Raw genomic sequence first — 288,358 nt, 5'->3', positions numbered from 1 at the left:
TTCCTGTGTATAAACCCCCGCCGAAATCATGGTAAATCTAAGCGTCCTGGTAGCGCAACTGGTAGAGCACCTGGCCGGCAACCAGGAGGTTCTGGGTTCGAGTCCCAGTCAGGCCGCATTTTTACCCTCTGATTTCTGGCTTTTTTCCACCTACCACAGCACCGTTGTCCTTGTCCTTTTTCTATTCCATGTTCCTATCCCTTTCTTTCCTTACCTGTGAATTTATTTGTATGTTTACGCTTAAGGCGTCGTGTGAATGAATGAAGTAGTATATATATATATATATACACACGTTTGAAAAAAACTCACACGAGCATTTTAAATAATGTAAAACTTCTTCTTGCCCTGGGGTGGGCACACAAAAAAACTTAGAAATTGACAGAAAAACGAAAAATAAAATAAAAGAGAGGAACTTACGGGGAAAGGTTGTTTTTACAAATTTTCGATGGGACGCAGCCCATCTTTCTCAAGTGAGAAGAGGAGGGAAAGTGAGGAAAGGGCATAAGGAAGGGTGCAAGGCAGAGGGCAAAGATGGAGGGAGGAAAAACGGTGGACGGGGATTGGTTGTTCTTTCTAATGGGCGCGGTTGATTCCTGGACCAGAAAACGCACGGAAAGCCCATATGCATGCCTGTTCCAAGTCCTTCAGCTCTAGGGGGGTGGTAGACGGGGGGAGGGAGGCTAATATTCCCACTTTGTAGCATTGGTCAAACAGAGCTTTGTGGGAGGAAGCATGAACGGCGACTGGAAGGGAAGCAGAAACAGAAGAAACGCTATTGCATGACTCTCAGGAGAAGGGGTTACCCGGAACCCCTCCTCCGGAATAAGATCCGAAAAAAATCATATGTCCCGAAAAAACTAGGCGGGGACAATTCGTCGCAGTTTCTTTCTCTCTGTACGACCTTTTTTCCGGGCGTGGACGTACTGCGTAGGACCCTAAAAGACCTTTTCCCCATCCTCTCAGATAACACGACCACTTCCAGATTTTTCCCGCGATGCCCTTCACTCGTTTTTAGAAGACCACCAAATCTGGCCAGCATCTTAAAAACAACCAAACCACTGCCCAAACAAAGTATCTATATTAAACCACAGCCCTCGCCCTGCAACCGTGCAAGATGCAAAACTTGTCACATCCTCATCACCGAACCCCTTCCCGATCAATTCCTTGCCTTCCCTCTCCCCTCTGTGTCGGACATTTCTTGCACAACAAAAAACATTGTGTATATACTGTTGTGCCAGAAATGCCCCGCTTTTTATATCGGCTTATCCACCACTCCCCTTTGCATCCGAATGAACGGGCATCGCTCTTCATGCAATAGCGTTTCTTCTGTTTCTGCTTCCCTTCCAGTCGCCGTTCATGCTTCCTCCCACAAAGCTCTGTTTGACCAATGCTACAAAGTGGGAATATTAGCCTCCCTCCCCCCGTCTACCACCCCCCTAGAGCTGAAGGACTTGGAACAGGCATGCATATGGGCTTTCCGTGCGTTTTCTGGTCCAGGAATCAACCGCGCCCATTAGAAAGAACAACCAATCCCCGTCCACCGTTTTTCCTCCCTCCATCTTTGCCCTCTGCCTTGCACCCTTCCTTATGCCCTTTCCTCACTTTCCCTCCTCTTCTCACTTGAGAAAGATGGGCTGCGTCCCATCGAAAATTTGTAAAAACAACCTTTCCCCGTAAGTTCCTCTCTTTTATTTTATTTTTCGTTTTTCTGTCAATTTCTAAGTTTTTTTGTGTGCCCACCCCAGGGCAAGAAGAAGTTTTACATTATTTATATATATATATATATATATGTTACTTATGAAATACACCACAGGTGATATGAATATAAATAAATGCCATGATAGGCCACAAAAACACAGACACAAATAAATAAAAGAGGACTCACACGTTAGTTTCTTTCAAATTTTCGACCTCTTAGGGTCTTCGTCGGGAGGGAGGCAAGAAGAGACTGAGGAGAAGGACAGAGGATGCCTAAAGGCTGAGGAGATTAGGATAAAATAGGGGAAGGGAGAGGATGGGGACTGGGGGATGGGAAAGAGGAGAAGGCTATGGAGATCAGTGGGCCCTGTTAAGGCCAGGCGGGTTGAATGCTTGGTGTAGCCAAATGGAAGACAATTCAAGCGTTTTTAATTCTAGCGGTGAGGCGGAGGGTGGGAGAGAGGCAAGTATTCCTATGTGAAAGCAGTCATCAAATTCTAAATTGTGGGAAAAGGCGTGGGTAGGGACAGGAAGCGAAGCAGATTGGGAAGTGGGTTTGCAAGAAGCTCGATGGTTGTTAATCCGTAGGTTGAGTGAGGTGGTGGTTAAACCAATGTAGAAGGCGGGGCAGGAATTGCATAAAAGGATATAAATTACATTACTGGTTGTACAGGTGGGGGATGGAGTGGAAGGAAGCGGAAAAGTGAGAAATTTGTTAGGAAGTGACTGGGTAATGAGGATAGCACACGTTTTGCACCGGGGTCGTTGGCAAGGGATAGGTAAAGAGCTAGTACGGGTGGTGAACCTTGAGAGTGGTTTAGTCGTTTTGAGAATGGAAGATAGATTTGGCGGCCGACGGAAGGATAAGGATGGACAGCTAGAGAAGATTTTTCCAGTAGTGACATTGTTAGAAAGAATCGGAAAAAGGCTTTTGATGATTCTGTTCAAAGCCTGCACGCCCGGGAAGTAAGTGGTGGAAAGGGAGAGATGTGTGGTTTGTTTCTTGGTATGAATTTTGGGTTTGTAAGTATTGTGTAGGATTTTCTTACGCAGAAGGTTCTCAGGATATCCTCTACGAAGAAGGGAGTGGTGAAGATTATTAAGAAAAATGTCCAAGGATTCGGGATTATTGCAAATTCTGTGGCCTCTTACTGAGAGAGAGTAAGGAAGGGATTGTTTAGTGTGTGAGGGGTGACAGCTGTTGAAGTGAAGATATTGTTGTTTGTTAGTAGGTTTAATGTGGACTGAAGTGATGAAACTTTTATTTTCTAGGGAAATGGTAACATCGAGAAATGTTATTCGGGAGGGGGAATGGTTAGAGGTAAAAGATAGTTCGGAGAATTCATTGAGTGCTGAAATGAAAGAGCTCAGTGAGTCTTCTCCATGAGGCCAGAGAAGGAAGATATCATCTATATAGCGAAGCCAAAGTGACGGTTGAAGTGAGTAGGATGATAGGAAGGATTCTTCAAGGAGACCAAGAAATAAATTTGCGTATGAAGGGCTGAATCTGCTTCCCATGGCGCAACCTTTGATCTGTAAATAATGTTTATCGTTGAAGGAGAAGGCGTTTTTAGTGAGGATTAGGTGAGAGAGATCGACTAAAAAGTCAGTGCTGGGTATCTGAGGTGTAGGTCGATTGTCAAGAAAGTGTCGAAGGGAGGCAAGGCCTTCTACATGAGGTATAGAGGTGTATAGTGAGGTCACGTCGATAGTGACCATAATGATGTCTTTATCAACCGGGAGAGAGGTGGAATGGAGGCGATTGAGGAAATGGTACGTATCTTTAATGTAGGAAGGAAGGGAGTGTACAAGAGGCTGAAGATAATAGTCAACAAAGGAAGAGATTCGTTCTGTGGGGGAATTTAAAGAGGAGACGATTGGGCGACCAGGATTGTTGGCCTTGTGAATTTTCGGTAGAATGTAGAAGTGAGGGATTCGCGGATGGGGTGGAGATAATAAGGAAATGTCACCACTAGAAAGGCCCTCTCTTGGTGCTTGAATACTTGCCTTGGAATACTTGCCTCTCTCCCACCCTCCGCCTCACCGCTAGAATTAAAAACTCTTGAATTGTCTTCCATTTGGCTACACCAAGCATTCAACCCGCCTGGCCTTAACAGGGCCCACTGATCTCCATAGCCTTCTCCTCTTTCCCATCCCCCAGTCCCCATCCTCTCCCTTCCCCTATTTTATCCTAATCTCCTCAGCCTTTAGGCATCCTCTGTCCTTCTCCTCAGTCTCTTCTTGCCTCCCTCCCGACGAAGACCCTAAGAGGTCGAAAATTTGAAAGAAACTAACGTGTGAGTCCTCTTTTATTTATTTGTGTCTGTGTTTTTGTGGCCTATCATGGCATTTATTTATATATATACATATATATATATACACACAGAGACACAAAAAAGAAACACTCACATTGGACCATAGCCTTCTCCTCTTTCCCATCCCCCATCCTCTCCCTTCCCCTATCTTATCCTAATCTCCTCAGCCTTTAGGCATCCTCTGTCCTTCTCCTCAGTCTCTTCTTGCCTCCCTCCCGACGAAGACCCTAAGAGGTCGAAAATTTGAAAGAAACTAACGTGTGAGTCCTCTTTTATTTGTGTCTGTGTTTTTGTGGCCTATCATGGCATTTATTTATATATATATATATATATATATATATATAAATTCAAAGGTAAGGAAAGAAAGGGATAGGAACATGGAATAGAAAAAGGACGAGGACAACATATATACACTTCGAAATGTTCCTCGGCGAGGTAAATATCATAAAAAACCCTAGGATGGGCAGTAACAGAACACACAATAAAGAATAGAAACTCAAACTCACTAAATAACTAAATTTTCGGTGGCATTACCACCTTCCTCGGAGTTAGGTAGAAGACCTCGGAGAAGGTGAGTCTTCTACCTAACTCCGAGGAAGGTGGTAATGCCACCGAAAATTTAGTTATTTAGTGAGTTTGAGTTTCTATTCTTTATTGTGTGTTCTGTTACTGCCCATCCTAGGGTTTTATATTATCAGCTGACGAAGAAGCCTGAAGTGCTTCGATAGCTTCGAGTTTATTTATTCAATGTGAGTGTTTCTTTTTTGTGTCTCTGTGTTTATCGATATTAACTTTAACTATTTATATTACGTGTTAACACATTTTAACAGTTTAAAACTATTGTAATAGTATTAAAATTATTTCATTCAAGCTAAGCGCAGGTCAAGTTGAGCCGTCAACAAACACGTCACTACCGTTAGTGTAAACAAATCTCTAAGTAATTAATTGTTGGCTATCGGTAATGGCCGTGTTCCTATCGACGAATCGATCAGATTGATTTCATTTCCTCGGAGGTTTTGCAATTTCGTTTCATCGAAAGATTAGTTCATCGGAAAGTGTTCCCGGAACATGATTAATAACCAGAAAAATCACAAACGGTTGAGCGAGCGTGCGATTTGGCGGCTATGAGCGAATATGTGGATGACTTAAACTTGGTAATTCAGAATGAAATCGTCGGTACTCTGGATTTACTTAACTCTATTGACTGTGTATCAAACAAAGAAATAGTCACCTACTATGTTAATTTTTAAAATTCTTGGATGTGCCTGGCTTACCACCACACACTTAAAAGCTGAAGGTTATCACGGTGGTCATGATACTTTGAAATCTTGACCAACCAAAACTATGCAATGGAACGCATTTGATGATTTTGATCAATGTGATTCACGCGACTTTACTCAAAGGAAAATTCAAGGATGAGGTTTGCTCTCATTCCGAGAATTCCCATGATCCCAACCGATATGCCATTTGAGTTTAAACTAATTCAATTTCCATTCCAAGCCATTGGCAATGACGATTAATAAACCGCAAGGTGAGTGTTTTTGGTCTGAATCTAGAAATCCAAGGTTTTTCTCATGGTCAAATATATATGGCAAGGCAAGTTCACGTGTTGGTTAACTATCTGCTTTATTTGTTCTTTCGCCTGATAAAAAAACAAAAATTGTTGCACATCAGATGGTTGTAGACTGAACAGAATAAAGCCGAATGTGTAAGGTAGACCGGGGCACGTTTACGCAATGGACTTTTCCGAACCTAGTTATAACTACCGCGCCACAAGTCAGGGCATATTAATGCTGCTCCTTAGGGGCTATTTTCACGAGATTTTGAGCGTCAGCCAAGCACCGGTCTAGCGTTGCGTAAACTTGCTCTAATAACGGGGAAAGGCAATGCAACAGACTTTCAGCTAAAAGAATTTTTTTACAGTTAAAAACACAAATATGCCTGCGACTGAATACATAAAAGTTCGATTTTATTAACTGCTTAATAAGACCATAAATCCAAAATTCACATGGCTGAAACATAAAAATCAGAAAATTCATTGAAAAAAATCCTCGTATTCATGCCCCGGTCTACCCTTTGTTGATAAAATAAAAGCCATTGCAATACTTATTTTTGTAGTTTTGTTGCTCTGTTTCTTATTTCATTATAATAAGTCAAAAATTAGTCGTCAGTACAGCCGCTTTTGATTTATAAACGGTGAAACTAAACTGTTCATTAATTATATTAGGATGTATGAAGTTCGCCGGATCAGTTAGTACCTATATAAATAAAAAGGATTAAAATTGAGTGAAAATAATATTTTTCAAGCATGCATTGCAATAGCTGTCGTTTCTTTATTTTAAAATGGTTAGAGCTCACTACATCATTCCATATACATAAGGTCCTGTTTATTGACAATTATAAGTCAGTCACAGCGGCTTTTTTAAATCGCCTTCTTGATGAATATGATAGAATCACTAATGCAGTTAATCATGGAGCACAAAGCGATAAACGATGGAGAAATAAATGCATTGCAACTCAGATTTTATTGATGGCAACCGATGATTCGACAAATTAAACCTGTTATTTCATTTCACCATTTGATCCGCATTAGTCTCGCGGGATGATCTTCCCTTGTTACTCTATTATTGTTTTTTTATGGTCTCTGTGTTCTATGGTATCGTACGCCTAAGTTTAATAGATTTTACCGTACACAATTTTGATTGACCGCTACTTTTCATTTTCTCAACGTATTTTTGCACTGAACAAACCATTACAAACTATTCTTATGACATTTATGTTATCGACATACTGCTGTTGTAATTGTTAGCTGTCACCAGCCAGGTAATTATTTTTAGTCGACAACCATGTCACTGTTTTCTTTATTCCTCTGCAGTGCCTATATTCCGTTATCAATTTATAGTTTGCTAGAGAAAGTGAATTTGTATTAGTGGAATTAGGTATTTGTACCAATACAAAGGCACACAGTCTTTTTAAACTAATCGTGGGTGAACAGTAAGTGACTAAGAGTAACAGTGAGTAACAATCGTAGGAGTACAGGATGTGGAAGAGACCAGGACACGGCTAAAAGGTAAGATTGGAGAGTTGAGCCAACCTAATCGAAGGTTTTTTTTTGTTTTATGATTATGATTGAAAATTACGATGATGGTTATGATCCTGACAGTTCCAAAGACAAAAAAGCTGATTGAAAAGGAAGAACGAGTAAAAAGAAAGATTAAAAAAAATGAAAGAGCGAAAATTTCAAGTTTGAGGGTGAAATGGTTGAGTAGGTGGCGATGACGCCTTTGGGGAGAGAGCGCCACTTGTCCCGTGTCTAATTCCAATGGGTCTAGGCGGTAGATCTTTCATGTAAAAGATCTATGGGTCTAGGCGCCTAGGATTTCCGCTCGTAATTTCTTTTTTAATTAAGAGTCCTCTTTCCTCGTCACACGGGAAGCTCCCCAGCTAAGTGATCGCCTCCCTCCCCAGAATTAAATCAACTGCATCGCTACCGCTCAGACAGCAACGTGGGTGGCCCACGATAAAATCAAGAAAAAAAATACAATCATTGAAAGGAGTAGTATTCAGAAAGGAACGGAAAGGCTGCCTCTATAATTAGTCAGGGGCCTAGGCAACAATTAGTAGAGCAGTGTCGCGTATTTTTTTGCATGAAAGCTTTCAATGTGATTCTCAATTCTATAAATCAAACATTTTTCAAATTTTGTGGCCAAAAAATGCCCCATACAAGACAAATGGTTGCGTAGTAATTCACCCCCCGCCATTCACCTACTGAGACGGATAGCATGTAGATGAAGTAATGACGACATCAAAAAGCTGGACAAAATAAACTGATAATGACTTTTGAAAACCCACTTTAAAAAAAAAACACGAGTTCCCTTCAATCAACTATGACCTTCAAATGATAATAACCATTATCGTTCAGATAAGGTTCCGCTGAGAATCGAACATGGACCTACTGGATGGGAATACTAATTGTCCAGATAGCAATTCACAATACGCGAAATAATTATACGTATATTGGCAATCATCAGCATCTTCAATGCGGCCAGCTCAGGAACTACCTGGAGACGTCCCAAATATATGCCCACCTATGTAAAACGCTCACATTATCAGCAGTATCACGGCTCGTCTTTTATTGGTATAGCTTCTTCACTCGGGCAAATCTATTGACTATTTCCTTCATGCTTCGTCCTTCGTAAGTCACTTGGTCGCAAGGTAATAGGTAATATTCAGCAGAATAGTACATTTACCAGCTAATCCAAAAGTATTACCATGACCAGATTCATACACTATTCAAGGCTTGAAGGTGAATTGGAATAAAACGTAGCCATTCAATCAGACAAATCATAAAATTTGGATGCTAAATATTACTCCATTCCACTACGTTTCTGGTTTGGCCACCATTTTCCTAATACCACTTCATATTCACCATCTAAGGAAAAGAGAAATTTGTCGTCCACTTTGAGAAAGGAGTTTCCAAGGATTCAACGGAAGAATGAAAAGTCACTATCAATGACCACTTGAAAGGATACTTGCATCTCAGACAACCCTTAAACTTCTAGGCAGTCCAGCTTGGAAAACTTTTAAGTGGATTCCTGTGTCCATTCCATTCTACCTTCGTCTTCCGCTTTCTTCCTCTCAACAGTGCTGCAACGCGGCCGAGGCCTGAGTTAATGCAGCCGAATGGTACGCGTCATTCACCGTTATCTCTATCTCACGGCTCCAAAACGAACAACGAACCAAAGAGAAAACGCGGCACATCCAACAGCTTCCCCATTCATCGATTGCTTTTTAAATTATTCTCGCAGTAAAACCACTTCTTACACTTCAGGCGACAACATACTTGGGCGCCATCGAAGTGATATAGAATGCAATGCAATGGGATGAAAAATTGCAATTCATTAAAATAATTCCCGTAATTAAATGATTAGATAATTGAATCTACATCTACATCTATATAATACCCTGCAAGCCGCCTAAAAGGCGTGTGGCAGGGGGTGCTAGGACACCAGCCTTTTACAGATAAAAAAAAATATGAAGTACTCTAACGAGGTTGGTACTACCGTTTATTAAAGTCCTTTATGGTTCGGGGGAAAAACGAATTCCCATATCTATCCGTTCGGCAAAACATCTCTCTTAATTTATCGCTTCTATCGGACCTGGAAATATAGTGTGGCTCTAATATTATGTTCTCTGTGTCGCTCTTAAAGATATCCATTCTCAATTGTTCAAGCAATCTAAGCCTAGCGCGCAGCCTCCGAGTCTCCAATGGCTCCCAGCCTAATTCGCTTAACATCTGGGTAACGCTGTCTGTACGCCCGTAGCAGTTTTTGACGAAACTCGCAGCCTTCCTTTGTATTTTATTCAGTTCGCGGATTAAGGGCCGTATTAATAGTCGACCCCCAGGGGTCCCCTAGCTCTAGGTATCCCCTTACAGTCCCCTACGCACAAATCTGGTATTAATAGTCGTCCCCTAGGCTGTAGGGGCCCCCTTGCAGTCCCCTACAATGGGAGCGGAGTGAGCCTTACCTTGCGACATATGCATGAAGCGGAGAAAACAGGTACTACTGGAATTGTAAGCAGAAATCTTTAGTTGCTTTCGTATTTTATTGACTTCGTGTTGCTGCTTGTTCCAATACGTTCGTTGCTGTTGTGCTCTCGTTGAAAAGTTACTCATTTATGCCTTTATTCACTTCCATATTAATTCATAGCATACAACTTATTCATTCTGTCATATTGCTCATTTGCCCATTCAAAAATCGTTTCGTTTTCACCCATTTTCATCAATTTCACCATGTCCCTTTCATCTCAACCTTTTCTTGTGTATCACCTCGCTGAATACACGTTCATATTTTCCCTATTATCCGTGATTTGGGTTATCTTTGACGAGGATGGACAGCCTGGAGGCCTTTGTTCGTCGTCTCGATAGATTGGCGAACCAACATCTGAGATTGAAGAAGTTTTACGCCCGTGATGCGCAAAATCCATTCGATTTTTTTAGAGATACTGAGTTCCTGCAGCGGTACCGGTTTCCTAAGGAAGCCGTGAGAGGGCCTCTGCTTGAGATGGTGCGGCCTCATTTCGTCGCTCCTTAGTGAATCTCAGGTTAGAGAGTGTATACGAGGTTCAATACATCTGTGTGAAATCATGCGTAGGACAAACTAAAAGGGCCATACAATGCTGAATAAAAGAAAATGCTCGAACACTGAAGAAGTTGATGCAAGACAAGAAGAGAAATCAGAAATTGTTCAACATGTCTTGTCAGAGCCAGGTCATGAAATCAATTTTGATAAAGCAAAATTCTTGGCCAAAGAAATGCAATATATCGTAGTAGATTAATCAGAGAATCGGTGTAAATTACCAAAATACCATAAAATGAATACCATATGAATCAGGAATACGCTTGTTTCTGGACCCCAGAAGGACCCCCCTGCCCCGTATAGGGACCAATCAGCGACGGGCAAGCGCTCCCTCAGTCTGGCGCCACCGTATAAACATCGGGCAACTCAGCCTGGCCTGAGGACACCTACAGCACAGTTGGTGAAACGTCACCATCAAAATGACAGCGCGGACGGAAACAGGAAATCTATCCAACGGCGTACTAGGTGTATTATTCGATCTTGGGAATGCAATTACTTAAACCTTTAAAACACAACGGCCACATTATCTGGTTTTTATTCCACTACATTACCTCCTCAGTCTCAGTTATCAGTGTTTGCGCCACAAAAAATTTGTATCTTGGAGCTTTTGGTCACCAGTGCGAATTAGGTACCTTGACCTACCACTATTCAACTTTGTAGTCTATTATGTTTTTTGGCTGTTGCTAGATACCAAAACTTGTTCCAAATCCAATTCCCTTAATAACAGGCACCGATTTCCTTATGTTCAGCCATTATCTCATGTTTTCATGATAGGAATTAACGAGTTGAAGGAATAAATTTATATGCAAATATTAAAATTTTAAATATATTTTATAAAAATAAAATTTACAAATTAGGGGTCACGTTTCCCACAAAACTATTTCAGTTGTGCTTCCGCTAGTTTTCTAGCAGCCACAGCTTGCCTCAGTCTATCTTTTGTTATTTTATCCTTCTCCAGGGATCTTTCTATCTTCATTTCATACTATCTTCGTAAATGGTTCCTCTCCTCTTCCATCATTTCCAACCTGGCCCTTAACTCCCTCTCAGCAATGCCCATGGAAGTATTGGCTGAAAGCATCCAGGAAGAAATTATAAATTAACAACAATACATCATACATCATTTTGTAGGAAAAAATAAATAAACAGAGCTGAAAGCATGATCATTTTTCAATTTTTTTTAATCACAGAAAATGTAGCATTGTTACTTAAACGACATATTTTTTTCGAAAACTTTTATATTAAAATATCGTTTAGATGGTTATAAATTTTATCCCACAGCCACCAAAGCTTCTATTTAAATAATTTTCGATAGAATTTGCATCGAGTCCAACGGCTAATATCATTTAATTTAATAATGCAATATTACTAGCTATCAAAACACTAGCACTATTTACCCCAGGTAATTTTCAAGGCATATTAAGGACTGTTATTCATTTTCATTAAAATTATCAACTTCACATCTAATCACACCAAAGAAATTAATACAGCAATTAGCAAATAATTCAAGAGCAAAAAAAGCACCCGCATTTCAGAAACACCGTTTTTCAGGCTCAATAGGCAAATAAATATGCGCCCGTCAGCACGTAAAAACTCATACCGTAATACACTCCAAATATTACTCCAACCCACATTACTGGATCCTCTCAGAATGAATGCACATTTTACTTTCTTTACTTCAAATATTCTGTTGCTAAATAGGTACGCTGCAATCTCATGAAATCTTATGAAATCTTATGAAATCAACAGAAAATGCTGAATCCGGCAAGGCGAGGATTTTTTCTTCAAAATTGTATTACCAACTACGTAAAATCAGTTAACCTGCAGATAAATACCTGAAAGAGACATCCTAAACTTACCTTTACTTGCATAGCCTTTTTATTCACCTTTTCAGTTATTTTACATCTCTTCTAACAACATCGCGGTGACAGTTGAACGCACTGCGTTCAGATAGCCACGCCTTCTTCTTCACCTCGCATTGAACGCTGTCCGTTCAATGCGAGGTTTGTTTTCAATAGAACATTTGTATTTTTCAATGAAATCGCACATATTTTCTTCTCCGTAGCTGAAAACGAAGTACTTCGCGCCGCCATCTCAAGTTCTTTGTACAAAAACACCTATAAAAATAAAGTAAATAAACACCTCTGTTGTCGTTACGGCCCATAGTTACCACGTTCGGAGTCCCCTTACTAGGGGAATCCAAGGGGACGACTATTAATACCGATGTTGAAGATTCCCCTTGGAGTCCCTTGGGAAGGGTGCCCCTAGGGGACCCTAAGGGGAACGACTATTAATACGGCCCTAAGTCTTTCTGCACGGGATCCATTACGCTCGCACATATTCAAGGTGCGGTCGGACGAGAGCGAAATAGCACCTTTCTTTTACTTTCTCATCCGAAAATCTTCCCACACTACGCTTGACGAATCCTAATTCTTCAGGGCTATGCCGCAAATATTCTTTATATGTGTTCCCCACGTGAGGTTCGAGGTTATCGTAACTCCCAGGTATTTCACTTCGTCTATTGCCTTTATGTTAATACCATCCACTGCATAAACATGGTTTGAGTTGTACGAATTCCGCAAGAAATGTACCGCCATGCATTTGCTCAGATTAAGTTCGAGTCCCCACTCTTGGCTCCACAAATGAACGTTGTATAGACACATACAATTATTTACCATTCAGCCACTCTACCGCAAGTTAAAAATATATATAAAAAACGTGAGAGGTGCCGCCCACTTCTCATGAGTTAGTGACGTCATTTGAGTTTTGGTTCATCTGGTATGATCATGCAAGGAGAATCATTCATTGAGGAGAGGGATCGCTCACGAAGGAGTGTAAACGACAGCGAACCACGCGAGGCCCATGCACAAAGGGGACGAAGAGTAGCTGAGAGAAGGTCTACACGCTCGGCTTGACCTCGCGACGTCATCCACTTACCAGAGTAGGGGTTTCGTGCCGGCGATGTTTCCTCGCGAATAGCAATGGAGAAGAAGATAACCTACCGGTCGTGCCACGGAAAAATATCAATCTATTAATTATTCGATCTCTCAACAAGAATAATAATTATTAATATACAAAATTGGTGCACGAGACTATTTACTAATCTAGCATGAAGGGAGCCATAGTAGTAACAGCACTATATTAATATGTCCGTATTTAATAATAAAATAAAATATCTACTTACAATTAGCGTATATAGCAGGTATGGGAATTCTTTATTCCCTCGTGCTTCTATTATAATGTTAGTAGACACATCTACCGGATAGAGTAGGTTTACATGGAACAAGTCACGCCCATGTCACTAATTACCCATTACCCGTCCGCATTCGCACATTAAATTCCAATTTGTTTCCCCGAGATTCATTGAATGTAATTCTCCCAAGAAAACTCGAGAAATCTATACAAAGTAATAACTTCAGAGTGGCTATTAAAATTAAGATCACGAAGCGAAGCTCCTCTGAGCAAACTTATAAAAAGTACTGAGCCGAAATTAAAAATAAACCATTCTTTGGGATTAGCAGCTAAGATAAAGCAACGAGCATAATATTTTGAAAGTACTACAGGCGTTGTTTAGATGGTAGTAAAATGATTTGACGATAAGCCAACTATAATCTCATGTAGTTCCATATAGCAATCCTCAAGTAAAAACACAAAATCACGCATTCATGCAACAGATTCATCCACTTTAATGGCGGCGATGAGTGATGTGCAATAACTTTAAAATCCAAGTTCCATTCTTCGCGAGCTCTCTTATAAATAACACTTCTTAGGTGAAATGTGATGAGAACAACTTCGGACAACTTTACGGAATTTAATGTCTTACACTGCCTGGAATTTACAAAAAGACAAGCGGATGGTGATGTTAATGTAATGAAAAGACGTTCCATTCAAGCGCTTTTTGCACACTGGGCTACCACGCTACTCCTCATAAAAAATTACATGGAAAAAACCAACTAGTTGTAAAATTGCATACATTTGCCACCATTCATAAGATTGTGGACGAGAGAATCATAGAGGTGTTCGAGATTAGGCTGTAAAGAAGAGTGGAGAAGGTGAAATGGACAGAGAGGAGGAGGAACGACGAAGTGCAGGACACGGTGGGTGAGGAGAGGCAGTTCTTAGATGATATATGGAGGAGACAGAAGGTTTGGATGGGGGGAGTACTGAGCGGGGAGGGGATGTTCAAAACGGTGTTAGATTAGGGTAGAATGTGGGGTAAACGAGGGAGAGGAAGGAAAGATAATAAGATTTATAGATAGAATGAAAGGGAGTAGGCCTTACTGGGGATTTAAGAGAAAAGTCCATGAGGGGAGGGGAGGCTGCCAGAATACTTATTAAATACCCCATGAAAGCCTACCCTTATCGGAGGAATACATTTAATAGAAACACGTTTAATTGTCTTGTAATGAATGCAGTGTATGTTTTCCTTCCCTGACTGTCCGTCGTTCGCTTTCTTGCTCTCGAAATATAATGAATGCCTCCATGTCCCTCTCAATTCCTCTTCCCTACATTTTTCATCGCCGGGCTATTTCCATCGAATCTCAAAAGAGCCTTCATCGCAAATCCTTCCCCCTTTTCCTCGAACACTTCCATTAATTCCGGAGAGTGTTCTGCGGAATTAATTTCCTCTAGGCGATAAATTTCATGTTTTCGTTTCCCACGGTCTATTTTTTCTATTTAGCCCTCTTGTACAAACGGTACGAGAGCTGAAATTTCTACGCTTAATTAATTTGAGTTGTAGACAAAAAGTACGCGATTATATGGTAGTCACATATTCCTGAACACGCTGAATGAAAGAAAAATATTGGCAATTAATAAAAACCATTAACACCTCAGGCATCTCGAGTCTCGAGATCGTAAACCGCTGATAAAATGCCGTATTTTATTTAATCCCTTCGCCGGGGAAATATCATGATAAAACTCAATTACCATAATTGTACGTCGATGATAACATAAATCCACTTATCCATTCCATTTATTTATCATTTCTCTCTTTTTAATTTAAGAATTTGAATATCTCTCTTTTTTTCCGGATTCCACACATGGTACCTATTAGCTTAACAGCTAAGAAGTTAAATAATCCCTCATGCGTCCACCAAATTTGCTTTTTCATTTTAATGATACCCGCACAAGCATCATTACATAATCCCTCAAATATTTAGCGTGTAATTTAAAACGCTAACACAAGGCACGACCGATTTGTCCACAAAGAGTGCAAACTGCAAAACGTCGCCGGAATGGCATGGAATCAAATTGTAACGGAGAAACCAGATTAGGGTGCAGCTGACTTTATTACCTGCTCTTCGGAAAACTCCCGCATTTGCAAATGGCCGCTAACTTCATTAAAATGTTTCCACAGGGCGCACCATAGTTTGTCCAGGCCGCTCTATCACCGAGAAAATTCGTGGAATTTCCCCGTTATGAACTTTCAGCATCGAGATTCAATTCCATTTTCATCGCACTCAACATTCCTCCGTCGAATCCTCCTTTTGCTAAAACGTAGCAAGCAGAGGGAATTCATGACCTCGACGGGAGATTCGGCAATGGTTAATTACGTCCTCTTCCCACGCCAAAAGCCACAACATGGACACGGGGAGTTAGGACACCACCCGTATGTATACAAAACAAAGAAAAGCAGGTGCGCGTAGGATTGATTTGGCCAACGAGACCCACGAAGCCGTAATCTTTCCCTTTTCAATGTAGGTATTACATTTATCTGAATTTTTAAATAACTTACCGAGATGAATCGATAGACATGTCGACATTGTTTTGCATGGTAGGTTGAAAAGGAGCATAGAATAATTGACAGAACTTGCTAATATCCACTGCACATTCAACATTTAAGTCTTTCATTTCACGAGAGACAAACACTTAATAATGAGTACTTTTTCGTCACAACTTGGATAATTTTATTTAAGTATTATAAAGGTAAAAGTACGTGCATGGAGTATTTACGATGTATTCTGGCAGTCACCCCTTCCTTCGAGAACTTTCTTTTCGACTTCACTACATGGCTGACTCCTTTTCATTCGATTTAAAAATCCTATTCTCTTCCTTTCTATCCCTCGTTCACCCAACATCATACCCTCTGACACCGTTTCCAACATCCCCTCCCCACTCATTACTCCCTCCACCCATACCTTCTGTCTCCTCCTCCGTATCCCATCCATGTCTACAAATCTCCATTCTTCTCCACACTCACATCTCGAACGCCTCCACACATCTTCTCTCGCCCTCCTTCCTAAGAGCCCACGTTTCCGCACCGTAAATCGCTACACTCCAGATCATGCTCACCTCTGGCCTAATGACTCTCACATGACGACCCTCTCATAACTCCTTCCTGTTCACGATCGCCTGTAATGGCGGCTCGTGAGTAAAATGCTCGGGGGGGGCACACTTCACCGGTGGGTCAAAATTTTTTATTGCTTTGTGTATTTTAGAGAGTTTTTATGGCTATCTAGGAATTAAATTTGTTTAATTTAGCATAATATAATGTAAATATACATAATAATAAAATTTAAACCAAAACAAGGTATTCTGCAACACTGAGGCACCAAGTAGACGCCAGATTATAATGCCGCCAGCCGTAGCGGCGATGCCAACTCACTAGATACTTCGCTCTGCGCATGCTCGGATGGCGTCCCAATACTTCCATAAGGCACAAGCTTACAATTACACGCGTCATAGCACCGGCAGCCCCCACCACTACCACTCCTCATATGGCGATGGATTGGGACGTTCTGGCCAGCGCCCCGCGGCTACAAATGCGAACTTATCGCGCTATTTTTGCGTGATTTTCTTACATTTTCTATGTATGCGATTGAAAAAAACACTTTAGTTAATTAGATGTATAATTATAATTGGATGGATATTTATTTTTATTTCCTTTTTCAAATCTTTGGGAGGGGCGGCCGAGAGTCCTTATGGATAAGCCGCCACTGATCGCCTCCTTAGCGAACGCGATTCTCTTCTTGGCCTCCCTTCCACCAAATCATTTCCTAGCTCTTAATCCCTTAATCACGTGGCGGTGCAATACGGTATCAGCTAGTAGCAGTCACACCATTCAACAAGGACTGATTGGCGCGCGTTGATATCCCATCCACTTCGCTGAAAATTGCCTAAAAATATATTTATAATGTAAAAGTTCAAATTGAAGATAACAAGCAGCTTTCAGATAAAATCAATTATTAATTGTTTTACCCAAGCGCCTAAAATTACTACATCGTAAAAGGGTATATCTCAAAATTTTGAGTTTGTATACGCAAAATATGAAGCATGTGTATCAAAAATAAAGCTGTTTTTACCAAATTCGAAGAAATGATATCTCAGGTGTAACCGGTGAACTTTCCTAGCAAAGAATGTGGCCTTGAAGAATTCCACTTCTGGCGCCAGTATGTTCGTAAAACTGTGGTAGAATGGAATAAAATTTAGTCACTTTTTATATTAAATAACACGAGGTCTCATTGCTAATCTCAGTTTTCAGTTATTGAGCAGATCTCGAGCTACACCTAGGTATATCGTATAATCTTCGAGGAGTGAATTCCCTGATGCCATATAGTTTCTTTGGGTCCAAGGCATTGCTGACCGTTGCCATCCAACCTCGTAAAAAAATGCGTAGTCTCCATTGTTAAATGCTGGGTTCATTCCACTTGGTTTTGGTTTGGCCTCATTCATGACCCGATTCAGTGCAATGCTAGACTCACCCGCAAGCCCCAACCAATATCGATTATCGAGAAAACATGGAGGAATAATAGCTAGGTAGGGAGGTAATACCATGAACAAGGGAAAGAAGAAAAAGAAAACGAAGAAAAACAAAGAAAGCCGAATGAAAACAAGCAAACAGAGATTCCGAGAGCGCTTCGTTCGGAACAGTTGAAGATCGTTAACGGAAACGATTCCAAAAAAAACGGGTAACTTGACTCGTATAAACGTAAAGAATAGTTCCGTGTGTGTGCTCCAGAGCGAGCCACTTGTTGATTCCAGTTCTTTGCACATTTTATTTCCAGCATATTTCTCCCCCACTCCATCAAAAGTCATCTGAGTGGCACTCTGTGGCCTTTGTAACGCATTGATCCTAATACTCCACTGCGCAGATACGACAAGAAAAACTGCCCTTATTGGAATTAGTCACTTTTCGAGTAAAAAGTTGTTACCAAAAAGTATTATTCCAGATAGGAAGATGGCTCTTCAAATTCCATATAAGAACCAAAATGGCGGTCGATAAAGATGTTCCCATTTCGAATATCAAAAGATCCGAAATTTTCACTTTTCTCACCGACTTCATCGAGAAGTAACATGTTCATGGTCATCTACAACCCTTATTTTGACCATTTACGCGTTTCACCATTAGGAGGGCTCATTTGAGGACCAAAGTCTATTTTCGTAATAAAAAAATAGATTTTGGCTATAAATTACACTTTCCACGCCACATGTTTGCTTTTCGCATTTTAAATTTAAAAATAAATGTTTTATATTATTGAATACGCGGCAAAACGTCCGCAAAAACTTTATTATGTTTGTAATTGTGATAAAAAAAATAATCCCTGCGTATTCGCTTCTGAGCAATTTGACGTATGATGTGACGCATGCAGTGCGTAATGAAGTAAGAATAAAAGAAAACATATCTCCCACAACACGCACTCTTAAACATGTTGTTAACAAATTAATCCTGAAACTAAAATAACAATACGAGGGATGCCATTGTTATAACTTAAAAAGTTGAAAGGTTGCCTTAGACTAGCGAAATGACACCTGGAATAATAGATAAAAACAAAATACATTCGCTCACTGAGAGGATAGTCTTGGAAAACTACACTGTTAAATAAATGTCTCTAAAAAACTAGACGAAAACATGTGTCTTGAACCAGAATTTTGTAATTTTAAATCATGAAACTTTTGAAGGTCCCGTATTTAATTGCTCCCTCACTGATCTTCAATAGATTCCATCTACACCATACGCATCTGAATTATTTCATTTCACGTCGAAAATTTAAAATATGAATTCATGTACTCCCATTTATCAATTCGAATTGGCCTTCAACAGTGTAACCTCTCCCCTTTTTTAATTGAAATAGTCCCGAGATCAAAAGAGAACTTTGTCGGATGAGGAAACTCAAGATCAACGGCGCCTATCTCTCAAACTGTTATTGGAGCGAACTAATTAGCGAGGTAATTTCAGAGAGTGGCCGCAAGAGGGCAGAAGTGGGCGGTGGCGTTTAAATTTAAAATGGCGGAGTGTGTGCTTAAAGAGATATCTTAAGTTGTTAATTAAATGAAAATTAAAAAAGGAACATTTAAATTGCATTGAAAAATTAAAACAATGTTACTCTACTTTATGTGAACCAACTCATAGTCATACTCCATGTATTTGAGCAATATTCTGGAAAAGGCTAGAGAGGCAATATTATTAGGCGGGGCTATATTTTCGCCATGAATCTAACCAAATCGTATGGATCCGCGCAATTTCAATCGAATTGCAAGCTGGAGATAACATTTTAGAAATAGCTGAGTCACTGATATTCTGCACAAACACTTCACACATCGAGAACGGAATGCTTAATAACCCTTTCATTTAATAGTGGGGTTAGCGGCTTCAGGAATTTTTCGGAGGCTTTATATATTTAATTGCACATATTTTTTCTATTATTTATATTAAATATTAATGATATTTTGATATGATGAGATCTCAAAAAACAGTTGAATAATGAAGTACCTTTACACAGTATTTGATTGATGTCGTATAAACAAATAAAACTGACGCATAAAAAGAAAGCCTTTTTTTAGCATCACACACAGCGAAATGCTTCAGCACCAAGCAACCGCGGACCGAAAGGCAATTTTTTTAATGGCAAGAAAAATCTTGGAAGCCAATGAAATGGAAATGAAGAGTACCGATCACTAATGAAGATAATCACAATAACAGATGCGGTTGATTGTCCAATCGGTTCGGTCGAGTGCTTTATCCAGTTAAGCTACCGAGGCGTCGCACAGTGGTCGGAAATCGAAAAACGCCGGACAAAAGTCCGAAATGGCTTTTTTTGAGGTAGACAATTGAAATTTGGCACAAATACGGAGAAATAGTTGCTGATTTTGAAATAGCAAGTCATTTTTATTTAGTCTCAGCCGTTATGGAGTTACGGAGGCTTAAACATGACGAAATTTCGAAAAACTTGCCATTTATCATTTTTCTTCGAAAATGTAAAAAGTTACGCAGATGGTAGAGCAGTGGATGGATTTTCATGAAATTTTTAACATGTTCATCTGTCATTATAGTTTCTTGCCTGTACTTTGCATAAGTTTCAGACATTTTTGTTGATATTTGTGTGCTGTAATGTATCAAAATGGCGGAAGCTTTTTTCAAGCAAAATTTCACTTAAAGCAGTCATTATCTTTTTTATAAGAAATATGTATGTCGAGATATTTCGCAATAATACTAAGAAAACATACGCGGTCGAAAATTCGAATTTTCTCTCAGGGCCGCAAACTTTTTCCCAAACCTTTTGCAGACAAACGTTTAAATATGTTTTCTTAGGCAACGCCGAAATTTTGTGAGTGGAGGGGGGAACGCGAAAAGCTCCTTTTTCTCCCCCACCCCAATTTTTAGCTTGTCCACGTGTTTCAAGAATTCTGTTGACGAGGTTCCTCAAAGGTGTTTGGCAGGGTGTGAGCTTTCGCTGACCTTCACTTCTTCATTTAATCTTCTGTATCTACATAACTCCATGCGAGTCAAGGGTGTCTGGCACGGGGTGTCCAATCACCAAGATCACCACAAGCGCATGGAAAAAGAAAAGCCTGTAATCGCCATCTACATAATACCTCTAGGGTGTTTGGCAGAAGGTGACAAATCACCAACATGCAGCATGCAACAGGACCGCCACATGCACACCGCACGGTCATAGAAATATTAGTGTTTGGCAGGGTGTGAGTTTTCACCGACCTGCACTACTTTATTTATTCTTCTACATCTGCATAACTCCATGCGAGCAGCCTCTCGGGTCTTTGGCAGGGGGTGTCCAACCACCAGCATGCAGCAAGTAAAAGAATCCCCACCAGCGCGCTCCCCAATGGAGCAATGGATAAATGAAAGCATATAATCTACATCATTTTTATACGTGCACATTCATTCGTAGTTAAAGTAGATTTATATCATTGAAGCTATTATCGAGGCTCTTCTATGGCCTAGGGAGACAACAGAATGAAGCCAATATCTACCGCTACATATTACTCTGCAGGCCTCCTACAGAGGTGTTTGGCAGGGGATGATCAATCACCAGCATCCAGTAAGCAAGAGGCTACCTTCGTCGGAAAATAAACTGCCACCACCACTAGGCTGTTTGGCAGGGGGTGATCAATAACGACCAATGTTGTCATCCTCATGAAATAGGCTTTAAGCATAGAAGTTAGAACGCGTAGAGAGAGGAGCTGCCAGGTCCTTAGTGTAACTAACCTCTTAGAACAACTCGAAAGGAATCTTTGTCTGACCGTTGACTGGCAACTAGATTAAACCTGATATGTTAATCCAAGGGCAGTTTATTTTCCGACGAAGGTAGCCTCTTGCTTACTGGATGCTGGTGATTGATCATCCCCTGCCAAACACCTCTGTAGGAGGCCTGCAGAGTAATATGTAGCGGTAGATATTGGCTTCATTCTGTTGTCTCCCTAGGCCATAGAAGAGCCTCGATAATAGCTTCAATGATATAAATCTACTTTAACTACGAATGAATGTGCACGTATAAAAATGATGTAGATTATATGCTTTCATTTATCCATTGCTCCATTGGGGAGCGCGCTGGTGGGGATTCTTTTACTTGCTGCATGCTGGTGGTTGGACACCCCCTGCCAAAGACCCGAGAGGCTGCTCGCATGGAGTTATGCAGATGTAGAAGAATAAATAAAGTAGTGCAGGTCGGTGAAAACTCACACCCTGCCAAACACTAATATTTCTATGACCGTGCGGTGTGCATGTGGCGGTCCTGTTGCATGCTGCATGTTGGTGATTTGTCACCTTCTGCCAAACACCCTAGAGGTATTATGTAGATGGCGATTACAGGCTTTTCTTTTTCCATGCGCTTGTGGTGATCTTGGTGATTGGACACCCCGTGCCAGACACCCTTGACTCGCATGGAGTTATGTAGATACAGAAGATTAAATGAAGAAGTGAAGGTCAGCGAAAGCTCACACCCTGCCAAACACCTTTGAGGAACCTCGTCAACAGAATTCTTGAAACACGTGGACAAGCTAAAAATTGGGGTGGGGGAGAAAAAGGAGCTTTTCGCGTTCCCCCCTCCACTCACAAAATTTCGGCGTTGCCAAGTCAGGGGAGGCAATGGGCGTCAATTTGATCACTTTTCGTAAAATCCTTATTTCTCATCGTAGAACCTCGATCAAAAGACGCATTTAATCGCTCAACGGCAATGAGTATGATAGGTGTAATTGTTTACCTCCAAGTACTGGCATTAGTAAAGTAAAAAATGTACTACGAAAGGTCATATCGGCAGCGGTTACCTCATACTGTGACGGCGAGGACCGCGAGGACCCGGATTATAGCTGAGAGCCCGAGAAAGGGTTCGAAAAAGGTTCGCCCTTCCGTCCAGTATACCTGACCATTTCTTGGCCCCAGAAAACTACCACTAACCAAATATGTTATAGAAGATATTAGGCATTTGCATTATGCCTTCCTTCGAAAAACTTACATTCAGAGCGATCAATATCCACACCAGAGCGGGTCCTCGTCTTACCTGCGAATAATAGAGAAAAGACGTTATTAATTTTATAAACTTTATTAAAAGAACAAAATCAATTGTTAACCCACAAATATAATTTCATTACTGTAACCGTTAAAATGAGCTATTTTTATTCTCATTTCTAAGACAAGACTAAAATTAATAACAACCATTTGGCGCAGATAGGTGGCAAAGCAAAATCAGGAATTTTCAAACCAAATAACTTCAGATGAACCATGCATTCATGACGTGATAAGCCAGGCATCGTATTTAAAATGAAATAAATATGACGATGACTTAAAAAAAAACTTGGAAAGAAGTATTATATTCCTACTTTTGTGTTTGCTCCAATAAACAGAAATGTGTACTACTTTTGCTCCTACGACCCCCACCAAAGTTTCCACCAACGTCGCTGGCAGGCAAAGCGATCCGAATTCCGAGCGAGAAATAAGCTGTTGACCTAAATTTCTATTCCTGATTATCTAATCTATTACATACATGCATTCATTCATTATATTAATTGTTATAATGTTATTCCTCGCGGGTGCATGTACTGTATTACAAATAGTGAGAATAAATGGCTCGGTTTGCATCGCTGCGGTGCTGAATTTTTTTTTAAACTGACGAAAAAGCGTTTAGCCGCGAATCGAGCCTCAACGAGATGCGGACTGGAGTCTCCTGAATGGGCTGCCCTTGCTATGCTATGCTCCACACGGTGTGAATGGTGTGGGTAGAGAGAGAGAGATAGAGGCCGCCAGAGGAGAGAATGCACAGCGAGCGCCCTAAAGAGGTCGCATTTGTGTTCCCCACGTGCTAAGCACAAAGGTCAAATGGGACGACCACGCGATCGCTTGACCCCGAGCGCCATTTAACCCGCAATGAACAAATGCACTCTATGTCAGAAACACGTGAACACAGCAACCCCTTTCTGCCCTTACTAGCGGTGGAAATAAAAATAGCGCGATAAAAAAATCTGTAAATCCGCGGAATAGACGCGATGAAAATTTAAAGCCGAGAAAAAAGTGACGGATTTAAAAATTATATTTCTCCCTCCAAAACATGAACACTGCTACTTTCTTCTTCAAGCTTCCTTCATCAATAAGAACCTTTTCCTCATAATAATCACATGCATAAATAGATGCAAAACCCGACGGATCCTGGCCGTTTATATTTCTTCATCTCAGTATGATACAACATACTTATTTAGAGCACCAATCGATAAAGACATGACTAGGTATGAGCGCTCTCTCAAAATCTCAACATGTAACTGGGAACGGTGTTACATTAAAAACCCACCCCAATTCCTAATTACACTTACAATGGCTATTTATTATAATTGCGATCGATTGCTAAGGTGCTATTTCATCGTTGACTTTAGACATGTTTTTAAGATATTTCGCTAAATCCCTAATTTTCAGGCAAATACGAATAGTAAAAATAAAATAGAAAAAATGAATGACATACTTTAAGTCAATTTTCTTCTATCGTTCTTAAAAAGAGTTTAGTAACAAATGCCTATAAATCCTTAGGAATCTAAATTAGGCGAACATAATTATTTCAAACTAATAAAGCGATGATAGTATTACAAAATGCGCAGGTTAGAAGGAAAATTGAATATTTGCTTATAGGGATAGAGAAATACTGCAGAAATCGAACTTATATAAGTCCCGCAATTTGAACAGAGACCTGAAAGATTTTTTTTTCATTCTTCATTATTCCCTTTTGTAAAAAGGGGATAAGATACTTCGGGAGAACTCCGCGACAACGGTCGCTGGCATTTAGTTCCGAAAGCGACCGCTGCAGTTTGAATTGGAGGGGAAGTTGACTGGGTGGAAGGGGGACTCGAGAGCGAAGAAAAATTCATGGTTGGGGAGAGGGACTGAGCTCTCCTCCTGCGGTGTCAGATTTCGGTCCGCTGGCGGTCGGGATCTCGGATAACCTAGGCAGACCTCAAGGAGTTGTTTGTGTTGCAAAAAAACTCTTGAGGCCCAAAAAACTCTTTTTGTGTTTTTTGTGTTACTTTAGTTGATCAGCCCCTCGGTCGGTCTCTCTTTCTCTGGATAGTTCCCGCATTGAATTCCGCTCGTTTTCTTCACGGTGTCCCATTTCTAATCATCCTGTACCTCAATGAATGCATCGTAAATAAGATTGCAGTTTATAATTTATAATATAAAAATAAAATAGACCGAATGACTTGAATTATTCCACGCCTGTAACCAATATTGCACAATATAATTGATCGAAACGAGAACGCGAGAAATCGTACATCACTTTCGTTAATTGCAGTTTAATTTTTCTCTCTACCGTTTGTTGTTGCAATCCTTCACAAAATCCACGTTTATATTACTTCAATACTCCGTTTTATTGCGCACTTCAATTATAATTTTTTCTTATGATGGCAACGACAGCATAATTTTTAGTACAGCTGGGAGGAATCCTAAATTACCTCTATTTCGAAAGCTTAAACTCCAAGTGTGAAAGTATGTCTTAAAATTCGAAAAATTTTACAAGTGGTTTATTTCATATGATACATAATATACGTGTTCATGATTACATTTATAAAAATTCATACACAGTTATTAAATCTCAACTCCTCTGGGATCATGCAACATTCATTTTTTCTTAACTTTGAAGTCTGTAGCGCTGTAATCGGCACTCAAGCTGAGGAGTCATGATATCCTCATTTTTTTAACTTACTCGTTTGAAAATGCCCGGAGAAAATTAATGTCGCGCCGCAGCACAGAAAAATTTCGACTCGGTTCACAATTGGTGAATGGTATTCAGAGGTGGAATTAGTAACATCATGTATTGCGATCTCATTACCCTGTAAGAATCCCATCTCTAAAGGCCGTTTTACACGGTACACGGAATTGCGCAGTCTGACGTACGTGCGAAGGCGCAATCAAAATTGCGTCGTGAAAAGCGGTGAATTGCTAGAACACATGCGAGAATGCGTGGATGCGAGACGGCAAAATAGCCCCTGTTCTAATTTTGTTCATGCATTCGCGCAATTCCGCGCCATTTTAGAAATTAATGCAGCTCTAACCTGCGCAATTCCGTGCCTCGTGTAAAACGGCCTTAAAAGCCGGAAACTTTTGACGAGCGCGTGACTCGATAAACAATGTGGTTCGCGCGGCTGAAAGCTATTAATTATTTCGATGTATAGCATATTGTAAGCACTAATGGAAGTCGCACTTAAATTTGTTACAATATTATTAATGTATCAAATTGGTCGAGAAAAGAAAAATGCGTCTTACTCAGTCATGCCATAATATATATGCGATAATCCAGGAAAAACCAGTGGCCGGGGCAGAAGGCTGCTGTTGGCCGCACCGCGATATACGGGGATAAAATATTACCATATTTAGTCTCCAGGAGGCCGGTGTGCAAAGAGAAATGAAGGGTAAGAAGTTGAGGGAAAGTATTGATTAAAAACATCAACTCCGGTACAATTATTTATTGTAACCAGGTGTATTCCGGCATATTTTAGGCAACATAAAGTTCAGGTAAAACTCTTTTAATTTATCCACCATTGCTGTGGCCCAAAACTGCATTGCGCTTTGAATTCTGTCAATTATAATCCCATGAGGAGACCACACAATAAAATCGCAATATTTGTTATCCCATACTTCCAGCTGTCCCTGTACTTGATAAAAATATCTGTTTCTCCTGCGTAACTTATATTTTCCTTCTTTCACTTCCATGAAGGTAGCTCTTTTATTTTTAACTCCTTCCTCAGGAGTAATATCCCTACAATAGGGTGGTTTCCTATTATTTTTTTATTGCTTTAATCGAAAGATTATTACTCCTGGAGTACGTATTTCACGCTTTTAGATTTTTAAATGACAATATCTATTTTTCGCGATTAAATGAAAAGTGAAAATTTTCAAGCGCGCGAAAACGCGACGGGTAAGGAAATCTCTCCGTGTGACGTATTTCTGGTTCCCCCTCCCGTCTTGTGAGGTGACCTTGATCGAGGCTCTGAGCGCTGATACGACGCAGGCTGCTAGAGGGTAGCTGAGTGCCTTGTTGGCTGGTAGCGCTTGGCTTAAAAAAGGTTTATTAATACCTTATCAAACGAAGAAAACTTTCCGAGCTTAGCCAGTTTTAATAGGTGATTATTAAGACAAGTTTCCCTGAGCTCTGTGCCTCATGCATGCATTGGTAACCTCAGACGATGTATAACTCCTATCCTCTCGTGTAGAAACTAGGTCCTTGTGACGTCATGCGGAGTGGAATCGCATGGGCGCCAATCTGGCCTTTTTCAAATGAGGATAAAATTTGACCCTTGCCATTCGCCTAAACCGGTATTTCAAAAACCAAATAATTTGTGTATTATAAATACACTAATGGTGGGTAATGAATCGCAATCAATGCCTTTCGTTCTCTTTGATGAAGGAATCTACCCTATTAGAGGGGCACTTGATTTCAACCAAGCCTTCACCATCAGATATTACCCCATCAGGACTAGCAGCCAAAAAAGGTAATTTGTCATCGACAAAGAGACCTGCGGGTAAAACTTTATATTTGATTGAAGACTCATATTCCCTGATGGCAGATTTTTCGTTAGCATTTGTAGCCTTGTAGCCCAATCTGTAGCCTTGTTTCCTCTGAAGGAAGGAAACGAAATATCGTCTGCCACTTTCTCTCTAGATGTTGTGGGCCTTAAATTGCAAACACGGCCAAAGAAAGAGGCCGTCAACCTTTTCCACATTTCCGCCTGCCACGTCGCATTGTGCATTTGCTCCCGTGTTTCCCTCTCCAACTTTTCCCTTGAGGTTTTATCCATTTTAAGTGATGATATGAAATTATTCATGGAATCTTGGCTGGCCAATGCGATGTCACTTTGTACATCAGGAACAAGCCCATAATTTTTGTATGGTCCCTCAATTCGCAGACGTTTCTTTTTTGAAGTTTCAGAGAATTCCAGTCGTCGCTTTCTCAAGTACTCCCTTTTCCTTTTGGAGGAAACATAAATTTTTTTGTGTGTTCTCCTGGACTCTTGCTCGTCAGTCCTTTGTGAATTATGCCAAGTACATCATCTTTCACATTGAAGGCTACCGATGCAATGGCACACCTGTTTCATAGGCCCCCCTTAAACATAAATTTACCCTTTTCCCTCCTACGTACTTAGCTACATAAGAGTTGTAGGACTCCGCAAGATTGATTGTCACGTTATGATCCTCAACTCTGGGAAGGCAATCATCTACGTCTGATTGCTCAGCTCGTCGATATTCATCCTGTTCCTTAGGGTCCATTTCTCGACCATGCCAATTGCTGCATCCAGGCTGAGGTGATGATGGCCTAAGGCGAAAAAACGAATTTTGAGAAAACGTATGTTTGATTGAAAACGAATTTGCTGACGGTGATGTAACGTACGCGTTAATTATAATTAGCAATTAGCGCTCCATTGAATATTTCTGAACTATTATCAACTAAATCGTAGATATAAGATTTAATGTAATTATTTTGCAGCAATATTTACCTTTCCACTACACCTGTTCCGGAACCCATTGGCGATGACTCTTCGGAATGAACGCTTCCGGTTTCAACTGCTACAAAATAAATGTGTAATACGGCTTCAGGCATAGGAGGGAATTTTTATTCTCGTTATTTTTCTTGAAGCTTAAATAATTGGTACACTATTAATAAAAGAGTGTCATTTTTTAAACGCAAAATGAATTGAATTTCGTTGTGAAATTACCTGCTTCCTTAGGTTTTGGAGGGTGATATTTCCTCTTCTTTGGCTGCTAACCCTTACGATATCTCCACTTCACGTAAGGAGTTGGTTTTTCCATGATCTGCTGTCCACAATCAATCCCGACACTGACCCGTCGAAAAACACAGGGGTATCTTGCTCTCGTAGCACGCTTGAACTCTCCAGTCTCCCGAAACAAAATATTTTATTTCTCCGAATATGACGCCCGACGTAGTGGAGCAGTGTGAGGGGAAGGAAGGCAAGGGATTGGTAGTGGAGGAGAGAGAGGGGAAGGAGAGAGACCGCCAAAGAGACGGGGAGTGGAGGTGGGGGGATCCTTCTCTGGAAGACGACAGCGCCAGGTCCCCGCCAGCGCTGTGATAGACGTCGAGCCGTAGAAAGGCCAAAAAATCCATCACGCTCAAGAACATAACGCGAATCTGGTTGTATGCACGCTCTACCGGTATATATATTTGAAATTATGAAAGACACAGCCTTGACTCAAATGTTTGATCAGTTCTGAGAATCAATTTGGAGCGGAGTAATTCTCACGAGAAAAAGGCGATTTTTAGGGAAGTTTGCAATTTTTTTCTCCTAATAGGTTTTTACGTGTGTAACTGTAAAGACATACAAACCAAGGCTACATATATCCTATGTTTTTTAGAGGAAACAGTTCCTCGTAACATGCAAAAAAGGCCCCCTAGCGAACTGAATGGTAGCGTGCTGCAACGGCACTTTTCTGGCGTGGTATCCAGTCCCCTTCTACCGATTTGCAACCCTTATTCTTTACATAATGTCGTGGGAAGGGTCCGTGGGTGCGAGGTAGGTCGGTACGGCCACCGATCGGTTGATGGAAAAGCCATAGAGTAAGTATCACCACACGTACAAAAATCGTATACGTTTTTGGTTTAGTTCTTGAACAATTAACCAGATGGCTATGAACAATTTTGGCAATTTTTTTAATTTGCTCGTTCCACAAGTCTAAAAATATATTCTGAAGCAGAAACGGTTGCTACGTTTAGTGGAGACATTAATTATTCGATTTTGTTTATAACAATTGTTATAAAAAATATTTTCTCGAATTTCGGCTAGTTACTTGACTTTTCCGAGTTTATATTCCTAATCCATTTTCCGGCAGACTGTTCTTTGTATCAAGTTGAAACTTGCAGGAAATGATCGTAGCACATTTGTTTCCATAATAGTAAACTTTAATTTGTTCATAACTCAGTTTCAACGTTGTTATGTGTGTTTATATATCTTTCGGACGAAAAATCTGGAATTTTGCAGGGTAAAAATCAATCGCCTGCTAACTTTCGTATCTTACGATATAGGTCCATATATGCTGCGTATGAAATTTGGACAAAACTATAAATTTATTTTTGGTGAAAGAATTGTAACTTTATCTCGATTACAAAGGGAGTTATGCATTTTTAATGGCCGCACCTCGTAGGCTTTCCTTACTGGCCTGGGTCTACGCAGAAAGCTCCCGCCTCCTAAAGGCCGCTTTACACGGTGAAAGATCATTCGAAAGATCTTTCGAAAGATCATTCGAATGATCCATCATTCACCGTGTATAACGGAAATTTCCAGCGTGAATGATCATTCGAATGAAATTTCAGGCCTGTTCTAATTTTCTTGAATGATTTCCGTGAATGATATGAGCGCACGGCGTCCATCTTGCCATTGGCATCCACCTCGGAATTTTAATATTTTATATAAAAACTTTGGAAGCATAGTAACCCATGAAATAGATCAAATAATTAATATGTATTTTGAGAGAACATAAATTCACAAACATCAACTGTCTAAAGTCAGTAATTTGGAAATAACATTTCGGATAGTTAATGAATAAAAACGTCGTTTTTCTCCTCGATTGCGTCTAAATTTTGTTTAATTTACAATTATTAAACTATAGTTCATGATTTGAGCGCTAAAGTTTCGGGTCAGAGTCCCAATTAATCCCACAATATCTGTTTATTCGGTGAACACATTCCAGCCAACACGAGCCGCTACGTTGTCTTGGCTCACCTATGGGATCACAATATTGCCTATCTCTAATCATTCAAGGAACTCACCCGAAAGAAATTTCGAGCATGTCCTAATTTGCTTGAATGATTCCGTGAATGATATGAGCGCATGGCGTCCATCTTGCCATTAGCACCACCTCGGAATTTTAAGATCATATATATAAACTTTGGAAGCATATTAACTCATGCGATAGCTTAAATCATTAATATTTACCTTGAAAGAAAGTAAATTCACAAACATCATTCCTCAAAATAGAGTATTTTGGAAAAAACATTCCGGATTGTTAAAGTTCAAAATCGTCGTTTTTCTCCTCGATTGCGTCTATATTTTGTTTGATTTATCAAACTGTATTTAATGATTTGAACGCTAAAGTTTGGGGTGAGACTCCCAATTAATGACAAAATATCTGTTTATTCGGTGAACACATTCCAGCCAAAACGAGCCGTGACATCACATTGGCCCACCTAGGAAGTCAAAATATCACGGGGTTGCCTATAATTCAAGGGGCAAACCCTATAAGCTAGCCCATGAATATCACAGTCCACTTTCTTCACCTGCTTCGATAGCAAGCAATGAGATGACACTGAGCCAACTTCATTGTAGAAAGTATGAGGATGCTGAAGCGCACTCTTTCGAAAATAGAACAGGTCGCTTCCTTTTTTCTCTTCCCGTTACCTTTCTTCTCTCGCACAGAAGTGATCTTTGCTCGACTGCATTGTGAAGGCTGTGTACCCGAAGGGACCCCAAACATAAAAACTCATGTTTTACCGACCTTCAACCTTGAGGAGCTTTTGCTTTATGCTTATTATGTTCTTTTATAATGGACCTGGACGCCGCGGCGTCAATACGGGGCTGGTCTCCATAAGATAGGATTTTTCTGAACGAGTAACCATGTGCAGATTTTCCCCAAATAATCTTTTCACTTACTTTATAATTTAATGAATCGGAAGGGAAAAGACCTCGGGCAGCCATTTGAATATTAAGTTCCCTTACAATCATGTTACAGAGCACTTTATCTTGAAGCATAATCATCTTTGCTCTGCAGCGAAAACAACCCATTATGTACTTCGTTACAGGATTACAAAACGCACGCTTTATTAAAGTGGTTTACCGCTGTCAATACGTACCGTTCTAATTCACCTCATTACTTAGTGCGCCATACCCCACCGAAAGTCAAAGCAATACCAAAGTATACTGAAGCGCACATGTAAACAAAGCGTTCCATCGTCTGCGAGCTCTAAAACAAATCATGTGGTGAGAAACGGTCGGAAATATCGTTAGAATCGAAATACACTATCGATAGTCGCACCAGTGCGCATCGTTTCTGCGCAGAACTTTCACCGAATCATTCACGGAAATCTTTCACCGTGTATAGCGGTACCGCCGCATGAATTTCTTGCGAATGATCATTCGAATGATCTTTCGAAAGATCTTTCGAATGATCTTTCACCGTGTAAAGCGGCCTTAAGGAGTTCGTTCTGCCATCAGATAGGTTGGCGAGGTGAGGGTTTTGTTTTGACGAGGAAGAGATTTTCCGTGAGGGAAGATCTTTTCGCTTCAAGAGACAATATATATCTTATTAATGGTCATCGCATCGTTGAACGATCAACATATCGAATGTAATAATTTCGCGTAGTGTGCTCCAGAATTTCAGATAGGAAATACCTCACTTTGGTGAAGTGTAAATGCTACTTGCAACACCAATTGCCGGAATATTACAATAGAAAGGGAATGCGAGATTGGATCTCTACACTTAACAACAATGCACTGTTTCCCTTCGCTAACGGTCATAGCCTCTTCACCATAGTTGGTAACTAAAGCTTAAAAGTATTTGGTAATGAATTCTTAAGCGAGCAGCTTCAAACAAACACATAGAGGTATGGATCAGCAGTAGCATTTTTGGGAATTTGGTCGGTGACCTTGATTTGTTTGCTCGATAGCGGGATGAGTAATGGCCCATTCTGTTACTACGTCGAAAATGGAAAGGTTTCTTTCGGCTGTACCAGTTTTCTACTTTGGGTCTTACGTATGGGGCCGGGGATCATCTAATGCCTGTTTTTGTCTTTCCTTGAGACCTTATTCTGATTATAGTTGTGATAATCGTCGTCTAGTGAATAATAAGACGCATTGTCGTTTGAGGAGAGTTTTGTTTTAAGCGTTAGCATTTAGTTGAGGTTCTTAAAAGTAAAACAAATAGCGGCTGCAATTGGGCCCAGGTTCACTCATTGCTTAAATTCTTGCCTCATTATATGAATGCATCCCTTCTCCCAGGGGCCGAAAAACTAAATATCCAAAGATACATTTTATGCGGTGAGCATTAATATAGATATATCGAATGGAGTATTTTTGGCATATTCCAATTATAAGTTGTTGCGGCAGTAGAAAAATATGGCGATTCAAAACTATCCGCCCTCCCCTTTTTCGGAATTAAACCTCCTATTATGCAGTTTTGTGAATCGAAACTACAAGCAAAATTTGCTTCGTAGGCCTCATCGGGAATCCTAATCCGTAAGATAAAATATTTTATCGCGTTAGAATCTTGAGTATTCTACTTATACATCTACATAATACCCTGCGAGCCACCTCTAGGGTGCTTGGCAGGGGGTGATCAATCACCAGCATGCATATGGACTCCCTCATGCACAACACACCGTCCAAAAAACGTCCCGTATAACAACAAACTATACTACTATATGCTGTTAGAAAATAATAATTGAATTAAGAAACATGCATTAAGTTTTACATAGGTTAGTAGGCTACACTACAAGTCATGCAATCTATTTACGAGTTCTATTGCTGCCGTTATAATCTCGTAATATAATTGATATATAATAATATAATTAATCGTGGAAAAAATGACATTTCGGAATCTGTCTGTTCTGCAATCTATCTCTCTTATTTTATTTATATGATCTGATCTTCCGTAGTACGTTGGCGTCCGCAAGATATGGTTAACATCGTCAGAAAAGACACTGCTCTTGAATTTATCTAAAAGGTTTAGTCTATTTTTCAATCTACGGTCCGACAGAGATTCCCATCCGAGTTTATGTAAGAGGTCAGTTACACTAACAAGACTATCGTAACGACCTTTCACATACCTGGCAGCTATTCTTTGCACGCGTTCTAACTCTGTTATTAAGCCTTTTTCATGAGGGTCCCAAACACTGGTAGCGTATTCAAGATGTGGCCTAACGAGGGAAAAGTAGCTCATTTCTCTCACTTTGTCGTCGTACTTTCCTAATATTCTTTTAACAAAACCCATTTACGATTAGCTTGACCGGTTATTTCTCGAATATGTTTATTCCACGATAGATCATTATTGAGTCTAACCCCTAGATATTTCACGGATTCAACTGCCTTTAAATGCAAGCCCCGAATGACATAGTTACGCTGTAGGGAGTTATTCTTCTTCCAGAAATTCATTACGACGCATTTTTCGAAATTTAATTCTAACTGCCAAGCATCGCACCAAGCTTGGATAGCAGCAAGGTCATTCGTTAGTTCATCTATATCTTTGCTGGAACGGATTTCTCTGTAAACTACAGCGTCGTCTGCAAATGATCGTACTTTACTGCGTACTACTTCGCCAATGTCGTTTATATAAAGAAGGAATAGGAGTGGGCCAATGACACTACCCTAAGGAACGCAAGAAGTGACTCTAACCTCATTGGAGACGGTACCGTCTATTACTACTCTTTGGACGCGGTCGCTCAAAATTTCTCTAATCCAAGAAATGACATCTTCGTCTAGACCATAAGATTTCATTTTTATTATTAACTTTCCGTGGGGTACTTTATCAAATGCCTTTTTGAAATCAAGAAAAATCGCGTCTACTGGAATGTTGTCTTCCCCGGAGACTAAAATATTGTGGGCTAAAAGCGCTAACTGAGTTTCGCACGATATGCTTTTCCTTAATCCATGTTGAGTTCCCATTAATAAGTTTTGCGCGTCAAGGTGTTTCATTACCGAGCTGACTACGATGTGTTCAAGGACTTTGCAAGAGATGGACGTTAAAGATATCGGCCTGTAATTAGATGGCTGTTCCTTGTCTCCACTTTTAAATATTGGCGTTAAATTAGCGATTTTCCAGTCATTAGGTACTTCGTGTTGCTTAATGGATTTACTGAATATTAACTGCAAGTAATGGGCAGTTTCTGAGGCTAGTTCTTTATATACGCGAGAAGGGATTTCGTCTGGACCAGGTGATTTATTTGGACTAAGCGATTTCAATATATTTTCTATTCCGAGCGTACTAATGTCAATAGCTGGCATCTTATGTATACAGGGATTGTCATCGGTCTCGGGTGAGTTCTCGGAAGGCTTCGTGAACACGGTCTTGAAGTAGGAATTTAATAAATTGGCTTTATCGTAACTGCCTGTCAACACATCTCCATTGTCGTTTCTCAGCGAACATACGGTAGATCGTTTACCTTGAACTTCCCTAACATATGACCAAAATGCTTTTGGGTTATCCAGTAACTGCTCTACTAGTGTTTTATTTTAAATTCGCGAACGCATTCCTGAACGCTTCCTTCTTGGCGGCTTTAGTCATCCTATATTTTTTAATTATTAGCTCGCGTTCATTAGCGGATAAATCCGATCTGACTTTTTTCATTTTAGCATGACACGCTCTCTGTCGCCTCAATGATTTTCTCACTTCCGCGTCGTACCATCTCGGTTCGCTGCCTTCTTTTACTGTTTTACTAGGGATGTAGCTATTTATTCCCGAAGTTACGAGCGAAAGAAAAGCTTTCCAAGTATTCTCTACATTTAACTTTAATACTGATTCTTGAAACTCGGGGAAAGCATTTTTCAGATGAATCTTAAACCCATCAAAATCAGCTCTTTTAAAAATGAAAACTTTACGCTCTTTTTTAAAGTTTACAGCGGTATTTAGAGAAAACTTTGCAGTTACTACCCTATGGTCACATTTTCCTTCGACAGTGCCAACGTTTATTACCTGATGTGGTATATTTGTCGCTAATAAATCGAGAATACTTTCTCCTCTGTTTGGTGCGGATGCTATTTGAAACAATGAATTAGATGTAAAAGTGTGTAATAAAGCCTCGCAGATCACTTTATCCCTCCCACCAGGAATGAAGCTATAAATCTCCCAATCTATAGAAGGTACGTTGAAATCTCCACCCACAATCAAGTTTCTTTCAGGATACTTGGATGCTACGCTGTTTATTTGATTTTGAAAATCCAACATTGACGTTATATCTGAGTTAGGTGGTCTGTAATACGAACATAATAAAATAGTTTTGAATTTTGGACATTTAATTAAGCACCACACAGATTCAACGCTGGTCTCGGTTACGGTTATCGCTTGGCTGACCATTGAATTCTTTACACCTATAAAAACTCCGCCCCCAACTCGATTAATTCTGTCTTTCCGATAAACAGTGAACGATTTTGGGAAGATATCATTGTCTGAATCATCATCTGTTAGCCAACTTTCTGTTCCAAAAATGATGTTACACTTCGCACTATGAATTAAATGGTGGAATTCGGGAATCTTATTTCTTAAACTACGGAAATTAACCACAGCCACGATTAAAACTTCGGAAGTAGTATTATTGTGATTCGGGAATAATTCTGATTTGCTTTTGTCGAATAGACTATTCACAGGCTCTCTACCGCTGATAAATGGAAATGCATGTTGTATTGTCTCACTATCAAAATGACTTGAGCCCTGACTGCTTTTGAACGTATTGCTTGACTGACGCTTCTCGTGCTTAACTGTTATACCAAAACGCTGATTTTTCTTTGTTATCCATTAATTTATTGTTATAAAACATTTGATTCTATGTATATTACATATTGATTGTTTTTCGTACACAATTTAACAGTCCAAAACCTATTTTTTGTCTTTGATAACAAGTTATTCATTTAAATACAGTTTTTCAACACTAATACAGGATTTATTATAATCATGCAACATAAAGTAGGTTCGAAGATTTTCGCGGCGTTGATCAGATTATCGCTGCATCTCTTCGGGTTTCCACCGCGTCCGTTGGCTTTGGTCGAAAGGCAACGGACGCGGTGGAAACCCGAAGAGAAGGCAGAGATCATGCAACATAAAGTTTTAAGTCCAAACTTCGAACTGACACCGACCTGTTGACGAACCTTTCCGGAGGTACTTCCTCTGAGTGGCTGAAATGTCATCTATCAATGATTTTCCCGAGGTGTAACCCTCATTTTCCTCCATTGTTGGGGACTTATGTCCCGACGAGTAAAAACTAGTGATGTGTTTATAGAAGGTTAAAAAAACTTCCATCTGATGTAAAAACATTTCGACGGAGACGACGTACAAGTAGCCCTCCGACGCGAGAATGTAGGAAAACAAAATTGTGAAATATATATAATTATATTACCTTTGCTAATCCAAGTAAATCTCACCGTATGAAAGTTAATCACAACCAAGTTGATTTAGATCAATCAATTAGAAGGTAAACGAAGAAGATTTGATTATTTCCAAAGCAGAAAAAAGGAACAGTGTGCTAATCCGTAATAAGGTCTCATGCATCGCCAAATGTGATGATGTGTTGGAGGATACCTCATTCGTGATTCTCCCCCGTGATCCAACGGATAGATTCCAAAAAAGTGTTAAAAAAGCTTTATCCTCCTGCTGTAATTTTATAAATTAGCCCCTAAATTAAATATCATCTTTAGGCAATTGCCTGGTTTTTCACCATAATATAATATTAATAGCCCCATCATTTTGCCACAGAAACTTCAACACCTCATAATTCACCATTCAACTCCAAGCTAGTTTCATTTGACGTAAAAAATCTATTCACTTCTGTACCTGTACAAACAACTTTGTTACTTATTGAGGGACCACAACATTAAAAACAATGTGTCCTGTGAACTTCATTGTCTAATGGAACAGCGTGCCAGCCAAAATTATTTTTTGTACAATAAGAATATTTATCACCAAACAGACGGCCTTGCAATGTGGTCCCCCCTTTCACCTGTAATAGCCGAAATATTTACGGACAATTCAAAACGCCAATTATTTGATTCGGGCATTCTATCTCATCTAACATCTTCTGGTACCGCTATGTTGACTACATCATTTGCCGCTGGACCGGAATTGTCAGACAATTAGATAATTTTCTGAATCTTTTAAATCCTCGACATCCTAATATTACCTTCGTAGTAGAAATAGAATCCAAAAAGCACCTACACTTTCTCGATCTCTCCATATCCATAGTTGATGACAAACATGAATTTGGTATATACAGAAATCCTTGTTATGGTGATACAATCATTCCGAGTTACTGATGCCATCCAACCTCCCAAAAGGTATCCTCCTTTCACTCTATGTTACATAAATTGGTCAATCTACCTTTAAATGCAGTCAACTTCAATTGTGAACTTTCCACAACGAAATCAATTGCAATTTATAATGGCTGCAGCTTAAATACTTAAACTAAAAGCCTTCAGAGAAAGTTGAAAACGCGAGCTATTTCACAGCTTTGCTCCCTTCGCCCATCACAGAGAATTCTAAAAATTGGTGCCGGTTATTTTTTGTGGGAGACCTTTCCAACAGGCTTGCAAACAAATTCCCCAAAAATAAATTCAATGTTTCTTTTTACAACCCTTGCACTCTCGGTGAAGTTCTGTGTCGTAACAAAGACAAAATAGAACCCATCCATCAATCCGGCATTTACAAAGTTAATTGTGAATCGTGCAACTTGAGTTTCATTGGTCGAACAGGCAGAGGTTTTATTATCAGGATGATAGAACATAGAAGGTGCAGGAAACTGGGATGAAACGTCACTTCTCTCCAAACATTTGGTACAGACTTTTCATTCTTGTCATTTTCAACCAGAATTTTCTCCACCCCTTCAGTAACGGCACAAGGCTTGATGTTTTAGAGCAGTTTGAAATAGTACAAATTTATACAAATATTCTTATTAGATATTAGATGTTCCCGTGGACATACCCCGTTAAGACGGTCTAAGGCTCCGCTACGCGGTGTCATAAAACGTCCGTTTTCGTAGTAAAATCCTGGGGGTGAGGGATCGGAGAGTAAAGAAGGTATTAGTCTCAGCTGGTATCTTTTTGGTAGGTCTTTTGCATGATTCCCGGGAAAACAAGTCACTTTTTCGAAGTTTGAACGCTTTTAATAGAAGCATGGTCTTCGATCGTATCCAAAGAAAACGAAATGAACTTCAATGAAACGTGCACTCACCTCGGCTAAAATACTTCCACTGTCTTCACCACAGACCATTTGAGAATCGGTGTCTTGAATAAAAACATAAAAACGGTGAATGCTGAGCGTTAAAATCCATACAATTTCAATAACATTACCGCGTCGCGGCTAATCCAACTCCCGACGCGCGCAGACGAACCCTGCCGCGCGATCGATAAATCAATGTAATTTTCGGCGTCGCAAACTTATTTCCAAGATAACTGCATAAACACCTTAAAATATCTTCAAAGAATGCTTTCATATAAGTTACTTCGCGTGACTTTGCCGAAAAATCATTTGAAACTCTACCTCAATGTAGAACTTTGTCGCAAAACAGTATCCGCCATTTTGTAACTGCACGGTAAGAATTGATCGATGATATTCTTAAAGATTACGGAAAATGAAAGAAAGAACACCATGCCAACAGATTATGTTTTTTTTTTATTCTGCATGAATCCACCTACAACTTCACCTTCTACTTACTTTGGAAGATTTTCAGAGAAAATTGAAGACGGGCGTTTTTATGGAACGTTGCTCACGTTTAAGCCTGTGTATCTCAGAATCGGGTAGGATCTTTGTCAAATGAAGTGTATATCCTTAAATTTCAATCAGTTTTGAGTATACCTGCGAAGTTTCAAGTTTATAACTCAAAAAAAGTCATTTTTTAATTTTGTCCGGCTTTTTCCGATTTCTGCCCACTGTGCGATATCCAACGGTCATATTTGAATCAAAATATTTACATCAAAATTTGATGCAACTAACGCGCACCCTGTCCCACGGTCGAAATTTCATCCAACTGGCTTTTGGTACTATCATTTGTACAAAACACTGTTTTGTCCAAATGGATAGGGCAGGTTCTAAATTTTCATCCAATAGGATGAAACCAACCATTCACAGGGCCCTTGACAAAAAAGCATCGCCAAGCGCTGACACAGAGGCCACATAGGTTAAGCCGGTGTCCCACGGTACATTTTCATCAAAATATTTGTCCAAAAATTTTGATGCAAATTGCAAATATTTTGATGCAACTGGACGGGGGTGTCCCACGATGCATATCATTTAGACGAAAAGGAAAAAGACGATATTTATGTAAACAAATTTGGAAGCTTATGGAAGTGAAGGATTCTGTCTTTTTTAGCAGGCGAAATTGTCTGAACAGGCCTCTTGAACATTAAAGAGGCGAAAAAAAGAAACAGAAGGAATGCTGAACTTGGCCTTGGCTGGAAAGGGGGTGTGAAAGCGTTGGAATAAGCATGCTAAACATGATGGAGAAGGAGTTGGTCGCCGATGTTCCCGTATATTATCGATAATAATTGACGATAAGTGAGGATAAGTGAGCATGTCCCATATTAGCAAGGCTGAGGGCAGAATAAAACGACAGGATACAAACGTGAGGCAGTTTATTCCCGCGGTGAAAATATTATTAATAATTAGATGGATATTGTGGTTGAGAAGATGTTATGAATAGTACTGTAAACGTGCATTTAAATCACAGTTTTCCTCTCCTAATCTAGCAGTTGCTAAAGACCAATTTTTGCTCATTTTTACTTTTAGGACCACACAAGGCGATGAAATAGACGATCACGAACGTATATATACATTTGGAATAATGCTTTGTGAATTCACTTCGCGGTATGGTGACATTATAAATTCAAAACTAAACCATTTAGTATTCAATACAGTACTAATGAAAAAACTCAACCGGTTTCGATATTGTTAGGTATTTATCTAGAGGTTTACGATAATGCTAATGACCTGAAAAGAAGGAAAACGGTTGGGTTTTTAATGCTTATTGTGTGGAATACAACAAAGTTTGCAAATGAGCATTTTAATTAATAAAATATATATTATGGACAAAAACATAAACTTTGTTGTATTCCACACAGTATGCATTAAAAACCCAACCGGTTTCCTTCTTTTCAGGTCTTTAGCGTTAATTGTATTGTATTCGATCGCTTCTCAGAACGACTTCAATCGCGTTTTGGTAATCTATTGAAGTAAATACGATAGGCTACATGCACTGCTAATGGGAAAATCCACTACCGGCTTCCCTTTCTTTCAATCCGAAGTGGTAAGAGACCCGTTTCCCGAACACATGCCGGACCTTAGGGACGTGGGAAGTGGTCCTTAGTCGGGACCTTTTGCTATCTTAACTTGGTGCACCACCCAACTTGAGTTTATTGCTTTCTTAGGGGCGGTCTGACCTGCAATTGAGGCTACACGTGTTAATAGATGGGGTCTTTACCCTCCACCCGCCTCCTTTTGGACGGGTTGTATTGCAGGTCCGCCGCTAGCATGCATTTCCGCACAAAATCTAAACATTTCACATTCTCTTTACGGGGTCCAACCCTACCCCTACAAGTTATCTGGGGGAATGGCCACATTTCCATGGCTCCTCTTTTTAACTCCGTCCAAATAGCGGTCAAAACATTTTGGTACCCTTCAGTTTCTCCTTTTCTGTCGATGTGAACGCATACCCATTACTAATTGAGAAGTCCTATTTTGGCCACAGTTTTTGTGTTTAACTGTGATCTCACAAAGAAGTTATAGTGTTGTGATAACTAAAAGAATGTGATTCAGTGATTTATTAGTTCCTGACAACCACATAAATAAGGATTATTGAGCAGGTATACTATGTTTCATTTATTTCCGTTTCTATTTTCCGTTTTTTTTAAATTGGTCTGAGACGAGGCACGCACTATTTTTCATATTTTCCCTTCTATTTTATATTTAAACTTTGTAGAAAGAAGACTGTTGTGTAGCTTTTTACAAACCTGTGTAATTATTGTTGACTGTCAAAAATTTCATGGACATTTACGAGGCGAGAACTGCCCGAAAAAATGCTGGAGACAAAAGAAAAAACCATAGTTGCTCGAAAAAGGAATTTGAATGCATATCTAGGGGGTTGTTTCAGATTACACGGAGATGAAAGGCAAAACTTGAGCTTATTAATTTTTTGAACATGAAATTTTTTTATTCCGACGAGAGAAGATGGCGAGCTAGTTCACGATCAATCTCTTTTTTTTAGAGGAATTGCAACTGGTTGGACAAAATTGTTGATTTCCCTGTTGTATTTCGTAACCTTCCAAGCACCTCGGGTTCGTATTTTCCTAGTATTTTAATGGTGACATGGGGTCCCCTGGGAGATTGTTCTAGTAATCTCATTTTTTAACACGTAATTCCGATATACAAAGGGGTAGGCCAAGTAAACAATTCACTGGCGTTACTACGCGCTCCAAAATTAGGAAAACGAAGCTGCTTGAAGTCAAGTAATTTGCAGGAGTAGAAGAAGAGCTAATCTTTCAATTCTCAACAATTTTGAGATCTCTGTCTTGCAGATTTTTGATTGATCCGGTAAAATTTAAGAAGTTCTGCTTAGATACAGCGTAAAATTTTGTGAGACATTATGGATAGTTTTACATGCCACCCTTGGATCACAAAGTATTAATACATCGTGCAGATGTAATCGAGTAGGCTCTTCTTCCTATTGAAGAACTATCGGAGGAGGCCCAGGAATCTCGCAATAAAGATATTAGAAAATACCGCGAGCATTACGCGAGAAAAATATCTCGAATTCATACGAATGAGGATATTTTCCGGTGACTGATCCTGACATCGAACCCTTTTATTAGCACATTAGGAACTGACTGAACAAATGTCGGGGCCTTAAAGATCTTTCGCAGGAGGTTCGCGATCTCTTGGTCTTGCAAGAGTCTCAAAATTCTGCGAGCGAATGCGAAGAGAGGGGTGGGTGGGATTGGGAAGAATCTGATGATGAATAATTATAATACATAATCCGTAAAGTTATAAATCATTAACCATGCTTATATGAGAATAAAAGAGTCACTTAAATACTATTTTGACATTTATTTAAAAATTACTTTTAGTCCATACAGAAGAACCTCACGAAATCTGGAAATCGCACCTCTTTAAGTCAATGAACTCAAAATTACTTTTAGCCTTTTTTGTTTATTGACTAATTTCAAATATCATTCACTCATACTTCATAACTAATTATCACTTATTTTCATGTTTTATCATGATTTGCGTTCGTCTATGCAGTCAGAGTTACAATTAGCCAGTTAATAAGTTAAAGTTCCACGTATCGCCTAAAATAATATTTTTTCGTGAAAATAACTGCAGAAATGAAAATAGCATGCCAAAAAACGTGTAGAGAGCAATTTTCAAAGACATCCAACGAAAATCTGATTTTTGTCCAACTTTTTCGCGATCCGGGCCACTTTGCGCCGCCTCTCCTTCAACTATCGAAGGAAGGGAAGCCGATGTAAACATCGTCTTCCCTTCCTTCGATGCTTGGGGGACTGACAGAGTTAGGAAGAGGGGGAGCGGGAAGGAAAGGGGATAGGCGAGGTGACCTTGAAGTGATCCCTCTCGCCTCTGGCTAGCTACTCTCGTGCCATCTTCATGCTTTTTGAGAATTAAAACTGTCGATACGATTTCCTCCTATGCCGTGAGCCCTCTAGAATATACTTACTCTATGGAAAAGCGCATACCGATCGGCGCGAACCGACGAATAACAGAACATGGCTCCAGGTGCACATTCTTCTAAATTAAATAATAGAATTGACTGAAGTTTGTTCTTACCCAGTGATGTAATTTTTAAGGAAAGAAGTTAAAAGTTCATTAAAAAAACCACCATTGAATGAAATCGTTAACTAAATTTTAATGAAAATCGTTATTGCTTATTTTGAAGTTGTTATTATCAACAGCGCAACAGAATATGAATAAGGACAGAAGATTTCAAAGTTAGTAATTATTATATTTCGAGGAGGTGAGGGTGAACAGGCAACGTCACACGAAGGGATGATGACGCATTAGTGGGAGGCTATTCAAAAGTAGACTAACACGATGCACTGGTCACGTGGGAAGGGGACACCAACGGGCGAAGGAGCTCTTGAAATAAGGAAACGAGAGAAGAAAAGGATGGGCGTGAATGAAAAGGGAAATTAAAAAAATGAATAAAGAAAATCCCGCGGAGAAAAAATATCGAATAAAATGCAACGTAAGAGCGCGGCATCCCGACCTTAGGGGGTATGAAAAATTTACGAGGCAAGGTACAGCCTCCGCGCGAAATGCAGGCAAGCCTATTCATCACACGTTCCGCAGCTCGGTCTATGAATATAAATGAAGATTCACGAGAGAGATTCTTCAGCATAATTTCTGAAGGCGTCTCCACCGCAAAACTTGGAAAATATGTAAATAGATGAATGGCGATCAAGATTGAAAACTATTGCGAGCCATGAATGGTGTAAAGAAGCATTGAAGAGATGTGTTCGAGATTCGCACGCAAATGGTCAAAGTTTGCAATGCTGAATGCGACGAGCTATCTCTATCACGCTGCGATGTCACGGTCTACAACGAAAAGAAGGGATTTCCGAACAAGGGCTACATTATGTCTGCATGCCTAAGGGTCGGTTACCAAAAGCACTCATGCTCCAGGAAAGATGCATAAAATGTTTTCCAATGAACTTTTGTTTCAATGACATCATCACTGGTCAACAATCCTAGGATTGGTTTGACGCAGCTCTCCACTCAATTCTCCTATCAACAAATCTTTTCACACATACGCATTTCTTCTCTTTCACATCTTTCTTAACTTGTTCCATATAAATACTCCAAAGGATGAAGTTCGCCATGAAAACGTATTTGACTTAGCCAAGGTTCGAACCCGGATCTCCCGATTACCGGTCAGGCGTGTTATGTGACGTCAGCAACTTGTTCGGTAAAACGCATCCCGAAGTTGGCTCTGAGAAATGGCTTGGTGGTGGAACTGGTTAACACGCCTGACCGGGTTCGAATCCCGGCTAAGTCAAATATTTTTTCATGGCGAACTTCATCCTTTGGTGTATTTAACTTTGCACCCGTGCGCGTGACTGCGTACAAAGTCACTTGTTCCTGCAGTGCTTTCCTCTATATATTTTGTTCGAGGTCTTCCTTTTCCGTTCTTGTCATCCACTTGTCCCTCGACGGTTAACTTCGTCAGGCCATCATGTCTCAAGGTTCATATGACCTATACATACGTTTGTTCCGTCTTCTCATAAAAGGTTTTCACGACACTTCTCTCCAACTCTTCTTAAGACTTCTTCATTACTAACTCGGTCGATCCATTTGATCTTCATCCTTCATCTGTAGCACCACGTGTCGAAAGCCTCAACCAATGATATCCAATCCGTTGCTGTCATTGTACATGCCTCACTTCCGTAGAGAAACATCCTCCAAATGTAGGTTCTGATAATTATGTTTAAGGTTCCCGCTCTTAGTAGATATTACTTTTGGTGGAACGCTCTCTTTGCTCACTATACTTACTTAGCCGATCTATTTGAACCTCATCCTTCTTCTGTAGCACCACTTTTCGAAAACATCTATCCTCAATATATATCTGCTGTCATTTTTCACTCCTTACTTCCATAGAAAAGCATGCCCCAAAGTTCCTGATAAATAGTTTACTTACATCAATGATTCGAGTTCCCGCTGTAAGTAAATCGATCTGTCTTCTCCTGATAATTTCTTTCTTCGCTTCTTCTTCAACTTACTGCGTCAAACTGAAAGTTTGTTTGTAGACCCTGAAAAGGTAATACCCCGATCCCACATTCAATCATAAAGTTTGGATGATGTCATAACGTCTCATTAAAAAAATGTGATATAAAATCGAATGATCAACATTGATGCGTATAAATAAAAAAATAATATCAAAACCCACGGTTAGTATATATTGCAATGCATCATACATTCTGGGAAAATGGAAAAAAATTACCGTGTTTGACTGTTTAGCAGAATCTGTTCCGCCCGATCAGCGAGACAAGAAGCTTTAAACTGTATGAGGTGCTCTTCGGAGCAAGCGAGCTAAGGGATGAGGAAACAGTGGGGCGATTGGAGTACTTGGCTAATGGGCGCATTTATCATCGTCACGACGCCAATCAATAAAACGAAGCCGTGACGTAAATCCGTGTCTCCCGCGATGAAGCGATGAACGAGAAACTACAACGGCTCCTCTGCACACCCTTGGGGTGCACAACCTCCCCGTGGCCACGCCTCCGTGGAATGTGATTAATGAATTGCTGGGAGCGAAAAGACGGCCCTTAAAAAGGGATGCATAAAAATCGCTCAAACGATCCCTCACTTATGAAATCATGCTATATACTGTGAAACCCACTTCCGACCACTCACTGACATACAGATGTTTGGGTGAACGAGCAAAATACGACAAGAACTGACCCACCCCCTCTTAAATCGTCTGGAATCCAACGGAAAAATTGCGGACACATTACATTTTCCACCTATTACAGTGTGTTGGGGGGGTCAAAAAATCTATTCATCAAAAATTCAACTTTTTTCTAGATCACGTGATACGCCGAGAATCCAATTTTCAGAGCGATCGGAGCACTTTTGATTTTGGCAAAATTGGGCATTTTTTCTATTTCGTGAATCGTTACGTCAACAACGGACGGAGTTAAGGCGTTGCTCATACGGTTCGACAAATATTGTAACAACTTGCAGAGTGACCAGAAAAGGCCTTTTTCGGCAGAGCTCCTCCAGCGAGCGAGAGAGAGAGAGCGATTTTTGAAATTGACAGGGTTTATTCAATAGAGCCTGATCCTGGCCCGTATATGAAAATTGAAAAATACATCTCAGTATTTCCTCAGGTACAATTGCTTCACAGCATAAAGCTAACTATGGTCGACTCTTTCCACTTTGTAAAATCCTAGATGATAGGGTAATGTTTAACACTTTCGCTGCTAGCCATTTTGATGAAAAATATCGCTGTGAGTGGCAGTGGTTTTTCTGCATAACCAAGTAGATATGTCTCTATGGATACCGTAAAAAATAATAATAAAAATCCTATGATTGTTTTAAACAAATAAAACGAAGGACGCACCGGTGCGTCTGCCGCTCACAGCATTGCCAAAGCTATGCAACCCGTGTCACATGCGTTATGCAACCCGCTACACAAATATTTTTATCTCCCTTAATTCTCATCTAACGTTCTTATTATTCGACTGATTTTGCAAATAAATAGATGTTTTAAAAATTTGGAGTATTCGAAAGTGATAATTTTTTAAATGAAAATGTAATTTTCTCGTAAAATAATTACAAACTCATAATTTACTCATGGTTTTGGGATAACTTTCAAGAATCATCCTGAAAAAAACACTAGAATGAAGAGTGCTATTTAAGTCAGCAATAAATATAAGATGTAAGAAAATACCCTAAAGCATAAAACCGTGTTTTTACGGGCAACCTGGATCGTAAGTGCTAACATATTTCCTCACTCTATTTTTGGCTCATACTCGGCACTTCTTTCTTCCTTTTCTTTTCATTTCCAAATTATGTGCTGAGTGACCATGTTTAGGGAAACTCATTGAAGGCATTACCTCAGGTTGGACATTTAGCAATGTTTATAGTATAGTTTATTAATTCATCGCGGTATTCTAACAAATGTACACGTTTCCCACTAAATCTTTGGTATAGAATGAAAGAATGAATCATTATTATCTGAATTAAGTATATTCTCAGCTTTAGGTACCAACGGCGAGTTTTTGTTTCGTAAAGATAATATGACAACAATTGATCGGTCTAATCTTTGCCTCCAAAATGTTTATTGTAATCGTCCACCATACTGGGCTTAGTTCAAACCCTTCCCCGCCTGCCCGCAAAATCGTGTCCATACTCGGAGGAAATCATCTTCACATCTCTTCATTATCAGAATGACTGTACAGTATGTTTTCTCTGTACAGCATGTTTTTGCAGACAATGGAAAAGGTTCACGCTGTCGTAAAAGTTATCCCTGTACACAGCGTGCCCCTTATTTTTTAAATTTGCCAACAATTTATGAGTGACTTTCTCTGCGTTCCATGCTCCCCCCACTTTTTTACCCTCGGTGCCACAATATATCAAGCAATCCAAATCCAAACCGCGTGGTTCAGTGATCATGTACAATTTTATTTCATATTTGTGACGTTTGTAAGGAATGACTTGTTTTAATAGTAACTGTGGATAACGTCAACTCCATAGAACCATGGATTCGTCTAGACTCACAGCCCTTTCCACGTAGTACAATTCACTCATACTTGCATAGAATGTATCATGCAAGGGTCGTATATTGTAAAATGGATCACTAGGTAAGTGTTCGCATTCAACCACATTTCTATCTTAGTGCATAGCGCGCAATATTTGCAAAAGCTATCTCGAGACATGTATATGGAAAAAACAGGGAGATAATATATTTCAGATTTTTCCAATAATATTATAATCTACTAATAGAAATAAAACCCATCGGAAATAGAAGGTCAAAAAAGTTTCCAATTATCTTCGACTCAAGACTTATTCCAAGACGATATTCTAATTTGGAGAAGTATTATTTCGAACCACATATTCAGCATTGATATTCGTTTCTGTTGCAACTCAAAAAGCATCATTGGCAATGAGTCGTAAGTCGTAAGGATTCCCGCTGGGAACATTTAATTTTTGTCCTGAGGTGCCAGTAAAAGGGATATCTGTTACTTGGAGTTCAGCTTTGTACCATAAATCGAAGTTATTTGAGTGCTTTCGGAACAGTTTTGATGAAGAAGCATGGGCGTTTTCTTCCTGACTCTCTTCGGACGACTCCTCTGGAATTCCTTCCTGGGATGCATTATCTTCCTTGCTGTCCATCTCCTCATCAAACTGCATAAGGATATCCATAAACTCTTAATTAGTCTTTTTCTTCAAAATTTTCTAAGGATATTCATCTCTTTTTTCATCGCGTTCCCGCTGAACCAGACGTTGATGCCACTGGCTCCTCAGCCATCTAATGTAATGGGAAAAAATCAAGATATTCAGGTAACCGGTGACACCTCCGATGATACTTCAGAGGATAGATATCTCCGAAAATCGAGCATATCAATCTATTCCGAAGGCCACGAGCACCTAGTACTTTCCTGTGGCAGCGTCGTACTTGCAATGATATTTCGGCCATAGGGCGTGGAGGGATGAGAGTGAAAGGAATGCCTCGACGACTTTGTTTTTATAGGCCATACGAAACGATATCCGCATGAAATGAGACGAAATATTACCCTTTTATTTCACACATTATCGTGATCGTCTTGGAATTCCCGGTGTTACATTTCCGTCATACCGGCATTGAATTTCATTCTCAAGGTCAATGCTAATGGATCCTGTGTAAAATATTTTATCTTGAAATAGTGGTCGATTTCAGTTCCGTGTGTAATGTATACGCAGAGTGGTAATTATATACCTATCTGTCAGTTTAACAAAGTACATAGCCTTTGCGATTGAACCGTAATATAACGAGACACTTGTTTATAATATTGTGTTTCGGGGTTTTGTGGAACAAGTGATTGAATGCTCAACAAAATTTTTCATTATATTTCAGCAAAATTCGGCAACATTACGGCATGTTTACATAATCAATAGGCTATATGGAAGAATAAAAGAAGAGTGCAATGGATTATAATTCATTATTATCGAATTTATGGTGATAATTTCTTAGAGCTAACTTTTTCCACGTTATGCACGATAAAGGGACATGTATAGAAAATTCTGGCATCGAACCTGGCTCAATCACGCGTATTACTTTTTCAAAGGATTTATTATAGCTAAACGTAATATCATTTATGTACAAAAGAAGCAGCCATGACAATTGTCCAAACCAATGTGTTCACATATTTTTGCAATCTTCGGATATATCGACACATTTCCACATATTCGGATAAACTGAATATAAAACTTTATTTGACATAAATAATATTTAGAAGAGTTTATAAGGCATACGAGACCCATTTATCTCCAGTTCCGAGACAATTTAGGTCAGAAAAATTAAAATATCAAAAAAATTACGAAAAAATAGAAAAAAGATGAAAAAGTATTTACCTAAATAATGAAAGGTGAATCCTAGAAACGACGGCCAATACTGGATGGTACGGAATGTAATAGAGCAGCGAGAGGTAATTTGGAGCGCCCAAGACGTTCTCGGCTGATTCTATCGGCATTTGAAAACGGGTCGAAGCAGGACGCACGGGTGCGTCCTCCGCTCAGCATAATAGTTTGCGCAGGACGCACCGGTGCGTCCGCCGCAGCGAAAGTGTTAATGGAGTACACGATGGCTAGAGACGAGTGATGAAGATAAAATATCACATTCCTGTTAGTAATCATAATTACAATAATCGTGGGCGATTTTCATAATAACTATAATAATAACTAACGGTAACAACTATAAAATTGACCATGTTAAAATCTCAGAACCACTACCAATTTACCTTGATGATGATCTAAACCTTGTACTTCGCAATACCAATAGAGTTAAACATATTGGGGAATATGCACATTTTTAAAAAGTACTAGAATAAAAAGGTCCCGGATGAATAATGTTTTTAGCGGAGTAATGAGTCTTTAAAAATTAATCCTTCTCGGCTGCTTGAAAACACGACGTCAGCGGAGCGTGTGCGCGTGACGTCACGGCACGGTATCCACAGACTGTGGAAATGGATAGAAAATCTGGCAATGTAGGGGCTCAAACGCAAATTTGGCGAAAATAATTGTTGTTTTAAAGTTAAACTGCAGATGGTGAATATGTTGGGTTGCCAAGGAGTTGTTGAAATAAATAAAGGTGATTTATTTGAGGAGATTTGGAAAGATAAAATGAAAATAAGTGTATTGCAGATTCATAAATTTATGTATAATTTGATGTAATGGACCTCTGTAGAGTTCACCTGATGATGGCATCTTACGTTGAAACAATGGTCGTGTAAATGTGTGAATAAGTATTTCATGAGAAAGCACAAAGTTTCTTCTTTTTCATTCTTCATAATGAATCGCCTTCACAACGTTACGCCTTAAACCATCGTTTTAAACCCGAGAAATGTTCCTATTATTTAGTCTGCCCCTTGTAGGATTAATATTTAGGAAGGTGCATATTCACTAAAATAAATACTGATAACGGGAAAAATAAGGAATATACGAGAAATATGAGGCTTTTGGCAAGTTTAACTCAGTATTTGCTATTGCGATGCCCATAGCGTTCGCTGCATGTCAACACAAAACCTAAAATATCGACTCGATTTTGCAGTGGGTCTCGGTTAAAAAACAGAAACTCGAGTAAATGAAGCGTAAATAATACTTGAAACTAATTTCTGTGTTAATAAAATACTTCTTTTATAACCTTTTAACGATCATTCGGATCTCTACTCCGGCCGATTGGAGAAAACCATCTATGTTCCGATTGATAGGGGACTAAGTAAATACATAAGACAGATTTTCAGCTGGCAGTGGGTCTATTAAATCTTTCTGGGTAATATATAAATAAATATTTAAAAACTTTCGTCATACAATTTTAATTAATCGCATACTTATTTACCTGCCTGCTTCTACTCCACGCATCACGGTAGTGACAAAGAAATCACTCATCGTTTTCCAGAAAATCAGCCGCCATAAGGGAGTCGACGACCCACGGTAAATTGTCGTATTGTGCCTTCTTAAATCCCTCTTAAGTAAATTTGTACTTAGAAGAACTACTAAAAAGCTCGACGATAATTTTTGCTTCGATCACTTACAATCAAGGCTTCACTTACTTAGCGAAGTGAATGCTGAATGAATTAATTAAAAAGTGATTACTTAATTGACCTGTAGATGACTCGATGCATCCGAACGCGTAACGCATATCAAACTTTCTCAATTACAATAAGCGGACTCAACGAAAATTTTTTATGTAATGCTATCAATCATGTTGCTCCATCACATCTCACCCAATATAGGGGCACTTCGAATCCAAACTTCTCAAAGTTCCCCTTTAGTCGAGGATATTTTTGTTTAGCTTGAAGGCATGTCCAATCCAAGTGAAGTGGCGTGAGGATGAGAAAGGAGGAGGGGGGGGAATGAATGTTCAAACTCAGCCGTGGAGACCCCCCGCCCCCCCTCCTCCTTATCTGCGACTTTTCAGACCCAAGCACCGATCAGTCACCGGGTGACCGTATCCAAGGCAACGGCATCTGCACCAAAAGGAGACATCGATATTGCGACCCTCCATCAACACACGCTCAGACGGACAAATACATTCAAGACCCATTAACTCAGACTGACATGATCAACTGCTTCATCAATTCGGAAAAGATTTTTATATTTCCATCTCGCAGTGATCCGTCAGTTCCCTTCCTTACAAACGAATCTGTAACCCATTAAAAGAATTCGATAAATGACAGAGAAAGATATGTCACTGCGATATTTTACAGCAGTATAGTCTCATCTGTACATTTTTTTATCCAGGAGGAAGAGGAAAATTTTGATAAATATCGACCCCTAACAATCTGAAATACTTAACTTGATAGCGTTATTTTTCAAAGAGTAATGAGTCGCCAAATGCGATTGGCCAAGAGGGAGAGAAATGCTGCTGCCCTCTGTTAGTTGAAATTCGTATCCAGCAAGTAAAGTAGACGAATACTAACGATGAAAATAGCGAATTGAGATATTTAATTTGCAATCACCCACTTAATTACAAGGCGGAATGTGCATTATCTTTTTTGTAAACCGTGAGAGTCGAAACGCCCCTTGGCACACGCCTACGGAGGCGGCAACAAGCGGTGTGGTATGCAAACATAGATGTAAGCACACGACTCCGATGGGAGGCTACAAGAAAATTTGAACTTTGGAATTCAGCCAACCCAGAGGAGGTAAAGATGGCCACCATAGGTATTTGTGTATATTAATGGTTGCATTTCATCCTGTAGTTTAGACAGGCATAATACAAAGAAGTTGGGGGGTCAGTTGTAGGAAGGGATTATCTCTCCATGACCGCATGTCCATACTGTAAGATGAGAACAAAAGAGAATGAATCGGTGAAGAAATTTCTTTCCAATCGACAGCTGCTTCCCGAGGTTGGTTTCCATTGACAACGCGAATAGTGGGAGGGGGGTGAGGGGAGGACAGAAATTGGACGAGCAAATCATACTCACAATACAATTTCCACTTGGAACTTCATTTTCCTTTTAGTCATATTATTATTACAAATTATATCCTTATGCTTGTTTTTAAGCCACCAAAGTTATAAATTCTTCGAGTAATTAATTTCTTTTGCGTACATTTCCTGTGTCTTATTATTGTTGGTAACATGTCTCCTATTTCCATACATTGTTCCCTAAAGACTTTCTAATCATAGACTGAATGTCTAATTGGCTAACTTACTTCCATTCATGTAAATAATAACAATATTACTGTTTATGTGGAAGATTAAATATTACCTTATCATTATTATTTAATCATTCTCATCAATAGTTTGCGAATGCAAGATCTAAAACAGAAACATTTTGCTTAGGCCAAGACCTCGTCCACTCAGATATTATAAAACAGCAATAGGGTAGTTTCCTTCATCAAAGAAAACGAAAGGCATTGATTGGGATCCGTTAACCACCATTAGTGTATTCATAATATAAAAATTATTTCGTTTTAGAAATACCGGTTTAGACGAATGTTAATGGTCAATTTTAACCTCATTTGTAACAGGCCAGATTGGCGGCCATGCGATGAAGAACGGAATACCATTGAAAGGTTAGGCTCTGTTGTGATAATAGCAGTTGAAACTCGGTTCATGCTCTTCCTTATAACTTTGATCACGAACTACATTAGGTCTTTTGGAGTATTATCTCCAACTATTTACAAAAATAAATGCATGAGTGGTTATGCGACTGACAGTGGCATTCAAAGTTTATTGACTGTTGAGTGCATAGGTATGGTTACGCAGCACCATATTTGGGTTAAACCATAAGGCAGTGAAAGTATTGGTTAACTTTTGTACGCATGAGAGTTCATTTCTGAGTATTCAATTCAAATTTGTCACCGGGCACATTAGAAACACGGCATAAAATCTAAAGAAAACTTTTTTTACGATCAAGGGTGGAACTAGAGTACCAATGAAGAAGCCTTCTTAAATCCTATCCTCAGTGACCAATAGGGTGGTTTCCTATTATTTTTTTACTGCCTAAATCGAAATATTATTACTCCTGGAGTACGTATTTCACGCTTTTAGATTTTGAAATGACGATATCTATTTTTCACCATTAAACGAAAAGTGAAAATTTTCAAGCGCGCGAAAACGCGACGCGTAAGTAGGAATGATGGGAAAAAGTCCGTGCGACGCATTTCTGGTTCCCCCTCCCGCCTTGTGAGTTGACCTTGATCGAGGCTCTGAGCGCTGATAGGACGCAGGATACTAGCGGGTAGCTGAGTACCTTGCTGGCTGGTAGCGCTGGCTTAAAAAAGGTTTATTAATACCTTATCAAACGAAGAAAACTTTCCGACCTTAGCCAGTTTTAATAGGTGATTATTAAGACATGTTTCCCTGAGCTCTGTGCCTCATGCATGCATTGGTAACCTCAGACGATGTATAACTCCTATCCTCTCGTGTAGAAACTAGGTCCCTGTGACGTAACCTGGAGTGGAATCGCATGGGCGCCAATCTGGCCTTTTTCAAATGAGGATAAAATTTGACCCTTGCCATTCGTCTAAACCGGTATTTCAAAAACCAAATAATTTGTATATTATGAATACACTAATGGTGGGTAACGAATCGCAATCAATGCCTTTCGTTTTCTTTGATGATGGAAACTACCCTATTCTCGAGACACATATTCACTGACGAGTCCCAAAACTCATTTTCTTCAGCTCCTGAATGCGCGAGCGAAACCTGTTGATATGGCTACGCGTGAATCACAAAAGACGCTGTCGCCACCTAGCGCCTAAGTCGCGGACTTCTTCGAGTCCGTCCGGTGCCGTGAGCACGGGCTGGAACTCAACCCCATCCCCCACTACCTAAGGCCTCCGCGAAACGCGGGAAGTGCTCTCGTTCCAATGGCATTATTCAGGCTGAATTTAACATTTATATGTTGTGACCGCACGCCTTATATCATGATCCATTAAATGATAGAGTAAGTTCACATTTGACGCATAATGTTCTTATTTTCAAGGTGGCCGCCATGCGAAATTCCCACAACAAGATCATAATACTGTATCATCATTCAATGGCGCAGCGAGGGGGTTTTTGGGGGATAACCCCCCCCCCCCCCCCCAGAGGTCAGAGAAATTTTTAAGTTTCATCCATTTTACTTAATTGGGTTGATATTACTAATAGAATAATGTAAGGATTAATAAAATATCCCTCAGAAAGCCGTAAAGCTCACTATTTTGACCCGTTTATCTTAAAATTCAGCAATTTATTAATCTCGCACATACCGCTTATCCTGGTGGGTATTCCATACCCCCATATACCCCGGTATTATTTGCACCTAGGACACCCCCCCCCCTCCAGCCTTAATTCCTAGCTGCGCCTCTGTCATCATTAACGGCAAGTCTCCTCTGTATATCCTTACTCTGCGCCTATGTGCTGTTTAACCCGAATTTGAAGCAATTGCTCGGAACTCTATACGTGTGAAACATACGCAATGAAACTCACAGAATGTACGGAGAAGATATGAGTCTTAGCTATTACTGAATTATGGATTCAATAACACGACTCGTTTGGGAGTAATGGACAGCCAAATTTAGTGCTTCCCTCGAACACTCCCATAATCGGGTGATTTTTTTTCATTACAACCGTGATGATAGTGTACCGGAATTCGACTCTAAAATTAAAATATAGGAAAAAACGCAGCATTAAACACATGCCTATCATTTCTCTGTAATTACTTATTTGTGCACGTGTTCCCTCATCCATCGTATCAATTTAAAGAGGACATCATGATGTCCACTGTAAGCAGAGCCCGCAACCCGCGCTTCCCACGGCGATTACGAGACGTTGGCTTCATATCACAAGTGAACTAAATACAGATAATCCCCATCCATTATACTTCAAATCTGCACCACATGGCGACTCGACGATTGCGACGCACCCACGCGGAGGATAAATGAACTGCGTCACCAAGCACTTCAATCCGACCCCCCTGGCTGCCATGGTGATCTGGACAAGAGGATAAAGTTAATACGAGGAATGGAGAGAGTCTATCTATGAACTGAAATGGGGCACTAAGGGTGAGGATAATGACAATGGGCGGTTGCCGTGATCACCCTACAATAGGACAGTGCGATGATGGCCAAAAGCAGGTTCTGATTCAGATTTATTCGAAAATATTCTATCATTGACAGTGAATCGACAAGATGGTTAGTGACGATGGGTGAGGGTAGAGCTCACCCCATGCTACACCTAGAAGCGTTGGTTCATATGCCCAGGGTCTTGTTATTCTCTTTTATTTGCAACTACCAATGTTATCGAAACCACGGCTTTCAAAGAATTCTTGATTCAGCTTTCCTCTACATTTCATAGTACGAGTGCATCCAATTTCCCCTTCAAGCCATCATCATCGCTGGTCAACAATTGAGAGATTAGCTTTACGCAGCTCTCCACTCAATTCTCTTGTCAGATAATCTTTTCTCGCCTACGTATTTCTTCTCTTTCACATCTTTCTTTACTTGTTCCATATATTTTGTTCGAGGTCCACCTTTCCCGTTCTTGCCTTCCACTTGTCCCTCGACGATTGTCTTCATCAGGCCATTCTCAAGACTCGCTTTGGCTCGTTAGGGGGGGGGGGGGGCTGTGCCCTCCCAGACCTCCCACATTAGGCCTGCAGCTTCTTATGGTCACTTTGCAAGTTCTTACTATTTCTATCTGCCATTTGTTACCTAAGAATCGTTTATTTTTCAATCGGCTAGATTAGATATAAGCAATATTTTCATTTTGACAGACAAAACGAGCTTATGATTCAAAGGTTACAATATGAAAATAATTTTTTAGAGAAGAGCAACATTTTTTTGAGGGACTAAAAGACTAAAATAAATTTCTACGAGCCATAAACCGTTAATTTTTATCTATAAATTATTCGTTTCAGATACAAAAAAAATCGTTTAGCGCATGCTCCACTGTAACACTCAATTTATACTTAATATCATAGCATAGATAATTTACAAATACAATGAACTACAGATAACTACATTTTAATTGATTAAGCAGTACAAAAAGCATGTATCTAGGTACTGCAAAAGCATGTAAACACTGCATTAGAAATACCAGTTACTGATCGAACTCGTCGCAATTTGGATTCATGTGGAGCATTGAATAATCTTTATGAATGCAATATGATCATCTATACAGTGCAATGACACTTAATTAAAAAAGTGGCATAAGCTGTATAAGTTAAGTGGTATTATCATTCAAGAAACCTTAAGATTTCTCGCCTCCAGAAAGGCGTTTCCCTTCGCTACTTTCCTTCGATCGCGCCGGACTACAAAGCATGTGCGATAATCTATTTCGAAAGCGCGTCCGATCCCGCCCTCCGAGCACTCGATGCTGAAATCAACATGGCACCCATCTGTTTGATAAAACAAACGCATAATAAAGCCGAAGTAGCGTGAGCACATGAAAGCTTTTCTACCCAGAAAAAAATTGTTCTGATTGAAAATCATAAAATTAGTCGTTCAATGTAGGTTTCTACAAAATAAATAAAAAAGCGTAGATTACCTGCGTAGGGTATTGAACACGGGACCCCCAAGCGCAATAACTGACAAATCGACCAGGCTAATCGGTTGCCATAATAATAAATAACACGTTTATTTTTTTTCAGTTTACTCAACCAAATTCTTTAAATATGAGTAAGGTGTGACAGCAGTTTCCCTTAGTAACCCTAAGGGGAGCTTATACACACTATAGAATTACGTATGAACTGAATACTAATATCTAGGTCAAATGCGTAAGGTGAAAATCCTTAGCATGAATTGGGCCCAGCATGACGGATTTTTATTTTTTTACGAAAGATTATCTGTCATGATCGCGAATGATACCGCTTTAGGAGTAACTCTAATTAAAGTTTTAATGAGTCGGGGTACACAAACATCTCCTTACAGTTTTAATATCCAATAAAACGCACAATAAAATCATCTGGTGAGTAGCAGACGACAACTTATTATTAACAAAACATTATGAATGTCATGATTTAGAATATGTTAACAGCTTAGTCTCTCAAGGAAACGTAACGAAATTTTCAACGAAACGTTAAACATATAATTGAGTAATAAAAACCTATAATAGCACTTCTACTTATATTCTATTATTCACTGCCTTTGATGCACAAGCTAACAGAAAAAAATGCACATTTAAACAGATATTAACAGATAAAAGAACGTAAACAAAAATAAAAAGTTATCGCCATCAAAAATAATGAAAACAAAATCTTTTTTACCTACCCATCTTTTAAGGAAGTTTTTTTAGAAGTCTTTCTACTGCAATCGTGTATCGGCAACCACACAGGAACTACAGTCTACAGCACGAATCATGTTTTTAAAATAGCGTGGCTGTTATTTCTTTCTTTCCACCGTTAGTCATTTTGCTTCCCAAATTACAGAAATTATTCACCTCCCCCAGTTCTTGTTATCCTATGTTTATGTTAGCCCTGACTTCTTCTCTCCTATTGCCTATTAACATCTTAGTTTTCTTTTTGGTTATTTTCAGCTGATTTCTGCTCATCAGATTACTCGTATTTACCAGAATCTTCTTCGAATCCTACTATGAGTCTGTTACGACAGTGCAATGACACTTACAGCCAACTTTTTCAAAAGCCTACACTACATCAGCCAAAGCTTTATTTAAGGTTGCAACCATGAGTTATCCTTCCTTTCTATTCTTTTCTTCAGCATTATTCACAATGCTACAACTGCCTCTGGAGTGCCTTTCGCTCACCTGAAGTCGCAGACATTGATCCCTAGAAACATTTGTATCACTTTTCTTTTACTTTCAGACTAGGGGATCCGTTTACTTCACGCGGTCCACGCCATATCCCAGTAACAATCTGTTGGAAGTGTCCCTTCAGTCAGTAGACCATCTTCAATACCGCACTTTCATTGAATAAGGGATGGCATGAGCGCTGGGTAGGAAAGGCGCAATAATTCTACACCAAGAGTGAAAATCGCCACGATAAATAACTTTGGCTTATTAGCCGATACATTCGAATTCGGCCATCACCACCAAGCTATCTTCTTCGAAGCCGAATATCTAACCGGAAGTGTACGTCGTAAGTGAACATTGTGGCACAGGGGACAACGGTCGTGCTTACTAAGCCCCTGACGGACAGAAACACCTAACTTTTGTCGCTATTCCGCGACGGACGTTTACAAAACACTGTATCTGACAAGTACCTACATATTTTGTATGCAGTCGCACGCACAGGTGCGAAGTTATATTCTCTGTAAGGGTTGAATTCGCCAAGGAAAAATATTTCGGTTTGTTCGGGATTCGGAAGATAAGGGTTCTGATACCGACAAGGCCAAAATATTTTTTCATGTTGAATTTCACCTTTACTATGTGCTTATATTCGCATCCGAGCGGAACGATTCATTTCCATGTTGCTTCGTCGTCATTGTTTTTGTCCCATTTTTTTTAGCACTGAATGATTCATTAAATGATTCATTTCAAGATCCAAAAGCTCTCGGAATGTGGTCACTTTCATTTGCGGTTACACACAGAATAATTCTTCAGAGGAGGATGAGCATGAGGAGTAGTTGGCTTATTATTCCGGCAGAATTAAGATCAGTTGGACGAGGCGAGGATAAGAATGTGATGGGCTGCATCTGGACTAAAATATAAATAAACCAGAACGATCTGAAGATAATTTGCGTGGAGATAAGGAGGGAAACCCAGTGACATGATTCCCACGCGTCAATTATGAGTCGTCGGGGCGGGAGAAGGAGCAAAATGCATGCGCACTGATTATAAGCATTCATCGGTACTTATTATCTGGTGCACCCGTGCGAACCAGTGAACCAAAATACCCCCAAATGAGAAAGGAAAACAATCGCTGGGGGAAATCCCTGTCTCACTCCATGATAAACAGCTTGAGTTTGCAAAATTGTGAAGAAAGGCGAATGAAATAAACGACTGCGACACACACAGATGACAAAAACCCACCCTAATTCTCGCCAAAATTTAAACAAAAGGTTCTGCGATTATTTTGTGTACCTATGGACGCCGCAAAGGACACTGGCGTAAGTACCGTATTTCAGAATCATACACAATTTTGAATTCTTACTCTACATCGATGTTCCAGTTCTCAAACTCCAACCGAGTTTGAATTCGTATTTTAGAAATTAACTACAACCAAACTAACATAAAATATACTGACTATGGTAAAATTTACAAACAACTTTACTTACAAATTTATTTGTCTAAACTATTTAAATCCATGGCCTCCTGCTCGTATAAAATAGCATCACTGGAGTTTGATATGACTCGCGTAAGTATTTTTAAGAAAGATATTTAATTTTAAAACATGACGCAATGGCGGCGGCCATCTTGGAACATGGCGACTGAATTTCAGCTGATGTTCGAGAGAGGCCTCGTAATAACAAACGTGGCAATCAAGTTGAATTTGACTTGAAATTACGACTCGAGTAACTTTCTGGAATACGGTCCTGCGAGGCTAAATGCTCCCTCCAGTCATGTTATGGCTAATTTTTAAATCAACCAAATCCCAGCAGAGTTGTCGACTATCCATTGCCTGTGGTCGTGCAGCAAGCAGCGAACCTGTGAATCGTGATAATACCACACACTATGCACTAATCGTATTTATCTCTCTCCGCTCGCAAGCGCTGCGTCGTCGTCTGCTGGAGAATCTCGAAGGAGGGAACTAGTTCATCGGCCATTGTTGTCCGTCGCCATGGTTGTATGTGGGAAATGGGGGTCCTCCACCCCCTTTCCGATTCTCCCATGGACTTGGCTAGGTACCCTTGAAAAAGGAGGGGGGAGCGTGTGAAACCCCACGGCGTATAAAATGACAATCGAATATTCAGAGGGCCCCCCTCTATTGTGTTGGACGGAGGGGAGAGGGTGTGGGGGGAAAGAGAGTGTGGGAAAGCCTTTTTTATTCACTCTCTTTGGTGGTTCGACTAGGGTGCAAGAGGGTCATAACGGATTAAGCACAGGGTACGGTGACTTCAGGGCCCTGCCCCAGGGTCCATATCCTAGAGACAGGATCAAATCTACGCTAACGAATAGCTTAGTTATATTGGTAGTCAAAATTACTTTACAGTATTCAGTGCTTGTTATTAAGTTGTCACCCATTATCTGATACACTCTGGCCGCTTAGTACGTAACTTCGTTTGGGGCAATGGAACCAATATCTTCGATATGACTGTTATAGCTTGTAATTCAGTAATAACTATGCTACGCCCATTTGAACATTTATAATTCGGTTCAATTCAGAGGCCCTGAATCTCACCATTTCATTACACCAACTTCTACATAAACGTAATAATGATAAACGTGACTAATAGTGGTATTCATTTATTGAAGCAGAATGTAAGCCCATTGTAAATTAGCATAGTGTAACTTTTGTAAGGTATAAGTTACATGCTAGATAAGAAGAGAGCTTCTGCGTCAAAGGAAATGGAAATTGCAATGACGTTCATGAGCTATTTTGCACGCTGGCAGAGTTGGGAAAGTTGCCAAAACATTAAACGATTGAAGTTAAAGTTTTATCTCGGAAAAAGTGACCAGCAAAAGTTAAGACTTACTTTTCTGAAAAATTAGCAAGTTAAAGTTATTTTTTCAATTACTTTAAACATAATATTTTTACTCATAAATTGACCTTAAAAATCTATTTTTTTATTCAAGAAAACTTATTTAATGTGTTAATTTAAAAAGTCATTGAAATTTATAAGACACTCATTTCAAAATTGGTATCAGACATCCGCCTTCTTCAGTCCGAAATAAGAATTCCCGCAGCACTTTACACATCCTTTATCACTGTGTTGATTATATACCAGTAATATACTTGATACCTGAACTTGAACTTGAGGGTTCGTCAACAGTGAATGTCTTTCTGCTAGCGCATCTACGATTGAAAGTGTCTCCTGGCTGATAGAAGACAGTGACCGATGAAATTTTAACTGAAAAAGCCATCCGTCTCAGAAAACTTTTCGTTTTTCGTCTCTACGTTGGGTGTGGACATTGGTTAGGTACCTGAACTTTAATTTTCCCTATGACTGTTGGACGAGAATTTTGCCCAAACTCAATCGGATCAACAATCGGTCAAAATCGAACGAATACCACTAAGTGAAGTTGGTTCATGAATCAGTTAATTTAGAAATTTAGCAAATAAAAGTTTTGAAAAGCTAACTTTTATAAAAAAGTGGCTATTGAATTAAATATTTAACGGCATTTTGAAATTTTTAATCTTTGATCTCAATTATTTCACAGTGAAGATAGTAATAGATGCAGGGCAGATGGAGTAATTTGGATGCGCAAATGAACTAGCTCCCCTGAGCTTGGCTTCGCAATCACGAGCCTGCTACCATTCGCGATTTCCACCTCATACCAAATCTGTCACGTAGGCAGCTTTGTTTGTGCGTGAGAGGGCGATGTTACGAGATGAAGTTGAGAGTTGGAGTGGTGGCTGCACTGTGCGCACGCACGCCCCCTATTCGGAATCCCTTTGAAGATTTGGGAATCGGAGTGGGGGCTTTCGGAGTCACGTCCCTCGCTTCGGCGTGACTGCACTCCAAGCAGTATATGTGCCTCGATTGGAATTCGAGCTGTCCAGAGCTGTGAGGATATTCCGAATTCAGGAGGTTGAAAACATTTTTTTTTTAAACCAGGCGGATTCTTCCGTCGGATTCTAGACGAGCTGTCAACCACCGCGCACCTAATAATCCGATTCATTTAACTATTCACCGGTGATGAATTGATGTAACAAAGTAAAAGTAATTGAATCCCTGTTTACGATTAATGACTGGTAATTTTTGGATGAAATTGATAAATTTTGAGAGAGTAATTTTTCCTTGTAACATACTCCATAGCTCGTGTGAGTAATTTAATATCTAATAATGATTATTAAGTTATAATTAAAATGCTCATCTTCATGCTAAAACTTCTGTTTGAGAATATATTGACAGCGATCGCGTCATATATAGGAGCAAAATCAAAAGTAATTTCAATCGTAATTGTAAATCAACTCATTACTTTTTATAATTGTAATAAATTACTAATTTGACGGTGGAATTATAACTGAGCCCGACTGCATTTTTTTTCAATACTGTTTCCTATCAGTGGTCGCCACTCGCGGCGCTGACGACAGAGCGATCCGAATTTCCCAATTGCCTTCGATTATCACCCGTGTGAACAGAGACACCACTTCTCCTCATTCCGTGAGCCGCTCTGCACATCATATCAGGAACTCTTCAGAATTCGTCATAATCCTGAAGGAAATCCCCACGGAAGAAAGAGACCTGAAGGGAGCTGTTTCTCGTCGTGATGTGGGAGGGGGCGCTAGGAAACACCGAAAACGGCGGGGACTGCAGGAACACCGTCCCCGCCTACATCTACATCTAAATAGTATCCTGCTAGCCACCTCTAGGGTGTTTGGCAGGGGATGACCAAGCTGACTAGAATGCAGCATGTAACAGAATCCCCAGATGCTCATCACACGGTCATAGAAATAGACGTAATTCATTCGAAGCCAAAATTATCCATTGGTTAGTTATTCATATAAAGGATACATGGAGGTTAGATAAACGGAAAAATATCAACATTCTATCAGTCGTCTTGGACGCCATTAATGTTATTAATTGAGACAACATTGTTATCTCTGATAGTACGAGGAAAGAATGAAATTTTAAATCTCTCTGTTTGGCAGTCTATTTCCTCTCGTAATCACGTCCATCACAGTGCGACGGTAAACGAAGGACATATTTCACGTCACAGCAGAGTAACGCATGCAAAGAAGAAATTTTCTTTCACGAAGCCGAAATACTCTCAAACAATTGGGTCCGGATTTCTAAGGAGACAATTGGAGAAGCGGCATTACAACCGGATTCGCGCAGAGCAACTCTTATCGACCAATACTGAATGGTATCGAAAATACGAAAAGTAGACTCGCAGAAAGTTCCTGCCAATGAGAAAGCATCTGCGCAAAGGAGAAAGTTGCCGAAATACAGGACGATAGGTACTTGCGTCATTCCATCAAGAAGAGGAACGTGGTGAAACGTCGGACACAAAGGACTCTCTCACCCGGTCGGAAACCCGAGAGCACTTTATCCGGTCACTTCGCCGGGAAAGCACCAGATCATTCTTCGGTTACAATCCCAAATCCAGCGAATGATAAATTCCAGCAAGGCACGCATTGTCCAAGGGCCCAAAGCTTCTAACCCAGGAAAATTCGGATCGCTCTGCCTTCAGCGACGCGAGTGGTGGAAATGCGCGGTTGGCGAGGACACATCCATAGGCTGACATAGGCTCATCTACATCTACATAATACCCGGAGAGCCACCTCTAGGGTGTTTGGCAGGTGGTGATCAATCACCAGCATGACCAGCATGAAATTGGACTCCCACATGCACACCACACGGTCCAAAAAGCGTCACGTATACCAACAAATTATACTACTATATGCTGTTAGAATTAATAAGAAAATTAAGAAACATGCCTTAAGTTTTACATAGGTTAGTAGGCTACACTACAAGTCATGCAATATATTTATTAGTTCTATCGCTGCCGTTATAATCTCTTATTGATCGTGGAAAAAAAGACATTCTGATCCTGTCTGTTCTACAATATCTCTCTCTCATTTTATTTATATGATCTGATCTTCCGTAGTATGTTGGCGTCCGTAAGATATGGTTAACTTCGTTAGAAAAGACACTGCTCTTGAATTTATCTAAAAGGTTTGGTCTACTTTTCAATCTACGGTCCGACAGAGATTCCCATCCGAGTTTATGTAAGAGGTCAGTAACACTAACAAGACTATCGTAACGACCTTTCACATACCTGGCAGCTCTTCTTTGCACGCGTTCTAACTCTGTTATTAAGCCTTTTTCATGCGGGTCCCAAACACTGGCAGCGTATTCCAAATGTGGTCTAACGAGGGAAAAGTAGCTAATTTCTCTCACTTTGTCGTCGCACTTTCCTAATATTCTTTTAACAAAACCCATTTTACATCTACATAATACCCTGCGAGCCACCTCTAGGGTGTTTGGCAGGTGGTGATCAATCACCAGCATGACCAGCATGAAATTGGACTCCCACATGCACACCACACGGTCCAAAAAGCGTCACGTATACCAACAAATTATACTACTATATGCTGTTAGAATTAATAAGAAAATTAAGAAACATGCCTTAAGTTTTACATAGGTTAGTAGGCTACACTACAAGTCATGCAATATATTTATTAGTTCTATCGCTGCCGTTATAATCTCTTATTGATCGTGGAAAAAAAGACATTCTGATCCTGTCTGTTCTACAATATCTCTCTCTCATTTTATTTATATGATCTGATCTTCCGTAGTATGTTGGCGTCCGTAAGATATGGTTAACTTCGTTAGAAAAGACACTGCTCTTGAATTTATCTAAAAGGTTTGGTCTACTTTTCAATCTACGGTCCGACAGAGATTCCCATCCGAGTTTATGTAAGAGGTCAGTAACACTAACAAGACTATCGTAACGACCTTTCACATACCTGGCAGCTCTTCTTTGCACGCGTTCTAACTCTGTTATTAAGCCTTTTTCATGCGGGTCCCAAACACTGGCAGCGTATTCCAAATGTGGTCTAACGAGGGAAAAGTAGCTAATTTCTCTCACTTTGTCGTCGCACTTTCCTAATATTCTTTTAACAAAACCCATTTTACATCTACATAATACCCTGCGAGCCACCTCTAGGGTGTTTGGCAGGTGGTGATCAATCACCAGCATGACCAGCATGAAATTGGACTCCCACATGCACACCACACGGTCCAAAAAGCGTCACGTATACCAACAAATTATACTACTATATGCTGTTAGAATTAATAAGAAAATTAAGAAACATGCATTAAGTTTTACATAGGTTAGTAGGCTACACTACAAGTCATGCAATATATTTATTAGTTCTATCGCTGCCGTTATAATCTCTTATTGATCGTGGAAAAAAAGACATTCTGATCCTGTCTGTTCTACAATATCTCTCTCTCATTTTATTTATATGATCTGATCTTCCGTAGTATGTTGGCGTCCGTAAGATATGGTTAACTTCGTTAGAAAAGACACTGCTCTTGAATTTATCTAAAAGGTTTGGTCTACTTTTCAATCTACGGTCCGACAGAGATTCCCATCCGAGTTCATCTAAGAGGTCAGTTACACTAACGAGGCTATCGTTCCGACCTTTCACATACCTGGCAGCTCTTCTTTGCACGCGTTTTAACTCTGTTATTCGTGCAGGTTCCCACATTTCACTCGTCCACACACACAGAAGTTAGCAACACCCCCCCCCCCCCCCTCTGCTGCGACACATGCATACATATATATCCTTTTCGCTCCGATGGTCGTCAGTCAGTCCATTGCGACTGACACTCGCAGGAGTCAGACGGTGAGACGAAAGCGTTTGTGGGAGGGGTTGTGAAGATGGGCAGGGGCGATTAGGGGAGGGTGGGGGTGAGCTTCCGGTCAGACCCCCGTGGGAAAATTAATACAACCGTATGTAATAGTGGTGTGAAGATTTGGAGGTCGCTCGTAATAGGTAGCGCTACACAAGCAGCAGCACACGACGGCTGAGCATGCTCATAGAGTAAGTATACATATATAATGTAAAATGTACTTACTCTACGGCATGGTGTGACTTTCGAAGCACATAATCAGAGGGCACTGATGAAGCATAAGTTAGTCTAGCCCATTTTTCGTAAGTAAGCAAGGAATGTGCAATTTTTCACTAATTTTGGAGTGATGTCTATTTATTTTCTATAGTTTTATTAGTTTCCATTTGTAAGAAAAAAGTTTTAAATTGAGTTGGAAGCGTAACGAGTATTTCGACATTGTTAAGAAATGAATAAATCAAAGAGTGAACTTTGACAGTTTTATTACAGTCATACAAAGTGCGGCCAGAACAAGCACTGAGTATGATATCCATTGCGTAGACATATTAATGACGATTTATTTTTAAATACCTCTAGTATTGGTGCGATTTTATTAAATACCTCAGTAATTAATAAAAAAAATGATTTTTTCGAATTATTAAATGAAGCAATTTCTCATCGATGCCATTTTTAAAATATCCAAAATCCGCTCGAACCTAACTACGACGGTCAACTATGAGGACATGACAACAGAGCGAGGAATGTCTTTGTTACTCATTATTTATGATTTTTTTTTAAAGTTTGCATGCAGCACTTGTTAGCAAAGGCAGCAGGAAGTGACCCAGGACTATGAAAGTTAGAATTACGGAACAGAAGTTGGCACTCTTAATTTAATTTGATGCTGAAAACATAGTATTTTCATAAACTTGCATTAGTTGTAAGTAATTGCTTATTATTATTCAATTATATCAATTAAAAAGAACCAGTCTTCATTCTTCATTGGGCGTGATAGTTTAGTGATGTAGCTAGTTTATTCTCCACTATTATAAGCTACTGTATTTAATAATTGTAATCTTTATTGAACAAATTATGAATTTATGGGAGAAAATAAGGATTGAGTCTTCTATTAGTGGACAAATAATCAGAAATTTTAAGATTATAATGACATTCGATGATATTTGGAACGGATTATACAAAGTTATCACGTTAATCATTTAAAAATTCCAAAAAGCTACCTCGCAATTGAGTGAAATTATGAATAAAAACGTTATAAAAGCGACATGATAGCCAAAATTAAATGAAAATTGACAATCAGATTTTGACAAAAAGGTTCAGCAAGGTGAAATTCGATGTTGATAGCGTCAATAATCGAAAGAATGGCGAATTTAGTTTGAATTTTTTAATTCAGTCAACCACGCTCTAGGACATGCTTTAGTGAATAAAAAAATAAATTCATCATAGAAAACTGAATGGATTAAGGGAAAACATGCGATATTTTTCCACAATGGCAGACGTTAAAATTATGGAAAATAAAAATATGCATCGATGTCTCGGGTTTCAACAAATGAACTGGGTTTTACCAGGCGATTTATTTTAAATCCCTCGAAAGGGAACAACAAGGGCCTTAACGTGAACATGACACAATTTTTTTTTAAACCCGGTTCCCAATGAACATTGTACTGAAATATTCTCGAACTTCTGTCCTTTGCCAGCATAATTTCATCATATTGAAAGATCTTGCACATATTAATAAAATTAAACTAGAGAACCCAAACTCTTTACGAAATTAAACAAAAAAGTCCACGAAATGTTTTGAAGTAAAAATACAAGCAAGAATAAATGTAGCTCACAAATTAAACGAACACCACGTATCACATCGAAAATACCGACTGATGCACGAAACCAGTTTTCTCTGTCGTCTAGATGTGTCACCATGGATTGCTTTAATATCCGCAGATGACCCCGTTTGACCCCTAATCCAATATTTGGGGAAACTCTGATGCCGAGCGCCCCTGAATCACACCCTGAAAACCGCAAGGGTTCCCTCACAACGCCTCGGCAGGGAAACACAATGTAAGTTTCAGAAGCCGCAGAATTTTCCACGCTTACGTCTTCTTCGCAACAACTGAACTCGACCTAACTTGGCGTAACTATGAAGTCGAAAAATCAACAAACAAAAGCCTGACATCCTATTCATTCTCTCATCGTGGCAATCATTCATCGACTTGCCTAAAATCCCTCGATTCCTCTGAGAACTCATACCTTTCGAATGCACTCGAAATTCTACGATTGATTTATTTCCCGCTGGTGTGTCTCCGATGCTTCTCTCCTCCCTTTATCGATTTTTCCTACCAAAGCCTTCTCCTTCCTTTCCTCTCATTTCGGAAAATTCAAAGGAGACTCTGAAGAGATCGTCCGTTCGTACCTCACAAGCTCCACTTGTGCTTCTACATCAACAGCTTTTTCAATCGGTTTCCAAAAATAAGTCCGCAGAAAGACTATGTAAACATAGCGACCATGTATTCACAGACTTCGAATTAATATTTTAGTTTCCTTAAGGAAGTTAGCACAAGGGCGTACCCAGGATAATAACTACGGGGGGAGGGGCAAGCCATGGTCTAGGGAGGGGGGCAAGCCAAGTGTGACATTTTAGCATGGAAAAGATGAATGAAAACAACATTTTAAGAAAATTATGACAGCGCTTTATACGTTTATTAGATTATTTCCTTGAAAAAAGTTTTTTTCTAGTTACTTATCTTATACTAATACATACAATTTTTCGAGGGTTCAAAGAAAGTTTGTTGAATTCTTTCGTTTCAATTCAGTGCTGTTTTGCTTCTAGGGGGGGGGGGGGCACCTGCCCCTGCCCCTGGCTGAGTACGCCCATGAGTTAGCATTGAAACGTTATGAATTTGATATATTGTTATCATCACGAACACGAGCTTATATTGATCATAAACAGCCATCGATCGTAAAATTGGTTTAACGCAGATCTCTACTCAATTCTCCCATTGAATTATCTTTAAACGCCTACATAATTCTTCTTCTTCTTTACGTCCTGCATCTACTGCTATCTCTATCTATCTAATACGTCACTTACCTCCTAAGTTCTTTTTCTTCGAAGCAGAGAATTTTCATTTGATCATTAAATTGTCCTGTATTCTACCCAAGTTTTTCAAAAGACTCATGTCCTACTTTTCTTATACCTTCCGCAATCCTGCACACGATGCATTTATTTCATCTTCATCACTTTTCTATAACACCACGCTTCGAAAGCATCCAATCTTGATTTCTCCGCAGGTGACATCATTCATGCCTCACTACCACAAAGCAACATGGTCCGCATTTAAGCCCTAAGTTTCCGTCAACAGTCTCAATAGTAGTCTACATCCCCGTGAAATTCAGATCGCTATGCTGTCAGTTACGCTAGTGGCAACTTAAGTAAAGCGATTTAGGCGGCGGGTGACATCACACTCAGCGGCTGAATAGACATCCCTCTATTTCAATATCCGTGCTTCCAGCCAGTAGCGTAGCCAGGAATTTCGTTGGGGAACACCAGGGGGGAAATTTTTTGAAAAACAGAGTACTAAGTAATGGGGTTTTTTTACTGATTTTAACCCTTTTCATAATCGAAAAAACTTCATTTGTTAAAGAAATATTTTGTAAATTCCTGATTTTTCAATATTTTGTTTCCTTTTATGAAGGAAAATAATTGTGTTTGTGTATTTCGGGCGGGGGGGGAGGGGTCCGTACTCCCTGGACTCCCCCCTGGCTACGGCACTGCTTCCAGCCATCGATGTGATGCGATGGTTCCAGCCTTTCTCTCTCTTCTAGGGAAATTTGACGAACGCCGGAGAATGCTCGCCTGGCGTTCGTCAATTGTTCGCTGCCTTCCTCCTCCCTTCCCAGCCGCCATGCCGACGTTTCCTTCCCATTGCTTCGTTCGAGAACATATCTTTTCGATTCCTTTTTCTTCATCCTTTCCCCTTCTTTCCTTACAATTCCTTTTCTTCATCAAGGATTCCGCATCGCTCTCGACATCTCCCCTTCATGTATCCTCGCATTTATTTAGAATATGTTTTTCCTCCCCCAAAATATCCCTCCTCAATCATTTCGACTCTTTATTTTCGGTTATTCCGCATCACATCACGTTTCCCAACTCCCCCTTTTTTTCTTGCTTCCTTCCCAAACGCTTTTTTCGGCGTTTATTCCCTTCATTTATTTAAGGAAACTGTCCGTTTAACATTCAGTGAAGTAAATATTGATGAGGTTGTCCATGTATTAAATTAAGAATTCCATTCTATTTGAAGCTGTGGTATTTTCTTTGAATGGTTTATGCTTTTTGAAGGCCGTGTTCCTCGAGTGTCCTGCTGCAATAAATAAGTCGCAGAAGACAAGTGGAATTTGCTGAAAAAAGTTACTTTTGACGAGAAGGCATTGCTGGAGGCATGGGAGACGTGGGATTGGAGGAGAATGGAGAGAAAGGTATTGTGGACGGAGTATCGACGAAGTGCTGGGTATGGTGGGTGAGGAGAGGATGAGATTGGAGGAGAAGTTTTGGTTTATGAATCGACTCAGGGGGTAGGTGTGTGATATACAATGTTATGGGGGATAAAATGCTGGGTAAGCGAGGGAGAGAATGTGATTCACTCCAGGTGGAGTAAAAGGGAAAGGACTCCACAGAATTTGAAGAGGGAATTTCGATTAGGGGACTTTCGGGGTGACTCTCAATATGCTCCAGAAGTTCAATTTGGTCTTGTATTTTTTACTGCGGGCATTATTGCAAGAAAGGGGACTGGGTCACCTCGAATGAGTTACATAGGACAAGTTATTGATTATGCAAATAAGAAGATATACGTGAGCATGGAAATATTATCTTATGGTAAATATTTTCTTTATTTCCCACATTTCGGGGGTGGGGGGGGGGAAGACCTCCTCGCACCCCCTTAAATACGTTTTAATCCAACAGCATAGGTGTCACCACTCCATTCGGGCTCGGAGGTTGGGAGCCGCTAGAGACTCGGAGTGTGCGCGCAAGGCTTAGTTTGCTAGAGCATTTGAGAAGATGTCTTTCAGAGTGATACGGAGAACATCGTAGGAATCCATTTACATTTCCAGGTCCGAAAGAAACGATAAATTAAGAGATATATTTTTCCGAACGGATAGGTATGGGAATTCATTTTACCCCCGAAAAATAAAGGACTTCAATAAATGCTATTTGGAACTTCGTTGGAGCACTCCCATGCTTATTTGTATACGGCTGGTGTCCTAACACCCCTCGCCACACGCCGATCAAGTCGGATTGCGTGGTCGCACGTAGATGTGGTTTTGCTGGGAAGCATTTTGCACCCACAACACTCTGGCCTTCGGAGGTAGAGTTGGCGGGGGATATTTTGGGTTGGCAGCCCTGCATATCTTTGTAGTCCTCCTTTTCTCCTCCCTTCGCAGTCCATCCATCCCGTCCTTCCTCATGTCACAGCACCGCCCGCCACACTTCAACTAACTCGTACACCAGCTGCAATTCCCCTTCCCCACTCCCCATACGTGCCGTGGGAAGAGGTGCCCATATGGCCACATAGCCACATGCCACGGCACGAGTACCATCATCCCTTGAAATTTTACGCTGACCTTTACGATAACAAAGGTTTGTCGAATTTGGTTGGTAATTGACAATCGGCGGACCGCAAAAAACGTTACTCTGTCATTTTGTTCGATGGTTCCACAATGCATCGGCATCCATTCTTGAGTCGCTCATTTATGCACCCATACTTATACATGACTGCAGTGGCGTAACTATGGGGGATAAGGAGATGTATTCCCTAAAAGCCTTTAGAGAAATCAAAAAATTATTTTAAAGACTTGTCCGGATTTGATACATAATAATTGCCTCTGCTTAAGGCAATTAAATAACTATTGTATTATAATAATTATTATATTAAATATTATATTAATTAAAATAAGGTAATCAATAAAATTATAAGTGCCTAAATGATGTAAAATGCATTTTCAGACATGGTATTTTTCAAAAATTTTCCTGAAGTCCCCGTTTCCTGGGGGGTAGACCCCACTGATCCCCTTCATCCCCCCCAAAGCCTCCTCATCCTTCCCAAAGCATATCTCCAGTTACGCCATTGAATTATTGTACGGTACTGCCGCGCGTTCCTTAGCTCTTACGGAAGACCGTTATTTACGCCAACTAGCCACTTTACATTTGCATTTGAATACATATTTGGGGGGATTTAGTAGTGTTTTGAGTGTAGGGTGTTGTTTGCGCTAGCAGGAAACTTAAAATAAAACATTGATGAATATAAATCGGTGACATAATCGTTAACGTGTGCAGACAGATTACGTTTTAAATATCATTTCCATTTTGTCAGTAATTTATTCGCTATTTCATCCAAATACATTTCATTCTAAGTGCCATTCAAGTGAATCTTTGCGAAGCTCTCTGAGGAAGACAATGTGGAGCAGAGACTTCGAGGGTTCTGGGCGAACCCTCACCAGGGTTACAACGCACCGGGGCCGGGACCAAGCACGAAGCTTATACGCCCGCGCACCCGGGGAGGGGGAAGACAGGAAGGAAAAAGGATGGAGACGCCGTCGCGATCGGAGCCCGCTGACGCCTCCAGGGAAAGGAAAGGGCTGGAAGGGAGGGAAATAGGGATAAAACACTCCAGTGCTATGGAAGCAAAAGAGGCCCTAGCTAGCGAAACCAAGCAAAGCTATTTCTCTGCCACCATCCCGGGGAGATTTTTCTATGAGGAAGAAAAATCCCAATATAGGGACAGTGGGAAGAGAATGTGGAGCAGTTGGAATGGAAAAGGTATGGGAGAATGGCAGCGAATCAAAAATATTAAGATTGGGAGAGTTTAACCACTCGGTTGCACTCTTATGCCGCTAACAGATGTCGCCACGCGAAGACACTGGTTTTTCTGACGAGAGGAAATGCGAGTTTCTTCTCTCCCCCCTCCTCGTTTGACATCTACATCTACATAATACCCTGCGAGCCACCTCTAGGGTGTTTGGCCGGGGGTGACCAATCACCAGCATGCAGCATGCATTTGGACTCCCACATGCACAGCACACCGTCCAAAAAACGTCCCGTATAACAACAAACTATACTACTATATGCTGTTAGAAAATAATAATTGAATTAAGAAACATGCATTAAGTTTTACATAGGTTAGTAGGCTACACTACAAGTCATGCAATCTATTTACGAGTTCTATTGCTGCCGTTATAATCTCTTATTGATCGTGGAAAAAATGACATTCTGAATCTGTCTGTTCTACAACCTATCTCTCCTTATTTTATTTATACGATCTGATCTACTGTGGTATGTTGGCGTCCGTAAGATATGGTTAACTTCGTCAGAAAAGACACTGCTCTTGAATTTATCTAAAAGGTTTAGTCTATTTTTCAATCTACGGTCCGACAGAGATTCCCATCCGAGTTTATGTAAGAGGTCAGTTACACTAACAAGACTATCGTAACGACCTTTCACATACCTGGCAGCTATTCTTTGCACGCGTTCTAACTCTGTTATTAAGCCTTTTTCATGAGGGTCCCAAACACTGGCAGCGTATTCCAAACGTGGTCTAAAGAGGGAAAAGTAGCTAATTTCTCTTACTTTGTCGTCGCACTTTCCTAATATTCTTTTAACAAAACCCATTTACGATTAGCTTGACCGGTTATTTCTCGAATATGTTTATTCCACGATAGATCATTATTGAGTCTAGCCCCTACATATTTCACGGATTCAACAGTCTCTAATTGGGAACCCCGAATTATATAGCTACGTTGTAGGGAGTTGTTATTCCTCCAGAAATTCATTACGACGCATTTTTCCAAATTTAATTCTAACTGCCAAGCATCGCACCAAGCTTGGATAGCAGCAAGGTCATTCGTTAGTTCATCTATATCTTTGCTGGAACGGATTTCTCTGTAAACTACAGCGTCGTCTGCAAATGATCGTACTTTACTGCGTACTACTTCGCCAATGTCGTTTATATAAAGAAGGAATAGGAGTGGGCCTATGACACTACCCTGAGGAACGCCAGAAGTGACTCTAACCTCATTGGAGACGGCACCGTCTAATACTACTCTTTGGACGCGGTCGCTCAAAATTTCTCTAATCCAGGAAATGACATCTTCGTCCAGACCATAAGATTTCAATTTTATTATTAACTTTCCGTGGGGTACTTTATCAAATGCCTTTTTGAAATCAAGAAAATTCGTGTCTACTGGAATGTTGTCTTCCCTGGAGACTAAAATATCGTGGGCGAAAAGCGCTAACTGAGTTTCGCACGATCTGCTTTTCCTGAATCCATGTTGAGTTCCCATTAATAAGTTTTGCGCGTCTAGGTGTTTCATTACCGAGCTGACTACGATGTGTTCAAGGACTTTGCAAGAGATGGACGTTAAAGATATCGGCCTGTAATTAGATGGCTGTTCCTTGTCTCCACTTTTAAATATTGGCGTTACATTAGCGATTTTCCAGTCATTAGGTACTTCGTGTTGCTTGATGGATTTACTGATTATTAACTGCAATTAATGGGCAATTTCTTAGGCTAGTTCTTTATATACGCGAGAAAGGATTTCGTCAGGACCAGGTGATTTATTTGGACTAAGCGATTTCAATATATTTTCTATTCCGAGCGTAGGGGAGACCGGGGCTGGTTGGGTACACTTTGGCCCATGAATTTTCTAATTTTTACCATACATGTTTTTTAAAAACTAAAAATACCAGTGTGTAAAGGGACTCTTTGGCTACGTTAAGAACTATGGTGTTTTCACCAATTGTAATTAGTAATTTCGGAATAAACAAAATTCCTAAGCAATACACGTGTATCAACTAGCCCCATATAAGGGGCTAGTTGGTACACAGACCGGGGCACGTTGGTACACAAATATTAAAGAATTCAGGTTAACAAAAAACAAGACAATATGTCAATAAACAAAACTTAACTTTATTTTAAGACATTATTTTTAAATGTATATGAGTACATAAGTACAAAAAACATTAGTTTATTCATAATTTAATAAAATAGCTCAATTGCTAAAACTTATTATCTAAAAATTAATCTTGGTAGCAAAATTAGGCTACAACTCACATTGTTTTTAAGTGTATATGGGTACATAAGTACAAAAAAAAACTTTAGCTTGTTCATAACATAAAAAAAGCTCGATTACTAAAACCTATTATCTAAAAATTAATCTTGGTAGCAAAATTAGGCTACAACTAACATTGATATGTTGAATTTTCTAATCTGAGGACATGTCATCAAAGTCATTGCAGTTAATGCAAACAAAATAGATAGCATCGCCTGTAGCACATTTTTGATGAGCCCATTTTTTGCACTTGATGCATTGTATCCATCCTGCCCCCGGTTTTGATTCTTTATAGTTCCCCAACCAATAAATGCAGAGATATTCCTCCCCCTCATCTTCTGACGAGTCTAAAAAGTACTTGTTAAGCTTCTTCTTTAAGGTCCTCTTTTTTGCCTGTTGATTTTCTTTCTTCACATTTTTTTTCTTTTTGAACAGGTTCTTTACTATTCCTGAGCTTTTTTGGACACCTTTCATCTGTTTGCTCAGGTTTTGACCATGTTGAGTTTTCATTTTCCCCTGTCTTTGTTCTTCGGATAGTTGGTTTTTTACAGACGTGTCTGTTAATATTTCCGTAGACCGCTTCTTTCTACCTTTGTTGGTACCTTTTCGGGGATCAGCTTTATGAAAAGGCTGGACCTGTTCTGGCGTTGGAAATGATGTAGATGGGCCAGGTTCAGGTGATGCCATATTTTCATTTGGCAGAGAAGCCTGAAAAGAAGAACTCGCCAGACTTTCTTGAGCTGGCGTTGGGTTTTTATCTGTTTCATTCGGGTTCGGTCTGTCAGTTACAAAACTGGGCATGAAATCTTCATCAGTAAAAATATCCCTATTCATAGGAAAAATTCCCGAAACTTTGAATCCAGATTGTATGTTGGATGGAGTCAAAGCCAAAGGTGCACTTTTGGCTAGGACACCCGGAATATCATATATTGTCATTGGTCTCTTGTTAGACCACCCACGACTGGCAGGCTGTATTAAAATACTTTTTTAGTGGTCCATAGACAGAACGGTCTAGCGGCTGCAGCTTGTGGCTGCAATGAGGGGGAAAGGATAAGAGTGTTACCCCACTTTCCTTAAAATAATCTAGAACCTCAGCTGATAAGTGGGAGTCAAGGTTGTCTAGTAACAGCAGGCAAGGCCGATATTTTGAACAACGTGCAAAAGAAACAAAATGTTTTGCAAAATTGAGGAAGTTTTTTTCAACCATCCATCCAGATGGATTGGCGTCTCCAGCACATCCTAATGATCCATCCCTAATAAAATGATCACGGAACTTCACTCTTGGGAACACCAAGAAAGGAGGAATCGAGTTACCAGATGCATTTACTGCAAAAGAAGCTGTCACTAAAGTCCCCCTCTCTGCTGATGTCAGGCTTCCAATTTGCCTGAAGCCTCTTCGAGCAATTAATCTATCAGGCCTATGGACTGTTGTGAAGCCTGTTTCATCGACATTCCAAATATCTTCAGGGCCTATCTTTAGGCGTTTGTACACAGTTGTTAAATTTCATAAAACTTGTTCACATTTGTTTTATTAAAACTTGTGGCACGTGAAAAACTAGTAGCTTGTGGGGATCTTATTGATAAACTCGGGTGCCGTTTAAGAAATTTTGTCAACCAGTCAACCCCAGCCATTTCATTATCAACCCATGTTCCCGGGATTTTTCTCTTGCAGGCAACCGCATAAGTGTAAGCAAATCTTCGGACATCTCTGGGAGTTAGACCAAATTATATGTCTGAAGCTTTCTTCAAGTAGTCAACGAGTAGTTCCTCCTGCTCGAGAGTAAATTCGGGTGAAATACTCCCACGAGTGGTTTTCCTTTTATAATTCCTCACCATTTTGTAAACCTAGAACAACCAAACAATTCGATTGAGCTAAGGCTTACTTTATAAAATCTATTATTTATCATTTTTTAACTTTAAAATCAAACTTACTTTAATTCTAAAAGGCTATGGGCTTAGTTAAATTATAGGCTTGTTGAAACATAATATAACTGTTATATTTGGGCTCTAATATTAGAAGAAGTCTATTTTCGTAAGATAATTTTTTATAAACATCTTGTTTTAAATGAAATTCTAACTTATTGGTTAATTAAAATGGCGATGGGGCTAGTTGGTGCACCGTACCAACTAGCCCCGTCACTTATGTACCCAACTAGCCCCGTTGCCACATTTTTTACTTAATGAAGCATGCAGCTTTTCTTTTTAGAGGTGAAATAAATTAGAATACAGCAAAATGTAGCCAAATAGATAGACTTCAAGACTGTACAACAGTATGTACCATACGATAAATAGGTATTGCTTGGTAATCAACTAACTAGGACAGCTAAAAGTTACTCACAGTTAAGAAAAATAGAAAAACTCGGCTCCTTCCAGCGCCACGTGCAGCAAGCAACTGACAGTACGTGGAGGGGATGGGCGGGCGGTGACGCACAGACTGGGCGAGTTTCACTCACTCCGTCTGGACAAAATGGCGACTGTACGGACTAGCCCCTGCTTAGAGTATATAGTTCAATAATCCTTTAATAACTCTATGAGCCCCTGTACCCAACTAGCCCCGGTATCCCCTACTAATGTCAAAGCTGGCATCTTATGTATACAGGGATTGTCATCGGTCTCGGGTGAGTTCTCGGAAGGCTCCGTGAACACGCTCTTAAAGTAGGAATTTAATAAATTGGATTTATCGTAACTGCTTGTCAACACATCTCCATTGTCGTTTCTCAGCGAACATACGGTAGATCGTTTACCTTGAACTTCCCTAACATATGACCAAAATGCTTTTGGGTTATCCAGTAACTGCTCTACTAGTGTTTTTTTTTAATTCGCGAACGCATTCCTGAACGCTTCCTTCTTGGCGGCTTTAGTCATCCTATATTTTTTAATTATTAGCTCGCGTTCATTAGCGGATAAATCCGATCTGACTTTTTTCATTTTAGCATGACACGCTCTCTGTCGCCTCCATGATTTTCTCACTTCCGCGTCGTACCATCTCGGTTCGCTGCCTTCTTTTACTGTTTTACTAGGGATGTAGCTTTTTATTCCCGAAGTTACGAGCGAAAGAAAAGCTTTCCAAGTATTCTCTACATTTAACTTTAATACTGATTCTTGAAACTCGGGGAAAGCATTTTTCAGATGAATCTTAAACCCATCAAAATCAGCTCTTTTAAAAATGAAAACTTTACGCTCTTTTTTAAAGTTTACAGCGGTATTTAGAGAAAACTTTGCAGTTACTACCCTATGGTCACTTATTCCTTCGACAGTGCCAACGTTTATTACCTGATGTGGTATATTTGTCGCTAATAAATCGAGAATACTTTCTACTCTGTTTGGTGCGGATGCTATTTGAAACAATGAATTAGATGTAAAAGTGTGCAATAAAGCCTCGCAGATCACTTTATCCCTCCCACCAGGAATGAGGCTATAAGTCTCCCAATCTATAGAAGGTACGTTGAAATATCCACCTACGATCAAGTTTATTTCAGGATACTTGGATGCTACGCTGTTTATTTGATTTTGAAAATCCAATATTGACGTTATATCTGAGTTAGGTGGTCTGTAATACGAACATAATAAAATAGTTTTGAATTTTGGACATTTAATTAAACACCACACAGATTCAACGCTGGTCTCGGTTACGGTTATCGCTTGGCTGACGATTGAATTCTTTACACCTATAAAAACTCCGCCCCCAACTCGATTACTTCTATCTTTCCGATAAACAGTGAACGATTTTGGGAAGATCTCATTGTCTGAATCATCATCTGTTAGCCAACTTTCTGTTCCAAAAATGACGTTACACTCCGTACTATGAATTAAATGGTGGAATTCGGGAATCCTATTTCTTAAACTACGGCAATTAACCACGATTAAAACCTCGGAAGTAGTATTATTGCGATTCGGGAATAATTCTGATTTGCTTTTGTCGAATAGACTATTCACAGGTATACCGCTGATAAATGGAAATGCATGTCTTATTGTCTCTCTATCAAAATGACTTGAGCCCTGACTGCCTTTGAACGTATTGCTCGACTGACGCTTCTCGTGCTTAAATGTAATACCTGAAACGCTGACTTTTCTTTCTACTTCTCTATTCTCATTTCTGGAAGAATATTTGTCTGTGAAAAGTTTTAAACTTACCCCTTTATTTTTCAACCCACTAATATATCTACACTCTGCCCTACTCTTTACTCTAAATAAGACCTACATTGCTCAAATTGCTACTCGCTACACGACTAGCCGACTCGGCCGTGTAATGGACTCCCGAACGGTTCAGAGGGATCCGACACGATCGGATTGCCGGCCTAAGGTCCACGAAGGAGGCTCCGATGTCCGGGCGGAAACGACGAAGCCTCTGGTTTATGCCTTCCACTCGGCTCCAAACCAGAGAACGATCGATCCTCGGGACAAGACTGCAAATCGAAAGCTCTATGCCGACCCCTATGGTCCCACCCTACCGCTTCACTTCGGCATTCAGATTCCGGAGGGAATCTAGAATTTCCTCAGATCCACGGAAGGTGGCATCATTGACGCCGACATGAGCCACAACCCGCAGTCTGGAGCACTTTGTGCCCGTACCGCCGCACCAACCGCCTGAGTCACCTGAGGAACACCGCCACCAGGGATGCACCATGATGTTACACGGTCGCTTACACCCTCGCGGTCTGCCCTCTCCCGTAACGGGACCATCACAAGACGGACATTCCTACTCCCTAACACTATGATCCCCCCTTTCCCACTCTGACGCCTCTTCCTAGGTGCCGGTTTCGGGGTAGGAGTAGGCACGTCAGGCATCTCGGAGTTTCCATCCGACAGCAACTGGTACCTATTCGAGACGGGGATGGGATTTACCTCAGCATCCCCCAAACCCCGTCTCAAGGCTGGGACACAATCAACGCTAACGTGAGACGGTTACGGGATCCGGGAGAACGTGAGACGGGGAACGCCACTGTGCGGTCACAACTGACGTTCCGGTGACCGTGGCCGGAAAGAAAATTGACTAACGCCCGCGCAGTGGTTTTGTTTGTGGTCTTCAGTCTTTTCGTTTGTGTGTAGGAAGAGTTTTTAAAGAATGTTCGAAATCGACGAGGATACGGCCATGTACCTTGGTATCATGTTAATGACATCAGGGTACATGCTGTACAAAAGAAGAAAACGGTGGTACAACAGGAGATGGTGGGTTAGGCCAATTAATCAAGATCAAGGGAGCAACGAGGGGCATATTCCAACATTTTCACGGCTATGCGGACCATGGACGAGGAGGAGTTTTTTAAATACACAAGGATGAGTCGAAGGCAATTCGACATATTAGTGAAACTCTTGACTCCGTTGCTCAAGAAAAGAAGCCAGAGGAAAGCTCTTTCAGTTGGTCATAGACTGGCGATGATTCTTAAGTAAGTATTTGCGTTATTACGTGGCAGTCTTCTCGTACCTATAATTGTGATGTTTATATTTATATCGTGTTTTTTTAACATTGACAGATACATGGCACATGGAGGTAGCACAAGTGCACTGGGGTGGGAGTACTACGTGGCTAAGTCAACTGCATAAAAGGTGCTGAAGGAGACATGCCAAGCCATTTGGAGAGCTCTCTCTCCAAAGTATTTGAAGAGACCTCAGGAGGAAGACTGGCGACGCATTGCAGACGGCTTTAATTCAAAATAGAACCTCCCCAATTACGTTGGTGCTATTGACGGCAAGCATATTGCCATACAGGCACCCAGCAATGCTGGAAGTTTATTTTTTAATTATAAAAAACGCACAGCATAGTGTTGATGGCTGCCTGTGATGCTGAATACAACTTCACGCTCATTGATATTGGAGCATATGGTTAGTATTCTCCGATCGAACCAAATGTTATTAAGATGACCCTGTTGCCGTATCATCAACATTCACCCGCAGTGGTATTGAAATATATTTTTTAATTTCAGGTTCCCAAAGTGATGGAGGAATATTTTCAAGGGTTATCGGTAGAGCTGTGGAAACAGGTGACATTGTTTTCCCTCCTCCTGAGGTAATTCCAGGTATGGCCCAGGAGATGCCATACTACCTTGTGGGAGATGCTACCTTTCCTCAACGGAAGTGGTTGATGAGGCCATATCCTGGAAGGAGCCTGAGCCCGCAAAAATCAGTTTTTAACTATAGGCTCTCTCGGGGCAGAAGAACGATAGAAAATGCCTTTGGCATATTAGCTTCGAGGTGGAGAATACTAAGAAGTATTATGGTTGCACAGCCTGATACTGTGGAAGCATATGTGTCATCTTGTGTTTGCCTTCATAACTTTATCAAAAGTGACACTAGTGGCTCAAGATTTTATTGTCCCCCAAATTATGTTGATTCCGAAAATAATGGTGTGGTGAATGAGGGAAACTGGCGACTGGAGATGGCAGCATTGAGAGGTGTTGGGAGATTAGGGGCCAATATAGCCACCAGGGTGGCATATGAACTGAGGGACTTGCTGGTTAATTATTTTATTAGAAGGGAGGGAAAGGTACCTTGGCAATATCAAAAGGTAACCAACATAAACTGATATAGTAGAAAATGTTATGTATCCCCATATCCCACGTCATAGTTACTTTCTATTTTATTCTACCTCAAAACAGGCAACATAGTCAAAGAAATGAAGGGTAGAGTGGGCCACAATGAGAATTTTCAAGTTTACCAATGCTTTTCGTTTTATGTTCTAGATGTAGGGTAACAGAGCAAGGTACATTGTATCAATTGGAAAATAATAATGTGAATGTTGACTCATTGTGGCCCACTATCCCCTACATTTATTTGACTATGTTAACTATTGTGAGGCAGTGGTTAATTTTTCCTGTTTAGCAATGCTTTTCGTTTCATTTTATAGATGAATGTTAACACAGCAAGGTACATTGTATCCATTTGAAAATAATAATGTTAATGTTGTCTCACTGTGGCCCACTATCCCCTACATTTATTTGACTATGTTGCCTGTTGTGAGGCAGTGCATTAATAACATTTCCATGTATGATTTTCATTTTATGTTTAATACATGCCTGTCTACCAGATCTGCTTCTAGTTATTCATTATTGAGGGGGCAATTATTGTATAGAAAAGTTTGACTCTACTCTTAGTCCTTAAAATAGTAAATACATTCTTTACTGTTTCTTTTACCTCAAAATGCTGCAAATCTTTTTCATTCAATTGTCATATGATTATTACTTAAGGTTCAGGGTGCGAGAGTTAGCTGCAAAGTTGTATGGGGACATACAGATGCTTGTACCATGCTACTGACATCCACAAATGATGCCATAAAGCAAAATTAGGAAGACTTCTATATTTTGCGGTTGATAATTTGCAGAGTGCAGACCACAAGCTATTAGGTGCTCCTACAAAAAATAAGGAAATAAGTGGCAGAAATACACCGAGAGAAATGGAAAACTGGTTAAGAATTGTGAAGGATAAATATCAGAGGCAATCAGGCTTCTTCATTCGTTTGCTGAGCAGTGATGTTATCCTGCAAAGCAATGTTTGCAGTATGTACAGGAAATTGGAGGATAACAGACACAAGGCTATAAATATCAGAACGAATATTATCCTGGAAATAGAATTACGACTAGCAGGTATTATGGTAGGCTGAGATACTATCAAAGATGAAGAGATTCACATTCTGAGAGAATAATTTATTGGTCTTCAAAAGAATACATCACTTCAAGAAGTTTTCTTTTTGTCTCATTCTGCTGCTTGCTTGAAAGCCTTCTTAGATTGCTCAACAGGCTACGGCAAAACAAGCCATTCTCGTCTTCCTCATCCTTTTTTGCCTTCTTCTCAGAGAGGTACTTAGAAAATCCTGAAAGACTGCTAACAAGTGCACTCTCCAAGTCAGCTCCCTGTTTCCTTTTCCTCAAACTAAATGTATCGGGGGAGGGAGAAAAAGACTGAGGTATATGTTCAGGGGAAGGGGAGCCAATGGAAATAGTATCAGGTGATGGTGCGGAGACAGGGATGGTTAAGGAAGCAGATGAGGGACTAGAAGATTCTGTAAGCTCGAATGAAGTGGGAGAAGGAAGAGGTAAAGAGGGTTTAGGAGAAGGTGGTGGTTCTGGGGAAACAGAAAGAGTGAGCAGAGGGGAGTTAATAGGGTCCCTGCAGTTGCCAAAGGTCCTGCAAAGTTGAAGCAAATGACATAGATAATGCTCTCATATCGCTACGTGATTCATGATTTGTCATAATGCATTATAATACTGTTACAACAGGCATTTGTCATAGATTACTAAATTCCACTCACTTCCGAGCCCTGATAAATGGCTGCAACCACAGCATTGCCTCCTTAAGTGGCCATCCCCTTCTTGGCATGGCACCAGAGCCAGAGGGTAATCCAGTAGAATCCGCCTTTAACTCGCGGACAAAGCGATCACGAAGGGTCCCCCAACGTGAAGAGCAATCATGACCTGAAAGAGATATGCATGATTTGATTAGATTAAAAGGACCAAGAAAGAGAACATGAAGAGTATTTAGTTTCCAGTAAATTAATGAACAGCAAACCCCTCAAGAATATTTAAGATCTAGTAAAATTGGTCGAAAATGCCTTGCATAGTGGTTAATATAATTATCATATTTTTTATCCAGAAGATCATGTTACAAAGTGCCTCAAAACATGGATACAGAACATGCCATTGAAGTTAGGCAACCAAAATATATAATTCCACTAATGTACCATCATAATAGGGTCATGTGCACATATTAATGTGACTTAGTTAAGTTATCATGAATATCCTGATTTGTCTTGAGCCTATGGAGGTTGAGCTGTGTTAACATACACAATTAAAATATGTATAGGCATGGTACTATGAGAAGTTCCAGCTCAATAAACAGTGGTCAACATGCATCTTATCTTCTTCATTTACCCATGATTGCTCTTAGTGCCCTCTTCTGACGGAGAAACACTTTGTTTAGGAAAGTAACTGCTGATCCCCAGAATATATGGCATAATTAACTATATTCAGGAAGTTAAAATTAAACAAGGTCATAAGTCCCCCATGGGATAGAAAGTTTCTTTAAAACCTTAGTCCATACAGGACCACATATAATTTTACAGATATATTGTTGACATATAAAGACCAAGTTCCAGTCTTCAATGATCAGACCCATGAATTTTGTTTTGGTTGTTGGATAGAGATGGGCATTTTATAATATTTAGTGCTTAAAGGAGTATAATTATTGAATAGCAGTAGTTTGTTTTCAAGATATTCAAATTTAATCTGTCGGTTGCACTCTATTTCCAAACAAAACAACATCTCCTGACTACAGCAATGATGTTTCATCACATTGAGAGATATGCTGAAATCCTGCTCAACTATCTCAATAAGTACTCTGACATGCAATAGACTTGATTATTTTTATTTATCTACCTAAAGAATTCACACATTCAGAGGTACCTAGTAAAGCAGGTTTTTTCAGGATTTTCATACTTGTATATCATGCGATGAGCACTCAGACGAAATCTTATTGCACTAGATCACATTAATACAAGTTCAGAACGAAAAAAAGTCCAAAAGACTTGGAAAATTTCATGACAAGGGAGGGACATGGGTCACACATCGGGGTATGAGATAGCTAATATGCTGGAAGGATGAAGATGATCACAGTCTTGCTAAATATTACCTACATATTTACACGCCTGATGCAGTTGATAAAAACATTTAATGATGAGATCTCTCTTCAAATGCTTAGTTAAACTGTCAGAAAAGGATAGTCATTTCCTACGTTATAAGCTATATAATGAACATCCATTTGTAAATGTTTGTTAGTCTTACACTTGCTATTGACCCCTTTTATTAACTTCTTAAAGAGCATGGTGATGATAAAAAAAATCATATATGCATTCTAGGGTACATTTGCTTCAAGTTATTTATGCTATTAGCACATTTATGACACAAAGTATGTATAAATATTTAAGTTTTGCTGATAATTGTCTCCAATTCAATATATCTGTCTTACAGCTGTTTGAGAAATCTAGGACGTGTAACAACTATATGACCCAAAAGGACCAATGATCCGTTTTTTTTTTGTTTACAAGAAAGATGGCGAATCTACCATTGACTCCAATGGTAAAAATCCTCCAGTGAAATGAAAAACTGCAGAAACTAGAAGTAAAACAAAAATTAACTTACCACTTGCTTTCAAGACTTCACCTATGGAAGCCCACACCCTGTCTTTCAGGGAAGTGTCCCGGAATTCCTTTTTGCTCCGGTCGTACAACAGCGGGTAGTTTTTTACCAGATCAATTCGTAACTCGTCATTCTCCATCTGAAATATAAAAATGGATGCAGTGCAAAATTTTCGATGTATCGATTCCATTTTATCCATAAATACACTAAATTTCAACCTCACTTCACATGAAACTCGCAAAACACATTAGGAAGTAGCTGTGAAGAAATATTGTATAAAAACAGCATCCAAGTGCTATTACATTAAAAGAAGTACATTATCAACGCTTCATTTTGTAAATAGCCAAACAGGAACTCAGAATGATGTACTTAAAAAAAACAACTGAACGAAAGGAAGTTTGATTTTCGAACGTAAAAACTGTTAATTACGGGCTGAAAACAATGAAAACTTAGCGTACGTCAGTACTACCAGATATGCGTTAAAATTATGTGTTAAGCCGATGAATTTAAGAGTGTTCGGCACATCACCATGGGAAGATCGCATCTTGAAAGAATTAATATTTTCTTGAGTAAATAATTGCCGAGAGGGGGACGATAGTATGCATGTAAATTAAATTAATTAATGGCTTACCTTAAGTGACTCCTCTTCAGCTCACGTTGCACGACAACAACAACTGGTATATTCAGCAAGGGCGCCAAAAATACTGTATCGCTGCGTGATGCCGTAGATACCTTTCTCTGCCAACAGGTGGCTCCCATTTTCGGGCTCCTCCGGCTCTTCTGATTGGCTTTCCGTGTACGGGACACGGGAAGAGATAAAAGTTGCCCATCTCTCGCGTTAACGTACTCTCCGTAAACGGTGGTTGTGTCCCTTCCATAAGCTTTCCCTTCCGCCATCTTTTTACCGATTCCCGTTAACGGCTCGCGTCTCACGTTAGCGTTCATTGTGTCCTGGCCTTTAGAGTGACACTACCACCGTCCCTCCGAGACATATTACTTCCCTGGCAGTAACGACTCTCAACCCATGGGACCGCTACCGTCGACCGGTGTCTTCTACGGGAGACGCTGAAAACATACCACAACCCCGGAATTAAACATTCCCAGTCCTGGAAGACAGGACACTAACTCTGCACCATCTTCAAAGTGCCCAAAAGGGTGGAATGAAGAAGCACAAAAAGACTCAACTCGCCTCCGAGACACGACCCTCCAATCCTCAGATTTACGGGGTGACGTGACCCCGTCATCAAGAGATGGACCTCGAGGAAGGCTCTCGATCGACCAGCCGCTATTTGCAATCGGGCAAACCCCATCAGCCTCCATCAACACCTCTGCCGCCCTTGCAGCGTGGGAAAAATATATCCCTGCAATCACCCCCTACGAATTCCTCTTTAGGACGATGGCAAGGGCATTGAACCCTTTGTAAATGCCAATAACAAAGGGGTATCTGCTTCCCCATTCTGCACCACCAAGGGTTTGAATTCGCCAATCTGTCGTCCAACTCCTCCGATACAATACGATAAATAAAATGATCACTGTATTCAGCTCTCTTTTCAGAAAAACTTCTCATGCAAATTCCACCCTACGTGTCTTCGATTTCTCTTCCATATCCTTTATAACTAGAGGCACTCATACCAATGGAATGCGAAATTAAGTTAAATTTTGAGTTAAGTTACAACTCTAACTTTTACATGGTTGTTTTATAGACTTCATGAAAAATTTATTCTTAATTTGTGCGTTTTATTACAATTATGGCTATGAATTTTGCTGATATACAATGCACTTAAAATTCCAATCCGCGAAAAATTCGGGCCCTCCATTGATGACTTGTAACTCATTCGGGGCTTTCCTTTGCCGAACATCTCGTTCACATGACCTCAAACGATCGCTTCGTGAGGCCATCATGGCTCAGGGTTTGGCCGATTAAAATTTGTGCTCAAGGTTTGCGATGCGCTGTTCATCTCTTCTGTTGAGGATATTGCTTCTAAGTAGAGTCACTTAGCTATTAAGTACACTAAATAGGTTATGGGAATCAAGGAATTGCAACAACTTAGTTAACAATTTCAATATGCTAGCAAATTTAAGGTTACAGGCAATTTTCCAAATGCACCTACTTTAATTTCACTTTCTTCAAGGCCTCACGACCCATGACATGAAAATAATCCTTTTTTTAATCGGTCGCGTAAAATAATCATAAATTTGCCAAAAACCTTTAATAGGGTGGTTTCCTATTATTTTTTCATTGCCTAAATCGAAAGATTGTTACTCCTGGAGTATGCATTTAACGCTTTTAGATTTTTTCCATTACGATATCTATTTTTCGCGATTAAATGAAAAGTGAAAATTTCCAAGCACACGAAAACGCGACGGCTAAGTATGAATGCTGGGAAAAACTCCGTGTGACGTCGTTCTAGTTCCCGCTGCCGCAAGTGAGGTGACCTTGGGGCGAGGCTTAGAGCGCTGATACGACGCAGGATGCTAGCAGGTAACAGAGTACCCTGCTAGCCGGTAGCGCTTGGCTTAAATAAGGATTATTAATATCTTATCAAACGAAGGAAACCCTCCGACCTCAGGCAGTTTTAATAGGTGATTATTAAGAGATGTTTCCCTGAGCTCTGTGCCTCATGCATGCATTGGTAACCTCAGATGATGTAAACTCCTATCTACTCGTATAGAAACTAGGTCCCTGTGACGTAACGTGGAGTGGCATCGCATGGGCGCCAATCTGGACTTTTTCAAATACGGTTAAAATTGACTATTGCCATTCGTCTTAACTGGGATTTCTAAAACCAAATATTTTGTATATTATGAATATACTAATGGTGGGTAACGAATCGCAATCAATGCCTTTCATTTTCTTTGATGAAGGAAACTACCCTATTCACTAAATATCAGGATTCCACTGGTCAAGCCTAACCAACTCTTAAGCAATTTAAATAATGTTTCTCTACCACGTATTCGAGACTCAAATGACCGATGGCGGCGCTGCTGTCAGTAACGTCAATTTCCAATATGGCCGCCAGAATGATGGTAAAATCAAAACAATCGTAAAGCATTGGCGTACGGAGAGAACATAAACCATAATATCAAGAGCTTATAAGATAGAAATATTCTTTTAAAACCTTCATATGGTGTATTTATCGGCTTCTTTCGTCCGTAAGAAGATCTAGAACTGAAGAAAACTGCTTGACGATGTAACTAAAGGTGTTTATAATGTACCTAATCATTACCAGTCAGGTTTGATTCTCGGCTTGCATCCATCCGACTCGTATTGCGTTTCTTCCTAGCCATTTCTTTCGAATACACTACAAAAGAACTTAATTGTATTTCATACACAATCTGCCGCTTCAATACATGGAACCATAATCCATTCCAGGCAGTTTTCGTGTTGTATTTGGGCGCCACAGCCGTCTGCTTCACTGATGTGGATTGCTGTGTTCACCTATATTATTATCATATTTCCGGATAATAAATGAACGAAATAGTTATTTGGTGTGATGTACCATTGGGAAATGATTTTGTTTGGTATAATTTAGAAATTTAAGGAAGACTTAAGGATCTTTACCGTTGATTCACATCTTCGTTGACTGCCTGTTCTTGGTAAAATCATGGAGACGATAGTTATTCGTTCTTTATCCTCATGTTGAAGTATGTGCATACTAGTTACTGAACAGCAAGGTTTCAGATAAATAATGTCTACTACTACTAATTTAGCTACATTTAATAATTTCATTAATAATTCCTCAGATGAAAATATACAAGTTGGTGTAATTAATAGGTAATTTGCAAAAGGCTCGTATGTATGTTAGGTTTTAAAAATTGTCTGCTTTGAGTTACAAAAACACATTCATTTGCTCAAAGTATTGCATTCAGAACTGGTATGTCCTATTCTCGAATTTTACAGAGTTATATGGCATCCTTATTACAAAGTGTAAATGATTACAACTGAAAGGGTACAAAGCAAATTTTAAACTACTATGGAGGATTCAATACTAAACATATCCCATACAGAGAAACAATGCATATTTTGGATATCCAACCGCTGATGGTTAGAAGGAAACTGAATGGCCTGATATTTTTACATGAATCATGTAATAGTATGATAAGTAGTATTTGTCTAAATGATATTAGTTTTAATCGTTCGGTTACCTCAGAAAGGAATTGCAATATTATCTTTGTAATATTCTGTAGAAACAATAGTATTTATAGCAATCTTATTAACACCAGGTTATGCTTATTCGACGGAGCATCACATGAAATTGGCTGGGTTTTGAAGTTAAGTTGGGTATCACAGTTAAATAATAATCCGATGAATGAGTTATTGTAACTGTCTACGGGGAAATGAATTTGGGGACTAAGCTTATTTGCCCACTATTACATTTCAAAGTCGAAATGAAACTTAGCATTGCCTTGAATAGGTGAAAGTCATCCATTTCTTGTCTGAAAGCAGTATGTTCTGTGACTATGTAAGACTTCGAATTGTCTACATCTACATCTACATCTACAAATTACCCTGCGAGCCACCTCTGGGGTGTTTGGCAGGGGGTGATCAATCACCAGCATGCAGCATGCATTTGGACTCCCACATACACACCACACCGTCCAAGAAACGTCCCGTAGAATAACAAACTATACTACTATATGCTGTTAGAAATAGAATATAGAATAGAAATTCAGAAACATGCAGTAAGTTTTACATAGGTTAGTAGGCTACACTACAAGTCATGCAATCTATTTACGCGTTCTATTGCTGCCGTTATAATCTCTTATTGATCGTGGAAAAAATGACATTCGGAATCTGTCTGTTCTGCAATCTATCTCTCTTATTTTATTTATATGATCTGATCTTCCGTAGTACGTTGGCGTCCGCAAGATATGGTTAACTTCGTCAGAAAAGACACTGCTCTTGAATTTATCTAAAAGGTTTAGTCTATTTTTCAATCTACGGTCCGACAGAGATTCCCATCCGAGTTTATCTAAGAGGTCAGTTACACTAACAAGACTATCATAACGACCTTTCACATACCTGGCAGCTCTTCTTTGCACGCGTTCTAACTCTGTTATTAAGCCTTTTTCATGAGGGTCCCAAACACTGGCAGCGTATTCCAAATGTGGTCTAACGAGGGAAAAGTAGCTAATTTCTCTCACTTTGTCGTCGCACTTTCCTAATATTCTTTTAACAAAACCCATTTTACGATTAGCTTGACCGGTTATTTCTCGAATATGTTTATTCCACGATAGATCATCATTGAGTCTAACCCCTAGATATTTCACAGATTCAACTGCCTTTAACTGCGTGCCCCGAATGACATAGTTACGCTGTAGGGAGTTATTCTTCTTCCAGAAATTCATTACGACGCATTTTTCCAAATTTAATTCTAACTGCCAAGCATCGCACCAAGCTTGGATAGCAGCAAGGTCATTCGTTAGTTCATCTATATCTTTGCTGGAACGAATTTCTCTGTAAACTACAGCGTCGTCTGCAAATAATCGTAACTTACTCTGCACTACTTCGCCAATGTCGTTTATATAAAGAAGGAATAGGAGTGGGCCAATGACACTACCCTGAGGAACGCCAGAAGTCACTCTAACCTCATTGGAGACTGCACCGTCTAATACTACTCTTTGGACGCGGTCGCTCAAAAATTCTCTAATCCAGGAAATGACATCTTCGTCTAGACCATAAGATTTCAGTTTTATTATTAACTTTCTATTGAATTGACACCTGGAATCAATCAAAATAAGCTAATAATGTTTACCATAGTTCATATATTACTAATTTACATCGTGAGACGCTGTTAAAAATCGTTCTTTCAATGGTAGAGTAGGTTCATCCTCCTTGCTATTGATACTTAACGTCAATGTTGAGTTACTATACTCAGCAACTTTAGGTAAATTGTTCAATAGCACATCGCGCACAGAAGAAAAAAAACACATTTATCAGACTAACACGGGTAAATACCATCCCGCTCATAATAATGGCAATGTAAATATTGAGTATGTTATAATGAAAATCTCGAAAACCGCGATCACGGATATCGGATACTTTGATGCATTGGATATAAGCTATTTTTCCACTTTTTTCTGCATAACCTGACACATGAACGATTTTCAATTGAAATAACACTATATTAATAGCTATAACATGTAAAACCAACGTATCTCCATTAAAATCGTCCTAAGCAAGAGCTTTCTGCTCCTATCTACGTGCGGGAACAACAGCCGTCGCCTCGCTTTGAAACAATTCCACTTCTGCTGCAGTTATTACAGGGTCGTAGAATTCAAGAATATTTAACCTCAAGTAACGGTAATAATTGCTTTGAAACAAAAAAGTAGGTATCCCCCCGTAACTAGTCAATAAAACAGTGTAAAAGTCTCATATACACTATTCCTCATAGCACTACCGTGTCATGACCATCGTTCCTATGTTTCGAGCGTTCTCCGCCAGGTGGTGTCTCCCTTGGCTGGAATCGCGAATATCAACTCCCTTGTTAAACATACTGCGAGTGTTTTTCTTGAATGCTATACTTCAACTCTCAAAATCGTCAGTTCTCGGAAGATAACATCTGCATTCTACCCCGCGGACCATCTCAAATATGGTGTGCCGGTATCTGAGTCCGTATAAATATCTTTCGCCTTCAACTCCAATTTCTGTTAACTCTATCCACAACAAATACATGGGGACAGTATGATGCCCTCATGTATTCAACACACAATTCCCGGCGAATTTAATTGTCGTGATATTTCACTAATGCACCCACCACCCAGAGCTAGAGGAAGTTTTGGTTGTTAAGATTGGAATTGGAAGAACACGCAACCGTTGGCAACCCTGCCTGCCTTAAAGGAGGACCCTTACGAGGTGGAGCCCTTTTCCAGTGGAGGGGGGGGGTGAGGGGAGGAAACGGCGCGGCGGTTCGCTTGGAAATACGTTTAAAGGGGAGAAGGGGAGGGAGGGAGGGAGGGAGGGAGGGGGTGGCAGGTGTGTGGGGACCAAGCGAGGGATGATGCATTCGGCAGGAGGGCCTCTCTCCTCACGAGGGAGTGTCTAAGGAGGGCCCGTTAATTGGCATAGCAATGCCTGAGAGACATCTCATGCGGGGTTCCTCCTCTCCTCGCCAATCCGAAACCGCACTCACACAATTAACCCTAATTAAAACTCTTAAGGTCAATAAGTTTACTTTCAATGTATTGTTATTTATTTAAATTTATTATGTTTGATTGTGTTTGTACTTTTTAAGTTTGTTATACTGTGCCACTATAAAATGGCAAACTATGCAGTACGTGGACAATTTGATAAATAAATAAATGATACCTTCTCTGAAACTTTAAACTTAGATTGGTAAAAATAAATTCTCAGAAAATGGCATAGAAAGGTGAAAGAGATAAACTACCTGATTCTGATAAGGTCTCACTACTTGCGAGTGGGACCCTCATGAAGTAGGGCTGATAGCTGAAATCAATAGAGTACAGCGCAGTGCGGCCAGATTCCTGATGAGTTGCGGCGATAATAAGTGTAGCGTTTCCAACACACATCCTTATCACACCGTGCGAGCCACCTATAGAGGTATTTGGCAAAGGATAACCAATCTACCTACACCTGCACCACAATGTATTCCCCGCATGAACACTATAAGCTCAGAAAAATATACAATGGTAAAAAAATACATACACATCCAGGCAGGTCGTGTTTACTCCCGCCAAGTGATTATTGGCCCATGCAACTCGAGACTATAAGACGAGTAACCTTACACGAAAAAATAAAATTTGTGAGGATTAGAGTGTGCTAGGATTTGGCCATTTGGAATCTTTACACGAGCGAATTGAAAAATACAGGATAAATTTACTCAACAAATTTTGAGACGATTTTTGTAAGACGTCATGAGACACGTACTTCGTGTAACGTCGCACACCGGTAGAAGGGAATGCAAAAAAAGGAAAAGCCTGAATCACTTACTACGTAAACTTTTCGTTTTTCCACCACCAACTATTAATTCTCTTTGTGTGGTAGTATGTTCGAGTCCTTGTTTCTGGTCTGACCGCGTGTCGTTGTCCTGTGTGCTGGACTTGTGTCTGGCAAGCGAGCGCGTGTCTGAGTAATAGGCTAGGACGAGTGCTGCCCTCTATGCCGTGCAATCACCCCGTGCCACACGCCCTGGTGGTGGCTTGCAAGGTATCTCGTAGATGTAGATGTTAAGAAATGAGTGTCAGGGATGGCTACAGCAGGGGTGCAGCTATTAATTGAGGCTAGGGGTTGTTTTAGGCACAACTAATACTGGGGAATTCGGGGGTATGGAATACCCACCGGGGGTAGCGGAAGGTGCAGGGGCGCCCCCCCAGAAAATTTTAACATAAATGGTTCAAAATGGTAAGTTTTACGGCCTTCTGAGGGATATTTTAATAATCCTTACATTAATCTATAAGTAATATTAGTCCAATTAAGTAAAATGGATTAAACTTTAAAAATTCTCTGAGCTCTGGGGGGCGGGGGAGTTTATCCCCCAAAACCTCCCCTCCTCGCTGGTTCACTGGGCTGTAGTACCGCGATTCATTAAAATAATATTTGTACTCGATAGGACGACTGATTGCACCCTTTTATATTTTTAAACGAGTTTAATTTTGTCCTTTAGATATTTAGTCCTCAATTTTTCAATACCGCATTCTTCTAAATTTGGAATTAGCTTAACCATATCCAATATCTTTCTTAAACCTAAAAATATAGCGTCAACTAGAGTATGTCCATCACCCGCGGCTAAGATATCATGAACAAAAAAGCTATCTGGGTTTCACATGTCCACTCTTCTCTAAATCCGTGCTGATCCTTTGCTAACAGATTTTGGCTATCTGGATGGCCCATTATCGAACTGAAAATAATATGCACCAAGATTTTGCTCGAAATTGAAGTAAACGAGATAGGCATGTAATTAGTCATTTCCACCCATAAAATAGGCGTGACGTACGCGGTTTCCCAGTCTTTAGGGGCGACGTATTATGCGAAATACTTTTCAAACAGTATCTTCCAGTAACGTTCTGTTTTTTATGCTGATTCCTAATTTACGCTAGCTGAAATGAAATCAGTACCTAAAGATTTATTTTAACTGATGGGTATGAGTTGTTTTTCGAAATCGCTGCTTGAAATATGAATAGACACAATTTGTTCTTGATGGGGTCGAAGCATAGGCGTTCTTATGTTCGTCTTGAAATTAGGAGAGACCCTGTGAAAAAAAGAAATTAAGACATCAGATTTAAATCGCGATTTTAGGTCACTCTATCCCCTCGTTCATTTATAAGTGAAAAGACGAGAGGGATTTTTCATGTACATCCCTTACGTTTAACGAGAAAACCTCAATATTTTCGTCTAAATATTCGCCGAATCTTTTATTATAAATCATGAAGTGCGTCCCAATTAGTTTTCTTTGTTTGTTTTTTCGAATTTTAATCATTAAATAAAATGGAGAGAAATTTTCAATAGAAGTAAACACCATGAAAACAAACGCAATGGCCAATTAGATGCATCCCGTGATATAAGTTTTTCCATTCTAATTTTGGCTGCGTGCGCAGAAGCCGATCCGTGCTCTTGCTTACATATATTTCCTCGTAGGTTTAAACGAGATTCTTTCGATTTAAAGTCCGATTCCATCTGCTCACCGCGGGCACTTCTCTTTCTGGATCGACAAGCACACCACGCAGCCATCCATCCATCCAGGTGCTCCATCCATCCCCTACACACATAAAAAAAGCCCCCAAACATTAGACAACAATCGGCGGAGGGAACAATGGCAACCGGTGCCAGCGATGCAGTCGAAAGACGTCGAGCAGCAGACCTCTCTCTCCCCTTCCACGCCTCTTCTCTCGTTCAATATTAACTTAAGGGCTGCTGTGCTCCAATAATAATCAACTGTAAGATCCACCATGGTATTAAATGCTATTACAAAATAATCAATATCTCGCATGAATCATTTAAGTAAAACTATTATTAACACCCGTTACATTAAAAAAATAATTTATAAGTCTTTGTGCCTTAGGAACATGATGGAGGGGAAAATGGTAGGAGAAGTCTCCCGAGGACTAGCCTGGGATAAGATGTAAAGGGATGAAGACAATCAGGGCAGTGAAGGCAACAGAGGCATTCAGTATGCCAATACCAGTCTTAGAATTGAAATTCGTACATGCTATGAATGAATGCACGTGTTAGTGGTGTGCTTAAAATCCGCTGCGTTGAACGGCGGTCGAATTTCCACCAATTGCCCTATTGGAAATATTTCCCTGTGCCGGGAATCGAAACGCGGTGCTTCGTCATTTTGGGCCAAGGCGCAAGACCACTACACTATCAAGGTTCCCTCATTTAAATTGCCATGGCAATCGAGCAAACTGGATAGCGTAGTGACAAGCGCGTTGGCACGAAAAATCTAAGACCCGTGATTCGATTCATGGCTTTTCAATGCTTCTCTCCGCGAGCGCAATTTCCCTATTTCGAATGTTGACAATAAATGGATCGAACTGCATAAGACCAACCGATAATTAACATTGAACGTTTCCCAACCAAAATCGATCAACTTTCTCAATAACCATTGCCTTCAACTTTAAATAATTTCAATTTTATTCATAAGTAAGGATTAAAAGCGACCAATTGAAACACATTCGCTAAATTATAATGACATTCATGGCGCGACAAATAGTGGTGACATGAGCAGAGGGGTGCCAAGTATTGCCAGTGTTCTAATTAACAAGGAAATTTAAAAATGTCGAATTACACACAAGTTTATAAATACATGGTGTGAAAAGAAAATAACAGCTTAGTTGAAGAAAAAAATCATGTTAAAGCGGCCGCATACTAATACAATTTCCGACTCACGCGATAATCAAAAAGCTCCTCTTGCTCCTCTCCTATTGAAGTCTTCAACGGAGATGTGTTCGGAGAATCAGCTGTGATAAACCGTTCCTCTTGCACTTCATGATTCTCTCCTCCTTTATTTTCAGATATTTTGGAAAACTTTTCAAGATAATCAAATTAATATAAATTAGGAGCTATATTTGAGCAAACGACTTTTATTTTAAGAATTATATATCATCCAAAATAATAACAACAGTGCAACGATTTTCCTGCCTGTGAAAGGATATTTAAAGTCCGTTCTTTGTAGCTTTATCAGAGCTGTCAGCGCACGTAGCTACCGTACAACGCATTCTTTATAATGCTTATATAACGCACAAGTAGTGGTATAAGAGCAGTAACGAATATGTACCGCAATATTCGTTGACAAAAATGTGAATTTTAATGCGGTGCATACGTAGAGTATGGTTGGGTGTCTGCCGTGACGTCACAGGTCTTCGCCTGGAGACATTGAGACCACCTCTCCTTTACCACCTTGCCACCCACCAACCTTCCGTGTCCATGACGACCGCAGGCGATAACAAACAATTCCCTCAGAGTACAAAGTTATAGGTGAATAAATTGCAGTCGAAAACATTCGATCTCAAATAATATGCATATCTCCCTTTACACACGCTAATTTTTTAACCTCATAGCCACAACAAAAGCTTTCTTAAATCGAGAGTGGAACATTCTTTACAGTGACATTAAGGAGATTATTCTAGATCTTTTAAAAGGATTTTCTCATCTGACTGAGATACCACAACCGTTAATCCTCGGAGTTCGAGTTGGGTGAGGGAAAGGAGCCGTCACTCAGAATGCGCGGCTTAGGCTGGCTAGAGCAAACAGACAAGCACATATTGAGTATTTTTATTTCTTAAAATAACATAAAAATATCCTATATCTAAGACGTATTATGATAATCCCACAAGAGGTATTTCTTTGGTAAAGAATGTTGAAGAAACACTTGTTAAAATCAAGATAATATTTTTAAATTGAGAACATTTTTCTTGAGACTACCGACTTTTCTTGAGGGCACCGCTCGATCTAAAAGAAAGTGTTTTCTTCCGCAAAGAGTGGTAAATGCTTGAGGCTCCCGAAATGTAGCCATTTCCTCTTACGCGTAAACGCAATGCCATTTATTGATTAGTTGAATACGCACGCAATGGTGGTGAGTGCTGCATATTTAAAAACTTAAAGAACTATGTACAAGCTGTCAAAAGCTTACTTACTTTGGCGCTACATAACAAGTTTACTTGGTGAATTTTGAACTTTTAACATGAACTCCAGAGAAAGAGAGGGAGAGAGAGAATGGAGTCAGAAGTTTCAAAAGAGTGGATGTTGTTGGAGGGGGTGGTGTTGGCCAGCCAGTCATCTCTGAGTGGCAGCTGAAGGCCCTTCGGACGAGAAGAGAGGTGGGCACGTCACAACTTCCGGGGAAGACACAACTCTACCCCCAACCCCCTATTCCTCCCCTCTCCTCCCCCTTGGCATTTAATCTCATCTCCTTACCTCCATACTTTTCAAGACGGCGAGACATCAGAGATAGCAAGAATAGAGAATACATTTAAACATTTGCGTACAATCACAACGTAATAATAATAATAAAAGTGTATAACAGCACCGCACGAATCAAGTGAATTCCCACATGCACATCACACGGTCCAAAAAACATCACGCATACTAACAAATTATGCATGCTGGTGATTGATCACCCCCTGCCAAACACCCTAGAGGTGGCTCGCAGGGTATTATGTAGATGTAGATGTAGATTATGCTACTAAATGCAGCTATAAATAATAATAAAACTAAGAAACATGAATTAAGTTTTACATAAGTTAGTAGGCTACACTATACAAGTCATCTAATCTATTTATGAGGGTTAGCGCTGCCGTTATAATCTCTTAGTGATCGTGGAAAAAATACATTCTGAATCCGTCTGTTCTACAGTCTATCTCTCTTTTTTGAATACATGATCTGATGTTCCGTGGTATGTTGGCGACTTAGTTCGTAGTCACGTGCACGAGTGCACAGTTATATACACCGAGGATGATATATATTCGCGATGAATGCAAATTTGGCTTAACCAGAACTCGAACCAAGATTTACTGGTCACCTCCTCCTGGTCACCTATGATGCCAGTTACACCTCCAAGTGTTCTAAGGAGAATGCAAGGCTGGATTTAATCGAGCAAGGTATTTGGTTTCACCATGGTGTCAGCACCTCGTTCGTCTGAGATACTGGTGTGTATCAAGATACACGATTACTTTAACCGAGAATGCATAGTAATTTCGCACCAAATTAACATGAAAATAAATATGATTGTTAACGTGGAAATAAAATTAAATGAAGGCAGATAAAAACGAAGTCAGACAGATATTTTTACGAAAGCATCTGCGGTCAATGCTTCATATAAGTGATCATGTTTTTCTGGCTTTCTCCGCAGTTATTTTTCTCTTGAGGACGACAGGTGGCGGAAATTTCGTCCTCAGACATATAAAGGCGCGATGAGAGCCCGAAAAAATATTGTCGAAATGCAATTATTGTGGGAACAGGTAATAATGATATTCAGATTGGAATGGTGCTAGATTCCAACTAGATTATAATTCTTTTAGAATTGTACTTCCCAAATATAGAAACATATTCGCTCTGATGATGAATATTGGACGAGTTACTCGGGAGAAGACTAGAAAGAGAATCCCGTAACTGAAGTTTCTCGTCTCCTGTTAGCTGGAATCCCGCATCGCTGCCACTGGCTGCCATGGTTCCCTCGGTCCATTGTTGCCCGATGTTTAGGGCCCTTTTTTATGTGTGTGAGGGGTGGAACACCTGGATGGCTTCGTGGAGTGTTTGCGGATGCAATAAGAGAGGTTCCCGCGGTTAGCAGATGAATCCAGCGTCGGACTTCAAATCGAAAGCATTTTATTTAAACTACACACCCATTTTATTACCAGCGACTCCGTAGCGAACGTAAATGCATTCTCTGTGCTGTGTAAATGGACTTAAAATGCGAGACCCAACTAAGGAGGACTCGCGTGTGCCTCTATTATTTTAGCGAGCATTGATATTTGTTGCTTTAGAGTTTCAGAGTTGTATCACCTTGGTTCAGCATTCAAAATTCTATTTTACTTGGTATCTTATTTTTTACGGCCTCTCGCATCACCTTTACAAACTTGTTCCATTCATCGTTGGCCCCAAGGTTGAGAAACAGTCTTTGAAAACAGTTAATGAGTTCGACAAGTAGAGCTTCAACCCTTTTGGAATAAGTAGACCCTCCTTCTTAACGCTGGCTTTCTATCGAACAGGATATGGAATTGTCCACGCACTGCCTTGTGGTCACTTCGAGCAGCCACCGCCTAGTTCTGATTACGCACTCTGGAATATTCGTAGCTAAGAGGCCAAGTATATCGTTACCCCTGGTGGGCGTATCTACTAGCTGAGTCAGAGAATTGGAATAGAATGTGAAAAACAACAGCTCCTTGTCGTTACCTCCATTTTTAATACCTACAATATTTTTCCAAACGATAGATAAAACATTGAAATCACCGCCAGTTGTGGCACTACGTGATTACGTCACGACTCCATTCGAGTGACGCGCACGTCATTGATGGGAGAACACGCGCTATGGACGCTCTTTTGTCTTCGACCCGTGACCTCATTTCGTTCAACCCCCACGAGACATCGATACGGGTGCATTAAAGGGTAAAGGTGGAGGGGGTTGAAGAGAGGGCAGTGGCCTCCAGCAGGAAGGAGGAGACAAAGGGAACGAAGACAGCGGAAGGGAAGACATGGAGAGGACTGAAAGTAAAGGAAACACCACGAACATTGCTATATAACAAAATATCACCCTTGCGGGCACAATTCAGCTGTAATGGTGTTTGTAGGAGGTGACAAACACCTGACGTCCCGCGAAGGAAGGGCCGAGAGAAACACAGCGCCGGCATCAGCATGGTCTTGACGGAAAGCGCCGAAGGGGAACACGGCTTCACGCGCAGGAGTCGGGTAGTCTCTGAAAAAATCTCCGTCACCGTTGGGATATGAACGCGGACCCACGGGGTGTGAAGCCAACCCGCCAAGCCACCACACCTCCTACGGCTGCTTGTGCAATTGAGATCATAGACACATCCTTCGGAGCATCACACGGAACTTAGAACCTCATTGTATTTCCAGGTTCGAGAGAAATGATAAAATGAGAGAGAGAAATTTAGCTAGATGGATGTGAATAGGAATTTGTTCCCCGATCAATAACGGACTCTATTGAATGATATGTGGGTCTCAGCAATCCAATCTGCGCATCACAAGAGTACAACTTTTCCTTTCTTACTTTGCTTACGGCTGGTTTTCTGACACCACCCGCCATACGCCTATTCAGACCACTTGAGGGGTTAACACGTACATGTAGAATTTCTTCTGAATACCTGCTTTCCCTTATAAAACGTGCACATCTTCTGTGAGGTCACGCCCACTTTCGGACACTCGGCCAACCGCCAACCAAATAATACCATCGAGCTGAAGTCGTAGATGGATTTTGGCCGAAATACGTAAATTAAGGTGAAATGCAGTAGACGAGATGGAGTGGAAAGACATTTAATGATTCAAAATAGCTACTTTTCCCTCGTTAGACCGCATTTGGAATACGCTGCCAGTGTTTGGGACCCTCATGAAAAAGGCTTAATAACAGAGTTAGAACGCGTGCAAAGAAGAGCTGCCAGGTATGTGAAAGGTCGGTACGATAGTCTTGTAAGTGTAACTGACCTCTTACATAAACTCGGATGTGAATCTGTGTCGGACCGTAGATTGAAAAATAGACTAAACCTTTTAGATAAATTCAAGAGCAGTGTCTTTTCTGACGAAGTTAACCATATCTTACGGACGCCAACATACTACGGAAGATCAGATCATATAAATAAAATAAGAGAGATAGATTGTAGAACAGACAGATTCAGAATGTCATTTTTTCCACGATCAATAAGAGATTATAACGGCAGCAATAGAACTCGTAAGTAGATTGCATGACTTGTAGTGTAGCCTACTAACATATGTAAAACCATAGAGTAAGGTGTGGTGTGCATGTGGGAGTCCAAATGCATGCTGCATGCTGGTGATTGGTCACCCCCGGCCAAACACCCTAGAGGTGGCTCGCAGGGTATTATGTAGATGTAGAAATAAAATTCATGGAAATTACCCACGAATTCTGTACTGGTGTATGACTTTAAAACGAAGTGTAATTGAGATACAAAAAGTACGCGATAATGAGATACAAGTCCGTAACGCGTCGCTTGCCGGAAAAACAAGACTGGGGGAAAGTTGCATCTTTATAATATATCCACATCCACTACCTTCCCCGTATTTCCACTTGAAGCGTGCCGCCTACTCCACTCATTGCGAGTTCCCCAATGACACATTCACCTGGAATCGCGGAATGCTTTTTACGCGAGGGCATTCATCGCATGCTGTCCATGAGTCACACTCTCTCTCTCTCTCTCTCGTGCTCTCTGGATGTCATCGATTACTCACCCAACGACGGAATGCGGCGAAGGAGTGAGGAGAACGGTGACGTACCTGCAAAGAGGGAAAAAGAGGAAATGTTTAGCGAGTCCCAACCAAAAAAAGAAACTATTTTTAAACATGATCTTTAGTGATCCTTGATTTAGGTCAGACTGGCGATATGTAGAGGAGACACGATTCAGCTGATCGCACGTTAACATTAATATCAATGCATAGAGAATGGACCAGCGAGAACAGTCTTACTATTGCCGTTTTTACCTTCAAAACTGAATCCAAATGTTATAATTGAATAACTAATATACTATATTACCAAAACATATCTACTAAAAAAAAAGTAGGAAGTGTGCTGACAGAAAACTGGAGGTGCGAGACAGAGGTAAAGACAAAATTAGCTATGGGAAGGGAAGCATTTAGTAAGAAGAGAAAGGATGTTTTACATCATTATGGATTTAGAGCTGAAGTGAAATGCTGTGAGTGGAGGGTTGCGAAGTATGGATGCGAAACGTGGACCTTGGGAAGAAGAGACAGGGACAGGATGAACGCTTTTTTAGATGATGGTGTAGAGAGAGAAAGTGAAGTGGGAGGATGAAGAGAGGAATGAGGAGCTGTGATGGATGAAGAGTTTGGGAGGAACATTAACATTATTGAGAACTGTACTAAAGAGAAAGTGGAATTGGATCGGACATATTAGAAGGGGGAAGGGGATTTTTAAACACAGTAGTCAAGGGAACAGCGAAAGGAGATAAGAAGAAGAATACTTAAGATGACAGACAGGAGTAGGTTAAAGAGAAGAAGGTATAAGGTAACCTATGAGGAGTCAGGGGGCAGGAGGGGGTGGAGATAACTTTGCGCTTTAGGATACATCTGCCAGTCAAAGGAATAAAACCAGCTTATGACGATGAAGATAACCAAAAGCTGAAGGAATAGAATCAGGAATAGAAGGATCAAACACTTAGCTATTTCCACATGGTAATTTATTGAGACCGACCATGGCTTCGTCACAGCGTAACATTAGCAAGGTCTAATTAATTATATTAATTACAAAAGCTGAAGCTCAATGAAACCCTAAAATTTAATATTACCAAGGAAAATGAAAAGATTAGCCAATTATAAGAAAATTTCATGAATTTCTGATGCCTAACATTTCCGTTTATGAATTTAATGAAAAATAAATTCCAACCAGAATAAACACAACGTAAACAAACGTTAACGTCGCAGTTGGCCAATCAGATCCATAAGATCCGTCGCGTGATCGCGGAGATTCATTAGGTCCGAAACTAACTTTGTAGGGATACAAATTTTTAAGGGGGGCAAAGAGTGAAGGGTAAAGTGTATCCAATAGAAGATTGATTATGCTACACAACTTCGGGCGCGTTTATCTGCTAAAAAAAGAAAAAAAAACAAACCGCACCGCGGTGATAACCGAAGGGAAATCTTAAGATGTGTAATAGTCCATTCGTGTGTTTAAATTCCTCCACAGCGTTCAAGCACTTCATCTACATCTACATAATACCCTGCGAGCCACCTTTAGGGTGTTTGGCAGGGGGTGATCAATCACCAGCATGCAGCCTGCATTTGGACTCCCACATGCACACCACATCGTCCAAAAAACGTCCCGTATAATAACAAACTATACTACTATATGCTGTTAGAAATAATAATTGAATTAAGAAACATGCATTAAGTTTTACATAGGTTAGTAGGCTACACTACAAGTCATGCAATATATTTACGAGTTCTATTGCTGCCGTTATAATCTCTTATTGATCGTGGAAAAAATGACATTCAGAATCTGTCTGTTCTGCAATCTATCTCTCTTATTTTATTTATATGATCTGATCATCCGTAGTACGTTGGCGTCCGCAAGATATGGTTAACTTCGTCAGAAACGACACTGCTCTTGAATTTATGTAAAAGGTTTAGTCTATTTTTCAATCTACGGTCCGACAGAGATTCCCATCCGAGTTTATGTAAGAGGTCAGTTACACTAACAAGACTATCGTAACGACCTTTCACATACCTGGCAGCTCTTCTTTGCACGCGTTCTAACTCTGTTATTAAGCCTTTTTCATGCGGGTCCCAAACACTGGCAGCGTATTCCAAATGTGGTCTAACGAGGGAAAAGTAGCTAATTTCTCTCACTTTGTCGTCGCACTTTCCTAATATTCTTTTAACAAAACCCATTTTACATCTACATAATACCCTGCGAGCCACCTCTAGGGTGTTTGGCAGGGGGTGATCAATCACCAGCATGCAGCATGCATTTGGACTCCCACATGCACACCACACCGTCCAAAAAACGTCCCGTATGATCTATATTATATACAACCCGATGTGTGACAGATACCTCACTCACTCACTCATTGACCACTCATTCACGTATACAAATTCCCGACCAATTCCGGACGTGCTGGGAAGACGAAATTTTCTCCGTGGGTGGAGAAAAAATATTCATCGGGGGAAAAATCCGAAAACTCGAAAAAGTCGATCGGTTTTCGAGATATATCGATCCGAATTAACATTGGAGCCTTATGGGACTAAAACGTTTTCCTTTCATTGCCTACTTTTAAATGTCACGGGAATATGAAATTTCACTGGTGGAAACTAGATTTTTTGGACGATTTTTGATGCGAAGCATTTTGCCATATTTTGTTTATAAGTATTTTTTATATTTTTTTTAAATATCCAATGCTTTCTTTGGATTTTTTTAAAACCAGTTTAAAATCGTTGTACCAATTAGTCCTTAACGTATGAGATACTAGATTTCTTGATTGATTTTTTGATGTGGTCGTCTTTGCAATATTTTGATTTAAAGTATTTTATTTTAACTTTTTAAAATTTCCAATGCTTTTCTTATGGGCCGAATTTCGGGATTTTTTTGACCTGTTTGCAATAATCGTAGGTCTACTTCCTTTCAATGCAAGATACTTGATTTTTTACTCAATTTTTTAGCTACCTTTAATTTTCCATAAGTCGAACGAATTACGAGTAATTAACGACAATCGATTTTCCATTGAAATCGCGACTCCTACAACGTTTGGTAACTTACAACACATCCGCCGTGAAGTTTGCATTCCCTCAACACACGATTTTAACATTTTCGGAATTTTTTTTTTTCCACTTCCCGACGTCGTACGGACACCAAATTAACGTGAGTGACGTCTTTTTTGTGCTCCTACGTGCCGCTACCCGGAGAACGCAGAATATTTAATTTAAACGGGTGACACCGTCGAAAAACCATGCTTGCACTACAGCTAAAGAGCCGAAATTTTTATCGAAGGTAAACGATGCCGCTTTATACGGGACAAGCACATAAAGTCCCCCGATAACCCCCTGGGACCCCCCCAAAAAAATAAAAATTATTTAATAAGTGGTATATTTCGTGTACCATTCATCCCAATTGTATCGTTTTTATTTATTCGGACTGGGTATTGTGTCGGCTATATTTACCCGTTATGTTCAATTATCCTGCTCCATTTACACACCCGCAATAAAACTTCAAATTTTTAAATGTACATTTCTTAACAAAATAGCAGAGGTATAAAAGGGGTTCCAGGACATAGACACCTAAAAGCGATTTTTTTAAACCACTTCCCCATAAGGTACGGCTACGAAATTCACATGAGTTATGCCTTATTACAGCGCCTATGCACCGCTATGTGGAGAACACAGAATTGGTAATCTAAATGTGAGTAATACGGGAAAATTCATAGTTCCCCTACAGCAAGATCGCTGGAATTTTAATTGTAGGTAGACAAAGAACTTTTATGCAAGAAAACCCCTCGAAATTTCACGTGGCTTCCTAGAAGACCAGGGAAAAAATTATTTTTTTCTGTAAATAGCATGTTGTTTGGTGTTTTCGCATATTTTATCAGTAATTCCCTTCTCCTATGACTCATCGCTAAGGAATTTATTTGGATGATTGTGACCGTAGTCAGTACACTCATAAAAACCCCTGGAAACCCCCCGGACCGCCTTCAAAACATCGTCATAAGCTAAAATGCCACAATCACGGCTAGCATGCGTCTACATTCGGCCACATTGTCCCCCGGCAGCCTTTGTAAAAGATGGGGGATAGCTGGTAGTAAGCATTGCTCTGTAAGGAGTGAAAACCCTGGCGGCGAAGCTGCCCCCGCCCCAGGAACGACGGAGCCACTCCGAGGAGTCAGAGGCGCGGAAAACCTCCGAGAACCCTCGGGCGGCAAATCCGCTCCAACACGTGGAGCAGCCGAATGGGAGTCTTACGAGAGGGGAGGGCGCCGATAACAGGCGAAGAACGGCGAAGCCGTCCCGAGGAGTCGGCGTCCCGGGGGGACACGGGTAAACCTTGGGCGGCGAAGCCGCCCACAGACGAGGAACGGCGAAGCCGTTCCGAGGAGTCGACGGCTCGGGGGGACACAGTAAACCTTGGGCGGCGAAGCCGCCCCATCACGAGGAAGGGCGATGCCGTTACCAGGAGTCGACGCCTCGGGGGGACTCGGGTAACCCTTGGGCGATGAACGGTGAAGCCGTTCCGAGGTACTAGCGGGTCTCTGTCAGAGGGCTGCCTCAATATCTGGGCGGCGAAGCCGACCCCGGACGAGGAACGGCGAAGCCGTTCCGAGGAGTCGCGGGTGGGACGGCGAAGCCGTCCGGTGGGGGCAGCCGGCTAAGCCGGATGCGGGGGGGTTTTAGGGGGCGTGGCCCCCTAACGAGCGCATTCATTGCCTAATAAACGTAGACGGCGAAGCCGGAACTGGGGTTTTTAAGGGGCGGAGCCCCTTAACGAGCGCAGCGCAGCGCAGAGGGTAACAAACTATACTACTATATGCTGTTAGAAATAGTTAGTTCATCTATATCTTTGCTGGAACGGATTTCTCTGTAAACTACAGCGTCGTCTGCAAATGATCGTACTTTACTGCGTACTACTTCGCCAATGTCGTTTATATAAAGAAGGAATAGGAGTGGGCCTATGACACTACCCTGAGGAACGCCAGAAGTGACTCTAACCTCATTGGAGACGGCACCGTCTAATACTACTCTTTGGACGCGGTCGCTCAAAATTTCTCTAATCCAGGAAATGACATCTTCGTCTAGACCATAAGATTTCAATTTTATTATTAACTTTCCGTGGGGTACTTTATCAAATGCCTTTTTGAAATCAATAAAAATGGTGTCTACTGGAATGTTGTCTTCCCTGGAGACTAAAATATCGTGGGCGAAAAGCGCTAACTGAGTTTCGCACGATCTGCTTTTCCTGAATCCATGTTGAGTTCCCATTAATAAGTTTTGCGCGTCTAGGTGTTTCATTACCGAGCTGACTACGATGTGTTCAAGGACTTTGCAAGAGATGGACGTTAAAGATATCGGCCTGTAATTAGATGGCTGTTCCTTGTCTCCACTTTTAAATATTGGCGTTACATTAGCGATTTTCCAGTCATTAGGTACTTCGTGTTGCTAGATGGATTTACTGAATATTAACTGCAATTCATGGGCAATTTCTGAGGCTAGTTCTTTATATACGCGAGAAGGGATTTCGTCTGGACCAGGTGATTTATTTGGACTAAGCGATTTCAATATATTTTCTATTCCGAGCGTACTAATGTCAATAGCTGGCATCTTATGTATACAGGGATTGTCATCGGTCTCGGGTGAGTTTTCGGAAGGCTCCGTGAACACGCTCTTAAAGTAGGAATTTAATAAATTGGCTTTATCGTGACTGCTTGTCAACACATCTCCATTGCCGTTTCTCAGCGAGCATACGGTAGATCGTTTACCTTGAGCTTCCCTAACATATGACCAAAATGCTTTTGGGTTATCCTGTAACTGCTCTACTAGTGATTTTCTTTTAAAATTCGTGAACGCATTCCTGAACGCATCCTTCGTGGCGGCTTTAGTCATCCTATATTTTTTTATTATTAGCTCGCGTTCATTAGCGGATAAATCCGTGCTGACTTTTTTCATTTCAGCATGACACGCTCTCTGTCGCCTCCATGATTTTCTCACTTCCGCGTCGTACCATCTCGGTTCGCTGCCTTCTTTTACTGTTTTACTAGGGATGTAGCTATTTATTCCCGAAGTTACGAGCGAAAGAAAAGCTTTCCAAGTATTCTCTACATTTAACTTTAATACTGATTCTTGAAACTCGGGGAAAGCATTTTTCAGATGACTCTTAAACCCATCAAAATCAGCTCTTTTAAAAATGAAAACTTTACGCTCTTCTTTAAAGTTTACAACGGTATTTAGAGAAAACTTTGCAGTTACTACCCTATGGTCACATATTCCTTCGACAGTGCCAACGTTTATTACCTGATGTGGTATATTTGTCGCTAATAAATCGAGAATACTTTCTCCTCTGTTTGGTGCGGATGCTGTTTGAAACAATGAATTAGATGTAAAAGTGTGTAATAAAGCCTCGCAGATCACTTCATCCCTCCCAACAGGAATGAAGCTATAAGTCTCCCAATCTATAGAAGGTACGTTGAAATATCCACCCACAATCAAGTTTCTTTCAGGATACTTGGATGCTACGCTGTTTTTTTGATTTTGAAAATCCAACATTGACGTTATATCTGAGTTAGGTGGTCTGTAATACGAACATAATAAAATAGTTTTGAATTTTGGACATTTAATTAAGCACCACACAGATTCAACGCTGGTCTCGGTTACCGTTATCGCTTGGCTGACGATTGAATTCTTTACACCTATAAAAACTCCGCCCCCAAATCGATTAATTCTGTCTTTCCGATAAACAGTGAACGATTTTGGCAAGATCTCATTGTCTGAATCATCATCTGTTAGCCAACTTTCTGTTCCAAAAATGACGTTACACTTCGTACTATGAATTAAATGGTGGAATTCGGGAATCTTATTTCTTAAACTACGGCAATTAACCACAGCCACGATTAAAACTTCGGAACTAGTATTATTGCGATTCGGGAATAATTCTGATTTGCTTTTTCCGAATAGACTATTCACAGGCTCTATACCGCTGATAAATGGAAATGCATGTCTTATTGTCTCACTATCAAAATGACTTGAGCCCTGACTGCCTTTGAACGTATTGCTCGACTGACGCTTCTCGTGCTTAAATGTAATACCTGAAACGCTGACTTTTCTTTCTTCTTCTCTATTCTCATTTCTGGAAGAATTTTTGTCTGTGAAAAGTTTTAAACTTACCCCTTTATTTTTCAACCCACTAATATATCTACACTCTGCCCTACTCTCTACTCTAAAAAATACCTACAGTGCTCAAATATGCTACTCGCTACACGACTAGCCGACTCGGCCGTGTAATGGACTCCCGAACGGTTCAGAGGGATCCGACACGATCGGATTGCCGGCCTAAGGTCCACGAAGGAGGCTCCGATGTCCGTGCAGAAACGAAATTCGAAGTGTCCATTGGCCGCCCTCCCTCGTACATTGGACCAACCATCAATCCATCATTGTGGTGTTATTCACCACCCGTCGGTCACTTCCGGCCAACCACACCAGCCGCACCCCCCAGCCGGGGATTACGCTTCTATGAGTCACGAAATGTCACGGACGCTCCCTCAACGGCTAACGTGCATCATCCACGTGAATACCACACGCATCGCATTCCCAGCAAACGATTTCTTTAACCTCCTTCTTTCAAAGCGTATTAGTACTGACGCATAGAAAGTCATCCAAATATCCCATGTCACGGAATAGAAAGTCATCCATCAACCACAACAAATCCCCAGGTGCCGATCGCATTCACAGTGCATATATAAAAGATGCGATAGTACATAAAGATCTAAGTAATTACTAAAATGGCCCTGTTCTTGAAATTTATACTTGAAAAATCTCTCGCATGTCATCTAAATCTACGTATTAACCTGCAAACCACCTACAAAGGTGTTTGGCAGGGGATGAACCCTCACTGACATTACCCAGAGGATTGAAATTCACTTCCACGAACTCGCAACACATGAAAATGTACGCCACACATGACACATCAACTGAGATTATTATATATCCCACTTATGAAGGTAATCTCTCTATGAAGCTGTTATCAATACTAGGAAAATTCAGAAACGAGAATTAACGAATACATAATTTAGTATGCTATAATACAAGCAACTTATCTATTTCTAAATCTAAACGCTGCCGTTATTCTCTCACCGATCGCGAAAAAAACCACATCCTAAATCCGTTCTGCAGTCTATCTCTCTTATTTTATTTACATGACCTGACCTAGGTACCGTAGTATGCTGGTCTTCGTGAGATACGGCTAACTTCGTCGGATAATTCCAGCTACTTCCCTCCGCCTGTCGTCTTTATGTTAAAACCATCCACAGCAGAGATAGCTGAATCACTTAATAAGCTGAACTTTCGTTTTTTCTATTACCAACTAGTAGTTTTATTCGCACGGTAGCATGTTCGTGTCTTTAGCACTCTCTTAGTTTCCGGTCTGACCACGTGTCGTTGTCACGTGAGTTTGGTCAGTGTCCGGGGAACCAGTGCGTTTCTGACTCGCGGCTAGAACGAAGGCTGCTTGTCTGCTGTGGAATCACCGGTGGGAGCAGAAAGCTAAAATCTGCAAAACGATTACTAATTCAAATAAGTCTATCCATGGAAGGATGGAAACAGGTAAAATTTTGCTGCGAACAAATAAGATAAGACAGTAAGTACTCAATACTGGGAAATACAATACGGGGAAAAATGCGCAGAAAAAGCAAAAAGGATATAAATGAAAGCAGATGGAAAACGAAATACCAAGAAATTGAGAAACTATTGCAATCACTGAGAACACGAGGAAAGAGTGACATCTTAAACGTCTGTTTTGCAGTTAATTTCACTTTATTCCATGCGCTGAATATCACTCTTCTGAGAAAAACGTCTCACCGATTTCAGGCCGTATTTTACTTTTTTCACTGAATATTTACTAATGATGACTATTCTTTCGATTATGTTACATCTTGATAAAGATACCTATACCGTTATATTATCATCTCTTTACAGCACTATGGAGTAATATATTTTCTGAAAGCCTTGCAATGAAAAACCTATTTTGATTTTAAATATACTTTAGCACCAAATAGCCACCGAGTAAATGGAAACATGAGTTACCTATTCGGTTCAACATTTCATGCGACAATATTCGTATTTGTGCATTAAGAAGTGTTAAAAAAGTTAAGCATGCAGTCATGTGAACAGTGAAAAGCTTTCCGACCCATGTGATAACATGGATAGCCCTACAGCTATCATAAACACACTCTTGACTTCCACAGGCTATTCAGAGTAACTACATATCTCGCTTCAGATTGAGAGGCGTTCCATTCTATGAGAGGCTAGCAGTTTACTTCACAGCTATGTGGGTGTGGCCTCCAAAATCTAAGAAGCAAGGGTGTTTTCCCTCATTCCACTTTGTTAGCTGCACTCCCTTCCATTCCCCACTCCACCACCCTTCCCCCACTCCCTCCATCCGAATGGCAGGGAGGGAGAGGTGGTCCCGTCTCAACAATGCCTCGACTCGACGACGACGCGTACGCGCAGCGATAATAACAATTGAAGCGAGACAAGCGGCGGAGACGCTCGGCTCCGCCGCCCGAGCGCCTCCGACGGCAGACGGATAAAATAAAAAAGACGACGAGGATAGAATATTTTTATCGTTCGCCACATGCTTACTCCTGCTGGGTAGGAGCGTCACAAAGGCTGACCTACACAACAAATAACGAAAAATCAAATGAAACACGGACAGAAAAATCAGATTTTCGGCATTGCGGCATTAATTAGAAATTAAGGCGTAATTGGCGTCATCTATCGCCCTTCATGGCACTTACAGTAAACGGAAACACGCGCAGTATATAAAATGGAGCGGAGTGGATACTTAATTGTCCTACTGCTTATTCTACTGTGCTGTGGGCACAGTAATCCGCAAATTTAGTTCATTCCATGTTCTACGCTCCCGCAACGATTCCCATCCAAATGCGCCAAACATATTGGAAACGATGCACATTTCGTCACAACGGTTCCTCACAAATATGCCCGCCCTGCGCTGTACCTTATTGATTTCGGCTACCAACCAGTAGCGGATACAGAGAAAACTCAAGGGGGGGCGCAAAAGATATCATGAGTTACCTTTACTTTTATCGTAAAAAAATAATCAAGTCAAATGCAGAGCTTCAGAAATTTTTAATGAAAGTGATTATAAGTACTCATATTCAAGACAATGCCATCTTATGATATAAAAAAGTTACAACTGTGGTTATGCTATGTTTGGCAATACGGCTGGCCCCGCAAAGGGGGGGCGCGACACCCCTTGCGCCCCCCATCTGTATCCGCCACTGCTGTCTTTTCGAAAACCGCGACTTTGCTAAGCGAGTGAAAGGTACATTTTGGTCAACCTCAAGCTTCGCATCTCAAACGATAGGAATCGTAACAAGGAATTCGCACAAATTGAAGATAAATCAGACCCATAAGTTTGCCCATCATAAATGAAAGCGAGTCCTATGGATCAATCCGTCCTAAGTATGGATAACAATCGATTAGTTGAGCGGCGAAGGCACAATACATCTACGTCGATTGAACATCGTCGGGGGCAGGGCCACGTAAGGCACGAGATATGTCGTGGAAATAGTGTCCGTTGCGATGTGATTGAATTAGGAGGGAGGGTGAGGTGGGGTGGGGGGAGAGGGGGATTTCCAGAGAGGAGAGGAATGGGGCATTTGGACATCGGGCAGTTGATCACGTGATACGAATTGAGAGGATTATGGGGTGGGGAAGTCGCAGTCATGGTATGGGACACTATTACATGATCTTCGATTGATGGCGATGACTCTCGGAGGCCACGAGCTTATAAAATTTGAGCTATGAAGAACAGATATCTTCGAGAGTGCACGACACGGAGAACATCACATCAATAGATATCACTATACGTATTTCCAAGTCCGACAGAAAGGATAAATTAAGGTGATATTGTGTCGTACGGATAGACATGGGGATTCTATTTTCCCCCGAGGAATAAAGGACACAAATGCTAGGCGGAACTTCGCTAGGGTATTTCCTTGTTTTTGTTAACGGCTGGAGTCCTAGCACCCTCCGCCACGCGCCAATACGTGGCTTAAGGAGTACTGTATGGATTAAGATATGGATGAACAGTATCAATAGGGACCATGGCCTCTCGATAAGCAAAGTTAAGAATCCTTCGCTGCGAAAAAAGCGGGATCCAATCAGTGATCACTATGTTGAAGGCAGATGAGTAATAGAGCGAAACGGCGTCGACTTGAAATCTTGCTCGTTCATATTACTCCTATAGCTGCCTGCACTAGTGGTGTTTATTCTTAATTACTCCCGGTAGGGGCACCCATGGCAGATAGGTCGAAGGGTTGGTGGCAGGCGAAAGGTAGTCGATGTAATGGTACCACGTAGAAAAACACTGTTGGAATGGAAGTGGCAAACCCTAACAATTATCTCTGCCCTGATAATATAGAGTACAACCAAATGAGCCTCGGAAACTCATCGAACGGGACCCGTCCGCAGAGGGCGGGTGTCTTACACGGCAGCGAGGTCGTCAATATGCATCACCCCTTCGTCTCATGTGGTGCCTCTCTCGAAGACCCTTAAAGGAGGTCCTCAATATGCAGCACCTTTTCCTCTTATGTGGCGCCTCTCTCGAAGACCCTCGAAGGATCAGTGGAAGGAAAGAAGGGCAAGGGATAAATTACACGGGGAAATTTATTAAGGATGTTAAGGATACGACACTATAATGAGGATAGGAGAGAGGAATGGAGAAAGGCGTCGAAGCAATTTTAGGATTATTGACTTATGATGATAATTTGATAGAGTGAAGTGGGGAAAGCTAATGGATATTCTTAAGAAAATAGGCGTATATTGGAGGGATAGCCGACGGATTCGTAATCTGTATACGGCACAGACTGCGCAAGTGAGGGTAGCGGACGGAGAATGTGGGTGGGCAAGCATTGGCCGAGGAACGCCGATGGAGGAACGACCAAGTGCTGGACATGGTGGGTGAGGAGAGGCAGCTTTTAGATGAGATACGGAGGAGACAGAAGGTATGGATGGAGGGGGTACTTTGCGGGAAGGGGAAGTTGAAAACAGTGTTGTAGAGGGTAGAATGATAGGGTAAATGAGGGAGAGGAAAGAATGAGAATTGGATTTTATAGATGGAAAGAAAGGGAGTAGGATTTATTGAAGTGAGAAGTATATGAAGGGAGGGGGGAATACTGCGTAAATACTCCACGGAAGCCTACCTCAATCAGAGGAATACTTTAATTGATGAAGTTCAAACTCGCAGCACGCGTTTTGCCGCACTGTGGCATAATCATGCGCGCTGCAATTAAATGCAATATAGGGGAGGGGGTATTAAATGCAGAGATAAAAAAAATTGACATTTTCTCATCTTTTGTATTGTTAGAGCATTTAAATTGACTTAATAATCGTAAATCGTGGTCAGACGGCCCACACCTTCTTCCCCCCCCCCACTCATCACATTCCTCACATTAGTTGTTGTACCCCCAGTGTCGCAGAAATGCACCCCTAACCGTAATAGTGATCTTCCTACTCAACTACAAATCTCACTCCATTATCGTAACCCCACCCCTAGCCCATATACACCCCTGCATTGCACTCAAGGGCAGCGCACGCGATTATGCTGCAGAGCGTGGAAACGCGATGTGAGAATCTCACAATAATGTGAGTAAAATACACAGTTTACTCATTCAATTACAAATGTATCTGAGTGTTTTCTCAAATTCCCTATTTTTAATTTTAAGAAAAACTAAAGGATTACAAACATCTACTCAACTGACATAAATAGAAAATTAATTCAGGCTTAATCTGGTGTAATTCTAACGAAGTTTTAATTAAAAATTTCAATGCATTTCGCGTTATTTAGAGCGGAAAGAACGTAACCTCTTAAGCGATTGCATTGGCAAATATTTTGGAAATGGTCATTCAAAGTTTCTGCCTCGATCGAAAAATTCAGTTTCACACCAGATTTCAGAGCTCAGATTGAAAGATTTATTTCCGAATCATGGATAGAAAAAAAGTTATTTCTTTTCGCCAATGTGTTAATTTTTGCGCTAATTCATACACGGTTGCGGCACAATTTTTCATATTCCCATCACTGTAATCTCATAATGTGTGTCAACGACAGTTAAATAAACAAATATTTTTTTCTGTAAAATGATCTTGGAGAGTGATGAGCGATTCGCGAGGTGACAATGAGTACTTTTTAAGTACGGTGATTATTGCGGTTGCGAGGCACGAGAGAACAAAATACAATCGAGAGCAGAAGAGAGGGAGGGAAAGGGGGGCCGGGAGCAGACTCAGACATGCTCGCAAAAAAATTAACTGTCCCCACCATTGCCACCCTTTCTTACTTGCGATTTGCGTGGCAAGGGGGTTGGTGGAATTTTTGGGTAAGAGAGAGGGAGATACAATAAGGGTGGGTGTATGTGCACTGGAAGGGATGTGCAGAAAAGAGCTGAATAAGCAGCATTTGCGAAAAAAAAGCTTCTTTTCTTCTTTCTCAATGGGGCCGTTCACTCAGACACGAAATCTAAATCTTTTAAAAGAATTCGGAATAATGGAATATTCTACCACGCATAAAAATTCCTCCCCTTTAGGCCATTATCAGCAGCATGTTTAAAATATAAATACGCGTACCCACTTTTGAAGTGACGTAACGTGATTAGATTTGGTTCGTTGAGTTCGTCACGGATGAATCTTTCACAAAGGAAAGGACCAATCACTCATAAACGACGAACCACATGCTACGCATTCTCAAGGCAGAAGAGTAGCTGCTACGTGGAAATACGCTTGGCATGAGTGCGTGACGTCATCAACTTATCTGTCACCTCTTATCTCTTCGTCGAAAATAGCTCGACAAGAAGGTGATGGATCAAAAAACGGATAAACACGAACAGGAAGCATTTTTTTACGATTTACCATACGGTTATTCAAGGAAATGCATACACAACGCTAAATTTTCAAATCAATTTTTTCAAAAAATCAATCAATGAAACTTTACAATTCAAGTCAACATCATTAAACGGAAGGAAACAGAGGCGGCGCGTACATATACGCATGTTAGCCAATGCACACCCAAAGATGAATGAATTATAAAAGAAAATATGTATTTCTTTGCAAAGAGAAAGATATAAATTCTGTCCACGCAGAGATGGGATATGAAGCTCCAAACGCTACTGCTATCTCCTCGGCGAATTCTACAAGTGTGCGGTCCCGAGACATCGCGCCGGCCGCATATTCGGTCTATGCGATCGCTTGCGGGTGCTCGGGCGGGACGAGGTAAGCGGGGGGGCATACCACGTTCACATGGGTGCTTGGAGCGAGCAGACTGATAACGACGCGAGTGCGAACGCGCATGTTTGGTGAGTTACTCGCAGGCAGTGTAGTGGTGTAGCTGCCACCTACACTACCTGCGATCAGGATTTAGTAGTCCGTCAATGCATTCAGTGCCATTTAGCAGCATTCATTTGAACTGCATGCCCTTCTTCAACATCGTATATCTTCTCTAATGACACCCTGGATATATAACCACCAGCCGCCGCTGGAAGAAAATACCATTGTGGAGATTAACATTATAACATGGTTAGGGGAGTAGGGTGGGGGAGGAAGTGCAGACATGTGAAGGAGGAGTCGCGACAACATCAACCTCCACATACCAGAACCTTACGCACAAGAGAAAAGAACTTTCATTAAACAGGATTTTATTTTTTTTCAGTTTTGTTTTTTAATCTTTTTTCGGATGGCCCGCCGAGCGCGAGTATCACCTGCACTCGCGTTTCCATGTCAGCAAGCGTTCTCAACAGTCGAAGAGCGTTGGCGCGCACGCGAGTTTTTTTTTCTCTGATGTCGAACGAAAATAAAAAGAAATGATGAGAATGGAAAAAAATTAGAATGATGAAAAAGAGCTGAGGAACGAATATCGACCCCCCCCCCCCCAAGTGCACTTTTCTCGCGAGTGGAATGAAAATTCACGGAGGCGCGCGCGTCACGCCCAGCCACGCGTGAATCCCCCCGCCGTGACTCCCGTCTACAGTCACGGATCCGTCATTGATCGCATTCCCTTCAAGGTCCCTCGCCACGGAGAAGAGTCTTCCTTTTTTTTCATAGTAAACATGAAAAGATGTCCTCACTCGCTCACCAGCGCTGAGATTAAAAAGCATAGGAATCGATCAAGAGCACTGTTTTCTCTTAAAGACAACTTCCAACAATTTAGTGATTGTATTGAAAAGATAAGACGGTGTGCAATGCAAAGTGGCTGCGACTGCGAGAAGTTCGCAGAGTGGAAATAGTGGAGGGCACCTCGGAGCTCCCGTTTCGGCGGTTCGGCATTTATTCATTAGGACGACCTATATTCGTATCTGAGGAACGTATTTTTGACGCATAAAATCATTAAAAATAAGAATGAAACATTCTACCCAATTTCGAAATCTTTTTTGGATATGAAATTCAATTTAGCATTAATATTTTTATTAACTAAATATTTCGCCGAATTTTTGCGATTGTATATTGTTGTACGTAGAGGCTTTGAAAATGTTTATGAACCGATACAGAGCTGAAAAAGATCTCCCACTTCAACTAGGACCTCAAATCATTGACATTTCATGGGAAAATCACGTTCGACTACAGATATATTTCTGCTTTTAATTGTATTTCATTTTCTCAATGATTTATATATTTGTAATAATTATGTACAGTGTTTGAATAATGATTCCGTATTTTATTTACGATAAATAAAGGCTTTTTTACTCAAAATTGTATTTGCTGTTCATTAGTAGCTGGCATTGTACATGATTTGTGAATGGTCCTCATTTTAGGAGTGTTATAATATGTAGATTGTTTCAGATTACTAGTGACTACTGGCATGATACATTAAAAGAATATCCAACGTATTCTCATTATGATTGTTTTTAATGGTGCTCATTTTCATGCGGTCCATTTGCTGCTACTGTGATTTTTTGTACATTGTTGTCTTTAAGGGCCAGACTATGAAGTTCTCAACTTTGGAAGATATATATAAAGTCAAGAAGAATAACACTATTGTTTAATAATGAATTTATTTAATATTTATATGATATATATTACACACAACACTTGTCGCTGCCATTTGTAGCAATGGAGAATTTTGCTGTTTGGTATGATTACGTGTACTTTCGGATAGATACGGGAAACCACATAAGTCTTAAGGGATAATATGACACTGGCTATTTGTCAACGAATTTCAATTCCAATTCTCATGCGGCGAGTTTCATATTGTGTGCTCATGGATGTGCGTTGATGTAAAAGAGTTTTGAATTGAAAATTCTTAATTTTTCACCTAAAACTTTAGTCCAGCGTCAGTTTTAACATCTTGTTGTACTTTTGTACATCCCTGACAGTGGAAGTGAAATCAAATTTCGAAAAGTTTTCAGGAGATATGTTATTTTTCATAAATACGACCAAAACTTGAAATATCTGAAGAATAAATGTTATAAATTATTAGGAAGAAAAATTTATAAAACTTAAAATTCGAAAAATACAAACCTAAACCATTTCAATCCTGGAGCCACCAAGTGACAGTCACTTGTCAGTGGTTCCATAGATACTGACAGATTAATGCTATTGCTTCCTTGCAAATTCTAACATTCAGCTTGTTCTTAAAGTCTCACCGTACTACTCTTGTCGCCTCTAACTCAAATTAATTAAGCGTAGAAATGTCTGCCCTCGTGCGACGACAAGGGAGCTGCCGAATGGAAAAAAGACAGCGTAGGGTACGAAAACATGAAATGGATCACGTAGGAAAGAACGAGGCCGCAGAACACTGTAAGCGGGATAAATGGAATCGCGTTGCCGGAAAGCGAGGAAGGAATTAGAAGTGGAATGGAAGATTCTTTAGGGAATCGATAAAAAGAGCCCTGAACTGAAAAAAAATTAAGAAAAGCTGTATGATAGACAAGCCGTACGAAGACGTGCATACTAGGGCGGATCGGAAAAATCGATTTTTTTCAAATCCATCTGGCCCATTGAAAAAAAGTTGTGGGACCGATCAAAAATAAGGCCTGAAAAATTTTAGACCTGTAGGTGAACCCCTGACCCTCGCTCAAATGCAATTTAGGGGGGGAAGGTCAAAATTCGAAAAATATAGTATTTTATGGTCATTTCCTATAGATTTTGCCGAGTTACTGCCCTTCTAGGGCAAAAATTTCGTGCATTTTGACGTATCTGCCACCGTTTAGCCACAAAATGCCTAATTTGAGTCCGCGCCCGCGGAGATAATATTCCAACGCCCACGCAGCGTCGCGGATACAAGAGCCGCAGGCCGATCCCCTCCCCTCCCCGCTCACTTCTACCCCTCCCACGCCTCCAATACAGCAAAATGCATCCCGCGTATACTGCTAGGAGGTCATTTATCTTTGATAATATAAATCGGAAGATGGTAGAGGGTAATAAAGGAAGCTTAGTGAGACGACTTGTCCCTTATTAGGCGCCTCGTCGGGGTTAAACAAATCGATGTTACCAACTTTTAGAGTAGTGATGAAATATTTTTAGATCCGAGAACGCAGGAAAGGAGCCTACGGCCCATGAAAAGGCCTCTCGAGTGGCTATAAAGGTGTGCGAACTATGGTGACCCTTCCCTTCCATTATGTGTGTGACTAAATGATTTAGCGGTACAAAAGGAAGTACTAAAACTTACGGAAAATGCGAATAGGCCAAACGTAGGGTTTTGCTTAAGTACAAACCTGAAGCACTTTGGAAAGAACATTTGAAATTATGCGATATTTTTGCGTGTAAGTGCAAGAAGGAGCATAATGTTCCCCCCAATGAATAAGTATGTTGAGAGACCAGCGGACGAAACTAAAGATGATGGCTGCAGAATTGAGTCCTAAAGAAACTCGACAACTGAGGAAAAAAAAGAGAATCGCCGGAGAGTGTTGAGTCAACATCGTCAATTCTTGTATGGGAAAATAGTATCAAAATTTTTCTTCATCAATTCATCCGAAGAAAATTAAACTGAAGAGATATCATCCGATTTTTATCTCTACTTTCCTCATCAAATAAAAATTCAGGACTAAACTCAAACTGGAACTTCTGCGAGGAAAATGCGTCTGCCAAATGTGATAGAGGTATATGCAAGAACCAAGAACAGCAATGATCGTCCCCGCAACTTTAGTTGACGCAAAAATCAAAACTTCGTAAGAAACATCCAAGGTAGTTTGCAAGAATTACTTACGTAGACAGAAAAAGATGCTAATTATTGTGAATACGAAAAGAGAGGTATCAAAGGGTGTCATCAAAGGGCTACATTTTTGTGGAGTGAAAGACTATACTTTTGTCTGATGAAAAAAGGCAAGAGCACTTATCAATCCAAGTTTAGAGGGGAATGTGTGATGTTAGTTGAAGAAACAGGGTCCCACTTTTGGGTTCGCCTCCCCAGTCGTAGGATTAGCAAAAGTTATAAAATCTGCGATTCTCGATTCCTTTCCGAGTGAAAATTAGATACACGAAAATAAAAAGGATTTGAATGCGATGGTGAATACCGCCCAAAAAGGAGGCATCATCCCTATGCTACAAGCATAATTCCAACATCCCTTGCTATGTGAGTAAACTCTTCTCGGGATTCCCACCGGGTTAATGTTTCCATAATGGCAAACGTTTCAAGCTCCGACTCGGGACTCATCATCAGGGATAAATTTCGTTGAATCCCGAGAAGAGTTTACCCACATCATTCGCCGGGAAAGTATCAAATCATATTTCATCCCTTACAGAGGTCTATTTGCTAATTGCACTAATTTGACTTAGATTTGCGGCATAAATATTGGGAGGGCAATCTAAGGACCGAATTTGCGTTGTTGCAAGTATTTGTTTGGCGGCCGATCCGAGATTTTTTAAAGTGCTGGATTTTAATATCAACTTTAAGGACTACTCGCTGATGACATATTGGAGAGAGACCACAGTACCTCCGGCTACATCTGACCATAGGGCTGTGGATTTTCAAAAATCTGTTGATGAACTTTCAGATTTGAAGTTAAATATTTCTTTTTGTTATAGATACGGACGAGAGATTCGTGAAGATATTCACAAAAACTTTGTTGACAACAGCAAAAGACGAGGAATAACACAGATATAAGAAATACAGATTGGAAAGCAGGTAATTGAAAAATTCTTTCGTGATTGTTCATCCACAGACGATACTGAAACATTAAATATTTAGACTAACGAAGTAAGACGCACTTGGTGTGAATTTTGGTGCATTTGGCGCGTGGGAGAAGCTTGCGGGGAGGGGACGCGAGCGGCTTTCGCCCAAAATCCATTTAATCATATCTGTCGGACAAAACCGAAATTGGAGCGCATATCCGAAGGTAGCACACCTTTATAGCCACTCGAGAGGCCTTTTCATGGGCCGTAGGCTCCTTTCCTGCGTTCTCGGATCTAAAAATATTTCATCACTTCTCTAAAAGTTGGTAACATCGATTTGTTTAACCCCGACGAGGCGCCTAATAAGGGACAAGTCGTCTCACTAAGCTTCCTTTATTACCCTCTACCATCTTCCGATTTATATTATCAAAGATAAATGACCTCCTAGCAGTATACGCGGGATGCATTTTGCTGTATTGGAGGCGTGGGAGGGGTAGAAGTGAGCGGGGAGGGGAGGGGATCGGCCTGCGGCTCTTGTATCCGCGACGCTGCGTGGGCGTTGGAATATTATCTCCGCGGGCGCGGACTCAAATTAGGCATTTTGTGGCTAAACGGTGGCAGATACGTCAAAATGCACGAAATTTTTGCCCTAGAAGGGCAGTAACTCGGCAAAATCTATAGGAAATGACCATAAAATACTATATTTTTCGAATTTCGACCTTCCCCCCCTAAATTGCATTTGAGCGAGGGTCAGGGGTTCACCTACAGGTCTCAAATTTTTCAGGCCTTATTTTTGATCGGTCCCACAACTTTTTTTCAATGGGCCAGATGGATTTGAAAAAAATCGATTTTTCCGATCCACCCTAGTGCATACCCTAAATAATAAACGGGATAACAAAATAAAACAAACGAAGAAAAACCAGAAGGGGCAAAACATGCACTGAATTCATTACGGAACTATTAAACATGTTCTAATCATAATAACACGAAAGTTGGAGAACATATGAAGGTTTTTTTTTTAGGAGAACGTGTCATTTCATTTGTAAAGAGGGCCCCTCCATCCGGTGGAGGGCGGCGGCGCTAGAGGCAAGCAGTGGTTTCAGTGCAGCGGTTTCCTGATGCAGTAGCAGTCTTAATGCGAACCCGGTTGCTGCGCACTGAATCGCACTCCAATGTTCGTCACTAGTGGCGCTCTTGTCGGTAGGTGTCAATGCATTTGGCTTTGAATTCCCTTTGAGTCGCTCCCTTTTCTTTATCACATACAAGATTTATAAAAAGGGAGCGATTCAAATACCGATGGCCCGAATGCGTATCACAAGGACCGATTTATACCTCACGTCTCCCTCGATATGAGGGCGGCGCATCAATTATTAGCGGAAGGCTGAGATCTTCGTACGAGGAAAACGGGTGGAGGCACCCACTGAGTGAGGTGAAGTGGGGAGAGGGGAGAGGGCATTGGAACTTGGTGACCCTGGGGGAATCCCACCCTCCCCTCCAACCCCCCTCCCCCCTCTCTCTCTCTCTCTCCCTCTCCTCTGCTTATACATATACACTCACTCCACCGACTCTCACTCACAACATTCGTATAATCGCGCTGTGAAGACGGCGTCAAGGAGGCACACAAATTTCAAAACGGACGATTCTGTTAGTCTCACTTCGGTAATTTCCCTTATCAATGTTCTGATTTCCGCTGGTATTGACACTGGATTACAGGAAAAATAGCGACAAATGAACCGCAGGGGAGCACTTATTGTTAGCATGGCATTTCTTCAGAGCGCAGTGTCGTTGCCATTTGTTCCATGCGCTTTCCATTCGTGTTTTGTTTACCTAAAACTGAGCACGGCGAAATTTCCTTGGAAAAATGATTCTATGTATCCCAAGACAATGTTGAGTCCTCTTCTTATCGCATCTCAATTATTCCTCAACTTTTGGAGGGCGTGACAGTATTTTTGATGTTGGACTGCGCAACTCGAAAGAAATACTTTTCGCCCACGTTATTGATGAAAATATTTGCCACCACAGACGACAACCTACGGTATTGAATAGCAAAAATTAGGGCACAAAAAATGAGGATTATTCAATCCGGGTTATTTTTAAGTTAACACTTTATCCAGCAATTTGGTGCGACGGTAGCGCCAACTTCATGCAAATAACAACATTTGTCGTCAATCAAAGTATTTATCTCAATAATTAGTGCGTTGGCGAGAGAAAGTTTTTTTTATCATTATCTTTACGGTAAACTGGCAATTATAACATTTTTTCGCGAAAACGACACTTATAGTCTAGTTTTAATCAACATTTTAATATGCTTTTACATTTATAATTGCCGGAATTAATTAAATTTTTCAAATGCACCTTCTTGTGATAATATGTAGCACAAACTGATAGAAAGTCTTTTTTCTATTCGCAAGTCAAAGAGGAACATTTCACGTGGAAAAGGCCTATAATGCACATACCGGCAATTTCAAGATGATAGCGGAAGTTTTAGACTAGTAATTTGTCGCCAAAAAAAGACAAAGCACGATCAGTCGAGAGCAAGAGGCCAACGGGATAGAGTAAGCATGTTGATTCGTTGCTAGGTCCTCCTTAGAGAGAGGGCGGGAATGATTGAGACGTCTGTCGGCGTGTCTTCGAATTAGTTGCAACACTTGGCTTTCTCAGATATCCTTCGCAGTCCGAGGCACAATCGCGCCATTATTCGTCCATTCCCTTTCAACCTCTTATCTCGACTTCTCCTCTTCTGACATACACAAGTCGTGAGAAAAGTCACGCCGTGAAGCAACTTCCAGAATAGTTCGGCGAGAAAACACCCACGGTGACAGGGGCGCGGAATATTCACAATCAGACTGATCCATTCATATTCGATCCATAATTTTTGTACCCCGTAAGATTTTGAGGAAATTTGGCAGGCGGAAAATAAGTTGGATGCGCCGCGCGCGGCGGTTGCATGGATACAATTAGACTGGGGCGAGCAAGCTTCGGAAAAGACAGACATCCTCATTCGGAAAAAATTAACAAATTAATACAGAGATCCCGATAAAGTTAAGCCATTCGTAAACGGGACATTATTGAATGTAACTAATTAACTGGAGAGTTGTTTTTAACTATTTCCTTCATGTATTCATACATTCAAAAATAAATAAGTTAAAAAGATATAAATGTTCACAGCCACTGATGAGATTTAAGAAATTTTAACCAAGATTTCAATATCATTCAATATGTTTGTTTCATGATGGGTTCCATGTGTATATTTCATTTTTTTACTTCCCTCCCTAGTAATCTTGCTGTGCTCTCGAATAAGAATCAATTTTCACGAATATGTTTAATAATAATAATTACCGTACTGTCAACGGAACGATAAGAGAGGCCTTTCACATTTGAATATCTGCGCGGCCGGCTACATAAGTCTTGTTGTGTTCGAATGAAATGAAATTCCAGGAAAATTGAAAATTACAACGAAATAATTGATTGATACGCCCAAGTTGTAAATAACACCGATTTTCCCCAGCGCCATTTTCAAAATGCTAGCTTCGAAGAAAGAACGCGTCATCATGAAAATTTCAATCCTACCTATGTTAGCGCTAATGAGGTCTTACATTTCCATAGAATCATGCCGTGAACAAAATGAAATTCCAAAACGTGTGGCCAAAAAACCTTATGGTTTACGGAAATAATATAGAGCACGATTTTCATCTTTATTAGGCAAGGAAAACACTCTGAGGAAACATGATTACAAAATATCGGGCATAGCCTTTTGCGCATGGTGCGACGATTAAAAGAACACAAATCTAGATCATGTACTGGATATTACTGGCTAAAAAGATGGTAATCTTTCCAACAAAATGGAAATGGCCAACATTTGTCCTGTGTTTGAAAAAGGTTAACGTGATGACAATGAAAAGCACCGCCCAGATAGCATATTGTCTTTTTTTCCAGGTTATTTGAGTCAATAGCATGTAGCATCATCTAATTTCCGTTAAAAACAACATGGATTTATAGGGTAATAGATCAGTGGTTACAAATTTGTCTATATTCAAGGATTATGTGATTTCTGGGATGGGTAAGAGGTATCAGATTGATACCATTTACTTCGATTTTAATAAGGTATATCACTTGTCATTACTGTAAATAACTCAATTGTAATTAAGAAGCTTATAGCCATGAAAATCTCTGGGTCTCTTCATAGATCATTGTTTTCATTTCAAAAGGAAAGAAGTGATATAACAGATTCAAAATCGAATGTGTACACTGTACACTGCCTTACATGGAATACCGCAAGGCTCAAATTTTTGCCCACTTTTTTTCTTGTATTTATAATTGATGGATTTCGAGGCCACTGGAAAACGAAGTGTTTACAGTTTGCTGATGATATTTAGACTCACATTAATGTAAAAAAATTGAGATATTGTTTTTCGACACAAATAGATGTTGATAATTTAATTTTGTAGTTGGTGAGAAATCTTGTTCATTTTAATTCTGATAAATTTTCTCTGATATTCTATGCAAGGAAAAAATGTAGTTGAATATAATTATGTGTTGTAGGAGCAAACTATGCATAGAAAACTGAGGTGAAAATCTTGGTGTTAGTTTCGACTCCAACATAATTTTTAATAACCATATTTCCATATTTTATTCTTCACCATGTCTGCCTATAAATTAATTGGATTTTTATACCGCATCTCAAAATATATTCAGAATGAAAAAGTGTTAAAAATTATGTACTTTTCATGAGAAGCCAGGTGGAATACTCAGTCATTTGAAACCCGCATTTGGAGAAATATGATACGATGAAAGGGCGAGTCCAAAAAATATTTTTAAGATCAATGTACTCCACAATGCTTATGCTTCATTATGCAATCACGAAGAGAACAATGCTGTGTTGAATGAGTTTAATTGGAAACATTGAATGAAAGAACAGTCATAAATGATTTCCTCTTTCTGCATGATGTAATTAATAAAAGGCAATTGAGTAGAAATGGTTGGGGAATTGAAATTTTCAGTCCCAATAAAAAAGTAAGGCTAAAACGGAGTGTAAACACAAATTATTGTACGAATGCTCCTATTAAAAGAATATGTACCTCATTCAATACGATTTCAAGTGAATTAAATAAAAACTTACCAGAGGAATTGTTTCATGAAAAGATATCGTCGATGTTAGCCACATTATGTATTAGTACAGAACTTGTTACGTGACGTTCAGCCGGCCTTGACTGATTTGGATATTAATTTTACTGCATTCTGTTTGTATTGTAATAATAATTATGATTAATTGCGAAAATAGTTTACCCTATCATTCTTCCTACTCCGATTATTATTTTACCCTACTAGTTTACCCTATTGTGTTTTCATGTCGGATGAACTTTGAATTATTAAATCCAATTAAAATATCAGCAACAAATGTAAGATATATTAACATCTCTAAACAAGTATCCAAGTTGATGATAAACATTTGAGTCTTAAATAGATAACTAACATTTTAATGTGTCCATTTCGACATAATAAAGCGTTAGAAAGACAATTACCGGAAAAAGCTATATCCTATTCTAAATATTAGAGAGCGATCAAAACTTCTCATTCAAATACTCCCACCTATCAAATCAATGCACAAACAATTAAATCAGCTTTTATCTTATGGATACACATATCTTTTAGACGTATAATACATGGGTGCTTTGCTTGTGTTTTTCACCTGGAGAATGACGGTTACCCGTTGAAACCTGGTTCAGGCCATGTTATATTTGACTGTGGGAAATTACTTAAGAGGAGTCTTTCTTCGGTCATCAGGATTTGCCAGTGCCTAACATATAAAGGTATTACATTTCAGGAAGCATAAAGGTAAAATTATCAGAGTAGATGGTAATATCTCGGAGAACCGCGTAGCAGGTAAAATAATTACAGACCAGCGTTTCAGAGAATTTAATTATTAACCAACCACAGATTTCAACTACACACTTCAATTTCAAGGTTGAAAAAATTGAGCATGAGTTATTGAAAATTAGGTGGGTTGATAATAAAATTCTGTGACCATGCAAACGTTTGCTCGTAATTTTTCTACCTGAAATTATTAAGGTGAAGATACTGGAATTGTAGATAATGGACCAGGGTCTACTTAATGCACTCGGATAAAGCCCAGACGAAATTACACGTTATGAGTGCTCCAAAAAAGAGGGATTCGTCCTTTCTTTAAATCTTGTCCTGTTTCTCCCTGTCCATTTCAAGAGCACCCCTTTTCACACAAGGGGTTTCTGAAGGGCCAATGCCTCAATTACTATAAATACATACACACACTGTGGGTTTTTTTAATGAAATTCTTCCGCAATGTATCGCGAGCACATCGATCCCGCCCGCAGCGACCTCTTCTAAATATAGAGGCGACGACGGTCACGCCCTCGGACGATCACAAACCGAAATAAAGCGCAGACGGGATATAAACGGAGGGGAAGATACACTTGATCACCCTCCGGCGAAACGCCACGCTCTGTTACCCCGTTTACACTACGCACGTATCGACCGCGATCCGTACCCGCGTAGCCTCAAAACGTCGTGTAAACGCGCAGAGATACCATAATAGGCCTAAGTACCTAACCCTGCCGAAATTACCATGGTTAGCGATAGTGCGCCAAGAAAAAAGTTAGGAAATGACGATCGATGCATACAATACAAAAAACAACAATACGATCGATACAATTCTTCCGCGCCGTTGCAATCTTGATAAGATAATTGATATTTAATATATAACTCCAGTATATCAAAGATATATCGCAACGATTGTAGATATTATTGAGCAGGTATTGGAAGGGCATAAGGTGAAAGTTTTTCTGATGTTCTATTTAGCAAATGATAGCGGATATTCTATACTATACCAGTTTTGTGCATTTCTTTATTTATAGGTTAACCCATTACCATATATCCTTACCTTATACTTCACAGATGAGGGAAAATAACAAACATAGTATAAACCAATTTAAATCGTTGTGCACAGGATTTCACGATAAATTTCCCCACAAATAACTATAACATTTAGATGAAGACATGGAGAAATCAATACTTGTGCCGAGTTAAGGAAATCTAAAGTTTTTCTAGTTAAATAATAAGAGCAATATGTACTGTCTTTAGTGCGTGAATATTCTTAAATTTGTTGACATATTTCCTCAATGAATCCTAGATTCTTAAAGGCTTCAAGGACAGTTATGACTTGTTTTAATTTTACCTCATCATTCTGGATAGCTGGGAGTTGGAGCCATAATTTGTTCTATGTTAATTAAAAACAAGTAGGGGAGGATTTGTGTAGTTATGTCGGGATCCATTAACGTTTACTAATAAAGGATCCAGAAAATTCAGCCAGTACGTCCACATATCCAGCGCCTACGCGTCCTACGCCTGCGCAACCTGTACAGCACCAACGCCCTCGTGCTCCTGCACAAAATGAACGTCCGCAACCCGCGCGACCAAGAATCCCGCCAATCTTCCTGAAAGACTGCACCCAATGGTCGCTAAAACATCGAGCAATGCTTGCCGTATGTAGCCACCCGCCTGTGAGTAACTCCACCGGCTCCCAAGTAAGGATACAAGCACAATCTATCGACGACTTTCGATCCCTGATACGCCTTTTTAATGAGAGGAAATGGGAGCATTATACTTACCATTTACAGGAAGACAAGAAATTTTTCCTAATCATCCGTGGGCTCTTTGCAGACTCCCAAATCGACGAAATCAAACAACAACTACTCGAGAAAGAAATAGCAGTCGAAGACGTCATACAAATGAGAACCACTCGCCCGCTTAAAAAGGAAAGAGAACGTCGCGAAAGGATGATGTCTGCAAATCCTGACACTGTTCTACCACCACTACCAATACGACTGCTGCCCCTTTTCCAAGTAAAAGTGCCCACAGCCGATGAAAAATCGAAACTTATGGCAATCCAATACCTATGCGGCTTGAAAGTTACAATAGAGCCTTATAAACCATCCCCAGGACCACCTCAATGCCAGCGGTGCCAACGATTCGGCCACACTTATAAAACCTGTGGGCTAAATGTTCGATGCGTGCGGTGTGGTGAAAACCACTCCCATCAACAGTGTGAAAGATACCGCCCAGATCCAGCCAAGTGTGCCAACTGTGAAGGAGAACACCCTGCTAACTTCAAAGGATGCCCGGCATACAAAACTTTTGCAGAGAAGCACCGCGCCAGACGCCCACCTGCTCCACCTGCCCCTGCTCTTAATCCTGATGAATTCCCCGAACTCGCACCTCACCAAACCACCCGTCCCAACCCAACTCAAGCAACTGCACATCAACCATCAAATCCTACCCCAGAATTCAGCATCCAATCTATACTCTCCTTCCTCACCCCTGCTCTGAAACAAAAACTCACCTCCTGGCTATCTTCCCTCGTCAAGCAACTCCTCACTCCCTCCTCTACCCCCAAATCAGAAATCTTAATAAACGCTGTAATCCAAGGAGCAATGTCGCTACTCAGCGATGTCTAATCCTCCAGCAAGTCAACTCCGGATCCTGCAGTGGAATATCTGCACATTGAAAAATAAACAGGAAGAATTACGCCACATTCTCCATCACAATAGCATCGACATTGCCCTCATTCAGGAAACATGGCTTATACCTTCTGACAATATCTATATTCCTGGATACCAAAAATTTCGTCAAGACAGGGAATTCAACCCCAACAATAAAGTCGGCGGTGGAGTTCTCCTATTGGCCAAGAACTCTCTATCAGTCAACAGATTGCCCTACGCAACCCAACAAGAAATTGAAGCGGTCGGCGTCTCAGTGCGCACCAGACTGGGGAACCTCAAACTTTGGTCCGTCTACCGACGACCCAAACGTGGAAAGAAAGAAGACATCCGGCAAATAACTGCACTGCTCAGCGGCCTCTCACTAATCGGCGGAGATCTTAATGCCAAACACATAAGCTGGGGCTGCAACTCCAACAACCAGGCAGGCTCCCTACTGGCACGAAGACAACCAGCCGAGTCCTTCGACATCCTAGCCCCAACGTCACCAACGCACTTTGCCTTGAACGGCACTGCTGACATACTTGACATTGTGCTGGCAAGAAACATAAAATTCTCCAGCGAACCAAAAACACTGGACCATGCCTCTTCAGACCACCTCCCCTTGGTCTACGTAGCTCAATGCCTGCCTGAATACCGCATCCCCACACCAAAGAAGAAGATAAATTACAAAAAATGTTCAACAATAGTCGGTGACAACACCTACAAACTCGCCGATCTACCACTAAATTCCCGAAGCGACGCCGACGATCTCATCCACCACCTAACTACAACTATCACCAACGCCGCATCCGAAGCTTCATACCAGGCTCCCCAAAAAGATCTTCCAGACGCCATCCCAGCTGAAATCCTCTCTATAATTAATCAACGAAACGCGGCTCGGAAACTATGGCAGCACTCCCGACAACCAATAGACCGTGCCCACTACAACCACCTTCGAAATCGCGTACAGCGGCTTCTTAAAGAACACAGAAGCCGTTCCTGGGATAAAAAGATTAAAGATCTCCAAGGACCGGACGGAACCATCTGGCCGATCTCAAAAGCCCTGAGGAAGCCGCGACGTGACATCCCTTCCCTTGTCACTGAAGACAAACCTGCCACTACAGACCAAGAAAAAGCAGACCACTTTGCCGCCATGCTTGAACACCGTTTTACAAACAGCTTGCCATCGGAATTAGAGGAAGAGTGCACCGAAACCTGGATGAGTCTCCTAAACACACCCAATTCAGAACCTATATTCATCTCCCCCTCCGAAATCCAAACAATTCTTAACACCCTCAAATTAAAATCCGCTCCTGGCCCTGATTCCATCCCAAACCGCCTGCTGAGAAATCTCCCGCGGCCGACTGTACACCTCCTATCCCTCCTCTTTAGTTTCCTGTTCACGATCTCCTACTTCCCTACTCCCTGGAAGCTGGCAAAAATCATAATGATCCCGAAACCTCTCAAACCCCCCACCAAACCTTCCTCCTATAGACCCATCAGTCTCCTCAATACCATGAGCAAGCTGTTTGAGGCAATAATCCACACCAGACTGAAGAAAATCCTCTACGAAAACAAAACCATCTGCCCAGAACAAACTGGCTTCCGGCACAAGATAGCAACAACCCACCAGATTCTACGCCTAACAGAAGCAATAACAACTGGTTTCAACAACTCCTTCATCTCGCATGCAGTCTTCCTCGACTTGGAGGCCGCATTCGACCGGGTTTGGACTCTGGGGCTCATTCACAAACTCCTTTCTCTTGAAATCCCAATCTACCTTGTCAAAATCCTTCAATCCTTCGTCTCTGAAAGAACCTTCTACGTCCAAGTAAACTCATCCTTATCCTTCTACCGACCAATCCTTTCCGGCGTGCCACAAGGTGCCATTCTTTCACCAACCCTGTTCAACTTGTTTGTAAATGATACTCCAACATCCCCTTCCACCCAATTATACCTCTATGCCGACGATACCACTATCCTCTCTCAGAGTTCAAACCCGGAACATGCGGCCGACAAACTACAAGACCACTTAGACGACTACGAGGATTGGGCGAAGCTGTGGAAGCTGTCAGTTAACGCATCCAAATGCACCCATGTTGTATTTTCGAGACGCCCCAAAGCCGGTGAAGGCCCTTCACTCTTCTATGGCAGAACAAAGATACCCAAACAACAGATTGTAAAATACCTAGGAGTCCACATGGACAAGAAGCTAACCTGGGCACACCATATTCGAACTCAGATCAACAAAGCAAGAGGTGTCCGCATCAGTTTACTCCCACTAATCAAACCATCTTCACCGCTCTCACTCAAGACCAAATTATTATTGTACTCCAGCACCATCAAGCCACTACTTTCCTACGCATCCCCCGTCTGGCTCCACGCTGCTGCATCCCACCTCAAACGCCTGCAAACTGCCGAAAATGTCATCATTAGAAAAATTGTTGGCGCCCCATGGTTCATCAGCAACCGACATCTGCGCAAAGACCTGAAGATCAACCCACTACTGAACTGTCTTAAGAGCTCCCTTCACAAATTTGCTAAATCTCTGCCTTTAACAAATAATGAATTAATCGCTCATCTCTGGGACTATAACCTACCGGTAAAAGCAAAGCACAAACTCCCCAAAACCGCCTTCCTTCCATCCCATATCCCTTCCCCCTAATCAAACTACCTGAATTGCCATGACTCATAAATAACCAGAAACAAAAACACGAAGAAACGAGTAGTAGACAGCCCTTGGCTGGGAACTACTGAGACCATTAAGTAAAAGAAATACGTTGCGTGCGTGCGTAAAAGATAGTTACGACGAAAATAACTTATTTTTCCCACTGAGCCATTCCCTCCCAAGTTAAAATTCAGAAAAGGCATAAGTGAGCGCCATGAGTTTGTGACGTCATTAGATTTTCGGTCCATTCACTCATTCAGATATAACCAATCACCGAGGGGAGAAAAGATAACGAACGAACCACACACAAGGCCGAAGACAACGGAAGAAGCGGTAATCCGCTCAGCGTGTGCTCGTGACGTCATCAACTTATCTGCGAAGGCCCACTGACGCAAATATTTCGGAAGTAGGCGGCGGATCTAAAGATGGAAAAATACGGGTCTCTTTATCTTTTAATATCTATAGCAATCGACAATGAAATGAAATTGGTGAGAAATCACATAAAAATCGCATCAGTTGCCACGCACGGACAAAATTCTCTTGATCCCGACTACGCCGAAACATGATAGCGTGGTGTTCTGCGCAGTGGCAAACCAAATGCCCCTGGTTTGATCCCGGCTCCAGGGGATTTTCCCCCATCACACTTAATGTAGATTTCCACGCCGTGCCCACTGCAGACTGTGTTTGTTTAACCAGATTGTATTGTGGCACTGAGGGAGCCAGCAACTCTGTTGGCTTTTGTCGCTTGGTATCCGAATTCCTTCTCCATATCGAAAGAGTTTGCGGACTCAATCATCAGATATTTTAAGTTTATAAATATCTGGGAATTTTATTGTCCTCAATTTCTTTTTTAATCTGTTAAATATGTCATCCATAGCTATATTTAATGGAAGGAATTTTACGTAGTCCATATCTCCGCATATGATTGTATTGTTTGCTGATTTTTCAGTAAATACAGAAAGAATAATATGTAAGGAAATCAAGTCAGTTTTGACACAATTTTATTAAAATGAAGTTTTCTTAATGATTGTTTTTGATCGCGAGAATGTAGTTGGTTGCTATCCTCGAGTACTCCAGCAGCTAAATACGAAAGAAGAATAACATCACAGTAACAATTTGAAACATATATATTTCAAATTTTGATTCCGAATTAAGCACACAGCTGCTTCAAATCAAACCAATATTTAGGAAGCCATACATTCACGTTGAAGTGGCCTTAAATCACAAAAAAATAAGTCTGGGCGAGAAAAAAATAATAAATTAGCTAATCGTAGCATAACTCAATCGTGCACTTCAACTCAATTTTCCAATTGAATCAGCTAGACCGGAATGCAGCTCATAACTAAAATAGAATTATTCAGTATGATCTTAGGTTTTCCCGGCGTATCAGTTGCAGAAAAGTTTCTCGGGTTTCCACCGGTTTATGTCGCCCATGTCTCCCCGCGTTTCGATCCGCGACTTACTGATCATCCTCAGGGGATCTTCCGAATGCCGTTCTTCAAAAAGATTTTCAGTATATATACACTCCATCGGAGACATGGACGACATCAACCGGTGGAAAACCCGAAATACTTTTCTGCAGAATTATTCAGATTTGAATACAATAAAAATATAAGTATTGGATGAGAAGAGTCGTCCAGGGACAATTGACGATCGTTCGGAATGGAACTGAATAAAATTCGAATGGCGAGAAACGCGATCTCACAACAATGGCAACTCTCTGACGTCCCATATTTAAAAAAAAAAACTTTGAACAATCATACTGGGGAGGAGCGTCAAATTGAGGATAACTATGTGAGTTTGTTTTTCCACTAATGAAGCCAAGCTTAGCTTCAAATTTTTTACCAATTTTAAATTATCCACGCTGCCGACCAAAAAATATACGAATTATATATGAGTCCCATTGAGAATGAACGTATTAAATAAAAAAAACAAGTTGATTTTAGGATACACGGATTAGTAATAAGAACAAAACAAAGCCTTTCCCGATATTAGAAATGAGCCGTGGAACAAAATAATTTTTAATTCCGAAAGCAACCCATCAAAACAAAATAATATTTAGAGAGCGCACCAGAAGAAAAGCCGTTTGGGCTGAGCAGGACCCTAATGGCACTAATATTCTGTATTTACTTTCGAATTGTGTATTGTTATCGTAAAATTATTTTTCTTTTAATTAGTGGTTGATCACGGCATAATTATTAGCATGGCTTATTAATGACTTAATTATTAGCACGGCATAATTATCATCAGCAAGTATTACATTTTTTACTATGTACATATATTCCACATTAGTAAAATGTCAATCAATGGGATGTTATCTTTTTGATATTATACTATGATCATCAATTCGTTAAAAAAACAACCATGCAATTACCATTGTTCCTTATTGTCCATCGCCATTTAGTTTGAAAAATAAGGAGACCAGTATTTTTCCGTCTTTCGATCCTTGACCTTCTTATCGAATTACTCCCGCTGAAATACCGACGGCCTGAACCCTTTCGCAGGCAAGTTGATGACGCCACCAACTAGAGGCTCACTGTTTCACTCCCTGTCACTCCTTTCCTGCTCGCATCGGTCTCGCGTGGTTCGCCGTTTTTAAAACTCCTGCGAGCGATTTCTTTCCTGAATTTAGCACTTCTTCCTGAAGGAGTATACGAACCGCAATTCTAGTAACGTCACCAACTCATTAAAGCATAGTTGGTAACTTCTCTATTTCCTTATTTTAATCAAACTAAATTAGGGAATGGCTGAATTATGAAAATTATTTCTTCGTCGCAATATAGGTAACTTTTTCTTCGGGTATTTAACGCCGGCTTACAAATCGTACGCTGCTTAAGAATTGATTTAAAACTCTGGCGTCATTTATGCGGCTGTTAAGTCTTTTGCATGGATATATTATGATGGTTTTAAGAGACCTTTCCTGCAGCCATTATAAATTCCGTTTTCCCATCCTCTTGTTTTACCTCTTCAAAACTCTGCCATTTTAAGCCCAAACACGGAGACGAGCACAAAAGAAATTCCTCCTTCCTTTGTTTGCGAATTCCACCCCCACAAACTTCTCTCCTTTCGTCAGGGGAGTTTTCCGCCGCTAGGAGCGCTGCGAACGGTTCCCACGTGGTCTCCCTCCCGCGGCTTAATCGCTGATCGCATAATGAATGGGTCGAAGCGATCCTTTTCAATGGAAACGAACGATCAAATGGCGCACCATAGAGAGAGAAAGAACACTCCGCCCCGCAATGTGAAGCTCGATTTCCACTCTCGTTTGGGGGAATTTTAATCCGTTTTCAAAAATGTCCACAGTCCCCAATGTTCAGTGCATCCTTTCATTCTCAACGTTGGCAACAGAATGTTTACAAATGCTATAAAGTATTATGGAATAGATGAAATAATTGTATATCAGAATTCAAGTAAGTAAAATAGAGTAATTGAGTTGTAATGGAAGCAAAGTTTGTTTACAACAGGTTTAAAGGACGCTCAATTGAAGGATTTAAAAGGTAAAATTCGTTGCTTATAAATTTTATCTCAATTAACCTAACTAGTGCCTCGGGTAGAATTTTTGAGAACTTAATAAACAGAACTTAATAAACAGAACTTAATAAACAGAACTTAATAAACAGAGCTTAATAAACAGAACTTAATAAATAGAACTTAATAAACAGAACTTAATAATCAGAACTTAATAAACAGTTAAGAATTTGATAGATTACATTATTACGGATAAAAATGTCGGTTAATGGCGTGATGATGATTATAATTTTCGCTGCCAACTATAAAATTTGTTTGATGCCATCAATTTATTCGAATACTCTCAGCCATTAACACATTATAACCCAAAGTTGCTCATAACCAACAGCAAAAGTGTATAAATTTTCAGTTCTATCTAGGTTCTATCTGACCCACGTATTATTTTGTGGTGCAGATTTTAATGACGAAATGTTTATCCGCCACGATAATTATGATTGAGTGCAAAATTTTCAAAATCTTGAAATCTGATTTCTCCCAGACGTAGCTCTGGCTCAGAAAGGGTTAATCGCGGTTGGTCTTACTTGTCGGAGGTGGATGGGGGATAGCGTGCGTGGATTTGCCAACTAGTATCCATCCCACGGCTATTGGAATCATCCACTTAATATTATCGAAGCCTTCTTCCGGATAAATTACGGTTTTCAATGAGTTTTTTGCGAGTTAGCAGAGCCTGACCACATACGTATTGGATTTCCAAGTTCAATTCACAGAAAGGCCTCCTCGCTTTCATTGGATTTAAAAATCCAATTCTCTCCCTTCCCCTCCCTCGTATACCCAATTTCCTGCCCTCTAAAACTGTTTTCAACATCCCTCCGTGCTAAGTACTCGCTTCATCCATACCCTCTGTCTCCTCCATATCTCATCTAGAAGCTGCCTCTCCTCACCCACCATGCCCAGCACTTCGTCTTCCCTCCTCCTCTCCCTCCACTTCACTTACGTCACTTACCTTATCCACTTTTATTAATTGTGCACTTTGGATAGGCATTCCATTTCTTTCTGCCAGTCACGTGCTCTCTTTGCGCCCCCTAATTTTCTTTTGCCCATCCCAAACATATTTAAGTAACGGGTTGGGTCATCTTTCGGGTTCCAACCCCATACACGCTGATATGATGAACAAACTTCAATAAGAGTCTAAAATTAGATCGAATTTAAGAGAGAAATTTAGAAAAATATATACGAAATAAAATGGAAAATATGGTGTTCGAATCGGGAAATGTAAATGAGAAAAACAGTTAACTCCTGAGTGGAATCCGAAATTACATGAATAAAATTCAATTTTTCAAACAAGAGAACAAAAAGGCCTTTACCAAAAAATAATAAGTAAACATTAATTGCAATGCATACAAAATTGAATATCAGCTTTACTTCCACAAAAATAGATGCTTTTACAGTTGGATACATAAAACAAACCAACAGAGAAAAAAGCGAAGTATTCGGTTTCCAAGCAAATCAGCAGGAACACAACAAATACAACCGTTCGACATCGCACCAGAAGCACAACTAAATGTGAAAGTGCATTTCAACAGAAAAAAGAGAATATGCCTGCGCAAAAATCAGAAAAAAACCACTCACGTGTACCTTGTCGGTTGACCTTTAAATAGGAATGGGAGGCTGGGAAGTGGAGGCCATGGATTATGGACGTATCTAAATTAGAAAGAAAGTTTGTTTGTTAATAAAATAGTCCGTTTCCCTATGTTTAGCACACGATGTAAGTCCTTTCTCCGAAGCAAGATACGAAAAGCGCTCAAAGAAAGAAACCTTTAAGTGTGTACCCCTTGCAGTCCCCGGCGATCTCATAACAAGAGTCATTTGTAGTAATATTTATTAACCTTACTTTCTGGTGATTATTTTCTATCAATATTATATCTATTATCCAGATACAAAAGTGAATGTGGCCATATCGCATCCACACGCTTGCCGCGTCGCCGTTATCTCCACCTCCGTCGGCCAGAACCGAAGTCGACCTCGAAAAAACCATGTGAAATTCGGGGTTACTAGACGAAGCAGGATTTTACTTATGATTCACAATGTAGAAGCTTCATAGAACGACGTGGTATGAGTCACTAGGCGGAAATCGGCGGAAGTATCTACTTTTTCTCTACGTTCATATAAAAAATTGGCTGGAAAAAGGCTCCTCCATTTTGTAACATACCTATGGATAATAAATGAAAAAAATCTTTAAAACCCTCCAAATGTAAGAAAAAGAAGTTTCTATTAAGATAGTATATCAGTTTTGTCAATATTACTATTCATGAAACCACTGTACGAGGATAAAGTTGGCTATTTTCAGAAAAAATCGAGGCCTGCTTTTTCCGATTCTAGCCCACTGTGCGTCGTATTAATACAAACCTTTTAACGGAAAGGGCCACGTACAACGGGTAGTGTTCGTGTGAGGAGCAATTTCAAGTCTTGGAAATATGGTTTAAGCGCGTGCAGCCTCAGGATGTGATCCGGAGGTCGCAAGATAACCTCGCATGACGGACAAACCAAGGAACACCTGATTCCCTTAAAAAAAAAAAAGGTTCCAGGTGGTTTTCCTTGAAGACGTTTGGCGTGAGGCTGAGGGGTGAGGAGGAATCAGAGTCAGGGAAGGAATAAAAAGTGGAGGAAATGTAACTACGCCATATCCCCATTCCTTAAGGCCGGTCAGCGGAAAAATAGTAGCATAAATAAATTAGGATTAGCGAAAAATTTCGTTTCACAGCCTCTTGGCTTTCATAGAAAAGATTAACTCGTAATTGACGCCATCACTAATTCCTCCGCAGAGCCATAACAGCAGCGAATAGACGCAAACGTGGGAATAGCATGGAGTTCAGATTTTTTAATTTTCGATTTCGTTTTCACGAGTGCACTTCTAAATTCTATAATTCCATACTAAATGCTATTTTTCCTTCCGACGTGCCTTCTTCCATGACTCACGGTCCATGGGCCCAACAAAACACGCTCGCAAAGCGCACGGAAAACACTTGACACGAGGCTACGCGTTCCGAAGTTCTCATTTTCCCGTATATTCAAAGTCGATCAAACCCCTTCACGCCGATTTTCGCGCAAACCATTCCTGTGAAAAATTGACGCATGGGCAGGGGCGGATCTATGGGGGGGGGGGACTGAGGGGGCTATAGCCCCCCCTTGGACATCCAATTAACACTAGGTAGAAAGGAAATTTTTGTTCGGACCCGAAATACTTCCCGGAGTTTACCCCATACCTGTCCCTATCCTGGATCCGCCACAGCGCATGGCTATTCCTGGAAGCTAAGTGCGGATAAGCTATTCCCAATCAATTTTTCTTTAGATCGGCCTGTTCTTGTCACATTTCCCCGATCATTTTCCAAGAAACAGAAGCAGGGGAGGAGCACAGCTGAAGACAGCTCCACACCTCGTCGTCACATTCGCCTCGATCTTTCCCATCGGAGGGAATGAGATTCGAAGGCCTGCTTCATGCCTACTAACTGTTCGCCACTGTCAGCGAAGTTGAAAAAAGCGAAATGTCAACGAATGGAAACGGTTTAAAGAAACTCATCAGCAAAAAATTCCGGAAAGCAGTCGTCGAAAAATTATCTATCTCTGAGGCGTTCTTAAAAATATGGCCCACATTAAACGTCATCATCCATCATCTTCTGAAGAACTAACTACAGCAACTTGCCACAAACAATTTGTATTACAATGGAGTTGAATTAGTTGTTCCTTGACAAAACAACTAGGCGATAGCAATGCGATGAGTTAACAAAACAAGGGAGAAAAGCGCATTAAACAAATAACTACGACACTCAGTGTTCAGAAAAGTTAACGCCGATTTAAAATGGACCAAAACGAACGAAATATTTCGCATAAATTTAGCGCTAAATTCCGCGCTCTCTTTTTCCATGGAAACTGCCATCCATGAACACCTATGGGTAGATCACACGCTGTGTGCTCCTCACGGCGAACTCATTCCAAAATGCTAAATAAACCATCATAGAAACACTCACGCATTCCGCCTGGTAGGCTAAGATAGTCCTTATCTCGACACTGCAATGTCTCCTTCATTTTTCCCACAGTTTGGGAAGCCCTGCTCACACTCATCATCCCAGTGTCAAGGCAAAGTTTCCCATCGCATCATATCTGGAATTCTCCTCACGCCCAGACTAGGGAACACTTGGAAGTGGGCCGAATAGACACGAGACAATAGAAATGTCATCATTTTCACCACGAGAGAGAGAGAGAAAGATAGCAGGGGAAATGGAGAAGAGAGCTTTTCCTAATGCAATTAATTATGAGGAGAAATTCAGAAGGTCACGCACATTCGCTAAAAGGGCGCTCTCAAGGACCCCCCGAGGCCCAAGGGGCCCACGGATCACGAAAGCGGAGGTCAGCGACTCCCTGCAAGATTAAGTCACGCACATTCACGAATGCATGACCTCTTTTGACCTTCGATTTGCTATCTATGGCTAATTCTTCCTTCCCTTTCCAACTACGTGTTCTAAAAAATGGAGAAAATGCGGTAATATTGAAGGTACAGCATTAGCAAGAGAGGGAGAAGACGCAAATCACAAAACAGAAGATTTTCTGATGTCGAGAGCATTATTGCTGGGAACAAATCCATGTGGATAACCTACGTGAAATATTTTCAAGTTAAGTAGGTAACATAATTTCATGCTACTTGAGCCGTCCTTCGGGCCATTTTATATTAACTACAGAGTATTTACTGCAATAGAAGCATTACTTCGATATTACCTACAATATATGCAAGATGAAGGATTCTAACTTAAATTTTCACCATGGCCCTCCCATGTGGAAACATTATTTACATGCTGTTCGTCATTTAAATGCCCATTCCGCATTGGTAAGTGTAGCCACGAGAGATTCTACATCTACACGCCAGCCACCTGAATAGGCGTGGAGTGTTAGGACACCAGGACTTTGCAAAAATAAGAAACGATTTGCGCGATGGTGGGGTTTGACATCTGATTTATATCTATTAATAAAGTCATTTATGGTTCGAGGTAAAAAAAAGAATTCCCACACTTATCCGATCGGTACTATGCCTGTATTAATTTATCGTTGCTGCCTAGAAATTCGGAGAGTTTCCAAGATGACGATCTCCGTGTCTCTCTGAAAGGTACCTATCTGCTCTTCATTTCTCTATCAATCTATTTAACGTAATGTTAGTAAGCAGATACCATATCTCTAGCGGCAACCAACCAAATTTTGTGAAATCTGATTGACGCTATCTGTACCTTCGGAGCAGTTTTTGACGAACATCGCAGCTTTCTTTTGTAATTTTATTCAGTTCTCGGGTTGAATATTTTTGCGTAAGATTCCACATGCTCGTTGCGTAATCAAGGTGTAGCCGGACGAGTGCGAAGTAGCGTCACCTGTCTTTAACTTTTTCAACCAAAAGCCTCGCCTCAACACGCTTCACCAATCCTCCCTTCTTTATGGCTCCGCTGCCAACATTTCTCATGCACATTTCTCACGAGTGGTTTGAAGTTATCGTAAATCCCAGGTTGTGGCCGTCTACTTATGTTGGCACAGTTTAAGTGGCGTCAGGCACTTGTTCACGGATCATTGAGAAGGAGAAATTCCGTCCACTCCTCGTTGCCTCGTGTGCTTCCATCTCCCATTCCAAAAGCATATTACAGCTGCATGAAGCTCCAAGGCGAGAATACTTCAAGTGGTTTGTCTCCCAATACTTGTATGTGCGCTGGTATTCCAGCGATCGTCTGCTAACTACTATTACTACCTCTCATTCAAGGTCCAGCGATTATCTTCGCATAAGTTTCACGTATGGGGCCGGATCATATAAATGGTAGTGGCTCCTATGTTAGCGTCGAAGTTAACATCGATCGATGTTAACGTATCACTTCGAAAATCTTCAAAACAAGAAAGAGCAATTTAATTTTGCTTGAGCATGCTTTAATTTTGAAGAATAAGAAGAACATGTTGGAAGTGCATTTATTGCTCTTTTTAATCGATTTTTATTGCTATCACAACACTCAATACTGGAGATTATGAAAACGAAAGTGTTGAGTGCTGCGAATTTGTGTTTTCACGGAAGACTTTTCCATATTCCTTGCTATTCAAAGCTTCTTTCTTTACTTTCTCTTTATTAAGAATGCTTTTACTGGATTTTTTCCAAATTCAATCGTATGAGTAGCGAGGCGTCGTTGACGTATTGTGAATTATGTTTTCAATGATGAATCTTGTTCCTAATTCATGGCATTGTTTTACAGAAGGACCTTCAATTAGAAGGTTGAGATTCCACAGTCATCCGCTGCCATAGGTATTGAGCTCTTCGCAAGACTTGACTTGCGATTACCTCGATCACTTATTCAATTACTATTGATAGACTGGAGTCTAAGCTGACGTTGGCCTTGTGACATCAACGGACTCTCCCTAAATCAAACTAGCATGAACAGGTTTCTCAACGCGGCAGACGGCAATGCGATAGAGTTGATAAAAAAATACTTTCAGGAAAAATTCCAGGCACGACTGAAATGCAAATCATCGCTAAACTGCTCCTGCAGCCAACCAGCAGCGCCGCCTATGAGGACATTGGCGAACGACGCGTTTCCAAGGGAGCGACGAGGAATGCGTTGTTGTTGACGTTGGTAACGGAGGGTAGCTCAAGGACTCATCTTCAATACGTGCTGCGCGATCGGCAGCTGCGACGAATGCACAAGAGAATGCCGCAAATCCCTCACTTTCAACACTCTACAGGGCACCAGGGCAACGAAAAACGTGACAGGAAAAATATCGCATTGTTGTCACCCATAAATAATAATAATAATAATAATAATAATAATAATAATCATAATAAAACGTCTTTACTGGGCGATATTGGGCCCATATGAAATATTGGGTCAAACATGAAATATATGCAATTAAATACATAATGAAGTTGCTCATGAAATTACATGCAGAGAAGAATTTTACAGAAAATTACATGAAGAGTTTACATAAAAGAGACATAGAAGTTCCATTTTCAATCAATAAATAAAATTATAAGTTAAAAAAGTTACCATTCACCAAGTGTAAAAAGATGTTAGCAAGCGTGGGAAAAACCTAAGGATATTGACTGTCGTCCTTATTGGAAAAAACCCACTGCAGGAAAACGCCCTCACAAGAAGGGGGGGGTGAAAAACCTGCGAAAACCTACTGAGAGAGCTAATGTAAACCTATCTACAAATACAATAAATTACATGGAAATGTCACCCAGGACCTTTAAAGAGAAAGAAAATTAGATGAAGCCGGAGAAGATAAGTGATGAATCTTTCCTACTGTTCCCATGATGTTACATGTCCCGTTGTTGTTCTCGAAGAAGTTTTACGCGTAGTGCCTTTTTGAAGGAGGCGAGTGATGATGATTTACGTAGCGGTAAGTCAATGTTATTCCATTCGCGGCATGCAGTAACAATGAATGATTTATTGAATCTGACAACAGCCGGCGTCGTGAATTAGGTTTTAACCAGTTGACATTGTTAATATGATCTGATATTTGTAAATTAAATACGAACCTATTGCAGGATTTGAAGGAGCGGTGAAGTTTATAATAGTATTATGAATCAGTTACTTGAAAAAATATCACACAGACAACTAAATCTGGAGCGACTCAACAGCGAAAAGTGACGCTAAGTTCAATACGACGCATTCGTAGTTCAAACTTAAGGTCAAGTTTCCAATCGTATTTTCTGGTAAATCACCATGATAAAACAAATACAAATCACGCAATAGAAGGAACATATTCCCATCGCGTCGCCAAAGCGATCCTTCAACACTGTTGCCATTCAAGGGCTTGCCCGAAAACTATTCGACGCGTTTAAGAGCGATCTACATCTACATCATCTACATAATACCCTGCGAGCCACCTCTAGGGTGTTTGGCAGGGGGTGATCAATCACCAGCATGCAGCATGCATTTGGACTCCCACATTCACACCACACCGTCCAAAAAACGTCCCGTATAATAACAAACTATACTACTATATGCTGTTAGAAATAGAATATACAATAGAAATTCAGAAACATGCTTTAAGTTTTACATAGGTTAGTAGGCTACACTACAAGTCATGCAATCTATTTACGAGGTCTATTGCTGCCGTTATAATCTCTTATTGATCGAGGAAAAAATGACATTCGGAATCTGTCTGTTCTGCAATCTATCAATCTTATTTTATTTATATGATCTGATCTTCCGTAGTACGTTGGCGTCCGCAAGATATGGTTAACTTCGTCAGAAAAGACACTGCTCTTGAATTTATCTAAAAGGTTTAGTCTATTTTTCAATCTACGATCCGACAGAGATTCCCATCCGAGTTTATCTAATGTAAGAGGTCAGTTACACTAACAAGACTATCGTAACGACCTTTCACATACCTGGCAGCTCTTCTTTGCACGCGTTCTAACTCTGTTATTAAGCCTTTTTCATGAGGGTCCCAAACACTGGCAGCGTATTCCAAATGTGGTCTAACGAGGGAAAAGTAGCTAATTTCTCTCACTTTGTCGTCGCACTTTCCTAATATTCTTTTAACAAAACCCATTTTACGATTAGCTTGACCGGTTATTTCTCGAATATGTTTATTCCACGATAGATGATTATTGAGTCTAACCCCTACATATTTCACGGATTCAACTGCCTTTAACTGGGTGCCCCGAATGATATAGTTACGCTGTAGGGAGTTATTCTTATTCCAGAAATTCATTACGACGCATTTTTCTAAATTTAATTCTTACTGCCAAGCATCGCACCAAGCTTGGATTGCAGCAAGGTCATTCGTTAGTTCATCTATATCTTTGCTGGAACGGATTTCTCGGTAAACTACAGCGTCGTCTGCAATTAATCGTAACTTACTCTGCACTACTTCGCCAATGTCGTTTATATAAAGAAGGAATAGGAGTGGGCCAATGACATTACCCTGAGGAACGCCAGAAGTGACACTAACCTCATTGGAGACTGCACCGTCTAATACTACTCTTTGGACGCGGTCGCTCAAAATTTCTCTAATCCAGGAAATGACATCTTCGTCTAGACCATAAGATTTCAGTTTTATCATTAACTTTCCGTGGGATACTTTATCAAATGCCTTTTTGAAATCAAGAAAAATCGCGTCTACTGGAATGTTGTCTTCCCCGGAGAGTAAAATATCGTGGGCGAAAAGCGCTGAGTTTCGCACGATCTGCTTTTCCTGAATCCATGTTGAGTTACCATTAATAAGTTTTGCGCGTCTAGGTGTTTCATTACCGAGCTGACTACGATGTGTTCAAGGACTTTGCAAGAAATGGACGTTAAAATTATCGGCCTGTAATTAGATGGCTGTTCCTTGTCTCCACTTTTAAATATAGGCGTTACATTAGCGATTTTCCAGTCATTAGGTACTTCGTGTTGCTAGATGGATTTACTGAATATTAACTGCAATTAATGGGCAATTTCTGAGGCTAGTTCTTTATATACGCGAGAAGGGATTTCGTCTGGACCAGGTGATTTATTTGGACTAAGCGATTTCAATATATTTTCTATTCCGAGCGTACTAATGTCAATAGCTGGCATCTTATGTATACAGGGATTGTCATCGGTCTCGGGTGAGTTTTCGGAAGGCTCCGTGAACACGCCCTTAAAGTAGGAATTTAATAAATTGGCTTTATCGTAACTGCTTGTCAACACATCTCCATTGTCGTTTCTCAGCGAACATACGGTAGATCGTTTACCTTGACCCTCCCTAACATATGACCAAAATGCTTTTGGGTTATCCTGTAACTGCTCTACTAGTGTTTTTCTTTTAAAATTCGTGAACGCATTCCTGAACGCTTCCTTCGTGGCGACTTTAGTCATCCTATATTTTTTAATTATTAGCTCGCGTTCATTAGCGGATAAATCCGTGCTGACTTTTTTCATTTTAGCATGACACGCTCTCTGTCGCCTCCATGATTTTCTCACTTCCGCGTCGTACCATCTCGGTTCGCTTCCTTCTTTTACTGTTTTACTAGGGATGTAGCTATTTATTCCCGAAGTTACGAGCGAAAGAAAAGCTTTCCAAGTATTCTCTACATTTAACTTTAATACTGATTCTTGAAACTCGGGGAAAGCATTTTTCAGATGACTCCTAAACCCATCAAAATCAGCTCTTTTAAAAATGAAAACTTTACGCTCTTTTTTAAAGTTTACAGCGGTATTTAGAGAAAACTTTGCAGTTACTACCCTATAGTCACTTATTCCTTCGACAGTGCCAACGTTTATTACCTGATGTGGTATATTTGTCGCTAATAAATCAAGAATATTTTCTCCTCTGTTTGGTGCGGATGCTATTTGAAACAATGAATTAGATGTAAAAGTGTGTAATAAAGCCTCGCAGATCACTTCATCCCTTCCACCAGGAATGAAGCTATAAGAGTCCCAATCTATAGAAGGTACGTTGAAATCTCCACCCACAATCAAGTTTCTTTCAGGATACTTGGATGCTACGCTGTTTATTTGATTTTGAAAATCCAACATTGACGTTATATCTGAGTAAGGTGGTCTGTAATACGAACATAATAAAATAGTTTTGAATTTTGGACATTTAATTAAGCACCACACAGATTCAACGCTGGTCTCGGTTACCGTTATCGCTTGGCTGACGATTGAATTCTTTACACCTATAAAAACTCCGCCCCCAACTCTACTGAAAGCACACAACCTCCCCTCAATGAACGAGTTCATCTCACAGTTAACGCAAAATTTCAAATCCAGGCTAAAGGGCACCAATAATACTCTTCTCGAACACATCTGGGACTATGACCCAAGCATCCCAACGACACATACACTGCCTCTCCAAGTCACTCTTCTATGAGTCTTTACTATGTCTTTTCCTTCTTCTAATTCTAAGTTAGGCCTTAGTAATTTTAGTATAACTGACATTCACGAAAAAATAGTGCTTATCATTTAAAAAAAAAATGAATAATGATAAAAGAAAAAATCATTAAAAAAAAAATAATAAAAAATAATAAACGAATATGCATTTAAAAAAATGATGATGAAAAAAAAACCTTTACTAAAATGCATATTAAAAAAAATAATAAAAGAGAATTTAAGATATAAAATCTATGAATAAAAAATAAAAAAGTTAAAAAAGTGATATATAAACAACCATAAAAAAATATTAATAAAAAAAAGAATGAAAAAAAAACTAAAAGCACAAAATAGACTGTTCATCGTTTATTTGTTAATCTCATCCTGTAACCAATTATATTCAAATATTACTCCAAATGCTGTATTACTTGCAAATAATTTTTGTTTAATCAATCCATGTATTAGTTGTAAGTTTCTCGTTCTCGCAAACACAACACGACACTAGCAACAGAACACTTACGCCATTTAGTATAATCTTTTGTAAACTGACTGGTTGGGGTGAGCTTAGGCTCACCGGAACAGTTCCCAAACGCGCCTACGGCGCGGCCACTTAGTGCTGTCGATTAATTCTGTCTTTCCGATAAACAGTGAACGATTTTGGGAAGATCTCATTGTCTGAATCATCATCTGTTAGCCAACTTTCTGTTCCAAAAATGACGTTACACTTCGTACTATGAATTAAATGGTGGAATTCGGGAATCTTATTTCTTAAACTACGGCAATTAACCACAGCCACGATTAAAACTTCGGAAGCGATGAAGGAGACAGCAGTGCAGGCAAAATGCATCCATCGGAATCCATCGCTGTGAATGAGGAACTGGTAGGCAACAGTGTGAAAAGAATGCGCTTCAGTTCACTGGGCAGATAGAAATACGAAGGATAGTCGGAAAGTAGGTAATCTTGCGATTCTCAAAATGTAAGCTGCTCAAGCGCGAACTCCCCCTCAAACTGAACAAGAGAGCTTGAGATCTGAACCAGTGAGGTCGAGTCAGGACTAAGAATGAGTCAGGTTCTGGAATAGACGGCCCATTCATTTGTGAACGTAGAAGACGACACAATTTACTTGCATAGAGCAATTTCAAAGGCATATTCTGCAAATTTTCACAGTTCATTGGCTTGCACTGAAACCAAAGAAAGCTATTCGCGAAGAAAAAAGGTTTTGGAGGACATTTCCCCGATTCACTTTCATTTCGCCTTTCACTATTCACTCCTTTCCCACCGAAGAGAAAGACAAGGCCGTTTCAGATGGAAGAAGAAAAAGAGGCAGGGGTGAAACGAAACGAAGGAAGAAATGACGCAACAATGGCAACCCCTTCAACAGGTATGAACGCAAGAATGGAGCTCCCCCCTCCAACAATGCTGGCAACAATGTGACCGTGCCTTCTTCCTTTGGCTTCGTCCTATCCCGTGCAACGCTCTCCCAGGGGAAATAACGACGAGCAATAGCGAGGACCCGGTGCGGAAAGTGATGGGAAGTGTTGGTGAGAGGGGGAGGGGCGGAAAGGCTCGTTGCTTCCCGATCGCCGTCCCCCAGGTGTGTGTGTGTGCGAGGTGTAAACGCAACCACGAATACCAAAAGGCCGAACAGAAGAAAAAAAAAGAAGGAGCGAGGGCCGGCGGACGGCAATATCCTCGGCGGCGCACGGAACTCATTTCTTGCCTCGAGACGGCGGCGGAGCGCAGGTTTGCGATACTGGTGTGTGCTTTCATCTCCCTCGAGACGGCCCCCTGAGAAGTTCCTTTCCAACTATTCTTCTCCCTGAGATTCATGGAACAAAATTGCTACACATGAAGAAGCATAAAACAAAATGACGCTCGATGTACGATTCATTACATGGTTGATACCGATTGAGACAGGAAAATAATTATGAGATAATCTAAATATTATCACGTATGACTTCAGATTTAATACTTTCTTCTCCGCGAAATGATGCACGTCCCACCAGACGTATCATTAACTAGATAAAATAAAAATTGTTCAATCGCCATAATTGCTCACTTCTGATTTGTAACCACGGTGGAAATTATGCCTAGAGCTACCCGTGAAATGTTATATTTGTTTTCTCGCAGGTCTGCAGTTAGTGACTGAGAAAAATCGAAGCCATCGATACATTCGTAGAAAGGTTCGCGAGTGCTCTCAAACCGCTACGGGAGCAAACAAATCATTCCTTGTCCTCGCATTGCGTTAGATCCCTGATGAAAACACACACTTATTGAGGGATCCACGATTACATTACTTAAGGGGCAGCTATAATTTCATGAATGATTTTGCTTTTTGCTTAAAAACGAGGGTAGCTGGATGGAAATTTTTCCCACAAGAAACACAACCCAAAGCGCACATAACCAGAATGGAATTCCGATCATGGTATTTTCTTCCATTCCCTCTGTACTGTGCAATTGAACGACGCGATAAGGTATTGTAGCATATCATTGACTTTATTAGTGCATAAAGTGACCCAGAATAAGTTTCCAACAACACCAAACACCCCAATAAAAGCATTGTTTCGACAACCGTTCGCCGAAATGGTCGCCATATTGAAATTTGGCGCGCTCCTTTTATTAATCGGATTTAATTATTTTTAACTTCACCACAGATATCACGGGACTTTACAATAACTTCAAACAAGTCTGGGGTGAAAATCAATTATTTTACAATTACATTCTTCTTCATTCTTCAATTTCATTCTTCAACATTCCCCCTCCTCCACCTATGGGCGTTCCACTTCCAATATTTTTCCAGCTATCCTTCCCGGACTTCTCAGTTAGGTCCGATTGATTTTGATCTCCACTACTTCTTGGAAGTTGTTTTTCCGAAAATTTGACCATGAGGTCTGCAGAATACGAAGACTTTTTATTGAAACCCATCGTGTTGGGATCATTTGCATGAGTAGATAAGTTTGAAACATCTCAAGATATTACGTACAGCATGCAAATGTCTACAAAAAATATTCCCGTTTTCAGTAATTTCTACTCCAGGAGCAATAATTAGCCAAAAATGCTCGTGTTTGAAATTAGATATCACTCTGAAAAACGAAGCAATTTCCCTGAAGAACCTGGAAAATGCAGAGAATTTCGAAATGGCTTCGACAATGTGTGGCAATTTGGGATAGAGCGAAGGAAGGCGGGATTACATCTACATCTACATAATACCCTGCGAGTCACCTCTAGGGTGTTTGGCAGGGGGTGATCAATCACCAGCATGCAGCATGCATTTGGACTCCCACATGCACAGCACACCGTCCAAAAAACGTCCCGTATACTAACAAACTATACTGCTATATGCTGTTAGAAATAATAATTGAATTAAGAAACATGCATTAATTTTTACATATGTTAGTAGGCTACACTACACGTCATGCAATCTATTTACGAGTTCTATTTCTGCCGTTATAATCTCTTATTGATCGTGGAAAAAATGACATTCGGAATATGTCTGTTCTACAATCTATCTCTCTTATTTTATTTATATGATCTGATCTTCCGTAGAATGTTGGCGTCCGTAAGATATGGTTAACTTCGTCAGAAAAGACACTGCTCTTGAATTCATCTAAAAGGTTTAGTCTATATTTCAATCTACGGTCCGACAGAGATTACCATCCGAGTTTATCTAAGAGGTCAGTTACACTAACAAGACTATCGTAACGACCTTTCACATACCTGGCAGCTATTCTTTGAACGCGTTCTAACTCTGTTATTAAGCCTTTTTCATGAGGGTCCCAAACACTGGCAGCGTATTCCAAATGTGGTCTAACGAGGGAAAAGTAGCTAATTTCTCTCACTTTGTCGTCGCACTTTCCCAATATTCTTTTAACAAAAATCATTTTGCGATTAGCTTCACCGGTTATTTCTCGAATATGTTTATTCCACGATAGATCATTATTGAGTCTAACTCCTAGATATTTCACAGATTCAACAGTCTCTAATTATGAACCCCATATTATATAGCTACGTTGTAGGGAGTTGTTCTTCTTCCAGAAATTCATTACGACGCATTTTTTTTCAAATTTAATTTTAACTGCTTGAGCCACATGATTGGAGTTTGCAGCTCGACTCATGCGGCGTGTGACGATATTGACTCGGATCTTATGGAGCGACTGTAGCAAGGGGACTACATAATAGAGGACGCACCAGTCCGTCACGTTGGAGATTGAGTTTGTTTAATCAGTTTTCAAAAATATCGTCAGCGCGGCGAAGAGAGCGATACCACAATTTATTTACAACAGCGAGAAATAGAGTAGAAAAGTTACGAATTTCAGAGTATCATATCATCGTGAGTATAAAATTTGGTTGGCAGCCTTAATTGCAGCCTATTTGTCCGAGAATTTCGGATCGCTCTGCCCGTCAGCGACGCGGGTGGCGACCTTTGAGAACACATTGAAATGTAGTAATAGTGGATGGGAGAGAGAGAGGGAATACTAGAGACACCTTCTGGATGGATGCACTGTAGTCCTGGCAGAGAGAGACAACTCAAAGGGCGGATGGACACTCAACTTTCCCCAAAGTGGGGTCGACGACACGGCCTCAAAGGCGAACTATTACACACGCACATCCGATTTTCCATACGCACCATTCAATGCTCAAATACCCTCAAATACTATCGTTCTACCGGTTAATTGAGGTTAAACGAGTAAGTTCCAAAACATGCCACCAGATTCCATTAAAAGCTATTACGTGTACACTATCCTACTAAATCTCGATAATCTCGATACAAAATAATAGGATGGTTTCCTTCATAAAAGAAAACGAAAGGCATCGATTGCGATTCATTACCCACCATTAGTGTAATCATAACATAAAAAGTATTTGGTTTTATAAATCACAGTTTAGACGAATGGTAATGGTCAATTTTATCCTCATTTGAAAAAGGCCAGATTGGCGCCCATGCGATCACGTCACAGGGACCTAGTTTCTACACGAGAAGATAGGAGTTTTACAACGTCTGAGATTACCAATACATGCATTAGGCACAGATTGCAGGGGAATATCTCTTAATAATCACCTATTAAAACTGCCTATGGTCGGAAAGTTTCCTTCGTTTGATAAGGTATGAATAATCCTCATTTAAGCCACGCGCTACCTGCTAGCAAGGTACTCTGCTACCTGCTAGCAGCCAGCATCGCAGCGGCGCACAATGTCCTCGCCCCAAGGTCACCTTACACGGCTACAGCGGGAACCTGAAATACGTCACACGGGGTTTTCCCAGCATTCATACTTAGCCGTCGTGTTTTCGCGCGCTTGAAAATTTTCACTTTTCGTTTAATGGTGAAAAATAGATATCGTCATATAAAAAAATCTAAAAGCGTGAAATGCGTACTCCAGTAGTAATAATCTTTCGATTTAGGGAATAAAAAAATAATAGGAAACCACCCTATTTCTCAAAACTGAGTTGAGACTCAACGATGGCATCTGCAATTCGATTGTCCAGAATCGATTAGCAACGTCACACAAAAAGACACGTTCCCACTTTGCACTCCATCCTATGATTATCACTTTAACCTCACTCATTAGCCAATCATCCCAACTCACATCACTTCCCGACCCCTTCTTACTTTTTTCTCCGCCTTCACCAGCCGTGCTCTGTGGTATACTATCACACAATGCAACTTTCAATCGCTTCTCCTCAAATTCCTCCTCCAACATTAACACAAATACAAAGCGTTGGACTCAGCGGTGGCGTGGAGATGACTCTCACAGTTCATGAAAATAGTTGCAGGAATCCATCAGCAGCATGCATTATCACTTATTGCATGTTTTTTTCATAGTTCTAACTTTGCATGTATTTGCTCTAGGAATTACTAACCATTAGCAAGTTTTTTATGAATAAGGATTTATATTTTGCTAGTATACGTAATATTTCTATGACCGTGCGGTGTGCATGTGGCGGTCCACTTGCATGCTGCATGTTGGTGATTTGTCACCCCCGCCAAACACCCTAGAGGTGGCTCGCTGGGTATTATGTAGATGTAGATGAAGTAGTATTTGGGGAGGGGATTCATCGGTTTGCATGGGTACATTCCCACACTCAAGCTTGAATCACTTTTTCTGTCTCTAATCGATCGATAACTCTGGCGATGGCCCGCAATGATGAATGACCGAATCACGCAAATGATCCGCGATGTCTCCATTCATGGAAATCAATTTCCTCTCTCCAATACACGGCTTCTTCCTGTCGCTAAACAACAAGCAATGGCTGACACCGTATATTATTATTATTATCGTATTCAGTTACAATTCGGCAACTGGCCAGGTGGTAACATGTACTATCGTTTTCAAAAGTATGTAGACACCCACGAGCCCCACTTAACTGATGTGGTAGGGTCGGTAAAAACTTGGAAGGTTGGCACATGAGGTAGCCTGCATCCCTCACCAGTACGCCAGCAATATCCGACTAGGAAGGACGCGGGGGCGACCGGGCTAGCGAGACAGGAATCAAACTACAGGCTCAAATGCCCTAGCGAATAGAATGCTCTGAGGAAACTCACGTCCACGCAGGATTTCCTCTCTTCAGATTCATATTTGGACTCACCGTGAACACGGAATGTGTATGTGGCCCCGTAGATGAGTAGGATTACTTTACGCGCATTTGATACACTGAAGTTATTGGGGGGATTCGAATCTGAGCCAAGTGTATTTTTTTATTTTGTGAAAGGTCAATTGATAACATCAACAAAATACACATACTTTACTCAATAATAAAATTAACACCGAATTTTTTACCGACTAATTTTGTAACATAAATGACTCAATCTGCCTTAACACATTTATTTCAAAGCAAGTTTATTTAAAGAGTGGAAATAAGCGGGGAAAGTGGCAGAGGTTGTATTTCATCCTTGCTACAGTCAAATTTCCGTTGATAAAAATCCCCACTCATATTATGGACAATACTCAATAAATAGCCAGATGCACTCGTTGTTGATATCAGAATGATATCCCTAGAGCATGATGTTTGCAACTCAATCGATAACACTGATCAACCAAAAAATTATATTTTCTGTTCTGGCCATGTTTTTGAGTGATCCTCTGGTATTTTTTGGGCTGTTTCCGAATCTGGGCCCAGGTTTTTTATATCACGTTAAGTTTTTTTAGGACAATCGTATTCAGCGGGGATTCAATGGAGTTTAATTAAATAAACTGTGAGTTAAAATAATGTGAATAATGGGTACTTACTCGGAATTTTCACGCATATTTAGCTTCTGACGAATCCCTTTTCAGTGTCCACCACTAATCTGATAACATGTTGCTGAACTTTTCTAGGTGCCGTTCGTGCATTAGTAAAATATTCAGGTGGAAACACCTATCGTGTTGATCACTAACGGCGCTAAGGTTTGTAGGAGAAAAGTCCAGGTGTGAGCCGATGAAGTGATTTGTTTTGAATAGGTAGAGCAACCCATTTTTTGTGCACTTTAATTACATTAACCACCAGATCGTGATGATATTTAGCCATTCTCTTTCCTAAAAAACCTTCAAATCCATTTTTGAATGCCTTCCACGTGCTTTTTTTGTGTTGAACTCTTGCTGTCAAAATTCCGAATTCTTCAGCGCTTCCTAAAAAAAATCTGTGGCCCAATAAAAAATCCTTCTATTATCTGTTTTCACTGATTTTTACGACATTTGTTTCAAATAAGTAAAACCTGCACTATTTTTCCACATATCTTTTACACAATTTTTAAAAAGCCCTAATTTAAAATTTAGAGTTGGCAAAATAATATTTTTAGGATCGTAAAAACGTTAAAAGGGACATTTTGGAATCCAGGAACGAGTGCTTACGTTATAGCCAATCTTTTTTCAAGTAATGATTTTTTCTGTCCCTACTATCCCAATCGCAGAAGAAGCAATAATATTTCGTGTTGGTCAACTGTATGCCTAGTAAAAATGCAGCTACTTTTAATTTTCCACAGATTTTGCGTAGAGAAAAATTTACTGCACATTCTGGAAAGATTCTTTCATGTCAGTTCCATGAGCTAATGTTTTCGAGGGGAGTTAAATTTCATTATGTTAGAAAACAGCCTTTAAACTGACGTTAAAGGTATCAATGAACCTAATCATCTGTGTCGTATTCAAAACTTAGAGTATCCATAACAGAGAGAACATCATTGCAAAAATTAAGATTGTTTTCATGAGAATGTATCGCTGTGATTTTTTTGTATTTCGATTCAACAAAATCCAACCCTTCAACTGTGATTTTAAGATTTCACTCTGCTTTTTAGACAAATTTAAATTGCGCAATAGATCACTTAAATCCTCATGCGTCATAAAATGAGGTCTATCAGATATTTTTGGTCCGAAAATTGGGTCTTTCGAGTTTTCGAATCCATCATTCTCAGATACATTATGAAATTTTGCTAATATTAACATTTTGTGTGGTTCCACCACTGGTAAATTTTACAAGTCTGCGGCTGATTCTATGTTTTTTGGATCTTTTACTGAGTGTTTTGACTTCGGTGTTATTCCTTTAATTTCTGTTTCACAAACATAGTAGTCTGAAATATGATCCTTAGCTTCCCGCTGAATCATGAGGACGGAAAAATTAATATGACGTTTTCCATCAGTCCAACCAGTGAGAAGCCTTTCACACCTGCTATATATCACAGAAGGCTCCAATCCTGTATCCAGGTCACCCAACGGACAGTCAAAATAAAGTCTAAAACACTGTCTCCATCTTTAAGCCATGTTCCTCCTCTTAGCCTTAAAAGTAATTTCATCGCACACGTAACAAAAGTCACCGTGGTAGTTCCCGCTCTGTTTAGGCCCATTCGCCCTTTTAAAAATGTCTGCCAAAAAAAGTATGTCTTGTAAATTTTTTTCAAATGGTGTTTTGTGTTTGTCTATTTGAAAGGAACCGATAAAAAATTCAGGATAATTAAAAATGCTGAGCAACATTACCTCGGTGATTTGAGATGGATTGACCCCACGATGAAAGCTCAGACACTTCAATACGATTACAATGTAATAAGCTGACATTTCCTGCGAGCAACAAAATTGTCAAACCGTCTGCAGATGAAAAACACACGTCTTTACGCGCCTACAGTCACATACTTATTTGGAGTGGAAGCTGATTATGCAGTGCATCGAAGAAAACGATAGGTTGCTGCAAGTTTAATTATATATTTTGTTGGGATAGGAAGGCATGCCATCGTAGGACAACATGTTAGGAGAGGAAATTATTATTTTTACCTGTTCTTTCTATTATGATATATAAATGAAATAAGCATACATTCAGCTGTCCCAAAGAAACTAGACGTGATGGAAATAATCTAAGCCCTGATTCCGAATCAGCAAAAAATACGTCTAAGATCATCCAACGACGTCTCCAGGACAAAATCTTTGTTCACCAGTGTGGGAAGTTATGTAATTAAAAGCACCAACGCTTTGCTTCCAATAGGAGTGCAAAATACAAATATCTCCAAGGATAAAGTGGAAGTAAATTGGTACATGAAATCTTTCACCCTTAAAAACGTACGAAGGGGCGGCCTGGGGTGATTGTGTGACCTCGGCTGGGGCCCTTGGGAAAATTTTGGGAAATCGCATGCCCAGAAATGGATTTTGACGCTATTCTGGCTCTTAAAATGTAGATTAAAGTTAATAAAAGGTAGCGATTTCGTAAATAAAAATACTAAGAAAAATGAAAATTACATAACTTAAAAATTTAGATAGGTGTGATGGTTCTGATACCTATTTAGTATATTTGTACCTTAAAACCACACTGAAATCTAAGCACCCTCCAAAATAACTTTCGAATAACCCTTTCAAAAAGCATAAAGTTCTCTTTTATCTTCTAAAACCTTTATTTCATTAATTTTTTTACATACTTTGTATGCTGATTAAGCTGTAAATAAATCAAATAATCTGAGCTTAGAATTTTATAATAAAAAATAATAATTTGGTTAAAGTAATCTGAGTTTTTTATTACAATTTTCATATACACTTCGAGATAGACGCGAGCGTTGTGGGGGCCCTATAACCTAGGGGCCTCGGAGATAGCCGACCAACGTTACCTGACCAGACCGCACCGATCGGACAACAATAAATAATTATAAATTTATAACCGAATGGATATCATCCATTTCTTCAACGGAAATTTGACAGTAGCAAGGATGAAATACAACCTCTGCCACTTTCCCCGCTTATTTCCACTCTTTAAATAAACTTGCTTTGAAATAAATGTGTTAAGGCAGATTGAGTCATTTATGTTACAAAATTAGTCGGTAAAAAATTCGGTGTTAATTTTATTATTGAGTAAAGTATGTGTATTTTGTTGATGTTATCAATTGACCTTTCACAAAATAAAAAAATACACTTGGCTCAGATTCGAATCCCCCCAATAACTTCAGTGTATCAAATGCGCGTAAAGTAATCCTACTCATCTACGGGGCCACATACACATTCCGTGTTCACGGTGAGTCCAAATATGAATCTGAAGAGAGGAAATCCTGCGTGGACGTGAGTTTCCTCAGAGCATTCTATTCGCTAGGGCATTTGAGCCTGTAGTTTGATTCCTGTCTCGCTAGCCCGGTCGCCCCCGCGTCCTTCCTAGTCGGATATTGCTGGCGTACTGGTGAGGGATGCAGGCTACCTCATGTGCCAACCTTCCAAGTTTTTACCGACCCTACCACATCAGTTAAGTGGGGCTCGTGGGTGTCTACATACTTTTGAAAACGATAGTACATCCAAAAAAGAAAACACAGAATATCCACAAATTCACGCATAAACTAGACAGGGTACATATTTTTAAAATCCAATTAAAATTTCTATAAAAATTAAGTAAATTTTTTCAGCTTTTTCTTAATTTTTTCGCATTAACAGGAAAGGGCTCAAATAACTCCGCAGGCAATCTGCTCTAATGTACAATTGTTTTATTGAGGTAGGAAATTTTTTTAACACTAGTCCTCTGCGCCCGGAATTAAATTTTGAACTTATGATCGTTCCGAGCAATGAAACTAGGTTTCCCCATTTTATTGCTTAGTTCCCTCCATGCTTTATCCACTTGTATAGTTTATACATACCGCAGAGTCTTTTTCTCCCACTTTCCAAAGATTCCCACCCCACTATTTTTAACATTTCCGATAAGCTCTCCTCCGATGCACACCCAAAACGTATCGAGCCGCTTTCCTTAGAACTCTCTCCAATGCCTTTATATGTCCCACCTCACCTGTATATCAGAACGGACGGCTGCTAACGGCTATTGCTACGCCACGTTTGTCTTTCAATGGGATGACATGGGATTATTTTTGTACTTGCTTTTTTATTACATTTACATAATTTATTTTGTTTACACAACCCAATGTAAAGGCTTTAGTGCTGTTTTTGGTGTTAAATAAATAAATTACAGTCGCAAAGAGAAGAATTGAAAGGAGAAGCGATTGGAAAAGAGCAGAGCCATACAATGACCGTGCGATTCAGAAAATGATGGGTCGACCGATCGCTTGTTTGGTCCCTGAAAAGCTATCATTCTGAGGGACGGATCAAATGATAGCAAGCGACCGAAACAACTGCGATCGCGTGGAGTAGATTCACGAGGAGGGGGAGAGGAGGGGAGGGGGGAATAAGAGAGGAGGGGAGGGTTCAAGGTCAGCGGGCAACGTCCCTTCTTCCCAACCCCCCTCACCCCCCCACCCTCAAAGCATACACTTCATATCCAATTCCTCTGCATCCTTGGGTCGCTCGTCGCGACCTCTGCTGGCGTAACACACATCCCTAACCATTATTAAAGTATTTTCCCGATTAAGGTAGGTTTGCATTTTAAGAATCACTTTAGCTGCCTTCCATCCAATCATGGCCTTCCACCTTTCGCAATTCACAATAATTATTTCCCACTCCCTTTCATTCCATCTCAACATCCTATCCTCTTCCTTCCTCTCCCCCGCTTAGCCATGTTAAGGAGAGGAACATGGAACGTGAGATCGCTTCGTACCTGCGGTAGTTTAGAAACTTTGAAAGTGGAGATGCGAAGAATGAACTTCGACGTATTACGCATCAGCGAAATGAAGTGGCCTCAATAAGAAGACTTTTGGAGTGGAAGCTAAAGGATTATACACACAGGATTCCTACACAGTAATGCTAGGGTTGGGATAATGTTCAGAAAAAGCACGGGAATGCGATATAAAAGCTACTTGCAGTACACCGAAAGGATAGTTATGGAAAAGTTAAAGACTCATCCGGGAGATACTGTTGTAGTACACGCAGTGGCGGCTCGTGAGTCAAATGCCTGGGGGGGCGCACTCCACCGGGCACCACTCCACTTTTTTAATATTTCGTGTATTTTATTAAGTTTTTACGACAATCTAGGAATAAAATTTAGTAATGCCATATGTTCCGTTTTTTTCAACAAAAATACCTAGTTTTCCTAATAAAGCTTGATTAATAAATACTAAATGCGGTAGACTCTCGTTCATGCGGATCCGCTTAGTCCGGACTCTCGATTATACTGATCAATGATCTTGAAGAATAAAAATATAATTGCTGCGATATTTTGCAAATACAAACGAAAATACGTAACTTTAGGTTTTAGCGCCTACATTCTTCGTGCGGATATGCCCGCAATACACTTACGTTGTTCGTTTTGCAATCATAATGCGTTATTTGTCAAATCTATTCGACATTTGCAAAGATTTAGGTAGCTATGCTAGCAATGACACTTGTAACACCTGAGGAGGGAGGGGAGTGTCACTGACTTCCACTAGGCAACAAACACTACTAGAATGCGCGCGCTTTGCTATTGTAGATGTAAACTTTGATTGCGGTGTTCGCGTTGCTTCTTGAATACAGTATGATTTAAAATCAATAATTAAATATTTCTCACACATTTTTAACAAAATCTGAAATACTCACATGCCTTTAGTTATATTGCACAAGTCCATCCTTCTTTCCTTTTGTCCAGCAAAGTGATCAATTACACGTTCGTTGAAATCAGCGCCGGACAACAATTTCTTTCCGATTGAACACATAGCAAGGGCACTAGTCTATAAATAAACAAGGGACGACACAAAATGAGCCGACGAAAAATACGACCAAAAAGAACAAGGTGCCAGGACACAGATTTGGGGACAATTTTTCCCTATATTTCCCTAAAACAAAAACGAGCACTGTTGATTAATTCAAAATTGTCTTCTTGAATGTACACTTAGCACTAAGAAACTTCTTAATCGGCAACTAAGCACAGTTAACTCCTCAAAAATGATGTCTGAACTCATTTCACTCCGTTCTTAAGGAGAGTCTTGCGTTACTATAAGGAAGACTCAAGGGAGATAGAAGTCGTGGTCCACAAATGATGATTCAGCTGAGGGACGAATTTAAGGTCAGCAAAGGCACTCAAGCAAACAAAAGACGTCACGCACCATCTCCTTGAGTCTAAGATTCATATGTGGCAAACACACGAAACGCCAACGGGTCGCACTTGGAATAACCATGTCTTCGAAATCATTGCCATGATATAATAGAAAATAAATTCTAGATCGTAAAAGCATTTATATGTATTTGTTCCACAGCCAACTGTCAATAACTGGCTCTCCCTCATAAAACTCTAGTATGCATTTGCCCAAAGAAAATGTATATACTGCAGTGGTAAAAAATAATCCTGAAAAAAATATAAACTATTTAAAAAAAAACATAAAAAAAAAGAATAATAAAGAAAAAATTATATCCAATCAAAAAAATGACAAAAGATAGTACACATTGTACTATAAAAAAATCGAAAAAAAAAAATATATATATATATATATGTTTATAAAAAAATATTTAAAAAAAATACATAAAAGAATTAAGCCACTGCAGGAGAAAAAAAAAATCTATGTAAATATTGTCTCATCGCTTTCTCAATTTAATGCCATGTAAAATATTATTGTTCAGATTACAGTGTAATCGTCTAAGTTTAGTCTAATTTTAAGTTTCTCTTTCTCGCGAACAAATCACTACACCGACAACGATACACGCACGCCATTTACTGCTTTCATTTGTTAACTGGCTGGTTAGGGTGAGAAATATCTCACCGGCACAGCTGACAAGTTCGCGCCTACGGCGCGGTCATTCCAATGATTAGATCGTAAAAGAAGACGGCTCTGAACCACAAATAGGAGCTGTAAAGATCTCCGCACTGATATGAACTCTTCGAAGCCACTTAAATCAGACCCAAGTGGACATTTTCCGTCAGACAGCTACCGCTCTGCCACTGAGGAATTAGGTGAACATGAACTAATACAACAAGGACGGCTAGAAAAATGATGAACCTACACACAAAAGGTGCATTGTACGCGAAACTTCTTGACATTCATTGAATGACTCTATTTAAAGTCACGTTTTACGGGTTAAATCATGTTTAATCCTTCACCCTATCACGCACGCACCTATTTCTTAAATTATAAATCAGTGGGGAATGTTAACTGATTTTTCCTAATACTGCAGGTCTTTTGATAAATTTATCTGAAAAATAGGTACCGCATTTCTAATCATCGGGAAGATATGAATACATTGTTCAGGCCTAAACATTATAACATTAGTTTCCCCAAGGTTCTTGAAATTCGTAATCATAACAGAACTGTGGCAAATACTCGAGAATAGTTTTCCAACGTCTATACGGCCTTTAACTGGTTGGATTTTATGTGTTCCGGAATTCAAACACCCAAAAACGCAAGCATAATGAGATAATTTATTTTCTGTAGCAATATCTACCAGTAATTAAAAATTAAAATCGTATAACTACACCCAGTACAGTGACCATTCTGATTCCGTACGTCCCTTTTCTGTGGCAGCACCAAGTAGACGCCAGTTTATACGCCCGCCGGCCTGCGCAGCGATGTCAACTCACACGTCGCTCTGCGCATTCTCGGACGACGTCCCAAGACCTCCATAAGACACAACGTTAGACGCGTCATAGCACCAGCGGCCCCCACCACTACCACTCTCCATATAACTGCATGGGGATGGATTGGGACGTTCTGGCCAGCGCCCCACGGCTACAAATACGAACTTCTCGCGCCATTTCTTTTCGTGTTTTTCCAATACTTTCGATGTATGGGACTGAAAAAACACTTTGATTAATTACATGTTTAATTATAAATTGATGGATATTTATTCTTTTTACTTTTTCAAATATTTGGGAGGGGCGGCGTCCGAGAGTCCTTATGGGCAAGCCGCCACTGAGTACACGTTTATATACCTACGACAGACTACGAGGATGAAGAATTTGAAGATGTTTACAATGATATCAGAGAAGTAATCAAACTTGTAAGGGGTGAATATTGTATTAGGTGATTAGAACGCTGTCGTCGGTGAAGGCCAGGATGGAAGAATAACCGGAAAATATGGATTAGAAAATCGAAATGAAAGAGGAGAATTTAGGTGGATGTGGGAACGCTCAGCAAAACAAGTTACTTTGTGAGCAATCGCGCGCATGTGTGCAAATCAACCCCAAGGAAGGAAGAAGTTGACGAAAAGATGTCACATGAGAACTTATTGGGGTGGGGTATCAGGTGTCGCCTATATGGAGCAGATAAGAATTGACTCAAGAACTATGCCTTTCCATCTTCATCATATTTATATCGTGGAATAAACATATTCGAGAAATAACCGGTCAAGCTAATCGTAAAATGGGTTTTGTTAAAAGAATATTAGGAAAGTGCGACGACAAAGTGACAGAAATTAGCTACTTTTCCCTCGTTAGGCCACATTTGGAATACGCTGCCAGTGTTTGGGACCCTCATGAAAAAGGCTTAATAACAGAGTTAGAACGCGTGCAAAGAAGAGCTGCCAGGTATGTGAAAGGTCGTTACGATAGTCTTGTTAGTGTAACTGACCTCTTAGATAAAGTCGGATGGGAATCTCTGTCGGACCGTAGATTTAAAAATAGACTAAACCTTTTACATAAATTCAAGAGCAGTGTCTTTTCTAACGAAGTTAACCATATCTTGCGGACGCCAACGTACTACGGAAGATCAGATCATATAAATAAAATAAGAGAGATAGATTGCAGAGCAGACAGATTCCGAATATCATTTTTTCCACGATCAATAAGAGATTATAACGGCAGCAATAGAACTCGTAAATAGATTGCATGACTTGTAGTGTACCCTACTAACCTATGTAAAACTTAATGCATGTTTCTGAATTTCTATTGTATATTCTATTTCTAACAGCATATAGTAGTATAGTTTGTTATTATACGGGACGTTTTTTGGACGGTGTGCTGTGCATGTAGGAGTCCAAATGCATGCTGCATGCTGGTGATTGATCACCCCCTGCCAAACACCCTAGAGGTGGCTCGCAGGGTATTATGTAGATGTAGATGTAGATATTTGCATTAAAATTGTCGCAAGAGTGCCAAATCGCCCCGTGATAGCAATGGTGGTGAAAGAAATGACATTTCGGCGGCGAAGGAAAAACATTTTTTATCTACTTTTCTTCAAGTTATACGGGAATTATTAAATTTTGGCTTCGCATTTATCACTCAATAAATTGAAAAAGGCAAATCTTTTCTTTAAAGCGGGCTTTAGGGCGGAGCAAACCCAGAGTGAGCCAAGTACTACATCTACATAATACCCTGCGAGCCATCTCTATGGTGTTTGGCAGGGGGTGATCAATCACCAGCATGCAGCATGCATTTGGACTCCCACATGCACAGCACACCGTCCAAAAAACGTCCCGTATACTAACAAACTATACTGCTATATGCTGTTAGAAATAATAATTGAATTAAGAAACATGCATTAATTTTTACATATGTTAGTAGGCTACACTACACGTCATGCAATCTATTTACGAGTTCTATTTCTGCCGTTATAATCTCTTATTGATCGTGGAAAAAATTACATTCGGAATCTGTCTGTTCTACAATCTATCTCTCTTATTTTATTTATATGATCTGATCTTCCGTAGTATGTTGGCGTCCGTAAGATATGGACTCAACGCATAAGAAGCAGATGGACAAAATGAACTTCGAGACTGGGGTTCGCAAAGCTGGCAAACGATCCCTCGCAGCGCAAGGAAAAAAGTGAAGACATCTTCTGGCTACCCTCACAATGGAGGGAGCGAGGAGATATTGAAGAGGCCTTATGCGTGCCAAACCTCACGGAATGATCACGATATTCTCTCTCTGCTAAGTAAGAGGAGTAAACAAGGAGGGTAAACAAATTTCTCCCTTCGCCAAGTGAGAGACTGAGTGGAGAGGTATGCGAGGCACCGACGAGGCGCGGAGGAATGTCAAGGAAGAGGATGGGGAAGAGGTGAAACTCGCACAGGTACGTATTTAAAAAGGTCGCGAGGAGTCGCGAGCCATCCGTTCGGAGGCAGCACCGTCGCGTGCGGGCCCTTCGATTGACGACATACCAAACACGATGACGAAGGAGATATCGAAGGTCCCCCTCCCCGACTTCTTCTTGAGAAATGATATTGCTCAGCCGCACAAGAAGTCCTCGAAGACGTGATTTCCGGAGGCATTAACAGGTTTCACTCCTTAACGACACCACCCCCACCCCCATCGATGGCGTCGCCTAGCAACAGTCCTGAAGCACCTCCAACAAACCTACGTAAGCTGCCTTGGAAGGTATAGGCATGGTATTTGGAGGAGGCGACCGACAGCTGAGGTCATTTGCGCCATGAGGGAAGGTTGTGGAAGGAAGGGTGGAGAGAAACCCGGCGTAGGCGTTAGCCTGCTCTTAACGAAAGGCGCAAAGGGGACCACGGCTTAACGCCCCATCTGACGGACGGAGTGCTGCGCTTGAAATGTCCTCCACACAACATTCAAATAGGGATCGGGCAGTCTCTGAAAATTCTCTGCCACTGCCGGGATTTGAACAGCTGCCTTGGATCTCATGCGTGGAGTTTTGTCCAATCACCAAAGAAGAACCGGTAATCCCATTTTCAGACGCATACGGATACTTCAAAGCCATAGTATCGAGTCCTAGCGATTACTACCAGCGCATTCTGTCGGTGAGATGATGCAACTTGGAATCGTGAGTAGAAAGTTGTCGATCCTCGGTATTTGGTAACGGAATATGCCAGTATAAGTTGCAATCGATACCAAAAAGTATTCGTTTAGCCCACCTATTCAACGATTGCATTCTCTTTAAAAAAATATGAGGAGAACCGGGTCTTTAAGCCTTCGAGATGAGTCCCTCACTTTTTATTAGCTAACCAAGGACTAGCCTGGAACCGAAAAGACATTAAACCGCAAAGTGCTTCCGAGTACTGTATTACGTTAATATCTTCGCTGTCAACCCTTTCACTAGACTTTACCTTCTGTGGATGGACTGATTAAAGCAAGCAACCATTGGAAAATTCCGTTTAAATGCAATTGTGTTTGCTTTGCATGGAGTGATTCATCTTCTGTGGCATCTCACATCAATTTCACGAATTTTGACGCATCTTTATCTCTTCATTATAACCTAATGTGCAATTCCATTGGCTAAAATCAATTAATGACGCAAATCTAGAGAGAGAATGACAGTGACTGAGAAAACCGTCAATGACCCCACCGCAAGTAGGGGGGGAATAAATCAGAGAAAATAAAAACAGTCGGAGGCAGACGTCACTGAAATAATAAAGCAAAAATGCGGTCCCCTAGGGGTAAGTCAATGTGCTAGAGACAAAGGGGAGGTGGAGGATGACATTACCCCCGAATTCGCATTCATAGTTTTCAAATGTTTCCTGAAGCAGAAATGGCTTACAGCTTTCAAGACCTCGTGTGCTGGAGGACAATGTATCGGCGAATTCGAGAGAGGAGGACGTATTGATGGATATTTCATCAGGAGGAGGTACACCCAATAGTGCCTACGACTCCCCTGAAATTTCGGAGGGGGGATCAAAACTCCTGGACCCCCACATACCACTCTCTACGGCGTCGATGACGTCGAATACTAACAATCAAGTGAAGGGAAGTGGTGGGAAAAAGAGGAAGTGCATATCGAAGAAGGAGAAGCATGGAGAGGCGTAAGCAAGGAGGACACACCCACAGGAGACGACGCATAGATGCCATGTCGTACATATAGTACACAGTAATTGCGCAAGGAATATTATGGAGAGAAATGCGTTAAAGGAAAAGTCCGCTGAGGAATATCCAGAGGTGCAGAGACCAAGAAGGAAGCAGGGGAGAAGAATAGGTACGTGGGGAGAGATGGTCGAGGATGGCTTTAAAAATGAGGGGACGAATTAAAAAAATGCCAATCTTAGGCAGTCAACGAAAAAAGGAAATTGCAGTGCAAATAAAAAGTAGCATTTTTTTGAGACAAAACAACATTCATGAGAGACATTAAGATGAAAATAATAAAAATATACGGTTATGAATGATAAAATAATCCTGCCTATAGCTAATGAGATAAAAAGCCTGGATAATGTTAATAGTGAACATTGAAACATAGACTAAATAAAGGATTGATAATAAAATTAGGATAAAAGATACAATGCCCGGCGTGATACGGAGGAAATCTTTTATATTAAAACCACTCGTCTGTTTCCACACACTTTTATTTTCACCGACCATGGTTCCTGCAACTTGTGTCCTCCGTCCTCCAAATTGAATCCAAACCTTGATAATGGCACAAGTTGCCGAAACCATGGTCGGTGAAAATAAAAGTGTGTGGAAACAGACAAGTGGTTTTAATATGCTGAATAAAAATACGACCAACATCTCCGGGGGCGCAAGTCCTTCCACCGCGATAAGGTGGTAGCCATTGAAGCGAAAGGCAAAGAGTTACGCAGAGTGACGAAAGTGGATCATTCGAAAAGGAGTTTCAACGCACATTCTGAGTCGCCTTGAGCGATCGAAGCTCGAGTCTGTGCAAGAGGAAAGTTGACTACTAAGTACGAAGGAAGCCATAGGAGGGTTAGGCGTGCAGGCACAATGGGGTGATATTAGTTGGCGCTGTGTGTCCCGTGGATGCAGCCATGCAAGCCGAGGAAGAGTCGCCCGAGAGACAAACGCCATTAGCTGTTGAGTGACCCGAAGCAAAATGCCGTGAAACGAGCCTCTTGTCACTCGCATTTCTGTTTACGAGAGTTTCCCAGACGCGATCCCAACTCAAAAACAATGGAATGCCGCTAACACCGCAATAGGGTAGTTTCCTTCATCAAAGAAAACGAAAGGCATTGATTGCGATTTGTTACCCACCATTAGTGTATTCATAATATATTAATATTTCGTCTTAGAAATACCGGTTTAGACGAATGGCAATGGTCAAATTTAACAGCGTTTGAAAAAGGCCAGATTGGCGACCATGTGATGCCACTCCACGTGACGTCACAGGGACCTAGATGCTACACGAGTAGTCAGGAGTTTTGCATCGTTTGAGATTACCAATGCACGCATGAAGCCGACAGACACGTTATATTTTTAAATGAGAAAATTCGCAATAGTTCATTGAAACAAAAGTGTATTTTCAAATGAAAAACGGTACACTGGGATCCGAGTTAATTTAAATACCAAGTAACCTGATCCTCATCCGAATTACACGAGACGAGGAAATGGAATTCGCAGAAGCACGATCTCCCATATGTGTTATCGCAATTGCGCGCAAATGTAGGGCTCCTCCTCAAGATGGATGTAGAGCTCGACCCAAAGTAAGCCACAGGAATCCACACATTCAGAGTGCAGTTCCTTCCCCTCATCTTCCAGCATTTTGTTTCGTGCACGTCCGAAGGCTGCACCCGGGATTCGAACCCGGGGCACCTCTATCAGCAGCCACACGCACGCACTTATGAGCCGAAATAATGGAAAATCATCATTCACTCCGCGGAAACACGAGAAGCATAAAAATCATTAACAAATTGGAATGACAATAAATTGTTTTCTATATTGCTCAGACACACTGCTGACCTATTGATCCCTTTAACACATTTCGAAAATCCTCATTACATTTATTCATGATTATTTCAAACTCTTCGCTGCAATTTGAGAGGGTATCTACGACAGTCGTTTATTTTCCTGAGCCTTTTAGTTCTGGGAAATATGAGAGCCGCTTCCTCAATGGAAACCTCACCCATGAATGCATCACCGGGTGACGTCATTGACATTTTCACCAATAGAAAGTGATTTTGCCTTTCCGAATGGTGAGTGAGCACTCGCGGGATTTTTAGGGAAATGCGTATCACAAGTCTGATGCAAATAGTTTTCAAAACACATCTACATTTTATCCCTCATGCCGCCTCGATAGGATTGAGTCGGAAGGATTTGGGACGCGATCCGTTCACAAAACAAAAGAAGGCGCGATTTTTGACGTCCTTCCCCCCCCCTACCAGTCCTTCATTGTTCGGGGGAAAATTGAATTGAAAAAAGAATCCGTCCAACAAAATATCTCTCACATTTTATTGATTGCGGCGGACCTATAAACATTAACGAACTAATAGAAAAAGTTAAAAACTCTTCAAAATTGTACATATATGAGTTTACGAGAAAAACTTCAACAAATTATTTATTGGCTCTCACGCTCAAGAAGTAGGTAAACCATCGGCAGATACATACTTCCTCCTAACCACTACAATTACAAACAGAAAATATTCTCATATATATGACAAATGTGCTTGATTATTTGTAGTTTAATTTATTATAAATATTATGTCCAAAGACCCACCCAAAGGTTCTTTAGTAAAGTGAAATACTCATCTTTTGCTCTACAATCAATAGAAATTCTCATATCCGTGAAAATATAGACAATTCCCACTTTCCCCGATTGGAAAATTTATCCCTCTTGTGATGGATCATAAACTAGCGAATCAGAAAAAGCCTACATGTGAAACATGCAGCAAAAATAAACCAAGCAAAGTTAGTATTATCTTTAGAGAAACTATTTACTTACTTACTCTATGGTATCATCTCTATGGAATCGAAACAAAATTTCAGCGAGGAAGCACGCAACATAGGGACGAAGAGCATTTATTCAGTACTTTACGACGTGCATTTAATGACTGATAAAAACAAATAGATATTTATTTTTTAAAAACTACGTTAAACAGCGGAGCGCTCCAGGAAAGAAAGTAAAAAAATCAATATTACGAAAAATACGGGTATATATATTTTGATATAATTTTCCCTTCTCATCGGTTTCTGCTCGTGCACTGGGTGGTACAAAAGCGGAATAGCATAATACCTGGATAGAATGAATCTTTCAGAATACTCTATTTTTGTTTGAAATGAAAATGGGAGCAAATATGGTTTCGGCCTGATACTTTCTATTTCCTCCGAGTGCGCGAAATACCATTGGTTGTCTGCCTCGGGCTCTTCTTTGTGCGTCGGAATTCATCCGATATTCACGCGTGGATTATCGACTCAATTAAATAAAATGTAATCGCACTTTTCTAGAATTGTCTCGATACATTGGTCGCAGTTCGAGTCACAGAGGTATCATCTGGCTCAAAACATCGCAGAACATGAGAACATCACATTTATACGTTTGAGGAAGGGTGGGGGAGGATTTGACAAGTTTAAGGAAGGGGTGGGAAGCAGAAGTAGAGTGAGGAGTGTAGTATCAGCTAGAAGAACACCGCGGGAAGAAACAGGGAAATGGGAAAGCCAAGGGTAATACTTAGCGGAGGAATAATAATAGAATGGGGTGGATTGGGATGCAGGGTGAAAGAAAGACACCCATTTCATCAGAAATGGATTCGAACTGTTATTGCCGCTGAAAGAAGGAGCTCAATCAAATGTAATGCCTTTAGGATTCACCCTTCCTTGCAATCTGTTCCTCTTCTCCTGTTTTCAGTGCCTCCTTTTCTTCAGCGGTTCCATAGAGCCCGAACAAAGCAATGAATTTATTCATTATTAAAAAGGTTATTCACCCGTTGAAACGCGAGGAAGGTGCCATGATAAAAGCCGTCCACCCGAACGAGCAATGAGGAACATTGAGACGGTAACTGAACTGCATCGCATGCGCCTTGGGGAATCTCTATCGATATTTTAGACGCTCCGAAAGAAAAAACACAGCTGTCTAACTTTTGGAAAAATTCTGTAACCCGAGAAACCCATATTTCAGAACCCATCTTATATCAAAATGCGTCACAATAAATTCCTTTTATAAGTGATTGCATGCAGATAAGTCTGTTGCCGGTAATCATTTCATTGAGCGATCAGAAAAAGAATTTCAGCTCATTTATCTGGTTGCAGATGGATTGCATATAAGGAATTGCAACGACATAACGGATAGGAATATCGCGGCTTTTTGTATATTTTTCGTAGCCAAAGACTTTCACAACATCTAGCCATATTATGTTTCTTGACATCCTCCTTATAAGTATGAAAGTTATTTATGCACATGTAGATAATCATTATTTTTCGATCCGCACCCCTCGCGAATTCCCAATTTGCACCCCCTCTTTGCACAAAAGAAATTATCGTTTTTCTTATCATTCGGAAAATTATAAATTTTTTAATTCAATCCTTTATTTGAACACATCGTAATCTATTCAAATTTACAATAACTCACTGTTATCATTATTGGAAACCACGATGAATGACGAAAAAATCAACAAAAGTCGTATACATGAAGCTAGACAAAATTAACCCCCAATACAAAGTAAATTTTGCTGCAACTTCCACCCTTGAAAGACTTCTAATATCTTATTAAGTTTTCTAACCCGTTTTATTGTGAAAAAATCGGTGAAAATAGATTTTGAATGATATGACGAGGCTTCAGCAGACAATGGCATTATTACACTTCTACTACAATTTATGGTATTTTTTAATTAATCATATCTTGTGGTATAAATGGTAAACGAACTGAACTCCCAAAGTGCCGGGAGCTAGCCGAAAAGAGAATGGGAGGGGGGTGATAGCTGTGTATCATAAATCCACGGGCCCACATTCCTCGAAGGCCGACCTCACCTATGTATGTCTAAGGCTTCAGACTATCTACTGCCTCGAGCTAATATCATAACGGACTCCTGGCTGCTGGGATGAGAAACAAAAGAAGCACGATGCACAAGCAGTGAGTGGCACTTCTTTTATCCGGATTAAAACATTATCGGAGGTATTTTATACAGCGAAAAGTTTTATTCATCAGTTAATCGAAGCACATGATTCACAGATTCGCAGTACATGTAAAGAGCGCAAAGGACATACATGTAAAGAGCCCAAGCCAATACGTCATTCATGATAGAAAGATCGCCACTCCACGGACGCTGTCACACAGACACAGAAAAAGGTACTAGCGAAAACATTCGGCTGGGCAGTGGCCCTCGCTGGATCAGAAAATAGGAAAAGAGGGAGGACTTCGAGATGTGGTGCTGGTGGCGAAGATGAAATGGACGAACGGGTCGAGTGAGAAATAGATTATTGAGCAGAGGCAACTGTGGAGGCGACAGAATAGAAAAACCCACAATATGAGGGGTGAAAAGCCGAGGGATACAAGCGATATCCTTTCTAAACAGAGTTAGGTAGGCACAGGAATCGATAGAAAAAATAAACAAAAACTTGGTGGCATATGGATACGAGTGAGTCTTTGTTCTGTAATGACATCGAGTGGAAAAAGCCTTGTTGATTTCGTTAATTTTTCTTTCCTAATTTCTGTACCCAACTCTGTCTATAAAAAGAAATCGCTTTTCCCCCTGCCTTCTCACCCCCTCACATGCCATGTCGTAACTACGCGAGGAATATGACGGAGGAAATGATTGAAGGAATAGTCCCGAAGAGAGAAAAGTACTTAAGGCACATGCAAAGAGATGAAAACAGGGAAAGAGAACGTACTTGGAATTAACTTGGGAAAATGAGTGCAGTACAAAGATCTTAGGATTGAGTTATCATAATAATAATAACGCTGATTCTGATCCTATACGAATGTGAATGAGATGATCTCTTAACCTCCAAGAATAGAGTAGGAATAATTCACTAAGATGACATATATTCGGCGTTATGAGCAAGCTTAAACCTTTCTATTAACCATACATATCAAATAAACATGTCAACGCCATTAAATAGGCCTATGCCAAATCTGACCACATTCCTCTGAATTCACACTTAAATGCTTTCCCTATGTGGGAGAGAAACAAATAATTTCATAAAATGGGCTTCTGACACCTTTACAAACAACTCGAAAACGAAAATTACGTAGGCTGAGTATATTTCTGCAAATTGAACACAAGGTGAGGGAAATGCATTTTTTTAAAGGGTGAGCACGATAGATTTAAAATAAGTCTCAATGAATTTTACAATTTACAGCTTCGCAATCAGCAGAGTTCGCTGCTTACCATACCTTTCTCAGTCATTGAGGAATACCAATTTTGTTTTCGGCAAATATTAAAGGGCCGGCCAGGCTTTTCGATACGAAATCGAAGTCTTTGAAATAAAAAATAGTCGATTAAAATGCGATCAAATCGAGGTAAATGGTTTGCACTTATTTTCCAATTAGACTTAGTAAAATAAACACTAATGGTATAAAACGAAACTCGTTTTCGGCCGCTCAGAGTCATTTTCCGGGTGAAACATTGAATGAAAAGCGGGCTTTTTATACGACAGTGCCTTTTTTTAAATTCCACAAAGTCACGCATGAAACGTTTTCTTAAAATATGGGTTATTTCTTTCTTAAAAGTTTACCGCCCAACGCCGAGGTTAACTTTTTTCCGTCACGTATTTTACAAGGTTAACTCGTTTGGACAATGAACAGCATCTCAAACCCTGCGGAGTAAAGCTGTTCGCGTGGTGGGTATTTACCTTATCATGTCCGCCGATCCTGTCCAGGGGCTCGTGGGTGGAAGTAGCTGCTCCCATTGCGATGCAGAGATTCCTTCAATGGCGGAAATGAGAAGAATTCAAAGCCTCCAAATCCTCTTGATGGTCAGCCGTATTATGGACACACAGTTTAGCACTCCACGGAGATAATTCCCAGTTGGTATACGAAGCACAATTACAATAAAATAGATCCTCGTGGAAACAAGCCCCAAAGGTGGACGGTATATAGGTATAAAACTTAATATCTTCAGATCACTTGAAGAAATAACATGTAGCCCACTATAACGATCTACTCGAGAGGACTATGCAAAACTATTGAAATCACAGATATTAAGCGATGCACAACAATTTTTGGGATAATATCAGAACACGAATATCGGCAGAAAAGGCAACTATATTGCCAACTTCCAGAATATTTTTGTTTACTACATAAACGTAAACTTCACTTATTGCGTGACAAGGCCTTAAGCGTACGGTACAGCTAGAAAAACAACCAACTTCATTTAAAAATACACGCAAATAGAATCACACACGAAAGACAATCTAGGAGCAGCAATCACCATTTGTCGAGTGCAAAGTACACTCGATCCAAAGAGCACAATGTGGGATGGACAGATGAACACAAGGACACTGCACAAATGAGTGGGTGGGATGATGCCAGGTGCCGGGTCACGTGGACGGACGAAGGAGTCTACATCTCACATCCATTTCCAAAGGAAGATTGTCGTCGTATTCCCGATTGGATTGTCGATCATTGCGTTTACGCGTTGTCGCCAGGATACTATCAAACGCCAGCCGCCTCCACCTTCTTATCGTTTACAGATGACTTACTTATTCCAAACGGCTCGGCTGAACACGCCAAGGAACGAAAGGCAAAATAAAAGACGTCCTCGAAGAAATTGGGGTTTGAAAAGCAAAGCAAAGCACTTTTCACACGGATGATAAGGAGAGTAATTTGGAGCCCTCACATGAAGAGGACTATTGCTTGAATTTCGGTACGTAGGACGACCTCAAACGCAGACAGGTAATGATCAACGTCAACATTAACTTGTGACTTCCCCAAGTTATTCAATCCCGTAAAAGATTGGTGAACAGCGTGAATCACTGAATGCAGAAAGGAAATGACGGCAAAATAAGATTATTTTATTTTGCCGTCAATTTTATATATAATATATTTCCGAATCGGAGCCTTCTAATTTGAATTGTGGACGATTACAACACTCTAAGGGAAGCTCGCGTAATCCTTGATACAGCAGGGATTCGAATTCTTTGAAGACACTGGTGAAGATTTCAACTACTGCTGGGTTAATTGAATAATTTGAAGGCGTTTCAGGTATGCCGTGGAGGAACAAAAGAAGGCTCCAAAGCGACGAGACACGGGTTCCGAGAAGGGTGCTAAGCGGCGTGCACACGGTCTATCTACCCTCTGGGAACCGTCGCTGAGGCAGGGACGTGAGCGAATGCTCCGTAGATATCAACCCCCCAGTCGCTATTCCGATGAGTGCCACCGAAGAATAAGTAACCCTTGCGATTCTAGTGATAGGATCATGTGAATAATGTAGTACACTCAAACATGTAAAAGGTCTCCGCGGTTTCAGGTTTCACAGTTTATAATCCTTGGTATTCGTTGGTGAGAACTTCCCTTGTAGTTGGCAGAAGTTTGTAGACGAAGAAGTAATCCTTAAGATTCCAGGGACGGGGACGCGTGGGTATCACAATGTAATCAAACAGTTCAATGAGTTCCAGGGTTTCCACTTTTCGTAATCCTTGGCATCAGTTGGCGAGGAAAAATCTTCTAATGTTGGTGACAAGAGATCATTTATCCATAGGATTTCAGGCAAGTGGTCACGTCAATACAGCAGCAAAACCATGCAAGAAAAGAGTTCCAGGTTTGGGACAATTTTGTAATCCTTAGCGCTTGATGGCGTGAGAAATTCTTCGGAGCACCTTCCCTTGGTACGAGGAACCAAACTGCTTCAGAGGACGAATAATCCTGGGGATTACAGGGTTTCCAGAAGATGTTAGAGTTTCCACCCAGAGTATATTATGTATCCTGCACTACGGAGCCGCATATATACTAATACCGCGATGGACTACGAAAGCACGAGGTTCGTTAGTATAAGACACGCGAAGGATGCCGAGGTACGTAGGCAGACAGCCCCGCAGGCCGCTTAGGGCGAAACTGGCTTCCTCTTTCCCTGCCTCCTCGACTTGTGGTTCGCCTCCTCCCCCCCTCTCTCGCCCCACCTCTTCTTATCCCGCTTCCCCCCCCCCCCCCCCCCCCCCCAACGGCCAGGGGGAAATAAACGCACGCACTTGGAGAGACCGCGTGCGTACAGCAGACGAGGAGCCCCGAAGGAAGGAAGGGACCTCGAACAAATATACCTGCGATGCGTTATGCTGGCAGAGGACGGCACGATGCTTGAACCGTGGCAGCCCCATGACTCGAAAAATGTCGGCGATTTAGTGACAAGACGTCCACAACGAGACGGTCAACTTATTGTTAGATACCGTATTCAGGAATGGACCACTATTAATTCGATTATCGATCGCCTTAACAATATTTTTATATCATACTTCGATTATCGATCGCCTTAACAATATTTTCATGTCGCATAAACATGAACTTCCGCGATCTGGTAAAAATGATCAACAATAACAACATGCGATCGACCAATGATAGCAAATTATGACAATCAAAGATCTAACAAAAGAAGAACATTTTCAATCGTCAACGACCAAAATCGCCCGCAATCAACAATTCACCACCTGCAACAATCAACAGCTGACAAGCGATAATAATCGACAACAATCATTTCTCGGACAAATCTTCCGATTTCCCATGAGCTACATGGCTGAAATCGCCCATTGGAGGATGGCGATGGCAACGGTGGCCGGTTGAGGATATCGTAAGAGGGTAAGGGGGAGGGAGGCGGGAGAGTGGAGGGGAGGGAGGGGGGTGAGTGGAGGGGAGGGGGGGGGGCTTTCCGACCATCTGAGGAAGCAAGAGGAGAGGGAGGGAGAGAGAGGAGAGGGGGCGAAGGAGCACGACTCACTCGCAGCTCACGGTGGAATCGAAGGAACGCACTCGCGACGACTCATTCCCATTCAATGTCTCCAATCAAATCGAGCAGTCTGGCCAACCGGTCAGCTGACTGATCCATAACTGTAATGGACGCTAAAAAGCGTTGAAGAAATCCTTGGAAGCGATGCAGCAAATGTTGGAACGCATTGATGAGCAGTAGAAGAGAAAAAGCAGAGAATTTAAGGAAAAGGTTCATTGGGAGTGAAACAGATATTTATTTCACGCATTCCAAACCAGAAATGAGAGAATAATGAGCATACCTTTCATTACCTTCAACTGAAGAGTTAATGCACCATGCACGTACTTTCTGCCTTATTTAGCAATTGATGGATTCCAGAATTTTACGAAGTCATCATACTTTCAACTGATAAATCGAGTCAAAAGGGATGCTAAACGTGCAACATCGTAGGACGGTAGCAATTCACAATTGACCAAAGAGAGGACATGCAAATGAAAATGCCAAAGCCAATGCAAATCGTCAGCAAACGCAACTGGTCAGCAACAGAATCAGCTCTTTCAAAGCTGCATTTCCAACTTTGGAAAGACAACATGAGTGAGTATTTAGGACGTGATTACAAACACTCTTCGGATGCCTCGCCACCGTACGTATACGGTCGGCGTAGATTCGTACGAACTACATTACAATTGGAAACGAGACTCTCTACTACCCATGGAGAAATAATAGAATATCACGACGAGTCGCTGCTTGATTAGCAGTGTGGATGGTGAAGAGAGGATGCAGAAGGAGTGAGGAGATTTCTCGGTGGTCATTTACACACCTAAACATGGAAATTGTAACGCAACATGTTATCGGAGAAAATATTTTCAAATTCAAAATACGGGTACATATTGACAAGAATCATCACACACTCCGACATTTTCAAGATGATAGCGTTAGTTTTAAATAAGTTATTAAGTTGGGAAAATAGACGAAAGACTTCCTGAGAAGAGGGGACGAAAAAAATGGCGGACGAAAGTTGAGGAAAGGTCGAGAAGAAAATAAATCAGCAACATCTAAAAGATGAAAATCCATCTCAATATTTTCAGAGATCAATTTTTTTAATCATTAGGCGGCACAACGGTATTCTGACAAGGTTCTCCTCTTGCACTTAAAAATTTACAAGGGGCCGGTGCAGGACTTGGTCGTAACGGTTCACCCTCCGGTCGATCGATTAATATGTCGACACACTATTCTCAAACAAATAATAAATCCATACAATAATAATACATACGAAAAAATCCTATCACAGAAAAACAAACGATCGCAGGAAAGATCAGAAATTCTAAAGTTACGGCTGTGCAATATTTCGGTTAACCAAACTTTATGAAAAGGCTATTACACTGAGAAATATTCAAAGTACAGAGTTCCTCAGAGAAGCTATACAAGACCTATTTTCTTCCATTTTTAAAACAGATTTTGATGGCAGTGCCTACATTTCTCAGGATAAAAAACTCTTTGTCAACGACGCTGTTTCTAACGAGCGTTCCATTAACAAGATGATACGCAAACGTTAATGAAGTCGACGGATGCAATGCAATAAGTGGCTAAATGTATTGAGTTGGACTTCAAGTAAAAAATTGAATAAAAGTAGTAAATTGATTGGCCTTTAACGGAAGTGAAGGATACACTTTATATAATCCTTACCAAAAAGGATCGTTTAATAAAAGGTTCATTCTTTTCACTTCATTCTTCGACTTTCTTACTTATTGGTCTGACTCAAGAAAAAAAACAAGCGTCTATAGCGAAACTACCATACTCTCAATTCCAACAGATAATTTGCGTCCACAGAACAGTTAATAAAGAAAAATATACAAAATGTTGAAATTATGGTGCGTCGTACAGTTCATGTGGAAATGAATCTGCCGATCCACAGAATCTTCTACCAGGAAACACTAAAAAGGCACCGAACAGATTCAGAATCAATGGCGTAGCGAGGGTGGAAGTCCGAGGGGCCCGGATCCCAAAATATAAAAACACAGAAACTTTGCTTCATAAAAGAAAACAAAATATCGAAATATCATGGATTTTTAAGGGATTTCTGTGAAAAATGAAGTTATTTCGATCACGAAAAGTGTTAAAATTAATTCAAAACCCTCTACTTAGTACCCTGTTTTTAAAAAAAGTTCCACCCCTAGTTTTGGACCCCCTTCCCCCCCCCCCCCAGAACAAAATTCCTGGCTACCCAACTGTTCAGAATCATTGGGTAATTGTTCACCATGGAAAACATTCAGCTGCAATTCCGTTGCGTCGCAGGGAATAACTCTAACAAATTAGATTTACACCTTAAAAGTGGTTTGCTATCATATACTTTGGGCGCACATGGAATGCGCACTCGATATCGACCATAAATAATGAAATAACAAAACGAGAACCGAAAAATCATCCCGCAACAAATTTTTCGTTTACCATTCACTAAACTACGAAATTATAAAGTTTATAGCGTAGTTTTTGGACATTCAAATACATTGGGGAGGCATAACACGTCCTCAAAAAAGTAAAACGGTCGCAGGCAAGTCTGTGCTTGCTTTCTAAATACTTATTGCGGATAGTGAATAGGGGAGGGTGAGCGAGGAGCGATGGGTGACGAGCCTCTCTCACGAGCAGTTGTTGCATCCAGTCGGGGGACCATGGATGAGGGGAGGGAGGGGGGGCAGAAGAGAGGGGGGGGAAGCAGTCTAACCAGATGGGGATGAGAGGCAGGATCCGCGATTGATACCACTCTCACCGAGCAGAGGAGAGATGAGACGAAAGCACGCAGCGTATCGCGGCAAAAGATTGGAGTACGTCAGGGGAGTGACATGGGACCCCACCGATTCCAAATAAGAAATCTTCAGAGCGTGCATCGAGTCGAAAAATAGGCTGCAGTGGTGCGTGGCGATTATAACTCGCACCTCAGCGAGGAATATTATAAAATGGCATGTGAGTTGTAGAATAAATGCGGGAAGGTTAATAATAAAAAAGGATAAGAAAAATCAAGAGAGGGATGGAGGCGAACGATGGAGGGGAGGAGGTGTGTGATGAGCGTACGTTATGTTCAACATATGTTTTTATAATACAGACTGACACATTGCTTCTCTACCTTCCTGGCAATAATTAACAAAACGTCACATGTAGCTGGAATTCGGATTCATAGTTAGAAATTATACCCTTCAGCGAGAAACGTTATCTCTTGGATTTAAGAGAGATATTTCCCTTTTCTCTTCCTTCATTATTTTGTTATGGTGAAGGAATACCGGCTACATGGCTTAAGCATCGGTGGATAAGTGGTAGAATGCTCGCCTGCCACGCATCCTCATCCTCGGGATATCCTCAACGTAAGTACACTCTTAAATCATGGTTACCGCAGGATTTTATCAAGTTACTTATTTCACTTTGTAAACAACTCTATAAATGTACCTATCATTCTACCCATTTCAGGATAAAATTATAAGGAAAGTGGCTGTTTACGAGAATAAATACTGATTACGTTTAAACCACGGAGAAAAATAAGGAATGTAATGGGCGGCCGGCCTCTCGTCGAAAGGAGCCCCTAACAAGGAATATTCACGAAGTGTTTTTCGCCGATATCGTTCAAATTTTGTTGGATAGTAGTGTTCCATGATAAAAGAATTTTCTCGTACCCTTAAGCCTTGTGATATAAAAAACAGGACATAATAAAGGCAGTTGAATTTTAGTCTTGAAAGCGAGTGTGTAGTGATTTCCCTCCATCCTTCTCCTGTGAATCGGCGCACGCTACGCAGGAATATACGAGAAACATGAGGCTTTTCGCAAGGTAAATTCAATATTTATTACTGCGATGCCCATAGCGTTCGCTGCATGTCAACGCAACACCTAAAATTTCGACTCGTTTTGCAGTCGGTCTTGATTCAATAACAGGAACTCGAGTAAATACAGCGTAAATAGTACTTGAAACTTATTTCTTTGCCTATCACGTGCTTTTTTATGACCTTTTAACGATCATTTGGATCTCATTCTTGGACAATTCTCGCGGTTCATACATTAATGGCCTTTCCATCTGATCCTTCCTTTTACCCATCCCCTTTTCTTGTGTTCCATTCTTTCGCTACCCATATCGAATCAGTGAAATTTCCAAGTCAAGCAAGATCATATCAAATCCAAATAACTATCGGGGCCGCACGTAAACAAAGAAGTCGCTTATACAAGCCAGATGAAATGAATTTGTCGTTTTCGCAGTCTGCCACCAGGTGACTCTGAGTTCAAATTGTATGATTGTCTGAACGAAATTAGAGCAGGCGTTCAGAAATTCATACATTCTTACATTTTGCGTGGTTACACGGTGCATTTTCGCGTTCGTTCTGAGATTCAGACATTCTCACATTTTCTTGTACATTCTCATGTACCGTGTAACCAGGCCTTTAAGTCTTGCGCGCAGCCTTCGAGTCTCCAACGGCGCCCAGCATAATTCGCTTAATGTCTGGGTAACGTTGCCTGCACGCCCGAACTAGTTTTTGACGAAACGGGTAGCTTTCCTTTGTATTTTATTTAGCTCACGAATTAAATCTTTCTGCACAGGATCCCATGAACTCGCTGCATATGCAAAGTGCGGTCGGACGAGTGCGAAATATAAACTTTCTTTTACTTTCTCATCCGAAAATCTTCCCACAATACGCTTGACGAATCCTAATTTCTTCAGGGCTATGCCGCAAATATTCATTATATATGTTTCCCGCGATAAGTTCGAAGTTATCATTATTCCCAGGTACTTCACCTTATCTGTTGTCTTCATTTAAATACCATCCACAGCATAAATATGGTCATAGTTGCACGAACTCCGCAGGAAATGTACCGCCGTGCATTTGCTCAGATTAAGTTCGAGTCACTATCTGAAGGAAAGTTACCACTAGACTGGAAAATTTCAATCGCTACACCGATATTCAAAACGGTGAACAGGCATGAACCTGCTCTTGGCTCCACAAATGAACGTTGTTTGAATCCGATGATAGAATTTAAAAGTGAAAGTGAACACTAATTTCGCGATAGATGACAAATGGTGTCGTCAGCAAATAAACGTTACTGCAATTTTACTGCTAATTCGGGAATAGAGGTCATTAATGTATATAATGAAAAAAAAGGGTCCTATTACGCTTCCCCGTGGAGCACCTGATGTCACTTTAACTATATCAGAGCTAATTCCGTCAACAACTACTTTTTGTGTACGATCATTCAAAAAGTCGAGTATCCAGTTTACCACTGTTTCGTTTCACCCACATGACTGTAATTTGTATAAAGGTTTGTTGTGAGGTACAGTGTCGAAAGCTTTCTTAAAAGCTAGAAATAATGCGTCAACTTATCTTTTCGATTCAACAGATTTGAGAACGTCGTGAACAAAGAGCGCGAGCTGTGTTTCGCATGCTCTACCTAATCGGAAGCCGTGCTGACAGCCATGGAGGAAGTTACGACTGTCCAAGAAAGTCATAATATTGCCATCGAAGATATGTTCAAGTATCCTGGCGATAATCGATGTCAATGAAATCGGACGGTAGTTGCCTGGGTCATGTCTGTTTCCCTTTTTGAATATCGGTGTAACGCTTGTAATTTTCTAGTCATTTGGTACCTTTCCTTCAGATAGTGACTTCTTGAATTTCATCTCTAAGATTGGTGCGATCTAGGGCGCTAACTCCTTGAGGACACGCGCGGATATTCCCTCCAGAACTGGGTATTTGCTACTATTTATCGATTGTAGCTGTTTAATTATCCCATCGTGTTGGAAAGACATTTCTTCCATCAGCTCCTCAGTGTATGTCTCTCAGATGCATACATTACATCGCCAGTAGTGTATACACTTGCGAAGTGGGAATTGAACGTGTTAGATTTTTCAATATTTTCGGAGACAAGTTCAGCATCTATATCACATAAAGAATCTACGGTTGAAGATTTTCCGTGAATCCCTCTCACACACGACCAAAAATATTTCGGATTTTCTTCGAGTGATTCATCGAGTACTTTTTTTGAAAATTTTCAATGCAGTTCGTATTGATTTCTTGAATATTTAGCTTTGTGCAACGAAACTTTCTTTTGCTTTGAGTTCCATCGATTTTTTAACTCACGTACAGGACTATTTGTACAAGTAGTATAGTTTTCTCTGTTTCCTAAGGTCCCTCCTAACATCGCTGTTGAACCAGCGTGGTTCTCTATTATCAAATTGCCGTTTTTGCGGAACATATTCGTTGATTGCGTGGCGCAGAATTTCCAAAAAGTGTTTCCAATTTTGAAAAAAAAAATCATATCTGTAATACCCACCCGGATACGCAACTTTTGCCGGGTTTTACGATTCGCTCCCATAAAAAAGTGGCTGAACGAGGCACCCTAGTAAGGAGTCACACTTTAAGGTGGAATGGAGGCGCAAAGGGCGGCTGATGATAATCAGAGCTTGAAGCAGGTGTCGATGGGAAATGAGCGCCCTCTCTGCGGTGGGAACGGAACTAAGTCTGACGGAGTGCGAGTGGTTTCACTGCACGCGTGCTTGTGAACGGGAGCACGCTCTCAATTAGCCAGGAGTGAGAAAAGGGCAGGGAAGTGGCCTCGCACACACACATATCTGCTTTCGTCTCTTTTTGAATGCATTTTTGAGGCCGTGAGCGCCACGCGGCAATAAGAACACAAATCCACTTCTTTCCCGGCCTAATCTGTCCGCGAACTCTTTTCCACCAGATCACCTGGTCCATTTCCCACAAAGTTTCGATTGGAAGATGAAGTCTCGCGGTTAAAAAAATAGAATGAACATTAATACGGTATGGAGAAGTGATTTGAGGAAAAGATAATTAAACTCTATAATTAAAAAATGTGTTCGGTAGTAGCTGAAATATCTTCACAGAAATAATAGATCAGTCGCACAGTGGTAGATAACTTTTTCCCTAGACGGCCCCAGCACGCAGATTCTGGAACTCACTGTCGATTCTTACTTTCTACTAATGGACACGTTAACTGCGCTTTAAGACACTCACTTTACAGGCATATTCCAGAACTCACCAACGTGAGGAAAGCCGTTACCGATACCGTTATTGGCGCTTTAAGCGAAAAATTGCATTCTGGAACTGGCATTAGCAAATAGTCTTAAAGCAGGGAACTTCAAGGGGCTAGTTATCATATAGTGCATATCTTCCTCGCTTCAAGTGCAAGATCGTAAGCGTTATTGGAGCTAATTATCACCGACCAACTGATTACAGGTACGTGGAACTTTAGAACTTACTCTGTTTTTATATATACTGTGACTTGCATGTTATCTTTTAGCAGTTTCCGTGCGTATATCTCAAAATTAAAGTAACACAACATTTTCACACGCGTCTTGAGGATTTTTCTTGAATTAGTGTATGACTTGATCAAGTTCCTCGGGACCGGCGCCTATGAAGAGGCGTCAGAGGGGGAAGGGGGGGATTGAAGTGATAGGGAGTAGCAATGTCTGTCGTGTGATGATCCGGTTACGGGAGAGGGCAGACCGCGAGGGTGTAAGCGACCGTGTAATATCATGGTGCATCCCTGGTGGCGGTGTTCATCAGGTGACGCAGGCGGTTGGTGCGGCGGTACGGGACACGAAGTGCTCCAGACTGCAGGTCGTGGCGCATGTTGACGTCAACGAGGCCATGGATCGTGGATCCAAGGAGATCTTGCATTCCTTCGGGGAATTGGACTCCGAAATGAAACGGATAAGTGGGCGTGCCGAGGGGTCGATATGTCGTTTACAGGAGAAAACTTACAGCGTAGTGGCCTGCAGTGCAGTGTCCGAAAATCCAAAGGTTCGTGGTTCGGTTTCCGGTCTCGGCAAAATGTTCTCACGACAATCCATGTAAATTTCACTGTTGTTCACGTGGCGGGATCGATATAGGTAGAGCGCAACAGCGCCATGCTCGGCTTCAGCACAGATTTGAGGATCTCAACCGTTAGTTGGCTTCATTGAAGTCCTTTCTCCCTCGCTTTGACATCAGGGATGGATCGCAAGGCCCTTGCATCTATATATTAATACCATGAACCTCGCTACAATTGCCATGGGAAACATGGATGTCATAGTGGTCTGCGCAGTAGGCTGAAAAGCCAAAGGTGCATAATTCGATTCCCGGTCCAGAGGAATATTTTCTCGTGGTATTTCATGCCAACTAAAACATTGTTGAAAGACGAATTTTGCTGATACAGCGGTCGACTGTTACGTTCGATTCGTTCGTGTGGACTGCTATTGTGAAGCACTGCGAATAGAGTACGAATCGATTGAAAAAGTGATCGATCTTGATTCGATCTATTAGCAAAGCCGGATCAATTCAACTTTGATCGCAGTAGACATTGAGGGGTGTGGATATGCCTATTGCAACCCGACATGTTGATTATACGACGAAGGGTAAGAGGACACTCTCAGATAGTTTTTTCCTCTTCAATAAATTGCCTATGCGGGATAAATGGTAAACCAAATATACTTTATCTATTTTTTCAGAATGATTAGGAGATGAAAATATCCTTGTCATTCATGATGACAATTTCTTTGTTTCTCTGCCATCACGAAGCTTATTGGCACTCTTGCTGTACCACATTTTTTTAATATTTGCGAAATGGCGTGTTAAATTTTAGCGGACGACTTCGCCTTTTGAACTAGGCTGTGGAGTAGCAATGATGCGAGAAAGTGCTTCCAGGGGCTCAAAGCGCCAGAATAAACAAAGCGCCAAGGAGGAAAATTAGTGGAGAGAATGCGTGTTGTCAGAGGAGAGGAAGCCATTGAGGAGTTGAGGAGACACGTAGCGGCCGAGGAAGGAAGTAGACGAGCGACAGACCGCGCATTCATTATTAGGGGGCTCCCATGGTGATGTCCTCAAGGCTCTCATTATAACGGGCTTCGTAGTTCCGCGAGGTACACATGCTACCAATGGTAGTGCACCTGTTCAGCAGCGGTTCGGTTTCCTTCAGAATCGAAAGGGCCGATCACTCACAGTGAGACGATTATTTCACCGCATTTTTGCTGAACATGGTTAAGAGCATTCACTCTGGAGATATCCAAGTAAACATACATATTCGAAGTTCTCATTTCTGTATCGCCAGATTTTTGCTATCCAGTAATTTGTTAATTAATTTAAGAAGAATTAAACCAGATTTCCGCCGTTATTACATTTCGCTCTCTATATTTTTGATCAGCTAGTTCACTGATTTTTAATTCTCCTCTGTGGTAGAGTTTAATGAAAAGACCCGCTTTGTTCCGTATTTCGATCCATCGACTATGTATCGAGCTATTCGTGCCGAAAAATCAGTGACCTTAACCCTTTGGAGGATAAGTCCATGACGTAACGAAGTCATTCCGAGCGGGTCTCTGCTTGTGTGCTACTCCTCGTCTTTGTGTAAGGCCTCGCGTGGTTCATTACCTGCACACCTACTTATGACCCAATCCTTAATGAGAAGATCCCCTGGAGATAGCATATTAATCGTAACTCTATTGACGTCACCAACTCATGAAAATTAGGTTGGAAATTTCGCGTTTTTTTCGTTTCGGCTGAATTGGAAAGATTTTATTTTATCGTCGCGACTAAACTTTCCCGTATATCTGCTGAATTTTTAAAATGAATTTTGATATCGAGTTTCGCTGAGTTGAATCGGAATCCATTGGTAGATATTATACAATTCCATTGGTAGATATTATACAATCGAAGTATCTGCCATGGAAGTACAATTTCCTAGAAATAAATGCTCACAGAAGATGCAGAAAAAGGGATTTACAAATGAAAAGCGTAAAGTCCAACGATTAATAATGCATGTAAAAATGTCACAAATTATATTCTCTGCAGATGCATTATCACCATTTCCGTATTTTGCAACGATCAGACGTAAACATGGGTATATTTTTAAGAGACAGTTTCGCTGATTCGCCACGAGCAGTCGCGCCGGCGTATTCTATGCCCCATTGTGACTGCGGTTTCAAAAATTCCTCCATGTTGCCGTGATTTGAATACTATCCAAGAGAAACTCGAGTAATAACAGCATTTTAAATGATTATCGAATAATTCATTGACAAATTACGAAAATCAGTCAATCGGACGATACCTGAACTTAATTGTTGAGCGTGACCTGCGGTCAATTCAAATCGGCGCGAAATCTTGAAACAGTGAGGTAAAAACGCCTTTAAAATGGGATGCAAGTCGTTTTCCGAAACATCGGCGGAAATAAAGTCAGTGCACAGCCAGAGGAGATTGCTAAATATTCGTACGAGCTCAGTCGGAGACCAGCGATATCTGCTGCAACCACCTTGATCGAGGGTTGACCAAGAGCGACAAGGCTTCGGTGATTTCTGCAGAGAAAGCGCACGGAGCCATGTATGACGCCGACTGCAGCGGCGCGCCGTACACAATGTATCAACCCAAGGTTCTTAGACTGTAAGGTTGCCTCATTCGTAACTGCGCATGCGCCAGCAGAAGTCCCGTTACGTCACTGTAGACCCTGTATCCCAGCTGATCCTAGCCATTTCATTGTTTGCACGCTAGAAATTGAGAGAGAATAAGTTCCTGAGACCTTGCGCCGCCTTGTGTTTAACGCGAATCTGAACACATTGCACTGGAAATCGTCTTTGTAATCCCCTACTCATAAGACGAACTTTTTGTGGGTGAATTGTACTGTGGCAACGTGCTCCAACAGCTTGTCGAAAACGAAGAAAGCTGGACGGAATGTCTCATATCACAGGCGGATGCTTAAATTGAAAAATATTTTTATTGTATATATTAACTAATCGAATAATTGACCGTGTCTTGCCCCCCACACATGTGAAAAAAGTGGTGAAAGTGAATCAGTCAGACGAAGTGGATATGCTAAAGATTTCGTAATCAAGAACTTAGATGCCCCTATTGCATTGGAAAATCAGGAATTCTTCCCTTTGAAGACAAATTGAACTTAATATTTTGCGCACTCATTCACGCAGGGACTATTTTGCAAATTCATCGTTTACCTCGTATGCTATGAGTAACATCGTGTGCCAATGGTAAGATATCAGGTAGACAAATTTCTAGTACTAAGTCTGTAAATTTGAGTCCTTTCGTATGCCTTTGAGAGCTATAGAGAAATTTTCGAGGCCACGGTTGCGCAAAATTGTTTATTAATTTAGGGACAGAAAAGTTTTAGCGTGTATAAAAATATTCACCAGGAATCAAGTGTTAAATCGTAGCTCACATAAAAGAAAATTACGTTAATTTTAATCATAATATTTTCTCTCGAACTAGTAAATTGGTTAAGAATAGCCTTTATAAACTTATAAATATTGATTTGAGTCAAACCATATAATATTTTTATGTACTCTTTCGCGTTTATATTTACCTGCAAACTGTAATGAAGTAGACTCTACACTCTAATTAGGACTAATTCGACAAATTAGCAATGTTCTGTGCTGTGTCTCCAACTTGGACAAAGCAATTATTAAATGTTACGCCAAGCAGAGGGTTTTCACAAGAATAAAATGTTTGAACAAAAAAATGCAACAAGTAAGAGCAACTTTGGTAGTACCACTAAAAATATTTAAAAAATTGTTCAGTAAATCCTTTTACATAAATTCTTGAGTCTTATTATTTATACCCTCTTCAAAATGAACCTTGACGGTGGAGCTAAATTTCTACAACAGACTTATGATCGACCAAATAGCTGATATGCATTAGTCGAAGTTTTTGTTTCAGCAATTGTCACTGAAAATTATCGAATTTGTTTCCTGCAGTGCTTTTTGGTGCCAGGAAACATTTATCTTTTAGGTTTTTTGACCAAAGGCTACAGTGGAAACTTTCTGTGGGATTTAAGATAGAGAAGAGTCCTGTGATTCGAAGGCTGTTCTCCACTCAAGCGGGCAACTATGGTTCTGTTTTGATAACGGCAATTGTTGGTGGTTCATTTTCCATTTCTAGAAATTATTTTACCGGGGAATTCTTATTTCTCTCATTGTCAGCATAATATTGACGTTAGTTCCGTTTCATCTGCATGATTTTTTGCTTAACGTATATCACTTTGAATTCCTATTACGAATGATTTGAAAATGGTAATGACGGTAAATTTACAACTCTTTTCACTCTATATGCTTATTTTTTTCTTCCCATTGAAGTAAAGGATTTTAATGTCCTCTTGCATAATTTTCTTTATCTTATATATTTTCAAAGCCCGGCGAGAAATGAAAACGAGCACAATTTCTACTTAAAAAGTGGCGGAACTGTAATTTTTTGAAGCAACTAATTCGTTTTTAGCGTATTTTCCTCCCAGACATATTAATCTAAGTTTAAATTATATTGCAGAAGTAGCAAGGAAAACAGTGTTTTGAGAGTTACAGGAAGGAAGTGTGGACACGGAATTAACTCGCACACCTTCCCATTTCATCACATCATCAGGAAATTATAGCGTCTGAATACTCGAATTTCTCTTTTTTTAAATCTTAAAATCATTATTTTCATAAATCGGCATTCAATTTAAAATTCGGCTTATAGTGTTCGATAGAGGGTATCTTCAAGAAGTCGCTGCGGTAAGCAGTTACGCCCGCGGAAAGGCTAGAATTTGAAATGGCGCTGGAAGTTGGGTCTACAGTGACGTCAAGCCAATGGGAGCCCGAGTCGCGAATGAGGCAACCTTTACTCTAAGAACCTTGGTATCAACCTTCCCCTCCCCACCCCCCGTAATTCTGCAAATTCGAACTACCAAGGACGGACTTCCACCCCATTCGCACGGCAGTTATCCCCGACGGCCGAGAGGAAATTTCACAAGAGATAGCGGCCGCATGGGAGACACAGGCCGAATTGTCTCCAAATACAAATACGTACAAGCACACACAGCAAAGGCGAGAAAAAGCAGACGTAAGTACATATTACCTATGCAGTGTAGGTAGAATGTGCGTAACCTAAAGTTTAACGAGATAAAAATTGGTGGAAATGGTCTTTGGGTGTCCTAGATCAAAGTCCCAAAAGTCTCGAAAAACTCCATGGAATGGATGGGGAACATGACGACATATTGGAAAATCGATCGCCATCTCGGATTTATTACCACGTATCTTTTCAAAGGCTCCGTAAGTAGTAATACTTAAAACGCCAGGTTTTCATAGATCGAAGGTTTCTTGGATGGATAATACTTGTAGGTACCACTTATTTTTCAAATGAAGCGACCCAGACGCAGATTATTATCAGATAATAATTTACGACAGGTTATGATGATATTTCATGGAAACCCAGGTCGATTTATTTACAAAATAAGTGATTATGATTAAAAACTTTTGGGCTATGTCGCCGCGTCAATGCTTTGGGTGGCCCCAACGTTTCCCGACCGATTCTGGTCGCTTTTTCAAGGGATTATGGAGAGATGGGAATTTAAGATATTTTATATAGGTGTCTGTGTCAGGAGGTGGAGGGAGGGAAGCCGGAGGTTGGAGGAGTGGGTTGCTGCTTGTTTCTTCTTATTAGGGGTTGCCAAGTACGGCTAATTTTAATGCCGGTGTCTCTATTGAAATTATTCTTATCTTCTTTGGATATTTCAATGGCTTCTCTGACGAGTCTCTGTTTAAAACCTTTAACTTTGGCGAGGATTTTGACTTCCTTGAGGTCGATGATGTGGCCAAGCGCTGCGTGTTCGGCTACCGCGGACTTTGTTGATTGCCCCAGTCGAATCGCTCTCTCGTGCTCTTCTAGGCGTGTTTTGACCGACCTGCCTGTTTCGCCGATGTAGTTCTTCCCGCAGGTCTGGCAAGGAATTTGGTAAACCCCTTCCACTTGGAGTGGAGTTCTATCCTTGACGGTGTTTAGGCGATGTTTTATCTGTATGTGAGGCGAGAAGATTGTCCTTATCTGGAATTTTCGAAGGATATTTCCTATTACGTCTGTCGTCCCCTTAATGTATGGCAGGAAGGCTTTCTTCTGGTCGCTGAGGTCGTTTATGGATGAGTTCGCGGCTTCTGCGGCGTTGCTTTTCATTTCGTTCTTTTTGATGACTTTATTAAAAGTACGAGAGATAACTCTGTCGTCGAATCCATTTCCCCGTAGAATGGCCTCTAGCTTCCGTCTCTCTTCGGCAAAGTTTTCCTGGTCGCTTATTGTGTAGGAGCGGTGAATCAAGGTGTTTATCACTCCATTTATTTGGGCTGGGTGATGATGAGATAGAGCGTGCAGGTACCGATTTGTTGCTGTTGGTTTTCGATACACTGTATGCCCTAATGTTCCATCCGTTTTCTTTTCCACGAGCACGTCCAAGAATGGAAGTTTTCCGTCTTCCTCCACCTCCATTGTAAACTTAATGTTGTTGTTAATCCCGTTCAAATAAGTATAAAATTCTTGAAGCTTTTCTCTGCCGTGTGTCCAAATTATAAAAGTGTCGTCGATGTATCTGACCCAAACCTTAGGCTTGTGGGCGGCGTTTTGAATCGCTGTTTCTTCTATGCGTTCCATGAATAAGTTTGCAATTGCTGGGGAGAGAGGGGAACCCATCGCTGCTCCAGACGTCTGTAGATAAAAATTATTCCTCCACCGGAAGAAAGTGCTTCTAAGGCAAATCTCTGCCAGCTTGGCGATATTGTCTCCGAATCTGTCTTTGATGACATTGACCGCCTCGTCACAAGGAATATTAGTGAAGAGCGATGTCATGTCAAAGCTGACTAGGATGTCTTCTTTTTTGACCTTGATGCCACTAATAATCCGAAGAAAATGTTGAGAGTTTTTCACGTATGATTTCGCCTCTTCTACTGCGGGCTGCAGAATCGGCGCCAGGTATTTCGCTAATTTATATGTTGGTGAGTTGATGGCGCTGACAATGGGCCTGAGGGGCACTCCTTCCTTATGAATTTTTGGTAGGCCGCAGATACAAGGAGTTTTCGGATCCTGTGGGTTGAGTCGTCTTCTTTCTGCGGGATCCGGTACATAAGTCTTTATTATTTCTGTCACTATCCTCTTGTATCGGGAGGTTGGGTCTCTGTCGATCTTTTGGTAAGGTCCTTCCGCAAGTAGTTCTTCCATCATCTTATCATATTCTTCTTTCTCTCGGACGACCGTCGCGTTGCCTTTGTCTGCTGGTAAAATCACGATGTTGTCATTTTCTTTCAATTTTCGAAGAAGTTTCCCGACCAGCATCGGTCGGGAAACGTTGGGGCCACCCAAAGCATTGACGCGGCGACATAGCCCAAAAGTTTTTAATCATAATGACGAGCACCCGCGAAAGTTTTAACGAAGAAAAGAAGTGATATTAGTTAGAGATGTCTATTATAGGAACATTAAAATAAAATTGCCATGCAGATAAAAATGAGTCTGGATTTTTTCAAAGACCTGTTTGCTAGCGTATATAAAACAATTAAAATACATCAGAATACAGTTGCAATGGTATAGATACATGAGCGTGTTTGAGGCAAAAACCCTAACCTGCGGCTAAACCATAGAAGATTGTATCAATGCTTTAGAGATGCCACAGGGACACTGGATTAGGGAAGGACCCTTCAGAGATCGCCGAAGCATTCAAAGCGAGCTTTCGACCTTCTCCGTTCAACGGATTGAAAAAACAGCCCGAATAATAGTTGTAGAGGACATTAAAATGCATATCAATAGACGCAATTAATTTCTCTCGAACCCCAAGAAATGTGTCTTTGAGGACATGGCAAACGTGCGCGTGTAACTTGGTACGAAGTGAGCTGCAAAAGCGCTGAGACTCGCCTGCCAGGTTTTTGGGCGTGATCACTGATCTTGTACTATCATTTCATAACAAATTTTTATAACTACTTTCTCGATAGCATTCTTCGGAGTATGAAAAAATTTATTATTTCCAATGCCATGAGGTGAGTGAGTACTTGCTGCTGGGTAGTCTCCATCAGGAACTGTTGAACTATGAAAATTTAAAACATTCCACTTGTGCATAATCGGTCTCTACCACTAGCGAATACTGGCGCTAATTATGCTTGAGAAAAATAACTCAACATAATGCACTGATGATGGCAGTTGTGCCAGGATCAATGGAAGGTTGGGATAATTTATTTTAAACAAGCAAATCCCACGATATAGACTCAAGTAAGGCTCACTTCGCTTGGAGTATGCTGCCAGCGAATGGGACCCTCATGAAGAAAGACTGATAGCTGAAATCAGTACAGTACAGCGTAGGACAGCCAGATTCCTGATGAGTTGCTGCGTTTAAAGTGCAGCGTTTCCGATAATTTAGGCGAGTTAGGATGGGAATATCAAGGAAAAGCAGAGCACAGGCTAAATTTACTTATTGAAAAAGGGGGAGATTTTCTCTATGACCTTGAGCATAATTCATTAAATTAATTCAGACTACGGTACTTAATTTCTTAAATTTACTTTCAATATTGATATCCAGTGTGTATACAGCCTTTCCTGTGGGGACAATTACTATCAACTCTAAAGATTGGTTTGTCCTCCATACAGAGAGTAGGCTAGGCTTCGTCAAAAGTAATTTGGAATCCTTAAATACGAAGAGCGAAAAAAGGGGGAGCCAATCAGCGATCTCCAAGTAAACGTCAGATGTGTTATCTAAAGTTAGTAAGTAAAGATGAGTAATCTAAAAACGACTCGGCAGCTATGGAGATTATAACTCGGTGCAAAACCTGTGAATATTTATCATCCGCACGGAACACCTGAGGCAATCATATACAATTCAGCTAATTTTTAATGAAGTGTATGCGACGAATTTGCTGTTCGTTAAATTTGGATCGATTAATGGGGTAGCAATAAGTAAGAGAAAAGGTGAAGGCACGATGATGAAAATCACATTTTGACGATGTTTTTTTTTCTGATTTTACTAGAAAACCCAAACATCACCTGTTACGATAATCTCGATTCATTTTCGAGGCCACTCTGACATCGGAGTGACACAATAGCCGACAGCGTTGGAGTTTGATGTTCCTACAAATTGTGATAATTTATGACTTATGTTTTACTCTTACTGGTTTTTAGTTCTTATAAGTGTGATAGATGGCGTGTGGTATGCGTATTTTTTTCTGGAAAGGCGCCAGGGTGTTTTATCCGATTTTCCGCTAAGTGTTCAAGCAAAACTTCAATGATAGATACTCCATTACAAGGTAAGGTGTAGGTGTGGGTCCCATATATATAGGTCAATGGTGAATGGGCGGACAAGTGCTGTGGACGCAAGTGGATTTGGTCACATGATGAAATGACCGTGGGAAGGAGGGAAGTGCATGCCGGGAAAGTGTACAGGTGAGAAGTTTAGCATTGCCGAAATGGAATTGTGGGAAGGGCATTTGAATAGCGACTCATGGGAAAGTGGAGGGAGAACAGCTGGCGGGGGAGAGGGAGGGGGTCCCAATCAACCATAGAGCACGCCCTTCTGTAAGGGTATATTATAATGGTGGCCATACCCTCCAATGTACGTAACTCTACGCAGGCAGGTAGAGAAGAAAATCCGTTGGCGACGAAGCGGTGGTGCATCGCGCTCCCAACAATGGGTTCGCGGCGTTGCCGCTCCGTCGCGCGCGCGAGACAACAATGGCGGGAACGATTTGGCGGGAGAGCGTTTAACGGTCACCAGGTGACCGACTGTCGTCTGTTTGCGGAAGGTCGCTTCCGGTTGGGATTGATCCCGATCGACTGTGGGTCGGCGCTGTTTGAAATGGAGCGATTGGAGCGAGAAGGGGAGGGGGGCAGTGCAGTGCGCATGCGCAACTGAGTATTACAGGCCGCGCACACGAGTAGCGAGTACCTACTGGCAATTGTGATAGTTTAAATGAAGAGAAACGTCACGGTAAAAGTAAGATAATATCCCTAGACGATTTAAAACTTGTCACAGAATTATTTGGCACTGATATCGACAGGAAGGGATAATAATTTATAATATGAATACTGGATACTTATTCCTACGTAGATATTTGTCATATTTTCCCGTTCTTTATCATGCTAACTGAAATTCAGGCCGTGATTTTAAATCAATTAAATATTCGTGAGGTGAGGGCTATCCTTATTTCATGGCACAAAGTGATGAGAGGATGCCTGTGAACGAGCGATATATACTATTTTTATTAATTTATTTGAAAAATAACAATATCCATTTATGTAAGATTTAACACTTTCCCGGCGAACAACATGTAAAAAAACTCTTATAAAACTCTTAAACTCTTATAACTCTCATATAATCTTACCCGCGCAATTTCCATTTGTTTCATTAATCTAATGTAACATTTGGTAAAAATGATAGCGCACTGCCTCCGATAGATGCGGCGAAGAATTGATCCTAGGTTAGTCGAAAATACTGCGAGCAGACGCAAGCCAACTACTTACAGTGGTTGTAGAAAAGAAAACTAAGGAGAAGAAGAGTAAATGTTGGGGTGCAATGTCGTACCCTTGAGGTACGATTCTCGCTTGAAAAGCACAAGTTGTTTTCGCAGCCACTGATGCGTGAAACAGCTATCGCGAAAGCAAATGCAACTTTTTTTAATCCGTCGACAGGAGTGGAAATCGTGCGAAAATGTCACCATTCTTGTTGGCCACGCCTACTTCCATCGTTGCCAAATGGCTTTTGGAGATACCTATCAATAATAAATCCATACATTATGATAACGGGGTCATTCGCTCACACCAAGGATTGCATTTCATAGTGTGAATTCGGCAAAAGAAGGAAGGGCAAGAGGAGCTCGTTATCTCTCGTTCAGGAAGAACCTTCCTTTTTTTTCATTCACATTACATCTCGCGCCGAAGGCGCGTTTCCGCCGCACCGGTAATCCATGTTTACCACAACCAGCCAGATTACATTACAATTTTGTTTTGCACATTTGTTTGTGTTTTTTGGGGTAGTGTGGTGTTTGTGTTCGCAGAAACTTACATACTAAAACACTTGTTGAATTTTAAAAAGTCCACAGAAAGTAACATTTTTTTCAGTGAATATATTATTATGTTTTAAATTATTTTTTGGGGAATGCTTAATTAGTAACAGGAGAGCAAACAATAGCGAACCACGATGAAAGATTCTCGATATGTCCTCGTGACGTCATCAACTTCTCTGCGAAAACGTTAATGCCTTCGATATTTCGTCGTGAATGGCCCGAGAAGTGGACGATGAATCGATAAACAGATAAAAGCATGGCTCTCCGATTTTTAAACATTCTCAAAATTGACAATTTAAAAAAAGGGGGAACTAGAGCCCATTACCTCAAGCCTCATTCATTCACATCTCAGCCATTCACACCACATGCATGCAAAATTCATGCATTCAAAAAATTATCTTCAAAATAAGTTGTTGATTTCTGAATATATTTTCCTTTGGCAAAAGAGTGCATAAATAAAACATGGTTTTAAAAAATGTCACAGAAATACGAAAATGTGTGTATATTAATGACGAAAAAATGCACTACGGATTATTATAATTTCAAGGTAATATTTAAGAAGTTGATTTGTGACCCCCTAAGGCAAGCATAATCTGAAAAAGTAAACGCTAAAAATGTTAGACGAAAAAAAAAACAAGTTAAAACGTTAAACTGAAAAAGAGTTTTCATATTTTATTTAGACATAAACTTCAACAAAAGTTCTTCGTATGCTTATAATCGAACTCAATCTATAAATACAGTTAAGGACGAGCATTGTTTGAGAGGAGAACATTATTTTTTAATCTACTTTTCTTGGAATCGAAATAGCATTTGGCTTTTGAGGCAAACAGAATGATAAACATCAAATCGTGAAAATAAAAACTTGAAGAGGTGAAAGAGTTCTCTTATCTGGGAAGCCGAATAACCAACGACGGAGGGAAGAAAATGAAAGAAATAGTTAGTAGAATAGCGCAGGCGAAGAGGGCTTTCTACAAAAAGAAAATTCTTCTAACAGCATTTAAAGTAAGGAAACTATTCATCAGTTGCTACACATGGATTATGTTTCTCTATGGAAGCGAGGCTTGGACGTTGACAGCAGTAGAGAAGTCAAGAGTGGAAGCATTCGAAATGTGGTGCTACCGAAGAATGATGAAGATAAAATGGATTGACCGTGTGAGTAACGAGGAAGTGCTAAGAAGAGTAGGAGAGAAGACAAGTCTTCTAAAAACCTTAAGCAGAAGACAAGACTTAGCTGGCCACATTTTGAGGCACGATGGCCTGATGAAGAGCTGCCTCACACCAAGAAGGGGGTGAATTCTCATGGAAGAGCATATCGAATGCGAGAAAATGTGTGGAGACCCAATGATATGGGAAATCGAGGAATTATACGGAAAAAACGCACTCGAAATCGCCATTTCGACAAAATCCGAAGGACGCTGAAACGAGTGGTGTCCAGCCAAGTTGCATGCAAATACGAGGATAAATATTGATGGCATTGCGACTGTCGCGACGATAATTGCATCGTAGGCAAAGCGTGTTTCAACATGAATGACAAAAATCTCGAACTCATGGGAAGAATGGATCGATCCGAAATCAATGGATCGACCACAAACGGAAATGTCGATTGTATCAGAATTCCGGATTGCCGTTTTTGAATCGGAAGCACAACAATCGCTTCAAACAGTCCTTGGTCTAATAATAATAATTTAATCTTCCATGCATACATATTTTTTACAGATTATTACATCCATTCAAGGAAGTAAGGAAGCCTGTAAGGCAATAAGCCTGTGTTTAGGCTAACTTCAAATTTCATAAATTGCGGAAATGATAACACATACAACCAAAATACACAATACCTTGAGAAAAAAAACATTATGTGCATAATAATATAATAACAGAGCTGACCGTATGATGAGATACAACTTGTTATGTACAACACATATGATGCCTAGGGTATTTTCTGCAATATACCGACCCTTTACCATAACTTTTCGATGTCTTCAAAAGTCATTATCCATTTCTTTATCAACCTTTTGTATTTACCAAAAACATTTGTCTCTTTAATTGTATTTGGTAGCATATTATACAATTTTGGTCCCATGTACAAAAAACTCATTTTATGCATCGCAAAATTAGGCTTGTGCATAGGGATCGAGAAACCTCTGCGAGAATTGAGTAGCACATTGCTCCCAAAAATGTTTGGGCTGTATCCACTACGCAAAAAAAACATTTTTAACACTTTATAGCAATACTTATATCTTAACGGGAGTATGCTAAGTTCAATGAATAAAGGACGGGAATGTTCGAAACGCTTTTTAAGTGATAACAGTCTAACAATTTTTTTCTGCACGAAGTAGGCTGATTTTAAGGTATTAAAATATGCTCCACCCCAACAAGTACGCCCATAATCCAACTTGGAATGTACCAATGCATGGTAAATCATTTTTCAGGCAAAGAGAGGACATTTATTACGTATAAAATAAAATTTGGTGAGACTACGCTTTAAAACAGCACTTACATTTGCGATTTGCTTATCCCATTTCAGGCGATAATCTAATGTTACTCCCAGATAATTCACTTCTTTTGTCATTTTAATAACAGGGCAAGTACATGAGTGCATTGAACAGTCTAAGGTGTGATACTGTAATTTGACATCAAGATTATAATAGTCACAAATATCATAAAACATACATTGTGTTTTTCTTTCGCTTAATTCCAAGCCGTTATATTGAAGCCAGTGTCGTAGACAGGATAAGTCATGCTGCATGGCATTAACAACTTCATCCCAAGTAGAATACACATAATTTACGGCCACATCATCTGCGAAAGTTGTTATCTTACCATTTAATTCAAGGTTACATAAATCATTAATATAAGTTAAGAAGAGAATAGGGCCCAATACAGAACCCTGGGGTACACCAGTATTGAAACTGCTAAAGGCACTAAACGAGTTTTTTACCTTTACACATTGTGAACGATTAGTTAAGTAGCTCCGAAACCAGTTAAGAGCTATGTGAAGTAAAATCTGATGCTTTCCCGGCGAATATATTCAAAAAAGGCTATTCGGGCTTCCAGCCGGGTGGTCTCCCTCCATTCTGCCGACGTTTCGGAACACGAGTCGGGTTCCATCCTCAGGGCTAATGGTGAGTGGATGAAGTTTGCCAGCTTGTTTACTTTTCAGTTGGTTGTGAGGTCTAACGTGATTGGCTCGGAGGCAGCCAATCTTATTTTCTTAAGTGCCGGTTTCCATGCATTACTCAGTGAATACCCTGTGTCACGATTGAGGGTGTTAGTTGCCAGCCGGATCTCGATGGATTCCTTAACCAGTCTTTTCCAGAAATCAGTCTCGCGGCATAGAATTTTCACGTCATCCCACTTTACCCTATGATCGGATTCAATGGCGTGTTCTACAACCGCGGATTTTTCCGGTTGGCAGAGCCTAAGGTGTCTCTTATGTTCTTTTATCCTTGTATTGATAGTTCTCCCCGTTTCCCCCACGTAAACCTGCCCACACTCACAAGGAATTTGGTAGACCCCTGGAGTTTCTACGAACAAACAGATGGAGTTGCTATGGGTTCTCCTTTATCTCCCGTAATAGCCAACTTTTTCATGGAGTCTTTCGAAGAAGAAGCACTTTCATCTGCAACCCTCAAGCCCAGATGCTTCTATCGCTATGTCGACGATACCTTTATCATTTGGCCTCATGGGAGGGAGAGTTTACAACATTTCCTGAGCCATATGAACAGTCGACATGCAAATATACAATTCACGATGGAAATCGAGGAAGACAACCGAATCCCGTTTCTGGATATCCTTATCCATAGAAAGAACGACGGTACGCTCGGTCACAGCGTCTACCGCAAGCCGACCAACACGGACCTCTATTTAAATGGGCGAAGTCATCACCACCCCGCCCAACGGAGAGCAGTTTTGTCCACCCTTTTCTATCGAGCCAAAGCCATAGCGGACCAAGAAAGCCTGCCAAAAGAGATAAGACATCTGAAAACCACCTTCAAGCAAAATGGCTATAGTAATGAGGAGATACACTCGGCCCTAAAAAGGAGCATTAAAAATCTAGGCTCTTTAAAGGAGGAAGAAAGACCAAAGCCCATCGCTATTGCCAAAATTCCCTATGTGTCTACGGTGTCCGGGAAAATTTCAAGGATCCTCAAAAAACAAAGTATTGACACCGTTTTCCAACCATGCTCCAAACTAAGAGATCTACTTCTTAAAGCGAAGGATCCTTGTGGTTTTGAAACTCCAGGGGTCTACCAAATTCCTTGTGAGTGTGGGCAGGTTTACGTGGGGGAAACGGGGAGAACTATCAATACAAGGATAAAAGAACATAAGAGACACCTTAGGCTCTGCCAACCGGAAAAATCCGCGGTTGTAGAACACGCCATTGAATCCGATCATAGGGTAAAGTGGGATGACGTGAAAATTCTATGCCGCGAGACTGATTTCTGGAAAAGACTGGTTAAGGAATCCATCGAGATCCGGCTGGCAACTAACACCCTCAATCGTGACACAGGGTATTCACTGAGTAATGCATGGAAACCGGCACTTAAGAAAATAAGATTGGCTGCCTCCGAGCCAATCACGTTAGACCTCACAACCAACTGAAAAGTAAACAAGCTGGCAAACTTCATCCACTCACCATTAGCCCTGAGGATGGAACCCGACTCGTGTTCCGAAACGTCGGCAGAATGGAGGGAGACCACCCGGCTGGAAGCCCGAATAGCCTTTTTTGGAGTTAAGAGCTATACCTCTTACGCCAGCCATTTCTAATTTCTGTTACAGTATTTTGTGGTGTAATGAATCGAATGCTTTTTTGATGTCAATAAAAATAGTCCCAACTCGTTTCTTGGCATTAATACCTTCATAGACATCGGTCATATAATTCATTAATGCGTGTTCAGTACTTTTACCACTTAAAAAACCAAACTGATTAACACTAAAGAATTTTACTTTATGGAGATAGCTAAGGAGTCTTTTTTTCATCAACTTCTCAACTATTTTAGATAGTATGGAAAGTAGTGAAATATGCCTATAATTTTCAATATTGAGTTCCCCTTTTTTAAATACTGGAATGACTACTGCCTTTTTCAATGGATTAGGAAATTCACCTTTCTCGAAGCTCAAATTGCAGATATGGGCAAAAACAGGTGGTATATTTGTGATTACACTTTTCAATGAGCAGCAGTCTATTTCATCTATCCCTGGAGTTTTTCCTAAAGGAAGGGCATTTACGATTGTAGTTATTTCATAAGCTGTCACTGGTTCAACGAATAAAGAGTTCGACACGTTATTATATGCACTAGGGTTTTCTAAGTGTATGTTAAGACGAGTATCGTGGAATAATTGAGCAGAATCAAAAACACTCATAAAATATTTGTTAAATTCATGTGCTAGAGTAGAGGGATCATTTATTAATTCTCCACCAATATTTAGCTCCAGGTCCTGTTTGACAGCTTTGTCTTCTCCAGTTAATTCATTGAACAACTTCCATTTTTCTTTTATATTTGAGTTGAGTACTTGGAACTTGTTCACATAGTACTGATTTAAGGCTATCTTAGTTTCCTTTCGTAATTTATTTCTAAATTTAAGGAAATTTTTCCTCAAACTTTCATTGTTAGGGTGGCATTTAGTCTTATTGTTAATGAATAGTAGTTCTTTCCTTTTAGCTTTTTTAACAAGTTGCTGGGTCATCCATGGTTTTAATATTGGTGAACTTTTAGCCATAATAGACCATCGGCTATATATCACAACATCACTCAAGTCTTGATTCCGCATCAAACTCGACTCGGTTGCCAGGTCGGTCACTCTCGCTCTAGTCACAAGTTGAATTCGTCGTCAAGTTACAAGATGTCGCCTCACGTTTTTTGAATGAAAATTCTCTCGCAAAAACAATTTCACGTGTGACATTGTACTCCAGTAACTAGTTTTTGATGAGCAGGAAAGCACGAATGAAGTTTGCTTATTAGGCAAATGCGTAATTTTGTAAGTATTAACGTAGTTAATCTCGCTCTAGCGAGTCTAGTAAAGACAGTTTCTAAAATACGAACTCCAAGTCAACTTGAGTTTGAGATCGTATTTTTCGCTGATTCGCACATTAAGCATTAATGTTCACGATAGCATAATTAATGTACACTACGGTGAAGTTGACGAAATGGATTTTATTTGCATTTATCAAATTCCTTAGTTGTTTAAGGGAAAGCTGATTCCAACATCTGTCTTTTCTGAAGAATATTTTTCCTTATTTCATCGTTTCTGTCAGACCTGAAAATAGAGTGAAGTTCCAAAATGAATTAATGAAATTCAAATGACAAAGGCCTGAACACTACCGACACGTATCTTAAGTGAACTTTAGGTTGATAACTTCGAGGGTCTAGGCTGAAGGAAATGCACTTTATAAACACGACGTTAGCTATGAAGACTTGCAACTTCAGCTTCTGAAATTTAATAAGTGGTCACGGTACGTGTCCATACTCCAGATTACTTAAAAAAGAAGGAAGAGGATTTATAAATCAATTATGCATTCGGCGTTCGCATCCTGAGGAAGAGAAGAAGGAAAAAAGGTATTTCTGAGAATCGTAAATTTTTTATGGCCCGTGTGGATATCTGCAGCCATCCCTCACATGACACGAGGTCAACCATTTCCGGTAATTTCTGATTGGCCAGCGAACGGAGGCCCAGTGGGTACTGAGGCATCTACCGATTTGATCGATAGATTTTTCTTCCTCATAGGAAAATCTACTAAAATTGGTAGCATATTAATCGCGTAAGCTTGGTTTCGCTGATGGTAGGACCTGCCCGCCATGTGACGGTGCAGGATTCCTCGTCCCCTCCCTTCCTTCCCCGTCCTTCCCCTGGAGGCGTCGTCGGGCTCTCATCGCGGCGGCGCGGCGCCTCCTTTCCTTGTTCCTTCCCGTTCTTCCCCTTCTGGTGGCAGAGGAAAAAAGCTGATCGCTTATAGTCCCTGTGCCTTGTCTACACTACACACTTAACTTAAGTGACTTCACTTAAATATAATCTTAAATATAATCTTAAATATGGTGCGGTAGCTACACTTGAGCTTTAAGTCGACTTCAGCACCGTGATTGTCTATATCGGGAAACAGTTATGTTGACAGATGAAGGTCTAGGAGAGCAATTAGTGATTCTTTGATCCAAAGCGACTGTTATTTGAAATAAACTTCCAAACTCCGTGAATTAACCATTTTGGATTCAGAAGGTTAAAAGGAAAGACCGATTTCAGTTCCTGAGGGAACGCTATATGGCGAGAGGTGATGGAGCCATAGGAATTTAGAATTACTAAGCGTGACTTCGTGGAATGACATATTCATAACGTAAACAAAAACACTTATTGCTAGTCAAATTCCACTGCTTTATTAAAACCATTGATGTTAAATTTCAACCATTAATTCCTCCCACGTCAAATGAAATCGCCACATCTTATCTCCCTCGGCATCCCTAGGACTAACATTAAAGCCCTATGCAATAGTTTCAATAACAGTGTGTGGGAAGTTACTGAGTGCATTCGTTTACGTTATTTTCGATTATGACACCATGGAAAATAAACTGTATTACCGGATCCTCTGCCGTCGTCTCATTGTCAGTCTTAAAATTCCTTAAAACGTTTCTAAGTTTTATAAATCGAGTTTCACCGTGAGCAACAGGCATAGCAATTAGTTTTCACGGAAATAAAACCAACAATAAGATGAGAAACACTACAAAATAAATTCGTCGAATTAATATCCCCAACACTAGAAATTAACTAACGAAATAGAACGCTCAATAACCACATCATAGAATACAGCACAACTTAGAACATAATCAACGGGATGATTCAGAGATGGGTATTATGTGCCATTTACAACACTTGAAGAGCTTCAACCGTGCGGAAACAGTTGCCAACGCAATTTAAGTTGGGTTCTAAGATGACTTAAGTGGAGGTGTACTTAAATGAAGCTGGTGACACCTACACTACCAACTTAAGTACAGAGCCAACTTAAGTAGTCACTTAAGTTACTAGTGTAGACCCGGCACTGCCCCAGGAGTGTATCCCGCGAGCCCGTCCTAAGGGTTTCGTTCCCACAGTGGGTACTGAGGCACCCACGCCTGGTCTACCAAGGATGCTGCCTTGAAAACCCGAATCTATTATTTCCCAAATATCTTTTTTGTTCACCAAACGTATGGATGCTTCGCCAGCTCACTCCGTTATCGTTTCCAGGGGTGACCATTAACTATGAATTACCCTTCACTCCTCAAGGTCCAGAAGGCAGAAGCAGAGGGAGCCGCCTAAACGTTAGAAATGGAGATATTTACCCGGTTGACTGCCCGGGACGAATGCCTGCAAATTTCCCACAGGAAGCACCTCGAATCTTTAGTCAACTTTATTTATAAAGTGTAGGGATGTGTGAGTACTCGAAAATTCGAGTCGAGTATTTGGTACTCGACTCGAGAGAGATTCGAGTAGTATTACGAATGTCGAGTCGAGTAGTTTCGGTTACAGAACTGTCGAGGCCACTAAGTTCAGAAATTTGCCAACTGGAGGCGCTATCATTAAACTTGTGTAATAACATCGTATTTAAATTCAATAAATCAATATAATTCCATGAATTGGGAGTTCAGCTTTTGTATGCGTGGCAATCAACCACTACAGTAGTATACGTGGGTGTCAAATACCTCTTCGTCAGCTGCGGCGTCTGACCGTCTTCCGCTCCGGCGCGGCACCGTATTCGGAGTAATCGGAGTGGACCACTGCATCGCTTTTACTTTCTTGGGCGATACTTTTATACCCTACCATACTTCCTTTACTCAATCACGGAGGGAATACGTAAAAATTGTTATGATTTCTATGGAAAAAATGAAACTTATAGGTTTTAGCGGGCAATGCCGGATTTTCCCGATGTTTGACATCATAAGTAGTGCCATCTCTTAGCCTTTTTGAGCACTAAGTACGCCCTGCTAATTTTTGTTCATTCCTTGGTGGCGTTTTTTTCCTCTTGAACTAACAGAAAATAGTTGTTATGGTTCATTAAACGAAGCAAGAAAGAAACCATTTTTTTAAATCTACAAAGCTAAACCTAAGATCTATAGTTTGTTCGCTTGGTCCACTAAAATTCCATGAATATTCAAGATCCATATGAATCGTTGATATAACTTTAAAAAAACTTCCCAATGTTCTCAAACCTAGCAACTTTGGAAAGAAAGTACTTGTCCAGCTACACAAGTGTGTTGCGAAAGGCATTTGTCAGCATGCAGTAATGCTGTAACTTGGAGACGCCAAAACCTGCTGCCTGAGTATGAAGAACAATTGGTTTTTCTTCATGAGACTTTTAAAGGATCAAATACTACATGATAAATTTACGAATACAATCTTAATTAGAATTGTACTAATATCTTTGGTGAGGGTTCTTCTGAGCAGTTTGGATATATACTTTGACGACATATTACTAGAGGTTAATTTATTTCAATTTTGCTTATGGAACTGTTTAAGACTCATTAATTTTCATTCATCTCCTAATTGTGACTCAATTACAATCAACGTTCCTCGTTATCTTTTCTTTTTTACATCAAGCTAAGCATTCAAAATAGAAAATTCGCAAGGGGATGGAAAAAAATGCGATTAAGTTGGAGCATACTTTTCGGTATGGCCTAGTTCAAAAATTTTTCTACTCGACTCGACTCGATACTCACGAGCAGTTTTTAACTCGACTTGAAGTAAATAAGAGTTACTCGGACATCCCTAATAAAGTGCAGCATTCAACGGAAATACTTGCGCAGTGACACATTGTGCAGGAACCACCAAAACAATATCCGGCACATTGGAATACTACCAATGATGTTGAAGGCTCAGTTGATGAGTAAGGGGAGTGAGGGTAGGTGGCGTAATCAAGCATTGAACATATACTTCCGCTGAGGATTCGCCTCGACATGGGGAAACACGGTTACTCACGAGCAGGAAATGGCTCATCCACCTCCATCGGCAACGCTCAAAGGCGGAAGGAAGGAATCCATACCTGAAAAAACGAGTACACTCACATTAGCGGGTAAAAAAGAAGTGCGCAAAGTGAGCGCTAAACAATGAGATGCAATAGAAACCCTCCCAAAGTCACAAGGGGCGTCTGATAAGTACATGACTTCTTTAAAGTCCTGCGTAGTTACTATAAATACAACAATAGTCCCGTTAGTTGCCATCTACTAGTATTTATTAATGTGAAATTTGGAGAAACTAGAAAATTTTGTTCACAAAAAAAGTTCAGTCGTTTAGTTTACGTGTGACTGACATTGAAAGCAGTAAACCTTGTGAACTGTAACGATAATGGAAAAAAGTGAATTTCATGTGCTAACTAAAATTTATTTTTTACGTAAAAAACTGCCACCGAAACAAAAAAAAGACTTCCTAAATATTATGGAAACTCTGCATTATCAATTCCAATGATAAAGATGTGGTTCACTGAAATCTTTCGTGATCGTACCGGCACAATTGACGTCGAACGCCTTAAGGACGCCCGAAATAGATCGTTAAGAAAATCCATGAGACGATTGAGGACGATCGACTAATGAATGTGCGTGAGATAACCGATGCTATGGGCATATTAAGAGAGCTTTTATATCACATTTAAATGAATATTTGGAAATGAAAAAAGTATACGCGGTATGGGTGTCGCGATTGCCCGCATTCGACCATAAGGACAACCGTATGGACACTTCAGATGATTTTGATTTTGATCCATCGCGATGCACCACTGACCAAAGAACAATAAAGACCATTGTTTCTTTGGTGAACGTGCACCAAAGAAGGCTAAGGTGAGTCTGTAGGCCGACAAGGTCATGGACACAGCTTTTAGGATGGACGCGGTGTCATTCGCACCGATTATCTTGAAAAGGTTAAAACGAACCCCGATTGATATAGCGCAGATATTTTGGACAGATTTGATACATTTTTAAAGGAAAAACGACCGCATTTGAAGAAGAAAAATTTCTGTTCCATAAAAGCAATGCACGGGTGAAAAGAGTCACCATGGCAAATCCATATTTTAGGTCAAAATTCCATGAAGCCAAAAGTCCATAAATTAGGCTACGAATTGATACCCAATACAGTATATTCTCTAGATATATCCTCATGCGACTATTTTCTGCTTCCAAATACGAAAAAATGGCTGAACGGTATGAGATTTGGGTCGGATGAAGAAGTCACGCCTATTTTGAGGACCTTTATGAATGTAATCTCTCAGAAGAAATTTAAACAAAAATTGGAAATACGTTGTACTAAATGTATCGGACTAAAAGGAGACTATGTAGAGAAATAAAATACTCTGTTGCTCAAACAATTATTTTCATTTTAAAAAGTCAAGTACTTTTCAAACAACCCTCGCAAGTCAAGAATTGCGCGTTTCGCCATCTTGAGACGGATCTCGGGCACCGATCATGTGAACAATAGTTGCTTTTCCAGATCAAAGTTTTGGTCCAACCGTCCACGCCGTTTCACACAGAGTCCTGAGGAGCTTGCTCTAAACCACTACCGTCACACGAAACTCAAAACAATTAAGTCAAACCTTTATGTTATAATTGGCCTCCTCAGTTGCTAATGTAAACAGCCTGACGTCAGTGGTTGGAGTTGATGTTGGGCGTGCATAATAGATTCTATGAAGTTTTCTACATCTATTTACGAATGTAATAATGAAAGACCTCTAGAGTGGCACTCCAATGAAATACAAGGGAAATTACGCGAATTTGCTTATTTCCTCAGCCCGTATAATACGATTGTGAGTTATTCGGTAAGTCACCTAGGTGCCATGCAAAATATGCACTTTTTACCTGAAATGAACACTATTCAATGAAATATAGTGCATATTCTCATTTCAAATATGTCGTCCATGTTCGTAGGGGCTTCAGCCAGGAATGTTTAACCACATAGTGAACGGTCATTATTCCATTTTTTACACTTTGGTGGGTATAATGCATAAGCAAATACAGAATCGAAAACAATAATAAAAATTGTGAACATTCCACACTGATTATGTTTAATTAATATTAAATTATATTACAACCACAAATCAATCACAAATATTATTATTATTATTTTAATTACTTTTATTGATCAAATACTTGTTATCGTCTTTTTTTAGGCTTAGTTTGTTGAATTTTTGTCACTTAGATACGTTAGACATTCGGCGTAATTTCCTATAGTAAGGCACTCAATTTTTGCTTGAAGTTATTATAAATGCAGTAAGGTTTTCTTTTACTCTTTCCAACCGTATCAACTTATGATGTGCGTTTTTTTTAGCCCTAATTATGCGTCAGTGAAGGAGCGAAACTTTTGAGCCGAAAGTAATGATAAAATAACTTGAATTGTCCAACCCTACATAGCCTGAATGGCTGATATTGTATTGTATCGAGGGTATCCTCCATTTAAGGATCACGTTGATCCCGAGAGAGAGAGATAGACGAAGACGGCCAATCCGAATCACCCAGCACACAAGGGATCGACTGAGTACAAGATACGTCACTCCGTCCACTATTTAATCTCTATTTATATTGCCATATTCAGGTAATCGGTATTTTAATTGGTTTGCAAAAGTGTCCGCATTGCGGCAGTGAGAGCAGAGCGATCCATTAACTCCCATTATTAGCTATATCAAGTTTTAAGTCGAGAGGAATAGAATTGAAAAGTTCTCAATTTGATAATTCACATCACCAAGAACATAAATTCCGTTCAATGACTCTTTTAGCTTCTTTTTCGGTGAAATAGGGTAGTTTCCATAATTCAAGAAAACGAAAGGTATTGATTGCGATTCGTTACCCACCATTCTACTTCTACATCTACACAATACCCCGCGAGCCGCCTAAAAGGCGTGTGGCAGGGGATGTTAGGACACCAGCCGTTTACAACTAAAATAAATGAAGTGCTCTACCGAGGTTGGGACTAGCGTTTATTAAAGTCCTTTATGGTTCGGGGGAAAAACGAACTCCCATATCTATCCGTTCGGCAAAACATCTCTCTAAATTTATCGCTTCTATCGGACCTGGAAATATAGTGTGGCTCTAATATTATGTTCTCTGTGTCGCTCATAAAGATATCCATTCTCCATTGTTCAAGCAATCTAAGCCTAGCGCGCAGCCTCCGTGTCTCCAACGGCTCCCAGCGTAATTCGCTTAACATCTGGGTAACACTGTCTGTACGCCCGTAGCAGTTTTTGACGAAACGCGCAGTCTTCCTTTGTATTTCATTCAGTTCGCGGATTAAGTCTTTCTGCACCGGATCCCATACGCTCGCAGCATAATCAAGGTGCGGTCGGACGAGAGCGAAATAGCACCTTTCTTTTACCTTCTCATCCGAATCTCTTCCCACAGTACGCTTGACGAATCCTAATTTCTTCAGGGCTATTCCGCAAATATTCTTTATATGTGTTCCCCACGTGAGGTTCGAGGTTATCGTAACTCTCAGGTACTTCACTTCGTCTGTTGCCTTTATGTTAATACCATCCACTGCATAAACATTAGTGTATTGATAATATACAAATTATTTGGTTTTAGAAATACCGGTTTAGACGAATGTTAATGGTCAATTTTAACCTCATTTCAAAAAGGCCAGATTGGCGACCATGCGATGCCACTCCACGTGACGTCAGAGGGACCTAGTTTCTATAGGATTAGATAGCAGTTTTACATCACCGTCGCGTTTTCGCGTGCTTGAAAATTTTCACTTTTCATATAATCGCGAAAAATAGGTATCTTCATTTAAAAATCTAAGAGCGTGAAATTTGGACTATTCGCATCGCTTTGGCCATCAGCGACGCGCGACTCTTGAAAAAAAAAAACATATAAATACGCAAGGAGAGCCAACGCATTTCTTTATTGCCCACCTGATAATCCTCCATTGTGGTAATCGCGCGTGTATACGTAACCTCCGTATCTAGCAAGCAGTGAGCCAGCCAGCCATTAGGTCAGTCTGTCAGAAGGAGAGGGAGCAGAGCAGCTGTTTGTCTTCAAGTGGAGTGAGCCATCCGATAAAAGGCGCGTCGACACTCCACAGACTCACGCAGATACACGCCCTCCCGAATGCTTTTTTGCTCATTTTTTCGTAGGCGATATGCAGGCACAGTGCTGAGCGTTCGTCAGCTGATAACCGAAGTGGAATTGGTAACTCGTAATGGAGCCGCGGATTGGGAGCATTATGGTCGGAGGGTGGTCTAGCTTCTTAGTCACTTTTTAGGTTATCTTGAGGCCAATGAATTCTGTTTTTCTTGGGAAATGAAATAACCAGCGATGGAAGGAGCAAGTAAGGATATACCAGGAAGAGTATATGGCAGGATAGCGCAGGGGGAAACAGTATTCCACCAGAAGAAAGATCTACTTATATCGGGAAATTTATGCATGATAGTATGGAAAAAAATCATCAGAACTTACATTTATAGCGTGCTTTTCCACGAAAGGGAGTACTCTTGTTAACCGAGCATATAAAATTTGCGACTCGGACTCAATTGCCAGCGAGAAGAAGCACCTGACATCAGCCTTACTTAGAAATGGATACAGCGCCAACATGGTCCTGAAAAGGGCCGAGAAGGAAGAAAACAGAGGACAAGTGCCCGCGACGCCTGACCCGGAAGATGCCACCAGGCCGGATCCGAAGGCTTATGTCACCATCCCCTTCATCGCAGGGACGTCTGAGAAGATCGCGAGAGTATTGAGGAAGCATGATGTAGTGACCAGGTTCAACTGCGTCACTAAGATAGCTGACATCCTACCCGGGCCCAAGGACAGAATTTCACCACTACTCTCCGAAGGCGTGTACCAAGTGCCATGCTCTTGCGGTAAATGGTACATTGGTGAAACATGCAGAGCGCTGAACACCCGTATGAGCGAACACCGAAGAGCGACCAAAAACAAACAGTTCAAAGCCTCTGCCATCGCGGAGCACGCCTGGAGTGAATCCGGACATTCAATTTTATTTGACGACGCCAAAATAATTGCGAGAGAAGACAAGTACTTCCCGAGAATATTAAGAGAGGACATTGAGATAGTCAAAAGACCAGCGAACTTTAACAGGGAGGATGGCTATCCTTTGCACAGCGCGTGGAAAAGGTATATTCGACGCAAATACGAGGACGTTCCCTGATTGGTCGAAAGAAATCCACCGAATTGGCGCCAAAAAATTGCCTATATAAGAGAGGACTAAAAGCTTCACTTCATCCTTCACCTGAGGACGCTGGCAGGAGAGCTGGCGAAACTGTTGTGGTTCTTCGACAACGGACGCGGATGCAGCCCGAAAGAATGCTGAACTCAAGTAATCACCGCGGAAACCTACGTACGAATATAGTATGGTAGGTTCATCTCATGTCACGCGACTGCGATTGCGTTTCTGCCGAAATTGTCCACCCAATTGATGCGAAGCCCCCTTAATGCATCAACGCGGAGAAAGACAGAATATGTTGAGTTGAGAGAGATTAATGCGTGTCCTAAACTCAATGGGTGAGCATTGGTGGAGCAGTTGGGTCGTGCAGTTAGCACCCTCTTCAGCAAAGACGTGCACCCACCATGCGTATCTATCACGTGATTTGGGGAATTCACGCATCAGTGAGTCTGGAACTAAAACTTAGGCCCACATTCGATTTAAATACAATATGTTAAAATATATTTTTAACTTTATGCTCGCCTATAAATGACCACTGAGCTTCTTTTGATTGATTTTACTTGGCGCTCTATTTCACATCAATGGTGCATCATTTCACTAATCGTGTGCAAATCACGTGCCACAAAATCCCCGTTACCACTGAGAGGCTCGAGGTATGTTGGGATCAAAGAAGTGACATCACCCGCCCTCTACCACCCCGAGCCAATTGTAATTACTTCTATTGTTGTCGGGTTTGCAGCCGGGTCAGAATTTACGAGTAATGTCAATGATTATTTGAGTACATATTCCGCTTAATTGAGGTAGGTTTACATGGAGGGTTATTGCCAACCCGCCTACCCTTCCAACTTGAAATTCCTTCCCTCTTCAAGCGACAGCATCGCCTCCTCTCATTCATACCACCAAATCCATCTCTTCCTTCCACCCTTCCTCTCCCTCGTTTACCCAACATTCCACCCTAATCTAACACTGTTTTCAACATCCCCTCCCCGCTAAGTACTCCCTTCATCCATACTTTCTCTCTCCTCCGTATCTCATCCACAAAATGCCTCTCCTCACCCACCATATCCAACACTTCGTCGTTCCTCCTCCTCTCCGTCCACATCAATTCCAAGATTGTCAATAGCAATTGAAATACCATAGCAAGTGAATGGTCATTACTGACAGCGTGACCCGGCTGAAAACGGGGTAACAATTATTCAACAACAATATGCACACACGCTGCAGGTTTTCTTCGGATTCCTTTCGTCGTTCAGAAGCAAGTAGGAGGTGGAGGGAGACCTTGGACTCTTCATCCGCCAGGAAATTTCCACGGCCGATAGGAGGCGCAGTCCAAGGTTGCAATCAGAGGAGCCGCCACCATCGCAGGGAATTAATTAATATTCCATCAAAAGGGAACTACGCCATGCGAATGAATGTTGAGGTCCACTTTGAGACTACGATCGAGTGAAACAAAAGAGGAAAGATGGGCGCCTAGATCTGTGGCGTCTGTTACTAAGAGACGAAGGGAAGCTCAACTGCGATGCTGTCAATTTAATACGAGCTAACTCAGAATGATTTGCGAAAATATCTTGTCAACATCATGAATAAGTTAAAATATTTATGGCCAATTTGGCTCTTTTTAGAAACCATTTATCATCATCATCAGTCATCAATCTCACGATTGGTTTTCTCTCCACCCAATTCTCCCATCGGCCAATATACCTCACTGCCTACATGCTTCTTCTCCTCCACATCACCTGCAACATGAATTTCATTTTAATATCCCCCACTGAGCCTGCCCTTCCACGATAAAATACAAAGGAAGGCTGCGCGTTTCGTCAAAAACTGCTACGGGCGTACAGACAGTGTTACCCAGATGTTAAGCGAATTAGGCTGGGAGCCGTTGGAGATTCGGAGGCTGCGCGCTAGGCTTAGATTGCTTGAACAATTGAGAATGGATATCTTTAAGAGCGACACAGAGAACATAATATTAGAGCCACACTATATTTCCAGGTCCGATAGAAGTGATAAATTAAGAGAGATGTTTTGCCGAACGGATAGATATGCGAATTCGTTTTTCCCCCGAACCTTAAAGGACTTTAATAAACACTAGTCCCTACTTCATTAGAGTACTTAATTTTTTAGCTGTAAACGGCTGGTGTCCTAACACCCCCTTCCACACGCCTTTTAGGCGGCTTGCGGGGTATTATGTAGATGTTGATAATGTTCCGTCAATGGTTTTCAACACACTTCTCTCTCCATCTCCTCATAACTTCCGCACTACTAATCACACCACCTATCCATTCGTTACCTTCTTCATCGCTCTTCCACATAATCACATCTCGAAAGCTCCCAACCTTTCTTAAAAAAATCACCAATTTTCGAAAGCTCCCAATTTCTCCGCTAATTTCATCGTCCATTCCATGCCACCCCAAAGCTGCATACTCCAAATGCAAGTCCTAATAAATAACTTCCTCGCTTCAACGCAGATCTCCTTCTATTAGCAAATCAACTCCTTTATTCAATTACTCACGTGCCACTTTCAATCACGATGAAATACATAAAAATGGTAAGAAAACTGTTGTTTGCTTTCTAAAATAATTAATAAATTTCGAGGCTTAATAAATTCTATTTGTTCACAATTCAGTGGCTAATATATTGTTTAGATGTATATTTGTAAACGATGAAACACCTTTTTTCACGTCTTTTAGTGGGCTGAAATAAACTGGCGAAAACCTTAAAGAAGTCTTTAATTTTTTAACAAATATTATGGTATTATATGAAATATTCGCAACAGTTATCACTTTGATAGTGTACATGATGACGAATATTATTACTGCACTGACTGACACTAAAATTCCACAGAAATCAAGGTCCGCCATTTTGTTTCGCATATGCAATAAACACAACAATTATTTTATGATTTACAGCGATCAAAATAAAAAAGAACCGTTTACCGTACAATGTGATTTTTTTGTTTCGTAGCAATGCTACAAAAGATGCAGCATGAGCTTGGACAAAAATAATTCACCACCGCCAATTCTTGCAAAATTTATTCAACTCTTGGGCCGTGTATTTTGATAGGACAGCCAGTGGCGGCTGGTGAACTTTTATTTCGAGGGTTCAACCGGGAGGTACGGGTAGTCTACCTTCCAACCATAGAGCGAGAATCCCAGGAAAATTTTATATTTTTAGAGCTTAAAAAACTATTTTAAAGCTATTTTGATCCCAATTTGGTTGCTTAGAAAAATATTTAGTTATTTGAAAATAAGTATCTACAATTATATTTTTATGCAATTAATTTAGTTTACTATGGATTGTCGTTTTATAAAAGTTGTACTATGGAAAAGGAATAATAAGGAATGATATTATTTTATTTAAGTTTTTGTGAATTCACTAGCAGCCTACAAATGCTTGCATATTGAAATATTTTATACTTAGTTTTTAATGGTAATAGAACCCCAGCATATTTAATTTGATGTACCTACACACGATTTAGGCAATTGCAAATTCACAAACACCTATATGAGGCAGGATCAATGGCGTCTCCCCCCCGAGATTTTTCCTCGCAGGGACATCATGAAATAAAGAAGTTGCATGAAATTTGATATTTTTAAACTCGAATCACCAACCTCTCAAAATGACTTTCCCATCCTCACACTCGAAATCTGAGCCGAGAGTTGAGATTCTTGCTGTAATCAGAATATCAAGTTGCAATTAATACTTTGGCAATGTTTTTACAATTGTATATTTTAACTAATAAAATCGTACAGCTACAGATATTCTACACAGTTAAGTTACATTCATTGTTAAAATGAGACTTAAACCACACTAATTTTAATAAGAACCTTTAAGCGACTCCTGCAGTTGTTGTATGTTTAAACATGAAGTCCATTCTTCTCTCCTTTTTTGCGGCAAAATGGTCAATCACCTTCTCATTAAAGTCCACTATTTTGCGGGCCATCTGTTTTTCAATTGACATCATGGTAAGTGCTGTAAGCCGGTCTTCGTCCATTGTGCTTCTGAGGAAGGTTTTAATTCTTTTCAGACATGAAAAACAACGTTCTGCTTCTGCCGTTGTCATTGGTATTGTGATCAGTGCTTTTAGCAGTTTCACCGTTTCACTGAAACATTCTTCTAAATTGTTTTCAAGAAGGAATGACAAAAAATGAGTGGCCTTCTCAACTTCTTTAAAATCTTCCCTGCTGTAAATAAGCTGAAGCTCGCATCTTAGTTTATTTTTGTCAAGAAAACCAAATGATTCTATTGTCGTGTTTAGGATATCATCAGGAAACCTTTTTCTATAGCCGGACATATTTTCTTTGTCAAACAAGTTTGCTGCAACTAGATGACCAGTGAATTCGAATCTGCGTTCTGCCTCTGCTGCTATAGCGTCACAAACTTCCTTGGCAGCTGCATTTCGCAATGTTTGCCAGTTTTCGACCTTATTTCTCTTTGGTCTAGGCTCTGCTGATTCATCTGCTGTGGCCAGGCTTTCCACACTCTCCCTTACTTTCTGTATTTCTCTTTTGAAAGAGGAAATTGCTTCCTTTGCCCAAACAGGGTTTATATTTTTCTTTTGCAGTGAGCTATACAAAATATCTACATGAGGCATAACCTTTGAAAAGAATTCGAGCCAGTATTTAAACTCTGGTTGCTGCAGTTTCAGTTTAAGTCCTTGAGCTTTATTCAAAGTAGAAGTCAGTTTGCTTGTTTCTTCAATTTTTTCAAAGCATTCTATTAATTCTTGAATATTTTGGTGAACTACTAATACGGATCTTAAATTGTAGTTCCATCTTGTTGAAGAGCCAGAAGGAAGCCGTTTTCCAACTATTTCATCCAAAATGTCAGTTCTCTATGAGGACTGGCTAAAAACAGGTACACGCCTCTTGAAGATTTGCAAAAAATACCCTCACTTCTTTGTTTTGACTTGTTGCTTGAACCATGACCAAGTTGAGCTGGTGCGCGTAGCAATGTACAAAGTGTGCATTTGGATACTCCGCCTTGACAAGTGTCTGAACACCATTGAATTGGCCACTCATTACATTTGTACCATCATAGCTTTGTGAGATAAGTTTGTTTTTGGCATCTCCTAGCGCTTCCACAAGAACATGTTTTATGCAGGCGAATAATGTTTCAGCATCATGATGTTTAGGGTTTAGAAATGTCCAAAATCTCTCGATAGGCAACCCACTTTTGAGAACAGAGCGAAACACTACAACCATCTGAGCTTTAGCAGATACATCTGTAGTTTCATCAGCTATCACAGACACAAAATCTGCTGAGCGAATTTCTTCAAGAATATGTAGTTTGCAGACGTGCAGCATACAATCTAACATGTCATTTTGAATTTCTTTGGACGTACCTTTAAAAACAGTGGCAACTTCCAGGTGTGATTTCAAAATAGTGTCTAATGTAGCTGAGAAATTCACTAATCCTTTGAAAATACCGGGGTTATATGAGTCATCTCTTTCATTATGTCCACGCAAAGCTAGTTCAAATTCTCCACAAAATCGAATACAATCAATTATTTTTGAAAGGACATACCGATTTTTCCTGACTTGGTCGTTATTTTTCTCAACATTAAGCCTAAAAGCTTCACTGAGTTGTTGCCTTATTTCAGTACGAGATAAGATGGATAAATCCAAGCAGGCATTCTTATGATAAAAAGATGTTTCATGTTTTTTTTATTTTCTGAGTAAGGTGACTCAAGTCTGAAACTCCAGTAGTTGTCCATGTTGTGTCCTTTCCTTTATAAAATAGAAGACACAGGAAGCAAAAGAATCTATTGGTTACTTCACATCCACAAATCCACGAATTTCTATCATACAGATGGGACGTCAATATACGAGTGTAGTTTTTGCCTCGAGAACTTTGCTGTAGACGAATGTCCAAAGGCGGTGCACAGTGGTTCAAAATCGGAAAAAGCTGGTCGAAAGTCATTTTTTCAACTTTTTTGGAGGAATTTTTGAAGGTACTATTCGTATTCTACACTATATGATCTATGATATTGGCTGGTACTACGACTATTTTGTGGCTCACTGTAGTTTGTATGAATGGACAAACATGAGTCCTCCGGGATAAAAACGCCTGAGGCGTAAAATCACTCATTTTTAGAGAAGTTCACCTTCACAAAAAAAAGGTTTCAGTTAATTTATGAACTTTAAAAAAATACATGGCATAAATTGGTACCTTCGCGTACAAATATTGGTGATTTTTTTAAATTTCCAAAGTTTTCTAGTTGGAAATAAAAAATGTTTAAACATTATGCTATTTTTACTTAAATTTTTAAATATAAATAGCAATATCGTTTTGGGCACCTCCGAGCCCCCCGGAGATTTTGACGCGAATTGAAAGAATAGAGTCTATAGAGTCTATAGCAAAAGAAAAATCTTGTTACTATTTGCTACTTTGGCCTCAAGATGGTTTTATGTTGAACGGTGCAATGCGCTGCCGCGACCGCTGCCAGACCGACCGGGCGGCGGGCTGAGTATTATTGCTAGTGCGAGGTGTATTCCGAGGAAAGGTTACAATGCCAAGTTTCTTTGATGTTATTGTGCTACTTGGTTTTCAATACGGGATCCATTTATAATAGATTTCTCTTTCCTTTAGTGCATTTAGGGCTTTCCAGTAGCCCCAGCGTATGATATTTAGTGAGGCTCGATATTCATCAGAAATAATCTTTAGAACAGCAACAGTGGCGAATATAATCGGACATAAGGCCTGTGCAACATATGTTTCAAGAATTTCTGGATTTTTAACTTTCACAATATCCAGAATACCCTTTCGTCGTCACCCGTTTGGAAAGCGGACTCTTCAAATGTATTTCATAGCACGCTAATTCACTGGAAGCCGCCGCACGGTCGATAATGATTATTATTGCAAAAAAAGGGTAGCGCCCGGCCGCAGTTTTATTGCTCTTCAACGAGGTTTACCCGATCCACCATCTACCAATATGAATGGTCAACTAAAGAGGAATTCAGATACGGAAGGGACCCAAGGCCGAAAAAAATAAAACCACCAAAGGAACGTAGGCGTGAAAAAAACCCTAACCCTAAGAGTCAAACGTCGTAAATAAGATACCAGATCCTGGCAGGTCTCTGAGGTTCCGAGAACCAATTAGTGGCAATGCCTGGACGGCCCATGCCTTCTCTATCATTGCCACGATGAAAGAGAAAGGAAACGATGAGCCAGAAAAGCAGATGATAATGGTACACAGAGAAAACATTCAGCGTCCCCCACACAGAACTCACAATCGCTAAGAAAGTACATAAATCGGGGCGTGAGTGGAAGAATATCTTCCATGAGCGTCCGCCAGACGCTGCTCTTAGAGCAAGCATCCTGGCATCAGCTGGAAAAATATTAGAAAAATACGAGCATGCAAACAAAGGCAATTAAGAAGCACAGAAAGAAAGCAGGCAGATATGTCTCGCCCGCGCACGCTCGAGGCATGGCATTCAGAGGACTCAGACGGTGCATCGCATTCGCTGAGAGAAGGACCACGGGCATTTAAAGTCACGTCTGAGGCGCATTTGCTATAGTCACAAATTCATGAGTGAGGACAAAGTTTGAATGTGTGCGAGTTATTTTGAGATATCCTTCGTGAATTTTTCGCTTTGAGTAATATTGAGTTCAGTCGGGAATTAGTCGAACTACGTGATCGATGGAAGGGATAAAAGGGACGAACATAAATATCCTTATTTATGTGATATCCCATAGCCTTAGTCACAATATTCAGTGATTTAATTAAACTGGAAAAAATATTAAGAGAAAAAGTTTGAATGCCTAAATGTTTGCTTTCAATCCTTGTACTTACCTCACCAAACAACTTGAGGGTCACTGATGCGAATTTCATGCACGCCTTGAGGGCATTGACCATATTGTATTATAATTTTGAATTGTTAAGCAAATTCATTAAAAAAATGAAAGTATCATAGATTATGCATAACAAATTTAACTTAGGCTGAACAGATAAAAATTATATACGAACACAAATTACCGTTGCTTTAAAAAAGGTCAACTTTAATTGTTTATATAATTTATAAATAATATTAAATTTAACAAATAACAGTCACATATCTGAAAAAATACCTCGACTTATTTGATGCGCATCAATGTACACCTTGAATGAATAATTTAATACAATATCTATTTTTAACATTTAATTGTTTAAATAATAGGCCATTTACAAACAATAATATCAAAGATACAACAAAAATAACTTCAAATTCGTATTAAGCGGACAAAATTCTTATAAAACGCTTCTTCATAATATAACAGTGACTAAGAATAAAAGCGGTAATAATTTCGACCACCTTTTTTCGATTTTGAACCACTGTGCGGCGTCGGTTTGCCTAGTGCTTTGATTGCACATTTTTGTTCAAGAGTTAGGGCACAAAAGTTACTACTAAGTAATGATGCAACACTGTTCATCCTTGACACGTTTCGAAGCACTAAGCCCTCACTATACAGTCGCTCACAATCAACTGAAATAATTTACAATCCACGATGACACATTCAGTAGGGTGAAACACTATTCGTGATACTGACCAATACTGACTGACAGAGACGTAACTTAAAAATTGTAGTAAACAAATGAGTTGCGGCGATATCGTGCGCCAGCTGTTGACAGCGCTGTGCACACTTATCCGCGCGCATTAAAATCAGCTTCAAATATCGCCACTTGCGACGCTAACGAGCAACGGTATCCAGAGTCCTCTATTTATGAAGTGAGGGAGTGGTGCTGAGAATCCAATATAGAGGACTCCGAAGAAGAGTAATACAGAGAAAGAGTAGCGTCGAGAACAGCCATTCAAAGGACTCTGAATACCGTTGCTTGTCAGCGCCTCGAGTGGCGAGTTTTGAAGCTGATTTTAACGCGCGCAGAGCGAAAACAACTCTAGCGGCGGACATGAGAAACCTCTTGTTGTGCAGTCTACGGGAATTGGCAGACTCGTGAACCTCGGGAACGATCGGCTATTCTCGGGGACCCGCCATTCGGACACGTTCGGTTACTCTCGGGAGAAGTCGGTTGTCGCTGCACTGTCTTTGCAGCTCCGAGACCATGTTATTCCGCCGCAAGCCCCCCTCCCTCCGCCAACCCCGCGCCTAAGTCTACATCTACATCTACATAATACCCTGCGAGCCACCTATAGGGTGTTTAGGAGGTTCATCCTTCCTACTGAACTCACCACAGCAGTCGACAATTGTAGAGCTCACGCGCGGTAACTTCAGCCCTGTTTCAACAATTTTGAAACGTATTTAATGAAAATTTCCACGATAAATCTTACAATTCCGTTTCCGTTTAGGTAAATGTCAAAGCAGCAATTTATTTTGGGGGTTCACTGAACCAGTGAACCTATAGCACGAGCCGCCACTGAGGACAGCAATATGCGTCGTTACATCCACTTATGAATTGACAACGACTGATAGCAAATTTTCACCTATATATGTTTAAAAAAAACCATTCCTGAGGTATAGGCCAGCCTTCTTTCGATTTCTGTGCAGTGCACCTAGGAGATGCGTCCCCTAGGTGCTGAAATCGAAAAAAGCTGGATAAAACCTCGAAAATGGTTTTTTTGAGTATGGAAGGTGAAACTTTGCACAGTTGTTGCCAACACATTAGTGCATTTTTTGACGCAAAATATTTTTCTTAGGATAATTTTTTATATAAAATACATAGCCTCAAAGTTGAACAAATTTGGCGCGAATTGCCCGCTTTGAATTTTTTTCGAAATTCAGCATGTTTAAACTAATATTACACCTTTAGTAGTAATTCAATAGCAACAAAAATTTATAAAATTGTTAAACGGTTTGTTATCATCGATTACCATCAACTTTCACGACTTAGTTGTTGTATTTGTGAGCAATACGATACAAAACGGCGGACCCTGTTTTTCGTCGAATTTTTGTGTTTCTGTAGGATTTTAAAAAAAGGATCACCGAGTTACCTCGAGATATTTACACCACATATACAACAAAGTATATAGATTATGATAATCGGAAGTACAGCTGCGACCACCTGCGACGCCGAAATTAACATCGATTTTTCGAACGTGCGGCACCGCCCGGAGCTGGCTGCTGGCCACGGGAATTGCCGTACTCGACGGATGTTGGATAGTGAATCATTTTAAGCAAATTTATTGAATAAAAGCTATGATATATTATTACTACATTTATTTTCCTTTTGTTGTAACCTGATTTCTTTACTGTCTTGTAATATTTATCGTCGATGCAGTACAATATGGCGGACGCTAATTTCAGCATTTCAGCAACATTTTTGCCCGTGTGTGGCTGTATAAAAAGGAGGACACCGAGTTGCTCTCAGATATTTACACCGTAATTGCATCAAGCGTTATAGAGTCTTCATCCACGGAAATAATCTGCGACCGTTCGCAACAAACTAAATAAAATCGATGTTTTTACCGTGCCGCGCAGTCCGCGGCTGCTCCCTAGGCTCATGGAATGTCGTGGCGCAGCGTATATTATAAAGCGCTATGAAGTCTTTGCTGTGGATATGTTTTATTCCAACATAATTATTACCATTTCATTTCAATTTGTTTTGTTGTCACTTTAGGTAAATGAATTCATTCCTCTATCCATTTTTACTGACTAGTGACTATTTACCAAATTCCCGAATGCAAACTAGCTGACTTGAAACTCTGAACATTCCGCTCGTGCATTTTACCCCTTGTATGCGTAAAACGTCTCTATTAGCCTGCTTCTAAACTCAAAGACAAAATAGATTTTACAACCAGCCGACCAGCCTGCAGCTGGGTGGTATTTGCCCGTCCTCCCCATGCGGTAGTCACGAAAAGGGTCTTTTTATGACCCCACGTTGCTCGTGTGCGGTCCCTTTTACATTTTTTCTGAAATTCCTTTTCTAGAAAGAAATGCATATATGAATTTAGTTTTGAATATAAAGTGAAAGAGGTTAGTTTTGCTGTGGTGATTTTGGATGCACTTGGATACACGCGCTTTGGATATTGAGAACTCCGGGGAATCTCATCGGTATTCTGCTTTAACTGCATTGGCGGTGTCAATCACTCATTCACCAGGCATCTATCATCCAAACTGGTAAGAGATTTTCATTTGTATTCTTGTTCATTATTGTTCGTTATTCATGTTCTTTATATTTGCCTCGTGCTATAAGCAATTTCCCTTTTTTTATTTACCATTAACGCCTCTGGAATTGACCCTATTCTTTAATTTTCATGTATGTTACTTGTTATTTGTAACTTGTTCGCCTGAAAGAGAACCACTGTTGAATTGAACAACAAATTTGGAGCAATTATAAAAAAGTCTGGTCTCGAGGTAACTCGTCTATTGCTTCATAAAAAAGTTGTCAAATCCGGATTTAAATCCTTTGCGGAGAGATATGAATTTTGAATGTAATATCTGACGAATAAATTTCACTCGCAAGGTAATATTGAAGCTACGAAGGGCCTTAGTGACTCTCTTAAACGATATTTGTTGATTCGCTACCAAAGGAAATGGGAAGCCTGCAGTAGAAACAATGAAAGATTTTTGAGGAGAAATATTGAGTGGCTGAAAGCACCTACATATGTACCAGAAAACGTTCTAGAATTGACAAGAGCTTCTAATTCTTTGGGTAAGTATATGCGATTAATAAGTGACCTGAGTTGTTGCATTATCTCAATGGATTTAAGGGCGATTTTTTACTCACTTTGATCCCATTATAATCTGGTGGACGCCCGGAAAAAAATGACTAAGTTAGCGAAAGAACTAAGAGGAGGAAGACTGAAAGTCTTAGATCTTCTCACTCGGCGGCAACTTAATCATTCGCAGCATCGATGACATTAAGGGTGTTCTATACCTCCGCGAAAAACGGCTCTGCAGACTTCAGTTTGCTCTCCATTTACTCGCTTATTATACACTCTGGAGAGAAATTGTCTTGGATATGGTTTAAGCTAAGATTATTGTTGAAGGCAAGCGAAAAAAAAATTGAAAAGCATTTCTTAATTAGTTATCGGCGCTGAAAAACACAATAAAACGCCTGCTTTCTCGATGTAATTCTACCACGTAGAAAACGCGATTTGAATTTTTTTTCGGGAAAGGAGAACATTCATCCTTCTTCTTGGAAACAAGACACGTTCCATGAATGTCATCTTTGTAATAACTACGCTGTAGCTCAAATTCCCGTGCGTGTTTTCTCAACGTCAAGCGCTTACGATCTTTCTTTCCATGGCGCTGCTGTTTGATCCCCAACTCTCGAGGAAAGAGCTTCCCACCCCACAACTGTCTCTCTCACTACCTCCCCTCCAACGTCTCTTGTGTCCCCTCCTTTCCCCTCTCTCTCCCATCGTCGGACCCCAGCGAGCCAACAGTTTTTTTTTCTTCATCATCCGAAGCCCTGTGTTGTGTTGCGAGCGGTGTGTTTGAAACGGGGGGAGCACGAGTTTTCAAGTTTTCTGTTCTCATGCAAGGAAAGTGAAAGGAAATCTAAGAGGAAGAAGAATGTGAAGACCAATTGAGGAGAAAAGAGGAAGCATATCTTTTGTGGGAAGGTAGAAAAGAAGTACTAGGAATAATCCTTTTTAAGTGTGCTACATTATTAACAGTTTTTATATCCTTAGACACATATTTACATTCACGTAAAATCTGTAAAAACGTGATGCAGCTAATAAATACACTATCAAATTATTTTCACCATTTTTGTTATTCCAAACGTACAACAAAAGATGCTATTTACACTGTAGGAGAAACTGCTTTAAATTAAGTACTTCTCGATAATGTATTGGCTATGACTATAATATATTATTTTTTTGTAACCAAGCATTGAAAATAAGATGAATATAGAGATTATACTGCACATTATCAGTTAGGTTCTAGGTTACAGCATTGTCTTTTAAGTTCTTGCCGACGCTAACCAAGAATAAATATTTCAACAAGTAGGCAATATATTGTGTATACCTTCATTTCGTGTCAAAATATTTTCAAAAGTAACCGTTATGTCATCAAAACACGATATCAAAAGTATCACGTTGGTTTATTTGTCTCGCATTTCCGACGTATATGTTTCTCGATAACTTGCAACCGAGGGAGAAAACTTCGATAAGTTATTTTCTTATAAAAAATATTCCTTTATTAAAATTACTATTATTAATAATTCGCGAGTCCTGAAAAGAAATAATTTGAACTTGAACCCACGTATCACTAAGCAGGGGTTGATGTTTGGTCGATGTAATACAGCGATGACGTCTAGATGACCAAATTTAACCGTTAACTATCTCCTATTTGCGTAAATATGCTTTTTGTAAGCAAAAATAGATACATGAGATCCAATAAACCCGCGAACCAGTTTTACAAGTATAAGACAAGAATTATACTTGCGTAGCAGGTGTGACGAGAAAATAACCAATACACAAGGATAAAACTCGAATGTGGGATATTTATTTCGCTCGAGTGAAGTTATGAAAACTAACTTAGCGTTATATCTCTCACCAACAACCTGTTTCACGCGCTGCTTACACTCTTCTGAGCGACTGATTCTCTCAATAAATGGTTCTCACTTCAGGTCGTAATGAACCGAAACTCTGATGATGAATGCAACTTTTCTCAGAGGTGGGCGGCAACTTCAGCGATTTTTCAATTGTAATTTTTGTGAGAATGACTGAACGAGGTAGTTAGTTTTTTTACCCATCCATCGACCGAATTTTTAAGTAAAATTGCGATTTCGTGTCAGAGTAAACGACCACATTGCGATATAAATATGCGAGAACATTTTAGCGCAAAGAAATTTTTTTAGAAAGTAACATTTCAGCGCACACCAACCCTTGTATAGAGCGTTCCACATTTAGTTGACAGTATGGGCTCTTATGGAGAATCGTTTCCCATGTTAATCTCCATAAGGCCGGGAGCGCGGTGTTGTCAATAACAGCACGAAAATTAATGTTGCGTTATGCACTAATTAAAAATTGCATTCTTGTGTAGAATGAGATGCTACATTCATTGGTGCCAATAGTTTTTCGATAAATATTATAACAAAAGCTATAAAAAATATTTCCTTAAATTTCCGTAAGAAACGTGTATTTTTTTACTTTATCTTCTTCTCGCAATTTTTCCCTGACCGTTGTTTGTATTGAATTGAATCTTCTACACAATATTCTTCATACTCTTTTCTCTTTGATGGTCTTCATTTATTTTACAATTATTGAGTTAAAATGTTGTTATGCCGACGTAACACCCTTTAGGACAAGAAAATTTTGATTTTTGCAAGGTAAAAAGTAGTCGCCTACTAACTTACGTTTTATGCGTCATAGGTCCCTATATGCTGCGTATCAAATTGAAAGAAAACTACAAAGTTATTTTAGTGAAGAAATCATTAACTTACATCAGTTCTGAAGGGAGCTACAAGGTTTTGATCTTAAGAAAAAATATTACGGCGCCGCTGGGCCGAGCGTCTTGCTTTTTCTTGCGCGCAGAGGGAAAATTCTCTTGCGGAAAAGGAGCTTTTTGTCAATGCTTACTATGAAATATATATCTTTTCGTTTTATAACCCGAACGGAGAATGCTCATGCGTTGTAACAGAAGTGTTTTTATTTCAATACATTGACACACGAAAGCAAGCAAATTTTAACGGCTTGGAAATAAGACGCAAATTTCGCCTTAGGTGTTTCGGCCCCTCCGCAGAAACCGAGAAAGAGATTATCTCATTGTCTGTGCGAAACACTACCCCTTCCAGTGCATGCCTTTTAGAAAAGGGGGCTTGGGTTTTTCCTCAAGTTTCGTTCATAGGGTATCATAAAACATCTGCAGACACCAGAAGCGACCCTAGCGGTAGGGGCCGGGGCATGAATTTACGGAGGCGTTCAGTTTGTCATTGCATTTTTTGAAGTGAACAAGTGTTGTGTGGTCTGCTGAATTTGAGAGCTGTGAAGTGTGTTCCACACATATTTCTCCTGTAACGCGCCCAATCACCATGTCTGATACAAAGAAGAGAAGAAAAGGTGAGAAGCTCAGAAGCCGCGAAAGACAGTTGGTGCTCAACGTCTTCTCGTACTTCAGGAAATCTCTCAGTATTAGTGAGGCCTGCCGAGAAACTTCGAAGGCTACTGGGTGCTCGGAGTCCACTGTTTATAGAGTGAGAAAGGAAACCTCCCGTGGTCCATTGGTAACTCCTTCAAAAACTAAAGAAATTAGACAGCCTTACAAAAATTCGAGAGCAGTGATTTTCGATGATTTTGTAAGATCGGGAATTAGAAGGAAGGTACATGAGTTCTTCGTGAAAAATATTCCTCCGACTTTAAAATCCATTTTAAACTCAGTAAATATGGATAGTGACCTCCCAGATTACAAAAGGACTACACTATATCGTCTTCTTTTGGACATAGGCTTCGTGTACGAACGAAGGGGGAAAACAAGCATCCTTATTGAAAGGGATGATATTATTCGTTGGCGGCACAATTATTTAAGGCAGCTAAAAAAATATCGCCGCGAACACAGGACGATTGTATTCACAGATGAAACTTGGATCAATGTTGGACAAACATTGAACATGACTTGGCGAGACAAACAAATAGAAACTCCGCGTCAAGCTTTTCTTGCTGGACTAATTGTAAGTACTGGGCTTAAGGCCCCCACTTCCCGAGGAGGACGATTCGCAATTATACATGCAGGGACGGAAAAAGGGTTCATAAAAGGGGCATCGCATGTGTTTCTGTGCAAAAAGAACTCGATGGATGAGCATGACGAAGTGGATGGTGAGTGTTACGAGAGATGGTTTGAGCACTCACTTCTTGCAAACTTACCCGAAGGATCAATTATAGTGGTAGATAATGCCTCTTATCACTCAAGGAAATTGGAATCTTTGCCTACTACAAGCTGGAGGAAAGAGAACATTAAGGAATGGTTGGCTGGTAAAGAAATTAGCTTTGATGATGACAGCTTGAAAAGAGATCTTTTATTTACAGTAAACCAAGTACGGGAAATTTTTGAAAAATTTAAGATTGATGAATTAGCAAAGGAATACGGCTGTCAGTTCTAAGATTACCACCATATCATTGCGAATTAAATCCAATTGAAATGGTTTGGGCTCAAGTGAAACATTACGTTGGCATGAAGAATACAACTTTCAAGAAGACTGAAGTGGAAAAACTGATAGCAGAAAGCTTTGATACTATTACATCGGAGAACTGGAGAAACTATGTTGAGCACGTAAAGAAAGTGGAAGAAGACATGTGGCATGCAGACAATTTGCAGGATGATATAGAGGAGTTGATTGTTCGTCTGACATCGTCTTCATCATCTCAGTCGACATCGTCTTCAACGGAGGAGCCAGGGCCACAGCCGAGCACATCCCGCTACATGGAGGGAGTGGAAAGTCTGTCGGACTCCTAAACGAGAAGGTATGGAGGGACTATTAGCATTTATTACATTTTTTGTGTTTCTGCTGATTACGACGCTCGTGTACTATTAATCCTCAGGCAAATAGTAGTTATTGAGATTTGAAAGATTATTGCTATTCATAATTTATCTGCGTCACAAACTGCATCATAACGCCGGCCAGACGATAGCCAATAAATTGAAGAAGAGAAATAAGCTTAAAAAACATGAGCATTAGCCCTAATAGGTACTTGTGTAGGCAATGCGTTGAAATACTTGTATTAAATGCTGCCAGTAATTTTCTTTACTTACCTCGTCTTAAAATTTTGCTGGGTGAAAATAATTCTTGTGCTAGTGAATTATTTTGACTGTGAATTATTACTGACATAATTACGCATACAGTATTACCGTTTTGTTTTCATCGAGGTTATTGCGTTTTATCTCCTTGCATGAGTCGATAATGTATGGATCCACACTGACATGAGAGAAAATTTCATATAGATTATGGATGGTTTTTCAAGTTGGACCTTCCATGGTTAATCTTTGGAGTAAAGGAAAAGAGTAGTAATAAGAATCGGCTACTACTTATCCCTGACGGTCGATTCGATTTATCCTTGAGTTTTTATTTAAGTTCTCCGAAAATTAAGGCACGAATGCATGCTTAGAAGTAAGGTATCAATAAAGTCATCTTTCTTAGCGCACACGTCTTACAGCTTACGCCAGTGGAAATAGACGTTTCGCTTACTGTAAATTTTCATGATAACATTTAAAAGGCAATTATTCGTCTGGTATAACCATCTTTGTCTTATACAACATCGCCTTTCATGTAATACTAGCCAGAGCCAAAAATATTGCATAATATGTAAGTAATAGAAATTTCGTCGCATCCAGAAGTGGCGATAAATTTTATTATCCTTAACTATATGGTTATCTTTTACATTAGAGATTATTCATTATTCAGTTTGTGCATTGAATAAGCACATGCATAAAATAACAAAAGACTTTTCCTTTCATATTGCATCAAAGGTATTGTAATTTACGCTAAAAAAAATTCCTTTATATACGCCGTCTTTCGTGCGATCCCTAACTCCTTTTTGAACTAAACCATTTTGGCGCTCTATAATGTGTGGTTGCATACGCTGTCAGGATGCCTGCCGGCGGAGCTGAAGCTTGGCAACACTGTTATCCATAAGGCCCGTACTGTCAACTAAATGTGGAACGCTCTATAGCCTCCTCTCCTCGAGGGACCTCATTATTGCTATTGCATCACGAGTTGACTTCCCTTTTCTGAAACCAAACTGATCTTCGCCCAAATATTCGTTTGCCCTTGCCTCCATTCGTCTGTTCAATATCCTCAGTACCACTTTCGCCGAATAAGAACACAGAAAAAAACGTAACTCACTGTTACTTTGAAATAGCAGACACAATATTCAATAATGTTCTAAATCTAACAAACTTGTCCTTACACAAATGTTTTGTAAAAATATCTGCTAACTGATCGTTACTTTGAACATATTCAACATTTACAATTTTCCTTTCATACTGCTCACGAATGAAATGGTATCTAATATCAATATGCTTAGTCCGCTTGTGGAACTCGGGATTTTTGACAAGCCTTATAGCACTTTGGTTGTCCACATAAAGTGGGGTTGAACTCACACAATTAAAACCAATATCATATAACAGTTTCTTCAACCATACTACATACTTGGCAGCCATGCATGCAGATACATATTCAACTTCAGTGGTACTGAGTGTCACCATTTTCTTACGTTGAGAGACCCAAGTGATTGGACCACCTGACAGCAAACACACAAATCCAGTCATTGGCCTACGAGTATCAGGATCTCCTGCAAAATCTGAGTCACTAAAGCATATCAAGTCTTCACTTGAACTACCACTACTGTACAATGTACCGTAATTAACTGTACCTTTGACATATTTAAAAATTCTTTTTACAGCATTAACATGGCTTTCATCATAATTATTCAAGTACGTACTCACACAATTAACAGAAAAAGAAATATCAGGTCTACTAACAACAGCTAGAAACAAAAGTGAACCTACAGCTTGGCGATATGGAAATTTTGTAAGACCACTATTATCGGTTGCCCTACTCAGCCTTACACTGGGAACAGTAGGAACATCCACCGGATTAGAATCAAATAGCTGAAATGGCCTGAGGATTTTTCCGGCATAAGTTGTCTGATGAACATGGATAGTACCTGTGGCTCGATCTCTCATAATTTCCATGCCACAAAAGTTCCGAACATCTGAAACTTTTATTTCATACTCTTTACCAAGAGCTTCCAGAACACCACGCATCATCTCCATATTGCTCCCAATTAGTAGACCATCATCTACATATATAGCTAAAATCATTCTATTAGGACACTTAATTTGAGTGAATACACATTTGTCAGCATCACTGGCAACAAAATGAAATTTACTTAGGAATTTAACAAATGTTTGGTTCCAGGTTCTTGGAGATTGTTTCAAACCATATAATAACTTATTACGGAGGCTTCCGCGGTTAGTTGATTGGTGATGGTTTTCCGGGTTTACTCCCGGGATTTTTATTTTTTTTTCAAAGAATCGAAAATCATCGCCAGGGAAAATAAATATTTCCCTAGGCTGATAAGGGAGGCGATTGAAATAGCGAGTCACCCAAAGAACTTCAATAGGGAAGACGGCTATCCTTTATCCTCATCTTTCAAACGGCTTTTCCAACAATGGAATTAAAAATCAACATCCGCCTGACTAGCTATAAATAAATAAGGATCACAGATCTGCAAATCATTTGGACCCGAAGACGGGAGCTGGAACGCGCCCGAAACTGTCGTCCGCAAAACATGAATCAACGCGGTGTAAACCCGGAAAACCATCACCATATAATGACTTATTCAACTTACATACAAGCTCACAATTACCATTACATTTTACGTCAATGCCTTCTGGGATTGACATATATACCTCTTCCTTCAATTCCCCATCCAGCATGCGGTTTTAACATCAAAGTGGACCATCTCCAAGTCTTCTTCAGCTACAACTGCCAAGAGAGTCCTCAAAGAGTCATACCTCACAACTGGTGAGAATGTCTCTTCATAATCAAGCCCTGGTCGTTGACTAAACCCTCTTGCACACAACCTAGCCTTGTAGCGTGTGCCACTTTCAGTCTTGAATTTTAAATACCCATTTCGAGTCTATCACTTCCTTGCCATTTCTCGAAACAATAGTCCAAGTGCCATTAACCCGGTGAGCTGATAGTTCTTCTTCTATAGCTTTCTTCCACTTCTCCTTCTCAGGCCCTGTAGCAGCTTCCCTATAATTGATCGACTCAGCACACTCAGCGAAACTTACATCAATACCATATCGCTGAGGTTTTCTTAATTGTTCTTTATCTCTTAAACAACGCTGAGCTACTTGTAATAGCTGAGTATCTTGACTACATACTTTTGGATAATCTTGGCCTATTTCCCCATCAATTTCTTCATTTCTTTCTTCTCCAAGCAGTTGAAGTGGAATTCTTGCTTACTAATCTGCACTTTCTCATCTGCTTCATTGAACTTGACATCTTTCGACTCTACGATACTTCTTATTTCTGCATCATAGAGACGATAGTTCTTTGTTTGACTTTTGTAACCAACTAATACCATTTTCTTCGCCTTTTGGTCCAGCTTCTTTCCAAACATGTCTGGAATATGAACATAAGCATCTGCTCCAAAAGTTCTCAGATGAGATAGTTCGGGCTTCTTTCCAGTCCAAGCTTCATATGGTGTGATACCATCCTTGTTTATTGTGGTACGATTTCTCAAATAAACGGCTGTATTTACTGACTCAGCCCATAGGTAGTGTGGAAGATTTCTTGCAATCAACATTGACCTCGCACTCTCCATAATTGTGCGGTTGTCTCGTTCTATACGACCATTTTGCTGAGGAGTAAATGGCGCAGAGGTTTCCAGGAAAATTCCACTACGTAAGTCTTCATATTTTCATTCAGGAATTCAGTGCCACGATCAACTCTTAATACTCGAATGAATCGACCTCGTTGATTTCTCACAAGAGTATTGAACTCTCTAAATCATTCGAAAACATCAGACTTGTGTTTCAAGAAATAGATGAACTAACGAATGACCTTGCTGCTATCCAAGCGTGGTGCGATGCCTGGCACTTAGAATTAAATTTGAAAAAATGTGTCGTAATGAATTTCTGGAAGAAGAACAACTCCCTACAACGTAGCTATATAATTCGGGGTTCCCAATTAGAGACTGTTGAATCCGTGAAATATATAGGAGTTAGACTCAATAATGATCTATCGTGGAATAAACATATTCGAGAAATAACCGGTCAAGCTAATCGTAAAATGGGTTTTGTTAAAAGAATATTAGGAAAGTGCGACGACAAAGTGAGAGAAATTAGCTACTTTTCCCTCGTTAGACCACATTTGGAATACGCTGCCAGTGTTTGGGACCCTCATGAAAAAGGCTTAATAACAGAGTTATAACGCATGCAAAGAAGAGCTGCCAGGTATGTGAAAGGTCGTCACGATAGTCTTGTTAGTGTAACTGACCTCTTAGATAAACTCGGATGGGAATCTCTGTCGGACCGTAGATTGAAAATAGACTAAACCTTTTAGATAAATTCAAGAGCAGTGTCTTTTCTGACGAAGTTAACCATATCTTATGGACGCCAACATACTACGGAAGATCAGATCATATAAATAAAATAAGAGAGATCGATTGTAAAACAGACAGACTCGCTGCGCTGCGCGCGATTCCCTTTCCGAATCAATAAAAACGATACATCTGGGATGAATGGTACACGAAATATAGGACTTATTAGGTAATTTTTATTTTCTTGGGTGGGTCGCAGAGGGCTATAGGGGGACTTGATGTGATTGTCCCGTATAACGCGCATCGTTTACCTTAGATTAAAATTTCGGCTCTTTAGCTGTGGTGCAAGCATGGTTTTTCGACGGTGCCACTCGTTAAAATTAAATATTCAGCGTTCTCCTGTTAGCTGCATGTAGAGGCGCGAGAAAGACGTCACTCACGTTAATTTGGTGTTCCTACCTCGTCGGGAAATGGCAAAAAAAAATTCCGAAAATTTTAAAATTTTGTGTTGAGGGAATGCAAACTTCACGGCGGATGTGTTATAAGTAACCAAACGTTGTAGGAGTCGCGATTTCAATGGAAAATCGATTGTCGTTAATTACTCGTGATTCGTTCGACTTATGGAAATTTTAAGATAGCCAAAAAATTGAGGAAAAAATCTAGTATCTTGCATTTAAAGGAATTTGTCCTACGATTATTGCAAATTGGTCAAAAGAATTTCAAAGTTCGGCCCATCAGAAAAGCATTGGAAATTTTAAAAGTTAAAAAAAGTAGTTTAAATCAAAATATTGTAAAGAAAACCGCACCGGAAAATCAACCAAATCAACCAAAATATCTTTAATCAAAATACGGCAAAATATTTCTCATAAAAAAATCGGCCAAAAAATCTGGTTTCTGTCGGTGAAATTTCATGCTCCCGTGACATTTGCAAGTAGGCAATTCTGTCACACATCGAGTTGTATATGAGTTGTATATGAGAGGCTGCTTCGCCGCCCGAGGGTTATTGAAGCTCCCCCTCGCCTACGCCAGTTACTCCTCGGAACGGCTTCGCCGCCTTGGGGATGAAGTGCCCCCCGCGGCTGCTCCGCTTAGTCCTCATAAATGGTCTTCTCCCCTGCGAGGGGTGCCCAGGGGGATTCGGGGTTTTAATGTGTTATACATGCGGTCACCAATCTTCCACAGTGATTATGTAGCGATGATTGTAAAGGGTAGTGCAATGCGTAGTAATAGTGGCGACAAGTACTCATATAAGAAGGCTTAATGGCAAGTTTTTCATTTTTTTGCGGGGGGTTCCAACGGAATACCGGGGTTTTATACTTGTGTTAAACCAGTGGTCAGAAATCGTTATCACAAATTCCGTGCTGATAAGTCCTAGGGGTTCGAAATAGAGGCGGAATTCTGACGATTCTTTTACCCAGAGAGGCGATTTATTAGACATTGTTTGGGAGTTTTCACGGGGTTATCGGGGGTTTTAATAAGTAGTAGTGGCACCGACTAAATTGTGACGAAAACTACTCGGAAAGGCGACTTAAAGAATTTTATTTTTTTCGGCGAGTTTCCAGGAGGTGATCGGGGGTTTTCTGGTATTTTTTCCCGTATGGTTTACGGTGGCCCGCCTTCACCAACCATTCTGGATCTAGAGCTCAGAGGGGACGGGTAGTGCGGCTTAATGTTTGCGAGAAGTTCCCAAATAGGAGAGTTAATGGCACATTTTACACTTGTGGGATATCAGGGGATACCGGGGGTTTATATGTGTGTACTCCTGGCGGTCACCATCCGTTCACATATATTCCGTGGGGATGAGTCGTTGGGGTAAGAACCAGCGGTGGAATAGTCACGAAAAGTACACAGAAAGTAGACTTATATGCAAAATTTTATTTTTTGGGGGGTGTATGTGGGTTTACCGGGGGTTTATAGGTTTGTACAGCCAGGGGTTATCAATCGTCCACATCAATTCCGTAGCGATGAGTGGTAAGCCTTGGAAATGCGGCGGAATTGTGACGAAAAGTACCCGAAAAGTCTACTTATATGAAAATTTTAATTTTTTAGGGGTTTTCAGGGGGTTTAAAGATTACGATTTTATATGGTCACATCCATTTACTATCATATCTAAGAGATGTTGCCCCTATGACACCCATATTTCGAGAGTAATACAGTAAAAAGTCAATCTCTCCCCGGAAAAAATTAGTAGTGCCCGCCATTTTTATTTTTTCGCGGTTATATCGATTAAATTATTTATTAAATATTTATGTTTTCTGAAAGATAATGTATAGTTGTATGTAACTACAAAGTTTGAAAGAAATCGGTGACGTAAAAATTGACAAAATTCTATGTTAATCTTTTGGAAATCGTAATTTTCGGTGATTTTCGGAATATTTTAATTTATTTCTGAGTAACCAAGGACGACGAAAGAAAATTGTTACCTACATTTCGTAGACAATGTTATGAACATATATAACAATCATTTTCGTTGTCCGACTCACAAAATTAGGCCGACGGCAGTGGAAAATATTAATTTTTTTCCGAGAAATCGAGTTTTGGACGCCATTTTGAAAGCGTTTAACTTGAAAATTAACTTCAAAATTTACATAAGTAGGTGGCGACATTTATTGGCTTTCGTAATTACAACAATGGTCCATGTGACGGAAATGTATCGCCTGTATAACGATAAACAGTAAACAAACTCCCGGGAAAAATTGGGGAAGTATCCGCCATTTTTAATTTTTTGCTGGTTTATCGATGGTAATACTGTAAAAAAGTTTAAATTTTCTGAAACAAAATGGGTAGTTTCATGTAAATACAAAGTGTTAACGAAATCGGATGCGTAAAACTGGACAAAATCTTGTGTTAATCTTTTGGAAATTGTACTTTTTGGTGATTTTTGGCATATTTTAATTTTTTTCTCGGCAACCAATGGTGACAAAACAAATTGTTGCCAAGGTTAAATGGAGAATAACGTGAGCATATATAATAATCACTTTCGTAGTGTAACACCCAAAATTAGGTCGATGGCAGCGGAAAGTATGAAAATGTTTCCGAAAAATCATTTTTGGACGTCATTTTTTCGACGTTAAACTTAACAATTAACTTAAAACAATACATAAGTACGTGACACCATTTATTGGCTTTCTAAATGTACAACAACAATCCTCGTAGCACGTGCGGTTCGCGCGCAGTAAAATAAAAACCGAAAGACGGTCCCCGGAAAAGGGCGATTTCGGCCTCGGAACGGCTTCGCCGCCCAAGGGTTATCGGCGCCCTCCCCCCTCGTAAGGCACCCATTCGGCAGCTCCACGTGTTGGAGCGGATTCGCCGCCCGATGGTTCTCGGAGTTTTTCCGCGCCTCTGACTCCTCGGAGTGGCTCCGTCGTTCCTGGGGCTGGGGCATCTTCGCCGCCAGGGTTTTCACTCCTCACCAAGCAATGCGTACTACCAGCTATCCCCCATCGTTTACAAAGGCTGCTGGGGGATAATGTGGCAGAATGTAGACGCATGCTAGCCGTGATTGTGTCATTTTACCTTATGACGATGTTTTGAAGGCGGTCCGGGGGGTTTCCAGGGGGTTTGATGAGTGCACTGACTACGGTCACCATCATCCAAATATTCCTTATCGATGAGTCATAGGAGAACCGAATTACTGCTAAAATATGCGAAAACAACAAAAAAACATACTATTTACAGAAAAAAATATTTTTTTCGCTGGTCTTCTGGGGAGCCACGTAAACTTTCGAGTGGTTTTCCTGCATAAAATTTGTTTGCCTACCTAAAATAAAATTTCCAGCTCTCCAGCTTTATGGGAACAATGAATTTTCCCCTATTACTCACATATAGATTACAAATTCTGTGTTCTCCAAATAGCGGTGCATAGGCGCTGTAATAAGGCATTATTCACACGAATTTCGTGGCCGTACCTTATCGGGAAGTGGTTTTAAAAAATCGCGTTTAGGTCACCATGCGCCAGGAGTATCATTTCTCTTCTACTGTTTTGTTAAGAAATGTACATTTAAAATTTTGAAGTTTTATTGCGGGTGTGTAAATGGGCACGGATAATTGAAAATAACGGTTAAATATAGCTGGCACAATTCCCATTCTGAATCAATAAAAACTATTCAATTCGGATGAATGGTACACGAAATATACGACTTATTAGGTAATTTTTATTTTTTGGGGGGTCCCAGGGGGTTATCGGGGGACTTAAAGTGCTTGTCCCGTATAACGCGGCATCGTTTACCTTAGATTAAAATTTCGGCTCTTTAGCTGTAGTGCAAGCATGGTTTTTCGACGGTTTCACCCGTTAAAAATTAAATATTCTGCGTTCTCCGGGTAGCGGCACGTAGGGGCACGACAAAGACGTCACTCACGTTAATTTGGTGTCCGTAGGTTATCGGGAAGTGGCAAAAAAAATTCCGAAAAATTTAAAATCGTGTGTTCAGGGAATGCAAACTTCACGGCGGATGTGTTGTAAGTTACCAAACGTTGTAGGAATCGCGATTTCAATCGGAAATCGATTGTCGTTAATTGCTCGTAATTCGTTCGACTTATGGAAAATGTAAGGTAGCAAAAAAATTGAGTAAAAAATCTAGTATCTTGCATTTAAAGGAAATTTTCCTACGATTATTGCAAATTGGTCAAAAAAATTCCGAAGTTCGGCCTATAAGAAAAGCATTGGAAATTTTAAAAAGTTAAAAAAAAATACTTAAAATCAAAATATTGCAAAGATTACCACACCAAAAGATCAACCAAAAAATCTAGTCTCTCATACGTTAATAACTTATTCCTACAACCCTTTTAAAGTTTGTTTTAAAAAAATCCAAAGATAGGCCCATAAGAAAAGCATTGGAAATTTAAAGAAATTATAAAAAATACTTATAATCATAATATGGCCAACTTTTTCACATAACAAAATCGACCAAAATATTTAGTTTCCGTCAGTGAAATTTCATGTTCCTGTGACATTTGCAAGTAGGCATTTAATGGAAAACGTTTTAGTCCCATAAGGCTCCAATATTATTTTGGATCGATATATCTCGAAAACCGATCGACTTTTTCGAGTATTCGGATTTTTCCATCCGATCAATATTTTTTCTCCACTCACGGTGAAAATTTCGTCTTCCCAGCACGTCCGGAAGTGGTCGGGAATTTGTATACGTGAATCAGTGATAAGTGAGTGAGTGGGGTGTCTGTCACACATCGGGTTGTATATAATCATCATCACTGGTCAACAGTCCTAGGATTGGTTTGACGCAGGTCTCCACTCAGTTCTCCTATCAGCTAATCTTTTCACTCCTACGTATTTCTTCTTTTTCACATCTCTCTTTACTTGTTCCAATTATTTTGTTCGAGGTGTTCCTTTTCCATTCTTGCCTTCCACTTGTCCTTCGACGATTGTCTTCATCAGGCCATCATGTCTCAATGTGGCCTATAAGGTTGTTCCGTCTTCTTATTAAGGTTTTCATGAGGCTTCTCTTCTCTCCTACCCTTCTTAGCACTTCCTCGTTACTAACTCGGTCAATCCATTTGATTTTCATCATTCTTCTGTAGCACCACATTTCAAAGGCCTCTATCCTTGCTTTCTCCGCTGCGGTCATTGTCCATGCCTCACTTCCGTATAGGAGCATACTCCAGATGTAGGTTCTTAAAAATTGTTTCTTTACTTCCATATTTAAGTTTCCCGCTGTAAGCAGGTCTCTCTTTTGGTGAAATGCTCTCTTCGCCTGGGCTATTCTGCTGATAATTTCTTTTTTGCTTCTCCCGTCACTAGTTATCTTGCTTCCCAAATAACAGAATTCATACACCTCTATCAGTTTTTGCCTCCCTATTTTAATGTTGGTCTTGACTTCTTCTCTTCTGCTGCATACTAAGATCTTGGTTTTCTTCGTGCTTATTTTCATTTGATTATTACTTGATATTACTCATTACATGATACTACTCATTACATGATACTCATTACCCTACCCATATTAACCAGAATATTTTTCAAATCCTTCTCTGTTTCTGCTATAACGGCTATGTAATCGGCAAATCTTAGCATGCTAATTTTTTCTCCATGGATATTCACTCCCAATTCCTTTTCTTTGATTTCATTAATAGCTTTTTCAATGTAAACGTTGAAAAACGGGTGACAATGTACAGCCTTGTCGCACTCCTTTCTTAATTCTTGCTTCTTCACAGCTGGGCCCTGATTTTATCACGGCTACTTGGTTTTTGTATAAACTGTGGATGATTCTTCTGTCATTATAAAGAACCCCCATTTCCTTTAGGATTCCAAGCATTGTGCCCCAATCCACGTTGTCAAATGCTTTCTCTAAGTCCACAAACGCAACGAATGTTGGCTTGTTCTTTTCCATTCTCATTCTATGAGCAGTCTTAGGGCCAATATTGCTTCCCTTGTGCCTTTGTTTTTTCTGAATCCAAATTGGTCCTCATCCAAGTACTCTTCTGCTTTTCGTTCTATTCTTCTATAGATGATCCTTGTCAGTATCTTTGACGCATGTGTAGTAAGGCTTATGGTCCTAAAATCTTCGCACTTCTCCGCTCTTTTCTTCTTAGGAATAGGGATTATAATGTTCCTCTCGAAATCCTTTGGTATCTCACCTGTCGTATACATTTCACTAATGATTTTGTATAGCTGGTTCAACGTCTTCTCTCCTGAATTTTTAATTAGCTCTGCAGGAATGTCATCAATGCCAGACGCTTTATTTATCCTGAGGTCTCTTACAGCCGCATCAAATTCCGATCTTAAAATTGGGGCTCCCATGTCATCGGTATCCACTTCCCTCTCGTTTTCGATAGCATTCGTTCTGAGGCCACTTCCTTTGTACAAATCTTCCAGATATTCCTTCCATCTCTTCCCTTTTTCTTCGTTTTCAATCAATAGTTCTCCGTTTTTTGTCCCTAAGGGTATTACATCTTACGCCCCTTTCCTTAAAGTGGTTCCTCACTATCCTATAAGCAGCCTCTACTTTTCCATGTTTAATATTGTTTTGCACGTCTTCGCAAATGCTTTTCATCCACGTTTCTTTAGCCTTCCGCGCTTTAACACATATTTCGTTCCTTATCCTCTTGTAACGATTCTGTCCTTCCTCTGTTTTCGCAGCCTTGTATTTTCTTCTTTCTTCAATGAGATCTAATACTTCCTGCGTGATCCATGGTTTTTTCTACTTATATAATATAGATTCCGATCAATAAGAGATTATAACGGCAGCAATAGAACTCGTAAATAGATTGCATGACTTGTAGTGTAGCCTACTAACATATGTAAAAATTAATGCATGTTTCTTAATTCAATTATTATTTCTAACAGCATATAGTATATAGTTTTTTAGTATACGGGACGTTTTTTGGACGGTGTGGTGTGCATGAGGGAGTCCAAATGCATGCTGCACGCTGGTGATTGATCACCCCCTGCCAAACACCCTAGAGGTGGGTCGTAGGGTATTATGTAGATGTAGAAATATATGTACCTGAACTCTGAGGCTTCGTCCTTTATCAAAAGAAAATACTTTGCTCCACCAAGGGATTCAACGTGCATGGGACCACATACGTCAGTATGTATTATGTCAGAAGGGTGACATTTCCTGTCTCCAGGTACACTCTTGTATATGTTACGATGAGATTTCCCCAGCTGGCAAGCCTCGCAAACGAATTTTTTACCTCCTGCTTGGTTCAGCCCCTCGATAATGCCTAACCTGGATAATAGGCGGGAACACTCAAAATTAAAAATTGGTTTTCGCTATTTAGAACCAAAAAGATATGATTGAAAAACACACACGCCAAATTTTAGAGCTCAAAGTCGATTTTTAACCGAGATAAGTAGCTTTGAAAGTCCGCTAGGAGCTTCGGCCACGCCCACGGCGCGAAACGTATTTCTATTGGCTGACGCCGCGTGACGTGTGAACCTCATGAATGTCGCGAGAGTAATGCTTGAAGAAGCCGTAAACACACTACGTTCGTGGAAATAGTGGTCAAAAGTTTATCGTCATGGCGAAACACAATGTTAATTTTGTTCTGGGAGATACCAGAAGTGTACTGACATTATTAACACGGACTCTGGACAATTTTTCGTCTCAAAAAGAATCATTTCTTTGAAATGAAACTTCTCACGATGAAATGTTTACACTTTTGAAAGAGACAGTAATCACGGCAATTATCGTGGATGTTTGTTTTTTGTGGACTTACCATCGTAAAACCCTTTAATTATTACTGGTTTTGGTCCACTTATGTTCCCGATAAATGTTCAAGTCAGTTTCCTTCTATGAAAAATGGTAAACAATTGTCATCAAAATGGAAGAGTAACTCAGAGATGGGGATTTTGACATGAAAATATCCGTAAGTTCACTTATATTTACATCAGAATTACACGTACAGTCACTTTCAAAAGTTTTAGGACAAAGTTTGTGGCACCACTTCTGCTTCTCAAGGAAATTTAGTATCCTATACTCCTTTCGTAGTTATATGCTGCACTCCGCTGACATTCCGCTTGTGATTATATACATGCACACAAAGGGACAAATTATATTATACTGCAAATTTATCATTCCACTTCTATTTATGTAGGGTGTAATGATTATTTCGTGAGCATTTACTGCATACTTGCACCGGTTTTTACCCTTAGTGGTTAAAGTAATTATTAAATGATTTTTGACATGTAATGGATCGCCGCGGCGGTGGCCTAGTGAGCAACGTTTTGAGCTCGGGTAGTGAAGATTGAGGGGTCGGGACTGTCTCTCATAATTTTTTCAGCTTCTTTTCCTACTTATTAACAGGTTTTTTATAATCGTAATTTCGCTGTATTTGATATTATGCTTTTATTATTGCCGATGCGAAGTTTTAAAATTAAGAGTAAAATGGTGGACAAAATCCTGGCGTTAGCGTATAGTTTGAAGCCTGGCGAAAGGAGTCACTCATTATATTTTATTGTTTGACCATTATTCTGTTTAGATTGATGATAGTTCAAACTATTTGATAGTATTCATCCAATAAGTATTTTCCTCCGATTTCTCTGTTTTTTTTGTAAGATTTTCAAAGTTATCTGTGTTTATTATTTACTATTTGTTCTTCTATTTAAAGACCTGGCGGCAACGGGAGTCAAATGTGCTTATTTCTGCTCATTGTGAGTAATTCGATATCGCAGTGTTCCTGGAGTACAAATTTGAGATTATCATGTATTAGTTTGTACTATTTGACACATCACCGGGTTAGCGTCGAAGACTCTTTCCGTTGCAGTGGTTGCCTTTTAATGCGCAAGATAGAAACAAAGAGTGAAATTCAGGGCAAATATGCAGTAAATGCACACGAAATAATCATTATATCCAACATAAATTGAAGCAGAATGATATATTTGCAATTAAAAATTAAAATTCCCCGTTGAGTGCGTATATATTTAAGCACATACGAAATTTTTGCGATGTGCGCTCAAAGACAACAAAAGGAGTAATGGAAACTAAATCTCTTTAAGAAGCAGAAGTGATTTACATTAAAATGACCCTCACACATTCTATAACAGCCTATTTCTGAAGGAATATGCAGTCTCCGTGCAGCGTCGCACCACCGCCTTCCCCGGTCTGGGTCGTTTGGCACCACAAAAAATACTTTTCTGGCGTTTAAGGAGAGGTAAATTTACATCTCGGCATACAACAATATACAAAAGGTTTCCTCCCACTCATTTAAAATTCTCCGTTTTATATAGTATTTACTTATACTCGAAATAGCGTATACGACAATCCACTCCTTATGCAAGCAATGCAGACATCATGAGGTTCACACGTCATCAACATGGCGTCGCCCGAGAAATACGTTTTTAGCGCGGAATTCAAGTTGAAACTTCAAACTGCTCTAGGGGCGAAATTATTCTGCGCTCAATGGTAAAATTTGGTGAGAGCCTTTCTTATACCCATTGCTATATAAATCAGATAAAATATTTGGTAGTGTAATCCCTTCTATTGAATCATCGCTCCAGCATTCAGATGTCCCAGACGTTCATGCCACACTTTGAAGCTGTCTCTTGACGCGAGATTGGCCTGACAATTAGTGACTACAAGTCTACAACAAATAACATTCTATATATTTCGTTCTCCTGTTTCACACCTGTAGCTAGCACCTTGCCATCTTGACACACCATCACGTTATTTCCTGCAAACCTAACCTCAAAACCTCCTGAAGTACATAAGCCGACTGAGAAAAGATTTTTCCGAAGTTGAGGCACGTACAAGACATTTTCAATTCTCCCAAGCTCCCAATTTTTTTTCGCGTACTTGCGGATTACAACAGTTCCAACTCCTACAGCTGTGCACTTCGTGTTATCTCCTAAAGTAACTGAGATATCTCCGCATTCAACTAAATCATTAAACCACTCACGTCTGTAGCAAATATGCCTAGACGCACCGCGGTCCATGAGCCAGGTCTCTCTTACTTCACTACGTTAGATAAAATCTTTCACATCTTTTGTCTCATCTACAGGTTTGCTGCGTTCATGAGTAGAATCTTTACTGAAAGCAACAAAAGCACTCACAGGACATTTATTCCCAGATCCTGTTTCTTCCTTCTTCTTCTTCTCCGTCTTTTTATTCTTCCTGCAATTTCGGGCAATGTGGCCAGGTTTTCCACGTATAAAGCAAACAATTTTGTATGATCTTAGGTTTTCCCGGCGTATCAGTTGCAGAAAAGTTTCTCGGGTTTTCCACCGGTTGATGTCGTCCATGTCTCCCTAGGCTTTTTAGCCTACAATTTTGGCTTTCCGCTTACTTCCAACTTGTTTCCCTACTGCCCTTTTTCGTCTCTATCTATCGACATGGCTGCAAACGTACTCGCTGACTCCTCTATCTCCGTAATTCTTGCTTCCTCGGCAATCAGCCTCTCCTGAAGTCTCTTTACGGTCTGGTCAGCTGCTGCGACGTTATCCCACGCCGTAATTAGTGGATGAAACTTAGCGGGAAGGCTTCCCAGAATCTTTGCCATAAGAGCAAGATCCGATATCTGCTCTCCGACGTCTTTTAGTTGAGCCACACTATTTTGTAACTTCGCAATATGCTTTACGACAGAATCACTCGGCCCCATTGTATATTCTTGAAACCGCTTCATGAGAAGAAGCTAATTGGCTTCCGACTTTTGCTCATGCACGAGACATAGGGTGCGGTCCAATGAATGCTACTTTCGCTACCAGACGCTACAGACGGAAGTGCTCCATAGGCGCTACGTTCGCTACGAGAATTTCTTTTCGGACCGGTCAAGAGCGAAGTCAAGATGGCGGAAATGAACGAGGGTTGGCAAACTGGGATTATGAAATCGAAGACGTGGTTTTAATTGCGAATTGAGGAGACTATGATCATTGAATATTAATAAATATGTTTGGATATCATTAAAATGAATTTTATTTTTCAATATCGAGGCTCCACATAGTAAAGGAAGAAACTTTGGACTGTATTTCTCACACCAACCCTCGCCTACCCTTCTCAATGAAACTCATTACCCTAGTAAAGGAAAAAGTAGGTACTCTACCGTTTTCCCAGTTGAAACATATTAACTTATAATGGTTAACGACAATTAAAAAACATTAATCTATTTCATGTATATCCTATTTTTCTTCAGATTTTAATTTATGGCATGAGTATATTTGTCGATATATGTTCTTACAATCCTTTCTTTATATTACATGCCCCTTTTAATAATTTTTGTTGCCTTTTGTATGTAAAGGCTGCTTCCAAAGACATTTGAGTTCATTTTGGGGGAGATACGAGAATGTTTGTCGATATTTAGTTCTTGCTAAATATTTATTTAAATCACAATTAAATTTACATCTATTTACTAAGTGCGTCTACTCCGTTACTTCGTAGTCACTTATATAGGACAAAGGCGTCCACATTCAGCGTCCATCATCTGCAACGTGAGTAAACTCTCCATTGCCTCAGTGCATTCCCTTCGAATTTCCGCCAAAAACTGACTCGCTCCTCCGCTGACCCAAGTTTTCAGGGGAGCGTCTGGAGCTGGTCCGGAGCGAGGCGGGAAACGGGTGTATGACGTTTGCCGTGACGTCACAGCCTAACCTGTAGCGCTCCGTAGCGAATAACGGACCGCTTGGTGGCGCTCCGAAGCATTGGTAGCGTTCAACGGACCGCACCCATAGTTTTTCCCACATTTCAGACGCCGATGTGCACGTAAGTAAGTACTCTAGCTGTGAATACTCAACTGAGGATGCTATAATGCACATTGCTTTTGCATTGGCCTTCACCCACTGTTTCCCTGCAGTATCTTGAAGATTTGCTGGCTGTTGACTTGTTCCCAGCACCACATCTAGTATTCCTCCAGCAACGAATAGTCTTAATTAGAAATTTCCATAGCTGGAAATTGGTGCCATCGAACTTGGAAATGCTCCTCGTCAAACTCTCCGCTTCTGCCATGACGGAATACTCGCGATCACTTTTCCTTAGGTTCGTACTTCACTAGTTCCGTAAATTTCTATAAAATGTTGCCACACGTAGCTGGGCCATTAACCTGTTGAATGATTTATATATAGACTTTGCGTGACTTTGCGTTTATTAATTAAACAGTCATCGACGTGACATAAGCGAGAAAAGAAACAGTTAAACTTCAAGAACACCAACTTATTTACTGGTTACCAACCAGACCGCACCGACAATTAACAATCGATAGTATCGATCAAATGTATCGATACACCCAGTATCACTAATACATAGGAAATACATACATCACCAAATTTATGCATTCATATTTTCCAACACTACTCTCTATTTGCACCACGTAAACGTATTGTTTACCAGACTCTGACGTCACGCTCTGCCAACATGGCGATGGGTCGTTTGGAGCGCAAGATTCAAAGACAATTTTCAAATTGGAATTTTACGAATAATACGGGGGTTAGGGAAGAACTGCTTTCACTCTAATTTTCAGCATGAAGAATATTTTATTATCACATAATCATCCATTTTCAGTGGCATTCCCCATTATACGATGCGCGTAACTATTGAGGTCCACCTTGATTCCGCGATCGGCGGAAACACAAGAGGAAAGATGAGATAGCGCATGTCGTCGAGGGAAGAGACGAAGGAATCGATTAAATGAACGACATAGTTGGACCAAATGAAATGTAGGAGACTGCATTCCGACCCATACAGACTATGTAATTCATGCAGCGACCTCGCTCTCTTTTTTACTGCAAAAGCAAAAACAGTCAACAAAAATGTACTCAGTCGTGAGTGATGGATCCACGTATTCTACGTAACTCCCCGTTGAAAAGCATATCTCTTCAAAAAGGAGTTTCGCCACAAACGGGCTACTACCATTGTATGTCGAGATCGTAAAATACTTAGAGCTCACCATTACTCGGGATCTCTCGAGTGATCGAGTACAGTGTAGGGCTGCCAGATACGCGATGAGTTGCTCCGATAAAAAGTGCAGAGTTTCCGATGTGATAGGCAAGTTAAGATGGGAGGGAGCTAAGAGCAGAGCATATAGGCTTAATTTGCTCAATAGATTCGGATATTTAGAGATTTTTGTCAGACGTCATGAGTATTGATCATGTATCCTCGATATTTTCAGTACATTATCTGCACTCGCGTAATTTATGGTTGTAAAGATATGAATTAGAGAGATTATATCGAGAGTAAGTATGAATTTTGTTTGGCTGAGCTATCATTTCTCTGAGCTATTCCCCTGATTCTTATTTCTACATTCAATACGTATTCAGCTCACTTGAGCTGCTCTCGAATGACGAAGTGCGTCAATTCCATGGAGGAAAAATAGTTAGCATGTCCGGTGTATGTGAACTCGGATCTATCGAGTTCGCAACAGGTGTTCCACCGCATGAAATTTCTTATACTCTTTCCTCGGTGGAGTCTCAGGCGCAAGTGTCTCCCTCGCGACGCAACCGTTCATTCTTATTACTACAAAAGTGCGGAGCGATTTACGCAATTTAACTGCAACTTCCGAGTGACTCCGTGAAGGCCCTATTAGATTAGATACCCCGATAGCTACTCCTCGGTTCATTCCTTGAATAATGCAAACGTTGAACTATCGACCGTTCAAAGTTCTTTTTAATAACTTTAGTCGTTTAAAAAATTTCAATAGTAACTTTTTCCTGTGTCATCTGCATAGATTATGCTGATGTTCAGGACGTCTCTTTTAAAAAGGGAAAAAAGTATTGAGTATAATTTCGGATTCGAACCCCGCCAGAACGTTACCGCCACTACCGCGCACTGTGTAGACCTACTCGGCCACTGAGTTACATATTGGTGAGAGATTGACATTGAGACCAAATATGAATCTAAAGGTAAGAAAAACCTCGCCACGGTCTCCGAAAGAAAACACTCCACGCCCAACGTGAGTTACCCCAATACATTCCATCCGCTAATCTTAATTCTGATTGAGCTTATGTTACTGGAGTTTGACTCCAGCTTCGGTAGCTGGGTCGCGTCCGCCTCCGTCCTCGTCGGCTCTTGGGCTGCTATTCTGGATAAGCGTTGCAAAAAATAGCATATGCTATTCTGCGGGTCATTATTGCAACGACCCCGTATTCTGAATGAAGCGTAGTAATAATTTTGTTCGGAATAGCAGCATGCTATTTATTGCGCGAGCTATTTGGAAGCTCCGCCTCTTCCCGTATGAAAAACTTTCTGAACAGTTTCCGCAACCAATGAGGGAGAAAATATTTTATACAATTTTCTGTATTTTACGGAATATTGACTTGCAATTATAAACAATTGCTTTATTTACATTTAAAAATTATATTAAAATCTTGGATTTATATAATACGCTTTGAAAATCTCATTTAGGAAATCAGCTGTTTGTTGTGGCTGTGATAGATTTCACAGGCTTCAGACAGGTGGGTTAGATTATAATTTGATTATGATAATGATGATTTATCGGGCATAAATATTGAATCAATTACCTGTATCCGATCGGTTGTTTAACGTGAGATATTTGCTATGCGAGGTAATCATTGAAAGCTAAATATATTTGATTTTCTTCGTAATTGTCTTAGGCTTCGAAGTCTGTTCGTTGCATGTCTAAATAAATATGTATCAACTTTTATTGCTTTGCTCGTGACAATATAGCTTTACTGTATGAACTAGAAGCTTTCGTTTCTAATACTAGCTTTATATTATATGACTCCCTAATTTCAGTATTCATTCTCTGTTTAGGAAATGAAGTAGGTGGCAACGTCACCGCTGTGCTTTCATGTAATATGATGGAATAGTATCGATATTTCAGCTGCAGATTTGGAAAAAGCAGAGGGAGGTGATGGTGAATTTGAGGATGGATGGAACAGCTGAGAAAAAGTTAATCTAGCAATAGTGAATCGTGTGGAAAGTGCTGTTGTGTCAGTTATTATTGTTTTCGTATCAGCTGATTTTAATGTGCTCACTGAAATTTTTGATAGACCCTGAACTGTGCCGATATACTGAAACTTAATTGAGTGAATAACTTACTTGTCTATAGAGGAAACAATTTGTATTGAATTCCACATGATATATATTGCATTAATGATGTACATGGATATTCCATTAAACGTTTGTGGCGAATCATATTTGTTCGGAAACTTTATTGGTGTTCGGAGAAATCCTTTGTTTTCAAGAGTGTAATTCAAGTCGACTGCCCGTGTTATAAGTTTGTAAATTTTAAGTTTTAATTATTGAAGGTAGCGAATAGTGGGGAAAATAATTTCGACTCGTTGCATGTATTTGTATATACTGTCCAATTGAGGAAATGAACGGCTGATCAAAGTATATGGTATTATTATGGTAATATATGGTTTTCATTGAAAGCTATAACTATTATTATATTTGGCGAGTTAGTGTGTTAACACAAGCTTGAAAATTTTCAAGAATCGACCTGATAGCTTACATTGAGGATATTTTTAGTAGCTAGTCAAGTGATGAAATAAAATTATGAATAAAACACGTAAAATTTGGACTAATCGTAGTAATTCTTTGCATTAATTGTTATTGTTTTCGTACTGTCGATGAAGCAAGCTTGTGCTTCATATATTAAGTGCGAATGTTAATTTCTACCAAATTCACTTAACTAGTTAAATATTCATCACCTATGCTACTATTATTTAATTAAAATAAAGCATATATCATTTTATTTTTGGCTATTATTCCATTTTTCAATGCTTGATTATGTTACTTTAACCTCAGAAAAACAATTCGACATCGCAATGCGCACGTTTTCTGGGTTGCAATACCGAATAGCTCGGCCTCGAAGACCGCGTAATATTATTGCAACCCTACCGGTTGCAATTCGCCGTTCAGAATAGTGAATTGCTACGGGCCTATGCTATTCTGAGAATTACGTCTTCCGGTGTAGTAAAAACACGAATTGCAACCGTTCTGAATACCAAATAGCATAGGCGTTGCAATACGCTATATTATAGCAAAATCGGTTGCAATATCGGAGAATAGCATAATGCTATTCCATCCAGAATAGCAGCCTTGGTGGCATACGAGTGAGGGATGCAAGTCGCTTTACGCGCCAACCTCACATGTTTTCACCGACCCGGCCCCATCAGTTAACTGGGACTCCTGGGTGTCTACATAGTTTTGAAAACGATAGTACAAATATGCTACTCACTGGCGTTGTATGTAAGGCAGCACCTTGCTCACCAAAGCAAACTCAAATCGGAATCGGAATAAGGGTCTTGAATGCCAAGTTACGGCGGCTGAACAACTGGTGCAAATTCGGGAGGTCCGGGTTCATGTCCCGGACGAGGCAAAATACTAACATAATTATCGATACTTATCGTTACTTATGGAGACAAATTATACTTATCCACAATGGAATTGCCTTTCCCCTAAAAGATTAATCTCATCCCCCACCACGTCCACAACTTCATCGTTTGCCTTCCTCTCCAGTAATCCCACCTCTCCAAATTATTGCTTTTATTACTGACAATTAAACATCAACAGAAATGAGATCTTCTGGCAAACAAGAGAATTATGTTGAGGCACCGATACACGCAATTTGCTAAACTGTTTCATTTCATTATTAATTTGAAGTTCCGCTCCACTCTCTACTTTCACATTGTGCCAAATTTTGCAAACTTTTCTTCGGATGGAATGAAATGAAATAGGGCTAATTTTGAACCGAATAGGGAAGTCCACGATTAGAGGAGAGAATAGCATACTATTTTGTAAATACTACATGGAAACCTATCTAAATAGGTCTAATACTTTCAAAATAATTAAATCCTAAGAGAGTGACTATTATGAAGCAAAAATAAGCGAAAAGCATTCATCGATATGTAAAAAAAAATCCCATTCCTTTTTTCTAACAGACGCATCACCATTGTTGAATGGCCATGGACGGTATTCCTTCACCGCCGTTGCCATGGCAATGAAATGTGAATAACGGAAAAAGTTATGTTTTTTGGAAAGCCAATCGCTGCTTCCACAGTGTAAGTGATGGTCATTTAAATGAGCAAATCAAGGCAGTTTAATTTATTTTTGCGCAGTCGGGAAAACAAACGCGAAATAAAAACAACGTCCCGAAGCGCAACTAGCGGACAATAGGCGAACTATTGCACAATAAAATCAGCACGTAATGGAGGGATACCGATGCGAATGGGCTGGAGAGAGAGAGAGGGAGAGAGAGAGAGAGCGGTTTGGTGGAGCATTTGGATCGAACGAATATATCATCCTTTTTTTTAGCAGAGAATGGACGCGTAACGAAACACCATTGGTTCGTGGGGCGAAAAAAAATCACCCAATGAAGGGTAAGAGCACGGAACAATTAACTTGCTATTAGCACTAATTCACTCCCGTGGTCATCTCTAGATTGTTGTTGGAGAAGCTAATGGAAGGTATGAAAACTAATACATTATCGCCTCTACGTGAATGAATGCTTGAATGGGCATCCCATATTAGCGAATATTATCCCACCTATATTAGCGAATGTTGGATGAATATCGGCGAAAAACAACATGGACCAAAAACAAAATCCTGTTTTTTCTCCTCGAAGTTGATTTCGAAAGCGCTAGCTACAAAGCGATGACTCTGTACCATTATGAAGGCATAAGTGTCCAATGCGCTCCGAGATGGCAGACTTAGAAGGACAAAAGAAAGGATGGGACCGAAAGAGATATACATTCATTCCCTCTTATTTGAGGGTATAATTGAATTATGTATGTTATGTCCCATAATCCATCATCACCCATGCGTAGCAAATTAAAGTAAATACAAACCGTAACTATAAGTATTTACGTAGTTGCATAAAGGTTTTGTACTTGCGATATATCCATAGCCATCGATTCCTACGGTGCAAAAATTTGAACTGCTTCAACTTCACTAATATATCGAATCAAAATCGACCACTCACCCGTCGATTTTTATTGTCTCCGAAGTCATTGTCTGCATGTGGTTGTCGAGCGTGTAGTCCATTCATTGAAGGTGAAAATCAACTGTAGCCTCCGCGATCTTCGATAGTAAACCATTCTACTTAAAACGTTGTGTGCATAGTTAGAGAATGTGTCAACAAAGTCAGCTTTCCCCCTGAGGGGGGTGGTGGTTTTCACCCCCTTAATCTCCAATCGGGAGTGGAAATTATTCTTCTCTGAGTAGCTCCGGAAATCGGAAATTGACAAGAGGACAAATTTTACGCATAAATATAGTCGTGTTTTTTCGATAAATAAATTATTTATAATATATTCCAGATTCAATTTGAAGAATCTTCGTGAATAAAAACCACGGGTTCTAACGGCTTATCACGAATAACTAAAAAACTAAGTCTAAGTACTTAATAAAAGTGCAGCAAAAAAATAAAGCTTTAAAAATATAGAAGGGATTTTTAGGAATGATCGAAGCGGGATTCAAAAGGAGATATTATTGGTGGAAGTTATTGTCGGCAGTGGTCTGTGCACTATAGCAGCCGATTTCGGCGTGCAAAGCAGGCTAAAGATACATACATTAGTACTCCGTTACGACTACGAATTTCGCTATAAGCGTATTATTTTACTCTGGTAGCTATCATTGTCGATGGAAACGACGGAATACTCTCATTGAACGCGATTTGGGGATGCGCCATTGTTATGGTCGACAAAAAGACCATATTGCTTCATTTCGATTGTTGACTTTGTTGTGGCAACGTCAGTTTTCACGCGGCCATGTTCGAAGCAGAACATGGCTCCCACATGTCTCTTATTTCACACGGTTTTACTCAAGTATGTTTTATCGTATAATTTTAAAGCTCTTTCGATTTGTCAATCACACATTTAATATTAAAGTGGGATTTTCTGTTATTCTTCCTCAATCGGTTTCCTCCGAAGCCAGACATATTTCACCGAAAACGAAAGTATTTAATTTAGCAAATAGTTTGAATGAATTAATTTGATGCAAAATGATATTGGAAGTGATGAAAGGGAAATGGTGAGTTCAAAGCCCAAAGGTATTTAAGCTGGAGGTTCTGTTTCAACACATACACTTTGAAAACAGCACTGCATGCAAAAGAATAAGTGAAAGTTAGGTAAATTAAATTACAGATAATTCTCAGTGTTTTCATAAATGTGTAAGGGTTACAAGGGTATCAAAAAGGTATCGCTTAGTCATTTATTGCGACAGCTTTTCGATTTTAATGGAAATCGAGTAAATTAATTTCCACAATGAAAACTGGGAGATTTCGAGGACATCAAAAGCGATTTGATGTATACAGCGTGATAACTTAAGTAAAGGAAATTCTGAAATATTTAGCAGACAAAGGAGAAACGGAAGTTTGCCCAGAAAACAAAGACCGAGCGATATGGACGATGAAAACGTGGACTATTATCTTAATCAAGAAATCAATATAATTTTAGGTTTCCAGTTGGATATTATGTATACGTTCTTCTTGTATTGCCAACCAGGTAATTTTCACAACTAAATAGAGCATTTCGCCCGATAGAGAACCGGAGCGTCACTTGAGAAGTCCCGCAGTCTTCTCAAGTGACGCTAAAGACTGAAGTTTCACAGCTTAAATGACGGTCACAAAATACCAATATTAAAAAATTCTTAATAAAATTAGGCCATATCTATATAAATTCATTTGTTTAATTGATAAAAAAAATTTTCCAAAACACACTCATGGCGTGGATATTATCTGGAAACGCCATCGATGAATTCGATTAGTACAAAATACGGCATCCCCAACACTGTTGCTCTGGAAACAAACGCACATCTACACCAACACGGTGGACAGTCACGCGAACAGCAACTATGTTAGCGGTCGCATTATGAAGTCGGTCGTCCCTCAGGCAACCCCGCACTGTCTCAGAGAAGCGAATTCTAGAGTCGTCCTCGCGGATTTGATCTTGAAAAGGAAACGAGTGCGGAGAGAATAGACAATCGCCATTGGACGGAAGACGGTCGGAGTGGGGGACGATGCGTGTCTCGTAATACATATATGTATAGCAGCAAACGGTCGAGAGAGAGAGACAGATAGCGATAAAAAGAGAAGAAATGGGAACTAGAGGAGACGCGACAACAATGAGCTTCACTGGAAAACAACCAACAAGTAGGCACTCACCACGTCCTCACAATTAGTGGCTAGAGCGAGCCAAGATGACCAACACACTGTCTGCCTTATTTTCTTTCAATGTCTCCTCATAGCGATGAAGTCTGAAAACGAGAGAGACCATCCAATTTCCGTCTTTTTGGCTCGAAGGACGACTCACTCGCCTTCAACTGTCTCCGCCATCTAGTTTAGTATCAGCTCACATGCGCAGAGTGGACTCCGATCGACATTTCCTCGGATCTCAAATTAGAAATTTTCTCTTCAATGCAATTTTTTAAATTTGAGAAACACACAAAACTCAAATCAAGGGCCCTCTCCATGCGAACATAGTTTGAAAATTTCATGGAGACTGCAAGCGCTTTCAAAGAGCTATTGGTGGCAAAAAAAATGTAATGCAGCCAACTAAACGGCTAAAGGGCTGCCACAGTAAACGTCGTCGGTATTTATTATTCAAACGCAAACCCGGTGGAGAACCCGATGAGTCACCTGGAAAGCTGGGATTCTACAGAATTCGATAGTCACTGCAAATATAGGTGGACGATGGATTACACACGTTTTATCAAGGAAACGCCGATACCACGCAAGGTGCTCCGGGGTAACTGGGAGCATGGGGTTTTTGGGGCATGGGTCGATAAAATGCATATTTATGGGAATATGGAGTTTATTTGGTAAGGCACACCTACTTTTTCTTCTTTTGTTCCTTGAACAACACGCCTTACCTCATTTGGAGTCATTTTGTGAGGTTGGGCTGCTGCGGAATTTTAGTGTGGAGATTTTTCAAAGCAACGACATGTCATAGTGACATTACCTAGCTGGTTTTCATTGTTATGTAGTGAGTAATTTCAAACTTTAGATAGTGAGATAATGAGTAATTTACTTTAGGTTAAACATGTAGGTTGATTGTATTCATATATGTGGTTGTTATAACTCGCAAACTTCCTGTAGTTTTAGTAATTAGGGTGTTTCAGTTACCGCAAAAGTTTTTTTAATAAATGGGTAACTGGGTCATGACGGACCCAGTTACCCCAACAGTTAATTTGAATAAGAATTGCACGGAGATATTTATTACGTAACTTCACCTAGCTCTAAAATACCGTAAAAATTACTTTCATATAACCTTTTTGTTCAGCTGCAGATAATGGTGCGAAAATATAAGGAAAACTCACAAGGGTGCTGGAATAACCGGCTCAATTGAAGATCTCTAAAATGATGTGAATGATATTTTAAAAAACGGAAACAAAACTGCTCGTGGAGCAGCATTATTTTATCCCAGTGCTCGGAGTACTGTATAACATCATGTTTATGAAACTCGGGGGAAAGGAGTCATATCTCAACGCCCAAGTAAGGAATGTGGGAGTCTGACTTCTTATTTCTCCGCTGCTGAGGAAGAGGAATTCGCCAATGCCATAAAATTTATGGAAAAAGTGGCTTTGACCTTACTGGCGAAAAGGTATTAGACATTGTACTTAAACTGTTACATTGTTCTAAACAAACTCGATATCAGATTAAAAAATCAGCGGCCTGGCCCAGACTAGTATTTTCGATTTCAAAAGAAATAGCATATCCATTAAAGTTTCCTCAAAGTATTCAATACTCTCGATATGACCAAACTAATCCCGGAGAAATTCATGACTTTTTCTTAAAATTAACGGATCTTGTTCAGGAACTTGGTTTGAAAGGGAAGCCAGGCCAAACATACAACTGCGACGAGACTTCCTTCTGTGAGGACTCCTTCAAAACCTAAGGGTGCAATTAATCAGAATATTCAACGCAAAACAATCACCTCTGGTAGAGAAAAAACGGCAACATTGCTTTGTGTTTCTGCTAATTGTAAGATGCTTCCTTTATCATGTGTTTTGAAAAGAAAATCCGTGAGATCTCCGTTACCGTCCTAATACAACGGCCTTAACATTCATAATAATAAAAAAAGCTGCGTTAACCAATACTTTTTCTGATAATTTAAAGCACATTGATGGATCCAGTTACCCAAAATAGTTATGGCAGTGCTCAAATGGGATTTGCAATGGGGTGATCCAGTTACCCCTAGGTCGTGGGGTAACTGCGGCCAACTGAGACGTGAAAATAATATTAATATAAAATATTGTTAACTGGAATAAATTACATTCAAGTCAGATGATGTGCTAGTCCGATCGATGATAAATCATTACGTATTTGTTCTCAGCCATTCACTGGGGTTATCTGTACAAAATAAATATTCGAAAATGATATTGTACTATCACATTGAAAAACCATGCCCCAGTTACCCCGGAGTACCTTATATTACAAAGTAGAAAAAAATCACCACTCCCTTCGACAAGTATATAACAAAAGTCCCGATGCCCGATGAAGGCAGTTTCATCGAAAATTTATCATCAAATTAAGCATCGCAACGCATCGCACTTATTTTAGTGTGATATTCCGACGGGAGAAGTAAGAAAGAAATTATCAGCAGAATAGCCCAGGCGAAGAGAGCATTCCACCAAAAGAGAGACCTGCTTACAGCGGGAAACTTAAATATGGAAGTAAAGAAACAATTTTTAAGAACCTACATTTGGAGTATGATCCTATACGGAAGTGAGGCATGGACAATGCCCACAGCGGAGAAAGCAAGCGGAGAAAGCCTTTGAAATGTGGTGCTACAGAAGAATGATGAAAATCAAATGGATCGACCGAGTTAGTAACGAGGAAGTCCTAAGAAGAGTAGGAGAGAAGAGAAGCCTCATGAAAGCCTTAATAAGAAGACGAAACAACCTCATAGACCACATCTTGAGACATGATGGCCTGATGAAGACAATCGTCGAGGGACAAGTGGAAGGCAAGAACGGAAAAGGAAGACCTCGAACAAAATATATGGAACAAGTAAAGAGAGATGTGAAAGAGAAGAAATACATAGGTGAGAAAAGATTAGCTGATAGGAGAACTGAGTGGAGAGCTGCGTCAAACCAATCCTAGGATTGTTGACCAGTGATGATTCCAGAACCAATTGTTCAATTTCGCCGTTCATTGGAAAATTAAGCGCGGATATTACCAGATGAAATTAACCGGAAAATTAGCGTTGGGTATCGTATTATTTACAACTTGCGGGAAAATATTGGATCGCGTAATATTTTTTCGAACGCCCTTAATCCGTATATCACAAATTCACCCCGTGAATTATGGGAGAGGTCATTACGAGATGAAAAATAGCACGCATCGCATTAACATGAATGGATGTCCAAACTCCGGAAAACGCATCAAAGAGCAAATCAACTCACTTCAATTGGGACAGTCTGAGAGGCAGTTGGACGTTTGCTCATAGAATAGAGAAATATGGGCACCAGAACGCATTATTTTTTTCATAGATACCCTGGGGTCAAAAAGTTATTATTAATATTTCGTAACACACTATCAATATAAATTCTTCGTTCTGTAGGCTGCATTTTCCGGGCCTACAGTACCAGCGCACCGCGGAAGCCTTCGCACCTAAATACTTCGTTTGGTGCTTAATTTAATTTTTCGCTAATTTTTTCTTCGCATAAAGCAGTCCCTATCCTCACACCGTATTTCAGAAGGCGTCCATTGCACATGAATGTCGGGAGTCGCGGGAGGGATGTGTCTCTAGGCGACATGCTTGGTAAACAGGTTTCCAAGGAGACGACCAAGGAGGATCAGCGTGCCGCCGCGGAATGCAGACGTGCGTCAATCTAACTCGCCAAATTATTCTCGTGAACTTAACAACACAGCGACTCGCACGAACAGAAATGTAACCTAAGCAATCGATTTATCATCGATACATACCATAATTGGTTGAGCCTATTGAATACGCCGAAGTTGATTGCAATAGAAGTACTGCATGAATATGTCTAGTGCATGTATTAAGCTATGCCAGTAGCTTAAGAAAACAACTTCTCGCGACTATAATATGATAAGAAGACAGAAGGGTCCGAAGAGAGCGCTTCGTAAAGGCAGAGTTTGGAAAACAAAAGAGCCTTTCATAATCAAAGAGAATAATAAAATAATCTAAATATACTCTTATTTGCAAGGAAATGTAATTAAAATCAGTATTTTCACTATTTTCTTTCTAGTAATTTTAATTAATTAATTAATATAAATTATTAATTAATTATTTAATAGAAAAAGCGAGCGAAATCATATTCTTCCCCAGCTCAGGTAAATCAAAGTTTTCTGTTTTCAATGTGTCTATAGCTAATCATTCGCACTGCGTTCAAAGTTGGACAGCTTCGACTCCGCAAATATTGATCGAATCAAGATCGACCACGTCACCAATCGATTCGCACTCCTCGCGCTGTCTCTGTCCGACCCAACAATCGAATGCTGTTAACCCCTTCCTCCCGAAAACGGTTTTTTCACTGAAAAATGCACTTTTATTTCAATCTGATTTTTCGCATATTTAATAATACATGTGAGCCGTCCGTGTCTTGAGGAACCGGAGGGCCCCAACCTTTTTTATTTCAGCTTACTTTAGCATTAGTTTTGGGTCTTGATCGCATTAATTAATGCCTCTTCTTCCCACTTCACTCGTGTTCCACATCTTCGTAGTCTTTATTCGCGTTGTCCCCGTCGTCATTTCCGGCTGAATTAAACTAGGGATGGGTCGAATAGTAGATTTCTCGACTTCGAATATCGAATTCGAATATCAAATCATTGCTCGAATATTCGAATACCTTGAATAATAAACGATGAATGTGAAAATGTTTGACTAGGTCGCCTATGCAGCAGGAAACCTAAGATTTTGGCAAGTAATTGTGATTGCCTTTAGAGGATTCAAACACGAATTTAGCCGATTAATGGAATATTTTAATTTTATGTAAACAATAGGGTAGTTTCCTTCGTTAAAGAAAACGAAAGGAATTGATTGTGATTCGTTACCCACCATTGGTGTATTCATAATATACAAATTATTTGGTTCTAGAAATACTGGTTTAGACAAATGGCAATGGTCAATTTTATCATCATTTGAAAAAGGCCATATTGGCACCCATGCGATGCCACACCATGTGACATCACAGGGACCTAGTTTCTACACGAGAGGATCGGAGTTTTACATCTTCTGAGGTTACCAATGCATGCATGAGGCACAGAGTTCAGGGAAACATGTCTTAATAATCACTTATTAAAACTGGCTAAGGTCGGAAAGTTTTCTTCGTTTGATAAGGTATTAATAATCCTTATTTAAGCCAAGCGCTACCAGCTAGCATGGTACTCGGCTACCTGCTAGCATCCTGCGTCGTATTAGCGCTCAGAGCCTCGTCCCAAGGTCACCTCACTCGCGGCAGCGGGAAGCAGAACGACGTCACGCGGAGTTTTTCCCGGCATTCTTACTTACCCGTCGCGTTTTCGCGCGCTTGAAATTTTTCACTGTTAATTTAATCGCGAAAAATATATATCATCTTATAAAAATCTAAACGCGTTAAATACGTACTCCAGGAGTATTAATATTTCGATTTAGGCATTAAAAAAATAATAGGAAAGCACCCTATTTGAGCATTAAGCCAAAATGCTAAGCCTCTGTCGTATTTCTTCGCCTTTCCGGCATTTATTTTCCTGCGTAAAATGCTTAAATAAAGTCAGAAATATGTCGTGTTTGGTCTTGTTCTTTCTTAAATTACGCGCATATTACTAATATTTCAATCCAATAAAAGTGTAATATCAATTGCCAAAAGCCATTGCTAGACAACTTTTGGGCTAGTAGATGACTCATGCAGCACTTGACCTCCAAAAATGGGGAACTTCGAAGCAGGTAAGCAGAAAAAGGCCAGTGGGTGAGTAGAGGGGGGTGCGTGAGACACGTTTTTATTGTTCTCGTGTAACTTGATATTTTTTTCGGAGCTAAGGTCTTCGTAATACGATCCCTGCGCGAGCTGGGATCTTTTGTTTGATTTTGGAGAAGAGGAAATCGTCAGAGTGGGTGAGGCGAATGCTGAATGGAGGGGGATAGCAGATCGTGGGAAATGCGCCAATGTCACTATCCCACGGCACTGAGTTCCTCCCTATGGTAGTTTCATCTCCTAGGGAAGATTCAAAATAAGTGCCTGTCGTTATTAGTCACAAAGGACACATGGCAAACCCCTCGTCTCATTTTTATCAAAAGATGGATGCGGGAAAATGGTCAGTGGGGGAGAAAGAGTGAAGGGTGAAACGCGATTCTATTATTTTCCGGTAACTTGATATTGTTTCGAAGTTAAGGTCTTCGTAATACGATCCCTGCGCGAGCCGGGACCTTTTGTTTGATTTCGGAGAAGAGGAAATCGTCAGATTGGGTGGGGTGAATGCTGAATGGAGGGAATAGCAGATCGTGGGAAATGCGCCAATGTCACTATCCCACGGCAATGAGGTTCTCATGATGGGGGACACCTGGGATTTTCGGATTTTTTTCACCCGATCCATTTCGGTTTCCCACGTCGACCTCTCTTCACCGCTCTAACCCGCGAATTTGATGTAGTTCGTCAGCTTGCCTAAAACGGCGCCGCATGCACTAAACGACTACAGTTCTCCTCATTTTTCCGAGTCAACTACCAACGACGTGCGAGCGACAGTGTATTACGTGAAATTCAAAGTATTCGAGGTATTCGAGACGGTACCTTTGGCATAACTATTCGAGATCTCGAATATCGAGTACTTTCTAGTATTCGAGGTATTCGAGTATTCGCGGGTACTATTCGCACATCTCTAAATTAAACCCAACCCCTCCCCCACCCTCTCTCTCCAACGCAGCCCTCCAGGGACACGCCGAACCATTTAATTACCCCCATCGCCGAGACGAGGCGCTCCTGTCGCATGGAGTGATCTTCCCCCGGAAAAGTAAATTGGCCAGGCTTAGTTTCGCTAATTTGATTGGCTGTGGGAAAACGTCCAGTGAAAATGTTGGTATGGTGAAGGTAGTCACGGAGATACAGAATACACAAAAGAGTCGAGATTTGGATTTCAATGGTAACAAATTCAGTAGCAAGGTAATAGATACAATTTTTTCGGTTTTATCCACTTTCTCGCGATAATGCCTATTAATGGAGGGTTAATGACGACTCAGAATTGAGTTACTTATTTATCATAACTACTAATTAATATTTCGTTTTTCTCATCTTCTGCAAGCTGAATCGAAGGGTCTCAACACTCTCTCACGGCATACAATAGTAAAAATTATCCCAGACGTTTCAACGATTTTGAATTCCTTCGTTTTCAAGCATATTACTCCACCCAAAATCTTCCCATTCACATTTTACCGTTTAGACGGGCTTCTTTCAAATATGGAGACATGATTATTTCACATGACAAAATACAAACATGAACGGCGTTTGAACGGCGATGTAACACGTATCTCGTTCATTAAGGTGACTGCCACTCCGTATCAAAAGGACGGGAGCTCTTTAAAATTTTCCGATATCTTAATTCGGTTTAGAAAATTATTTCGGGTTACTCAATATATGACACTGAAAGGCATCAAAAAGCAGCTGTCATGCTTACACTATGCACTATTCGTCTATAAAAAATATTGCTAGCCTTCAATAAATTTCTTCCAGTAGTTTTTAGTTTAAAACGTCGCACAAAGACTTTGGTTGAAGCAGCTTTTGGAATGCGGATTTTCAGCAGGAGGCCGGCATAAAAGATAATAAATAGCAAAAAAATAATTAACCGTAAGGCGCACTTAGCACTTACTAGTAGATTACACTGCGCATGCGTCAATGGCGGTGTCCACTGAAAAAAGTGGCGCGGATGTTACCTGGTCGGATTAACAGGAAAATAAGCGTAGGGCCGCACCGATTATAATTATCGGGACACTACGTGCGAAACTACAGAAACCCGTAGTACTGTAGTCATATTTCCACGCGCTTTTCATTCGCTTTTTGTAGCACAAGCAATGAACCATGGGATAAGGCATTTTGGGATGAAAATTAGCATTGGATGTGGTACGGAATAATATAATGTAGATTAGTAGAAAATGGAAAAGATACCGAGGCAGCCGAGAAACAATTAAAATCTTTTCAATGGACTGTTTGTGGCTGTTTGCTGTTAGTTCTTCAGAAGAATGACAGATGTCGTCCGGCATGTGTTAATGTTTACATGAACGCCCCACAGCCATACAGAATTTTTTTCGTCTAGTACTCATAACAATAATAAAAACATTTTTACTAGCTCGTTCGGTTTTGTTGCACAAATACAAGGCATTTCAAAGTCAAAAATAATTTTATGAATAATCTATCATACAAACATGGGAAAAATTTGAATGTTAAAAAAAATATTTTCACTCATACAAAAAATATTAAGTTAACAGAAGGGAACTGTTAGGATACACTAATAAACAAACAAAAGAAGGAGAAATATATGACAAATTAAGTGAAATTCACATTGAATACTCCAGCATATAGTAACCCAATGTCACTAAATATTAAAGTAACATTGAATAATACAAAAATTAAAACTGTTAGATTTCTTTTACAATATCAATAAGTTATCTTCATGTGAATAATAGAGTTGTAGCAGAGGACATTTTTTCACTCTTGCTTGGAAAATATGAAGGTTATTGATATCCATAATATAAGGTTACAATTGTTTTATAGATAACTATAATTTTTTGGTACGGGCTATAGTCGGTATGATATAAATTGTCAGAGAGTCAATATATTGAATTTTACAAAGTAATGTTTACACGGAGTAGTATTTGAGTTCCTGGCCTTTGACTCCATTGACCTTTTCTGGGATTAATCGGTAGTATTTTCTGTTAATACGTCTGGAGGCAAGGAGCAATATCTGCTACGTGTTTAAAGATAACACATATTGGCAACAATAGAGTTGGTGTAGGAGGAAAATCCACAGATGCCAACTCACGGGTAAAATCACGAGTCTGTCTGAGATGCAATCGCTAGGGTCCGCAATCTGGCGGAGTAATCGCCGCCCCTTATAGAGCACCACGCCAAATTGGGTTCCATTTGCCATAATTGCGATCCGCCAATGTCCGGAACAGAGACATTATTTTTACAAAGGTCCCCTAAAAATGTCTCTTCTCTTATTTGTCACGGCAGGACGGAAGTGGTGCCATCTGGGCGCCCAAAGGCGGAAACAATCAAAGGCGGAATGATCGAGGTGACATGGGAGGTGAGCGTAACGATGTGGCAACAGTGTGTGGGTTGGATACAAAATGGCGCCATTCATCTCGTCGCCATTCAAGCCCCAGCAATTACAAACTCACCCCCGCCTCTCCTCCTGCACTTCACTGGCGGTCACAAATGTTCTCCTCTCAAAGCAACGAGCAATTCACAACATTTTAGGATGAATAATGTGATAGAGAAGTTTCTGCTTCACAATGATGAACTTTTTTATTACGGAAACGAAGACTTCTACATATATATATTTTATATTTTTGAACATGAAAAAGTGTGAAATTATATCCATAAAAAGGCACGTTAGATGTTTTTAAATTTACTGCATTAATTTAAGTAAAATCATTTAATGAACCGTTATTTCTGCAATATAGATCATGTAAATGATCAGAATTGCAGAAATACCGGTTTATGTCATAGTTTTAAGGTGGGTATATGTTTATCTCTGGCGTTAACTATGACTTTTTGCTGACTTTACAACTAATTAGGCTTGAAGACAATGGAGATGCAGGAGACTAGGCTGAAAACAGATTTTCTTCTGAGCGACTCGGAAAATATTACCATAAAACTTTACTATGTTTCTATTCAGGCCCGATAGAAACGATAAGGTAGGGGACATATTTTCCGAGCGGATAGGTATTGGAATTATTTTTTTACTCCGGGCATTAAAAGAAATCGAATAATTAGTGGGTGGGATACAGAACTCAACCACAAGTACAATCTATTTTCCATAAATGGTCAGGGTCCCAACACGCAGCTCATCGTCGTTAGCTCTTTCATGTTCTTAAACGCCTCCTTTGATAACGAAAATGTTTTTCTGATGTCCTTGCGGCTGAATCTACAATTAATTATAGCTGTAAAATTTCTTGAGCAAAGGAAAAATGCAAGACTAGCAGAGATTTTGGTGTAAAAATAAAAGAATTTTTCGTTATTCTCTGACAGTCTCAATATTTACATCAAGGGGGTCGTATGAAATCGCATATCATTAAAAGAATTCGTTTGACGGAAGGACCACGACAAAACGAAATCTTTCTCGTCCAGCCGTTCTATCGTAGCCTAAAAAAAGGAAAACGCGAAAGTTGCAGCCCACTTTCCATGAGTTGGTGACGTCTCTTTCAATTAGCGCCACAGAAGTTTGGTGGTGCAAGGGAAGATTGCCAACGTTTATTGCCCAAATTTCATAATTCTGAAGCACTTTATGGAGAGCCACAATATGTAGTTACTATTTTAGAAAACCATGTACTTAATGTTTATTTTATTTTATTGTAAAACAATAATTTGTTAGTTATAATATTCTATTACATTGGATAAAGGATAAAACAAAATGCATTTACTCATTATAATTGTAAATCGGTCTAAGTTCTAGCCGATACAGCTGCTCTAGGCAATTTTCGCCCGCAGAGAAAAAAAGGCGATATGTCGGCCCAAGGCACCAACATAAGCGGATTAAAATTAGGCTCTTTTCACCGTTAAAGGGAGGACCGCTCATTGAGAGGGAGAAGGGGTGCGAACAAAGACCCACGAGGGGATAACGACAAGGCCAAGGGGTAGCTAAGTGGCGTTGACCTGTTTGAAATGAGTTGGTGACGTCATCAACCTCGAATTGCTCGAGAGGTATGCGACGTATCGAAATGACGGAATTATACGGGTCTCTTTACTTAGGTACCTACGGTTGTCTAGCATGAGGAAAGACCTGCAACTGCAATGAAAGAGAGAAATATATTGCAAAAGTACCAGTACGCGGAAAGGAAAAAAAATAATGTCGAAAACGGATTGAGCGATTTGTAATTATTTGATTGTGTAAATCAATGTCTCTCGAACAGTTATTATGCACAGCCGCGCGATATATCGCTCTCTAGAATGGTTTACCCCTATATTCGCCTGAAAATCATGATTTTAACTGAAAAAATTCCTCGTTCTTCTCTTAAGTCAATACTAGTTCATAATTTTCTTTCAATTCCATGATAGCTCGTGAATACCAAAATAAATGGTGATTTTAAATTTGAAATTTAAATACCTTTTTCATTCTGTGTTTACTGCTAGATGTTAATTTGAGTTCACTCCACCTTCAGCGAGTATTATGTGACATAATAATAATATATCATTCCAAAAAAGGAAATGGAGATCATACTGGAGTATTGAAGCATATTCCTACATATGTATACATACCCCCGTGCACAGTACACACTCAGTATGCACAGAGGAATGCTACTATACATACGCATCTTCACAAGACCTTGCCTTCACATGACCAGTTACAAAAACACCGCTCAAGAATTTCCCTTGGCGTTCTACGCGCACGACGCATTCGCACTTCTTTTGTTTATTTCCTCGCATTACTTCATTTCGGGGCGCGTCGCACGGTCGTGACTTCGCTTGGTCACGTGCACGCCGTGACTCTCTCCCGAGGGACGAGAGATGCATTTTCATTCGCCAGTGATCATAATTAATGCCCACGCGATGGACAAGACCTCCAATCACGTCATTCCCCATCCACGCTTCTTCTTTCCTCGACTCGGTAGCTATTACTAACTACGTGTCATTTCCAGTGATAACATACATAATGGCCACTCGTATCTGATGAGAAAAGAAACTTGTAACAATAAATGTTTACCCTGACAAAGGGTCCATTCACATGAACAAGCGACTAAAACAGCAGACCCCTACGACGGGGTCGGAGAATAAACATCACCTTTTCACATTTTTAGCTCTGTTTTTCATTTTCTCCCATCGTGTTAGCATTGTTTGACTGGTGTTCCTTCGCGGTGGGCCGTTTGCATTTTTCTGGCCTTTGCATGGATGTACTTTATTACATTACTAATCCTCGGCCGTAAGTTTTGCCTTTCTATGATTGTATTCGAGTTGTGGTCTCCGGTTTCCTTGGAGCGACGCAAGCTTCGTGCTAGCTCAATCCACCTGCACGAGCGTACGAGATTTGTTTTTTGTAATTGCATGGTTTTAATGACCGTGTGGTGTGGATTTGGGGAACCACGTTGCATTCTGGTGATTGGTCACCTCCTGCCAAACACCGTAGAGGTGGCTCGCTGGGCATTCTGCAGACGGTGCAACCACAATGAGACATGCAATTACATGGGGCGTAGATAGGTCTCGCCAAGCATTCACTGCGACGAGAGTACTTAGGTGCAGACGGACGGACATGCATTGCAAACTTTGGGAATGGCACAGTGCTATGAACGAATCCACTATTCTACATCCACATAATACCCTGCGAGCCACCTCTAGGGTGTTTGGCAGGGGGTGACCAATCACCAACATGCAGCATGCAAGAGGACCGCCACACGCACACCGCACGGTCATAGAAATATTACGCATATGTACTAGCAAAATATACGTGCACATTCATAAAAAAACCTGGTAATTGTTAGTTATTCATAGAGAAAATACATGCAAGGTTAGAACTATGAAAAAAATAAGCAATGAGTCATCCTAGCGAGCGACGCCATTAATCCTATCAATTGAGACAACGTTGCTATCCTTAATAGTACGAGGGAAGAATGACATTTTAAATCTCTCTGTTTTGCAGTCTATTTCTTTTATTTTCTTCTTATGGTCACGTCTACTATAGTACGATGGTAAACGAAGGATATGATTCACGTCGTCTGAGAAAATATCTTCTTCAAATTTCCTAAGTAAGTTAAGCCTACACTGCGATCTACGCTCCTGTAAAGATTCCCATCCTAACTCGTGTAACATACTTGAAACGCTGCACTTTTTATCGTTACAACTCATCACATATCTGGCCGCCCTGCGCTGTACTCGATGGATTTCAGCTAATAGTCCTACCTCGTAAGGGTCCCATACGCTAGCAGCATATTCTAAGTGAGGCCTCTCTAGAGTCAGGTAGCTTATTTCTTTCACCTTTTTGGGCATTTACCGAGAATTCTATTTACAAATCCAAGTTTACGGTTAGCTTTCCCGCATAGTTCACGTATGTGTTTCACAGGTTGAGTCTTTTTGTGCTTCTTCATTCCACCCTTTTGGGCACTCTGAAGATGGTGCCGAGTTAGTGTCCTGCCTTCCAGGACTAGGATTGTTTAATTCCGGGGTTGTGGAATATTTACAGCATCTCCCGTAGAAGACACTGGTCGACGGTAGCGGTCCCATGGGTTGGGAGTCGCTACTGCCAGGGAAGCAATATCTGTTATTTGGGATGTCCTCGTCGTCTCGTAGAATCTTCTCGCTTCCTCCTGCATACGTTGTCCGATTGGTAATTCCCCCGTTGCTAGGTATAGCGCCTCGTTGCCAGCAAATCTCGGGAAGTTCGTTATTTGGCGCAGTATATTCCGGATGGTCTTGTCGAGTTGTTTGGTTGGACATTTCAGTGCCAGTCCAGACCAAATTGGGGACGCATATGTTATGCAAGGAAGCAAGACGGCTTTGAATAGTCTCAACTTTAGGTATTGAGGGATGGCGTTTGAATTCAGCAATGGCCTGAGGTATGTTGCATTTTTAGTGAGTTTTTGACGCAGTTCCAGCAGGTGGTCCTTGAATTGCAGCCTTTTGTCCAGCTTGACGCCAAGGTAAGTGGCGGAGGAGCTCCATTCTATTTTTTGGCCTCTTAGAGATGTTGGTGCCGCAGGTTTATGAGCTTTCCTCTTCGTGCGTTCAAACTGGACTTCCGTTGTTTTTCCTGGATTTAAATCGATTCGCCACTTAGCGTACCAGTTTGAGACTCGGTTTAGGGCAGATTGTAAATATGTAGCAGCAAATTTTGGCCTTGTTGATCTGCAGAGTAGTGCCGCATCATCAGCAAACAAGCTGACTGTGGTATTCCACCCGAACTCCTTTGGGAAGTCGGCTGTGAATATCGAGTAAAGTTGGGGGCCAAGCACCGATCCTTGGGGAACGCCTGCTAGTATCAGTCGGTCATTTGAGGTGGCGCCATCCCAGGTGACCTTGAACGATCTGCCTTGTAGATAGTTGGAAATTATAGCGGTGATCCACGTTGGGTATCGGAATGATTTCATTTTCCAGAGTAGTCCTTTGTGCCAGACTCTGTCAAATGCTTTGCTGACGTCTAGAAAAGCAGCGGCACAGCAGCCTTTATTGTTGAAGGATCCTGTGATTAAGTTGGTGACTTTTAGGAGAGCATGCGATGTTGAGTGGTGACTGCGGAATCCGAATTGAAAGGATGGTAGAACTTCCTCGGAGTCCGTGTGCTGCTGTAAGTAGACTTGGATGATCCTCTCCAGCATTTTTCCGAGTCCGTCCAGTAGGGAGATTGGTCTATAACTGGATATTTTTGATGGTGGCTTTCCCGGCTTTTGAAGTCCAATCACCTTTGCCTTCTTCCACACTTTGGGAAAATAGTGTAGTTTCAGGCAGGCCGTGAAGATGAAGGCGATTAGAATGCCAGCAGCTCTAGGCAGTTGCCGCAGTACTTCGTTTCGGATTCCGTCCGGTCCCGGGGCTTTCCTTGAGCGCAGCCGTTTTAATTCTTCCGCAATCATCGGTAGAGTGACTTGGGGCGGTTCTGTGTCTGCAGGTGGTAGTGGTGGTTCATCCTTTTCCAGCTGTTCTATGTCGGCTGCTAGGGGGTCCGGTGCATTGGGTTGGAAGCATTCTTCCAGGTAGTCTGCAAAGCAGGTAGCTTTCTCCTCATTGCTGCATGCGGTCATTGATTGCGTGCGAATCGGTGGGATTTTGACGTATGGTGCTCGTAGCGATCTTGCCATTCGCCAGATGCTTCCGTCATCCGTATGCAAGGACGAGAGTTTTTTCTCCCAGGAGCAGTGTCGGAAGTCGATGACCGCCTCGTGCGCTTTCCTTTTTAGTGCCTGGTACTTTCTTCTGTCGCTGGGGCTGTGTGTGTGCTGGAACCTCTTCCTTGCGTTATGTTTCCTTTGCAGTAAGTCTTTGATCCCTGCTGGAAGATCCAGGTAATCCGGTGGACTACGTTCTGCTACCGGGATTGCAGCTTCCTGCATTTTCTCTGTGAGTGTCGACACAAGGTCGTCAATTTGCTCTGGGGTTTCAGCGGTCACCGTTTCCGGCAGCGTAGATGTCAGTCTTGTTCTGAAGAGTTGCCAGTCAGCCTTGGCAAGATTACGATGAGTTGGCCGTGGTAATCTGGCAGGTTTTATTCCCATATAGCAAAGGACCTGGTAGTGGTCGCTCTCAAGAGCTTCTATGGTGCGGCAGGAAACAGAGAGTTGCAGTTTCGCTAGCAGGATGATGTCCAGTACATCGCTGGATCCATTGAAGTGGTAGTGGGTGGGTTGTTCAGGTCCCAAAGCTCTGATGTCTGTGTCATTCAGCCAGTTCCTCAGTTTATTTCCTCTGGAATTGGGCGCTGTGGAATGCCAAGAAGAGTCTTTGGCATTTAGGTCTCCGCCGAGTACAGTCGGAGGTCCTCTCTGAAGGAGCGCAGCGTAGTCTCCTGCACAGAAGTCCCGGCCTGGTTTTTGGTATGCTGCGACTACGGTAAGGTCTCCAGCATTGGTAATTAGTTTAATTGATGTTGATTCAATTGAAGAGTTTTGAGGGTCAGGCAGCTGGAAGCCACTTAAGCCTTCTCTGAGGAGGATTGCAGTTCCGCCGCTTGCAGTTTGACCCGGTCTATCAGTGCGGAAGACTGTGTATCCTGGGACGGTCCATTTGTGTGTGGGAAGCAGTTTCGTTTCGCTGAGTAATGCGGCGTCAACCTTGAATTCTTCAAGGAAGGACAGTAGTTCTGGGGTCTTCCAATAAAGACCTCCGTTTGCATTCCATGTTGCAAGTATGAGGCGAGGTGGTAATTTGACGTATCTAGGGAACGCTGATATTAAGAGCAGCTAGTACTAGTGATGTGTTGGTTCGATTCCTCGATTCTTCGATTCCTCGATTCTCGACCAAAAACCGGAATCGAAAACGAGTACTTGCCTAGGTGAGAAATAGATTCCGATTCCAGTAGTACTTCAAACAATAAAATATACGACCGCGTTTCCAACAGTAATTCGAATTTTTGCGCCACGTAATCGTAATAACAAAACACATATCTTCTAGGGATGGGCGAGTACTCAAAAATTCAAGTCAATCGAGTAGTTGGTACTCGACTCGACCGTTTCGAGTAGCATTACGAATGTCGAGTCGAGTAGTTAAGGTTACAGAGCTTTCGATGCTAGTAGGTCCAGCAATCTGCCGACAGGAAGCGCTATCCTGAAACTCATGTAATAATGCAATTTTTAAAGCCGATAAGTCATTCTAATGCCTTGGCCTGGTAGTTTCAGCTTGAAGAATATACTATAGTTGTCGACGTGGGCGCCGAATACCTTCACGCCAGCGGCGGCGGCCGATCGTCTTCCTACCCGGCGCACACTGGTCCGAAATTGGAAAAAGCTGGAATAAAGTCCAAAATAACCTTTTTGGGGATAGAGACTTGAAACTCAGCGTAAATACTCATAAATCATTACCAGATTTAGATATATATGCCATTTTACATAAATACGACCCTTTAGTGAGATACAGAGGCCCAAACATGACCAATTTTTCAATGCCACGCGAGATATCGTTTTTCCTCAAAAAATCTTTGAATTTATCCAAGTGGTTTTGCGTTGGTATGAGTTTTATGGAATAAAAAACGCAATATTCCTTTGATCTGGTGCTTTGCCTATACTTTCAATGACTTTTGAAGATTTTGGCTCTCATCTGTCTGGTTTTACAACGCAAAATGGCTGACCCGTTTCTCACGTGAAATTTGACATAAAGTAGACATTATCTTTCGTTTACGGAAAATATAACTCGGAAAATTTGAACCACAATATAAAGTAGAGATTTCTAAAGAGTACTAATTAGAAATCTTGGAAAAAAAAGTTTGCAACTAAGGAAATAAGAGCGATTTTTCAATCGCGCGTCGAGGCTGTGCTACACGCCGCGGAACTCTAAGGCTCGGTAACTAAGGCTGATTTTTCAAGTTTTTTAAAACATTAGTCTTCAAAATCGTCATTTAAAGCATTGATAATCGTCTTCATTGACTTCAAACACTAAACTGAGGATGTTAAAAAGGATTATGTATAGATCGACGGGAACATTTAGCGCATTATTCGAGTGAAAATACTAAGGATTGGATATTTTTCGAAACCATCCCACGCATAAGAAATATACCTCCGGTATTGAAGTAAAGTGAAGAGATTTAGTCAGCATGCTTAAGAGAGAGAAAAATGAACTGTTTCCGCGAAAGACAAAAACTGATACCCTTTTTACCTTTCCACCTTCGCCGAGGTGAGTCGCGCAGAAGGGGGAGTTTTCACTTCCGAACGTGATTATTTAAATGTGGACTGTAAATTGTTTAAATCAAAGTCGAGCCGGGCCGATGGCATACCACTCACCGCTGCTGTTGTTCCCGTCGGGGGCGCGACATGGCTCCTTCTCCTGGGGTTGCTCAATGCTCATACGCTTGCGAAGTTCACTGGACGACTTTTTCTGGGAAATTCACAACCAAACATTCCCCCGCCCTTGGAACAACGTTCCAAAGCAAAAAAAAAAACAAAAGTAATTATCAATTAAATTAATAAACTAAATAAAAATTAAATAGATAAACAATCATATATTACTTCACCTTTCGAATGTGATCATATAGTCCAACTTTAACTTAACCAACCTCAACTTTGGGTAAGGAGAGGGAAAGACAAAACAAAAAGGAAAGGATTGCTTATTCTTCACTCCAAGGGGGCCATCAAGGAGACTTAATAGGAATGGGTAGCCCTCGGAAAGGTTCACAAATACGAAACACTAAATTATTAACTACAGAACTAAACCTAACATTACAAAAAAAAAACAAAACGAAATCCTGACCTCAAACGTTAATTACCCGATAGAGGTAATGGACACAAATCTTTTACTGACCGTCTAAACACTCCCTGCTCGGTTTTAACCTCAGCAACCCTAACCAAGCCATCTGTCCCCAAGAAGCAACGGTTTATTCGGCCAAGTCTCCACCTACATCGGCTACGATTCGGTTCCTTCAATATAACTAAGTCACCCTCCTTGATATTACCACTTTTTGAGGTCCATTTTCCTCTTCGCTGCAGAGTCATTAAGTACTCATTTTGCCATCGCTTCCAGAATGTCCCTACTATTTGTTGTAGCAAACTCCATCGTCTCCCCAATCCACTATTACCATGCTCCAGTTCTTCAGGAAGTGCGTAAATTGGTTCTTGTAGGAGAAAGTGGCCAGGAGTTAAAGCCTCAAAATCGTTAGGACCCGAACTAACTGGAGTAATAGGCCTTGAGTTTAATACAGCTTCTACCTGTACTAACACCGTGTAAAATTCTTCGTTCGTCAGCACTTGACCGCCGAGTGATGCTCCCAAATGCCTTTTCACCGATTTTACCCCGGCTTCCAATGGTCCTCCCATATGAGGACTGCCCGGTGGTATGAATTTCCATGTGATTCCTTTTCCACCCAGATATCGTTCGGCTCTGTCATTGAAGTCAGTTGATGACGTTACTTTCCTCCAAGTCGCCATCCTTCTCTGTGCCCCTACAAAATTAGTACCATTATCACTATGGATTTCTGTCACAGCGCCTCTACGAGCGATAAACCGCTTTAGCGCGGCTAAGAAGCAGTCTGTGCTTAAATCCGAAACAAGCTCTAAATGTATTGCCTTTGTTGCAAAGCAAACGAACAAGCAAATATATCCATATAATATCTTAGAATTTCGGATTTTAGCCATTTTTAGAGCAAATGGCCCGCCATAGTCAACACCCGATATGCTGAAAGCATTCATTTTTTTCAATCTAGAGGGCGGTAGATTGCCCATAAACTGCTCTTTCGGTTTGGGGTTTGCACGAAAACATTTAATGCAGTGCAATATTCTTCGACGAACAACGTCTCTAGCATTAATGATCCAAAATTTCGACTGGATAAGGCAGTGCAAATGAAGTGACCCAGGGTGTAGGTAGGTCTCATGATAATAATCGATAATCAAAGCCGTTAAATGATGAGAACTTGGAAGCAACATTGGATGCTTCTGGCGGAATGCAATTTTGGCATGCTTCAATCTGCCTCCAACCCTTAAGAAACCTTCCTCATCGATGAATGGGTTCAATTTTCTTAAGCGACTTGGCACTTCTTCTTTCTGTAATAAATCTAATTCCTTTTGAAACTCAATTCGCTGCACTAAGATTACCAACCGCACCTCAGCCTGGTCCAACTCTCCAGTAGTGAGATAACCAATATGTTTCTCGTTAGGGTGTTTACAATTACGAATGAATCGTAGCAAATATGCTGCTATCCTCTTCAGTCGTGAAAATGAGGAAAACATCAACAACCAAGTCAGCGTGTTTTCCTCTAGTGCCGTATGGAGATTAATTGTTCGAGCTTCCACTTCAAGAGCATCACGATCCGTTTGGCGAGATAGGCTGGGAGCCCTCGGCCATGCCTCCGATTGTTCACTTAGCCATAACGGGCCCGTCACCCAACCTGCGTCCTCGATCAATTGACGAGGAAGGGCTCCTCTCGATGCTATGTCACTAGGGTTAGAGTCTGATGGAACATACCGAAATTTGTTCGGAGATAATTTCTCTTGCACCATAGTGACTCTGTTTGCGATAAATGATTTCCAGCGGTGAGGAGATGACTTGATCCACTGAAGAGCAACCATTGAATCACTCCATACGACAACATCAGAAATTACGCAGTGAGGGAGCAATATATCTCTTGCGTAATCAATAAGGTTAGTAGCCAAAACCACACCTAATAATTCTAATCGAGGTAATGATATCCGCTTGATCGGTGCCACCTTAGACTTAGCTATCAGTAATGACGTGGCAACCGTCTGGTCGGAATTCACAATTCGTAAATAAACCACCGCCGCATATCCCCTCTCCGAACTATCCGCAAAGGCGTGCAACTGATGGTCGATTGCCGAGTCTACTTTCAAGCAACGACGTAATTCAAATTTCGAAATGAGTGGTAACTCAAGTCGGAATTGTTTCCATTTGACAACCACTTCTTCGGGAGGAGTGTCATCCCACTCAAGTCCGCAATGCCAAAGGTGCTGGATGAGCCATTTTCCATAAAATGTGACAGGGCTAATAAATCCAAGTGGATCAAATAAGCGAGCGACTTCCGACAATATGGTTCTTTTCGTGATGACACCAAATCCAGCCTCAAACTTATACGAAAATTTATCCTTCCTAGGATTCCATGCCAAACCAAAAATTTCAGCGGCAGGTTGGTTTTCATACTGAAAAGTAAAACACTCTGGCTTCAGAATGCAAAATTCTGAGGGTACATTCTCTAGCAGTTCCAACTGGTTACTCAACCATTTGCGCAACTCAAATCCTCCACGATCTAAAAGATTCTTTAATTGTCTCTGCAATACTAATGCTTCGTCAATGGTTCGAACTGAAGAAACTATGTCGTCCATGTAAGTATTTTCTCGAATTATTCGAGATGCAAGCAGAAATTCTGCGCCTTCATCGCATACCAACTGATGAAGTGTCCGAATTGCCAAAAATGGAGCTGATTTCATTCCATAAGTCACAGTGGTCAAGCAATATTCTTGGAGCTCTTCCTCGGGACTAAATCTCCAAAATATTCGTTGCATATCATAATCGGCCGGGTGTAGCTTAATATTTCTATACATCTGGCGTATATCAGCGATCACCACAACCTCATGCAATCGAAAGCGCATCAAAATGTCGATTAGATCCACTTGCAATTTGGGACCCTTATGCAACACATCATTCAATGATATGCCATTAGTGGTTTTCATAGAACAATCAAAAACCACTCTAAATCGCGATAATTCCGCCTTTGAACGATAAATGCAATGGTGCGGAATGTAATAAGATGTTCTCAATGGGGCACTCGTTGCCACAATCATATGGCCTTGCTCAAAATAATCCTTCATAAATTCGTTATACTTCGAGCGTAAAGCGGAGTTTTTGGTTAATCTGCGTTCTAGCATATAGAACCTTTGCAGCGCGGAGCCATGGCTTTGCCCCAATTCAAGGGTAGATGAGATAAAAGGTAAACGAACAACATACTGTTTCAATTCACGAGAAATATTGTTCTTATAATGCTGTTCGCAAGCATCATCTTCTGGACTACACTGATATCTCTTAGGAGGTTCCTCAGACTCCCAGAACTTTCGCAGTAAACCTTCAATATTATCACCAAGTGTTGAGCAGAACACTCGGATTTGATTTGCTTTATTTTCAATTTTCCCCATTAGGCAATGACCAAAAACAGTTGGCAAAATATCTGGTGTCCCTGGAGGACCAATTATCGGCGCGTTAATTACCACGCGTGCAAACCATTCTGCCCCCAATAATACGTCTATTTCTTCCTCATCGTAATAGCTCGGGTCCGCAAGTTTCAACCCCTTTATATGAGGCCATGATCTATTAAAGACCGATAATTTTGGGCATTGAGCAATATGAGGAACCACCATAGCTTTGACTTCCAATTTCAACGTGCTTTCAGACAAAGGTTTCATTTTCAAACTGACAATTCCAGACGATATCACGGAATTATTATTTCCGAACCCAAAAATAGGAGTTCTAATTTTATTGGAATTCAACCGTAGCTTTCGAACGCAAGATTCCGTGATAAAGGTTCCCTGACTTGCAGTGTCAAGCAAGAGTTTAATTACGCGGCCATTGCCATCAATGTCCAATACGATCGCCCTGGCAGTCGCAAGCATCACGACAGACCCCAACCGATGAGTGCACGTTTGGAAAGAAGACACCTCTCGAACTGGATTTTCTTTCGTCTCATCTGGGTCTGCGCTCACTAATTGAGGGTTTTGCTGCTTCTGCTCTACCGCAGTATTATCTTTATCTAATTTCGAACATGGACCCTCACGATTGGCAAAACAAATTAATTCATTGTGAGGCAATTTACACTTAGGGCATGGCATTTTGAATTCACAATCTTTTAAATAATGGTCTTGGCTGAAACAAACTAAACAACACCCTTTAGCCTTAACTAATTTTAGCCGAGATCCCACTGACAATTTCAAAAACTTCCTGCATTTTTCCAAAGAATGCGGCAACGAACAATTTGGGCACGATTTCTGGACCCTTTGCCGATCAGTATTAACAACCATACTAGTAGACTTTCTTAAAGATTGCATTGGCTTATGGGGCCTTTTATTCAGACCAGTATCTAAATGAAACGATGAGGCTGCTTCCAAAATCTTGGCTTCCTCACTTAAAAAATCAAAAAATGTTTGTAGGGAAGGCTCACCAACGTTGAGCGCTACCTTTTCCCACCGCTCCCGTAACACGGAATTGAGTTTGCGGCGCAACATAAAAAGCATTGGGACCGACCAACTTTCGACATTATGCCCCACCGCGCTTAACGCACCAACATACTCAGTAATTAATGTGCAAAATTTGCGAATAGCTTGACCTTCCCGGGTGATCGGGTTGATATCGAACAAAGCCTCCAGATAGGCATTAGTCAACCTGTTTGAGTCCATATAGCGCGCTTTCAAACTCTCCCACGCGACCGAGTAATTCGCCGAGGACACAGGTAAAGACGAAACATACGAATGAGCTTCCCCCTTAAGAATAGATTTGAGATACAAAAATTTCTGCACGTCACTCAAAGACGGGTTTTCATGAACCGCAGATAGGTATACATCATAAAATGACTGCCATTGCATTAAATCGCCATTAAACGCGACTAAATCGAGCTTAGGGAGAGCTACGGTATGAGTTGAATTACTTTCCCCGGTCGCAAGATGGCCCGTTGACCTTAAGTGTGGCTCTATATCTGGGAAATATGTCAGAAGAATTGCCTTAGTATTAAAAAACATAGCCTCGAACTCCTCCGTAGACTTACGCAATTCCTTGTCCTTTTCGACGGGAGGGGACTGTTTCGCGTAAAACGAGGCTAATTTCAAAATACCCTCATTGAATTCCTCCAAAAGACTATCCACGTGGTCTGTCATAGCTCGTAATAAATTCCTCTTTTTTACATCACTCGAACTCTTTTCGAAATCTTTAGCGACATTATCAATACGACCCATCTTCGCTAAGAGAGATGCAATACGAAACTCTACATCGTCGATCGCTGGCATTTTCAACGTTCCCTAATACAACCAACCAAGAAAGGGAAAACCAAAAGTATTCTAACACCAACACTGATTCTACAACGACAAATCCGGCCCGAAGGACCATATGATCACTTCCGAACGTGATTATTTAAATGTGGACTGTAAATTGTTTAAATCAAAGTCGAGCCGGGCCGATGGCATACCACTCACCGCTGCTGTTGTTCCCGTCGGGGGCGCGACATGGCTCCTTCTCCTGGGGTTGCTCAATGCTCATACGCTTGCGAAGTTCACTGGACGACTTTTTCTGGGAAATTCACAACCAAACACACCACAAGGCTCTTTTTTGTTGCTGCGTCCGTCCGATGTGATATTCATTTGTAGCGTTTAGTTTCTTTCTTGAACTTAAAAAAGCAAGAGATTTTAAGGTTGATTAAATAACGAGAGAAGTATAGAATTTTTTTGGCTCAACAAAACTAAAGTTTAGTTCTATAGTTCGTTCGCTTCGTCCACTTGAATTCCATGAAGATTCAAGTTCCAAAAAAATCGTTGATATTATTTTTAATAAAAATTCCAAAGTCTCAGAAATCTTGCAATTTTGGTAGGAAAGTACTTGCCCAATCACACAAGTGTGTAGCAAAAGGCAATTTTCTGCAGGCAGTAATACTGTAACATGGAGACGTCAAAACCTGCTGGCTGAGCATGTAGAATAATTGTTTTTTCTGCTTGAGAATTTGAAAGGGCCAAATATTACATGATTCATATACGTAGTATGCAATCTTTATTACAGCTATGAAAATTTATGTACTCAGGGCTCTCCCTTGTAGTTTGGATACATATTATGAGTGCCAATATTCTAAAGTAATACCCATCATGTAACACCACTTTGCAGGTATGTTCTGTTTTGAAATTTAGCTATTATATTTGAATTACATAGTGCTGATATGAAAGATGCTTTTGTCAACTGACTCTTTCACGGAGTAATATTTTTAAAAGTGGTTTTCTTGTTGCCTGGAATTAAGTGATATTTTTCTTGGAGCCAATGGCACCAGAATCGATGGAATCGGTATCGGTAGAATCGGAATCGAAATGTCAGAATCGGAATCGGGATCGGAATCGCTAAAATTTTGGAATCGACCCATCACTAGCTAGTACCTTAGACATTAACGTCTGTTGTTGCAGGAGTTGATGTTGTATCGCAGAGGTGACTGCGACTAGTGACTGGATGGCAGCTACCAGATCTGGTTTATCATTAGAGGAGGTAGTGGCAGGCGTTGGTGTGGGTTCCTGAGTGCCTGTTAGGCCTGGAAAATCGGCATCCAAGCGCTGACGCGGAGTGGATGAGGGCCTCTGTAATGGCGCAGGAAGTCCTGTTCCCCAGGGGTTTTGGCGCCCAAGAGTCGGGATCGGCTTGGGAGCAGCCGGTGTAGTCGCGTTTGTCTGTGGCTTCTTTTGAGAAGCTCTCAGCTTCTCTAGATGCCTCTTGTAGATGGGGCATTTTCTGGACATTGCGGGGTGTTCGCCTTCGCAATTGCAGCACGTTGCAGGGGTTGTCTTTGGAACTTGACATTGGGATCCGTGGTGTGGGCCAGCGCAGGACCAGCAGCGTGGTGATGCGGTGCAATGCACACTGGAGTGACCGAATCTGTTGCATCGGTGACACATTTGTGGCCGATCGTGTTTGAAGGGTGAGAGCCGAAGATGGACTGGCCCAACCTTTTTAAGTGCTCCAATTTGCTTCGGTGTCCACTCAGCAGTGGGCCGAACGGTAAGGTGATATAGGTCCTTTTTTCTTTTTCCCTGGTGAGGAGGGGCCTTATGGAGACGACTGGAATGCCTTCACCCTCGAACAGTTCCGCAAGATATTCCACGTCGAATTCTGCTTCCAATCCCCTTACGAGGAATGCAGTTGTACGCTCTTCAGGTAAGGCGTACGAGGATGCTTCTGCCTGCTCTTTAGCTAGCAGCTCTTTTAGGGCCTTGTGATCCTCAATGGAATCAAGATGAACTCTAGTGAACTCTCGCCTTATGTCAAGGTGGAATTCTCCTTTTACTACTGACTTAATTAGTTCAATAGACTTCCTGTAGTCTGAAATTCCATATATCAGGAATGGAGGCGGACGTTGTCGTCGTGGGGGACGCTTCGGTGCAGCTGGTGCTGATGGCAGAATGGCTGCGTCCGGAATTGGCTCATTAGATGCCGAGTCTCCATTAGATACCGAATCTTCTACGATCGAGAGAGCGTTGTATTTATTAGCCATCACTATTTGTTTAGCAGGCTGCATCGTCGGTGGAGAAGCGCGGCCTCTCTTCCTCTTGTTCCTCTGTACCGGTATAAATGCACCGGAAGGAACATATGCGTCATTAGTTTCCATGTGGTCCTGAAGAGGACCATTATGGTCCTCATAAGGGCCGTCGGAGGCAGAAAGTTGATGTTCCATGGATGTAGTTGAGGCATTAGGCGCGTAGTAGACGTCCTGAGCAGATAAACATGGAGCAGAGGCCCCAAAGAGGGCCGACGAAGAGGACCTTAAAAGGGCCGTTGAGGTTTCTTCCGTATTGACGGAGTCTGGTGAATCGGGGGAGTCTAACGATGGTGGCGCGGTGTTGCTGGGTCCTTGAGGCAGGTTCCTGGCTGCCATTCTGGAGGCGTAGAGCGTCGGATGGCCGTTAAACGGTGTCTCGGTGTCACAGCCAGTCGACCGAGATGCTGCAGATGTTGAGCCGGTGGATGCTGTGGCCGCCATGGATTCCATGGCGGCCAGATGATTCGTTGGGGAGGACAGGGAGGGCTTGTTTGGGGCCTAACACCCTAACGAGGGGACCCGACCGTGTCCCCCAGGCGTGCAATGAGTTAGACTCTAGTGCCTGGGGTAGCGGTCGAGACAACCTGGGCGTGTCGCTTTGGGCAAAGGCACCACCCGGAGGTGATAACCACAGTGACCGGGTTCGAAAGGTAGGTACGAGCCCAGTCAGCTGCGGCCCCCCGGGCGCCCCTTTAGCGACGGGACTCTGGAGTGATGACTCTGCTCCCGGCGGAAGCGGAGTGCTGTGGCGTGAAGTCCAAAATCGTTGTCCGTGAAGGCGAGGTCAAGCAGGTGGCGAAGGTCCAGACGAGCAGGGTCGAAATCGGTGGCGTAGTCGTTGGAGAGCGGCGGCAAAGATTAGATTAAGCTGTGGTCTTTAAACCACGAAAGATCCCGGGTAATGGTGACCCCCAATTATTTAAGGAATTCGGCATTTGATAATGGAATCCCGTTAGCGGTGTAGCTCCTTCTTGGAGATATATCCTTTTCCCAAAAATTCATCACCATACACTTTTCATGATGTAATTCTAACCCTAAAGTACTGCACCAGTCATTTATGGCATCGAGGTCCTTTTCTAATGCTAATCTATCGCTATGGTCATAAACTTCGCTGTATACGACTGCATTATCTGCGAAGAGGCGGATTTTGCTCGTGACCACGGCGGTTATATCATTAATGTAAATAAAGAACAAAAGAGGACGGATAACATTTCCTTGGGGTACTCCTGAGGTAACTTGAATTGTATCCGATCTAGCTCCATCCAAAACAACCCTCTGGTCGCGATCATTTAGGAAATCTTTGATCCAACCAATTACGTGTGTATCTATGCCGTATGCTTCCAACTTTTGAATGAACTTTAAATGCGGAAACTCATCAAATGCCTTTCTGAAGTCTAAAAATATGGCGTCGACTTGAACATGTCTGTCACACGCGGCTAATATATCGTGATGAGTACTGCTGCGCATATTATTCGGTAATAATTAGAGGAAATAGCTTAAGTTACTGAAATGTGTCACTCTCGAGGACGTAGGACTCATTTTGAGAGGGTACATAATAATTGAGACCGGCGTACTCCAGTGGAAGTGATAACAAGTTTTATTAAAGGGAAATTTAGGACCGAGAGACTTCTCTTGCACGACCAGCTATTGTAATAGTCGCGCAATTAATGGCTGCATCTATTGGCACTTAATGTACATTTTTTAGTTTTCCATTTGTATTCTGCCACCTTTTTCACCAAATTTTATTATTTTTGAGTATTCTTTGAATTCGCTTTTTCGCGAAAATCAATTTATTTGCTGTAAAGAATAACTGTTTTAATTACTAACCGTTATAAAAATTTATGTTTCTATGTAAGTGTATTGATTATGAATGAGCAAATGTTGAATGGAGCGATGCATGGTTGGTAGCCAAGCCACATCACTCTTACGAATGCGTGCCATTTTTATTTTTAATATCCTGTATGAACGTGTGGTGTGGTGCGATTTGTGCATGCTGCACTAATCAATTACTCCCTGTTGAACACCTCAAGGAATTGCGCAGATGTACTATCGTTTTCAATAATATGTAGACACCCATGACTCCCACTTAACTGACGGGGCCGGGTCAGTGAAAACGTGCACATGAAGCAACCTGCATTAGGGATGAGCGAGTAGTACTTTTTGATCTCGAGTCGGGGGGGTGCTTTAGAGTCTCATAGGATCGGCGGCGTCGGAAACGGATTCAGTCCGAGTCGATCGGGAACCATTACGCTTTTCGAGAAACGATGAACGTAAAAGTTTTCATGAGACAAGTGAGTGGCGAAAACAACCTACCGCCAGTTTTGACACTGAACAATGAAAGCGAAAGGTATGTACGGGCAAACATGTTAATTGATATATCGTCACTAAGTTGACGTGATTTCGGGGTGAAATTATTTTATAATTGTCTATTTGTAGTTTTGTTTAATGTAGTCTCCTGTCATTGGGTGCAAATTTCGGGAATTACTGTTGTGATATATGATGATGGTGTAGAAGCTATCACCTTATTTATTTAAGTAATATTTTTTCCGAAGTTTTGTTATTTATGTAATATATATGTAATATTTTTGCAGTTATTATTACCATTTACGATCATGATGTATAAGCCTCTTTCTCATTATGATTTCACTCATTACAATTTCTCCACTGCATTAACCATTTCATGTCATGCAAAACCTTTTGTGGATTTTATGCTTTATAGGGATTGCAACTATAATGTTAAAGGAGTAACTTTCCCCGAAAAAAACATGATGCACAATGTCTTTTGAGGAATAGCGATGGGAATATTGTCTAGGTGGGACTACAGAGAAAGAAATCTTGTATGAAATGCATATAACATATAATTATTCGGGTGATTCATGATTCATTTCGCGTGAAGGGAATAGTCAGCAGATGGAAGGAATACAGAGTTCAATTATATCAATATTAGAAGTGATGCAGCTGTGACCAACAGGCTGTGTGGCATTCACATTGCCAAACTCTTGAATTTGATGTGATTGTTACTCTTTGAAAACCATTGTCTGTGGGGTAATAGTAATAATAACAACAACAATAACTTTATTTCACCATTGGAAGTACATAAATCTGCAAGGCTAAGTCATATGATAGATTAAATAAAATTACATACATGAAAAGTGAACATTATCAAGTTCCTAGGTTTCTAAAATATAATAACATTAACAATATTTTTTATTGTTATTAGATTGTTACATCCGATTCTAACATATAAATAAAGAACCGTTTATAGCTCAGCAATCATTTTTATGTTTAACAACAGCAATAAATTTGAAATTCTGAACAAATATATACCAGGGAGATTACAAACATTTTCACAGAAAATGGCATTCATACTGATGAAATTCATATTTCATTTTACTATCGTGTCTCATTTTGAAACTAAATTATTACATTATTCACAGTTTTATATCTAAGTACAGCAAAAAAATTGGAAACTTGTTAACAGATGAAAATATACAATGATGGATACCATAAAACACAATGTAAAACATATATATAAAATATGGTGAATTAGTTTGAGCTATTTATAAATAGGTATAATTATTTTCTAAATTTTTTCAGGGATGAAGAGTCTTTGATGAATTTGGGAAGATTGTTCCATGTTTGTGAGGCGGCTACTGTCAATGATGTTTGAAAAACTGTGGATAATGAAATACATGAAGATAGCCGGGTTCCGCCCTCGTAACAACATAAGGTGTTATTTTTCTCTTAGAAAAGAAGTCAATGATGTACTGTGGTTCATTGTTTTTAAGTATGGAAAACATGAAACATGCCAATTTTAATTTTCTTCTCCTTTGATGTCCATCCAGGAGAGCTTGCTGATGTAAGGCGTCATATGTTCATCTCTCTGCAAGTTACATATGAATCTTACTGAGGAGTTCATCGGGCGTTGGAACTTAATATTCAGTTCTGCCGCAAGATCATAAAATACTGGGAAGCAGTAATCAAAGTGTGGAAAAATTAATGAGGAGCACATGGATAGGCAATAGATTTTTATGTAGTTTCAATTGCTGAAGATGACCCATAAGTTTTTAGCTGCATTAGAATACGGTATTGAAATTCCTTCGACTTCAATCATTGGCAAATTGTAAGTGTTTAGTCTAGACATACATCTATAGTGGACAATAATCATAGCTTTTGTTTTATTACTATTTATTTTTAAAAAGTTGTCTTGTGCCCATGGCACAATAGCAGACAATTCATCATTTATTAATCTGATAGTTTCTGGAAAGTCGTGTGAGTGACAGTGTATATATTGGAGATCATCAGCGTACATCCTATATTTACATTTTTTAATACGTGCAGAGAAGTCTCGCTCGTACAGGAAAAACATCAATGGCCCGAGGACTGACCCTTGGGGTACACCACTAGAGATAGACGCACGATATTAGACGAAATACGAATGATATTAATTAATAATTAATTAATTAAGAAGACGCCCGTTTGAAGAAAGATAACAATTTAAAAAAGATACAACATCGAAACAGACTGCAGAGAGTGCATGGAACAACCACTAACAGGAGCATGGACAACACAGGGATTCTAGTTACCCTCTACGAGTTAACCTTAAAATGCATCCTCAAAATATTCTACAACACTATAGTAGATTTTTCACCTAAGAGAAGTTTGAATTTATTTTTAAACAAAGAAAGTGAGATGCTATTTCTTCATTTTTTCCGGAATTTTATTGTAAAAGATGGAGGCGGAGTGGTTGGGACCTTTAAGACAGAGAGACCTGGAGTACTGATTTGAGTGGATATTATTTCTTGAACGGGTGAGGCGATCATGGTAGGTAAAATTTGTAAGAAATTAGGAAGGGTTTTCTTCAACAAAGCAGAAACATGTAAGGATATATAAAGAATGAAAAATGAGAATTTGGAATTTAGCAAAGAAAGTTTTACCTGGAATACGAATACGGACATGGTATAAAGCTTTAATTGCTCGTTTTTGGACTGAAGCCACATATGAGTTTCCCCAAAACAAAATGCCATAAGAAATACAAGGATAGATTTTTGCGTAGAAGACCATTTTTTAAAGTATCCAATGATACTATTGCAAGCAACCTCCTGATCATGTTCATACCCACGGGGATTTTATTAAGTACAACCTATATGTGAGGTGCCCAATGAAGGTTGTTAGAGATTAGCAGTCCAAGGAACTTTGTAGTACACACATCAGAGGAGTGAGTGATTTCATCTATGTGAGGGATGAGATCATTTTTGTAAGTGTTTTTATGGAGGAATTGGAGGAAGACAGTTTGCTGATCGTTACCTATCAGATTGTTCATATTACACTACTGATGCAATTTCCATGATTGTAAGGTTAGTCAAGTCAACTATATTTTGAGTACTACTGGCAGTAATGATGGTGGAGGTGTCATCAGCATAGATAGTGGTTTTAGAATGAGACAAGTGAGTAGGGAGATCGTTGATGAAAAGCAGAAAAAGTATTGGACCAAGGAGGGATCCTTGAGGCATTGCCCTTGGTGATTTCGTGGAGCCAGATTTGATAAGTGAGGAGGTGCTACTACATTGATGGCAGACCGTTTGCTGCCTGTCACTTAGGTATGACGTGATCCAATCCTGGACTGGACCAGTGATACCTAGAGCAGTAATCTTGTTATTCAGAATGCTATGGTCATCCAAATCGAAGGCTTTGGTGAGATCAAAGAAAATTCCAACAGGGAAGAGTTTATAATTGAGGCCATGTAGGATGTTATTTATCAGCTCAAAGGAGGCAGAGCTTGTAGACTAATCAGCCCTAAAGCCATGCTGATTTTTATGAAATGAGTTACATGAAGTTAAAAAGTCCTGCAATCGCTTGAGGAACATTTGTTCAAACAGCTTTGAGAAAACACATAAAATTTATATGGGTCTATAGTTATCAGCTTTACAAATTTAGCCGTTTTTGTGCACAGGGATAACGCGCAAATGTTTAATAGTTGATGGGATCTGGCCTGAAGAAAAGGAAGGGTTTAATAACTCTGCCTTTTGCATTGCGTGTAGCAATGACATTAAATGCAGCTTTTAGTATGGGCATGGGGATTTCATCAAGCCCTGCAGAATAAGAGTTATGAAAAGAATTTATTGTCTTTTTTCACTGAGAAAGGAGGTGTTAGCCTCAAGTTGCGAAGCAGTGTTGCAGAAATAAGAGTTGAACATGTCAGCGATTATCTCAGGGTCAGTGAAATTCTGGCCGTTGAAGTTCATGGATGTGGGAAGAGTTATATGGGAGGAGGCTTCAGTTGTGTTACTAATTACTTTCCAAGATGATTTAATTACATTAGAAGAGTTCTTGATGCAGGGGTGCATGTCACTTGGACTACTCAACACTTTTACCAGATGTGACTGCAGTTATTTCGCTGGAATTATTTGTCTATCAGGGGGTAAACTATTTTTGGTGATATGTAAGGGTATAGTTGATGGTAAAAACGTTCCTGTGATGTGATGATGTAATTGAATTGAAACCTTATTGCTATAAATTAACCTAATTGCTATAAATAAATTAACATGTCCAAGTGATGTGAAAATGAATCAACTAGGTACTTTTAAAAATTAAAATTTGTACTTCTCAATGTATTGCCTCCATAGCAAATGCATACTGGGGAATACGATCCACTTTGCTAAAACTCCAGCCATGTTCAAACTATTTGTGGCTTCCTCAATAGCCCTACTCACATTGGCATGGCTGAGGCTTAAATGGGCACTGCTCCCCACGGACTTCTGATATTAGCCTAGGGCATAGAAATGAAATAAACAAAGGATATAAGTTCCCGAGGAATTTTTACATTAGTTAATATCATTCCTCAACAGGTAACGTCTGGATACTTCAATATTCTAGAAGTATGAATTTAACGTCAAACTAGGAAATGATTTGTCATCCAATAAAGTAGCTGAATAATTTCCTTTATAATTTGCACTTTAAAAACATTGCATTTAGGTATAGAGCATAAATACGTCAACCATATGGACGTTATTTGAATGGATCTCCAACTGCTCACAGAAAAAATTTATTGTCAATGCTATCTCCATCTGACGTATAAAAGGAAATAATGTAATCCATGATGTCATTGATACTCTTTATAATTCATAAAGGTATTTTTTGCTAATTCAATGCTTGAAGCAATCTAGATAGATTTATTTTTTCCTGCAGTTTCTTAAAATTTGAAATGTAAGATTTCCCTTTAGTAAATTTTGACAAGCTCACAACTTTATTTCTACGCTCAACGCTGTTGAAAGCTGCCCTCTGGTGAGGAACGGTCAAACTTCCTCAATTATCTATCTTGCCAGGGATTTATTAAGGCGATATAAGCCTTTAAAAACTTCATCGGTGATATTAAATGTTGATGCCTTCACTGCCTTAGCTCTGTCTTTTAAATAGCATCTTCTGCCTTCTCCGTCCCCTCTGCAGTCATCCTTAGGTTCCTCAAGGCGTAATTTATAGCTAATTCGTATTACTACCACATTTAGAAACATTTTGTACCCATTAAGAATTTAGAGTGAAAGTAGCTCAAGATAATCTGCGCACATTCATTCATTCATTGCACCAACTACAGAAGATATTGAATCAGATAAGTAAACAGATAAAATAGAACAGTAGAGCAATTACGGGCAGCTGCCCACTTAGAGGCAACAAATAAATTTTAAGGCATGATATCCACATTAGTGAAATAAAAATCAGCTGTGCGATGGAAAATGAACATAACGACTGATATCGCAAAACATATATCACTTCAAGCTAGCCATGTCATTTTAAAACTAATGTTTAGTGCATAAAAATGGAATCAACAGAATTAAGTACATAACCACGTCTAGCTTCGATGTAACTACGATGCCAAGTCATGCACACAATAACACCAAACCAGTAAAATTGATATACTTCCCCAATCAAGTACCCGTTTCCAATACATTATGCTACCTTGATATTTGTAAGACATTACGCAATGCATTCCAACTTGTTTCACCTACTTCTTGCTAAATTACTCGTCCAAATAATATATAAACAAACTTTGCGCCGATAATTAAATGCACTTTCACCTACATTACTCTTGCATAAAATCCACATAAATCAGGGATAATGATATAATGTGGTATTATTTTGTTATATCCAAATAATAAACACTAACAACATCATAACAGACCTGCCTGAAATCAGCGTACGAATGGCGTTCCGATACCTCTAGCCCAATCGACTTCTATCCGGTCGGAAAGCCTTCCGCGAATCGATAGGATGCAGTATGAAACGCAGGGAATGTCTTGGCGATAGGAAGTGACGTAGAATTCGAGTCAAGTCTGCCGATTCCATCGGAAAGGGTGACTCTGAAACACGAAACTCACATAAAAAACACAGGTAAAAAATAGCACCGGTAATTAATTGAATACAACAAGAAAACAAGCTCAAAATATTTGCTGCAATCATATGGTTAAAATTGACGATGAAAATATACAAACTTAATGACCTTATTTGGGCAACGAGTCGCGTTGAAAACTATTCGCGTGTTCGAGTCGATTATGGTGATTTCTGGACCATGCAATAAAATAATGACTGATCCAACAAATTCTCATTTTGCCAATCCTGTTTTTAAAATTCTTTCTGCTCCATTTTGAATTTTTTATCCTGAATAAATTTGATATAAAAAGAAAGATAATTAGGAACATTGACGGTAACAGTGTAAGAATTAGGTGACGAATGAAAATAAATGTGTATGAAATAGGCACAATTGAAATTAATAAACCTCTAGTAATATGTCACCAATTTAGTAAATATATGTATACAAACTGCTAGGAAGAGCCCTTAAAGTAAAAGTCATTTGCACAATTGCAATAATAAATTGATAATATAATGTTTCATCCTTTCAAGGTCTCACGCAGAAAACCAATGCTCAAGCAGCATATTTTCATGTCTTCACCTTACATAATTTCTGCATGCAGGAAATAATATTTTGCTACATACATGTGTGGCCGGACATTTACTTCCTTGCCAAAATTTTAAGACTTAGGAACCTCGGAATTTTTATTAAAAATCAATGACTTTAATAGATCTTGATTCTTCATGGAATTTAAGTGGACGAAGCAAACTAACTATAGAACTTAGATTTAGCTTTGTAGACCAAAAATAATCTTTATATCTCACTTCATTTAATCCACCTTAGAAACTCTTGCTTTGTAATTTCAAGAAGGAAACTAAACACAACAAAGGAATGAACGAAAATTAACATCGGACGTACGAAGTACTCAAAAAGGCTAAAAGATGGTATTGCTCGTGACGCTAAGCACGGGGAAAACCCGGCATTGCCCCCTAAAACCTAAAAGTGACATTTTTTCATATTATTCTCACCAATACTATGATTTCTTTAGGATTTTGTGTAAAGAAAGTAGGTTACTATATACAAGTATCGCATAAGCAACTACAAATGGGCGATGCAGCGGTCCACTCTGATTATTCCGAATACTCCGCCGTGTTGGAAGACGATCAGCCGCCAGGGCTGATAAAAAGGAGTTCGGAGCCCACGTCGACAACTCTCGCGAAAAGTAGTCGTACAGAGCAGGCTGACACTCCCAGGCCAACGGATAACAACGACTTATCGACTTTGAAAACGATATTACTGCATCAGTTTCAAGATGGCGCCTCCTGTCGTCAGATTTCTGAGCTTATTGGTTTCGATAGCCCTGAAAATATAACTACTCGACTCGACTTTTCGAGTACTCGCACATCCTTAACCTGCATCCTTTGCCTTGATGACACCAAGAGCCAACGCGGACGCGATCGGGATGTAGAGAATACTCACCACTAGAATAGGTCACTCGCTACTAGATTGGACCATAGAGTATACTCTTGCAGTGGCGGATACATGTGGGGGTCGCAGGGGGCGGGCGCCACCCCCTGGCGGGGCTGCCCGCATTGCCGAACATTGCACAACCACAATATGGTGGTTTCCTATTATTTTTTACTGCCTAAATCCAAAGATCCTGGAATACATACATCACGCTTTTAGATTTTTAAATGACGATATCTATTTTTCGCGATGAAATGAAAAGTGAAAATTTTCAAGCGCGCGAAAACGCGACGGCTATAAAGGTCTGGTTTCGCTGGGGCGTCTCGTGGCTCCGTCCGACCGCTGCGTTCGGTCGTCGCGGCAGGGTGGTTTCTTTCGGGCGTCCCGCTCGCAAGACGGCGCGGGCCGACAACATTGTTTTGAGTACGAAATGCATTTCAGTAGCTCTTTGCCTGTGGAGAGGTTGACCTGGAGCAAAGTGGAAATAGACGACCATTTACTTCTGTTACTTTTACTGGAGGACGAAGAAGAAGAGATGGAAATATTACAAGCATTCGCAAAAGAAAGAGCTGAAATGGACGAAGTATACAAAAGCCGGAAAGAGGAGGATTGCTATAGCAATGGACTCGTCAATGGACATTTGAAGGACAACGAAGAAAAGTGGAGGCATTTTTTCGATTGAATCAACCGCAATTTCAATTTGTATTAGATATGGTACGGGATGATTTGAAGAAAAAAGAAACAAAAGCTGTGAAGCGTCCGATATCCCCTGTGAAAAAGTTGGCGGTAACTTTACGGTAAGTGTGGAGGTGGTAGGGAAGAAAAAATATACACATCATAACTTTTGTTTTTTGCAGAAAATTCAAATATTAATTTCTAAACTTAATTAATGGCTTATATAACAAAGACTTTGTTACATTATCCACTGAATTTGAAATCTGAATTTTCATAAACTAAAGGTGATCGCTTTCTTTCACAAATGAGGAAACGTTAGATAGGTATGATGAGGGAATATAGGCGAGGGATTAATGCATCGAATCATTAGGAGCAGAAGGTGGATAGGGACATGGCTTGGAGATCGAGGGAGTACATAAGACAGTGGTATTATGAAGTGGGGTATCATGAATGTGAGTGTTTGATTGTGAAAACTGGAGGTCTGTTATTAATGATAGGATGCCTATTTGTGCTTTTGCAATTAACTGTGTGGATATTTTTTTTATTTTTAAAGCCATGCTTTTCATAAAATGGTCTACTTCATCGTCTTCTTTTTGGTGCTTTCTCATATCCTTGATTATTACTAATCTCTCTCTTGCCCTCTCTTCTTCTGCCAGCCTCGCAGTAATATTGCCCGTCTTCCTAAATTTTGTACTCTTCTGAGTGTTATCTGAGTTCGGAGTTTCCGCTCTGGAATCGTCAGAATTTACTCTCTTCTTATCTTTATTCACACCTCTATCAGTGATAGCAGAGGGTTTTTCACATATTTGCTCATTATCTATGCCCTCTTCTTGATCCGAGTTCTCGGATTCTGAATTATCTTTCGAATCTCTTTCAGTAATATTGCTCCGTGTTCTGAAAAGAAAAATGTATTCATAAATATCATTCGAACATGGCATATGGAAAACCTCTCGATTTTTCCTTACCTTCTTCCCTGCTTCACCAAGTCTAAAAATGACAACTGTCGATGCAACGGCCATTTTGATGTCTTGGCAGAAGCAGCAGAGCCTGTCCTGAGCTTTTGCTTTCGTTTGTACTTCATGTAATTGTCCCTTACATTCCTCCACCTTTTTTTTTGAAGTGAGAGACATTCTAACGAAGTTTTTTTTAATGAAGAAGGAGCTTTAAATTGGCAGCAGGAACGAGTTTTTCGACTCAGGAGCAGTGACTGATACGTTACCCAGACGGCACAGGAAGTTTTCGTACCTGAATACGAGGGTGGACCATCAAGATACAAAAATCGCGCTTAGGAAGTTATTAAAAAGGTTTTGTTTCTTTATTTCCTTTAATGACGAAAAAAGATGCAAGAGGACTGGCAAATTCATATGCATCGATAAAATTGTATCTCATCGATAAAACTGTATTCGGTCTGGGACTATTTTCTTTCGCGGGTGGTGCCATCATGCCATTTCCTCCTAGAAAGATCACATGCCTTCACAAGCTGGCACAAGCCGTTGGAGATCGCATCGTTTACGTCACGTCTCACCACATTTCAGGGATTTTTGTGGTTAAGTTTGTGAAAAATAGAGTGTCTGGTAATGGTGAAGTTTCCCTTATTCTTTAATTTCATTCACTGGGCTTCAGAAACGTGTTTGTGAGATATTTTTGTTAAAAATGCCTTTCTTGTGTGTATTGTCGGGATGTAATGGAAACTCCGGGACATGGTTCAAGTTTTTAGCTTTCCAAAAGATCCTGAGTTGAAGAAGAAGTGCATTTGGGCGATAAGAAGAAAACATTTCACCCCTACGAAAAACTGTGAGGTATGTACTCTTTCTCGCTGTAATTATTTGGATGTAATTTTAAGTTAGAAGTGGCTTCGGGATGTTGATGCATCAACATCCCGAACTATTCAGTACTGAAGTACTATAGTACTATTCAGTACTAAAAATGGTGATTCAAAATATGTTAGCAGCAATTCTTTTGAAAATTCT

The 288,358-nt window shown here is 40.4% G+C and overlaps 2 protein-coding genes across 2 annotated transcripts; one reads left to right on the top strand and one right to left on the bottom strand.

Annotated features, from left to right (window-relative positions):
- The first annotated feature begins 81,041 nt into the window (after positions 1-81,041).
- Positions 81,042-81,964, top strand: LOC124157067. The gene is made up of 3 exons (XM_046531540.1): positions 81,042-81,101; positions 81,203-81,732; positions 81,959-81,964. Exons 1-3 carry the CDS (start codon positions 81,047-81,049, stop codon positions 81,962-81,964), a joined length of 591 nt encoding a protein of 196 aa, XP_046387496.1. The 5' UTR covers positions 81,042-81,046.
- Positions 81,965-82,903: 939 nt separating this feature from the next.
- Positions 82,904-86,257, bottom strand: LOC124156991. Its single transcript, XM_046531438.1, has 4 exons — positions 86,037-86,257; positions 85,409-85,544; positions 83,524-83,686; positions 82,904-83,399 (listed from the first exon to the last, which is right to left on the bottom strand). Exons 2-4 carry the CDS (start codon positions 85,542-85,544, stop codon positions 82,919-82,921), a joined length of 780 nt encoding a protein of 259 aa, XP_046387394.1. The 5' UTR covers positions 86,037-86,257; the 3' UTR covers positions 82,904-82,918.
- Between the last annotated feature and the right edge of the window lie 202,101 nt (positions 86,258-288,358).

This window comes from Ischnura elegans, chromosome 4 (genome assembly GCF_921293095.1).
Source record: "Ischnura elegans chromosome 4, ioIscEleg1.1, whole genome shotgun sequence".
Classification (NCBI taxonomy): Eukaryota; Metazoa; Arthropoda; class Insecta; order Odonata; family Coenagrionidae; genus Ischnura; species Ischnura elegans.
Note: the sequence above shows the minus strand (reverse complement) of the source record. Positions and strands in the feature narration are given on the sequence as shown.

What these genes read in the sequence shown, in the direction of transcription:
- LOC124157067 (XM_046531540.1), top strand. Translation starts at nt 81,047, where the DNA reads ATGGCTGCCTGTGATGCTGAATACAACTTCACGCTCATTGATATTGGA. An exon ending in CATTGATATTGGAGCATATG is followed by an intron (nt 81,102 to 81,202) that starts GTTAGTATTCTC and finishes TTTTAATTTCAG; the next exon opens with GTTCCCAAAGTGATGGAGGA.
- LOC124156991 (XM_046531438.1), bottom strand. Translation starts at nt 85,544, where the DNA reads ATGGAGAATGACGAGTTACGAATTGATCTGGTAAAAAACTACCCGCTG. An exon ending in TGAAGTCTTGAAAGCAAGTG is followed by an intron (nt 83,687 to 85,408) that starts GTAAGTTAATTT and finishes TATCTCTTTCAG; the next exon opens with GTCATGATTGCTCTTCACGT. An exon ending in CCATTTATCAGGGCTCGGAA is followed by an intron (nt 83,400 to 83,523) that starts GTGAGTGGAATT and finishes TCAACTTTGCAG; the next exon opens with GACCTTTGGCAACTGCAGGG.